At 41.1% G+C, this 254,897-nt stretch overlaps 9 protein-coding genes across 20 annotated transcripts; 4 read left to right on the forward strand and 5 right to left on the reverse strand.

Annotated features, from left to right (window-relative positions):
* Positions 1-52,606: 52,606 nt before the first annotated feature.
* Positions 52,607-64,721, reverse strand: SHCBP1 (SHC binding and spindle associated 1). Its single transcript, XM_058846038.1, has 13 exons — positions 64,622-64,721; positions 63,929-64,117; positions 63,193-63,308; positions 62,371-62,579; positions 61,487-61,579; positions 60,519-60,752; positions 60,247-60,412; positions 58,871-58,991; positions 55,784-55,915; positions 54,791-54,909; positions 53,812-53,898; positions 53,256-53,397; positions 52,607-53,033 (listed from the first exon to the last, which is right to left on the reverse strand). The coding sequence occupies exons 1-13, from the start codon at positions 64,707-64,709 to the stop codon at positions 52,717-52,719; spliced, it is 2,013 nt and encodes a 670-aa protein (XP_058702021.1). The 5' UTR covers positions 64,710-64,721; the 3' UTR covers positions 52,607-52,716.
* A 19,238-nt stretch (positions 64,722-83,959) lies between these two features.
* Positions 83,960-88,934, forward strand: LOC131582765 (histamine H3 receptor-like). Its single transcript, XM_058846234.1, has 3 exons — positions 83,960-84,185; positions 84,253-84,419; positions 86,638-88,934. Exons 1-3 carry the CDS (start codon positions 83,960-83,962, stop codon positions 87,517-87,519), a joined length of 1,275 nt encoding a protein of 424 aa, XP_058702217.1. The 3' UTR covers positions 87,520-88,934.
* Positions 88,935-89,956: 1,022 nt separating this feature from the next.
* Positions 89,957-114,282, reverse strand: VPS35 (VPS35 retromer complex component). The gene is made up of 17 exons (XM_058845780.1): positions 114,217-114,282; positions 107,333-107,431; positions 105,911-106,007; positions 105,275-105,398; positions 103,908-104,090; positions 103,402-103,615; positions 102,547-102,630; positions 101,994-102,103; positions 98,872-98,968; positions 98,632-98,780; positions 97,910-98,117; positions 97,243-97,398; positions 95,431-95,553; positions 94,335-94,514; positions 92,927-93,166; positions 92,099-92,242; positions 89,957-90,850 (listed from the first exon to the last, which is right to left on the reverse strand). Exons 1-17 carry the CDS (start codon positions 114,217-114,219, stop codon positions 90,671-90,673), a joined length of 2,391 nt encoding a protein of 796 aa, XP_058701763.1. The 5' UTR covers positions 114,220-114,282; the 3' UTR covers positions 89,957-90,670.
* A 106-nt stretch (positions 114,283-114,388) lies between these two features.
* ORC6 (origin recognition complex subunit 6) lies at positions 114,389-120,198 on the forward strand. 2 transcript variants are annotated; one of them, XM_058845952.1, is made up of 7 exons: positions 114,389-114,484; positions 114,768-114,897; positions 115,663-115,826; positions 116,911-117,000; positions 117,789-117,901; positions 119,164-119,235; positions 119,591-120,198. In XM_058845952.1, exons 1-7 carry the CDS (start codon positions 114,420-114,422, stop codon positions 119,755-119,757), a joined length of 801 nt encoding a protein of 266 aa, XP_058701935.1. In that variant the 5' UTR covers positions 114,389-114,419; the 3' UTR covers positions 119,758-120,198. The 2 variants fall into 2 exon arrangements, with proteins under 2 accessions (XP_058701935.1, XP_058701936.1); XM_058845953.1 differs by having other exon boundaries at positions 114,444-114,569.
* A 119-nt stretch (positions 120,199-120,317) lies between these two features.
* Positions 120,318-153,867, reverse strand: MYLK3 (myosin light chain kinase 3). Of its 7 annotated transcripts, none has more exons than XM_058845939.1 (14): positions 152,457-152,564; positions 137,550-137,615; positions 136,428-136,518; positions 134,732-135,170; positions 132,135-132,682; positions 130,838-130,943; positions 129,695-129,788; positions 129,329-129,438; positions 128,550-128,691; positions 127,746-127,816; positions 126,214-126,342; positions 124,997-125,149; positions 123,148-123,280; positions 120,318-122,223 (listed from the first exon to the last, which is right to left on the reverse strand). In XM_058845939.1, the coding sequence occupies exons 1-14, from the start codon at positions 152,547-152,549 to the stop codon at positions 122,152-122,154; spliced, it is 2,247 nt and encodes a 748-aa protein (XP_058701922.1). In that variant the 5' UTR covers positions 152,550-152,564; the 3' UTR covers positions 120,318-122,151. The 7 variants fall into 7 exon arrangements, with proteins under 7 accessions (XP_058701922.1, XP_058701924.1, XP_058701920.1 ...); XM_058845941.1 differs by lacking the exon at positions 152,457-152,564 and adding an exon at positions 151,782-152,002; XM_058845937.1 differs by lacking the exon at positions 152,457-152,564 and adding an exon at positions 139,707-140,365.
* Positions 153,868-160,539: 6,672 nt separating this feature from the next.
* Positions 160,540-176,949, reverse strand: C10H16orf87 (chromosome 10 C16orf87 homolog). Its single transcript, XM_058845954.1, has 6 exons — positions 176,713-176,949; positions 173,056-173,152; positions 170,772-170,954; positions 163,533-165,380; positions 163,263-163,340; positions 160,540-160,981 (listed from the first exon to the last, which is right to left on the reverse strand). The coding sequence occupies exons 1-4, from the start codon at positions 176,776-176,778 to the stop codon at positions 165,262-165,264; spliced, it is 465 nt and encodes a 154-aa protein (XP_058701937.1). The 5' UTR covers positions 176,779-176,949; the 3' UTR covers positions 160,540-160,981; positions 163,263-163,340; positions 163,533-165,261.
* Positions 176,950-183,675: 6,726 nt separating this feature from the next.
* Positions 183,676-210,380, forward strand: GPT2 (glutamic--pyruvic transaminase 2). The gene is made up of 11 exons (XM_058845944.1): positions 183,676-184,391; positions 194,488-194,577; positions 196,060-196,168; positions 199,712-199,845; positions 201,779-202,022; positions 202,801-202,880; positions 203,440-203,576; positions 204,264-204,438; positions 205,216-205,371; positions 206,387-206,499; positions 207,686-210,380. The coding sequence occupies exons 1-11, from the start codon at positions 184,065-184,067 to the stop codon at positions 207,774-207,776; spliced, it is 1,656 nt and encodes a 551-aa protein (XP_058701927.1). The 5' UTR covers positions 183,676-184,064; the 3' UTR covers positions 207,777-210,380.
* A 1,440-nt stretch (positions 210,381-211,820) lies between these two features.
* On the forward strand, positions 211,821-218,882 carry LOC131582603 (borealin-2-like). Of its 5 annotated transcripts, XM_058845951.1 has the most exons (10): positions 212,196-212,471; positions 212,734-212,862; positions 213,583-213,623; positions 213,982-214,042; positions 214,670-214,737; positions 215,507-215,574; positions 215,903-215,941; positions 216,966-217,098; positions 217,321-217,407; positions 218,141-218,614. In XM_058845951.1, exons 1-10 carry the CDS (start codon positions 212,312-212,314, stop codon positions 218,186-218,188), a joined length of 834 nt encoding a protein of 277 aa, XP_058701934.1. In that variant the 5' UTR covers positions 212,196-212,311; the 3' UTR covers positions 218,189-218,614. The 5 variants fall into 5 exon arrangements, with proteins under 5 accessions (XP_058701933.1, XP_058701932.1, XP_058701931.1 ...); XM_058845948.1 differs by lacking the exons at positions 213,982-214,042; positions 218,141-218,614 and adding an exon at positions 218,654-218,882 and having other exon boundaries at positions 211,829-212,471; XM_058845947.1 differs by lacking the exon at positions 213,982-214,042 and having other exon boundaries at positions 211,836-212,471; positions 218,141-218,623.
* A 130-nt stretch (positions 218,883-219,012) lies between these two features.
* On the reverse strand, positions 219,013-230,374 carry DNAJA2 (DnaJ heat shock protein family (Hsp40) member A2). Its single transcript, XM_058845946.1, has 9 exons — positions 230,174-230,374; positions 227,376-227,435; positions 226,179-226,390; positions 224,794-224,874; positions 224,345-224,478; positions 222,955-223,151; positions 221,414-221,558; positions 221,122-221,249; positions 219,013-220,627 (listed from the first exon to the last, which is right to left on the reverse strand). Exons 1-9 carry the CDS (start codon positions 230,249-230,251, stop codon positions 220,439-220,441), a joined length of 1,224 nt encoding a protein of 407 aa, XP_058701929.1. The 5' UTR covers positions 230,252-230,374; the 3' UTR covers positions 219,013-220,438.
* Positions 230,375-254,897: the final 24,523 nt, after the last annotated feature.

Below are 254,897 nucleotides of genomic sequence, written 5' to 3' on the forward strand. Positions count from 1 at the left end.
TTTAAAGGCTTAATAGTGGTGGAAGCACAGAAATGAACTTCAAAAAGACCCTTAACTTCAGTCACAGACCTAAGGAAAATTGTTCAGCCATTCCAAGGTTATCCTACAGAGTCATGCAACAAGAAATATGCCCAGAGTTAGTTACCAAGACACTTTTCTTTCTCAGGATCCTGCAGAAGTTTACAGATAGCAACTCCAAAAAGGGGCACACACTGAAATTCCTGTTACTGCAAGGGCTAAATACCCAGCTGCAGGAGTACACATTATATGGAGGGGCTTTTTCAGAAAATAACATTCTAAGAAGTACTCTAATAAGTATTAGAGCTCCACATCTGCTGCCAGCCTAAACTAAACCTACACAGAGATTTCAAAGTGAGTGATATCAGTTCCCATATTCATCTATTTAATTTTTATTTGCAGGAAAGCAGACGTGCTCATCATCTGTTCACAGCCTGTGTCCCTCCCCATGCAGCTCAGGACTGCACAATACCCACAGACAGGGACTAAACCAGGGAGCATCACCTAAGTCATTTTCAGGCTAAGCATAGTCATAGTTTATGAAATTTCTAGCACAAAGTCACTTGAATATGACCCAGGCAGTGCCAATCCTGCCCTGTGCACACAGATTGCATCCTGAATCCTGCTGCAATATCTCAGCTCAAGTTAGGGGACAGTGACACACCACGGGAAGTCTCACAGAGCAGCAGGAAAACAGGATTTCCTCCTGCAAGCCAGTTATTTTTAGTTAGGCTGCTACCTAACACAGCACTCAGTCCTGTATCTCCAGACTGGTGCTTTATCCTGGCCCACGTTTATTTGAAGAATGAAGAAGCCAAAGTGGCTGCTTCACAAATAATGAGGTGGCAGGGATTGGGAGGCACCCCCCTTTCAGTCAGACATGCAGGGTCTGCCAGTGACATTGAAAAAGGACTTGTGGATAAGTAAGTAAATAAATATAAATAAAAGACAAAGACATGTAAAAAGAATTGACTCTTCGGTCAGAATGAACAATGAATTTGTGACATTCTGCTCTCCAGAGAACACAGAAATAAAGTATTTTAATTGCAGAACAAAGTAACATTGAAATCTAATCCGTTTCAAACACATCATTTATCGCTGCTCAAATGTGTCACAGTTTTTCCATCCCATCTGTCTTTTAAATAACTCTGCCCCTCTAGGAAAATTCATCTTTTTATGAGTTTATTTCTAGTATATAGAGGATCATCTCCACCACTCTCCACACATACACTTTTCTCAATTTTTATTATTGTAAATAGTCAAAGAGTGTCTGAAATTTCCCACCCAGTGAAGGAGAGGCCACTTCTGTGTAAAAGAAGTGAACTTTTTTTTTTTGGTAAGGTATTTAGTAAGACCATTGCAGAAACCACAATAAAACATTTATGACATTGGGATAATTATAATGACATCTGCTAATAAATCTAGTAGGACACGAAAGTTAAAAGGATTTTTTGATTTTTCTATATTTGTCTCATTTTTTCCTTCAAAGTAATGTCAGTAAATTAAGTAACTCAGGTTTGAGAACACACTATTTAACAGCATCTCTTTGGAGAACAAAAAAAAATGAACAAGTTTTTACTTCAGAGATGGGATTGAAAATTCCAGCATTTAGCTCCCATGGAGAATTCCATTTGAAGAATTTACCACAGATTAAGGTAGGAAATATATTATTTCCTAATTTTTACAGAATTTACCTCACAAAAGGAACATAAAGTCAGTCATTTGTTTGGCAGAATGGCCATCAATGGCAGTAATCCACATAATTTGACATGCTGTGAAGTTTAATTTTCATTAATTTTAGGGAGGCCATAAAAGGTTAACATTTTTGTCATTGATGATTAATGCCATAAATTAAGGATATGTTAGAGGGAGTATTACACAAAACAGCATTAGTCTGTAAGGAACTTTGTTTGCTAATATAATCTTGGACCTAGTGAACACCAGCTCTAGAAGGTTAATGAAGTAATATTGAGTATTATTATGTTGTCTTTTGTGTTTATACATTGGTGGGTCAAACAAAAACAGTCATTAAAAGGCAACCTTGGGTTTTTAATAAGGAAAATTATGGGGAGGAAAAGAAATTATGATTAATCAATCCAAATGAATTCTACAAATGATATATCTCATCTGCCTTCATGGTTTGTAATAATGCCTGTAAATATATCATCTTAAAAACAACATTAATCTTATAGTAAAATTTCACCTGGTAATTGTCATATACAACAATAAAGAAAACCTTAGAATTCAGCCTATGTTAATTAAATGCTCCTAAGCAGATCATTAGTTGTTAAAATTTTTAAAAGCATCACTTGACCTGTTTCAACATCAATCTAATTCCTCGGTGTTGTTTGGATTATCCAAAACATCCTATAAATGTTCACCATTTTCTACTGGCTTTAGACAGGCTGGAGCAGAACATATAATAATAACAAATAAGCATAACTTCTAAATTGAAGACCAGAAATACATGTTTTCAACTTGGTAATTTTTCTATTTTACAAGTATTTCTATTAAATCACCTATAATTAGACATGAGGAGAAACACAGACATTTCTCTAATGCTTTTCTTCTGCATCTTTTAATATAAGATTTTTTTAATTTGAACCTTAAGCTCTGTGAACTATTTCTACATTTTACATTATGCACACAGATATAAAAATGTCTTTTTCTTTTCTTCAAATTTGTCTTTCTGCGTATTTTCCCAGATCTCACTTACATCCCTTTTCAATATATTTTTATTCCTAGTATTAACTTCATTTCATGTCTTCCCTCCTCTCAAAAGGTATCATTTTCTCCTAAGCAACAGAAGAAGATTTTTATCTTTATATCACCTACTTTTTACCAGAAAAGTTTTCTGGTTCCTTTTGTATCACTCACTGCACTCCAGTGGAAAAGTCCATTTGCTCTATGACCACAATCACATCAATTTTAAAACAGGAAAAAAACCAACATTGGTGTTTAGCTAGCAAACAGCCTACACAAATAATCTTATCAACATTTCAAGGAAGCAAAACAATTTGTTGTCTTGTGCCGGTAGAAATAAAAATATCAGTAACATTTATTGCATTTGTCACTAACTTAAATAAACCTAAATAACCCAAGCAAACACGCTTCCAAACTGAGCAGAAGATAATGCAACTTGCCATGCCTGCTTGGAAAAACAACATACTCCCCAATTTATACACAGTTTACTTCAGATCTGTAAGCCAGCAGTGAAACACACCATCAAATAATCTTTTTTAGTTATAAATTATTAAATAATAATTAAGTGTAAGCTGTGGGTGTAATTGGACTGTTAGTATGTAGGTTTTGCTCCTGGGGTTATTCAACTTCAGCGTTAGTGGAGGTCTCTGAACAATTTCCTATTACCTTATAATGACTTTCAGTAAATGCTTATCTGCATCCAACAGATTGTTCTGCTTCAAAATACTGTGCTGCAGGAGAAGCTGAAGTATCATCACCATGAACTAATTGTTTCTGGTTGAAAATGTCAGAGAGACCCTTACAAGTTGCTGAAGCATAAAATTTGCCCTGACTTCAACTTGCTATAGTCTAACGAGATTTCAAGTTATAACAGAGCATCCCAGGGCTTCCTCTGATGCTGTTTTAATCAGATTTCCTTTTTTTTTTTGTTTGCTAGACTTCTAAGAGAACATTCTATATTGCACATATCCCTTCAAAAATGGTCTCTAACTGGTAATGAACCACAAAATGGCTTGTGATTATTGTGTGGTTTCCACAAGCACCAGCTGCTCTACAGATCCTGTTTGCTAAACCCTGCAAGGTGCTCCACAGAGCTGGAAGGGTCCTGTTGCAGCAAGTCCAGTGTTTCCTTCTAATTCCAGGTGTTTTGCTTTTGCATCTTACAAGATAACAAAATCAGTATAATTATAATTATAACATAGTTAAAATAGTTATAGTTATAATTGTAGTTGTAATAGTTATAATAGTACACTCAACACCAAACACACATCATAGGACAGACAATGTCATAAGAAAAAAAAGACAGTGATATATAGAAACACCCCACACATTTATCTGAAAATTATTGTCCCACTTAAAATCTTTCCAGTTTTGACCCACTAACTTATATTTGAGGCCTTGGGGCAGATCAGCTGCTTGCTAAATTCCTCAGAGTTGCAGAGATGAATAAAGGCTAGTGTGTCACAGATGCCATGCCAGAAGGGTTCTTAATGTTCACCTGGAATGTCCTTTGCAGCTATGCCACAAGTTCACCCAGTCCAGAGCAATTGCAGCAAAACAAGGAACAATGTGTATGTGGAAAATCAGCTCCCTCCAACAGAGTTGCTGAAAATCATCTGCCCAGATGAATCTTTTCAGTATCATTTAAGGATCTCTGCAATATTGTAGAATGCTGAAAAGACTATAAAAATCAATGGATGTGTCAATTATTTTAATTTTGAAGAAAGCTTGTTAAAAAGGAAAAATCCCCAGGTACAGGCTTTGTTGATGCTGCCTGTATGCTGTTGGTTTTTAAATGTAATTACAAAACAAATCCCTTCTAGTATAATTGGGTTTTTTTTAAAAGGAAAAGATGCACTATGCTCCAGTTCAGGTCTCAATCCCGAAATGTTACTGACTCAAATCAATCCCAGAGCTCCTGGTAAATTGTCATTTATGTAAGTGAGATGCACAGAAAGTGCAGAAACAATTACTGTCAACTTTAGTATGTTTGTACGATCTAAAGGAGTACAGAGAACGGCCTCTAGAGATCTTCAAACATTTTGTTCTCCCTGAGATCCCCTTGATCATTCCAGCAGGTGTTACTTTTCTGACAGACATTCAGGGAAGTAAAAGGTTTACCCAGAACTACAGGACCACAATATCTGAAGGTCTCTTTAATGTGTTCTGAAGACTGTGAATAACTTTTAGACCCAAATGTTCCCAGTTAAATTGTTGCACAACCTAACTTTTATATGAAGGGATTTCTAACACATCACGTTATAATTGCTGGTGACCTAAGCGTAGTTTTATGCTGTTCAGGAGATGGTTCAGAAAGCTTCATTGCTTTTCATGGTGTTTGGCAATCTTTTATAAAAAGAGATTATTAGGTCACCAGCATTTAAGCTTTAAGGTCCTTTCCAACCCAAGCCACTCTGCCTCAGAGCTGCAAGGAACTGCAAGCCTTTTTCAGGGTCCATCCCCACTATCAATATGCAACAAATTAACAGGTCTTAATTATGAAAGCAACACTAAGCAATTAAGCAAACTGAGGTATTACAAAGAGTCCCAGCTGCGGCAGCATGTTTCTTTAAGATAACAGACGCATATTTCTATTGAAAATGAGATTAATCTTCTAAAGCATATCAAAAATCTTGCTCTGGGAAATGTCTCTCCTCATACTAAAATGAATTCAGATTTGGTAATGATCAAAGTGCCACTTTGAGCTCTCCACTCTCCAGTGGCAGACAGCCATTTGAACTATGGCCTAACAAGTCCAAAGAATAGGAAGAAGAGAACTGAAATTATCTCTGACCTACTGTGCTATGCCAAGAAGTGCAATATGCAATATTTGACAACCTCCTCAGTTTTATATGACAGTAACAGAAAAATTTCAGCTATTCCCTAGAAGTTTCCTTCTGTGTACAATAAACCTTTCTCATCATCTCACAGCCTGCACAGAGCCCGGTAGATACATGCAGATTAAAAGTGTGAAAAATCATGCACACCACTGAAAGCCCATTGAAGACCCAGCCATATCCAAACATTTGTATCATCTGCAAGAAAAAAATTTCTCTTCTACTTGTAGAAACCCCAGATATTAAGAGAGGAAGTTTGGGGGGAGTGTGATAAATAAATACTCTGCCATGCTAGCAGAGAATTTTCACCTCCAGTTATGCAGGCATTTCAATAACCTGAAATCCACCACGCTAAAATTTAAGCAATTAAAAAGCAACTCTCTACTTTATACATAAGAATCTTGTGATATCACTTTTGTTGATTAATAAATTCACTAAGTCTTTTCCAAATGCAGGCTTCTCTTGGCTGCAAAGCTGGAGTAGCTTGAGCACTTGCAGAGCAGCTGTTTGCCATAATTCCATGTAGTATTCCTGCCATGGATCAGTTGAAAGGAGGGCTAGTAAATGCTAGTAAATGGCTCCTAACAGGAAATTATAAGTCTGCAGACCAAACCACTGCATCCCTGTCTCATGAAATACACTGCATTGGGATTGCTGAAACTGCCAGCCAGGCTTTAAAAAAAACAAAGCCATTATGAGAAGAGCACTAGCATTAAAATGTCAAGTCATACATTCTCTTCCAGGGAAAACCCCACACAAAATGAAGCTGAATTCCCCTCAAAACAATAAATTCAGACTGAAGCCATCACTTTTACAGTATACTATACATCTATATTAAAAAAAACAAAACCAAACCATACCAAACCAACCAACCAAAGTAGCATGGACCCATTTTAAGCTTCTTCACACAGGAAATTTTAAGGGCTAAAACAGGCCACCAGATTCTACTCAGTCTTCCTACCTTAGTTCATTTTCCTTGAATTAATAATGAAAGTAACATCTGGTTTTTTTAAGAATAGTATTTAACATTAATATTAAAGTAGCAGCTATAATACAATAGAGGGAAAAACTCTTAAAGAAACCATTACATGAAATTACTGTAGTTATTTGCTTGGCTTCCACCTGCTCCATTTATTTCACTGCTATTACTCCTGTAGCCATAATTAAACAGGAGATATTTTCAGATTTTTCTATCATTAGAAAATGATATAATTTTCTTTCAGTCAGGTGCTGTCTGAAAAGGCACAGCTGTGTACCATGAGAGCCCAGGTCACCAGCATGACCCTGAATTCCCCTTCCCTCACAGCAGCACTTGAGGCTGCCCAAACTGCAATTTCTCCATCTTTTCATTTCCCACACTTCCCCTTTTAATTTGAGTGCTGCCACTAAGGACCCAACTCACTGATAGCCAGCAGAAAAGAGCTTTTTATCAAATTGCTGGTATATCAGCATTCTGAATGTACTACTTTTGGAAGTTCAAGTTTGCAAACAAGCCTGATTTATTGAGCTGGAATTGATTTGCCATACCTTATAGGCAACATTTTAAAAAGCTGTTCTGGGCTAATTACATACTCAGCTGATTCCCAAGTGATTAATAAAGTTCCTGACTAATTTTCTGTCTCTCTTCTGAGCTGCCAGATGGAGTACAGAAAACCCATGTACATCCCATAATGCAGATTTTCATATTAATGGATAAAGTTTACAGCTAGGAAAAGAAATAAGCTAGGGAAGATTTTACATCTGCTTTATTTTAACATTTCTAAAAGATATAAATAGGTCTCACAAAATAGACTTATCCTTTCCTCTGTTTTCAGATCAGGTCAGAAATATTTCTGTATTGGCCTCTTTTTACAAAAGTTATTACATCAATATTTTAATGTGAATAAAACATATTTTTCATAAACAAGACAGAAGCTCCCACACTGCCTTTGCATTGTGCCATTCAGAGCTGACAAAAGTTCCTCTGGTTTTTGCAGTCTCTATTCTTTCCTAAGAAGGGTTTAATTGAGTTTGAGTCACTTTCTTTTGATTTTCTGACAAACAGAAAACACTCTGAAGGTGACTTGGCTGTTCTTATTTTTTTTTCTTTAAATATCATCATGAATGTAACAAGTAATCAGAAGATGTCCAGTGATCCAGTTCTTTAGAGAGTGATTCAAATTCATTTGTCCCTTATAAGAACCAAAGGAAAAAAAAAATTCATTATTAATTTTAGGCAATTAAGAGTAATTTGAAAGCAATAACCAGTACATTAAAGAACCTGTCTCTGGAGTGCTACTTACAGTCTATGAAAAGTTAATTTTAGAGCATTTCAAGTGAGGAAAGATTATTTCCTAGATTCGTTCTAGAGAATAATGTAATTTTTAAATGGAAACCTAAATAGGAAGTGGCTTTTTTTGTAAATAAGGGCTGAATGATTAAGAAAATGAGAAACAAAATTAAATCTATGTATTATACTTGTAACATCACTTTAAATTAAACAATGTATAATAATATTTATCATATTTTCCTCTCATATATCAAAGAACAATCTATAAATTTCTTCCTTACCATTACATAGGGTACAGCCTAAAATGAAACTTCCTATACAAGACACAACAATTAACACTGAATCTTTCTAGTTCCTAGAATCAGCTGGTAGAAGCAGAGTGTAACTTTGATTCTTCAGGAGAGATGAGGAACTCTTACAGTGCAAAGTGCATTGATACTCAGCCCTTGCCAGCCACAATGTGTAGGACCAGAAATCAGCCCCAGGAGGCACAGTGGATCTCCAGCACCTCATCAGAATCCCTTGACTCATCCACAAATTACCTGTCTCACCTTTTCACAGTGCACAAATAGATTATCTGTGTGAAAACTTAGCAGTTACTGATGGCATCAGTCCTGTGATAGCACAAACTGGTGAGCTACATTAAACTATGTACAACTGTCAATAATTGCATCAAGAAAAAGAGTGCAAGACAGGAACAGTAGAGGCAGTTAAGTAAATTTCCCCCACAATAAACTCAGAGAGATGATAATAGAGTCACCAAGACACAAGGCTGGGATTCAAGCTTCAAATTCTGTCTGCACCAGACTTTCTATATGATATAAACAGTGCACAGCAGCACATCCATATTCCTCAGCTTCTCATGTATAAAAAACCAGGAATCTTTTCCACACCAAGGTGGAAGTGCTTCATAAACACAACAAATTTATCAAAAAAATACAGAGCTGATCCTCACAGTAATTAAAGGTCTGTGTGTGATATTGTTTGACAAATGCAATTTTAAATGCACTAAACCCTTGTGGAAGATGAGGTAATACTGTAAGGTAATATTCTCTGCTGCTCTGAGTATGTCATATACTAAGATTTTTAAAAAATTATTAAAAAGGTAAGAAAATGTGCTGATGACATTTCATGCATGTTCATTATGCCACAGAAACCAATACCAGCACAGAATCCTTTCAGAGTTTACTCATATCAATAATGCAGCTAGATTAGATAAAAATATGGGCTTGTATTTATTATTCTGTCTGTCTACAAAAAAGTCTTAGGTCCCCATTTGAACACCCCTCTCAAATCTTCAATATCTTCATCCATTAATAATCCTTATCACAAATCAGTCTTCAATGCAATAGGAAAACAATAGAGACAAAAACCAAGAGCTCAAAATAATTATGTACTCTAACCAAGATCATCTTCACATGACATTAAAAAGTATGAGTTTGGAATAAAGGTTTCTTTCAATCAAAAGACTACAAGTACATATAATAAAACAGATTATTGTGTTCTGTCAAACTAGAGGACAGCAATAAAATTTAATTTGATAAAGCAGAAGATTTCTTGGGACTAAATTTTACATTTCATAATACAAAATATATCATCTTTGTACAAATATACTAAGAGGTAACAGTCCCAGTAAACTGTATTTCTTATCTTTCCTGCCTAGTCTGGCATAATAACAGTCAACTGACATTCTGAAATAGTTGTATGTGCCAGTTAGAAATTTCTTTCCCTCACACTCATAGAAAGATATCCAGCATGGATTGAAGAATGACTAAATATTTATGCATCATAGACTATTCCCTAAAATTATTCCAAATTCTATATATTATGATGTATATTTTTTTAAAGGGAGAGTAACACTAAGCTAGCAACACAGGCATGGATTACCCCACAGAGGTACATCCACATCCACAGCTCCAGGAGATGACATTTGTGGAAGTGTGCCTTTCTGCTGAAGAGGCAACAAAGAAATAGCAAAGGAAGAAAAAGAAACAACTTGTACCTTTAGCACCCAAGAAAGAGGCACATTTTTTTCCTGAGTAAAGGCCTGGCATTATAACCAGTTTGATTCCTGCTGTGCTCCAAGAAATCTGCTTTTGTGCTGTATTTTTTAAATAAATCAACTGAACAGTATTAGAAATACACAACCTCTCTAACAGAAACAATAACAACCCTTTGGATAAGCCAGTTGGAAGAAAGGGTCAGAATACTTCTGCTGCCAATAGCCAAATTTGAGTTATGATAAGGATGAACAAGGTAAATTATGAAATGGAGCAGAAAAGCATGTAAGAGAAAAATGAAATGAAAAACATAGGCTGAGAGGGCAGAACAGACAAAATGTGGCTCAAGGCAGCAGAAAAACACAGATTTGCAAATGAAACGTGCTGTAATAGAAGACAGGCTGAAACTAAGGAGCCTTAAGAATAAAACCTTGCTTAGACATCCCAATTATCACATCCTTCAACCTGCTGGCAGCTCTTCCAAATGCACCCCAGGACGCTGTTGGCCCTTTTTTGCTGCAAGGGTGTATTACTGTTCAATAAATGTTCAATTTTTCACCCACCAGGAGCTCCAGGTGCTTTTTGGCAGAGCTGCTTCGCAGCTGATCAGCTCCCAGGCTGTCCAATAAACGGAGTTAGTCCTCCCCATAATGCAGGACTTTGCACTTCACTTCGCTGAACTTGTGGAGGTTCCTGTCAGTGCTTTGCCCCAGACTGTAAAGTTATAACCTATGGAACACTGTGAATGCCTCGAGTGACCACACCAAACCCAGCACAAACACCAAACCCAGCACAAACCCACTGCCCAGCAGACTGCACAAATTCCCTTTACCAGCAAGGTCTCAGCAGAGGGAGAGAGAGAGAATGAGCTCTTTGTTGGCAACTTTAGGAAAAGAGATACCTTGGCACTCCTGAAGTAACATATTTACTCTTGGGATTAATTGGTTATTCACCTCTTACTTCTAATTGTATCTGAAACTCGAGCTCAGGCCTTTACCCAGAGGGGAATGTACCCTTCCAGTAAACACAGTTTGGGAGTCAGAGTTTATGTACTTGGAGTTTTGCCCCCCTCTTTTGTGATACAGCTTGTGAGGTTATGCACTGAGTGCCTCAGAACATGTCTTTGTTTTAGAAGTAAACCATTTTGCTAGTCTTTGTCAGGAATAATTAGAAGTGTTCTCTATCTCAAAGCAGCAAAGGTCGAGTCAAGGTCATTCTCTTGGTTCATTTGGGCATTGCTAGCTGCTCTTGTTCTGAGGCCACTGACTACAAAGGATGCATGTTTGTCTATCCTGTCACTGTGCTAAGGCTCTTCATGGACTGTGCCTCATTTAAAACAAAACAAAACACACATTTTCTCTCTTCATCCTGGCTCTGCTTCAGCTTAAGTGCTACAGCTGATGTCATCTGCTGCCCAAAACCACGTACATGAGCACAGCACTAAGGGATTTTTGAGAAATGCCATAGAAAATAATTTAAGAACATTAAAACAAGCTGCAATAGGCAAACATATGTAGTCCTATTTGATTTGCTTTGAGTGGACATTTCAGTATAATCTTTTCCACACAATAAAAATATCTATAAACAACATTAAAAAATAACCTTGCTCTTTGGGCACCATCTTTTCAAATACTGCAATATATGAGGCATAAAACCCCCAAGTAAACAAAAGCCTCAAAGGTATTGGTAGGAGAATCATCTTGAAGCAAACGTCTGCTGGAATTTTTGCTTAATAATACACACATAAGGAGTTTGTTAACATAAAGGAAAAGTAATTATTCCAAACGTTGTTCTAACCTTCCTTCTTTGACTGAGAACAGACAAGGTCACCAATATTAGTACTTGATAACTGACTTCAAATATGTTTATTTATCAAGAGGAGAATCAGACACAAAAGGTAGGAATAAAGGTAATTTTACAGCAAAGTGATTTTATACAGCCGAAAAGGAACACAGGAACAGTTTTTTATAGTGTATCTCTGAAGCCAGTGGAGCACTGGACCTGACAGTAACAAACTGGGATATATTTTTCTGCTAAATAACCCAGCAGTTCTTCCCCTTCCCTGATACATTACATAAAATTTAAAGTGATCTGGACTCAAGGACTTGGAAAACTGAAAATCCAGGCCACAGTTCTCCCAGTGTGGCAAAAACACGTCTGTCACTGCCTCCTGGTTTCCCTTTAAAATTTCTATTAAACACTGAAGATTTCTGCCTTTGGCTCCTCTCAAAACCTAATTTTATTGTATGACAGAGAAGTACCTAGAAAATTTCATTTTCATGAGGTAACAGCTCTTTAAGCTTTCTCTGATAGGAAGTACATGAAGTGTGCTAGCTTCTGGCAACTTACCTTTAGACTAAAACAGGCTTTTCTCACGTCTGTCTACTTCCTTTCCTGAGTAAATAAACATATCAGAATTTTTTGGAGTTTGGCTTCTTTTTTTTCTGCACCTGTTTATTAATCTAAATACTCCAATCATTGCATTTGCAGAATTCTTTCCACATCTAAACAACAGCTCAAGAGTTTTTGGGATTGTCTTTTCTCAGTGTTGTAGGTAACCACTGCAAAGGCCCAGAGAGGAGCTCTCCTCAATGAAAGGCTCTGAAGTGAAACCTGTGCACAGAGAGAAGTACAAGCACTCATGTGAGATCACAATAGCTAATTAGCCACCTGCAATTTGTGGTGCCTCAAACTCCACTTAGACTTCACAACATTTTAAACACTTAAACTTCTGACTTTCAGGATAAGCTTGCTTAAAACAAAAGAAAAAAATGAACGGAGTACACTTCCCTGAAGGAAGTAACTTGTAATCTTCATTAACCCCATTATGTGCAGCATCATTTCATCACCCTAACACTCCCTGCAGCTGTCTGGCAAGCACAATCTCAAGAAAAGCTCATTTACATATGGCTCCTGGCCTTGCTCCCTAGAAAAATTTGCTAAAACAAATCACAGTGTCAAAAGAAAGCTCATTAAATTTTTACATCAGGCTGCTATGTTACCCTGAGCTCCCTGGGTAGTCATACCTCTTTCTGTCGTTAGTTTCCAGTCCTTAAGGCTCACTTATTTTCAAGGGCAGAAGCAAACCAATTATGAAAAAGGAAGTTATTTGCTTACTGGTACACAATGGCACATCCAGCCACTGCTAATTCACATTCACCAAGAACAGCTCAATTACCACATCACACCACCCTGCTGAATAACACAATATTTCCACATGCATTTAATTCAGCACCAGCATTTGTGTTGAGGCAACAGCACTTGAACATACTGAAAATGGGGATTGAGCACATTTAGCCCCATTTCTCTGACTCTTCTGATGATGTAGTTCTTCCTTAACATAAAGGAGCACCAAGCCCATTTCTCTAGTGGTGATGTTAATGTTTCAGAAGACAAAAATCCTTAGACATCTGGAAAAGTTAAAAACATTTATTGGCTTTGCCTTAATCTACATTATGTTGGGTATTTTCAAGGAACAGGCATTTAAAGAAATTAATTACATGAAAGTTATATTCCCTGTTCACCCATCCCCTCTATTTAAAAGGTACACCAACAATTTCTGTTTTTTTTAAATTTCTTCTATAAATTTATTGGATTTGAAATATTTATTTCACTTCTAAAGGATTCACATAGCCAATATTTCACTATGCTTTTCAAAGAGTACTTAAGATCTTACTTGTTCACAAGGCCAAATACATTAAAGATTATGATTTTGTTCACCACCACTTCAATTTTAATTTGTTTTCAGGCCTGACACATTTAACTAACATTTGATGGAGTGCAGTCATTCCTTCCCAGCCCAGGCCTGCACTGCCACTGGCAGGTAAAATGCAAATCAAAGGAATTGCTTCCAAAACTTCACAGCAAGATTTCTCTCTCAAAAGTGTCCCAGGCAACAGATGCTAAAGCTTGCAATGCTTTTTCCAACTTCCCAGATTTCTTAGAGTTCTGCTGAATCAGGATTTTACACCAAATATGCTATCTACTGCAGATCTACACTTTTTCAACTACAGATGTTTTTTTGTAATTACAATAATTAAATATATTAATAATTAATAATTAACAGGCAACTGACCCAAAGGAAGTCACAAAAGTCCTCAGACACCTGGCACATCTTGAGCTACTCATCATCATCATCATCTAGTGAGTAGAGGCAACTTAGTGAGACCTGGAACAAAAGTATTTAATTTAAAGAAAAATGGGGCAGGGGGGAGAAGCAGGATGTGAACTCAGGCCCTCTCCCTCTCATCCAGCTCATTTATTCCAGTTGAAAAGATTTCCATGCACCATTGTGGGCAATAAGGAGAAGCCACAAGGGGAAGCCATCAGCATTCTAATGGTAACAGATATCACAGGCCAAGAACAAAAGGCCAATATTAACATCTGTAAAATCAAACATCAAGCACCACAGATTCCTGTACTTCTAGTGGAATTTGTAGACTTCTGATGTCAACAAAACAATATTACCCACAGAAATGACCAGAAACACTGAAAAAGTCCTTATGAGCAGCTGCTGAGAGCTCAGGCATCCACAGCTGCCCCTGACCACACAGACAGATCCACTCCACAGCCCATTTCATGCACATGCACTAATATATAAACAGTAAAGTGCATTCTGGAGCTATTCTGACATTTGACCTCTACCAAAGTATTAAATTTAATGCTGGCATGGAACTAAGGGTAGAGTAACCCATTCTGCATCTTCCTAGCTGCACTTGCACAGCCTTTACAGCCAGAAATAGCTTGAAATTGAAAACAATTGGAAACCAAGACAAAGTAGACAAACAAAAACATCACAAGAGGTATTGCTTAAACACCTAAAGCTGTTCTAAACTTCCAAACATCAGCTACCAAACTGCATTTACTTTCTGTTGCCAGCCAAGAGGCAGCCCCACAACCCAGAGCTGCCAGTCTCTTAAATTAATTAGAGACAGTTCAGCGATCCACAGGCAGGCTGCTTTCTGCAATCATGGACAATTGGTTTCCATTTAATTCCCAAGGGGCCAAGGTTGCTCTTACATGTGAGCCAACATTCTTTCATCAGCCACACGTTACAGGAGGGCTGACTTCCCACGGGGATTTCTGATCAGAAATCTTGTGCTGCTGTTGTCCCAGCTTCCAACAACCTAATTATGGTACCCATGAGAAAATAACACTCTGAGGGAATTTTCTGATGCATTGTTTTGGGGTCTTGTGAGGGCTCCCTCCCACATATATAACATTAATGGATGAAAATTATCTAACACGTGATATGTCACTTAATGAATATTTACTCATTATGCACAAGTCCAACTGGGTCTAGTGAAAATTCCACATCTCGGATTGTGTCACAGAAAACCAAACATCAGAAGGAATAAAACCTTTAGCAGAAAAATGGCATCTTTTTCTAAAATTTGACACAAAAATTATTCTTTAACATTATCCCCGAGTTTCACAGGACTGCTGCTGCTTTTTTATACGTGCTCTTTTCAAACAATCATGCTGGGTTAGTGAATTGTGTGCTCTGTCATTCTGAGATGAACTCAGACAGCAGGGCAGAAAAAAAGAAAAACCCAGAAACCCCACAGGATCTATGTGCAGCATGTATCCCAATACTGACAGAAGCAATATATTTTCAGGACCTGAAAAAAAGAAGTACTAGCTGCACAAAAACAAGGTTCAGTTAAATAATAGGCTGCTCTCCTTGTATTTATTGCAGTTAAAGCAAGCATCTTTGAGGGTACCTCTGCATTTTCATTTATTAAAGCAAAGTGCACAAAATAAGGCTAAAAGGGGTAAGATTTTGACCTGAGATTGAAGTACTAAGCATGGTCTAACCCCCCAAAAGTTTTAAATTCCTGGGGCACCCCACTGAAATAACATCTCAAAACAGCACATCTTGGATTAGATTCTCGGACCAAACCCTGTTGTCTTTCTTTCTGTACCCCATTTATTTCAAATAGTGAACACGTTCCCAAATACATTTTAGCCCATGGCAGAGATTGTCCATAACCACTTAATCCTCAAAATGTTTAACCTGCTAGAGATGCAGGTTAAACTTCCAGTTCCATTTCTAGAATGAAGAGAGTCAAGTGAGTCTCATTTATCACTTGTAGCTTCAAAAGTTTGAGCTTTATAGATCAAGACACTGTGAATATTCCTTGGACCATAACATCAGCACTGCTCAAATAGGAGCTGCTCTCATTAGGCTGCTGAGCACTTTTTAGGAATATTGTGTTGTTATAAAGGCTGGCAGTTCCTTGGTTAAGATTAAAGTGAGCCATTTCATTACTGAAACCTTGTAAAACACTGCATCTGAAAAACACCCTTACTGTTTGTAATAGACCCAGCCTTTCAACCTGAAGAATAATATATTTGTGCATTAGCTCTTAAACTGATTGGATGCTGCAAGTTCTTGTCTGTGTGGGAGTCTGCCCACTTTAGAATTTCAACAGCTTCTTTATGAGCTGCATGTTGGGATTCACAGCACATCTACAGTTTGTCATAGGCAGTACCCTTTATATCATTTGATTTCAAAGCTGCTTGCTACAAATCCTCTGCAATCAGGTTGTTATTAATACCTTTAATCTGCCCTCAGACAAGAAATCTAGTGCAGTGTGGTTGTGCCAAGCAGGCTGAACAGTAATCAGCAACCATATCTGATGGATTATGTTCTCTGTACACTATTTACAGTGAGCAAGGAACAGAAGAACACGCATATGCTCATGCCTTGTGCTACTGTGCATGCAGGCACTGGGGCTGAGCCCATCTGTATTCTCACCAGTGTGTTCTCTGCACCCAAGGCAGCTGAAAAGAAATAGAGTTCTGGGGGAAAAGTGCCGTACTGCCCCTCTAATGGAATGAAATATTCACAGCTTTTATCAGGTAGCATAAAAGGTGCTACAGCTTGAATATACTGTGCAGTAAATAGCAATTCTGAGCTCTGCTATGTGTTGTGTGCTTTTGCATATTGAATGGGAAATCCAGGAGTTTACTGAAACTTCGGAAAAATTAATATCAATTTCTGTTCTCCTTCTGGAAAAAAATCCCTCATCACTGCTACTTATCTCTCCAACATAAAATCCCTTCAACTTAAACTGCCATTACAGTCATAGTTCTGAGATGCATGTAACTAGAGGGCAGTCCTGTGCTACTAATTTAAGAGATTTTTCCTTTCACAGAATTCATTCTGGCAGTTGTTCCTCCTTTTGTTGTTATTTTTGTTGGGGTTTTTTTGTTTATTGGGTTGTTTTTTCTTTGTTTGTTTTTAATGTATAGCCAAAGGCACTCTTCTATGTATGTACTCTAGTCTAGACTCTTGGGCCCATGGTTTCTACAAAACTCCTTTGCTGTGCACAAAGAGCACATCTCTGAGGTTCTGGTAAATAGCACAAATTTAGCACAGACACAGAAAAAAATAATCAAACCCCACATTCTTTGTCAGTAGGAGCTAAATGAGAATTCAGAGCATGGAGTTTTCAAACAATGCGAATCTGTGTTTGTTTGAACAAACACACTTTACTTAGAATGCTCCCTCAAAATCCAGGAAACATTGGGGATGAGTGAGAACTGGGAGTCAGTTAATAAAAGCAGTAACTCCACACAACCAAACTTTACCACTTTTGGCTTATTCTGAATCACTATCACTTGTTAATTTTGACTAAATATTTTTTATCTTCAACTTGAAGGAACTCTTGCTAGAGACCATTGTGCTCAACTCATAGCTGCACAACACGAGTTAGGAAATTAGCAATGGCTATCCTCTAACTCTCAGCTCAACAATTGAGGCAAACTAAAAACAATCAGCACAAAGAAAATATAAACCACTGGTTATTCAAAAAAACATGAGATTACACAGTGCAGGACTTGCGTGAATACCAAAGAACAAAATTCAGCTGAGGAATTTCCCTGCACAAATCTGTGCAGCATTATATATTACCCTGACTGGATTTGGTGAATAAATAAGTAGATTTAAGCATTTACAGGAGAGGCTGGAATGGGTCAGCCACACTGGCAGGTAGCAATTATTGGTAATCAGTCTACTCACATAGAGATAAATGCAAATAAATATGTCTCAATCTTACAAAATTTCTATGAAAAGCCCTTTTCTGAAGAACTTTTACCTTCAGATAATAACAGCCAGGAGTTATTTTTATGGAAACAAATGCAATAATTTTCATCTGCTGCCTATTGATTTTGTTCTACAGCTTAGGCACGGGTGTGTGTGTGTGTTTAGTGCATTTGAAATGTTCACTTATACTGATCTCTAGAGGCTCCCAAATTGGGACAGGAAAATAATCTCTCTTACTCTGTCATTTCTATTTATTTAACAATGGCCTTTATGTGGTTCTCCTTGCTGGTTTATCTGATTCACAGCTATTTTAGCATGTTAAGAGGTGGGGAGAAGGCAGAAAAAACTGGCAATGGAAAGAACTGTAAATCCTGGGAAAGAGGGGAAAAGTAATAACCTAATATGCACATAAATAATTCCACTCTGCATGACAGAAAAGTGACAGATTTTCAGGCCTGACCCCTGATCATTTCATCCAACTGTGTGCACACTTCAGAGCACAGATCCTGCAGTCTCTGCACCCTGCTATCATTTTCTGGTGTATTTTGTAGTTCAAGTGCACACAATAGCTGCAATGGAGATGTACATACCATCTCTGCACAAAAAGAGTTTTCAATCATCAAAGCTAATATTTAGCAAAGTGTAGTGAATATCAAGGCATGAACATTTTCTATGTTTTCATCCTCTGAGTTTACTCAGTTTTTCCCCAAGATCCCCTGTGATCTGTAGCATAGAAACATTTTCTGAGAAATATCAGGAGTATGACACTAAATTAACTGGACCACAGCAATGACTATTGAGGTTCTTTTAGATAAAAAAAAAACAAAACAAACCAATCATTAAAAAAGAGGTCCTTCTTTGGCCAAAATTAAAAAAAAAAAAAAAAAAAAAAAAAGAAGAAATCCTGCTGCTCATTTTGGATCCTACAGCTCTCCCTGCTTTTCAGATAAAGGGTTCTGATCACAACTAATATCACTTCCTAAGCATAATTTGCGCACATCAGAGAGATAATTTGACAAAATTCTGGGAAAGATATGGCCTGCCAGCTGACAAAACTCAGGAAAACACCTCAGGATTTGAGGCACAGGAGGGGCTTTGAACCCCATAGCACATTTCTCCTTACCAAGAGGCAAACTGTGCAAGGACAACAGGAAATACATGGAATTACTTCCCTTGGCAAACACAAAAGTTTATTCAGAAGTGCTAAACAGGTTTGAGGAAAGACCAAGAGTTAACCTATTTTTGCAAAATGTTCTGCAGAGTGAAACTGTGATGTAGAAATTCTAAGTCTGAACAGAATCTGGTCAATGTTTTCAGAAACTCAGCTGAAGCATTTCTTTCATGGAAGCCTTCAGAGAAAAAAGTCAGATAGTAAGAATGGACAAGGTTACAGTACATGGACTAGTTTCATGTTTTTAAATTACTTAGGCCAAATGGATTTCATCCCAAAATATTTCATTTGCCAAGAAATCTTGTTGTAAGCTCTGAGAATCCAAGGAAGACAAAGGTAGTGCCAGAACACTGAAAAAAATGAAAAATATGGAACTGCTCTTCCAGAAGGGAACTTGGGGAAATCACTGAACAGCTTAATTTGAGCTCTACAAAAACTCAAAACCCAAAACAGAACAAAAAAAGCATCAGCACCAACGGTGAAACAAACACAATGCCCCATTGCAATCAATAAGCTCCTGAAGATAAAATACAATTATATAGCAGGCAGCATTGATTTTTTTTTTTCCAAAACAAACCAAATTAAACTTAATTTCCTCTGTAGCAGTGTACAAGAGCACCCAGATATCAGGTTTCCTGTAACTTGTCTGTCAGAGGTTTTTTAATCGTATTTCATGTGACCATCCAAAGCAAGTTTGGAAATGAGATGAAGATGAAACTAATGCATGATAAGAGCCAAAATCCTCATCCAGAGAACAGTTATTAATTATTACCTGTCCAGAACACACCAGGGAGGTTTCACCAAGGCCTGTCAGTAATTTTGGGAATCACCTGGGCAATGGAATAAAGACTTCTCTTAGCCAAAGATGCATCCAATACAAAGTTAGGGGCCACAGCCTGTAAAACAGGCTTAGAATTCAGAATGAGAGTAAACAATATTAAAAATGGTCTCTGTAGGCTATAAATACTGCTAAGCTCAAGGAATTATGTAAAAACAGGAATATTCAGCAGTGACTAATACAGGAAGAAGGTGGGTAAGCAGCAAGACCTAAGCTAGGCTTGCTTAGGCTTAGACTCCAAGTGCCCTGAGCTGGACAAGGCTGGCAGAGCAGCACTGCTGGGTGAGAGGCAACACAACCAAGTGTGAAGGATAAAAGGGAACATTTCTCTTCTGTGCACACCCAGGATGTCCCTAATGGGAAACTCCAGCACCACAAGTAGAAGCCACACGTAGGGAAACATGTGGACTAACTAGAAAAATTCGAGACACTGATCTGTGCTCTGTGGAAGGAGGTTAAAGCAGTTTAAGCCATATTGCAACAGTTAGTAAGCAAAAGCATTGCTCCAGGCTACATTTCCCTCAGCTTTTGCCAGAGATCAGTTCAAAATTATCTTTAAAATGAAGAAATAAAATACATACCTCTGTAAAAGAAAAGTCATGAGGAAGCTCATCTTAGTGAGGAACTCCATGCATTATTTCTTACTTACAGTGGGCATTAACCTTTACTGGTTAAATGGATGTATTTCTTATTAAAATACAGAAGCTAGGGCACAAAGCTTTACCAGTCGTGCACTGAGGAGCCAACTCAGTGTCAGTTTCCCAGATCAATTATTATGTTGTACAGCCCATCCCTGTGCCCACTAGTAATATACTTCTTTAGCCCAGGATGAAACTTCCTCATTGTCAAAAATGCCAATTTTGACACATTAAACTATTTCAAAAGCTGGAAAAAATTGCTTCTTATTTTGAATGAACACCCCACAAGAATGAAAAGGAGGCACTTCACTGCTTTCACACCCTAATGATGGCCTGATTAACCCAGCAATTCACAGTGAGGGAGCCAAACAGCCTTGATGGGCCACAGGCACCAACTGTGACTTACAGCTGTATATTCTTAAACTGGCCTCTCCAGCCCCATCTGATAAATCAACACACAAGTCATTAAATGGTTCATTATCCCAGAAATATGATTCATTCTCTCTGCCAGGAAACACAAGAAATGATGGGCATCTTCTACTTGCAACCATGACTGCCCATCAATATAACAGATTAAGTGTGTGAGGGAGTTTAGTTTGGTGTAAAGGTCAATGGGATGCTTCATGTGCCAATTTTTCTTCTGCAAGCCTCGACCTCTTAGCAGGGGAAAAAAGTGTGGACAAAGAAGAAGAGAATGTGGTTATCCTGCTGTGTAGACAGCTTTTTAAGATAAAATAATCATTAACTTAGAAAACAAGAGCCATGACAGAAGAGACTGGAAACAGGGCTTGCACCTGGTAACCATGAATTCTGGCACCATCAGTAGCCTGTGCTGAGAAAAACATCACTTTTTTACTGTGCATTCACATTTCAGATTGTCCATGACAGCCAGTAGGTCTGAATAAATATTACTAGATATATAATAAATAAGTCTCTGGCATCACTGTATTATGCTGAAGATGATGCAACGTCCCTCTAAAGATAAAGAGTTGGAGAAAAAAACGTAACGTAAGAAAAAGTAGAAAATGTGCATGGTCATTACTTTACAGAAACAATGAATAGAAGCAAGTGTGTATTCTTACTTCCAGTTACTCATCATATATCAGCAGCCATTACAAAATTTAAGAACACGCTGATTTATAAAAAGATTGTGTCCTTACCTTAATCACAGTAACTCAAAGCTTTGTCTTCAGAATTGAATGATTGTTATATTCCTTCCCAAGATTTTAATTGCAACGAGAGTTTGACTTTTTAAGAGTGGTTGGGGTTTGTTTTCTCACTCACAGGAGATGGGAAAGATTAGGTTTTCCTAAAGATATCAGGGAATTGTGCAAAACCATAGTAAGAGCCAGGATTTGGGCTAAATTTGTACTCAGGGTAAGTCCAAGGGCTTTCACCAGAATCTTTGGTTGGAGCTTTCCACACAAAATTAGATACAGCAGGATTCAAAGGATATTTATTACTGCATGACAGTGATGGTATTTATATAAATTATTTTATATAATTGCACTAAGCAGATCTGTTCTTCAAAGGAAAAAGATTTCCAAATTTACAGACTATGAGCATTCCTTATTAAACATCAAACTTCAGTGTCCTTGTAACTATGGGCCAGAGAGATGAAGACATTCAGACACAAATTTTAAAAATATCAGTGCACTTGTATAAAGATCCAATTTTCTGAAAGTTGAAAGCCCAGGTATTTTTCACCAATTCCAGCTGCACTGTGAGTACAGACCTGTTACATTTATTTCTAGATATCAGCTATCATGCACCTCCCAAGAGGTGCCAGAGCAGCAGGATAGTTATGCTTGAACTGGCAAATCAAGGAGATTGCATGGTCTGGCTTTGAGGCTTAACAGGACTGCAGCTCTGACTGCCCAGAAAGTCTGGACAAATATCTGCTCCTCTAGCTGGCAGAGCACACAAACACAACAGGCTTAGCAGGCAGCAGAAAGATTCTTTGCTGTTTCAAGTTACTGATCAGAAATAAGCATGGCTCAAAAGGATTAAGTCTCAAAATCAGACATTATTTTGAATGGCTTAAAAAAATCTGTATAGAAAGAAGTCATTTGGGAATTGGAAGAATTAATTTTTTTGCTCAAATTTGGAGGTAAAAATCTAAACTAACAACAAGAGTATCATAGTCATAAAGCAACTTAGAACTTGCTGCTTCTGTGGAAGTGAAGAGGTGGAAGAAATGAAAAAGGAAAAAAGAAAATGCAGTGTATGGGCCTAAATTGTTTCCTTTTAATCTGGAGATATCTCCATAATTTGCTACCAGTAGCAGAAGGTAACAGTTCCTGCCTTTTTCTTTGGGGAAGTGGGGGGGGCAAAATTCCAGATTTTCAGGGCAAGAAAAACACCTTCACACCTGCTTGGCTGAAAAGTCCTGGAGTGCTGCCAGAATCCTGATCATTTTAGAAAAGTGTGAACAGTCTTCAGGTGATGGTCTCAGCTGACACACAAATTCCTGAGCATCAGGTTTTTGTGATAAAAACAAATAAATAAATAAACACCAAGTGTAGCATTCCTCTAGATTGGTTTAGTCACAAATGATCATGGCTTAAAGATTTTCCTCTCTGCACTAAATGGCAGAGCTGTCACCCGTCCCAGGCAGAATTCACCTGTTCTTAGGGCAAGAAAGGAACGGCTTTGACAAAGTTCAGACTTCCAGGGACAAGGCCCCCATTCCAGGCAGCTGACCTGACAAATTTACCTCGTCTCTCTGGCTGCTTTTATGCTGGAAATCCATCCAATGCCTGAGTGCAAAAGGTGTTCAGCAGCCTGCCTCCAACCACTGAATAAAAACAAAAGCTATTAAAGAGTTTTCCAAGAATTTCACCACTTGGATTCTTCATGCTGGCATAAAAGCATTTTTTTTTAATCTCTTGTCGTGTTTATGTTTTGTCCGTCCTTACAGCGGGGTTTGGAGGCGGCTGAAGAGAAGTTTTATACCAGAGTGCCTTCTAGTGGTTATGGATCTCACACCTCAGCTCCAAACAGAAATCCCAACACCGGCTAAATAATTATTCACTAAACCAGTCACAAAAGTATATCCATTGATGTCTTAGGGGAAATATTTGTTGCATGTCAGACTGTCATCATTTCCCATGGTTAGAGCTGTTTATAAAAACAGAAACATAATTTAATCATAAAAGAGTATTATTTACCCAACACATAAGGAAGAAAATAATAGATACTAAAATGCAGTGTTTATCTTTGGAACAATTCTCAACCTGCATTGCAGGTTTATGCCAGCTAGAAAAATTAGCAATGTTGTGAGTTCATTTCATTGAATGAAATTGAATACTAAGAGCAGTATTTATTAGAATGATTTTTAACTGTACCAGCTACACATTTATGTGATATTGAGCTATAACATAGAAGTTTACACTTGGATACCAAAAAATAACTCACAGTCTCAACTGAAAAATTCCCAAATATATAAAACAGTCTGAAAAGGTGAAAAATAAATGGCCAGACTGCTCAGGAATCATTGCATTTTTCTCAGCCTATCAACCTGATCTACAAAGTGCTTTGCAGAAACTTTGCATTTTTATATTTGCACTGCAGGTGTAGCTCCCTGGTTGCTGTGTTTAATGTACTTTCACTAATGGCAGTCAGCTTTGGAACAACTCTGTAGCTTAAAGTGTTAAATGAAGAAGTGGAAACTACAGGTGAGGGGGATTTGTGCATCTTCAGCTAACCCCTGAGCTGTGTCACTACACCACATTGGAGTCTCCTCTTCGAGTTTCTTTTCCTTTTCTGTGCAAACCAGCACCCAAAAGCCATGGGAAACAACCCTGCCATTTCCAAGGAACACCAAAACATGCTGGGTCTGCCCCAAACTGCTGCTGCATTTATTTGAATGTTTCCAAGGTACCTCAGAAGAGAAACATAATGGATACAGAAAAGGTAGGGGGGAAGGTTCACTCTAGCTTAGGGTTCACTAAAAAAAGTAATCCAAGCTGATTACAAAATTCTATGGACATGAAATAAACAATCCTTGGTTTCCAACTCACTTCTGTGACTGCCAACCACATTATCACACACATCCTTCTTAATTACCTTATTTAAGCCCAAAAGTAAATGCTGCTGCTCCCATAATCCCCAACACAGACCTCTCCACTAGGACAGCTTTATACCAGAGGATCTATTTCTTTCTCATGATGCTGTGTTTAATTTATTTACATTTGTTGAAAAACACAACAAAAACCTCTGATAATTCAGGGAATTGTTCATGCAGATAAAATCTGTGAACTCCAGACACCAGCTGAGGTACCAGTGCTACTGCAGTGCCCTCAGGGACCACTGAGACAACCATTTCACAGAAAAGAAGGTATATAAAAATAGAGATAGAAAATGAGGCCGTTTTTCTTTTTGCTGTGGGGCAACCACCACTGTCCCCCCTCAGCAGGTGAGGAGAGGAGCCCTGTGGTGAGGAGCTCCTTCACCCTGCTGGGGCTGGGGTGGCTCAGGGGTATCCTCAGGGCTGGGATCCATGAGCTCCATGCCCTGGGAGGGACTGGGATATTCTCAGGGCTGGGATACAGGAGCTCCATGCCCTGGGAGGGGCTGGGATATTCTCAGGGCTGGGATCCAGGAGCTCCATGCCCTGGGGGGTTCAGGGGTATCCTCAGGGTTGGGATACAGGAGCTCCATGCCCTGGGGGGTTCAGGGATATCCTCAGGGTTGGGATACAGGAGCTCCATGCCCTGGATAGCACTGGGGTATCCTCAGGGCTGGGATACAGGAGCTCCATGCCCTGGGGGGTTCAGGGGTATCCTCAGGGTTGGGATCCAGGAGCTCCATGCCCTCGGGGGTTCAGGGATATCCTCAGGGCTGGGATCCAGGAGCTCCATGCCCTGGGAGGGGCTGGAGCAGCACTGCTGTTCCCTCCAGCTGGGATACAGGAGCTCCACTCTGCTCTCTGTGGAGCACGGAGCTGCTGGGATCTCTGCTGTGAGCAGGACCCGGTGCCTGGTGACCCCAGACAGTGAGGGATGCTTTGGGATTTCCCCTGCTCCCCAGCTGTGCCTGGCGGTGCAGGGGCTGTGTCACCTCCCCTGGCTGTGATAAATCACCTGTGTGCTTTGTTCCCACATCCAAGCAGCACAACACAGCCCTGCACAGGGTCCCCCCGAAGGAACTGCTGCCCTTCTCCCCTGCACGGGCACATAGGAATTATTCACTTTACAGCAGTGGGGCTGCACTGCACACACACAGAAGGAAACACTGTGGAAAGGGGAATTGCTCTAAATGCCCTTAGCATCTTACTCATCTCACTGAGACTCGGTGAAAACTCTTAACCAAAGTCACAAAAACTGGTTAACTGCATACATGGTTTCTTAATAGATGTCAGAAGCTAAATTGACAAAGGTAAACGCTGTCCCCTCGGCACCAGGAGTGGCTCAGGCAGTCCCCCTGTGGCAAAGCAAACCCTGGGGGATCTTCCTCCCCTCTGCTTTCCACAACTACACCCACAGAACACAAATGAAGCATCAGAAACAAAGCACAGCCTTCTTCTCTAAAGACATTTTCCAACTTGCAGTCTGGCTCAGCATACCTGCACGGAAAGGGAAGCCAGGTGAGGTCATTGGCCATCTCCTGCTCTGGCCATAGTTGTGTGCACAGGCCTGGATCACAGCAGCATCTCTTCTTGCTGGAGCTGAACTGTTTCTGTAATCCCACACCTTCTCCACAACTACTCCTCTCTCCTCCTGTGGTAATTTCTAGTGAATCATAAATGCAAGAGGTCTCCAGTGTATAAACATTCCTGCATCCATCTCTGACATCCCCTTCTCTGTATATGACTATACTTAATAAATTCAGGTTATCTTTGATGGGCGCACAAAACCAGGGGAAATTTCTACTATATGGCCACACCTGCAATTCCATTCTCTCCAACCCATTCTGCTCCTGAAGAAAATTCCCTTTTATTCCCCATCAATAGTCTGTGTGCTGGTGGTTATAGATTCCTTCTAGGTGGGGAAGTCAAGCTGAATTTTCCATACCGACAGTTGCCCCAGCACATTAATAGTACAAGAATAATCCTCTAATTCTGTCTCAGCTTCTCATCTTTCTCTCAATATATTCATAGTAGATATTGGAATATGTGTCCTGTGACAGATTGTGCTTTGGCAGCAATTAGAAAACTTGAAGTGTGTGCTGGTATTTTAGGAGCATTTCATTTCAAATCCTAGCATGTTTTCTAAAGATGTTTGCTTCCTGATTTGTTCCAAATACACATGGAACTTTCACTGCATCTTCACTCTGTTCTGTCCTGCTGCTGGAGTGTTCAGGTGCCCAAAGTGCAGAAAGCCACAGGTAAAAGAAGCTAAGCCATGTCTGCTGGTACAGAGACAGCACCAGCCATGGGCAACTGAAACCTTAAGCACTTGGAAATCAAGAGATGGACTTTCAGACATCAGTGGCTTTCTAAACAAATGCTTTATGATTCTGAGGAATTCTAGGGAAGCTTTTCATGTGCCCAATGCATGTGGGCAGTATTTCCAGCTGCATGTCCTGATTAAAGGGAGGGGTCCCATCAAAGACAGCCAAGAGATGGGGTTGGCTTTTATTGAAGGAAGCAATCAAACCGCATACAACACTAAAAAAAAACATAAAAAATGCAGACCTAGAATTATGGGAATATAAATAGCATTTAAACAAGTGGGAAGGTTTCAATGAGACAGTGCATGGATTTGGCAAACACTTTGTTAGCACAAATAAATCCTGTTTTTTTCAGAGATTAAGTGAAGAAAATCAGCACTGCTACAGCTGAGGGGACTCTCCAAAAACTCTTGACTGAGTGGTGTGTGCATTTTTTACACCAGTACAGAAGGAAATGTTTTAGATCAGTTAAAACAGAAAGAATATAATGTTGGCTGCTTTACCAAAGTAACTGAAGAAATCCCAGCTTTATGGTTTTGCTCTTTATCTATATCTTTTATTAAATTGCTTCATAAATAGTCTTCCTCTGAAATGAGAGAAAGCTCATCCTTCTGAAGGTAGTGAATCGATGGAATGAATATCCATTTCTGATTGCTATCAGGCAGACAGCAGTTTAGGAGAACACTTAAGCTTTAAAGAACAAGCTTAAATCTTACTGGAGACAATTATGTCCTTTGCAAACTGAAGAAAATGGTTGTAGTACCTTTAACAGAGGCTCATGGTTATGTTCAGCAGTAAGAAAAATAGTGTAAGTAAAAGTTAATAATAGAGGAGCCTGGACACAAAAATACATAAGACAAATGGAAATTACCTACTGAGTTGGAGTGTGTTATATTAAAAAAAAATGAAATATTCCTCCAGTTCAAACTTAAGCAGTGGGTCAGACTGTGTATTTCTGTTTGCCAGGACTGAGGTGGTGGCACAAGGCACAGAAAAGAATGCATAGGCAAAACCATTTCACCCCAGATATTCCTGGCGCTGAATTGCCACCTTATCCAGCATTCCTGCGTTTCTCAGCTGGAAAGAGCAGCTAGCAAAATGTTTGTACCTGGGAGAGCTGCTGGTGCTGGGCCAGGAACTGGAGGTGCAGTGGAACCCAGGAGTCAGCACTTTGGCACAGAGGAATCAGTGTTTTCTCTCTTTCACACAGCACACCTTGGAGGAGAACAGAGCCACTTGTCAGCACAAACCAGCATGATGATGATGATGATGATGATGCATATGTATTCCTCTGTCAGGGAAAGGGAAAGCAACTTCCAGGAGCCCAAGAAGGTTGAGAAGGAACTTGTGCCACTGTAATCTGCTCTCTGTGGTGCTACAGTGGCACAAATTCCTCCTGTGCCATCACTGGCACATTCCAGAGCCCATCCAGAAAGGTGTGCAGGTGCTCTCAACAGCTGGAACCAACCCACAGCAGCTCCAGGGCTGGGAATGTTTGCTACTGACACTGTCCTGAAGGACCCAAATCTGCAAGAGACACTGGGCAGTGGCAGCCCCCCCACAAATCTCCCAGTTATCTTATGCCTGGCTGGATATCAGAGCTCTAACCCAAGGCTGTTCATTCTAAACTGTGTTTACTCGATATCCTTCTGCAGAAAAGCCAGTTCTCTCTGATTTTTTGCTGTTAACTTGTGTTTCCTTTGTACATCTGCAGCTCAAATTATGATGGAGCTCTCCCCCATATGGTGCTCTAAGCTTTCCTAAATTGATTACAATTAAAATAGACAGTTCTTTGACTGATCCTCTTTTCTTAAGCACAGCTAATGCAGATTAACTGTCCACAGAAAGAGGCTTTAAGTATCCAGTGCAAGAAAAACCTCATATTAAACATTACCAGTGGCATCACTGGGTATCACTGTCATCATTTAATGCATTGTGCTGTTTGACAATATAATAAATATTAGCAACTAAAAATATTTTTGTGCTAAAAGACCCACATTTAAACTTTCTCTCATGCATGTCATGTATGCTGTCTCACTGAATCATAGCTCAAACTACAGCACAAAGTAATCCTTGGGTGGTCTTCTGCCTAAGCATGACCACAGTTGTATCTACTGAAAAATTTGGCTGTACACAGAGCAACAAATTTGAAATTTCTTAACTACTGTTCAATCTTAATTTTGTTTCTAAACATATCCAAACAGATAAAATGAAAGAGATGTGTAATATGAGAATGAAAACATGGCAAACTCTCATATTAGAGCACAACATTTTTCAATACATTCTAAGGAAAAGAAAAAAACCCCAAAGTGTGAGCACACATAGATTATTAAACCACAGGACTTTCAAGAATACATTTCTTAATTTTGGAAAAGGGTTTTGTTCTGTTCTGATGAAAAGTCGTGGTCAAGGAAAAAAATTCCAGCACAAGGAGGAGGATGAATAGAATTTGTGCAACTTACCATATAAAAACCAACAAGTTTTCTGTAAGATGAACTGTGCCCATAAAACCAGATGGATGCAAAGGACTGAATCCTAGGATATTGTAAGTGAAATAAACAGCAGCCTTGCATCATTGTGATTAGTCCTTACAGAACAGGTTGATGAGTATCTCAGTAGCTGTTGAAAGCACAGCAATCAATGCCTGTGAAATTTATGCAATTTAAAAATCCTTGCTACTACAAGTTTTTTTAAGTATTCATTTGCTCATCTCCATTTCTCCTCCAGTGACTCACACAAATTAGGCTGTAGCTATTTAAACCCTCCAAAGGCATTCCTGGCTAAAAGCATAAAAGGCATGAATGAATCCAAGGCTAGGGGAAAAGGAACATGTTTGTGTTGCTATCCCTCTCCTCGGTGGGACCCCTCTGTCCCACTGTTAGCGTTCAGGATCACACACAACCACGAATGGTTATATGAAGGTGCTTTATTTAAAGAGCTCTGGGTGTCAGGGGTACACATACCCAAATCTGACCCGATTTGGTTTTCGAGTTGAACATATTTTATACTCTATCGTTATGCAACTTACATATTAATTATTAATCTTACATTGTTCTATTGTAAGCATTGTTTTTACCCAAGCATGAATTTCTCGTGATCCCCTCTTAGCCCCCTAACATGGTTCCCCATGTTCTCTAAACAATAATTATATCTAATCACATCTAACAATTCTATCATTTATCATATATTGACTACACAGGTGCAGCTTGACCTGGTCTTTAGCAAGCACAAGGCTTAACATTTCCCAGGGCCTGCTTTTCCCAGGGCTTTCCAAACCTAAGTCCTCGAATTTTCTAAGATTTTGGAACCTTTTACTATCATTCCCCCCTTTGAAAGCATTTTCACTTCACCATAAGTGCAAATGTTTTCACTTGATACAGTCCATTGTTTCTGAGTTTATACTTGATGTTCTTTGAATCCTTGATTGATGTAAACGTTGTCCTGGATGCTGTCACGAAATGGAGAACCGGAAGATGGTGAGTGTGGGTCTCGCATCAGTGCCTTTATTATCTTCTGGTTCCAGGATGTTTTCTTCTGTATTTCTCTTTTTAAGATGCTGTAAACTAACCAAATTACTAAAAATACAATTAATAAAATTATCACATTCTCAATGATAGATTTAATTCATGAATTCACATTCCACCTTAACCCTTTGAAGATTTTGTCTAACCAACTTATAGTCACATCCTTTTGCTCTTCCCATGCTTCGTGCTCTATTTGTTGCAACTGATTGATGTCATGTTCTACATCTTCTGTTACATTTGGGATGTGGACGCAACAATCTGTCCCTTTAAAAAAAAAAAAAACTCACACACTCCATGCTCTTTCAGGAGTAATAAATTGTAATTGTATGTTTAGTTCTTTAAATTTTCCTGGGTGACTCTTGCTAGTCTGTCTACCTGACCTGTTTCTCTATTCTGATAGTTTGCTATCTGCTCTAGAGCCCACCCAACTTTCACTCTACTAGAGGGTTCTTGCTAAGTGTCATCTTGATTCTATTCCTATCCTAATCTTTCCTAGCTATGCCTGTGTCTAGCCACTGAGTTGATTTTGCCATTGTTAGCATCCGTACAGAGATTAATTTTTGCTTTAGCAGTTTTACCAATGCCTCTGCACCCCAATGATATTTGTTATGTTTAATTTGTAGAACTTCTCTCATTATCAAGGGGGTTAATACTATTTGTCTTTGTGCAGTTACATACCACTCTTCTGAATTCTTTTGTGCATTTAGCAAACGTCCTAATTTCTCATCTTCTATTGAATATTTTGGTTTTGGGGGCAAGTTAAATTGAGATACATTAACTTTTAAAGGTATCAATGCCATTGTGGTTTGCATTTTCCGGGCAGCCTGTCGTGCTGTCCAGTCTGCCTTCCGATTCCCTTCACAAATCTTGGAATTTCCTGATTGGTGTGCTTTGCAGTGCATAATTGCCACTTGCTCAGGCTTTTGCACTGCTTTTATTAATTGCAGGACTGCATCTTGATGTTTAATGTGTGTGCCTTGGGAAGACAGCAGTCCTCTTTCTTTCCACAGTGCCCCGTGTACATGCACCACTCCAAAAGCGTATTTTGAATCAGTCCAGATATTTACTTTCTTCCCTTCACTCAGCTCTAATGCCCTGGTTAAAGCAACCAGTTCTGCTCGTTGGGCAGATGTGTTTGCTGGCAAGGCCTTTGCCTCCACCACTGCACCTGTTGTTGTTACCGCATATCCAGCGTATCTGGTTCCGTTCTCCACAAAACTGCTTCCATCTGTAAACAGCTCCCAGTCTGCCTGTTCCAGTGGGACGTCTTTCAGGTCTGCTCTAGCTGAACAGGTGTGTTCTATCACTTCCACACAATCATGTTCTAATGGGCCTTCTTCAGTTGTTGTACCTAAAAACAAAGCTAGATTCAAGAGGTTAGTTGTCTTTAGTGTGACATTATCTTGCTCAGTCAGGATTACCTGGAATTTTATCATCCTGCTTGGAGATAGCCAATGGCCCCCCTTTTGTTCTAAAACAGTAGTTACCATATGTGGCATGTAGACATTTATGTGTCTACTCATCATGAGTTTCCTAGCTTCTTGTGTCAGCATCACAGTGGCTGCAGCTGCCCGCAGGCATGAAGGCCATCCAGCACTCACATTGTCAAGTTGTTTGGAAAAGCAGCCTACCGGCCTTTTCCAGCTTCCCAAACATTGGATCAGCACTCCCAGTGCTGGGTGTAGTCTTTCATGCACAAACAGGTGAAAATCCTTGGATGAATCAGGCAGTCTTAACGCCGGAGCTGTTGTCAATGCCTCCTTCAGTTTGAGGAAGGCCTCCTTCTGTGGTTTGCTCTAGGTAATCAGCTGTGTCTTCTGGGCTTCATACAGGGGTTTTGCAATTAGTCCATAGTCCATGATCCACGGTACCACTCTGTCATCCCAAGGAAAACTTGTATCTCATATAGGTTCTAGGGTTCTGGAATGGCACAAATAGCTTGAATACGATTAGTACCCAGCTTTTATTGCTCTTGTGAGATTTCACACCCCAGGTAAATCACAGTCTGTTGGGCAATTTGTACCTTTGTTTTAGATACCTTATATCCTCCCATTCCCAGCTGATTTAATAATTTTCAATTGTTACCTTTATGCAGATTGTTTCTCTTCTGTAGTTGTCAGTGTATCATTAGCATACTGTAACAGCAGGTATTGTTCTCTCGGTACTTGCCCATTCTCGGTCCAAATCTCCAGCTCCTTCGCCAGCTGGCTTCCAAATAGTGTTGGACTGTTCTTGTATCTTTGTACGAGTCGTGTTCAGGTGAGCTGAGTTTTCCTTCCATTTTCTGGATTTTCCCACTCACAGGCAAACAGTTTCCTACTTTCTTTGTCAAGGGGTATGCAGAAAAAGGCATCTTTTAAATCAATTACAGTAAACCATTTCTATTTCTCTTTTACGGATGTTAACAATGTGCAAGGATTAGCTACCACTGGGTAAATATCTTTAGTTATCCTATTATTGCTCTCAAATCCTGTACTAGTCTGTATTGGTCAACGCAGAAATTTGGGCTCTACTGTTAACTACAGAAGCAATAGGTGCACGTTTAGGACTTACTATTGCTGTAATCAGTATGTCTCCAGTTTTGTTATTTCTAGTGAGCATAAAACTAACTTCCCCCTCTCTGCTCACCCATGAGAGGCAGAGTTACCAGTTTCCCTGATTCTAAAGCTGTTTGGGCTCCAGTCCCAGAAGCTGAGAAGGAGACTGCTTGGGCTCACAGCCCAGAGCCTGTGGAGGTGTACTGAGTTATACAATGGGGCATTCGATACAATGAACCTGGGACAGTGCCAATTAGAGACTACTTTACTCAACTTTTAAGTGATAAGCCATCCATTATGTTTTTGGAGACCCCTTTCTTTATCTCTAGTGACCACTAATACTGGTGATTAGAGATTTGCTTTCTCTTTTTCTGGGTTTTCATTAAGAGAACTAATGTATCTAACACCCTTTGCTTTCTCTGATTTTTTCTTTCTGGGATTTTTACAAGTCTATAATTTCAGTTTTCACAAGTAACAACATTGGTAATTCATAACCAACAATTAATTTTCTTTTGTGTATCATTTGTAAGCAGGCAGCTTTCTAAATATTTTTCAGTAGTTGGTTGGGGGTACAAACTATAGCAATAAAGTCCCCCCTTTCCAAGGGGTTAAGCCCCTCTGCCCAATAAGCTGCGTGCTGAGTTAGGGACCATGGGCTATGTATGTCTCTTGTTGTTAAAAATACTTCATGTCCCCAGTACCCACTGGATTCCTGTTCTCCCAATCGAATTGGATCACGTCCAGTGAGAGACACTCGGAATACATATTCTGTCTCTGACTCGTGAGGGAGACGCCCGTACTCCCTTTTTCTTTTCTCTTTTTTTTTCTATTTTTTTTTTTTTTTTCCCTATTTTTTTATTTCTATTTTAGTAGTTATATGCAGATCAAGATCCTTATCATTGATATAATTATATTATATTATAATATAGTAGTAATAGTATATTATATTCTATTATACTATAATATATTATATAATAATTATATTGTAAAATTATGTTATGTAATTATATTATCTAATTAAAAAGTATATTTTTAATTAGAGGTTTCAAACTAGGACAGCAGCGTTCCCCACAATTTTATCCAAGTTAGCTCTTTTTGAGGGTAAATTTGATTAAGGAGAGGGGTTTTCCTCTCTTGTTTCTTTTAGCAAGTCAGCATTTTTTATTTTTTATTTTTTTTTAATTTTTATCATGGAGAGCTGCTTGCAACAGACTGATCTTACTTTTTCTTCATCCAATTGTCTTTGCAAAATTTTAACTAGGTTTTGGAGGTAGTTTTTTCTTTACTTCTTTACTTACAGCGAGTTTCTATAGCTGCTGTAAGACAAGCTCCCAAAACTGAGCAGAGCATAGTTTTATTTTTGCCCAGTTTAAATTTTGTTTCATATTGTAATGAACATACTCTATCAATCACATTTTCCAAATTAAACCAATTATTGAGCACCAACTTTTTCCTCCTGGAGAAGGTCTGGTATTGTGTTTTGCTAACAGAGCATAACATGCATAAAATGCAGTTTTAACTTTTGCACTGCTGTTCTCAGTCATTTTTTACAAAGGAAAAACCACTACAGGGAGGTATAAACTTAGATTATACACACACACACAACTTTTTGCTTCCCTGTATGGGTAAAAAGACCAAATCTGCTTGGGAGGCACTCCTTCAGTTTAAAATTCTAGTTATCTCTTCGCTACACCAAGCACTCAAAATTCATACACACAACAACAACAAAAACATTCCCACCCTTTTGCACTAAGAGATGTTCTGCGAAATCCTGCAGACAGAGCCCTCAAGTGAGTGTGGGGTGCTTTTCACCTCAGCATGTGCAGTTTGCGGGAAATTTGAGTTGCCCCCCTTGCTTTCTAGACACCGCTCACTCTTTGGGAGTGTCGGGCTAGGTGCGGCTGGAGCAAAACGTCTTTCCCCTAATACAGACTGCACAACAAACCTGCAGCCCCTTCTGTCTGTCAGAAATCCTGTCCGTGACGCCAATTTAGATGTCATGACTCGCTAACGCGAGTGGGACTCGTGAGAGGTTCGTTTGATCTCAGAGTGCAAAAAGGACACAAAGGGATTTCAGTTTAAATCATAACAACAATAATATACCTTTATTTTAGTGCCAACAACAAGGGTTATGCGATAGAGGAGAGAGAGAGAGATAAGGAAAACAAAGTAAAGAAAGACAAAAGGGGTTATAGCTACCAACAGACGAGACGGGGTCGCTGGGGTCTTTTTCTGTGGGAGATCTCACCGAAATTAACTTAACCTTATGTAATTCTTTCCTGAAGTTACCTTGTTTCCAATGTGCTAATAAGCACCCCAAAGGAGAAGTAGCCGGTATGGGAGCACTGCTGCCCAAAATACCTTTAAGCTTCTCCATATTATAACTATAACTATAATATACCACAAATGCCGAACCCGCGACGCTTTCGCAGTCGTCTTACAGACGGCGCCTAGGCTTTTACCAAGAGGAATTCCTTTAGCCCAACCACGCGCAGCTTTCACCGCGTCTAACTGGCAGGCACCAAAACCAAATTAAAGCACCTTACCTTTTCTCCCGGGGACGTTGTGAGCAGCGGAGACGGTCGCGGCCGATGGGCTCCCCGAGAATCCCTCGGTGCCGGCTGGAGCGTGATCGGGTCGCGAGTTCGCTCAGCAGCACTCACAAGGTCCCATCTGGGTCGCCAAAATGTTAGCGTTCAGGATCACACACAACCACGAATGGTTATATGAAGGTGCTTTATTTAAAGAGCTCTGGGTGTCAGGGGTACACATACCCAAATCTGACCCGATTTGGTTTTCGAGTTGAACATATTTTATACTCTATCGTTATGCAACTTACATATTAATTATTAATCTTACATTGTTCTATTGTAAGCATTGTTTTTACCCAAGCATGAATTTCTCGTGATCCCCTCTTAGCCCCCTAACATGGTTCCCCATGTTCTCTAAACAATAATTATATCTAATCACATCTAACAATTCTATCATTTATCATATATTGACTACACAGGTGCAGCTTGACCTGGTCTTTAGCAAGCACAAGGCTTAACATTTCCCAGGGCCTGCTTTTCCCAGGGCTTTCCAAACCTAAGTCCTCGAATTTTCTAAGATTTTGGAACCTTTTACTATCACCACCCCCCGTGGTGCGAGCCTGCTCGTCTTAAGGCACAGGCGGTGGAGGGGGTCCTGGAGTGGATACAACACGGACTCAAAGTATCTAGACACAGGAGGCTCAAACTTGCTGGAATAGTCCCGGGTTTATTGTCTGTCGTCCATCCGGGGCAAGAGAGAGACCGAAATGCTCAGGGTCATATCTCTTATACCAGGGGGCAGGGGTGATTAGGGGATGCAGGGAGGTCACAGCCAATGGGAAGGGGGAAGGGAAGGAAGGTTCTCAGGTAGGAACTAACATTACACAACCCACAGGTGAGTTTTACCCTTGGGAGGTACCAAGATTTTAGGATGCACTACAACACCTCACCCTTTTCTGTTATATAAAAATGAAAAACATGGATTTGAGTAAGAGGTAGGTTATTTCTACAAAAAGAAAAAAAAAGGAACAGAAATTTTTTAAAACAAATTCACAGCTAAAGTATGCAGGTCAGAGGCTAGAGAGGTTTCTTCTTGCTCTCTTCAGCGGCGTCTTCTCTTGGAAGCAACAGCCACTTGCTTCTCCTTTTTTCTTGCTGGTGCTGGATTCTTTGGAACAAAAGGTTTTACCCATTTCTGAGGAATCCATCGGGGGCCTGTGGGGGTGGATACACACGCGTAACCACGCCCCCAGGTGACAAGTTCATAGGGACCCTTGGTTTCCCAAGTTTCAGGGTCTCTGATTAACACTGGTGGATGCTGTGACAATTTAAACTGACTACCATTGTTAAAATGCCGAGTTACAGGAGGATTCATGTTTTCAAATGAGCAGTTTAGGAAGTTAATGGTAAACAGAGCTTTACAGAGTTTCTGTTGTGGAGACATCCACACTGCTTCACTGCCTTGCCTGGCTAGAACTTGTTTGAGCGTCTGGTGGGTACGCTCGATTACAGCCTGACCTGTGGGGGAGTGGGGGATGCCAGTTTTATGTTCCACTCCCCACTGCTGGACAAATTCCAGGAACTCCTTGGATTTATACGCTGGGCCATTATCTGTTTTAATTTCTTTTGGGATTCCCAATACAGAAAAGGCCTGTACTAAATGTTGTTTAGCATGCACAGACTTTTCTCCTGCGTGAGCAGAGGCATACACCGCTCCTGAGTATGTATCAATACTCACATGTACATACTTAAGGCGGCCAAAACTGGGGATGTGAGTGATATCTGTTTGCCACACCTCACAGCTCTTAAGGCCTTGGGGATTAACTCCGCTGCCTAATGATGGCACTGCCTGGAGCTGACAATTGGGACAGGTAGCCACGATGGCTTTAGCCTGATCCCGTGTCAGCTGGAACTGACGAATCAGTCCTGGCACATTTTGATGGTATTGCTGGTGACTTATTTTTGCCTGCTGAAACACATCAGGGAGACATACCTTCTCCGCTGGGGCAGCAAGGGAATCAGCCCTCCGGTTTCCCTCAGAAATTTCACCTGGCAACGGTGTGTGCGCCCTTATATGCATCACATAGAAAGGTTGTTCTCTATTCGAGACCAAGTAAATCAGTTTTGAAAGCAATCTAAAGAGATGTTCATTCTCAATGTCTCTGAGAACTGCTTGTTCCGCTCTGGACACCACTCCTGCTACGTAGGCTGAATCAGTAACTAAATTAATTGGTTCTGAAAATTTCTCAAAGGCTCTCACGACTGCAGCTAGTTCAGCTATCTGGGGTGACCTCTCTACAAACTCAACATCAGCTTCCCAAAGCTGAGTCTGTGGATTTCTCCAAGTCATCACCGACTTGTGGGATGTCCCAGATGCATCAGTGAACACTGTGAGCGCTTTGAGTGGCCTCTGGCTCCTTTTCTCACGAGGAATGAGATGGAATTCCTCATGAAACAATTTGTGTGACGGTGCTTTAACTGAAATTTGCCCACTATAGCTGTCCAGAGCTAACTGGAGGTTAGCATTGCTCTGCAGCAGATGCTCAAACATCTCTTTGGTCAGTCTCTCAGGGGAGTGTTTGCCTTCTCCAGAGAGCCTGACTGGGAGGTGAATACACATGAAGTCACAACCTGCTAGTTCCCGCAGTCTTATCCTGGCCTTTTGAATCAGCTGAGCCATCAGCTCTTGTGGCTTGGTGATAGTTTTGGGCCTTTGATGAGAGAGGAAGACCCACTCTATGATTAAGAGTGCATCTCTCTGCCCCTCAGCCCATTGGAATATTAACCCATGTAGGTGTGGTAACTTCCCCAGGACAATAAATTTGAAAGGCAGCTCAGGTTTGAAGCGGTGTGCCTGTCTTTCTGTCAAGGCCTTTTGTGCCTTTTCAATTACAGTTTTTGCTTCTGGAGTCAGCTCCCTGGGAGACAGTAACTCTCTCTCCCCTTTCAATAAATTGAGTAGGGGACTCAGGTCCTCATTTGTGAGACCTAGCCATGGTCTGACCCAGTTTAGTGACCCACATAGAGAATGGAGATCTGCTAGAGTTTTAGGATTACCAATAATTTCCAATTTTTGTGGAACAACAGTCCGTGCAGTAATTTCCAGGCCCAGGTATTTCCAAGGTGGCATCCTTTGAACTTTGTCTTCCTGCAACTGAAATCCAGCAGAGGTTAAAACTTTAACCACTAGGTCAAGGGTGTCTTTCAGTATGTTGTTATTGGGACATGAAATTAAGATATCATCCATGTAATGCAACATGATAGCTTCTCTCTTTTCAGCACGCACTGAGGACAGCAATGACCCCACATACCACTGGCAGATGAAGGGGCTGGCTTTCATCCCCTGAGGTAACACTGTCCAGTGGTACCGTTTCATTGGAGCTTCTCTGTTAATTGTAGGAATGGAAAAGGCAAACCTTGGTGCATCCTCTGGGTGCAGGGGAATTTGAAAAAAACAATCTTTAATATCAATTACTGCTAGTGGCCAATTCTGTGGCAGCATGGTGGGAGATGGCATTCCTGGTTGGAGAGATCCCATATCTTGTATTTTTTTGTTTATTTCTCTTAAATCTTGAAGGAGACGCCATTTATCTTTCCCTGGCTTTTTTATTACAAACACCGGGGAATTCCAAGGGCTGGTTGTTTCTACTATGTGTCCTTTAGCCAATTCTTCTTCTACTAATTTTTCTAGCGCCCCAAGTTTTTGTTTGCTGAGAGGCCACTGGTTCACCCAAATTGGATCATTATCTAGCCAAGATAACTTTTGGACCGGACGCTCTGCAGTGGCCTCTATCAAAAATCCTGAGGTGTCTCAGGAATTGTTAATTTGACCCCCCATTGCGACATGGTATCTCTCCCCCACAAGGGACATTTGTAGTCAATTACAAAAGGTCGGACACTAGCTATTCTACCGTCCGGACCTTCGATCTGGACAATATCTTTAGCAACTTTTGCCAGTTTTATTCCTCCAACACCCTGTATTTTTCCTGCCACCGGTTGTAATTCCCAATGTGAGGGCCACACCTTCTCCGGTATGATGGTCACATCTGCCCCAGTATCAATTAAACCTTCTACATGGAGATGTTCTGATTTATGTGTTAGATTACACCCCATAATGGGCTTATCTTCACCCAGAACTTCTGCCCAGTAGACTCCTGGTGCTTTGTCATCTGCTGGGACTTCTGCTGGAATAGGGATCACCTGGGCTATTACCTGCCCTTTGTCTATATAGAAAGGTGGTTGAGGGCACCTAGCTAAGAGAATGAGATGTGTTAGCTCTCCCATAATTGTCATGGGAGCCACCTCAATCTCTATTGGTGTGTGTGCTGTGTCTCCAATAACAAAATACCTACTATCCAGTCCAGCCAGGTCTTGTGAATTATCCTGCAAATCTACTCCAATGACAGTCCAGCGGTCAGATCTGAAACAAAAAGCTTTAGAAGTTACAAGTCTGAATCGCTTTTGCGGTTGCCAGACCTTATTAGGCAAACATTCCTCACAATTATATTTCTGCAGTCTCCCACCCCGCTCCCTTTCCTCCCCTTTTCCCATTAAAACAGAGTCCTTTTTCTGCTGTTTCCCTTGTTGCTGGGTTTGAGGACAGTTCCTTGCAAAATGTCCTGGCCTCTTGCACTGGAAACAGATGATGTGCTGCTGCTGTTCTGGTGACATCTGTGGCTTGTTCATTCCTGTTGTCACTGCTGCCACTGTCCCTGGGTTGCCCGGTTTCTTGTCGTGTACACTGTACAAGTCTGCTTTCTGGGCACACGCTTCAATCATATCTGCTATGGTGGGTGGAGGGTTAATAGGTAGACTTAGAATTACTTGACGACAAGCCTCGTTGGCATTTCTTTGGGCTATTTCTTTAAGCAGTTCCATCTGGGCCACTGGTTCTTTAACTTGTCTCTGTATCTGTAGTCTCAGACGATCTACAAACTGTAAGAAACTCTCACATGGAAACTGGTTAATATTAACATAATTGACTTGAATATCAGCTGTTGGTAATTGGTAAAAAATGTTTTCAGCTACATCACAAACTTTATCTGCAACAAACTTTGTTAATATTCTCACTTGATCGGCAGGGTTAATCCAATTTCCCTCCCCACATAAATGGTCTAAAGTGATTTCATTGTTCTCTGTATCATGTGCATTTTGATTACTTTGTTTGAGTTCAGCTAGGAGTTTTGTTAACGATCTTTTCCATAAACTTTCCCAAAGATCATATTCAGAGGGAGTTAGCAAACACCGAAATAAATTTTTAATATCTGCAGGAATTAAATCCAGTGATTTCAATGTAGTTCTTATCATTCCCCTTAAGACTTCACTATCACGACCAAAATAATTTTTAATTTTACAAATATCTTTGATTACTTGGTAATTGAAAGGCTGATGTTGTAATCTCATTGCTCCTCTGTTGTGATTGTATACAACAGGGGCTGCTGTTACTATAACTTCATTTTCTCCAGGGCTGCCATTCCCTGGGCTTCTTTGCTCGCCCCTGCCGGGCTCCGGGGTGCCTGTTCCTTCCCCACACCTGTGGAGAGACACAGCTCCTCCCCCGCAGGAGCCGGGTGGGGGGCCGCCCCCCCGCACACCAGGCTCCGGGGCTCCGCCCCCGCCGGGCTCCGGGGGTCCAACTCCCCTCACGCCGGGCTCCGGGGGTCCGGACCCCCCCCCGCCGCATCCCGGGGGTCCGCCCCCGCCTCCGCCGGGCTCCGGGGGTCCAACTCCCCTCACGCCGGTCTCCGGGGGTCCAAATCCCCCCCCGCCGCGTCCCGGGGGTCCGGATCCCCCCCCGCCGCGTCCCGGGGTTCCGCCCCCGCCCCCGCCGGGCTCCGGGGGTCCGGATCCCCCCCCGCCGCGTCCCGGGGTTCCCATTCCCTCATCGGGCTTGTGGAGGGACCCAGCCCCACCCCCGCAGGAGCTGGGAGAGTATCCGTGCTCCACCTCTCCAGGCTCGGCAGGCAGGCACTCCCCCATCGGGGGGCAGGGCCGGGACACCCCTCCCCCTGCCCCTCTGCAGGAGCAAGGGATGTAACTCCCTCTCTCCCCGCCCCTCCTCCCCACGGGACAGGGGCCGGAGGGATAGGGGATAGGGTTATAGCCTCGGGGGGCAGGGTCATAGGGTGGGGCTAAGCAGGGCTGGGAGGGATCATGGGTAGGAGAAAGGGAATACACAGGGGGATTCACCATGTGGCCAGGTAACACGTGGCAAGTGCCATTTTGGCTCTCTGCCATGTGGGGAGAGGAAGATACAGTTTCTATAACACTGACAGGGTATAGGGAGGGAGCCTTGAGGGCTTGTGAGGCAGGACTGGGTGACTGAGAGAGACACACCGGACTAGAACTTGTATTGTTTGTCTCGGGTATCTTTTCTATTGGGGGAATAGAGGTTTTGGGGGAAAAGTTAGGGGAGTTAAATGGATACTGTGGTGCTTGTTTGTCTTCCGTTTTTATTTCTCTGTTAACTAATTCTTTTCGAATTAAAAGAAAAACCGGGAGGAATTTTAGGGCCGATTTGTCTCCTCCTTCTATTTTTAAGGTTAATAAATTTCCAATTTTATCCCAGGCAGTTACTGAATCTAATTTCAACAATTCGATCTGTTCACTTTGCTGAGTCAAATATGATACAAACTGTTTTATCTTATGTTTTGAAATTTTTACATTTGTGGTTCTTAAAAATGTCTGTATTTTTTGTGTATGACTCCTTTCTTGTGTGCATAGCCGGGCTCCCATTTTGGAGGTCACAGCAGCTCTGCACACAATTTGTCTATTTTCCCTACCACAGAAAACAAAGTCGCACCAAAAGGATTTACAATTGAACTCGCACTATACAGGCAGCGGGGAGAATCCCTCTCCCCCCCCCACCCCGTCTCTGCCCACGGCTGGGGGAGCCCCACACGCTCGGGGCTGCTGCCGCTGGGAAGGAGTTACACAGAACACAGACCCCCGGGGTCTGTTTCACTCTCCACCCCTCCCAGCCCGGTGTCGGAGTTCAATCTTACCTTTTTCTGTCGTTTTCTGGCAGTGTGGAAGGATACTTGTTGCCCTGGAATCGGTCCTCTGGTGCTGGAGGATTTTCGACTCCTTTTCAGAAACTTTTTTTGCTGTTTTAAACCGCATCCAAAGTCTCCAAAGAACGGCTCACCCTGGCTCCGATAAGCCTTTACGTGGGCTTGTGCAGCCCCCGTCCGGGCGCCACTCTGTTGCTATCCCTCTCCTCGGTGGGACCCCTCTGTCCCACCCCCCGTGGTGCGAGCCTGCTCGTCTTAAGGCACAGGCGGTGGAGGGGGTCCTGGAGTGGATACAACACGGACTCAAAGTATCTAGACACAGGAGGCTCAAACTTGCTGGAATAGTCCCGGGTTTATTGTCTGTCGTCCATCCGGGGCAAGAGAGAGACCGAAATGCTCAGGGTCATATCTCTTATACCAGGGGGCAGGGGTGATTAGGGGATGCAGGGAGGTCACAGCCAATGGGAAGGGGGAAGGGAAGGAAGGTTCTCAGGTAGGAACTAACATTACACAACCCACAGGTGAGTTTTACCCTTGGGAGGTACCAAGATTTTAGGATGCACTACAACATGTTTGGTTCTTAATTCTCTCGGACATGAATCCTCAGGAATTACCAAGACAAAAAAGAAGGGTTATTCAAGCACAACTAAGCAGTGGAATGTTTGTCAATGCTTCCTTAAGAAATGCACTTGTTTATCTATAATCCAATTTCTACATGAAGATTTAGCCCTGCTTTGCGAAAGATTTTCACTCCCAAATAATTTCATTCTATTATATATTCTTTCTATATATATTATAGAAATTGTATTCTTATTATATACTATATAAAATTATAATATTATTCTTATATATTCTTTCTATGCTTCAGTATCTGAGGAAGCCTATCAGCTTTGAGAACTAAAAAATGTATGTCTTAAAAATTGTTTTTTGACCACTACTTTCTTTAGAAAAAAAAAAAAAATCTTTGATGACTAATTCTGCAGAAACAGAGGTATTGAATTTGACTGGTACAGAGTTGATAATGCACCAAAATAAATGCCATGGTTAAATTCACCTGAGCTCATATCAGTATGAGAGCACAGCCATTCACCAGTGATACAGTACCTGCTCTTGCTGAACTGGAAGGAAACATTTTATCAAACCTGTCTAGTTTCCAATAAAATGGTTTAATAACAAACCCCAAAATTAGGATGACAATTTCTGACAGACACAAGCAGCAGGGATGAGCCATGCTTCCTGCAGGCCACCATCAGCATGTGAACTTTATCACAGTAACCACACAAAAACCACTGGCAGGACCTGCTCAGGCTCACAAAAGGCCTCTGACAGAATTCTTCACAGGAGTCTGCTAGAAAACCCAAATAAAGATATGACAAGAAGCAAAATACTTGCTCAAAACTACAAACCCTCCAGAGGATAGAAATTAAAGAAGGAATAATTGGTTTACTGTCAGCATGGCTAAGGAGTAACAGTAATACCTCAAGATTCTGTACAGAACCTTTCTCAGCAATTTGACAGGAAATACGAAATTTTCTATTTGTCCAGCTTGGTCAAAAAAACCCACCAAGACAAAAACCAAACAGATGATCTGGAATAGAAATGGTGAGCAACATCCAGAGGTACAGATTTGTGGTTTTGTTAGGTAGATTGTGTCCTGCACACAAAACAACTGCTGGGAGAGCTGCAGTGTGTGTTCCTGCAGTGCCATGGAGCTGTGCCACTGCTGCTGGGAGCCTCTGCCAGGCTTCCTCTGCCTCCAGGGCTGGGGGCAGCTCTGTTCCTGAGCTGCACTCTGCCAGCTCCTACTGATTCATGCACCCTATCTCCTGAACAAAGGAACTGCTCATGTAAGTATTGCTAATTTATCATAATCACAAGATGAATTTTAGGCATACGTTAGATTTTCTATTGAAGAAAAAAATTACTCCTGTTCTTTTTCTGAATGAGTAAGGTCATCAGGAGGCAGCTTTCACCTGCCAGTCTACTGAATCACAGGGTAGAGCTGGATTTTTTTTAAACCCACAAACCTTTTTTTATTTTTAATAAAAGGAAAAAGCTTTCCATGCACATTTCAGCATGAAAGCCATATAACTCCCTATTCTTTGCACTGATTGCAGCACTTATCAAAGAGAAACATCTGCTGGAGCACAAATACTGCAGAATAATCTTTGGGTTAACATTCTGTATTTCCATTATGAATTTTTTTCCTAACCAGATAGCTATAATAATTTTAAATCAATCTGATGTCCTATGATTAAATACTGTGGTTGAATGAAGAAGAAAGTTAAGGTAAGACCATACAGATCTCAAGGTTTCTGCAGCTTCCACTCCCTGTTGTATGAACAAGAGGGACTTGTTAGAGATGGCAAGAAATTGAAACTTTCCACAGAATCTTGACATATCAGAAAGATCAGATATGACTTGATGTGCAGTAAATGTAGCTTTTAATTACACAACTAAACTACTGTGCATTGCATTGTATGTGGGTGAGAATCTAAATGAATTATCCTTCTTGGCAGTGTCTATCAGGGTCTTTTCCCTTCTAGCAGGTGAGGAGCAGAATCACATAGAATAAAGGAGGGTCAGGCACAGTAAATCCTCTCCCAAAGAGAGGGTTTGGACCATGAGGTCCCTGGGCCACAGGGATGTGGTTGCTTGTGCCAAGCTCCCCTGCACACAAAGCCACCTGCACTCATTGTGCACTCTGTATTTTATAGGAGCTGTTCAGGCTACAAAGACTGACCAATTTACCTGCCCAAAATCATCACTGCTTTGGTGGAAAGCCCAGAGCAGATTTGCAAATTCACCTGTGAAGTTCTTTGCCTTGCTGTGCACTGGTGTTTCTCAGTAGCTGATTATTTCCCAAGGAAGAAGGCTCGATGTAAAAGCACAATTATCCTTCACCCATGTTGATCCTTTTTCTCCACTGACACTTACCCTGCCCTTTACTCACCACCTTCCTCTCTGGCTGCACTATTCCAGCCAGTGAAGCTGCTGGGGCTTTCTCCTCCAGGCACTAATTTGAAAGCCCTACCTGTGTCTTGATATATGAAATTGTCGAGATTTACAGGCACTTTTTATGTCCATCCACTTTTCCTGGTGAGATCACCTTGATTTAGTGCAGGTTTTTTAAAAGAAAAACCAATAGATGTGTTCCAGGAGGGAAGGAGCACAAATGCAGTACCAGTGCTTCTGATAATACAGTCTTACACACAAAAATGACTGAGGAAACAGAGAGGACTTGGGCAGAGCACTCCCACAAACAAGAGATTTACACAAGGAAAAAGTGCTGTGCTTCCCATGGGACTGGCTTACCCGGGCTTTAAACTGTTTGTGTTTGTACATGTCACACACTGGAGTGGCATGTTTCCCATCTGAAGCAAAATACAAAACAGAAAACCACACACAGAGTGAAGTAACAGATTTAAACCAGCCTCCTTTGCCTGTTTCTATAGTAACCAGCTGCAGTAAGTGCTTGGCAGAAATCTTAGACCTAGACTATATTAATTGTTTATGTAATCATATTTTACATGCAGACAGATCTCTGCCTTAATAAAGTCACTGTATCATGGAGAGATGTGTGCTTTACTGCCTGCACTCGCAGAACAGATGGAGTACGTGGCACCACCATGAATACAGCAAGAGACTGAATTTTCACTCTGAATTTTTAACAGTTCTGGCACATTGTTACTTTATGATGTGTCTGTTCTGGGACACAAATTGCAGCATTCTGTCCTTGGGGCTGTCAGTCAAGCATATCAGACAGCACTAAATTCACTTGTAAAACATCTAAGTGTTGTTTCTCTTACAGAGTAAATGTTTTCCAAAATTACAAATATTTTTATACAGTCAAAGAGTTTAGAGAAAATGAAAGTCCTGTTAGAGGGACATCTGCAACCTGGAATGAAACCTTAGGAATGTCCTGAGAATGTATAACAGTCAGCTATGCCTGTTTTGTCTGCGGAGATACTCTGAAAGTTAAAGCCCCCTATGGATATTTTGTTTCCCCTTTAAAAATGTTGAATTTCTGATAATAAGGAACATACTCAAAAGCTCTAGACCTTCCTCATAAAGTCTGAGAAAATGCAAAATAGGAAAGTTACAGCTATTTCCCTACACCTGAGATGCAGCATCAATCTCTTTTCAGCATTTATAACATATTTAAAACATTGTATGTTACAAAGCAGCACATCTAACAGGAGCACAGCTTTTCACCCCCTTACCCCCAGGGTGTGATTAATACACTCCAAAACTCTATTTTCTGATGGATTTGAAAACACTGAAGCAAGAGAGGTTATGATGCTAGTCTGTGTTAATTCTAAGCCCCTTACTAACTCATTTGAAAATAAGGTCTTCCAAAAGAAAGGCAAAAGTAGCACAAAGTAAAAGCATGTACAGCATTCTGGTAAGATATGTCAGTTGTTCTGTGTTCATTTCTTCCTACTTTTGGCTGAAGCATTTCAGAATTTAGAACAGAGAATTATTCATAGCAGGCTAAGCTTTATTTTTAACTCTCCATATAATCTGACATACGGTAATGGATTTAGTATAAATTTAAATCAAACTCTCTTAATGCAGTCAGATAAGTTCCCTTTAAAACATTTTGTCTTCAGAAAAGATCACCCTGCTATTTTATTTCTCTGCTCATTTGGTGGTATATCTGGTTTCTAAGGCTTTTATTCCACTGTTCTTTTTTTCCTCACTTACTGACACACTTCCAGGTCAGAAGCATACTGGCTATTAATGATCTTTTCTTCTTTACACCACTGGAGGAGTTTTTGCCTAATATCTGTAGAGTTGTTGTAGAAATAAAACAATCATTCATTCTTTACTTCAGATGTAGCTTCTAAAACATTTTACTGGTGTTGTCCAAGACCTGTGTTCTTAAATAATTCAGGTAGTTAATTCTATTGCAATCACATCTTCCAAAAGCAACGTGATAAGGCCAGACTGCAACTGATAATGACCAACAGCCAGCAGAGAGGAAAACAAAAGTAGCAATTTTATACAAAGTTTTGTAGAAACAGCATTACTGCAGTAGCAAAAGTAAGGCATTATGTTCCTGTAAGATAGAGCTCAAATTAAAATGGCTCTCCAACCCATAATGGAATTATACTCTAAGAATTATCCAAGATCACATGAAACACAATTCAAGGTGGTTCCTGAAATGCTTTCCACATTAGCTGGTCCTGGAATTAGGCTGGGAATAGAAATGGTGGATTTCACCATAACAAAGGGGTCTTATACATATTAATTGGTCTCATCAAGGTTCCTATCACAGCTTTTTATGTGCTACAATGTACATTTATCAGAATGAGGATTTCCTCTGTGCCTTTACTATAATTTCCCCATAACATTCAAGAAGTCTCAGACAAGTTTTCCCACTTATACAGCAATAGAGTCACAGAAAATTCTAAAACAGCACTACCAAAATAATTATTGGCTTATTGAAATTACTCTCAGTCAGGGAAGGAACATAAACACAGATGATGTTTAAATTGAAAACTGCAGAGTAACATCCTCAAACAGTAGGAATGATCAAAGTTACCTTACACTGAAATGATGAAATTGATTTTTCATTAGGAGTAAAAATACAAGTACCTCATATACCTAATGGAAAAAACAAAATCAATGTTCATCTGTGTGGGGGTTTCGTCAATTTCTTTATTGATTTGAAAGAAATTGCAATTTTAAAAGTCCAAGAGATTAATTTGTGTCGCTTTACTATTCAGCAAACAGCAGAAGTTAGCCTGGTATACGTGGCCAAAAAAACAGAATAAAACTTACCATAATGAAATGTCCATGCATAAATGGACACACTGAAATAACAACTTAAATTTGGATAATTCAGCTGCTCTCTCTGAATTTAATTATTCTAATTAAAATCATCAAGCATCTATCTGCTGTGAGACAATTACAGGCTTGCATTTGCATGTCCAAAAGAAAACTGAAAAGCAATCTTCAGTACATGACACAATGCCAAAAAGAAAAATATGATAACCTATGAAACCTCCCCCAGGAATGGAAATGGAATACAGGACAGACATATCTGAACAGGGAGTACTCGAGGCAGTCATAGTTTACAGTTCATTTCCACTAAATCAGGAAGCAGAAGGGAATGACTTCAAAAAAAAGTGGTGAGATGCAAGACAAAGGCTTTCACACCTCCTGTCATCCCATCTTAAGGCCAAAAGGTTTCTGCTGTTTCTCTCTATATTTCAAACAAGTCAAAAAAAAGAGATTCTTCTGTATTTAAAAACACTAAAGTAATCAGGAGTTCTGTCTGCCCTCAAAACACCAACACCCAGAAGCAGGGAGACGATGGCACACTCTCCCAGGCTGCTTTTTTTTTTTTGTAATTCAAGATTTAATGTTGTAAAACCTTATTCTTTCTCTGCATGTCTTATCTTGCCTTCTGTGCCACCATTAGCATCAGGCAGACTTTTGAAACTCAAAGAAAAGGGTAGCACAGTACAAAAGCTGTAGATGTGAGGTGGTCAGGAGCCTGATGCCCAAAAGCTAGGTTGGAAATAAATCCCAGAGTGGTGTCCATAGAGCAGGTATTTGTTTATTGCACTGCTGCAGGTGAGGGGCATTTCTCCACCTGACTCACCCACTCTTCTCAAGTGCTGGGGTTTATTTACACAGAAGTTTTGCTCAGTGTTACTGTGTCACTACAACACCAGCACACACCCCAGGAATTCATTTACATTGTATAAGCTCATGGTTACAGACAATTCTTTTGCCCTGTGCTTGTGCCTCCCCAGCTCAGGGGTCACCGGGGCTCTTTGATGAAGGCTTCCAAAATCTTCTCTGCATCTGAACTTTTCACCTTTGCCTTTGATGAAGGCTTCCAAAATCTTCTCTGCATCTGAACTTTTCACCTTTGCCTTTGATGAAGGCTTCCAAAATCTTCTCTGCATCTGAACTTTTCACCTTTGCCTTCAGAGCATGTGCAGTTACAGTGTTCCTTGGTCTGTGCGGTCCTAACCGGCCTAAATTCTTTATTTTGTGGCCAATTTGCTTTACATTTGCCAATTTCTCATTAGTACTATACTTACCTATCTCTGAAACACGATGAGTTTTTCTTTCTTTTTCTTCTTTTTCTTTTTTTTTTTTTTTTGTCTATTCAGCATTAAGTAACTAGTTAACCATTTAGTAGCCATTGCACTGTATAGAAAGTTAGTTATATCAGGTTATATAGGTATAAAAAGCTAGGATCCCAGTTATATAAGTATAGAAAGTTACGATTCTACTTATATTGATATCAGGTTATATTGATATCTAACAACTCAAGCTGTATAAGCACCTTGTTACTTTGACCTAAGTTACACAGGCATCACATGAACATGAGTTTGCAGGACCTGGGAACAGCATTAAAAGCATATTAAAAGCCCTGGTATTACACCCTCAGATGACTTAAAGAAGCAAGTCCTGCATCACTGTGTGGAGAGATGGGATAGAATTGAGTTACAGGCTGTGGGACATGCCTGCAGGAGCACGTGGTGACACAGAGAGGCACATGGTGACAGAGAGAGGCACATGGTGGCACAGAGAGGCACATGGTGACACAGGGAGGCACATGGTGGCACAGAGAGGCACATGGCAGCAGTGTTGCACAAGGCAGCACAGCACTGACAAAGCTTTTGTGTCCCTGGAGAACTGTGTGTGAGGCACTCATGGCACATGCAGCACCCAGTGAGCAAAAAAATAAAGTGTTTATTAAAAAATAAAATGTGGTGTGCCACCACAGCAGCCGTGCCGACCTCTCCTGCACCACCATCGAGCAAACACAAGGCTCTAATTGTAAGTCTATCTGTGAGAAACAAGGCTCACTCTTTAAATTTCTTTTTAAGTTTAATAAGGGATAAAAGGGACAGTACACAGCACTGGGATGCTTGGCAAACTGCCAGAGGCACACCAGTTAGCTTAAAGCAATTTTCTTACATACTTTTTCACTACATTGTTTAAATGCATATTCATGAGGACTATACATATTCAAACATTCCTGTGAGTTTACATGTTCCGGGAATTCTTTTGCTTGATTTGACCTTTGACTTGTCTTCTTAAAGTACATGCCATCCTGCAGATGAAATTTGTGTATTTTATTTCTTCACGAGGCTCTGTTCTGTTGGTTGACACTTCTTGATAACCCAAAGGTCAGTAGTAAATCTCTCCTTGCATTTTTCTCTCGGTGTTTATTTTCCTAGTTCTTTACAACGCTACCTTATCATTCAGATGATACTCCACAAGTACATTAAAATCAACATTATCTGAGTTATTCTCACTTTTGTCAGTTAGTTATACAAATAAAGGCATTTAACATTACAATGCACAACACATAGTTTCTATTGTAATGTTTTGTGAAAACCTAAACTATAATATATATTTATCACACTACTACACATACTACTACATATATATATATGCTACACAAGGCATTGGCTACAAAAGCTGACAGATTATTAATTACAAACTGTACTATATGAAAATTGTGATAGTAATTGCAAGAGCCAATGCATTATAGCTAAAGCCAATGACTACCCAGTTACTTGTGAGCACAGGGCTCAGCCAGGGAACACAGCTCCAGGCCTGTGGGCACTGAGAAGGTGACCCAGGGAGCCTGGCAGCACGGGCAGTGTCCCTGCTCCTTGCAGGATGGGCCCAGCCCCGCTGCAAACAGGGCTCCTGTCTGACCCTGTGCTGCAGAAAGGAGCTGGCTGGATGGGCAGTCCCTTCCTCTGGAGAAGCTGCAGCGTTTGTGCTGTGCTGCAGGCTGGGTGGGTCGCTCCTGCAGCCGGTCCCTGGAACTGCCGTGTGTTTGTTATTCAGATGCAGATTCCTGCACGATCTTAGAGTGTTGCCACAATCCTGGACCCTATCCCAAATATTGCTTTTTTACATACCATGCCATGTTGTGTGAGCATCAGCCATTTCAAAGGTACTCTGGCAGCCAAAGACCAGCTTTAACCTGCAGTATTTCTCACCCAAACTGCAGTTGCTTATCAATGAACAGCACTTCCTTATAAACAGCTGTACCAGTGACTCTGTGAGGGCCAAGAATGTGCTAATGTGAAAAATACCTGTGACAAACATGCTTCGTGCTATTAAGCACTCACATTAAACAAGCACACCAAAACTTGAGAAGAGCATTTGAACAAAAGGTCACATTTTTAAAACAAGCCTTTGAAGAAAAGCTCTAAGACTGTTTGAGGACTCTCAAGTAAAGTGGTACTTGATTACACTGCTGCTTCCAGGTTTTAATTTTGTGCTGAGAGATTAAGGCCTTATTAGAGTGGGTTAAGACCACCAAGTGATTTACCAACAATTAGGTCCTGCTGTGGGAGTGACTCAAGTGCAGTCTGCAGAGCACAAAATGCATGGGTGTACCTACACAGAGCAGGACCCAAGCACAGCAGCCAGGCATGATCAACTACAAACAGGCACAACAAAGCTGCTGGAGGTCCTGGGGGTCCTGGCCCACAGCCAGCACCGTGTCCTTGTAAGGCCAATGGGAACCTGAGGGCCTTTAGGAAGAGCACTGGAGCAGGACAGGGAGGTGACCCTGCCCTGGTGAGGATCACCTGGAGTGCTGTGCCCAGCTCTGGGCTCCTCAGTATGGGAGAGATGTGGAGCTCCTGGAGCAGGGCCAGCTGAGGGTGAAGGGACTGGAACACCTCTCTGCTGAGGAAAGGGAATTTCCACCTGAACATAAGGGAGAGAACTTTCCTGTGCAGTGACCGAGCACTGAACAGGCTGCCCACGGAGGGTGTGGAGTCTCCCTCTCTGGGAACATTCCACAACAATCCTGTACCCAATCCTGTGCCATGAGCTCTGGGATGGCTCTGCTGGAGATGGGAGGTGGGACCAGATGACCCAATGTGGGTCCTCCAAGCTGACCCATTCTGCCCTTTGGTGATAAAGCTGATTTTATAAACAGAGACAAGAGATTGTGGAGAGCTCAGCCAGGTTTAAAATGAAGTGCAGGGAAATAAGTGCTACGTGTGCATCACAAAGGCAGCTCACCCAGGAGATTTAAGGCATGGAGATGAGACAGAAGAACCAAGTGAGTTTTTAGCCGCAGTCCTTTAATAAGGATTACACTTGGGTAATAAAAGCATAACACCACAGCACAACTCTTGGCATGTGACCTAACCAATAACTGTACAAATCCTACTGCAATGCCAGCAGGAATCAGAAAAAAAAGATACCAAAACTTCCTTTCCCATTCCATTTGAACTGATTGCCCTCAACAGAGACAAACATTTCCTGTGACATTAAGTTGTCATCAGCTTCTGTAAATCCCAGTTTACTCAGTCTTTTCTTGTGTACCTGGCTCCTCTTTGCAGAAGTAGCCCCAAGTACATTTGCAATTTCAGAGTTTTCAGTTTGTTCAGAAGTCCCAGCTTGCTTATAAAGCTCCAACTCATCAGTTACACATCCAGGTTGTTCTTGCCTGGAGCTCTCTGCACAGGCTGTCTCATCACCTGCCTGGGTAGGTTGTGTATTCCCTAAGGCAGGAAATAGAACGTCACCAACAGTCATGTAAAGCAGCCACATCATTAAAATAATCCTGGAATTACTTTTCCTCAATCTTAACATTGTCAACTCTTTGGTTAAGTACTTCATGACAGCCGCAAATTTCAAATACAAGTTATGAAGCATGCAATCCAAAAAACTGGGTATACTAGACTTACTAGTTTTTGTAGTTTCTTCTAGGAAAAATGAAGTACCTTTTGTTCCCTGTGCTGAAGCATCCTTCATTTCAGAGGGCATCGCTGGTCTAACCAGGACCACGCCATATCCTTCGTTATTGTGGATGATATTATTAACCATGGTTATCTTGGGAGCCTCATAATCCTCATCTAAGAAGTTCTACAAAACGAAAGAGAAATATAACATGTCATGTACATCTAAAGGAACACAAAAATCTTCTAGTTTTAGGTAGAATTAGTTCTGTATTAGCTAGAGCAGGATCATTTGCCTACACAGGAGATACTGTGAAAGGCATTTTCTCCTTCTGGCAGATAAGGAATAAAACCAGGTGACTGCTGGAGAGGATAAAATGAAAATATTATTATATATAACACTGCAAAGCTGCTGCAAGGCTGTCTGTCTGTAAGAGGGGTTTGTCTTTGCAGAATTGGTTCATCCAGCAAGGATGAAGGCAAGCCCAAGGCAAGAGTTCCAGCATAGCACAGCAGAGTTTAGAGCCAACCCAAACCTAGTGGCACTAATTGTAGCAGTGATTAGCTTTTGGCAAACCAGTACCTTGTGACTGGGACTGACCTTGACCAGTATTCCCTCCTTGCAGTGGTGGATCCCATTGCGCAGCAGGGTGCACGCACTTCCTGGATAGATTTCCACACCAGCACCCTACAAGATACAGTTGGTACCAGTTCACAAGTAGGTTAGACACACTTTTTACCCTACAAAACATAGTTGGTACCAGTTCACAAGTAGGTTAGACACACTTTTTACCCTACAAGACATAGTTGGTACCTGTTCACAAGTAGGTTAGACACACTTTTTACCCTACAAGATATAGTTGGTAGCAGTTCACAAGTAGTTCAGGCACATTTACCATTGAATTTGACCACTCCATGGCACATCTTTGTGTTCATCTACCGGTTTGCACAATGCAGAACTGTGTTACCCCTCCAGCTTCAGAGCTTTGTTACCCAGCTCAATCAGCATTACTCAAGGCAGAGGCCCCACAGCATGGGGCACCAGCCCATGAAGGCCTGCTGAAGAGCAGCTGAACAGCCTTGCCTTACTTGCTTGTGCTTTAGTCATCCCTCTCCATACCTCAAGCCCCATCATTCTTCAAAATATCCAAATCAGAGTCCATTTTTGTGTTTATCATCCCTCTGTAAGAATCAAAGGTGTCCAAAAAGGGAATTTCACTTGTAGAACAAATGGAAATGAGAAAACTAGTTATGGGCAGAGAAACCAGAAAATCACTATAAAAGTTCTGTAGGACATGAATCAGCTATGCAGCAATGATTATTTCACAGATGTCCCCTGTTACTGAATCACTTTGCTATCATCACACACAAATCAGTTTGAGACATTTCACTAGATTTGATAAGAGGCTACAAGACCACTGGGACCAATCTTGATTCAGTAACATGTAGCTGTCCAAAATGAATTTGTAAAGGTTCTCTCCAGAGCAACAGAAGCCACCCTGTGACTGACTGGACTATTTCTAAAGAGAAACCTTTATTTTAAATTAGGAAATAAGCCAAAGTTAAGAATGAATGTGTACCTTTGCCCCATAGAGATCTGAGTTTTTCATCAGTAGCTCAGCTGATGTCCTCACTGTTATTCCAGTGGTTTCACACTGTAACACACAATTCTCCAGCGTGGTTTTCCCATGATGGACATCTACATACACAGAAACAATTATTGCTGGATGAACCAGTTCTGCAAAGACAAACCCCTCCTACAGACAGACAGCCTTACAGTAGCTTTGCAGTGTGCTATTTTAATTTTATCCACTTCAGGTTCAATTCACTGATTTGCTCGTGTGGCTTGAAGTCATGGTGTTTCTCTGGTCTAAGCAGGGACACTCCTACAAGGAAGCACTGGTTGGAGATTTATCTTAGATTTTTTTTTTTACTCCTTTTTTTTTATGACAGCAATAACTCTTTTCATTACCTTACTAAGAGACTTCTGGATTCAAAGATATTAAATACATGCATACAAGTGTTAATAAATATTTTACCAATGTCTGTTGAGGAAAAATATTAGCACCTTCTGCAAAGGCCACAGCCAATAAACTCCTTGGATACAATTTAGACTTAGTTGAGTGTCAGTTTGAAGGAAATAAAGTTCTACAGCACTCCTACAGCATGTGCTGTTCCTCAGTGGAACATTGGCTGGGCTCAGCTACAGCTGAATATTGCCATGGAGGGGACTCTTCTGTGGAAAGAAGAATTGTTTCCTTTTCCAGGCAGCCTGACACAGGCTGTGCTGCACTCAGAGTCATGCTGCCTTAACAGCAGCATGATCAACTTAATTATCTTATCCCAGCAGAAGAATAAAGCATAAGAGCCACAATAGCTTGAAAGTACAAAGAGAGGTTATTTTGATGTCCACATTATAAGCAAGTTAAAAAAAAGAGGGAGAAGATTCGATACATATAGCTTTAGGGCTCCTCTCTACGACATTTTGTTAAACTGCAACACTGGGTCCCAGCTTTACTTCTATCACTAATTATGAAAGAGTCACAAAAAGGTCAAGATGCTTTTACACTTACTTAAAATCCCCTCCACAGCATCATGCTGCACTAACTTCAAATTGGAGATCTTTATATTGGCTCCTGTACAGTCAAAGAAGTTGTCTCCTTTCCCTTGTTTTTCTATCACGACATCATCTGGCAGGCCATAGCCTAAGAGCAGAGGTGAAAGATGCAAGCTCAGAGAACATCTGGTGACAATGAGGTGCTCACTACATAACAGACATTTAAATTAATGACAGAAGTTTAAAGCTTGATGTTTTAATACCTTGAATAGGATTTTCAACAAGTGGCCAGGTTACACCTTACATCTCCTCTGTGCCAAGGTACAGGCACTCCAAACTAAACTCAAGTTACCTTACTTGAATGGTACACAACAAAATGCAGTTATCTGAGAAAGTTGAACAAATGGGTAACTGAGCTCACACTTGACACATTGCCAAAGTTCTCACTCCCAAAAGTTACCAACAGAGCAGGGGGGATTCAGGAACTGGGGACACACAGGCATCTCCAATCTGCTCTCAAAGGACAGAAGTTCACTTCAGCAGGCAGAGGTTCCAAAGAACACAGAGGGGAAAAACAGTCACACCACAACATGAGGGAAAAAAGTGCAAAGGGCTCGATATTGCTTCATTCAGGTTCCCTATTTACATGCAATTTGGGGGAAAATTCAGTGTTCCTGTGTTGCACAGGCTTCCAGATTAATTCAGTTTATAAAGCAGCTTTCACAAGCACATGCCAACATTGATTTACTAAGCCATCCACAGTTGTCAGCATTTAAGCACTTACAGGAAAATTTACGAGCATGTAAAGCTTTTATTGCTTGTCACTGACAAGAATCATGATAAGGAAAGCAATAATGCAACATCCATTAAAGCAGCATGAGTCCTATCATTTTGTGAAAGTACACACAGATAAGAAGTGCCCAAGCAGGATGCCAGCTTTTAACCAAGTACATAAATAAATAAATACTGCCACATGCAAGTAGAAAGGTTAAAAACAAAATGAAAATAAAAACCTATGAACAAAAGTTGGCAGAAAGTTTTAAAGACAGGCAATTTAATGCAAAGTTAAGTGATTGATACTTCAACACGTGATATTACCTAGAAATCTTTTCCCACTGCTACTGATTTATGGTCACCCCTGGAGAGGAGGTAGCATGGGGCAGTTCCAGCATGTAAAAAGAGAGCACCACAGGACAGGAAAAGTTTAACTTCTCACCACTACAGAAAGATGGATGTTATTATCCAAAGCAGGAGTTCTAGGAATGACTGTCCTGCAGAGTGCCTGCAGTTTTCTAACTGTGCCTTTAGCTTGCTGTACACTCCACCTCTGAAGCAGCAGCTCTAGAATGAAGATTCACCTGCTGCCCAGTGGTGTTCACTCCCCAGCAGGGCTGTGCCCCTGCCTGAGCCTGAGGGGCTCCACAGCAGCCAAAGGCCACTGCCATCCACTGCCTCTGAGCACAGACAGAAGAGCTGATGCTGCAGGCTCCCAGCCAGCTGGAGCAACTATGGCACAAGCACAAGGGAAGTTCTTAGGTGCCTTTGCAACACATTTTTGTCAGGCATGGAAATTACCTTTATCATGACTTCCTGCAACTGCTACTGCTTTAACCTTATTTAGTTCCTTTAAGGTTTTATTTATTCCTGATTTACTAATCTTAATACTTTCAACCTTAGTACTGACTGCACAGTGGCTGGGAAAAAAATAGCAGCTCTACTAAGCAAAGTGACATATCTCTCATGAGTCACCCCTCCATTCCCAAAAAAGCCACCAAAGCAGCCAGCTGCTCAGATTAGTGCCACCAAAGTTTGTCTTGATGCTCCTACTTCAAATGTTCATAGCTGCTCCTACTGCTATAATACCTTATCTAACAGGAGTCCTTATAAGAAGATTAAATACCTGACAAGTACTTGTTATTCAGAGCATGGTTTGTACTAAAATACATATTTATATGCCTTGCTTCTTAAAATAGAGCAGCTCATCCTTTAATGTGTGCTACTGCACCATTTGTATTTCAGTTACCTCAAAGCTAGAAAAGCAATAAATAGAACCACACACAATTTTAGAACAATGTAATTCTTGAGATAAATAAATCACTTTATCCAGGTCCCTTGTCCTGCAGGTGCCCTGGTTATCACAATGTGTGTCTGTATAAATCAAACACACACAGGAGATGGGCAAGAAAGAAAATTACTCATAAAACAAGAAGGGTGAGAAAAATAAAGTCCAGAACAGCAGGAAATTAAACTCTCAGCCTTCTTCTCATTAAGAAGCTTTGACAAGATAAAAAATGCAACTAAATAAGTATCTGAACAGCTGCAGAAGCCCCAGTGATAAACAGACTATAACACTGCAACAGTGTGTGCCTGCCTAAAGCAAAGAGATACACTGAGAAATCAAGAATGCTGAGGGAGAGACAGCAACATATCCCAGGCAAATCAGAAGTATTTAAAACACAAATATTTTGCAAGAAAAATCCTAAAATCACATCTGGTGTGTCTGTTTCTGCAGAAAAAACATGTTAATCAAAAGCTCCCTCCTCCACCCACGTGCTTCACACACTGCAGAGCCAGGGCTGGCAGCCCCTGCTCCCCCATCACCAACATGCTCCAAGTGCCATCAGTAAATCCTAACAGCACCTCCTGGCTCCTTCCCCCTGCACTCCCTGAGGCTGGACCAGCAGTGGGGCTCAGAGGCTGCCCCTGAGGCACATTCAGACACACAGAACAAGCACATTTCTCAAGTACTCCTAGGTTAGTAGAAGCCCCTCAGAATTACATCTCTGTTTCCACTATTACATCCATCAAGTCCTTAGGTTTCTGTTCAATCCTCTCTATTACCTACATAATCACCATTTATGCAGACAAATAGGAGGAACTGATGAATTTGCTATTAATCAGCAAAATCTGCAGTTTACCTGCACTACAGTTAATGAAACAGCTCACTCCACCCAGCATTAGGCACTGCTCTACAGCAGAAACAGGAATGTTTTGAAGAAAAAAGCAAATGCTCCTGATCAACTCTGCAAAGAGTAAATCCTTACACAGAGCTAGTTTAAGACATTTACTTGCTTAAGGACATTTAGACCAGCAAACCTTCTACCTTCTAGCTCTATTGAATCAGCAATGGAGAACACGCCATCAACAAAATAATGGCCAGGACAGATGATGACTGTGTCTCCTTCATAACAGGCATTTACAGCTGTCAGCGGATCACGGTGAAACTGCAAAAGACAAAAGAATACAATTAGCTCCCAAAGAATGCTGTAAAAATGGATGCATTTATGCCTGTAGAGCTTGCTTTCAATTAAATGTTGTTGGTTTTGCTTTAAATAAACCCTCTCAATGGCACTAATAATACAAAATTTCTACTTTGAATTCAAGAATCATGGCACTGTGCAGACAAAATCAGCCTTAACACATGACTTTGACATTTGTGTCAGACTCATTCCCCCCAGAAGAAAACTGAGGCACACACAGACCAAGGAGCACCTGCACCCCAAAGAAAACTTCACTATGGCCTTGGTTCCAGGCCAACACTTCAATTGTGCCTCAGTGATTTGCCATGAAGAAATAGATGACAGAAGGTAAAGAAAATAAAAACCAAACAAATCAGCAACTAGGTCAGAGCTGGTCTGAACACTCATGTGTTCCTGATTCAAGTCACCCCCAGAGTTCAGATATCACAGTGGTAAATAGCATCCACACAATCCTTTTCCTTGATCAAGAGGCCAGGCTGATATCCTTCACAAACATTACTGAGGGATTCCATACTGAAGGATGACAAATAGTACAGGAAAAACTACATATTTATTGCTTCCCAGCAAATTCCAGGGTAGGCATAGTAAGAGTACTTTTTCAGTTGCCAAGTCAGAAAATCAGATTTATAGCCTAAAAGTTACTCCAGGACCTTCCCCATGGTTCCGTTTTGGCAATCTGTAATTCATAAATGTGATCAGAATACAGCAAACCATTCCATTTGGGTCCAAGGAATTCAGCCTCTTAACTGCTGAAGTAGCAAGTCTTGTCTCAATTCACTAAATTTGAACATGACTGCTTCTAAAATAAATGTATTTCCTACACAGTACCAAAGCAAGAAAACTACACTTCTTCCTTCCAACTCTAGATCATTATCAGCAGCATCAAGAGACATGGGCATTCCAAAACTAAATTCAAGCATCATGCCTTACAATGTTTCATTGCAGAATTATTACAGCTTCATCTCATTTCCTACTCAAAAGAAGCTGCTTGTATAGAGTACTCAACAGGCACAAATTAATTAAAAGGTATTATTTGAATCATCCAATTTTACCACTTATTGTTTACATTACAGTGATTGTTTTTTGAACTGACAAAACAATCCCACCACTGTAGTAAATTGCAAATGTGGTATCTTGCACTTCGTAAATTAACTTATTCTTCCACATTGCTTCTTGAGAGGAAAAACTATTAGCAGACAGACAATTCCATCTACTGCACCTGTATTTCTAACTCTTCACGAGATTCCGGGCAGAGTTTGTCCCTTGCCAACAGATGGAGCAGATTTGCTGTCATGGTCCAGGGCACAACATGAATGACCTTGGCACCCGATGGTCTCAGTCCTTTAGCCTGGAGGCTGCCGTATTTTTGGTAACCAAACACGTACCTGCAACAAGAGCAACAGAGCCAACAGCTCTTCCTTCAGTAATCAAATCCTCTGTGTTATGTGATTCCCCCCAGGAGCCTCCTCCCTGCACAAACCCACCAGTTACCTCAGCAGAGGATTCTCAATTAGTTTTAGTTTTTGTTTTAAGTGCTCCACTTTGTCGTACAATTTTAGTCCTTCTACCATGGAAACGTTTTCTGCTTCTGAGTCCGAATCATTGCTTGATATGCTGTTCCTCACATTTAAAAACTTTTCATAAAGCTCTTCACACTGGGACAACAAGTTCTGGTAATCAGCTACCAGCCCAGAAGGCACCCGATGTTCCAGGATGTCATAGTGCCTGCAATTCAGAGCAAGGGGTCAGCACATGGCACATTCACAATCCTCAAAGACCAAACATGAGACTGCAGAGAACCTGAGGAGCTCTGCATCAGTACTTGAGTCAAGGTTCTCTGCAGTCCACATCAACACTTTTATTTGAAAGCAGCAAAACCAGAAAATCTGAATAGATATAAACATTTTACTTTCTAAACAGCTGCCCACCCACCTTGAAAGATTATCTACAACTGTCAGAAACTCAACCTAAAAAAAGGCATAAGCACAGCCATAAAAAAAAGACTAACAATTTAAAAGGTGGTATCTAAGCCTTTATTAGAAAAACTGAGAAAGATTCACACACATTCCTGCTGGAGAATGACCAATTTACAAGTTTTTGTTTACATTCAGCTCTGTTGTAATTTTTATTTGATGCCCAGAAGTAAAGAATGGAGCATCCCATGCCAGCTTTTATTAGGATTACAACTCGTACCAGTATGTGACTGGTACAGGGTGACTATTGCTGGGTTTGGGGCACCATCTGATGGAACACCAAGGCTCAGAAATCAAGTGGCAGCCTCAGTTGTGTTCTCTTTCCATACAAGATTTTGACCAGCAGACAGTGAATGCTGTTAGAATAAACTTGCTTTGGTTTACAGGTCAGCAGGAACTTTTTACACTTAATTGTGTGTGAGTCATTATTCCCACATCACTAATTCCAGTGGTTCTGCCTAAGAACAGCAAAGGTGTTGCACTCACAGTCTCAGTCGGGGCTCAACACATCGAACAAAGTAATCAAACTCATCCTCCTCCTCCTCATCCCAGGTCCTCCAGATGCACCGGTAGAAGAACCTTTGGAAGCAAAGTGTTAAATCATACAGAGAGCAGAGTCAACAGCACTGGAAACACAATGTAACCAATTTGAGAATTCCCCTCAAAGTATCACCTCTCTCTAAATTCAAATTACTGACCCTTACAGGGTATAGACAAAGTCATCTTTCCTGCCTGTTGCTTACCTAAAGAGTTTTACTTTGTGTGTTTAAGCTCAAAATTCATAATAACCTGTGTCCTACTTCCTCAAAAGGGAGTGAACAGCTAAAACCTGGATTTGAAAAGCAAGACTGACACCCTTCACATTCTGAGGCTTTTTGGTTGTTTGGTTTTGGCCAATCACCCTTCAGCTAAGCTTTCTTTCTGACAATGTAGGTCATTCCTCCGATTTTAGCTTTTTTTGTCCAGTCCTACAGCCTAGTTGTAGAGAGGTTTCAAACAGAATGTAGTGCCTGAAAGAAAAGGAGGTGGAAAAGAGAAAGATGATGAAGAAGATAAAAAAATAGAATATGTGAAGAGACACCTAAAGAATAAAAAGCAAATTTAGGGGAAGAGACAAAATGCAGAAAGAAGAATGGAATAAAAAAATAAAGAAAAATCCACCAAAATGTTATTGAAGAGAAAGAACAGCATATTAGTCCACAAGTGATACAAGACCAAGGAGCCCTGGGGTGAAAAAGGAAGGGAAAGCAGTTTTCTCAGAGCACCAGCAATCAGATTTACTTTGGAAAGCTTGGCTTGTGGAGCTGCTAGCATTGCCCAAGAATTCAGAACAGGACCCACTGGGTACCAGCAGGGTGCAATCATCCTACCTGACATGTTCTATGGCTAGTGCTGTCTGGTCAAACTCTCCTGACTCATCATACACAACCCACAGCTCCTGCAGCAGGATCTGATGCTCCTTCAGCTCCAGGAGCTCCTGCATGCACTCCAGGGTAAAGCTGCTGTCCTGGGACTCGCACAGGAACGGCTCACTGAGCTGCACAACTGCCTTCAGGGCCGGGAAATTCACATCAACCACCTGTGGGAACAAACAGCTCTGAAATCCCTCAGAACCGCAGATCCAGCTGAGGGAGGGGAACGTGATGTGCCTCAGTCAGGGCCATGCTGGGTCCCAGCTGACCCCACACAAACCAACACAAATGGCACCGTACAGCCAAGGCCATCTCATCAGCTGAAGTGATAGCCCAGAGTTAAGTTCCTCACAACCCCACATCCAAAACTTCACCCAACTCCCTCATAATGCTCAGAACAAGGCCAGTAAGTTGCTTGCCCCCCCACCTTTTTTTTGTGTTGTTGTTTTTAAAAAATGGCAAAAACAATATCCTCAGACTCAAACAAATCAATACCTCACAGTCCTTTGGGACTCCTTGGAGGTTCATTTTTCAAAATGTCCACAGGATACAAACAATCCAAAGATTTCACTGGGCCAGTGAAAGCCATTTTGTCACTAACTGGGCAGAAAAGAGCTGAAGGGCCACAAATTTTTTCCCTTTTCAACCATATGATGGAAGTAAAAGTTTGAACATCCAAAGTTTACAACACACTGGACATTGAGAGACTTAGAAAAGTCTGTTAGAGAGGTAAATTATGTTAAGTGAAGACAAATGCCTGAGCAGCAGCGATCCACTCACCCCAACAAGGACCTCAAATACATCAGTGCGCCAGATCGCCTGCCAGCCAGAGGGCTCAAGGACCTTCTCCAGGTACTCAGCTATGAACCGCTTCACCTCAGAAGCTTTGCAGTCAGCTACAAAGAAATTGAAGATGTTACATTTAAGGAAGGAATGGAAGAAAAGTCCTCCAGATCACTGGAAAATGAAAGTCAACACAATTGAAATGTTCCTCTACCACCTCTAAAGTGGGACTTTGTTTTGTTATGCTCATGATAACCATCAGCATTTTTGCTGGTTTGTGCTCCTCTTAAAGACATCCAGAATTCAGCCTTCCAGACACTGAAGGTTTCAGTGCCAATGGTATTAAACACATAACCTGTGACTTATCTTAAACAGATTTACAATACACAAAAAAAAATGTAGGAAGACCTGCTAAAACAAGGCACAGAATCCACTGGTTACTAACAGTTCTGCCTTTCCATCATTCACATTTTATTTACTTAGATCAAAATTACTGCCTCCTGGTCCACCAGATAGAGCAGCTGAGGTTACAGAATTAAGTGATGACAGAAAACTGGATTTTTTCCACCCCCCATTATTACAGGCATCTCACAGCTTATACATATATAATATATATGTATATAATATATATATGTATATAATATATACAATTAACTCCACTTAAACTGAATTGTTTAAAATCACTACAAGCAAACTAACATGCTCTTATTTTCCTATGAAAAAAATTACTTACCCAAGATGTAATCCTGGTAAGCTCTGAATCGCTCGTAAAACAAAAGATGATTGGTATGAAAAATATCTGGGAAAAGCACGTTCCCATCTGGCACAGTCCTTCCCAAAGTAGTCCCTGGTTTGTCACGACTGCCATAGTCACTCCAGGAGTCAGCACTCCAATCACTCTCGGCATCTTCCCGCTGCACACCTGGGAAGAGGAGCAGGAGCAAAGCAAACCCCACAAATTGTCACTTCAAACACTCACTCGCTCCTCTATTCCCAAAGAGCTCCTGTTCAGCCCAAGGTCTGTCATGAACCTGCCCTCTACGGCACATCTTCATTTACCCTTGGTGAAGCGTTTCCAACACACATACGGTCCTGGACGCCCATTTCAGCGCCCGTGCTAAGCACCGAGAAACGCACCAGAATGTCACGATTAAAAGGAAAAAAAAATAAATAAAAAATCACATTTTAGGGTTGATTTCCAGAGCCATCCCTACCGTGCCCTCGTTTCCAGCCCAGTGCCCACGCCCGGAGCCGGGTGGCGGCTGCGAGGGCAGTCCTGCCAAGCGGGGGATCCGAAGGGCGGCGGTGCAGCCCGGACCGCACGGCCTGACCCGGCCGCCCCTCGCGTCCACACCGTTCCGCTGCATCCCCCGGGCACGGGGCTGCCCTGCCCTCCCGGCTCCCCGCAGACACACGCAGCCCGTACCCTCGGCCTGCTCGGCGCGGTCCCGCGGGCCGGCGCCCGGCGAGTCCCGGCCGTCCCCCCGCGGTCCCGGCGGCCGCAGCTCCGCCATTCCGCCCGCTCGGCTTCGAACCGCCCGGGCACCGCCGTGCGCCAGCGCCGCGCCCTCATTGGCTCGCGGCAGGCAGCGCCCCGCTCTGATTGGCTGCCGGCAGCGGCGGCCGTTTGCGCGCGGGGCCCTCCGCGGCCGCCCCTGGCCCCGTGTGGGGCGCGGCCCGATCTGGGGCGGCCGGAACCTCCGGAACCTCCGGAATCTCCAGATCCTCCAGATCCCGAACCTCCGGAACCTCCGGAACCTCCGGAATCTCCACATCCCGAACCTCCGGCACATCCCGAACCGCTGCGGGCCCGGCGGGCAATGGGCCGCCCTGCCGGTGGGGACCGGCGTTCCGCGCACAGCCTGGCGGCCGGGGATGCTGCCATCCCTGCCGAGAGCGGATGCGCAGCGCCCGGAGAGAAGGAGCGGCCAAGCCGCAAAAAAATGTAAAAGCACCCTCAAAAAAAAAGGAAAAACAAAAAAAAAAAAAAAAAATCAAGAGCAAATAAACGGACTAACACCCCAGCCCACGACTAACAGAACGGAATTCTCTGGAGCGCCGGGCAGCCCCGCTTTGCTCCCAGCCCTGGCCAGTTCGTACACAGAAAGCACCGGATCAAAATGTGAAACACGGTTCTGTTCCATGGCCCAGCGCTTCTCCTGAGGCCTCAGCGTGTGTTTGGCGCTGTGACGATAAGGGCCGACGGGGATTAAAGCCAAGCAATTGCTCCGGAACAGCAGCGGCCAGGAGAGGGCTGCCTTGGATCTCGGAGCAGGCGGTGGAGCCGCTCCGCTCGGCAGCAGCGGCACCGCACAGCTCACACCGCACCGACAGCCCCGGCCAAGGGACCGGACACGGCTTCCCTCACACCCGCTGAAACCAAGCCTTGCCCATCGTAACAGCAAGAATGGCTTAGTCCCCAAAAGCTTCTGTCGAACGCTGTCAGAATTTAACCATTATACGGGGCGTTTAATCATACACATATAGCTGTCATCTATCACAATTAGTTATAAAACTACAGTTAAACTTCTGAATCCCTCCCAAAAGCTTATTGGCAAGGTCCAATCCCTCCCAAAAGCTTAGTGGCTTTCAGAGGGGAGTGTGTTTGTAAATAAAGTGTCTTTAAATTGGCACGTTTTAAGTGCTTGAGTGGAGGGAGGGGATGCCACCCAGTGGGATTTTCACAGGTTGAAAGGGACCTCTTGGCCAACCTCAGGCGTCTGAAGGAAGCCAAGTGCAAGGTTCTGTACAGGTACAGGCTGGGCAGAGAATGGACTGACACTATTCCTGGGGAGAAAGACTTGGGGGTGTCAGTGGATGAGTAACTATGTAACCATAAAGTTATGGCTATGGAGGTTCCCATATTTGTTTTGATTCTTTATCCTCTAAATAGGTACAGTGAATTCAGGTACCTCAGGGCTCACAGTGGGAAGATCAGTTCTTTCTCACCAAGGTGAAACACTGGCACAACACTGAGATCAGGACAAGCCATTTACCCCTATTTGTTTTGTTTACAAAATAGCTGGGGGTAGGTAGATCGTGTCCCGTTATGTAACACTTCCCTGCTTTTCAGTTAATTATCCCAAATCCTTGTAAAAGAGCTGTTTTACTTCAAAGAAACACAGCCCTGGCAGTTGATTTCCAGAGCCAGTGACTGCTGCTGCGTCATGGATATATTAAGCTCCATTTAGTCAAAAATCACCTCTGCAGTTGGTTTCCTTCCCCTCATACTGGACACAGAAACAGTCCTCTTATTGTTGGAAACCTTCCAATTTCAGCTTGGTGTGCATGCAGAGTGCAGACCATCAGTTATTTTCTTGTACTCAAACAGTTATTTTTCTCCCTACAGTGTTTATCCATTCAGTTTATTACTGAGCATGAATTAGTGCTTTCCTGAACCTCAACTGGCAAGTCACAGTCCCCTTTGGCACAGCACACTTTCCATTTACCTCACTTTTTCCCAAGCTGATTTTTTTTCTTGAGTAAGACTGACCAGGTGTGTGTGAAGTTCAGAGGAGTGGCAGTATTTTATTTGGAACATTGACACTCCTGAGATTGAGAGGAGGAAGAGAAAGTGACTGCCCTCACACTCTGTTCTCAGCTCTCACACTTTTGAATTAAATCTCACTGCTGTTGCTCCAGTGAATGAGATGAATCACTAAGACGTTTCTAAAACCCCCAGCCTTATCTGAGGTCCCAAATAGATTTTTTCACCTGCTGTTTCCCTTGAAATACTAAAACAGTGAGGGGTGCTCATATGCAGAACTCTGTCTTTTGAAATCTGAAATAGGCCTCCACTTCAAAACTTGATGAAGCAAATAGAGTTTGAAAATCACAGAAGTTTCTTTTAATTAATTTAATTAATTGCTTTTCAGAAATTAATGCAAGTTCAGCTCCATAAACCTAAGGAAATGCAGAGAGGAACTCTCAACCACACCTTCATTGCACCACTGATCTCACTGGAGCGACATCAGTTCAAGCCAAATGAAGCTTTGATCCAGAGTTAAAAACCTGAAGAAGAATGTTAGTGCTTTAGCCAGTGTTCTTATTATCCAAAATAAAAAAAATCTCTTCATTCTAATTTACTGCTGGTACTAATTCTCTTTTGTGGACAAATATATACCTCATTTGAGAGTACAGACTATTTCTGCTTTAAGATGTCTTAAAATAGTGTCTTCTTAACCATGTCCCAGTACAAGGCAACCTTAAACTACAAATCAAATCGAAAGATCAAATTATTTAATTACACACAATGAAAAAAATTTTAGTTAATATAAAGCTTCAAGTCAGCAAATGTCTATTAAATGTGGGGAATAAGCAGCTGAGCCAAGCCAGCAGAGATATGACAGCAATGGGAAAGAAACAAGTATGCACAAAAGAAAAAAAATTTAGAAAGAGACCACTACATAAGACAGTAGAACATTCCTGTGTACCTCTTGTTTTGGCACACATTTTCTTTGTTGCCATGGCAATCACTGGAGTCTTTCTAGGTGTCCATTTCTGCACTGTAAAATGCAGATAATATTTTTTACTGCATATGTTTCAGTAATGCATTTTTAAACCACTTTTTTGGCAGGGGATGGATGGTGTCACATAACCGCAGATTGCTGTTAATTAGTGGGCTTATTACAGATTGGGTTAGATAACTGGTGTTCTTTGACAGGTATCTCTTCAGTCTTAGATGTTCTTTTGTAGCAGTATAAACTTAAACCAGTGTAAACATGAATGCATTGATTCTTACCAGGAAAGCAATTGAATTTTTCAAACCTGTTCTCAATTCTTTTCAGAATCTTTTCAATGTTGGCTTCTTCAGGAGCATACTGGCTGGCTTTAGGATTGTTCTAACAACCACTTCACGTTTAAAAAAAAAAAAAGCATTGTTTATTTGGATTTTCATGTTTATAGACCATTCTTCTCTTGCAATTCACTTTACTGCTTCCAAAATTCTTACTGCTTTGCCTGCTGGGCGTTGTGTTTTTATTAATCACAAACATGCCTGGTACTGCCAACCACTTAATTTTCAGAAATGCAAGTTTCAGGAGACTGACCTCACAAACTGAAAGAGCCAGTTTTGTTTTGTTATGCCTCAAGAATGGTTGTCAGAGGCACATGGGGAAGGAAGCGTGCACGTGTGCCATGTCCAGGAGGCACCAAGGAGAAGCAAAGCCTTGTCTCTGGAGAGGCTTTGCCTGACAGCCAGTTCATGTCTTGCATGGGCCAGGCAGTCAGCAGGGAACCCCAGGGACACTGTACCCCATAGACACTGTACCCCATAGACACTGTACCCCAGGGACACTGTACCCCATAGACACTGTACCCATAGACACTGTACCCCATGGACACTGTACCCCATGGACACTGTACCCCATAGACACTGTACCCCATAGACACTGTACCCCATAGACACTGTACCCCAGGGACACTGTACCCCATAGACACTGTACCCATAGACACTGTACCCCATAGACACTGTACCCCAAAGACACTGTACCCCATGGACACTGTACCCCATAGACACTGTACCCCATAGACACTGTACCCCATGGACACTGTACCCCATAGACACTGTACCCATAGACACTGTACCCCATAGACACTGTACCCCATAGACACTGTACCCCATAGACACTGTACCCATAGACACTGTACCCCATAGACACTGTACCCCAAAGACACTGTACCCCATAGACACTGTACCCCATAGACACTGTACCCAGAAACACTGTACCCCATAGACACTGTACCCAGGGACACTGTACCCATAGACACTGTACCCCATAGACACTGTACCCAGGGACACTGTACCCCAGAGACACTGTACCCCATAGACACTGTACCCCATAGACACTGTACCCAGGGACACTGTACCCCATAGACACTGTACCCCATAGACACTGTACCCAGAGACACTGTACCCCAAAGACACTGTACCCAGAGACACTGTACCCAGGGACACTGTACCCCATAGACACTGTACCCCATAGACACTGTACCCCATAGACACTGTACCCAGAGACACTGTACCCCATAGACACTGCACCCAGGGACACTGTACCCCATAGACACTGTACCCAGAGACACTGTACCCCATAGACACTGTACCCCATAGACACTGTACCCCAGGGACACTGTACCCCATAGACACTGTACCCCATAGACACTGTACCCCAGGGACACTGTACCCCATAGACACTGTACCCCAGGGACACTGTACCCCAGGGACACTGTACCCCATAGACACTGTACCCCATAGACACTGTACCCCAGGGACACTGTACCCCATAGACACTGTACCCAGGGACACTGTACCCCATAGACACTGTACCCAGGGACACTGTACCCCAGAGACCCTGTACCCCATGGACACTGTACCCCATAGACACTGTACCCCAGAGACACTCTGCAGTTGATGGCAAAAGGTCCCTGCTGATGGGCTGCACTGGGCCATTGCACATTGTCATTGCAGGCAGACTTTGGGAGGAGACAGGAGCATAAGAGTAACAGAACATCATAAGCCTTGGGGGCCGTTCTGTCCTCTGCCTTTTGGCTCTTTGGAGGCTTTTCAAACTTGCTTTTTGAGTGTGGGCTTTTGCTTTTGAGGCTTGGTGGTTCAAGGGGCTTTTTTGAGACTTGCCTTTTGAGACTTGCTTGCCAAAACTTGCTTTTAAGTCAGGGCTTTTTGAACTTTACACTTTTGCCCTGGCCCCAGCCTGCCTTTTGGCTCTGTGTCCCTGCCTGGGCCACCTGTGTCCAACCCTGCTCGCTGTGACCCCATCCAGGCTCCCGGCCCTCCTGCCCCAACACCTCGTGTCCAGCCACCCATCCCTGCAGGTGCTGGGGACAGCGCACCCCAACCTCCACTGGCAACACCCTCTTTGCCCTCTGTGTCCTCTCTCTCCCATCTTTCTTCCTCTTGCTGTCTTCTCAAGCCCTCTTTAATGGGATAACTCCTTTTTCTTTTTCTGTTTTGTTACCAATAAAAGGTTCTCAGATAAAATGTTTGCCTCCTTTGTATTAATTTCATTCCTGGCCATCTACATTTAAAAGAACACCTTGCAATTTCCCACACTGGAATTTGACACTCTTTTCCTCTTATCAAGGAAGTGGCAAAACAGATTTTAGCCCTTTTGTTCATTGAAGAGGATGCTGAAGTTCTGTTTGCAAGATCCACTGAAGAGCAGACAAAGGAACATTCTAGAAGACCCTGCTTTGAGCAGGGAGATTGGATTAATGACCTCCATGGGTCCCTTCCAACCCTTCCCATTCTGTGACTGTGAGAATGCTTCAGTAGAACTGAGTGCAGCTGAGAACTGAGCTAATATAGGTGTGGAGTTATTTTTCCTCCTTTTTTTTTCCCCTTTTTTTTTCATTATTTTACATATATTGAGACATATCTGCACCTCAGCCATGCTCTCACCTGAGGGAAATTTCAGTCTAGACAGATTTACAGTAGGATTCTACATAATAATGGAAATTCAAGTTCATGCAGTGCTTGACTAAGACTCACCTACAACAGAAGATACCCATTTCTCTGCATAAAGGCCTTAAAAGAGCCAGGAAGTTCTTTTTGAGATGCCTCAAAGTTTTCAGAAGCACCAGAGGCATAAAGCAAGCCTCATACAAGGTGTTGACTGCAGGGTACAATAGGAATACAGTCCACAACAAAATGTTTTCTTTGTTTGGAGATAAACAATAGGCAGGCAGATTTTTCCAACAGACGTTAAAACTGAAATTAAGAATTAATGGGAATAAATAAAGACTTTGGGCAAAAACAGAAACTGTAAACAGGCTTCAGCTTTATGATTAATGCTGTGAGAGTCATATATCAGGCATCTAGCACTGTAGAACAGAGTGAATGCTGTTTTTTGCCTTATTACTGTTAAGATTTTCACTGGTATCATTGTCATTACTGACTCCTCAACTTCCTATCCCTCTAGAGCTGCTGACCACATCTTTGAAAGAATAGCTAAGATGCAGTGATTAAATGTAAAGATGAAATCATGATAACACCAGATGCAGAAAGCAACAGGTTGTTAGGCACAATTATGTCAGGAAGAAGGCATGATTGAAGAGAATGAAAATCACTTGCACTAGTGATTTTGCATGATCACTGCACCTCTTCATTCACTGTAAACAAAACAAAATTAAATTTACTAATGATGCAACAGAATGCAGCTGTTGGAGATGGGGTATGTTGTTTTGATCTCCACTTCTTTTCATCTCAGTTAAAATTTTGAACATGGCCATTTAAAAGCAATTCTCCTATAATTTTGTGATAGTTCAAGTACTTTAGGTTCTTTTTTTCCAGAGAACAGCTGTGTTGTTATCTTGACAACTAATGTGTAGTAATGACGGATTTAGGTCTTAAAAATTAGCTACTAAAGTGTGTCAGAAAAGAGATGAATTAGCCTGAAGTGATTTCTGACAAGCCCTTGTCAGCGGGTTTACGGAGCAGATGGCAGTTTGGGAAGTTGGAGCTGTCTCAGTGTGCTCCCTCCAGTGCCAGCCAGAGCAGTGAAGACACTTCAGCCTGGGCAGCAGCCAGAAGGAAGAATGCAGAGTACACTGTGCTGGATTTGTGGATTTGCTTTTCTGGTGTTGACTCGGTTTTTGCAATCTGCTTAGCGATTTGTGCATAATCACAATGATCTTGCTACCTGCTCCAATAATGACACAATGCATGACTACATACTCACTTGAATGCTTTAACAGAATTCTTAACATACGTTTTAATTTAAAAATTTTAAAAATATGTTGAATAGGTTGAAGGCTTTTCAGGACAAAAGTGTTTTAGACAAAATAGAGGTTTTCTGCTCATTAAAGCAGGTACTGGGCTACATTCTAACTCTGTGGTTTATAAAATAATAGAATATGTGATTCCAAACAACTGCAATCCAGTCAATTAACATCTTGTTCATATAGCTTGAAAAAAGCTAAATTAATTTTATGAAAAAAGGAGTTTCTTTATTTTCCAAAATCATATTTTGGTTATTTAGTGAAAAGTTTTGATTCAAATATGACAATGAAAATATGCATTTTGACCTATATATACTATCTTTAAATTACACCCAAATAAATAAATACATAAAATAATTATTAAGTAGTGTAAAATAAAGTATTCTTTTTCTTTTGAAAAAAAAAAAAAAAACAAAAAAACCTTTGGTTTTAGCCAAACCAATTTCTTCTCTGGTAGTCCTTAAATTAGATGCAAATCTTACCCTTTAAAACTAGTCCTCTATTTACTTAAAGATGATAAATCTTAAAGTATTTTAAGCCATTCCTTTTCTTTCCTTTGTACACATCTCCACTCTGGAATACTGTCTGTAATGTAGAACACATTCCACTGAGGTGGAAAATGGATCTTGGCCAGCTAAAAAGAAAATGAAATTAAATAAAATTAAATAAATCCTTAATGTTGTTTTTATGCTCTTTCTTTAGATAAACCTTTTTTTGTTGTTCCAAAAAAAAGCAATGTTCAGAATATCTATATTTTACTAACATCCTTCTCTTGGTACCAAGCATTCTGCAGCACTTGTAACCACACCCCTGGCACGTTCTTGTCACTAACTCTTTCCTCTCAGATTCCTTCCATTCATTAGCTCCATTCCAAGTACAAAAATGCCGAGGTTCCCATGTTGTCAGTGGCAGCAGTACATCAGTCATCCCTAGCACAGCACCCTGTGTCACACACCAGCTCCTGTTTTCCTGCTGAAGTCTGGAGGAGTGAGCAGGCACTGAAATACAGCAGATGACCTGAAAAGCCTTCACAGGAATATCATCAATATGCTTCTAACAAATGTGCCCATGAGAGATCCTGCTTTTGACAAGGCAGCAGACAGACTCCTCTCAAAAGCTGCCAAGAAATAGCACAGTCCTAATTCCCCATATCACAAAAAGGTGTTGCTGCCCAGGAGTTAACACTGGTACTGAGCCAGATCTTTCACTCTGAGGAGATAAGGCTGAGAGGGGCTGGGAGAGACAATGTTTTTGTTCAGATAATAGGAAGATAACAGCAAGTGGTTTTCTCTAACTGTATCAAGCAAACCTGGTCCCAAATGGAATATCCTGTATTTACATACATTTACTCTCTATGTGCCTTGTCCCTTCTGATCTGTAGATATCTTCTTATCAAACATTGTCCTTAATAGAACTCTGCTAAAACCAACACACGGCCTGGCTTTTCAAATTATATAATAGATCAAAATGAAATGTCCCAGATATTGCACTGGAAAGATTGAAAGGAGTTACTGTACTCATCACTTGTTCAATTAGCCTGGTAAAAACAACTTGTCACAACTCCTTGCCAGAATTGAAAGTACTTGGGAATGATAAAAACCAGTAGCTCTTAACAAAAGGCCAGGACCAAAGCTGGTTATTTTCAGTGTGAATCACACTGCAGTGGCACTTACATTGAGCTGTTGTACTGCATGGGAACAAAAAAGTCCTCAAGAAACTTTCATAGCCAGGACAAAACGCAAAGATAAAGCATAAAAGTGGGGGCTGAAAGACCAAAACAGTGGCAGAAACCCAAGCACAAGCAATGAGATTTAAGAGAGGACAGAAAACGCATTTCAGGTGTGTCTGTATATATATGCACATAAACATGCATGGAGAACCCTTGATCAGTCTAGGAAAAGACAACATGGAATCAGTTATAAAGAGATTCCAGATGCACCCAAAAAAAGCACAAGTGATACAAAACCCCTCATCTAGGTACTAGAAAGAAAAATACAGCATATATTTCACCTGTGACTAGAAAAGGGACTGACTTCTAGGGAAATCAGGCTGGCATAAATACTATAGATATATGGTATGTTCTTATATTTTACCCATGATGTTTTTCATTTAAGCTTTCTGAGGCCATGGATATACAGAATGGAATGGAATGGAATGGAATGGAATGGAATGGAATAGAATAGAATAGAATAGAATAGAATAGAATAGAATAGAATAGAATAGAATAGAATAGAATAGAATAGAATAGAATAGAATAGAATAGAATAGAATAGAATAGAATAGAATAGAATAGAATAGAATAGAATAGAATAGAATAGAATAGAATAGAATAGAATAGAATAGAATAGAATAGAATAGAATAGAATAGAATAGAATAGAATAGAATAGAATAGAATAGAATAGAGTAATAGGTTACTCTAAAGTAAGAAGGCTCAACCTGGCACCACTGCTCCCTTCTAAAGCATCTCCCTCCTGATGCCCAAAAGCTAGGCTGGAAATAAATCCCACAGAGTGGTGTCCATGGAGCAGGTATTTGTTTATTGCACTGCTGCAGGTGAGGGGCATTTGTCCGCCTAACTCACCCACCCTTCTCAAGTGCTGGGGTTTATTTACACAGAAGTTTTGCTCAGTGTTACTGTGTCACTACAACATCAGCACACACCCCAGGAATTCATTTACATTGTATAAGCTCATGGTTACAGACAATTCTTTTGCCCTGTGCTTGTGCCTCCCCAGCTCAGGGGTCACCGGGGCTCTTTGATGAAGGCTTCCAAAATCTTCTCTGCATCTGAACTTTTCACCTTTGCCTTCAGAGCATGTGCAGTTACAGTGTTCCTTGGTCTGTGTGGTCCTAACCTGCCTAAATTCTTTATTTTGTGGCCAATTTGCTTTACATTTGCCAATTTCTCATTAGTACTATACTTATCTGTCTCTAAAGCTATCCACCTGGTGAGTTTTTTCTTCTTTTTTTGTCTATTCATCATTAAACAACTAGTTAACAATTTAGTAGCCATTACACTGTATAGAAAGTTATTTATATCAAGTTACACAAGTATAAAAAGCTATGATCCAGGTTATATAGGTATCAGGTTATAAAGATATATAAAAAGTCATGACTTAAGTTATATGGATATCAGGTTATATAGATATCTTATAACTCAAGCTATATAAGCTTTTGTAACTTAGATCAAAGTTTTATAGGCATCACTCCAAGGCAGCTGCTCATCATGGCCCGTGTTGCAGGCTTAACACCCTTAACAGTTACTGCAGAGCCACGAACTTCAAGTATAACTGAGAATTTAAAAGTGCAAATACCAGCTCAGAAACAGGAATCCTTGCCCAAATTATTCCTTCTGCATAGTTTGTTGGTTTTTAAGAGGAATCCAGGTCTGATAAGGTTGTCTGGGGTTAGAAGCAGATCCTTCAAAACATGAAGGTTTTGTTGCAACCAGAACAGATGGAGACACACAGCCCACAGAAGCAGCAGCTGGAAAAGGCAGCTGCTTCATTTAAAGCACGCAGCAGCTCTGCTGGTTTTAGGTAGTCTTGTTAGCCTGGAACAGGAGTGGAGACTGCTCAGGATGTGGTAATGAATGTGCTATTCTGCTGCCTCTGCAGCTGAGGAAAACACAAGATGTTCAGGAAGCGTCCCTTATGACACTGGCTTAGGAGCAAAGCCTGTATGACATTTTGAATAAGAAAATTAAGCTGCTATGAGCATATCAAATTGTGAGAGTTAGTTAAAGCAAAGTCCCTATCACCATAGGGAACAAAACAACCCTTATTTTTCTTAGTTTCATGTCATGACTATGTAGAAAAACATTTTAAGATGACAGCTTCTGGTTGGTTTCACACCACTGACCTGCTGATTGCCAAGATCCCATCCATTGTGCATCCCCACTTCTAGGGAAAGTTCCTGTGCAGCCACAGCCTCTGCACTAAATGACTAATGACTAAAGAAGGGAATCCTAGGAGGGAAAAAAACAACAAAACCTAAAAAATCCAAAGGTGCAGAAGAGACACACAGGAAACTTTTACAGATGTTGATGTATTTCATAGAAAGGCAATGGGAGTTTTTTGGGGTTTTTTTTATGGAGTAGATCCTCCTTAGCCAATAACCTCTTATTGCTTAATGTTCCCATTAAGGCTGGACTCAAAAGGGTGGTCACAGCCTGAACAGATGCATCAGAGCTTGATTCTAACTGTAAGGTGCCCTTGAAAACCTACACAGGTGATGAAGAGAAAAATGCCAATAATATCTATCATTAGCAATTGTAATATCATTTCTCATTTACCATAGTGTCACCTCTCAGAAAAACCAGCATGGATCAGCCATGATGAGTGTAGGGACTAACACCTTTGAGTATCTGAGAAATGTTATACCCTTTTCACCTTGAAATTTTCACAGAAATTCTTCACCCTGTCCGTGGAATAAATAAAGCTATTGCTGCATCAGAGGAAATCTGAAGGCTGATCTGGAGGAAGAAAGCTCATTAATCTCTATGATGAGATGACAAGTTCACCACACAGCTAGAAGCACTGCACCTGTGTTTCCATTCCATTTCAATTACTTTCTTTGTACAAATAATAAAACTGAACTTATCATCAAAGGATGATGAGTTATAATAATTAATATAACAAATATTAATACAGCAGATTTTTGATCATCTTTCTTACAAGCAAGATGAATAAAAATTAATTTGATGAGTGTACACTGTGTCCCGTCAGACACATGGATGGGTGAGTAATTTCAGGCTCTAATTCAGGTTCCAGTGTTCAAAGCCAAGGTCACTCTGGACAGTCTTTGGGAAGCACAGACCCCAAACGCTGATGTCTTGATTAACCCTGGGAGGCACCTACTCTATAAACACAGCAGAATCTGGTCATTTACACCAGTACCCCTGCAGAGCAACAAATGAAAAGACATGTCACTCACTGAAAATTTAGACTGGGATGTGAAGCTGTGTGGAAAAAATGCAGAAGAGTCTCATTGATTTCTATAACTGCCAGATCACTTTCTTCTTCTGACCATCTCTTAAATATTTCATGGTCAGGACCAAACAAATATTCCACTGGAATCTGGTTTTGGCTCTCATAGACAGCATACACATGTTGTGGTGATGATTTGAAAGCTACAAAAATTCAGAGTAATGTCAGAAGCTGTTTTTTTATGAGTCAGACACATAATACACACACATTGAAATCCATTAATTTCTTGACTGAAAGGTTAAAACTTCTGTGAAAGGCTTAGGGAGAAAACATTCTTTTTTTTCATAAACAGGATGAGGTCACTTGGAGTGTGAAAGGAAGAATAAATGAAATCACATGTTAAATCAAAATGTTAATATTAACAGCTGAAGGAAGAAAAAAGAGGATGGAATTCCCATCCCTAAACTGGCACTGAAGACTGGTTCAATGACTATAAAATACAGTGCAAATCTGAGGGCAAGAAAATCCCCCTAACAATAATTACCAGGTCCTGGTATTAGCAAGAAAAGGGCATTTTTATCATTACAGATGCACCTAGCAGAAATGTTATTACCCATTAAAGTCCCCCATTATTCTGCTGTCGGTTACCATCTGTTAATGAAGTCTTCATGATCTGACAGCTCATTCTTTAATTGTCACCCTGTGCCAGTCTCTGGTTCACAGCACACTGTGAGCTGAGCCTTCATATATTACACATTTCATGAGCTGAGTTTTCCAGGCTTCACCTGACGTGATCTTTATCTCCTCCCTAAATGACATCCTCCTACGAAGCCAGCCAGTGGCTTCAGAGAATCCTTTGTGGTCTGATAAATTACAGATTTCTGTGCTACTCTGGCAGTGGAAGAGTATCCTTCTGATCAAGCATTTCTTTCAAAGTTTGCAAGTCTTCTTGAGACACGTCAACTTGAATGTTTGTCGTTAAGAGGTATTTAATGCTAATTATCCTGCCATTCCTCAACTCTCTCTCCGGAGTGTTTTTTTAAGTTTCCATAGATACCAGCTCTGCAGCTCTGTTAAATAGAACCCTTTCATAAAATTGTATTTTAACCCCTCAAAAAAAGACTGCTTATACCCAGAAACCTGTACAACTACATTTGTTTTAACACCTCCTATGCTCTCTGATGCCTCTCAGATGCTCCTCTCCCCATGTGATATTCCCACCACTACCCAGAGTGAGGTGATTCATGTGTGTGTGGCACTTTAATAAAAGGTCCACAAATATTCAGCACACTGAGAGGGAAGCCAAAAAAGCTAGCCAAAAGGAAACTCACAATGAAACAGATTTTAATTACTTCTTTTCTCAATTTTAGATGGCAAAATCTCCTTTTGCAAGGAGCTGTGTATATTCTGGAATTCTACAATTAGAGCATTCTCCTGGGAAATAAGAAGAAAGCCAGGGGTTATTAATCAAAAACCAAAGCAGGTGTCCAAATAACCAGGCTTCAATTCCCTCTTCCCTCACTCTCCCTGCAATATCTGTCACTGCAGCACCTCTAGAGATTTGGGGAACTCAAGCTCAGTTTTCTCTTCAGTCTTTCAGCTTCCATCCTGAACACATGAATGAGGAGAGGGCTAAATGGTTCTACCTCTGCCACATCACAGAAGGAAACATGAGCCTCAGACATGTTGCAATATAACCAAATTTCACCCATGTAACTCAAACACGTTGTCTTTTCAGCTTTGAATGATCTGACATCAGGCCAGGTCTGTGCACTGCCTTCCAACACAAATGGCTAATTCTGATATTCTCTTTTGAATTTTATAAAATGTTTCTGATATCCTTTCCTCCAACATACCAGGTATCTCAGTTTACTACCTTATGAATGAGAGTTTTCAGAGTTGATGTTCATTATTTAATCTTGCATTGTCCTGCTAGATACAGGCTGGTCTCAACAGCAAAGCCCTAATTATGTTTCCCTTTGATGCAAGAATTCATCATCTTGCTCTGGTTATGATCAAGGCTGAGATTTTGAAAACTAAGGGCTAATATAAGAACATCTAAACCAGATTAGGCCCAGTGACATAAATCCTGTCTCCCACAGAAAGGTTTGCTGAGAAAAGAGCATGAAAACAAAGCAATCATAAGGAAACTTCCCCAGAACACCCTCCTAGTCTCCAAGGATTTGCAGCACAGAGAATTCTTGAGAATGAAATTGCAGATTTGTGTGTAATTACCCTCAGTGGATAAATTTATGGTCAGAATTTACATGAACTTTCAGTATCCACTGTGCCCAGTGACTTCTGATACAGATAAAACGCATGCTTAGAGATGCTGGGGAGAATATTGTGAGTCTGTGCTTTTTATCAGCTTGCAATGGAAATACCTTCCTGGCTGGGGCCAGGGGAGATACAGAGAGCAGATGTGCCTCCAGTTTATTCCTCAGGAATGCTGGAACAGCAGGAGCTACAGAAAGCAGCCATGCCTCCAGCTTATTCCTGGGGAATGCCATCTACTGGTGGAAAAGAAGGTGCTGTGCAAATACACTCAAATGCCAGAAACACGGTTTGCCTAGAACTTGAGTATCACTCTGGCTAGAACTGCCAGATTAGCAGGATTATGTATCTGGACATTATCAGTGCAAATGAAAGAGGTGATGAGCCAGGGGGAAAAGGAATTTTTCCAAGGATTAAGGAAGAAGGAACTAAAAATGTGAAATAAGCCACAGTCTGGGTACTCTGATTTTTGCAATTCTTTCATCACCAATACAATGTTAAGAGATGCTTTTGGAAGTCTTTCCAACCCTCACTGACTGTAACCAGAGAACATTTTCTCTTCTTTAATGTATTTTCAGCCAAGAGACAAAATGGGGATGATATCCTTTGATGCTGGCAATATAAATTAAGTTGCCTAAGTGAAATATTGATGCATGAAGTATCCAGGATGTGAAGCACACCAATGCCAGACATTCCAGACTGCTGAACTGGTAACACAGGGTAACAGGAATAACAGGTGAAACTGCTGAAGGAATCCAGAAGGAGCAAAAGGAAATAAAACTACTTGTATACCTGTATTTTGTTACCATGCTTCTCAGTGCTAATAAAATTCTGGTGTAACCTTAAGGCAATTGCCTATGGGATGACTTTCTATTTATTGCAGCCTAATTACCCAAGTCCATTAGTTAAATAATTTTTCAAATCTCTCATCTGTATTCATCAAAGTCACAAGTCTTTCTTCTTGACGAATTGTTATTAAAACTATAAAGCCAGACATCGGGGAGATCTCAGGCTCAGGATGTTTGGATGAATTCCCACAGAGTGGGACATGACAACCATGGCCTCCCCTGAACTGCACAGCACAGAGCAGCCCACTCACCCCAGCCTGGCCCCTCTCACCTCCCTGGTTCTGCCTCTGTCACATGTGAGCACAGCAGGGCTTCACTGAGCAGCAAGTCACACTAGAAGAGGATGGAAAACAGTTTCTTGATGTCTGAGCAGGCAGTGATGCCTCTCATCAAGAAATTACAGTTTGCTTTCCTTCTGCCAGAGCCATTCCCTTCCAAGTTCCTAAAAAGCAGGCGGGGATAACCACAGCTGCTGCTACTGACACCTACACCCAAGATGCCAAAGCCCCATCCCTCTCTGGACTAAGGGCTAGTGGGTGTTTCCTTACTGAAGAAAAGAAAATGCCTCCTCAGTAAATGGTGGTAACACTGTGTACTCTGAAGCAGATGCCCTTCCACTGGCACTGATCAAACAGCTGACTTTTCTCTGCATGTGTGGGAACAAGAAGAAAATGTGAACTGCATCATATGCAGGAAGACTTCTACAAAACATTAAAAAAAATGAAGGGAATCAGTAGGCAAGCAAAACCCTGGCTGGCAAAGGGTATAAGGCTAATAGGAAATGCTCATGGCAGAATCTAGTTTTCCCCATGCATTTAACTAGGATCAGCTCCGACAGCAATATTTGATTTCCCAGTTGATAAAGCCTTATAGGCAGTTTTTTAGAGAGAATTTAAAATCATTCCTCTTTTCCTGGCCAAATACCAATCACTCATAGCAAGAGGATCATTGACAACAGCCTTTAAATATAATATGGGGCTATTAACAAGTAAATATTTTGTCAAGATTTGCAAAACTACTAATGCATAGTTTCTTTTAAATAAATGAAGGTTACAGCTATGGCATCCCACTCTTGAAGGGTGCAACAATTTCCCTTTATCTTCAGTAAGGGTTTGGTACCAGAGAGCTTGTGGCACACCGAGAAAACTGCCCTGCATGTGAAATCTTAGGACTAAAAGTATCTCTGTAAAGAACAATAAGAAGAACATTATGTACACTGTGCTATTTGGAAAAAGCACAATGATTTAGCTTTAGGTTCAGATTCAGGCAAAGACTCAATGTAAATATATTTATTACCTTACTTAACTGTAGAAAGATACCAGCTGAGATCTTCAGCACCCTCTGGCTCAACAGGCTCTACAGCTGAAGTGTACCCCTCCTCCATGTGGTTTCCCAAGTCTTTTTGGAAGCTGATTTTGGCCTGTTCTGAGAAAAGTGATATCTGTCTGCAGTGTGGGAAAGTCATTCTGTTTTTCTGTCATTGCTCTGGATATTTTCACCCACATATACTCGAGTCATAGGAAATGGCATGATTCAGACTGCTCTCAGAAATTACTGAAGGATGTCTTTGGAAGTGAAAATAATTACCAGGAAATCACAGGGGAAAAAAAAGTTGAAATTTCAGAGCACACGGGTATTGATATGCCTTGGAAAACCACACTACATCTTTCATTTTCTTGGGCTATTGGCATTCCTCTTTACTATAATAATTTATGTTTCTTGCTCTGAGGATTAGAGAAAGATAAAGAACAAAATATGCTTTTAGAAAAAGACAGTAACTCACAGAACATGAAAAGAATCCTTTTTCAGGACAAAAGAAAATGCTTGAAGTCTGGGTTTTAAGACCTGCTGTTCTGAGAGTGCTGCCCAGCTAATGCACCCTTGTATCTGCTGTCTCCAAGGTCTCTGGATAACATTAGCACAGTCTTCAACAATAAGTCTCCAAAATGAGGAGTTATGGATGGATAGTTCATATTTTTTAGGAACAGAGTTTTTTAAGACATCAACTCTTGTCAAAGCAGCAAGGAGCATTAAAAGGCAGTAAAGGTAATTATGGGGCTTACTGAGAGTCTCAAAATCTGCCAGGAGGTAAAACAATACAAAAGACACTTCACATAAAGAACACAATGCTGCAAACTCATTGAGCTGCTGTAAAATTACTTTGCAATAGAGGAGTTAAAAGATATAGCAATTATTCAAGAAAGAATAAATTCTCCCATGTTTTCCTGGTGCTTGAGATATTTATTTTTTCTCTTTTGAGTCTCTTGGCCAACTCTTTATCTTTTATACACCACAACACAATCAGAGAGCAGTAAATATCACAAGCTTGATCTTGTCCAAATTGAAGTGAATGGAAAACTGCCAATGGGGCTCAAAGGGTAGAGCAAATGAGTCCCCAAACCAGAGGATAATAATAATAATCACTGTGGTAACAAGCTCTATTGTTCCTTTCACTTATGTTTTACATGGCTTTACTTACTTGCTTTGGGGAGATACTGATATGGGGACATGTAAAAAGAGTATTTCCCTCACACATATTAGATATGCAGATGCTGTTTCTGTCTCTGGAATGGGTGTATCATAAGCAGTTTAAATTGCAAACTATCCTCAGTGGAGCTCCTGATTTACAGGGATTAACTGGCCTGGAATTTGTACTTCTAGCATTGACAAAGGCTTGATCTTTCCCCCTGAGGAAAAGGCCAGTCTGCTGTTACCCTGAGAACACATGCTCCATCCCAGACAATAATAGAGAAGTTATTCAGCTGCTCTTGTTGTCTTTACCTGATGCCCATTGGAATAGTTCTCTTTAGGAAGCTGCTGTGATTGCTTTTAAACTGATTTCAAATTTATGCATTTATTTTCAAATTTATGCAAATCTTTTATACAAAAGGAGTTTACCACATGTGAAACACTGGCTGAATTAAGGGAAGATTATGCATTGGTTTTGAGCAAGTTCTGTTGTCTTTTAGTGATAATGGGGCCCTACCTAAGGCAGCAAATCCCAAAGTGTTGTCAGCCTCCATGGAACTCTCATGGAAAGGGAGGCAAAGCCCATCCCTCAATGGTCACATATTTCAAGGTAGATGAAGATCCAGTGGGTCAAATCAGGAGAACAGAGATAAAGCTGCATTTCCTCTTCTGAATTACCCTTCAAAACACCAGCCTGAGCAGCTCTTTCAGGGGTCACTGTGTCCCCCTCCTCCTCCTGGGTCTGGTTTATTGGAACAGAGCTGCCTTCTGTGGTAAAACTGGCTCCCTGACATCACTGCACTTTAAACACTGTCCAAGGCCACTGCCAGTTTTGAAAAGAGATGTCTTAGAAATACCTCGTTCCTTCAAATTTTGTTGAAAGGAGTAGCCAGGCAGGGCAGTGAGCCCCTGTTAGCGCTGTCCTGCAGGGAAGGGCAGAGGCAGAGCTCGGCAGAGGCTGGATCCCCTGAGGGCGAGAGGGCGCAGCCCGCCCGGCCTGGCAGGGAGCAGAGACCATGGGAGAGCCCCGAGGCCACGGGGACGAGCTGAGGTGCGGTGTAGGGAACCGGGCAGGGAGCCGAGCCTGCCCCGGCAGCGGCTGCGAACGGGCCGGGAGAGACCGGGACAGACCGAGAGCGTCCCTGCCGGGCGGGCAGCGGGCACAGGGCGCTCCTGCCCAGCCCCAGAGCCTCGGCTGCAGCCGCGGGCTCAAGTTTGGTGCTGCAGTCCCCTCTCCCCTGTGCGACCGCCGGACTCCAGCAAGTTTTGCCGAACCGGCGCCGTCCGCAGCAGTGGGTGCTGGGCTGGGGAGGACAGTGCAGGACAGGACAGGACAGGACAGGGCTGGACAGTGCAGGACAGGACAGGACAGGGCAGGGCTGGGCTGGGCTGGGCAGGGCTGGGCTGCACCGCCCGGCCCCTCGCCCCGCCCGGAGGGGCTGAGCGGGGCGGGGCGGTGCCGCAGCCGAGCTCCGGCCCCGGGCAGCGCCGCGGGCTCTCCCGGTACCATGGGCCGGGACGGGCCGTGCCTCAAGCTGTCCGGCAGCGCCTGTGCGGCGGGCGGGCCCTTCCCCGCCGGCACCGCCGCGCTGCTGGCCGCGCTCATGGGGCTGCTGGTGCTGGTCACGGTGCTGGGCAATGCTCTGGTCGTTCTGGCGTTCGTGGTGGATCGGAGTCTCCGCACGCAGGGAAACTTCTTCTTCCTGAACCTGGCGGTCGCCGACCTGCTGGTGGGTGAGTACCGGGGCGCCGCGGGGCGGGGGCTGGCTCCGCCCGTGTCACCGCCGAACTCTGTCCGCAGGCGGCTTCTGCATCCCCCTCTACATCCCCTACGTGCTGACGGGCGAGTGGAGGCTCGGCAGGGGCTTGTGTAAGCTGTGGCTGGTAGTGGACTACCTGGTGTGCACCGCCTCCGTCTTCAACATCGTCCTGATCAGCTTCGACAGGTTCCTCTGTGTCACCAGAGCGGTAAGGGCTGGGCAGGGGGTGCCAGCGGGGGCTCCGGGCTTGCCCTTCCAGGCAGGGGGGTCGGCTTAGGGCACCCGGCTTTCGGCGCCTTTCAGCCTCTCTCGGACAGCACACCAGACAGGGGAGATCGAGGCAGCTCCCTACAAGTCCTGGAAATAGTTCTGGGAGGGATCGGCTTTGCCAGAAAATGCATTTCCTTCTCACTTTTACAGTGGAAGAAGTACTCTGCTTCAGAAACAGGCGCAGGCTGTATCTGCAGAGGGAACAAGGTGTACTTATTTCCCCCCCAGCTGCATGTTGAATAAGCTTTGAAAGTGCTAGGCAGCTGAACCGAGCTGCTCCCCCAGGACACGGCCATGCCCCCGCTGCGGCACCAGGCAGAGCCCTCCGTGCAGAGGCTATCAAATTGTCAGGGGACTTGGATGGGCACGGCTGTGTATGGGTCAAAAGTGGCAGACTACAAATTATATTAATAAGTATATATAATATATATTATATATTATTTCTATTAATAAATCTTGCACAGGATGCAAATACCATGTCCATGTAATGGCCACAGAAATAGCTCAAGTCATGTTTGCAGCACGCCACTTATTAAAAAAGAAATATTAGACTTCGCACTTAATTTTCACCCAGACCACAATGCCTCAAAGTATTTTGTATGGTGTCAAGATAACACACTTCACCTGTTAATAGGTTTCACACTTCTACACACATTTCTTAGTTATGTTCCACCCACATTTTCTTAAAATGTTCATTTAGGTTTGTTGCTCATTTAAATCATAAACAATACAAAGAGAAGCTGCAGAATCAAGTCAGCAGTTTTACCAACTTCTTTTTGAAGAGGGAGAAATGAACAGATTAATTCTTAAAACAGTCAACACTCAGAATTCCTTTATTTTCTAGGTTCTGAATTAGCCATGAATTTTTCTTTCATAAACCAATCTCTCATGACTATGCACATAGTATAAATATATAAACTAGATGGTTTCAGAAACAGAAATGGATACTGGTCATAATAAATGAAAATAATCATCCACTTTAAAAGACTTCAAATTAATCCCTCATATAAAAATCCCTCCCCAAGCAAGAGTACAGAAAATGACTGTCAGGTTAGGGCAGTATGAGAATATATGAACAGGAATATCCGAAGTTCCAAATTATTTTCCCTCAATGAAAACGTTAACTTCCTCCAAGACTGCTCCTGAAATCATTCATAGCTTTGTTAAGGACTGCAAAATCAGACCCAATTCAGACACACTCAGGTTTCCTCAGCTCTGTGGCTCCTCTACCAGAACAGCACTGGCTGTGGAGATCAAGGCTCACAGATGGGGGCAGTAAATATGAACCCTGTACAGAATTTAAGGCTGAGGACTTCATATTCCAAATGCTGTGTGGCTGCTCCATGGAGACATGAAGGGTGAATTCCAAGCCACTACGTGAGTATTTGTCCAGTGCATCAGGGACAAACATTCCAGGGACTTAGAACAGAGAAGATGATCTTAACTTTAAGATTCTGATGAATTCCATTGCTGATATGGCTTACTGACTCAGTATCACTGACACACTTATTATTTCTGCACCTTAGCTTCTCTATTTTCTAAATAATGGAAATCAGTTGTTCTTCTGTAAAGCACTTTTCAGACCACAACACTCCATCTATACACCTTAACTGCAAACAGGAAGTCTACAAGTACTTCATGAAAGAATGAAATTAAGTATATCAAACAAAAGATGTTGTATAGTAAATTTTTTGTGTGATTTTCACATAAAGAAAAGACTCTACAAAGTAGAAAGGAAAGAACTGGCATGATGTTCTGTGAATTCAAATCCTTTTATGTATTTCAAATTATTAAAAAATTCCAAATAAAGGGTTCAATAAACATTCTTAACGATTCTGGAAACAGGTATGCAATTAAATATGAAGCAACTGGTGACAACCAAGTCTAGGAAGAGCAGTGGTTATTTCCTTTGAAGGAATTGGTTTTTGAGCTTTTAAGATCTGATACACGCTCTCAGAACTTATCCAATCACCTTGATACGGTTTCTTGGAAGGCATATTTCAAAAATAGCTTTTCTGTGATACCACTAAGCTTGGTCTAACCTCATCCCAAAACCAGTCCCTCACCACCCTCACGAGTGACCGAGAGAGCCATGCTCCAAAGCAGCCACAGAATTGTTTGGGATACGCGTAATGTGTGTGACTTTTGTCCCACAGGTCAGCTACAGGGCTCAGCAAGGGATGACCAGAAATGCAGTACTGAAGATGATGACTGTATGGATTGCTGCTTTTCTCCTCTATGGGCCAGCCATTCTCTGTTGGGAGCACATTGCCCAAAAGAGCATCCTCCCTGAAGGAGAATGTCATGCAGAATTCTTCTACAACTGGTATTTCCTAATGATTGCCTCTACTGTTGAATTCTTTACACCTTTCATCACAGTTATGTACTTTAACTTAAGTATTTACCTTAACATCAGGAAACGCACATTGCTCCGAAATGAAAACCTCTCACCTGGTCAAGAGGACTGTGAAATGAATTTCCAGGGGGAAAAAAGGGAACATGCTGTGTTTTTTGTAAAGCCAGATAACAAACATGAGAAGAGAGCAAGCAGCCCTCTTCCCCCAAGGAAAGCTCCAAGGCTTCAGGCCTCGGCTGAGCTTGGCAATCAGCCATCAAATCTGAATGTCAGTTGTGACCTTCCACCGCTCCAGGTGGACGTAAAGACCAGGCCTCCCAGGGATGGCTTCTTCAAAGCAACAGAAAGCCTTTGCCACCCCAGCAGCAAAGTGGATGTTGCCAACATCATGGCAAACAAATCCAGACTTTCTCGGGATAAAAGAGTAGCAAAGTCTTTAGCAGTCATTGTCTGTGTGTTTGGGTTGTGCTGGGCTCCATACACGCTCCTGATGATCATCAGGGCAGCCTGCCATGGGCACTGTGTGCACTATTCCCTCTATGAGATCTCATTCTGGCTTCTGTGGGTGAACTCAGCCATTAACCCTGTTCTCTACCCACTGTGTCACATGAGCTTTAGGAAAGCCTTCACAAAACTCCTCTGTCCAAGAAAGGCCAAAATTCATCCTGATATTCTGATGTGAAAAGTAGGAAGGCTGAAAATTAGTACATGTTGTATTTGGTGGGAACACCAAAAAGCAAGTATTGCAATACCTGCAAATATTTATAGAATGCTAGTTAGCAGGCACAAGTGTAGATATTTATGAATAGGTAGAAATACAGTCATCCATGTAGCTGGGAAAATCCCAGCAATGAAAAGAAAGGTCATTTTTCAAAGCTCTTTGAGAAATTACACCAACAGTGTATTTCCATATAATGGTGCACTAGTTTTGAAGTGCTGAGAACAAAAAATAACTTTCATGGCTAATAATTAGAGTTCAGGTTCTGTCTCTTTTAATAACTGTAAATATTTCTGTAATTTCATAAAGCATTAATCTTGGATCTGTTATATCTTACCCCAAACCCACTTCAAGACATCAAGGGTCTCAGTTGTTAAGTCTAGGATGCTTTCCCCACCTCCACTTAGTGGCAAGCCAGACAAGACATGGCCAACAATAAAAATACAGGAAAAGCATGGGACAGGAGGCAGCACAACAGTGATGTTACCAGAGAAGCTGAGCAACTGTAGCAGTTAAGGGAGCACTGATTTGAGTGGAAAAGATGATGGAAATAGAAGAGAGTGGAATATTTAGTAGAACAAAGTCCAGGAACAGAAGTATTAAAGGATTTTGAGCTTTGTAATAGGAGGTACAAGAATTGGTAACTTATACACTGGAAGAGTTTCACTAGGAGTTCTCTCCCTCAGCAGTGACTTCCTGCCCCTGGCCAGGATCCTGCATGGGCAGAAATCTCCTGAGGTCAAAACTCTACTCCTTACAGGGCTGAGGATAGTACTGTATGCTTGCTGTAAGGACAGAGTAAGTGTAAGTAGTCTACAAGATCCATGAGAGAGCTTTAGGTAAACTTCCCTTCCAGTAATTTTTAAAACATGTACAGTTAGACCTTTACTACTTCTGGATAGATTAAAAAAAAAAAAAAAAAAGTGTTGTTTTCCCCTACCCATTGAATCTTTCCATCCATCAAGTGGTCAAGAAAGTATCAGGTGAAGTGTTGAGATATTTCCCAGGTTATGCATCATGACTGGCATGACTCAAAGTATGTTACAATTTACAGCCTTGCTACTGCCCAGGAGTCTCTCTGCCATTGTGCCTGTGCCACAGGAGCAGCTCACACAGCTGATCCTGAGTTTGGAGAACATTTGTTCCACAAGGTGTCACATTGAGTATCACTAATGATAGAAGCTTTTCCCACCATCACCAGCATTTACTACATAACTTAACAGATGTTTTCCTTTGCTGACAAGTGATAGTTACTGAACAGCTCTAATTGTCCATTGCCACAGTCAAAATGCATGGTAATACAATTGATCTTAAAGTTTACAGGGAGTAAAATTATTTCGTTTGTAAACTTCCAATAAAAGTCATTAAAAGCTGTGGAAGAGTCCTAACTGTGTAGCCCTTCACAAGTGGGAGAGGGTGAAAAAGCACCAGTATACAACATTTGGGTGACTGCAGTTGAAACTGCAAAACTGGTATTTCAAAGACACTTCCTAAGTTACAAGGACTGACACTGAGGACTAAACAAACATGGTTAGCAAATACTGTAAACTAGGAGAGCATATCCCTACACTATCAACATATCCACATGAACATCATCACCACATTCTGCTATGGATGTGCTATAACAAAACAGCTTAACAGTTCTCCTATGAGGAATAGTTCCAACAGATACAGAGCAACATGAAGGTTTTAAAATTAGCATCAATTATAAACCTAGGGAAGTAAAGCCTTTAAATTATCTCCCCATTCATTCCTCCTCCCTTCAAAGCCAGACTTATTCATCAGTACATTAATGATCTAATTGTTGTCTACTCTGCAATTGTTTCCTAGGATTGCATTTGCCTTTTTCAGAAATCAGGGAGCACTAAATTACTGAACAATCCCACTGAAGTCTCATTTACTATCCAATCAAGCCAGGACACATTTTCAGAAAACAGTGGTCACTCAATGCAATTCCATCAGTTATCTTTAGAACACCACATTCAGTAAAGGCAAACCAGACAGGTCAGAACTTCCAGCAACTGGTATTAACCCATGGACTGGACCAGCTCTGCAGCAGCTGCCACTGGCCGTGCTCTACTGCTCAGTTTCCTACAGCACTGTCATTCAACTGCCACTCAACTCTCTGGCACAGAATCCTGTAGGATTCTTCCTCACTCCAGCTATGTCATAAAAGCATTCTGAAATGTGAGCACACATCATCTCAGCACCATGTGGGGAAATACTAGGTTTGCATCACAAACTCCTACATTAGAAATGCCAGCAGCCACCCAGCTCAGCCAGGATAACTATGCTTTGATTTTTCTGTCCCTACAAAACAAAAGTTCTTTCGCTTTTATCAGAAGATTCAGCATTAGCTTTGGGTTCAACAGTGGGCTCTGAAGAGACATGAAACAACAGGTGTTAATAGCAACTTTATTGTTTCACTGGTGCAAAATCATGATACTGAATAAACTTGTGTAATGCATTTTCCCCTAAATTTACAGTAATGAAGGTTATACATATCTATATAGATTGCAATTTCTCTATTTTTTTTATACTATTTGGAACAAAATTATCTTGATAAATACGCCCTGTGCACAGTACTGGCCCTCACTGAATGTCACAGAGCCTTAATATGCAAAATATAACTTCTGTTTTTGAACATGGTACTTTAAAACTCTCCAAACATGCATTAATATATTCTAGTTTTAGGGAAAAATATTACACTTAGTCTTAACTCGCATTAAAAGAAAAGCACAAGCAGAATTTGACATACAATAATCCCAAAAATCTGATGCTCTGTAAGGATCAGACACAGTTTCAGCTGACAGTCACTGCCAGTTTAGAGCTCTAGTGCTAGAGAAGCAACAGTGAACAGACAGAAGAGAAATCAGAACTGAAGAGCCTACCGTGTCACATGGATTTCAAAGAAAATTTCAGCCATGCTAACTGATGAAACCTGTAGTTGCTGGTCCAACCTTCCAAGTTTGTTAGAGTACTCAACACAAATGTTTGAAGTGCCAGACTGAACACATGAATGTTAACTTGACATTTCTGAAAGGCACAACCTAGGAACCTATCTTAAAAAAAAAAATATGGTATGTAAATGAAAACAGGTACAGTGAGTGTCTTTCTAAAGAACAAGACCTTCATAAATTGGCCCCTCAGACTCTGGTGATTCCCTCCTCAGACGCAAGTGCTCCAGTGTGTTGTGAAAGTGTTTGTTAATCTGTTCTGTTTCTTCAGTAGATTCAAGGTTTGGGAGATCTTCTCTGATCTTCTGTATAAGCTGATTCAAAACCTGAATTGTCACCTGCAGAACATAAAACAAGTCATCAACACCACCTGTGTACAAGCACACAGACATTAGTTTTAACAGACTTGTTTTTAAGCTATCTGTATTTGGACAATCCTTCAAAATGCTGATAAGACTGTATGGAGACAAACTGTTGGGGACTGCCTTCTCTGGCTCCTCACAGGACCTTTCCAGTTTCAAAGTTCTCTGGAAATTCCCCTATCTCAGCAAATGTGAAAAACTTTCATTAGCCTGATAGTTTTGTAACGATTTCAACAGCATTTCTCTCCAGTGTATTCAATACAAATTTAAAAAGCTTCAAACACAACTGGCACACACAATCAGATTGTATATGCACTGTGAGGTAACTGCTTCTTAAAGAAGTCAGTCAGGATGTCAATATCAGATTTAAAGTTATTCTTAGAGAACAAGGCATGGCTGCCTACAGGCTGAAGTTGGGCTCTACACAAAATGCATTGCAGGCCACCAGAGTACTCAGAGAGCATTTTTACATCTGCCAAGTGCTTTGAAATTCAAAGCTTTATTTTTATTTCCATCAGATATAGCATCTCCTATACTAGAGCACTCCTATACTAAGAAGGCAGTTCAGTTATTGGAAAGTCAGCAAATCCCTCAAACTTCTTTAGGAATTCTCTCAGAACTACAGGGTATTCTTTAATGTCTGCTCTCAGTCAATGACATCAGAGGAGACACTGATCTCTACTTGACCAAGCAGGTTTTTCAAACTGCATAACTCTTCTTTATCTGCTAACAGAAAATGGATCAGGTAACTATCTCAGATTATATACACACACAATTTATGCTGAGTACATATGGTGTCATATCTATTCTGTGAAATTAAAGTTTACACCAACCTGGCAGAGTCAGCAGTGACCATGAACACCTGTGAAGAATTTTCTTTCTCTTACGTATACATGAAGTTAGGTACCTCTAAAGCTAGAATCTTACTACATTCTCATCTAAGTTCCAGTAAGTTTTAGCCTAAAATATTTCAGGTATACAAGTCTCACAATATTTAAATTTGTAATTAAACTGCAAGCATTTCCCCCACAATGTGGGAAGAACGAAGTTTAATCCAATAGTTTTACTACCACATCAAGAATTGACTCCTCTCTTATCAGAAGAACTTGTGCCTCTCATGAGACTACAAGGCAAACTGAAGAGAATTTGTGGTATAAGTATGAATGAAGAGCTTAAAGAAATGCTCTTTAAAAAAGATGCAACAGAGAATATATTTCCACTCACCGCCTCATTTTCCTTTTCATAAAAATAGATATATCTATTCAGAATTTCTATGAAAAGCTGGACTTGCAGAGAAGGGTCCATGCACTGATTTGCTATCTTCAGAGCCTTCTTTAGGCATTCCATCACTCTTTTTCCTCCATGAAGCTAGAAGGAAAAGCACCAAAATTACAAGAAGTAAAAGAACCTTAGGGAGCTCCAGTATCTCTTCCCTTGGTGCACAGAACATTCCCTGGGGGTCTGCCACAGAAACACAAACCACAAAGAGCAAGCTGTCACTTGCTCACCAAGTGCCCACCCTGACTGCCCCCAACATTAGACTTTGTTAAATCACACAGTAACATGAACAGTTGTTGAAAGCCTTCAATAATGAGATCAATTATCTCAATTTTGTAACATGTACCATGATGCATACTTTGAAAAATACATTTCAAACACTGCTCTTTAAAATGACAACAGCTAATGTGACAAGTCCTGAAGAACACAGAGGAATTTTTTACCTTTACTTCAATAACTTTTACCTTAAATTTGGAAGTAGTTCACATGCAAACTGAGCTAGTGCAAACAAGAAAAGTGGAGCCCAGTCAACTAGCTTTTAACTAGGTGACACTCAAAAGTTTGCCTGGTACTTCCACCCTTAAATTAGTCTTCTCCATTTTTTTTTTTTATTTATGCAGTTTACACTGCAGTGAGTTTTAGAAGTTTCATGTTTTAGAATAAATTCCAACCAAACCTACTTCACCCATGTATCTACTTTAGAAGTGTCTACAGAAGGAAGGCAGGACTGCTACTGAGGCAGGTTGTGTCCCACTGCTGTCACTCTGTTCTTACCTCCTCTCCGTTCTTGTCAGTGTTTCGGCCAGACCAGAACAGATGGGCACAAGTGCTCACAGCTCGGCACTGGTCTGGCTTCTTCAGGAGTTTGGAGGCTGCCAGTGCACACTGTGTCCTCAAAGGCTCGTGGTTCTCCTCACTGAAGCACTTCATCCTCTCAAATGTCCCAATTATCAAGGTGATTGCAGCCAGCTGTGCTTTTGAGTCACTGATTTCATCTTCATATAGAGAGAAGGCCTAGACAAGGGAGCAAGCAAGACTCAATCAGAACACATCAGGAAACAAAAACAAAAATCACACCTGCTACTGACACAGCAAGAAACTGTCCAGTTTTCCATTTGTTAAAAGCTTCAGGCAGGAAAAAAAAATCCTTCATGTAGAGTGTAAAAATCAAGTAAATCCACAGACCAGAAAAAAGTCTTACAAGAAATAGTATTCAAGTGGTCATAGCAAACAAGTGTGATCCCAGATATAATCTGAAGATTGAGTTTTTCCTCATTTCAAGCACCTATTCAAACGCAGAACTTCAGCAGCAGAAACAGTCCTTGAAGAAGATCTGGTTCTTTGAAACACACAAAATAGCAGAGCAGAGGTTGATGGCAGGTCAGTGATGACAGCAGGTAATAAAAGCACCTGCACTGCTGCACGGATGAAGAACCTTCAGAGGACAGACAAATCTTGACTGTATCTCTAATGGAAAGTACATAATTACCATGCTGCTCTCATTGTCAGAACTGTGCTACAACAGCAACTGATAACAAACAGTGAGCAAACCAAGCTTATCAGCAACTCTGTTTAAAAACGTGCATTTAGTAGCAGTATTAGAGGAAAGATTAGGACAAAGCTACAACATGGATAACATGGAACACATTGATTCTTTATGTGATGGACAGGAGGGGAAGGTTTTTCCAACAAGTAAGGCTTAAGAAGACCAAGTTACAAGTTCAAATTGATTTTCAGAGTAGTTTACAATAGGTTCCAATACAAGGATTTTAACTGGCAAAGCCCAGCATAGCAGTTGTGAGCACTGCAGATTTCAGAAAACTTCCAGAGTGCTTGTGGTCAGGGCAATACCAGCTGGATATCAGGAGCTGGAGACAGAAGCAGTGAAGGAGCATTTTATGCTGAGAAAACTACACTCCTCCAGTGAGCCAACTACACGAGCAGGAGGCAGCATTGCAACATACCACTGTTGTCAGACTGAGTATTCAAATCAGTAGCAATGGAGCTTAATTCCACAGCAGCCTGGGAAGCAAGAATGAAATGAGGAGTTTCTACCTAGTAGCATCGGCTACACGTCATTTCAGGTGTTCTAATCATGATGGAATGGTTCAGCGTTCAGCAAACCTACCCAAATTAAATTAAAGGCAGCACAGGACACCAGCCCTAATAGTTGGACACTCACCTGAGACATGAACTCATAGGCCACAGTTTCATGATTCTCAAAGCCAATTTCTCCTGCAGCCAGTGCTCCCTGCAGGAAGAGTCGGAGAGGCAGCTCTGCCAGCTCTGCTTTGATCAGAGCACTGATGGTCTGATGAGCAAAGGAAAAGATCTTCTGGCACTTCTTTTCCCATTTGTCATCCTAGACAAGAAAAACAAGTAAAGGCTTGAACAAGAGCACTGCTACAAGGAAAAGGGACTCTAAATTGTACTAAGATCTGTTAAGTGCTCTGGTCTCTTCCCGTCTAATGCCACTCCAGTCACTCCAGTGCCCCAGCAGTAGTGTTGGCTTCAGTGGGTCTGCACAAAATATTTCTTTAATTTACAAAAATTTCATACCCGTTTTTCCTACCAGCTCATAGAAGCCTTCCTCAGAAGCCTACACTGAACTGCAGTTAGGACAGCTAAGCTTAGCACATAGCTGAGCAAAAGCCTAGTTAGGCAAGAGAAGAAAAATTCTGTTCAGTCTGGAGCAATAAGAAGCAGAAGAGGATTTTAAAACCTTCATTTTGAAGAGTGTTTTAACAAACACTGAAACTTATTTCCCCACAATATAACACCCACAGTAAAGGAAATACATATTTAAGGTAACTATCTCAATGAGAAAGTATTTAAGAGCCAAAATGGATCAGTCATTATTTTAATATACACTTTTTTAAGTTAAAGCAAGTGCCTTTTTGTAGGTTTAGAAACATTACAATAATGTAGCTACAATTTAGAAATTGATGAATTTCAATATCCAGATTTGAATCAGTTTCATGCCATTAGTTCTGGTCTCCAGTAAAGGTACATAATCAGTCACCTTAATGAATAAACAAAACTGGTCAATTTCTGCTTTGTCACTTCTGAAGTACTAAAGTAATTTATTATGACTTGATAAATATCTTCATTAAATTCAAAAGCATTCAAACCTCCAGAAAAAATCTGCCTTGAGAAAAAACCCAAACAAAACAAGCCTTCTGTATCAAGTCTGAGCATACTCATGTAGCCAGACAAAATGCATTTTCAAGAAAATAAAGCTAAGCAAGCATACAAGAGCAAGCTAGAGGTGAACTTACCACTTTGGAGTTCTCTTTGTAGCGAAAAGCGAGCTGGTAGGCAGCAAAAACCAAGGGTGGCAGCGTGAAACGAATGCGCTGGTTCCCCCCTGCCCCAAAGTGCTTCCGGGCAGTGTTGAGGATCTAGAACAGAAGCACTGTGAGCTCAGAGAATACGCCACAGAAACAGACACTCAAGGGAAGCTCAGTGCCCCACCCTAAACATATTTTCAAATTTGATGTAGAAGTCATGCAAATAACCTGAATATACAGAAGTCTGTAATCACCCATTCCACACTGGTTAGCCACTCTGGCTAATACACTTGGACTAGGCTGTTTGAATTTGCATTTCATATCTCTTCCATACAGAATGCATAATTTAAAGTGAGATACTGTGAAAATCCTATAGCCTTGGAATTTTTTTCCTGCTGCTGTTGTATTGTAGAAAAATTTGATGCAAGCATTTGTGATACTGAGGGAGCTATTATTCATTATTACTAAAAGGTATTAAGTAGCTCATAGAATTATACCCAAAAGATAACATGACAAGTCCTTTGATGGCATTTAAAGGTGGTCAATGTGATTAAAGCAAAGCACTGCTAGATGAGAAAGACAGACTGAAACTCAATCTTTGCAGAAACAGCTTCAACATCTCTCACTATGTAAATTCTTTTGGAGTAGAAATATCAATTTCCTTGGTACCAGCATTCCTTTGAGGGAAGCTTTGCTCTCTATAAGGAAAAAAAAAACAAAACAAAACCCAAAACCACACTTTCTGCTTTACTCCAGCAGTAAGGTCCTGAAACACAACTGTCTCCAATTCCTGTAAAGCTATGCTTCTCCCCATTACACAAGTTTCATCACACTTTAAGTAAGAAGTTCTTATCCCAGAACTTAAAGCCAAGCTAGATCAATGCTAGTTGTGTTATGCATAACTTGCACTTTATTCTGTTGCTCTATTCTCACTGTTTATACAGTGTGATCTTGCTGCAACTTCAGGACAGAGTCAGTCAATTTTATTTCAAGCACAATGTAATGTCACAGTAGTCCCCAAGCAGGCCTGACTCTGACATGAGCTAACTGTGCCATCTGCAGCAGCATCCAACTTGAGCACAGCTTCTGCCAGCCTCTCCAGTGGATCTGGCACAGACAGACTATCTCTGGCCCTCTACTCTATCACACACATCAAGACAGTTTATTTGAAGTTTAAGTGACCTCCCTAAAGCCAGAAACAGCAGATTACCAATAGAGAACTACATTAAGCTGCCATAGATCAACTCAAACCATTACAAGTACCATAATGCACAAGTTGCAAGGACGTGTGAAATTTATGGTTACAGATGGACCAAGCAGAGAGGAAAAGCATTAGGAACCAAGCAGCAGGACACTACATACTGTATGAAGACCCCATTTTTACAGAAATTAAAATCTCTAGGGCCAGACATACTAAGCTGTATTTTCTGAGGTTTTTTGCATTCTCTTGGTATAAAAATACACAAATAGCACAGTACTCCAAATAGCACTTGCTGTGTTTTCCATAGTTGGTTATATGAAGTTGTCAGAACATTAAGAGTTCTACAAATTAATACAGATAGTTGCCACCTCATGGGATGAAAAGTTTAAATCAACCAATCCTTAAGTCTTCATCTTTTTCTGAATAAACAACACATCATCCTGCCACTAAAGGTGTCATACATAATGTTCTCTATTGAGTTTGTAGTGCCAGAGCAGTGATGTCCCAGCTCCCAGCTTCACTCAAGTCTTGTACAGTCAATAATGCAAGAACTGTGACAGTTCAGAGAGCACAGACATTGAGAGGCACCAGTCACCAACCAGGTACTGTTGGTCAGGGTCATCAGAACGCAGCAGATGAATAAATCTTCCCACAAGACTTTGCTCATCAGCAAAGTCCTCAGGGTCAGGATCTTCGGCAGGTTGATCTGGTTGATCCTGGATCAGTGTGGATACCAAATTCATGATAGCATCAACCTGTTAAAGGTAATAGAAGTTCTGTTTAAACTACAGTAGCCCAGAAACATAAATTGTCAGCAATTTGGAACATCTTTACAGCCACTCATAGTGGTGATGATTCAGACTTATGTGCCTTACACCCTGAAGAAGGGTCCCTCTCAGCACAAGTGGGACAGGGTAGCACAGCAGTGCAGAGGAAATGCAGATTCCAAAGGCTGTGCAGCCTTCTTTAGACAGTAGACCCAGTTTTAAAGGGATTCAGGGTCAGTGCTCACACCTAACAGATTACTGTCTAGGCTGAGGTGTGGTAAATCAGAAGTAGTCTCTAGGATAAGGTCAGGTAAGATGTTCAAAGACATTTAAGAACATGGGAGGAGGAATTACCAAGTGGGATAAAGCCTGTGCCAGAGGAGGCAGGGGCATGCAGACTAGGAAACAAAGCATGCCCAGCATGAAGTCAGTAAGTGTGTTTTCAGTTCTTTGAACAGTCATTTAAATACCTAGAATTTCAAGTTAATTTGTATCATACCTGTTCTTGGGACACAATTTCTGTGTTATAATCCAATACATTGCTAAGCACGTAACAACTCATGCTCTTCCTGGACTCATAATCAAAGTATTCAAAGAGTGGGTGAAAATGCTTTAGTTTCAGAACTGTCAGGATATTGTTGTAAGTGTCAACTGGGATTTTCAAAAGTCTAGTCAGCTCCTTTGAAACAGCACTGCTTGTTGCAATACTAAAAGAAAATATATGCAAAAAACCACAATTAATCAATGGTTCACACATGTAGACAGGTTTAAAGTCTGCTTCAGAGTATCAATTCTGAGGTATACAACAACCACCAAGCAACTTGGTGCAAGGGAGAAAGGAAGCAAGTATCAAAATAAGTGAGATCTTGCTCTTTGGAACATACAGTAACAAATGCATGTTTTAAGTTAACAAAGGCATGTTTTAAGTTGCTGCCAACAGAAGCAGAGAGCTGCAAACACAGCAAAAGCAGAACTCTAGAGTGCTGTAAGGGATGACTACAAAATGCACACACATTGTGTGGTTGTACAGCACAATTTATGCACAGGGGAGCAGGTCCTGGTTAGTCAGGAGTTTATCAGAGCTGCTGCAGCTTGGTCCAAAAGCAGTGACCTTACACATCCAGAGCATGGCTCTGCTATCTCACCAAACGTGGCAAAATGCAGAAGGCCTGATTTTAGGGTATTAACTGCCATGCCATAGAAAATGCAAGAGACACTTACTGCTCCAAATTAAGTTTGTTGAATATTTCCACAGTAGTCTCCAACACCTTGTCAACATAGTCCACACGGTCTGGGTAGCATTTCATAGCCAGGTTAATGAGAGAAACTTGCAAAGACACCACATCCTCTGAGGGCATATCCTGCCGAGACTGAAATTTAAGACAGCACGAAGTTGATACTAAAGCACAGAACTTTGCAAAAAAACACCCCCAAAACTGCATGCAGGGATACCAAACATACCTGTATAACAGTAGCAACCTGCTGTGAAAAGATATCAAACAGTTTGATATCTGCTGGGATACCAGGTCCATCTTCACGATGTGCAAATAAAGCTAACCTGGTGACAGAGCAAGGAAAGCAGCTTGGTCAGGATAGCTTTTCCACTCCTCAAATACAGAGCAGAAAGAGGGACTGGCAGAAAAAGCAAGTCCTTTAGGTATATTTGGAAGCTCTATTACAAGCAAAAAGGGAATTAATGGAAGTTAGAAGCCTTTTGAGCAACTGAACCTGGTAACTATCAGTCCTGGAAAAGAGTGCTGACAGAAAAGGCAAGGTGAAGAAGGAACAGGAAGGACATTTCATAATTGATATTCTTCATCTAGAAGCAAGTGCTCTGTTCTTTCCAGCAGATTAAGAAGTACAGAGTAGGCTGATGGAAGAGCAAATATGCTGCACTTATTCATTCAGTGATATTACTGAAATTAGACACCCAACTGCATCCTCCACAAAACAGCCTCCAGAAAAAAAAAAAACCACACACCCAGAAGGAATATGCTGACTTAAATATTCTTTGTTGCTAAAGACCAACCAACATGTTTGGAACTTACACTATTTGCAGAGAACAAAATACAAAGTGAACCTAAGAATGGAGAAGTGAAGAACATTTTTTTTCTTTTTGGTGGGGGGAGATGGTGGAAGAAAGAAACTACCATCCAGCAAGCATGCAGGAGATGGTGAGAGGTATTTTTATGCATAAGAGAGAGTCATGCCAACCACCATTTCTGCAAAAACGAGATAGAGGACAGAAAGTACCACTATCAGAAGACTAACACCTTACCAGAGTTGCAGCTTAAGAAGCTCAGCACTGCTATCTTGACTTTCTAATTATTGAGATTATTCTACTCTGAATTAGAGAAAGAACTACAAAAATATTTATGACAAGGTGTTGCATTAAAGTTTTTTAAATTCTTTCTACAGGTTTCCCAATTTTGATTCTGAATGAACTCTGGATCTGAAATAAAGGGACACATAAGAAAAGCCTGGGAAGCAGAAAAACTTCACTGCCAGGAAAAATAAGACATTGAACTATTCTTATATTTGATTAGGGTGCTAAGAAGCAGACTTTCTAAAGCCAGGAACAATCACTGCCTTTTCTTAGAGGCACAAGGCAGCTTTCCTTGGCAACAGCTCGATGTAAAGCCAGCAATGCTTCAAGGTATGAACAAGCTGCAGGTAGATGGCAGCATAATTAAAAGTCATGAATGGTTTAGTAAGGCAACAAAGATCCTAAAGCAGCAAGACTATTTGCAGAGATTCCTTCAGCAGGAAAACCCCACAGGAATAAGGATAAAATTTTCACAAGCTTCTTCAGCAGTCACTGATGTTCAGATCCAATTACCCAATGCCAGCTGAAACAAAGATCAGAAATGCCAAGAGGCACAAACTATACAGGGCAGCTTCACATCTTTACACGATACTGAAGCTCCTGGCCATTGCTGCTACCAGCTCCAACACAAACACAACATCCTCCCTACACACATGGACTCCAAGGACAGATCCACTCATATGCTCCAACACTGGCAGTAACATTACAGCCAAAATCTCAAGCTGCCAAACTACAAAGATAACCATCAGCTGCCACCTTTCTGCCCTTGTCCCACAGCCCAAAGAGAGAGTTCTGGAAGCCTTCAGTGGCCCAACAAACCCCAGCAGTGGTAAGGCTGGGAGGACAGAGGGTCACTGCTGGCCAGTCACTTACTGGTATTTGTAACAGTAAGAACATAAAAAACTAACTGTGGGGGTGATACCAAAGTTTAACATGACAGTAAAAGCTGCACAAGAAATGCCTTCTCACAAGAATGATACTGCCACACTCCAGTGTAAGAGCCTAGCAAAATATCCCATGACTTCTCAAAAGTAATCACGATAGTCTCAAAAATCAGTTACAAGCAACATTTCTTGGGATTTGGGGGTTTTGTGATGTTTGGGGTTTACATTTTTGGTTGTTTTTTTTTTTAAAGCTAACAAAACTATGAAAAATCTGAGCTACAGCATCAAAGTGTGGGAAACCAATGAATTCCTGTGAACATCTCTGAGGGTAGCAAAGTGTCTGACAAATGCACAAACACTGAAAGATACTCCAATAAAACCAAAGTCTTGAACATCTAAATATGCCATAACCTGGAGAAAATGAACTACAGACTTGGTAATTAAAAAATTCAAGATCCTAAGTTATACCAGTCGTGCACAATACACCTAAGTCCTCCCCAGACATTAGAGAGGATACAATAATTCTACCCAATGCTGAGTGCCAGGGGGACCAAAGATCCCTGTGGTAACTGAAGTCCATACATTGGTACATGGACCAGATGTATGAAGGTACATATGTGGATGCAAATGCAAAGGACAAGGCTCTTCTAGGGCCTGAGAGAAGCCATGCAGGTACACTTCCTTTCTGCAGTAAGAAAGTGCAGGTGCTCACTGAAAATCTGTGTTTCCTTCCAGGATACAAATTAAAACTTCAGTTTGACCTTAAAGGTCTTTTCCAGCGTAAAGGATTCTATGATTTCTCCCCCAAATCTGAACTCAGTGCAGTTTTAAGTAGTACCTCGACAGGAAAAACATGCTTTTGGGAGAACAGTCAAGACGCTAGTGGCAAGTTAAGAATTAAGAAGGTAGTTCCATTTCCTACTAGCTCTGTTCTGAAGAAGCATTGTTATGTTCTCTGATCTCTGATGCTGCAAGGTAAAGTACCCCTGACAGGTGATTTAGCCATTAGGATCTTCAAGTTCTCAAGAGGTACCTATGAATGATATGGATGTCAAAGCAGGGCACTGCTGTCACTTCAGTTCTGAAGCATGAAACTGCTCAATATTAAATAGGCTGTTTCCTGGATTAATCTGTTTACAAGTTTTAATCAGTCCACAAAGCAGGTTTCATTGGAAGCTGTAAAAGCAGAATCCAGAGAGCAGAAGCTACAGAAATAATATTCTTCAGAGCTTTAATTACAGCTGATACAAACACATGGAAACAGTGAAGTGGTATCAGAAATTAAATACAATCAAATCATAGAAGAATTATCATCTGCTTGTGCACAACACAAACTTAATTTTGAGTCAAGTTCCACCCCCTTGGTCACTCACCTGTCAATTAAAGCAATAATTATATTTTTCACATTCACATTTTGGTGCAGCTCAGCACAGGCTCTGAGAAATGGGTTCAGGGTTTGGAGGTGAAATTCATCTGGGAAAACCTGAAGTTTTAGATCAATAGTCATCAAGTTATAAACTGAATTTGCCCATTGTTACACAGAAGATAAATGCAACAGAATAATTCTAAAGCAGATAGCCATACAGTAAATACACTCTGGCCTATGAAGCTGACCTTGACTGGGTAAAGGCATGAAGCAAGAGATACAAGACAAATGGGTAACTCGAGGGCCAACCTCTCTATTACAACTCATGACACAGGCACTGCTGCTCAGATGCTTTTAAGCTACTGCCACAGAAGGAGCACAAAATGAATCTGTTTCCACTCTGCCCATCTGGTAAAAAATATAGGACAAGCCACTGTGTACAGATCCCAGGGATGAAGTTCTCCAGTCCATGAGGAAGATATGAAAGCAGCCTGAATCTGACTAAGTGTATAGAAGTGTTCCCTGTGTCCCATCACTGCATTTGAACTAAAGCAGCTCACCTGTATGATGCACTCCATGAGGTACTCCTGAGCTAAAGCATCTCTACAGTTCACAACTTGCTCCAGTATTCCAGGCAGAACAATCTGGAATACGAGGGAAAAGGTATTGCAGTGATTTTACAATTACCTTCTAAGTTTATAGTCACACATGCATTTAATCCAAGCAGAGCAGAGTTTCTAGCAGTTCTCAGCTGATTCTCCACATAAAAGCTTTCTGATAAAAAGTCCCATTTTTCTGCAGTTCCATCCTTCAGAGAAAAAAAAAATCTATTGATCTCAGAAGTCTGTCCCTTTCATACATTATGCAAGCTTTGATTTCATAAGTCAGTGCTACTGACTTTGCTGGCACATACCCAGGGTCTCAGCAGCACCATTCAAAGCTCTTTTCAGCAGCTGTATGGTAGAACTTACAAGGGACAGACTTCTAAATAATACATTTCCTTCACTGTCATTTCACACGGTAACAGGTCTCTTGAATGCTTTGGGAAGCACAGCCTCACAACTTGTGAAGACTATCCAGAACACTGGATGTGCACATATGCCTTACACCAACCCATTATTCTGCAAGGAAAATGGGAATTGGAAAGTAAAGTTTTATCATTTCTTGTCACTGTTACAGACTTACAGGAGAATGTGTGAATCATGTCTTTGGCCTGAGAAAACACTGTATACCTTCATGAGTATTCAAAACTTTTCCTCAGGTGAAGAGTTTGAGAAGCACTGGGATTACTGAACTTATAGTAAAACTGTAACACTTCCTGCTGCTCATGTGGAAGTCCAAACTAGTTTAGTTTCCAAACTAGTTTAGTTTGGAAAACACTGGCAGAAGTCAGAAAGGGTGGACAGCCATCCCACCTGCTTGTATCGCTCCACATTAACCCCTTCCAGCTGACTGAGGCGGACCAGGTTTGTTCCCACGAGGATCCTCAGCTCCTGCCTCTCACGCTCCCTTTTCTCTCTGTCCCGACTGTGGCCCTGGTGCTGCATTCGCACCCAGAGTTTGTTCATCTCAGCAAAGTTCAGCAGCACAAAATCCATTGAGTCACTGATGTCTCCAGTGGTTTCTTCACTGCAATTGATAAGAGGTCAAGAACAGAAAAGCTTGTCAGAGGTATTCATCCTTCCAGTCACTGGTGAACATGTAAGTTTTAAGAAGGTTAGAGGGTGGGGAAATGTGTGGTGGGATTTCTGATTTCAAAAGAAACTTTCATATCCTCACTTGTGAGGAACTTCAGTGCTAGAAGGGAATTCTTAAGGGACCTGTTTCTAGCATATCTGCTTCTCTCAAATCTGAAGTCATATAGAAATTTTAAATAAGCTCTATTAACAGTGATTTTATCAAGTTCACCCATCCTCCTTACTCTGCTTGCTCGCCTTCATCTGGTAAGATATTCCTGGTACACTGCAGGAGATAGTTTCTAAGAAAGAGGCCTCTAAGAGGATGCTGCACTCCACGGCACATCTCCACCAGGTCTTTCAAAATATCTTTCCTGGACTGTGGAAATGACTTGACATAGACAACACCTACTGTTATCAGCAGATACCTGCAAAAGGCACAAAGTCAAACAATAAATCATACAGTAACAACATCACACTTAAAGGCAATAGTTCCTTTTGTCCATCATGGCAGCATTACGAAAGCACAAAAAAAGCAATAAAATGATCACCTGGGTCCCACAATTTCGGATATTTAGCCAGCCTTCAACTCATATTTTATTCTGCTACAGAGCACAGCAAGTCTGAGCAGCCACTAGACCTCATTACAATGCTTGATACACTGAATATGTAAATGCTCACAAAGTCCTGAATGCTCTCAGACCAGCTCATTTATATTTCCAGCATCCCACTAAGCTGGAAAACAGTTCTGACAGATATAGGTAAGTAACCTACAATGGGGAAGTAGTTAAGTCTCTCTCACACTGTAGTCTAGCAACTACTTCGTAGTTTCTACAAAGAAACTACAGAGAAACAGTTTGTAGTCTCTACAAAGAAACAGAGTAGGCTACAAAGCCTACTCTGCACAAAGCCTACACAGGACCTCCATGAAAGCACCACAAGTTTCATCAGGGAAAAACAGAGTCTACAAGCAGGCAGGAAGAGAACTCTGGTAGTTACACACAGAGGGGAAGACACTATGGCAACCATCAGCCAAACTCCAGAAATTGCATGAAGATTCAGCCTGGTGTGTCCAGAGCCTCTTCCTGGCACAAACACAAAGTCAGGAATGAAAAACATGAGTATCAAGCAAAACCAAAAACCCAAAACTGACTATGTTTTATGTTTTTATGTTTTATCTCACACTTCATATTCTCTAAGAAGGCAGAAGGTTAAGAAGCAACTATACTGTGTGGCAGAAGGCAAGATCCAGATCCTCAGGTAAGAGAAACAGTTAATAAATGCATAGTCAACCTCCCTGATCAGTGTGGTACTTTATCTTCCACTGACCAGCTCCTTACCCAAAAGCCAACTTCATTCCAAGATTGAAGTGCTTTCATCTTGGTCATGTGAAAAATTAATACACTGACAGGAAGAACTGACCTTCTGCAACTGCTGGCTTGGCCTAATCTCAGAAGTTTCACAGTAATCTGCTCCAAATAGGCAGAAACACTATTGACCATTGTAAACTGACTGAGAAGCCAACCAGTGTCCAAAGCCAGAGCTGGATAACTATTCACCAGTTTAAAAAAGAAAAAGCAAACAAAGGAGACATAAACATACACACACTTACAGTCTTGGAATGATATTTCCAGCATACTGTACTAGCTCATAAAGGTCTGCCACCTTCCTGCCTTTGGCAAATTCATCTGTCAGGTAGACTTCCAAGTAGTGTAGCTCATCAGAAATTGCCATGTCTTTTTCTCACAGTTAAGGATTTTAAGTTAAAATGTCTACAATGTATTTTCATAGTAATTTGCTCATTCACACCCCGGAAGAAAGATGCTGTACCAAACACAAACATGCCCAAGCAGGCAGTACTTCTGAACACTAATCATGATTGGGATAAATGTGCAAAATTAACCTCAAACCTTTAATCAATTTTTAGCATATTAAAAAAGGAAATAAAACTGGGAATAAAAGAGTTGTTTTAGAGGTCTGATATTGTTTTTAGAACTAGACTCCTGAAACTTCCTAGAGGAAGATATGAAAGACAAAGACCTGTTTTATACCAGAGAGAAAAACTCAACCTACACAGTGAGCAAAGTGTACATTCTCCTACAACACATACGTGAATACATATACACTGAATACTGAGGAGAAAAGTGCTAATAAATATCTGACACAAGATACCATTGTACCAAAAAAAAGCAGATGAACACCCCATTCCAAATACATTTCAACTATTAGCTTCCTCTTGAAAGGATACAGAGCTCATAATAGCTCTTTGGAGATAACATAGAAGTCCGCAGCTCCCCAAGCATGTTGGAAGCGTGTTTCAGAGCATCCATAAGCTTGTTCTTGTCCTTCAGAGGAAGAGAAAAGTCTGTTAGAAATAACAGTAGGCAACTGCAGGACTTTTTATCTATAAAAAAAATCTCCAGTGGTTTAATATCTAGCTTATACTACACCACCCATGCTAAATGAACATTTAACCTGAGGTGATAAGAAGATGCATCTGAAGACTGAGCTACAGTAATAAAACATAATACTAATGGTAGAAAAATCTAAAAACATTCTGCTTATGCAGCAATCTCCACCCAACACTCAGATTCTATCCAGCAAGCAAATCTGGTCTGATGTTTTGCTCAGATCTCACAGATCTCCTAGAAACCTCTAGGAGACAGACAACACACATTGCCATCATCACCTTCCCCTCCTTCTCACCCACAAAAAACACCTCACTGAAAGCCACCCCTTCCTAGTCTGCATCTAACTTAGCTTCTCGTGCATTTAATCACCTGGCATCTCAGGATACAACCACAAACCTCTAATCTACCACTTACACAGACTTGAGCAACCCATCATAAGCAGTAGCAGTGGGTTTTGAGGGAGAACAAAAAATTGCTAGTGTGATGCACTTAGTGTATTTATACTGCCACTTAATCACAGATAGCAGTGAAAAGTGCAGCTGCAGCTACTTAAAGATTTCCAAAGCATTCCACTGAGCACAAAACTGGAAGAGGTGTTACACTTCTTGGTACTGTCATTTGGTTGCAAACAAAGTCAGCTTGGATAACCACATGAAAACATATGGGAATATTTAAGTTTTCATTGCAACTTTAAGCAGTTTCTCCAAATAAAAATGAAGGCTTCTCAAACATAAGAAAGCCATGTGTGATTACATAATCTGCCTGAATTAGCTACAATATCCAGATAAAAATCTCAGCACAACACTAGTCCATGGTGTTTTCCAGTCACAGAAGAATTCACACATCCATCTATAGTTAATCACTACAAAATTGATCCTGTGCAGCAGGTAATTCATCAGCAGCCTCTCAGTCTGACAGTCACACCAAGAAAAGGCTGCATGAAAAAAACCAACAGAATGGTGGACATTAACAATAATCTCGTAAAATTCATCTTAGGTTTATTTAAATACAAGTATATAATTTATAAAGGTACATCTTTAACTTATCTTGTCAAATACTGGAGGAAAATCAGGAAGACACATTCAAAGAATACCCAAGGCTTACTCTCAATAAGCAGCTGCCTCATTTATTGGCAAAGCCTCTGGCACAAAGATACATAAAGGGTTAATTTTTCCCACAGCACTAGAGATTGGTATTGATTTACTGTTTCATTCCTAGCAGACAAGAAGCTTCATTGCATTTTGAAGTCATATTCTTACCAAGCATCTCTTCATCTGGAACGACTGCACCTTCACAGCCTGAATGGCTTCATCCAGGAGTTTTTCCTGTTCATCCTGAGGAGATTGCTGTGTTGTTGGCTGAAGGAAAAAAGAAACCAAAATATCATAATTCAATTATTTTTATAAAGCTGTTTATGACTTGACTAAAACTGGACTCACACAGTTTAGAACGCACTGCAAGTGTCACTGCAGCGTGACCACTCAAGGGTTGTCAGAAACAGTTGTGAGACATGTAATGGAGAAAGTTCAAGTGCCCTGCAAAAACCTGAGGGGAGGTTACAGGTATCCTGTGAGCACCACTGCTTCTTGGATAGCAAAGCCATGCAAGCAGAGCAGGGCAAACTCTTCCTTTCCAACATTTAGAACAAGAACCCAGTGCAAGTAGCTGGGAAGAAAAGGTCCAAGAGAATGCAGAGACACGACTGTGCTGAGAGGAAGCACTGCTGTTACTTGCGTCCACAAAGCTTCAAAGCAGTGCCCAGACCGCACTCTGCAACTGCACAGATGCTTTCTGTGCTCACAAGTTCTCAACTGTTGTCTGAGCCATCTCATTCCATTCAGCAGGACTAGTTTCAGATAAGCAAAGGATAAAGTACAGTGAGTGCATTCCAGAAGGTAGAAGCTACTTGCAGATTGGATCAGAAAGCTGAAGAGAAACAACAACTCCTCTTGTGTCCTTGTCCCAGTCACACTGTCAGAGTGACTCTTGCTTCCCCTCAGAGAGGCACACTCTACACCTTCAACTGAAACTTTCACTACCTTTTGACTTTCGAAGGTTCATACTGCATTTTCTTGAAATATTAAATAAATCCATTGCTTACATCCTTGTATTTCCCCTCAATCCAGCTATAACAAGTCTTCTCCTACTACAGCTGCTACCCTCTCTCTACCAGAATAATGAGATCAGTTTCTACAAGCATCTTTAAATTATTTGCTAAGATGTCCAAATTTACTTAGATCAGAACCGCTACTGCTGTCCCTATCTGCAGCCACAGCCTTCCTCCTAAGGCTTTACAAGGAAACACTGCCATCCACCTCTTGTTCAGGATCAGCCTTTAACATCTCTTTAGAGCATCTCCACTTCTCTCAACCTTGCAGTTTGTTTTCAGATGGCCCCTCTGAAATACTGCTGGAGACAAAACCACTGATGCAGTATCTCAGCTACATCTTTTCTAGCACATAGTGATTTGCACAGCAGGTTTTCTGAGCCTTCACCTTCAGTAAACTCTCAGCTATTTATACTTGTCCCCTTCATCCACTGTGCTCAGAAGGTCCCTGGTCTCCTCCTTTTAACTGCATTCCAGAAACAAGCTGGAAGGCCATGAATTACATCACCTTAATGTTTTTAAAAACCATCTTCAGTACCAACTCCCACATGCCCCATGCATGGAGTCCCCAGAAGTATCTGTTGAGGACTGAGATTAAGATTGAGGCTGTCATTGAAACAGAGAAGTTTTAATTTAACACAAATTTAATGGTGATAGAACATTTCACACCCCTGTTATTTCCCATATTTAATTGGATTCTCGTTCTGCAGTTGAAATTTCCCCACTATCCTTTTCCACTTACAGAAAACACAAAGTGCTCTGCAATACTGTTCTTGCCTTGATGATACTCTTGAAGCTCCTCAGTCACCCAGCTGGATAAAACCAAGGCTGATCTGATCCAACACAGGTCACAAACCTGCTTCAAGGAGGTTATATGGGAAAAAAGGTTCCTTCCAACCAACATTACTGTGACTATGTGCCTCAGTAATAGTCCAACTATGCACAATAACTAATTAAGAAATGTACTTAGTCAACAGAAAAAGCCATTCTGCTAATTAGAGTGACTGCACCTCTTACAAAGCTCTCTCTATATATATAATTAATCAGTGTGTAGGTCTTCCAAAAATGATTTAAGCATAAGAAAAAACAGCAAACATGGTTAGATGATCCTATTTCCCAGGCAATTCAATAGCTACAAACCCTTAGACAACCTCAAACTGTGAAACAAGTATGTTCTGCCAGCAGAAGTTTGCTGTAATTGCTAAGCTTTAATTATTCAGTGGCAGATCAGACTTTTAAGGAATATAAAATGACAGTGCAGGGACTAGTGTGCAGTAATCAATATCAGAACATCACATAACAGACTTGCTGAATTTTGTTTATGCCAGAACATTGGTTACATTCTACAGTCCCCTGAATCCATACCAGTGCTTTAGAGAAAATAAATCACTACTGAGCTGGATGCCATATGCTCTGACCACATCAAATCTCTATTAAAGCACAGCTAGGAACAATGCAGCAATGTTAACACTGACCACAACTTCCTACGCCCCCTTCTCCTGATGGACATTAAGTTCACACAGCCACCAGCTCTGCTCTTCCATCCCCAGCTGTTCACAAAGGCCAGACAATGTTGGGACAGCAGTTTAGGCTGAGAAAAAGCTAAAACAAGCCCAGCTGATTAACAGATTGCCATTCACCTGGTTCTGCCTAAAGCCACATAAAACACTGCAAGCAGGGCTGTGAAAAGAAGGCTTTTTAACAGCAACACCAAGCCAAAGCATTAGTGAAGCACACACATATTTGCTGCAACCCCAAGAAGGATCTGGTTGATCCATGTGCATTGGTTTCCTTACTTTTGGTGCACAAACATGTTGGTTACAGAATCAAGGCTCAGCAGATACATTTGTATCTTCTTACAGAACTCTAACCGCTGTATTTTAGCAGCAGTTGGGGAAATACTGGAGTTTCATTCATTTGTAGTGCCAGTGCAAACTTTGTCTGCATTAACAGAAGACAGAGAATGTTTCCCTTTTTGCTCTAAATTTGAACAGCCAGGTCCCACACTGTATTCAACACTGGGACTAAGAACTGAATTCATCAACAGAAGCATTTTCATATTAACACAAGATAATAATTTATTTCTTCAGCATCTCTCCAAGATACGAAGAATTAAGAAAGATGAAAATACAATTTGTATGTGTGCCAATTTGAAGACTGAGAAGGTGATCAGCCTAAACAAAGATGTCTTTATGACAAGGGCACTACACTTGATGTCTGAAGGAAAGACAACTGGAGCATTTTCAAGTGGCACGAGTAGCAAAATAACCCACACTGCTGCCAAAAGCATAAAACAGGAGCAGTTGTGTCACTTGAGGGGTTGTTTGTAGCAACTTCTGTAGGAATAGCAGCACTAGTGAACAACTTCCAACTTTTCAAAGTCTGAATATGTATCAGTTTACCCTTTTCTTCCAACTTCAGAAGACAAGCTACTTTCAGCTTTAGAACTGCAGGGGTTCCCAAACATAAACTGGTTATCATCAAGTGATACGCAAGATCACATCAAGACACATATCCTACTAACACAAGCCTGAAGTTTGAGGATGCTGTGACAAAAAGCAAATGAAGGAAAGAGAACATATAGCAAAAACCTACTAGTGACATCCAGCAGGGCACACACTGAAATCAGAACACAGTTCTGCCAGATTCCATGTTGAATAAAACTGTTTATGTTATGTATCTTACACTTAAATTACCAACCTAGTAATATAAAATAGTATTTTCAAGTGTCATTTTACCAAAAAAGCAGCTGTGGAGTTCTAGGGCCATCTACAAAAACAATCTTGAACATCAGCTTTTGAAGTGGAAGATACTTTGACCCTGGGCAAAAGCAGCAGTACAGAATATCCTGCCTTGTCAGCTACATGTACAATAAGGTACAAACCCCTGCCTGAGCACAAGAGAAGCAATTTACAGCAATTATGCAGCTTATTTAGACTTCAGAAATGTCTGCGCTATACCCACACCAGATAGATGCACAGCAAATGTTGTGGGAAGAAAGGAGTTATGTGTAGAGTTTTACTTTACTCATTTTTCCCTTAGAAGCAAGTGAGCAGTGGAGAAGGGACAGAGAACTGCCTCCCCCAGCTGCATCAGCAGCGTCTGCAGAAGAGACAAAAGCCTTTTGCTAGCTTTGAACACAGGGCTAGCATAAGTTACCACATGCAAGTTATGGAAGTCCAAACTCCCAGCAGATGAATTTGGAGGGGGTTGTTGAGGAAAGCTAGCTTTTGGTGTGGGTTTTTTTTTGTCTGCTTTTTTCATTCCTTTCTGGTTTTGTTTCTTTAGCTGCTTTTTTTAAATAAAGGCTAGTAAATGAAACTCTAAGTTGTAAACTAAACTCTAAGTTGCCTTGGAAAACATTTTTTTAAACCCAAAACAGCTTGAAAACAGCTGACCAGAACAGTTACTACAAATTATCCTGCAGATAACAATTAAGAAAGTTTATTACTGCAGCAGCAAACATTATTCTGGATCATGCCTATCCTCATAGCAGCAAATACTCTTGAACATACAAACCAAACATTGCACCTATTGTGTAAGATTTACTCATTTTTTAACACTCAGTTTCATGAGATCCACTTTTAGTTCCGTATTTAACACTGAGCTGCACTCTAGAGAGGACCCAAAATAATAACCTATTAATAATCACTTAAAAATCTGGTATCTTGGATACTCAAGAATGACACAGAGTACTCTCTGAAAGAGAACAGAGTTCAAGGGAGCTTGTCAAGCCTAAAAGCTCATATTCTGACACACAGGTGCCTTAAGCTGCATGCAGAGTATAAAAATTAATGAGTAAAAGGTTTTGCTTCCATTCCATTCTAAAGTGCATTTTCATCTAATCTCCAAATCTTGACTTGAGTTAACTGATGTGCTTAGAGCCTATTCCACATGGCACTTCCTTCTGTTTGCTCACACGCCTGTACTGAATGCCACAACAAATGACATTTACCCAGGGAGGTTTTCCTGCCCCCTCCCAGTTGGATGCTATTAAGATTACCTGCCAACACATCACTGCTGAGACATTTCAAATGACTGCTGCCCAAGAGAGAGGGTGGGTGAGCTGCAGCAGCAGATCAGGACACTGCCAGCCTACAGCTGAGGCCTGGGTGCACGCAGTGCACTGCTGGGAAATATATTGAGGGAATTGCCAAAAACACAAAAAAAAAAAAAACCCAAAAAACTACATAAGCATTTAATACCATACAGGAAGCATTTCTCTGCAACACTGTAGGCTCCAGAACTTCTATTACATCTCACAGTATAGAAGCTCAGAGATAAATCAGAGAGATGAAAGCATTTTTCACGTGTTGAAACTGGTACTTACTGCTACAGGAAGCCACAAGACACTATTAAGTATTAAAGAGATGGACTTTTTATTCAGGGTATGATCAAAAGCAGCCAGAGCCCTCTTAAAACAAGTCATGTTAAAGGTACTTAAGCATTCAGCTTCAAGGTTTAAACCAAGCTCAGCCACAGGAAATCACACGGGATCCCAATTTGGTAGAGGGAATTATCCCATGTTTAACACCTGTGATTAGTCCATGTCCAACATCTGTAGCTTTATTTTTTCTGAATCACCTGACTACATCTATTCTTAGAAAGAAGCCATGAGACCAGACAACTGTCTGGCCAGTTCCCATGGAAATGACAGAGAAAAGGAGTTTCATTGCTGAATTAGTGACTACCACAAAATATTTGTGTGGAGGACAGAGACTGGTGGCTACATAGATTTAGTGTTTCTCATCACCTAATTCAGTATTTAACATTCCTCTTTCAAGTAACACTACAGGTTTTGCCCAGCCCCAAAGATATAGAAACCAACATACATATAACTTTAAAAAGAAAGTCTGTTCCAAAAGCCTAAGAACTGAGCAATCCCTTCTTTATAAAGCACTTGGTTATTTTCTGCCTCACTATCAGTATACTGTTAGCATTGTTCCCACACCACACTTAGGCTAATTACACATCATGGTGGTTACAGCAAGTGCTGCTTAAAATTTTATTGATTACATACCACTGAAGGCATATTAAAGATATCTGTGTTTTATTAGGAAGCTTGAGTGTTCCCTTATTTTCACTGAGGACTGAAAAGTATTTCTTAGTATGCATTATTTCCACGCGGAAATTTCAGGTTTCACAGAATGAATGAGGTTGGATAGATCGAGTCCAGCCTGTGGCCAAACAGCACCTTGTCAACCAGACCATGGTACTCAGTGCCATGTCCAGAGTCCAGTCTTTCCTAAACAGCTCCAGGGACCGCGACTCCACTACCTCCGTGGGTAGGGGACATTCCAATGTCTAATCACCCGTCTTGTGAATAAATTCCTCCAAATGTCCAACTTCAATTTCCCCCGGCACATACTAAGAGTACACCCTCATGTCCTATTGCTAACTGCCAGGGAGAAGAGGCTGACCCTCACCTCGCTGCCCCCTGCCTAACAAACACCAACATTTGCGGCAAAGAGCGCTAATGAGCTGCGCCCATCAATGCACAACCACCTCTTCTGCCGGAAAAGAAAGGAAGTTTACTCGGGAAGCCTACGAAGAGCAGTCTTGGAGGATCAAGAGGGACTGGAGTGCAGGCTGCAAGGCGGACAACCACGGCACACGTGCACAGAACCGGCAATGACAGACACCCGGGTTTAACACAGGGGCAGCACGGCAAAACAGAGCGAAACTGACCGCTGGTACGGCCGCGATTCCCCAGTAAAAACACCACCTTCCCCCGCGCCCCTACGAGCAAATGTGCTGAACCCAGCGAGGCGGTGAGCCGGCGCAGGCCGCGGGCAGCGTTACCGCCGCCACCACGGGCCCGGCCCGCACCTCAGCCCCGCCCGGGCCGGACCGTGCGGCCTCCGCGCCCGCCGCAGCCCCGCACCCGGCCGGGCCCGCCGCGCCGCCGGCCCAGCGGGGCCGCTCAGGGCGCTGCCCCGGGCCCAGGCCGGGCCCGTCCCTCAGCCGCCGGGCCCCTCGGTCCCGCCGCGGCTGGGGCTCCCCGGCGCCCCGCGGCCCCCGCCCGCTGCCCCTCACCATGGTCGCGCCGCCGCCGCCCCCGCCAGCGCCGCCCCGTCATGTGACTGCGCCGCGCGCACCGCCCCGCCCCGCCCCGCCACCGCGCACCGCCCATTGGCCCGCTCCGAGGAAGAGCCGAGCTGCGCGCCCATTGGCGGAACGGGCGGTGATTGGCGGCCCGGGCGGCCAATGGGCGGCGTGCGCGCCAGGCGCGGCGGGCGATGGAGCGCGGGGTCGTGCGGGCCATGGCGGCCCGGCTGGGCCTGGCCGAGCCCGCCGTGCTCAGGTACCGCCGGCCCCCCTGCCCGCACCGCCTCGGTGCTATTCCCGCCCGGCGCCCCGGCACCGCAGCAGCGCCCGCCTCGGGTCTGGTGGGTGTGCTGGAAGCCCCAGAGCCGCGGGCTCAGTGGGACGGCCGCGGCTGCCGCTGCACATCTTCAGAGAAAGGGCGGCGTTGGCACTAAGGCCGGGCTGCAGCCGGGCTGCGGAACCTTGGATCGAGTCCTGTCGGGAATTCTGGATTGTAGCTGTGGGTTTGACGAGGGCTTTGTGTTCTGGGTGTTTTGCAGAAAAGCTGAGGAGTATCTGCGGCTGTCCCAGGTGAAGTGCACGGGGTTAATGGCTCAGATGACGGCGACGAGCACTGCTGTGATGTGTCTGGACCTGGCGGCGAGTTTCATGAAACAACCATTTGACAAAGTAAGATAGTGTGTGACCTGGCCGGCTGCTGCATTCTGCCTGACTCCACAAAACCATTGTTCTGTAGTGTGTGTTGGGAGCAGGAATGGGAAATAATAACTAACCTTCCTCTAAATCCCGTGCTTTCCTGTGTTAGACCTTCCACTGCTCAGTTTGAAACAGTGAAAATTGACATCACTGTCATAGTCCCTCACAAACTGAGCTTGCTTTGGTATAATTTCAACTTAATTTCAACTCTTGTAGTAAGTAACTCTTGTCAGCAAGGATGTTGAATTGAAGATCTGTCCCCTTTTACTGTGGGAAAAAAGCAGTTGCTCCAAGAAATCTCTCATTGTAGGGGTATATGTAAATCTGCCATGTGAATAGCACTGAGCTGTCAAAATAATGCCTGGTAGGACCTATTCATGATTGTCCATTTACAGCAGAGGAGAATTTAATTGGACCTGACTGCATGAAGGTGTTGCTTATGTCTTCAATCCAGACTTTGGTAATTTTGCCACTAACTACCTCGTGATAAAGGGGCCACATTATATATGGAAGTGTCAAATCTCACTGCCAGTGAAACCATCAAAAAATATCACTGCATTAAAAGATGTGGCATTTCTAGGTGGTTAATCTTTCTGTAGTCAAAATATACTTCATTATATTATTCATTGCACAAATTTGTTTAATGTAGCAACTGAACCTAATGGTTTTGTTGGTTGCCTGATTAAGATGTCAGGAAGAAATCTCGCTAATTCTTGGGGCTTGCCTTTGTCTTGACAGAGCTATTGTGTTAAACTCGCTGGTTTGAACAAGACCACCTACCAAAGCTCCATGAAGTCTTTGGAGTGTTTGCTAGAGGTGAACCAGAGGCTGGGGATGCGAGACTTGGCTGTGCAGTTTTGCTGCTCAGAGGCAGTGAACATGGCTTCAGAAATCCTGCAGAGGTGAGGAGCTCTTGTGGGCACACTGGGAGCCACAAGTAAGGTTCCTTGTTCTTTAGGTGTGTAAAGAGCTTGATGTTTGGAAGGGCCAGATATCTCCTATTGACTGGAGCTCTAATGTGAGTTCTTAGCACTGAAGATCCAGCCATGAGCTGGACCACTTATTAGAATACTTGTTAGAAAGATTTAGTCTGTGAATCTCAGCAAGTCATTGTCCAGCTTGGAATTTTTCAGCTGGGAATAGTGTAAACAGTATAGGGCTCTTAATCCCTGTATTTGCCCATAGCATCACACTGTCATCCTTTTAACTGCTGATCAGGGCACAGCTCAGAAGTAATGCTCAGTAGAAATAAATCCTCCCTTTTGGGTATACAGGTCTGTCAAAATGCACATCACTCTACCTGTAAAACCAATAGGTGGAACAGTTCAGTGGAGATTCAACAGAGTTAACTAAAATTTTCCGTTGTGTATGATCTGCTTTAAGCAGAGCAGTCCCTGAAGAGCTCTGTTCTGCAGTGCTGTCACCCTGATAGCACATGTTTAAATGCTGTTAGGTCAGTGCACAAAGGCTGTGCTTGCTTGGTGCTGCTTAATACAAACTGGAAAAAAGTAGCCTGGGGCAGGTGGACAATAAAAAGTTATATTCTTTAATGCTGCACATCCACTTTGCCATTTTCCATTTATAAACCTTCCTCTCTGTAACACATGTTACAGGAATCAGAGAAGCTGTAATGTTACCTTCTATTGTGGGATGGATTTATGCAGAGCATCTCACTGTAAATTTTAGGATGTTAGGGAGAGCTAAAAGTGCTGCGTGGATCAGGAGTACATGAAGTAGATTTTATGACATGCCTTGATCCAGGTCCCCAGTTTAAAATACCTCTGGTTCCAGAAGAGGAGGTCATCCCTTCTTTCCCTCATCTGTTTTGCTCCTCTCAGCCAGGAGCTGCTGTTTCTGCTTGAGAGGGTTGCAGAGGCCCAGGTGGTGCAACAGACCTGTTCAAGTTCCAAGTGCTGCATGACAGATGGGTTTGAAAGCTTCATGTGAGGCAAATGCACTGTCCAATTATCACTTGCTGTTCCCCAGGTATGAAGGCAGCCTCTCCAAAGCACAGCGAGCAGACCTGGATCTCTCCAAGCCCCTGTTTATAACAGCTGCACTGTGCACTGCATGCAGGTGAGTGTAGCCTGGGAGACTCTACAGGCTGAAATGCCTGCAGAGACAGCAGCCAGTGCCAGCAGCTCATTCTTAGCATATCCTGCTGCCCTGCTCCTGCAGAGGGAGACAGCTGGAGCAAACCAGGCCTTCCCTCTTACTGAAGCCTTCAATGTGCACTGCATAAAGCAAAAACTTACAGGGCTTTTAGTGAAACTCAAGGTGCAGAAAGGGCTTCTGAGCACCAAGCAGCCATTCTGAAGAAGGAAAAGCCCCAAGAGCTATGCCATCACATCCTGAGGGTGCTGTAGCATTTGGGAGATGGCTCTGATAGCTGTATGCCCATGTCAGCTAAGAGAGGTGACTCAGCCAGCACTTGGGAAGAATTTGCTTGCATGCAGAGATCTTTCTCCCTCAGCATTACAACTTGTGACAGTCTTAATCAGCAGTACAGGTGCTGTGTAGTTGCACAGCTCCTGCCAAGGCCTCTCTTGACACAGAGTCACATTCAGCTTTTTGTTGTAGTGGTACTTTGTCCTGTTTCCCCAAAAATCTGAAAAGTTAGCTTTTCCTAAAACAATTCTTTGTGTAAGTTGAACTCAGCCTGAGTTTTCAATTGAGCTGTATCGACTGAGTAGTATAGGCGATTTTTAGGCAGATTTGTTTCTAACTGACACAAGGATAGGTGGAACAAAACGTCAGGCCTGCCTTCCTCATTCTCACAGGCAGTGTTGTAACAGTAATTATCACTTCACCTAAGTGATAGTTGCTGGAGTGTTGCTTTGTACAGAGATAACTTTCTCTTGTAGGTGTTTGAAGCTAAAAGTGGACAAAACTAAAATGTTGGCTACATCTGGAGTGAAAAAAGCAATATTTGACCGGCTGTGCAATCAGCTGGAGAAGATAAGCCAGCAGCTCAGCAGTAAGTTTTTGGCTTTGTCCCTGTAAGACAGCACAGCCATCCCATGGCCTCACAGAGCCCCATCCTTTTCCACTGGTGATTTCAGTCTGATCACTTTCAGCTGTCCCCTTTCAGCCAAATCTGCCCATCCATTCCTACATGTTTCCTGGAGCCCAGTTCCACTCACAGACCTTGCTTCTGGAGAAGTTGCAATAGCTTAGCAAGGACAAAAATAGGAAAAAAAGGGCAAGGACAAAAATATTTTCCTCTCTTCTCAAATTCTCACTGCTCTTTACAGTATCTGCTGCTGCAATTTATTCCTTACTTCTCCCATACTACCTGACCTATCATGGATTCCTCCCTCTTGCCTGGTTTCTGCATCCTGTTAACATGGCAACCTGACACACAAATTATCACAAACATTTTCCTCAGGCTGACTCACTCCTGTGCTTTCCTTTCCCCCACTGCAAGATTAACAAGCATAAGCCTTGCTGTTCTGGTACCAACTCAGCCATTTCCTGGCACCACCCCTCCTCATACATTGGGCAGATGTCAGGAATATTTCTTGCCCACTCTTGAGCCTGCAGCTCTCTCTGCTCCTTTTTGTGGGGGAGAAAGGCTGAAATACAGTATGTGCCCTAATTGTATTTCTGCTGCTTCCTCTTTCTCCTTTTTTCTTTCCCAGGGTTTCATTTCTCACTTTCCCACTGAAAGTTATCCTCTCTCACTGTGTCTTCATCCCCTGATGTTTTCTGCAACAGGCTTCCTGAATCTAACCCAAAAGCTGCTACTGTCTCCTAGGCACGTGCCCTATAGAAACCCAAACATTACCCCAGCACTAAAGCAACTGAAGACAAGTGTGAATTTCCATAAGAATTCAGGGAAGAATGTGCATCTGTATACCTGGACAGCCCCCTGCCTGTTGTGGGTATCTACAAAAATTGTGGGAATGGAACAGAAGGAAAATAAATAATTGGTAATACTGCCCGAGTGATCTAGAAGGTGGTTTGGGGCAATGAACAAGGTGGATCATTGTGGTTACCAATGCAGGAGCAATTTGCTTCTAATTAGCAGCCTGCTAATTAAAGCAGCCAGTCAGTCCATGCCATACTTGAAGTGCTGGCACCTCCTGTAGAGCTTGAGCATCAGTCTGGACCAGGGAACAGCTCTCACTGGACAACAGTACTTGTGGAGGGTGGCACTGCTGTCAGAGAATTACATTTAAGCCACCCGTGGAGCCCCAAATACCATTCAAAAGCAAAGCAATTTATTTGTTTTTTTAGAAGATGTTCCACCGGCTGCAGAGACACCTGACAGCTTGCAGAGCACCCTGGAGCAGTGTGAGCAGGAAGATGGTAAGTTGTGTTTAGCTGGGAGTGAAAATCACCTCACTGGAGTAGTTCTGAGCTTTCCTGCTGCTCAGTGTTCTAGTTGTGTGATGAGCCATGATGCTGCAGCTCACAGCAGCTCCCTCCATCCTGCAGACCTTTGTGGAAGCACAAAGAGCCTGGCAGCAGGACAGGGGAGTTTATACTGAGTAGTCCCAGTAGAATGAAGGAGAGCTGGTGCAGAGGTGTCTGTCCCAGCAGGTGAGGGGAGCAGTGAGCACAGGATTAGATACCCCCAGGGACAGCCCCCTCCTGGTGTCTGTACATTTGCTCACTGCCTGTTATCCCCAGGCAGCATGATGGCCTCTCTTGTTTCCTATAGGCTCTGAAGAGGATGAGGAAGTACCATGTAAACAGCCAAAGACTGAAACAAATCAGGATTATGAAGAATGGAAAAAGAAAATCCTGGAAAATGCTGCTAAGGCACGAGAGACAAGGAGTACTGACTCTGTAATGTCACCCAGTAATGTAACTGCTGCTTGCTCTTAATTTTAACTCTCCCCTTGCTCCAACAAGAGATCCAGTAGTATATGAGTGATGGCTGCCCAGCAGACAACTGATTTTATTTAGGTTTTCAGTATTTAAGAATGTTATTTTTAATAAATGACACCACAGAGTGATGGGATTTTATAGGAAGTGTATGTGACTGCTCACCAGGCTGGGGCATTAGGGGTAAAACAGCTTCATTTTCTTGCTGCAAGAAGCAGGTAACATTCTAATGCTACTTTAAGTGTAAATAAGTTATAAGTTACAGGCCCTCAGGCCCCTGTCTGGAAGCAGTCATTGAAATAAGAGGAATTGGAACTAACAGTGCCTTGTTAAACTGCAAAGCCAGCAGAGAAATAAAGCCTTATTTTTTTTTTAGGTTTTTTGTGGGGTTTTTTTAATAGGTACTGTTTAGTCAATAAATTTTACTTATTTTCACATGTATAGGAATGAAATCTCTTGTGCTTTTCTAAGGGGTCCCAAATACTCCCAAGAAACAATAAAAGTACTGGAAGGAAAAGCTTTATATTATGACATCATGTTCTTGGCACAGGTACTTGGAATGCAAAATAAAAAACATGGAGGAGATTCCTGTGCCTTAAGAAGGAAGATATCCAGAGGAAAAGTATGTTGTCTGGGTAACATTTTTTTGTGTCTCGTGGTCATAAGCTTAGAGAAGAGGTCTTTGTTCCATTTCTCTTGCATGTTTTCTGCCTGGCCTGTATCTCTGGACCTACCCAGAAACACTTTCAGGTTTGTTTGGCAGGGGGACTTCAACCAAAGTTGATGAATATTCTTGTTCCACTTTAATGAAATTTATTAGTATTAATTCAGAAATATACAGACCAATGAATACAGTGACATTCAGCATGCATAAACACTGTGGAAGGAAAGCACGAACAAAAGTGGGCCTTCATAGAAGGTGATAAATTATCAAGATTCTTCTTTGTCCCAATTCTGGAAATACTGCAGAAGTCAGGACTATGCACAGTGAGAAGCACTTGAGTGGAAAAAAATAGCTAGAGTAAGCCAGTCTTACAAACCTCATCATTAGCAACCAACACTTCTGCAAATTCAAGGTATGTGACAGGCCATACTGTTCAGAGGAGCTTTACACGTGCCTTTGCTAGAAAGCTACTTTTAGTAATATTAGTTTCCATTTTTCCTAAGAGCCCATCCAGTTCACACTGAGTTTTGCAGAATCCAGAACAGGAAACCACAGGTTTAATAAATAGTGTTGTACTTTTATCTGAAAGATTGTGACTCCAACTCTACACATTAGAGTTTAAAATCCAAAATAAGTTAATATTGTGAAGAAAAGGTTTAATGTTCAAGAGCAAAGTGAGGGGGGGAAAAAAGGGCTTCAACCTCCTAACTGGAGTAAAGGCAGAGTCTGGCAACACTTTGTTTCACTGTCACTGAACCTATTAGAAATGAAACCTCTTTTGCATGTCACACCATACCAGCTTCTCAGACTGCATTAAAATTCCCAGAGAGGAGAAACAAATCCTCAGACTAAAACTTAACAACTTAAGTGCTGCAGTCATGGACAATGAAAAGCACTTCCAAGTTTTAAAAACAAAAACTCTGGAATTCTCCTCTTTTCTCTACACCATGAGATCTTTTTGCATAGACCCAACAGTCATTAGGTGATTTGTATTCATGGCAGTTTCACACATCTCCTTCCAGAAGTTCAATCAGTTCAGCTAATTCAACTTGCCCTTAGAAACAGCAGCAATGGGTTGATTTAAGTTACTTCAAACCAGGGTTCCTCATAGTTCCTAACTATGCAGTGACTGTTGTTTAAAGGAGAGAGTAGAATAATAAAAACCCAAAACAACAAACCAAAACCATCCGAGCTGGAGTTGCACTGGAGCATCTTCATGTTGTGGGGAAATTACCTTTTGGAAAGAAAATGATGTCTGTATCTTCTGTTTTAAGTAACAAACACCTAAGGGACAAGTTGTGCCACTATGTGGCAATTCTCTAAAGCTGGTAACACACATACATCAGTCAGGAAGAAAGTCTTTAAAGATCCTGTGCTTGCTGGGAGAGACTAGAAAACCGCCAGGGGTTTTCTGCTATAAACACACCAACAATACTCTGCAGAATCAAAGCCTTCAGCAAGAAGTCAGCCCCAGTAACAGCCACTTTTTCCAGCACCATATAGAACAACTAAAAACTTGTAAAAACAAACAAAATAGCTTCTGCTTTCAGAAATCTTGTGCCTCTTCCTTAAGGCACTTCTGGAACCGCAGTACTAACACACAGAATAATTGAGGAAGACAGTCCCAAAACCTTATGTTATAAAACAGGGATAGAAATGTTTGAAGACACTGAGTCCTCCTTCCATGGCTTCATGTCCATCTCCAGGAGTGGTGGAGGTTTCACACAAGCTCACGCAAGCTTCACAGACATACTCTGAAATCTCTTCAGCCTGTTAGCAGCAGCCACCACATAGAAGTGTTTCTGTGAACAGAACAGTCCAAGTGTGAGTGCAACCAAGGCAAAGGAACTTTTCTGCATCTGACAGGGATTTTTCTTGCTGGTAAATCCATTTCCCTCTAGTGACCCCCAGCTTGTGTGGGTTGCAGTGGTTCCTGCAGAGCAGCTGGCACTGTGAGGTACTTCAGTGTTACTATTAATTGTACAGTGATAGGTCCTTAGATTGTGTCAGCTTTAAAATGCAAGTGCAGGAGTTTGCCACCATGCAGTTGCAGTGCAGGACTGAAAACAATGTAAGCCTCTGGTTTAACTCCTTGGCAAGGAAATGCAACTCCCCAGTGGCAGAAGAGAAGGAAATGGTGCTCACTGAGTTTGCCTCACAATTCCACAGGCTTCTTTCTAACAAGATCACTGTGGTCACCTTTTAGGATCAATTATCTACAAACACTCAAACACAAATTATTACCTCTAACTTCATAAAAACTTAGTTCAGAAGGAGCCTGGAGTTATCAGTAACATCCTGAAGATGGGTTTAAGCCTAATTTTTTTTTTCCTCTATCCCAAAGAGAGAGGCTCAAACTGCCTGAAGTTATATCCCTACTCCTTAGTGACAACAGATCAGTGCAACTGTTAGCAATGGAAAAAGTATAAAGAGAATGAACTTTTAAGATAAAGTAGCATCTGAAGCCTCTGAACATATAGAACAAAAGATGTAAAAAACTTCTAAAGACCAATCAGTGTGAAAATTGAAACCAAACTTACTAGAAATAGAAGCAATATCCTTCTGCAGAACAAAATGCTTCATTTACAGGTAAAAATAGACTTCACAACTGATACAACCAAGAAGCCTGTGGGCACCAGTGAGCCCCCACACAGGAGGGAATGGCTCTGCCTGTGCTGTGCTGATTTTCCCTGTGGAAGCAGATTCACCAGCCTTTGTGTATTTACCTTCCACTTCCTGTGGGCCATGTAACTCTGCAGCAGCAGCTGGGATTTCAGGCGGAAATTTGACTTCTGGGCCTTGGCAGGGAGGTTGTTGAGCCACTCGTGCTTCAGACACTGCGTCGCGCTCATCCGGCAGCTGCAGGGAAGGATCTGCAGTGAAAACCCAGCCAGCCCCTCTGCTCACCTCCTCAGTGCTCCTCCTTGTTAGCCATAAAGAAACCACCTCAAATGAATGGACATGAGCGCAAATGCTGCTCATCCCTGAGCCTGGGATCCCGATAGCATCCTGCACTCTCCAGCAGGAGGGGTGAGTGGGATGCAGGATGGCTGGTGGCTCTGCAGTGGCTCAGTTGAGCTGTGGTTAAGTTCATGAGGTAATGTAACGCTTTATCATGAAAATTTAGAACTTTGCTAACAGAAAAGTAACGTTTGTGTTATCTGTCTGTCCTGACAGCACAAGCTCATTCTGTGCCTCATATTTAAAAAGCATGATTGTCTATTCACCCTCAACTTGGATCAAGTTAAGCATACTTTACCTAACATCCAATGATGGGCACAAATGTCACAGCCTATCCTAAAATGTTTGAGAAATAGATGTAATAAAGGAAATCTTGCAGTAGAGGTGTTGAGAAAAAAGTTTAATTTGCTTTTTTTTTCAAATCAGAAGCCTATGCCTAACTGCTGAGCTCTGTCTGAGCTGAGATGATGAAAAGACAACTCCTGCCTGCTCACCCTGATTTCAGCAGTCAGGGGAGGGGGCTGCAGATCTTGCACAAGGCCAGAGCCACCCAAAGGTGCCTGGGCTGCAGGAGAGCAGAGGCTGCCACACACCTTGTGAACAACTGGGCCAACTAATCACTGACAAAACTCCTCCCTCACATATTCATTTCATTCACAGCTTCTAACCAGACTTTGCACAGTATCATTCTGGACACCCTAATCCCATTGCACAGAAAAATGGAAGACTTCAAAGTTGACAGTCTCACAGCAAATCATCATTACAATCTGAGAAAAAACCCTTAGATTTCTCCTGCTGGCAATATGCTAAATTTCAGTTAATTCTTTGTTTTTCATAGGAACCTATTGTTCAAAATGAAATTAGTACTAGAACTGATTCGTCTGATTTAGGTAATGATCTGGAAGTTGTTAATATGCTAAGCACTCCTTTGAATTCCTCTCAACCACACAATCTGTTTTACTGTATGCATCATTTCCTGATTTGATTAGTTTTGTATCACTACTCAGCAAGAGAAAAATTTCTGTACCAAGCCAACCCCCCCAGCTGTGGTCTGACATCAATATGATCCTCATTCTCTGCTTTGTTTCATATGTGCAATCACTTGATCTCAGTAGAGCCAAGAATGAGAAGCCACAAGCAGAGTTAAGTCCCAAACTCTCCCTAATATCTCCCAAAAGCCTGTAGACCACTTTTGAAGAGAACAATGCACATTTTCACAGCTGCAGCTTCCATTTATCCTCCATGGCTTTCAAGAGGCATTTTTGCAATTTCTGTCAAGGCTTGTGAGAGTCCAAAATAACAATAGAAATAGTTTTTGCTCAGAGAAGCAAAAGCTTTAGAGACAGATTCCTATACTGCAAATCCTTCCAGATTTCCTATGTTCTGCCTGTATTGATGCTACTGTAAAAAGCAACTTTCCTCAGTCAGGGTACACAGACACCTTCCTTTAAAACAGGGACTTCTGAATCACTGAGGAACTGCCCAGCAAGCCCAGAGCCAGCACACAAAAATGTCACATAGTAATTTCTCATTGTTGGCTGCAATCCAAACAGTTGGCTGGTAAGACTTTAATATCATTGGCGCTACTGTCCTCACAATCAGACACAGAGGTACCTTTTCTCCTTCACAAGCAGTCTGGAAATAAAATCTTTGGCATCCTCTGAGAGCTGTTCAAATGCTTCTGCATCAAAATCCCAGCTGCAATTGACTACATAATTCATTGTCTCTGCATCAGTCTCTCCCAGGAATGGGGACAGGCCACTAAGCCTTAAAGAGAAAGATGGGGTGGGGGAAGAAGAGCAGTTATCATATGCAAGGTATGTTTTTCCTTCTATGAATCCTCTACTTTATAACTGTTGTTATCTTACAGAGGAAAAAGCTCCCTCAGCCCTTTCAGCTATGGAGAGTTCCACTTCTCAGCCCCTGCCATGAAAAGGCAGCAGTTTGGGGCAATTAAGTGTTGTAGTTTAGTGTTTCCCTCTAGCAGTTTACTCAGGTCAGAGAACACCATTAATAGATCCCCAAGGAATGGATTCAGTGAGGATTTAGGTACATCCCTTCAGTGCTTTCCCAGCTAGGAAAGCTAGAGGGACTCAAGAGCTTTCCCAAATCAGGGCCCATATCCATATGTGGCTTGAATTAAACAGAATTCTGAACATAATTACTTTTTACAGTTAGTCTCTAAGCCCAGATTGATTGCTTCCATCATTTATTACTTCATGCAATTGTGTTTTGGCTAACATACAAATTTAAACCAGAATTTTATCCAGTTCACAGAAAATGTCTGTGAAAGATTCTGGGATGCAAAATAAGCTTATCAGAAGGTAGAGACCTTGGACAGACAAGCTGTCCATGGTTGCCATCCAGATAGCAGAGATAGGTTTTAGCCCTGCTCACAACAGGTCATTTCTTAGACCCATGGCCCGCCACAGATAATATTAATTCTCCTGTGCAGATGGACACCAAGTCTAAGATGGTAAAATTATGAGATCACAACTTTAAAAATTAATTCAAGTCCTCAAAAACACAATCAAAATTAAAATTCTCACATATTTTGGGCAACTTTTAGAGTAAAAAAAACCAAAACCAACCTGACCCATTTTACTTTGCTAAGCAAGATGATAAGGGAGAAGAACATTTACATATTTATCAAAAGGACCATTTGTTGTTTTAGACACTTTGGACACACAGCAAGGTGCCTCTGTATGAAAAGCTGGGGCTTTTAACAGAATTAATTAGGAGGAGTCACAGCCAGATGTGCTCAGTGGCTGCTGCATTCCTGCCCTGCAGGGCCCCAGGAGCCAGCACAGACCCCTGGCAGAGCCACTCACAGCATGTAGGTGATGACACCCACACTCCACATGTCCGTGGGGAAGGAAACAAAGTCGTAGTTCACCACTTCGGGAGCCAGGAACTCCGGAGTCCCAAAATTCACCTTCAGCTTCTCACAGGGTTTGTACCTGTACCGGGAGAAGAGCCACAAGTGAGGAGCTCCTCTCAGCAAGGGGAGAGCAAGGCCTGGCTTTTGGGAGCAGAGCCAAGTGCCCGCAGCCAGGGCAGCACTGCTGACCCCAGGGGAACATTCCATCGTTATCCCCCTGCCAGAGCAGAGCCAGGAGGAACAAGGACACTAAACCTGCAAAGAGCTCCCCCAAAGACTGGTGGCAGCTTTACCCTTTGCCAGGCAGCACAGGTGATTTCCAGCAGATGTTGTCCAAAATTCATGAAACAAACGAAGCAGTTTTGATTATACAAGATTTGGAGAGCATTTGATTGGTGAGATGTACCCAGGGTAAACATCTGCATCACAGATATGAACACAATGTAACTACTAAGGTGGGACTGAAGATGATTATTTGGGCTCAGGAACAAGTAACAGTGCCCCCATATAGGGGGAAATGATATTTCTATTCTTTTTGCTATTGCTAAACAAGGCAAGGTTATGAGACTGAACCAGAAACAATTGCCACTGACAGCAATTGGAGTAACATCTGTGTTCAGACAGAACAAACCACTGAAGCACTGCTTGTAAATCTCTTTCTCTTGGATGATGTTGTTCACAAAACTGCTTCAGTAGAAGCTTGTATCTTTACCCTCCAAATTTAAAAACCAAACAAATAAACCCCCAAATTTAACGTACTTTTTTTTTCTTTCACAAGGATTTTATGGAAACAAAGTTCTTCAACAGATACTTATATACAAGCATATAAATATATCTGTGCATGAATGTACCAGCTTTTAACTTAAGAAAAATCTCAAAGGGGTTAGAAAATAATTAGAGAAATATTATAGTTCTTACTGTCACAGTAATAGAAATAATTCATTTTTATTCTAGGGTGATTGTCTTATGCTCTCACAGTTTTCCTTTAAATTCATGTAAGCAAAATAAAAGAATGGAGAAAAGTCCCTGTTTTTCTGAGGGTTTCCTTTTTCACATGGGACAGCTCAAACTCTTTTTTTTTCCTCCTTTCTTTCCTTCAATCAACTTAGCTACTTAAAGAGTTTAGCAGATAATTTCTACAATTAGAACCTGCACCATGAAACCCTGCAGTCAAGAAGTCTCTGGGAGCCTTCACAGAGTCCCTAGAGTAAAAGCTCTACATGGAGAATAATTTTGAGATAATTAGAACAGTAGTAAAGCTTTATCCAAGGGAAATGTTATTTGAAAATGTAATTAGATAATTAATGCACACAGCAGAAAACTCATGCCTGCAAAAGCATAATGCTTAGCTCACTCACACAGAATTATTACAGAGCCATTAAAACACAACCCCCCACCAAAGAACTACCAGAAACATGTCAGAGGTTTGTGAGTTGGATTTGGTTTTTTTTCTTAAAATAATTCACAACTGAACTTTCTTACCGCCTTGCTAATCCAAAGTCAATAATTTTAATCTGGTTTCCTGTGTGACTTACACATAGGATGTTTTCAGGCTACAAAAAGAGAAGAGGGTATTTTGAGTTAAATGTTTGAAAGAGATATTTAGCAAAAGACAGTATATACAATTCCCTCCATAAAAAGCCACAAAAACCAGATCAATACACCCAAACTTACTTATTTTTTTTCCAATGCGAATATTTTTCAAGGTGAGGATGGGGGAGTGATGGGGTCCAAATGTATTATAACTGCAGGACTATAAGCCAGCCTGGTCTAATGTCATTTATAAGGTGCCATATAAGCAGGCAGAAAAAAAACAGTTTGTATTTCTGTTTAAAAATGTCAGTTATTAAGGGACCATGAGGAAACCATTGCAATTTTGCTGCAGGTTGGTTCCAGGCAGTAAAAAGTACCAACTATAGATGACTGAATTTGTACACTGTTAAAAAAGTGTAGGGGAAATGGAGGGAAGATTGTGGGCATTTCTGGCCAAGGAGGTTTTGAGTGGGGTTTTTTCATCAATGATAAAAGGAGATTGTTTAATGCTACAGAGAATGAAAAGCTGCTGATTTAAGAAAGGCAAAAACCCAGTATCCTGATGATTCCAAGCAAGCTACTGAATAGACATTGGGAAAAAGTTATCAATCTTTAAAGCTCCATTCATTGTAGCTATTAAGGCTACTCCTTTATGACGCGAGTCCATGAAATGAGAAATTACTCCTCAGTAATCAGAGACTCTCTGGTGCCTGAACCAGCACCACTAAAGCACAGAGAGCACAAACAACTGACCTTCAGGTCTAAGTGGAGAATGTAATGCTGGTGCAAGTAGTGGACTCCTTCACAAATCTGTTTGGTGAACAGGATGGCATCCAGCTCCGTCAGATGGTAATTTTCATCTGTGATCCGGTCAAATAATTCTCCACCATCAAGACTAAAATTTTCACATAGAAAAAGCATTAAAAACCCTAAAATCTTGCATTAGCTCGATTTATTTCCAGGTTGGGAATTAGGCTCTGTAATTGAGAGTCCTAACAAAACATCCAAGGTATCAGCAGCCTCAATGACTTGAAGGGACTTACTTCTCTTGAAATTAAGTATCAATCTATATTCAAAAATGGGAAAGTTGTCACTAGTATTTGGGGGACACATGTCAAACCCAAACCCACACAACCTGGTGATCCTATGGGACCTGGAGAACCTATAGGGAGTTCAAAAGTATCTTATTCACTCATCTTACTAGTCATGGGAAAACAAGTCTTCAACCTACAAAATTTACTAACTGGAACTTCTCAAACTGAAAGCTGTTTCACATGAGCTGACAACTGAACTTAATTCAGCATGGAAGTTAGGAGAAAATTAGTCAGAGATAAAGCTCTGACAAGCTTTTAACCTGAAGAAATTATCTTTAAAACATTGTTATTTCCTTCTAAAAGTGAGATCAACTCTCTCTTAGGCTGGGAAACCGCTCACTTCCTCACAGTTCAGAATTATCATTCCCCATTTGCTTTAGTGACCTGAGAAAACCCAAACATCTGACAATTCTGACATCTGAGACCATTTAAACTTACTATTCCATGATCAAAGTGATATTATTTTTGGTTTCAAAAGCATCATAAAGTTGGATCAGATTCACGTGATTTAACTGGTTCATGATGTTAATTTCATTTTTTACTTCCTCCTGAAAAAAATAACAAAAAATGAACAAAATATGCTCCTTAAGTTTCAACATACCAAAACAGAACTATTTATAAAGCCCAACAACAGCTACACCACAGATGTCAAGGGGATAGGGGGTTTATTGATGAGTACAGGAGATGGTAAAGAGTCACACCAAGCCCAAGGTTTTGCAGTATTTGATGGTACCCAAGGACGAGCTGCCCCTCACGGGGCCCTGGCAGGGAGGGCAGGGTCAGAGCTCCCAGCAGTGTGGTCACCTTCTCTTTGGCTCCTTTCACTTTGATGATTTTGGCTGCCAGGTTGAGCCCCGTCGATATTTCCGTGCACTTGTGGACTTGCCCAAAACGCCCCCTGTGGATGCCAAGGAGAAGATGGGAAAGCAGCTCAGCACAGCTCAGCACAGCAACCTCTCCTGGAACTATTCTTATCATGAGCAAAAATAGCCCAGTACAAAGCGAACGGAGTCGGGTGGCCAGCAGCATGGAGCTCCTCTTTCTCTCAGCTTATGAAGGATTAGTTTTATCTTTCCAGCCAGTTGTTCAGTGCTTACATTAAAATATTAAGCCTCGCTGGTCCTGCTGAGGTATGATGGCCTGGCCATGCTCTGGCTCCCTTCTGTAACTGGACCCCCTTGCTGTCCTTCAGGGATGTGGTAGTGGGTATATTAACAAGGATATTTCTGTCCTGATCTCAGAACGTTTTAAATGACCATAAGACCAGTAACTGTAGCCACTTGCAGCCTGCATTTCTGGCATGCTGTAAATTCTCCCCCATGTCACACAGCTATGTTAATGCCCCTTGGGATGATTCCTAAACACCATCTTCCCCACTATTGCATCACATTGCTTATAGTTATTAAGCCATATTTGTACGTGGATCAATGTGTAAATCAAGCCTTCTTGTCACATAAGTAAGGATACAAGAATACAAAAGCTGAAGCAGCTGCAGACTTCCTATGAGTGAAAACTAAATGTAAGGTCAAAATAATTATAACTCCTCCTTAGTTTTCTTTAATGTTCAGCTCAGTACAGAAAAAAAAAAAAAAAAAAGATTTTGGAAGCTACTTTACCTAATGGGCTTTGTTGACTTTTCAAATGCTCTGAATCTGTCTGACTTAAGGGTACAGGTTCTTCTCACAACACTGAGGCCAGGATTATTATAACAAATGAAACAAACAGTCACCAGGATGGCAGTCAGGCATCTGAAAATGGGGCTGTGGCAGAAACCAGCCATCTAAGGGACATCCTTGATGTAGGAGCAGCCGTGACACCAAAGGGACTCCAGGATGAACCCTGTGGCTGCAGAGAGCTGGTGTGTCCCTCACACACCCCTTGGGGCAGAGCTCTAGAGCTCCCTGCATTTCCCCAGCAGCAGCACAGCCTGGGCTCAGGCACACTTACCCCCCCAGCACCTCGTGCCGACACACGGAGTAGCTCGTGGTCACCTCTGCTTGCCTGACACTCACGATGCGGTGCTCGAAAGGAGCTGGAGGAGAGGGGCTGTCATCTGCAGGGGAGACAGGCTGGTCATTTCTGCACACATCACTGCCCTGCTTCACCTCCTCACACTGCAGCTTTCACCCCACAGGATGGGAGGGGCTTTTGCTGCTAAATCCCTTTTACAGACAAGGAACACAATCCTGGAACTGAGATCAGGATCCCTCCTCCCAAATCTCCACTCTGTTTTTTTAACAGAGTGAACCCACTGGACGCCTTTAGGAGATCAACATCTTAGTTGATGCATTAACAGAAAGGGCCAAGAGAAAATATTGCCTGAAGGTTTGAAAATAAAATCACACTTATCTTTTAAATGTTATGTGACAGCCAGAAAAACCAGCAAAAATACCCAGCACTGAGGAATGAGGACAGTGATTGATAAAATCATGAGGTTCCTCTTAGCAGCAAGAATTTTGCAGACAATTTCCAATTAAAGCTGCAATTACTAGCATTACAACCATTAATTTTAGTCTATTTGTGGTAAGCTAAATTAGTTAATGTGATCACTTAGTGTCCAAGGTTTTCTAGGGTAAAGCTTCATTAAACCCATTTTTTTATGTCCCCAATGAAAGCAATTTTATAATTAACCTCCAGGTATCTCAGGCTGCAATTTAACGTGTATTCAACTCATCTCCAGCCCCGGCTCAGAACACCAGAGCAGTCAGGTCATCTGCCCATGTCTGTACATTCTGGAACACACACACATATGTGCTGCCAGGAGAGAGCATCCCTTGAGACAATGCAACCAAGAGTTCCCTCAGGAACCAAGAGATCCATGGCCAAGAACACAGCAGGCCACAACAAACAACATCTCCTGCATTCTGTGCTCTGGATCTCCAGTCCATAGCTGCTAAAGTGTGCCTGGTTTGCACGCTCTATCTGAAGGAACAAATGCTTCATCTAAAGAAAATAGATTTTTTCAAAATTCTTGTACTCTCATCACTCATACACTTCATGCTATTTTATTGTAAATGAGTTTGGTTTTTTTTTCCCAAAACACACTTTAAAAGGGAAGTTACTATTAAAAGAACCTGTGAACTGTTATTCACATAATCAAAGGTACCCACTGCAAAACACCCTTGAAGTGTAAGACACAGGTGTTCTACTGAGCACTGCTCCTGCTCTTATTGTCTATACAACAGGCAGGAATAGCACAAAATCCTCAATGTACAAATTTCAAGAGCAACAGTGAGCAACTTACCGATGATTTCTCCTTGAGTGGGAAGAGCTCTGCCAGCTTCCAGAGACTTGGTCTTCTCTGGTGCCTCTCCTGCACTCTGCTGAGCGTCGTGTCTGCTTCCCCCTGCAGTCTCAGATTCTCTCCTCTCAGACTTGCTATCTGTTGGGGATTTTTTCACTTTTGCTGTTTCTTGATGGATTTTCACTTCTACCCCTGCATCTTTCACAGGCTTCTTGGCAGGGGTATTCTGGGAGGTTATGGGCTCGCATTTTAATTCTGATTTCTCTTCAGGTTTTTCACCTGGTTTGGGCTTTCTCAGGGATGGCTGTTGCTTCCCTGTTTGAGATACAAGTTCATTTTGCTTATTGTCCCCTTTAACTTCTGAATTTGGTTTGGAGCTGATGTTTTTAGGACTCTGTTGAAGTTTCAATTTGTCAGGCCCCTGTTTGACTCCTTTCAAGTCTGCTGGTGTGGACTTCGGACTTTTACCTCTGCTGTCACTTAGGTTTCCCTCCTTGGCCATCTCAATCTTTTCTTTCATGTCAGTCATATGTACACTGATGGATATCCTGCAGAGCAAACAGGAGACATTTGATATTGATGCAGGTGGCCAGCCTTGTTTTTCTAACTTTGTACAGGAAAGAAAAATCTCTAAGTTTCCAAACCCATAAATCACTGTAGTATTGATAAAACCTAACTACCAATCTTGCTGGGAAAGACTCATGAACACGACGGGGAGAGCACCAAAAAGAATGCTGATTCTTTCTCTGTGTCCTCATCTCCCTACATGTCTGCCTTTCTGCTGAACAAAATGCCTTTCCCTGCAAAGAGTTAATCCCACATTTAAAAACTTACCCACTTTTTGCAATTATTACAGTTGGTCTAATAAAACACCACTCATCTGGGCAGAGAGAGGATAGTGATTGCCTTCACAGGCAATTACAGGCTGATTATCTAAATGGCTGGCTGCTCATACAGCTCTACAAATCTGATGGTTTGTATCCCCTTCCAGCTGGCTGACCTGCACACTGAGCCATCTGTGTTTGGGTCTTCTGATGGGATAGCATTCTTTCCACAACTTTCTCTTAAAAATCTAACTTTGATAAACTCTCTCACTCCATCAGTACTATTTTCCTTGGCATTTAAACTACTGGAAAAGTTTAATGATTTTTTTTCCCCTCTTGTGTTGCCTGAAAAGAATACAGGTTAGAACCAATTCTCTGTGCTCCTAAACTGCATCAAAGAGATTTGTGTGATAATGTCTGAGTCAACTGTTACTGCTCCAACTGTCTTGAACAGTCTGATTTTACTGAGGCTGAATTGAAACTTGTGAAGTTGTAAAGTAGACTTTACACAATGGCAAATGAAGACAGTGTCTGATGTCTGGGAGAGAACGTACCTCATTTTCACAAAGGCTATTGCCTCTTTTGATGGAGCAACCTCGTTACAAAAGATATTATAACAGAAAATGTTTCTGCTTTCGTAAAACAAGAGTCTGAAATGTCTCATTTTCTGCACCTTTAACACCCTGGTGCTGTGTTGTGGATCTGAGCTGCTCTGGTGTGAGCTGTGAGAGCAGCTGAAGCCAGCTCTGAGCAAACACTTCCTCTGCTATCTAGACAAGCCCGAATGCAGTGGGACTCTCGGGCACTTCTCCAAGCTGGGGAACACAATGTTCCTTTGACGCCTCTGTGTGGGCTTACAAACTTCATTAAAAGTTGCATCCATTTTAGAGAGGCATTTACCACCCTCATGTGACTTCACACTCCAAACCATGACAATGCCCTGGGCTGCAGCTGCCCCTGGGGCTTACTCCAGCTTCTGCCTTCCAGTTACCTGTGGTCTCCCTCATCCCCAACCCAAAACCTGGCGCTCAGACACCAAATTTGTACAAGTGAACGAAGGAAAAATTCCCCACCCGAAGTCACACATACATTTGTGGGTGTGTGTGGATGAGTGTCTATCACCCCACACACACTTTACAGTCACCCACCCAGACAGAGAAGGTATTGGCAGTTAAAATCTGCCACTGAAGTTCCAGTTCTTCAGGTTTAGTTGGTAGGAGTCCTTTGCTTGTGGGGATTTTTGTTTTCTGTTGTGTGGGCTTTTTAGATTTTAAATAAGTGGAATTAAAATAAAATCCTAGATAAATAATCTGAAGGAAAATGGACTATGAAACACCTACATGAGGAACATATTAGCCTGCTAGAGAAGAATAAATGAACAATCTTTAGGTAATCAAGGCACTGAAAACACTGACGACAACAAACACAAGTTCTTCAATTTTGTCATACATTAATAAATATCTCAAATTCCTTTCACCCCCATGGCTACAAAAACCAAGGAGCTGGGAGGAAGTGAGTGGTTTAAAACTACTTGAGCTCTTCTGTGATGGTCACCTTCCTACGTCAGCACACACAAGTGCTGATGCCTCAAACCCCTCCCTCCCACCTGAGCCGTACAGAACTTGACACAGGCCCCTAAGCCTTCTCCCTTAACCCTTGTAAGGTCTCTCCACTCCAATCCCATCCCACAGGAGCTGCCTCCTTTAATTCCTTTTCTCCCTTCTAACACGTGAAAAGGTTTTGGGTCACACAGAAAGCTACCAAGGCCACTACCTGGTATGTGTCACTTCACACCCCGTGTCAGATATAGCCCGGGATGTGGAGGGCACGGCTTCCCGGGATGCCGCACTCGGTGCTGCAGGTTTGTTTTCATTCTTCCCAGGTTTCTGATGAACAAGCTGCCTGTGGCACTCATCAAGGCGTGGGGCTTTGTCCACGTTCTGTGTTTTAGCAGGAGCATTTTGGTTGCCCACATGGTCCTGATGTACCAAGGGAAGACCGTTGTGTTGATTCAAAGCTTTGACATCGACGTCCTTTTGCTGTGGACAGCTCTTAGAGCTCTGTGTTTTGCCAGCACCTTCTACCCCTTGCTGCTGCGCTGTTCTGTCTTTAATCTGGGGTTTGGAGTCAGCTTTGTGGGCTACAGCACTGGAAGTATTCACCTTCTCACATGCTCCCTTGTTTTCATCCAGCTTCTTCACGCTTTTTGTCTCTGAATAAAATAATCTGTTAATAAACTATCCTTGGCAAAAGTGATGGCAAAACAGAGAAGGAATAAAGCAACACACCTCTCAAAATAACCTGCAGAGTTACACCTGAAAAGACAGCAGAAATTCCCCAGAAGGTTTAAAATCTCTACCCCATCAGGCTGGAGATACTACCAATGCTCATGGCTTAAACCCAGATTTTTACCTGCTCTGGTGGCTTTCCAGCAGTGCCACAGAGTGAATTTGGATTCCTTAAAGCAAACAAAAAACCTGCAAGGCTCGAGTTCATAGTATCTAAAATCTGAAACCACTTTGTGGGCAAATCAAACAGGTAGTTTAAGGCACTGCAGATCCTGCAGGACCCTCCTGATCCCACCAGATCCTTCTCCCCAGTTAGAGGGGCAGAGACACACCCAGTGAGGCTCCGAGCCACACTGAGGCGTGAGACAGCGCCCACCAGCTTCCACAAAAGGGCTAGAAGAAGGTTCTTCATCACCTTCTCATGACAATGGCTGTGATTATTAACATTCAACATGCTCAGATCATCAGCAACCAAGGTTTGCTCACGACCCCATCTTACTCTTGAGTCAAAATTGGAACCATTTGCTTTGTTTTTGTCACCTCCAAAGCGATGAAGCTAAAAAGGGGATTGCCCACAAAGCAAAGGATTCAATGACAATTTGTGAAGACAACAGCGTGACAGGGCCTGCTCAACATCACATTCACCCCTGTTGCAACTCCACAGGCATTAGCAATGGATGCAACAGGGCAATGCCCTGACAGATGCACCCTAAATAGGAATCTGGCCCTGACAGGCCAATGAAACTTGCTGATCAAAAAAAGATATTCCTGGTGTCAACACGTCCCTTTTTCAGAGAGGGGGAAGAGGGAGGGCTGCTTCAGATATATTAATGGAAAAGAACTTATTAGGTTTGCTATGTGATAGGGCCACTATCTTCACAGTCTCTCCAAACAAGCTCTGCTCTCCAGCTCAGTGGAACCCAAATCTAAAAACCCCAGCTATTCAGCTAAACAAAGGTTTTAATTTCTTTATCTTCTATCTTTTTGTGGTGCTTGATCCTGGGGATAAATCATCCTGTGAAGGCGGTGAGAACAATTCTATTCTCCCAGTAGTGAGAGGCAAAGTTACTCAGTTACATTTGAGTAATTCAGGTAGTGGGAAATAGCAGGCTATTAATTTCCAGTTTGTCTGCTGCACATTCTAGAGTCAGAGCTTGTGGCATGCCTGGAGGGATACATACCTTCCAGAGGCTTCTTGCTTTCAGTCTGGGTTCCTCTGTTACTAAGCACATGCTTAGGTTTTGCACCACTCTCCTCAGACTTATCTTTGGCCTAAAAATGACAGGGGAACACAGAAATTACAGTTACAGCCAAGAGTGTCTATTTCCCACTAGGTTCCTGCAACTATGTAGGCACTGAGACTCTGTAAAATGGACAGTTACACCTCTCCTGAATTATTAGTCAGTGCTGTGTTTACTTCCTTCTTCCAGTCTCTCCCTGCCTTTGCAGGCAGGCATCCTTTTAAAACAACATAACAGATTAATACATTAGGTCACTGCTTCCCAAAATTTTCACTTTTAGGGTTTTTGCCTCCTGTCATCTTTACTCACATTGATTAAAAAGTATGACATGTGAAACATGAGACAGTAGAAAAAGAAATGATGCTGTGTTTCTGTTGCTTTTTGGCTGGTGACAGAATGAAAAGTAATGTTTCTGAATATATTTGTCTCGAGGTATCTAAAAATTCATTACTGAAAGAATTTTTGTTCATTCATTATGTATATTATTATTATAGAAATTATATTCATTATATACATATTATAAATAAATTCATTATGACCTGGTAAGAGGTGATACCAAAAAAGAACCTCTAGCTTTATATCATCTCTTGTGTAGTTGACATCTCACATGTCACCTTTAGAATTATTAAAAACAGAAGCATATTTTTATCTTTAAACAGTGTTTTCCCCCCCAGTTAATTCGAGAAGAGGGTTGTTTTGTAACAGGACCACTAAAGACTTCACACAGCAATACATGTGACATCAAATTACAACTGACTTCTATGTAGCAAAAAGCATTACACAAAATTAGGAAAAGGCATAGTATTTCCTGTGGTTGGCATATAGTTAAAAATCTAGTGATGATCTGGCCTCCTATCCTGATTTGCACAAGCAAATAAGCAACATTTAAAGTATTTCTGCAGGTAACTGATTACAAGAGAGCTGCACATCAGCCCTTCACCTGTTAGTAAAAGCAGTTAAGGATTTCATGCACCAACCCTACAGGTGAACATAGCCTCCCCACCTCCCCATTCCCAAAAAAACCAAAACACCCAAAGAGTAAAAGTAGAAAAAAATCATTACCCTTTTTATTACAGCTCTAAGAAAACCTGCAACAATGACCAGGGTGAACATTATTCTGGCACAATCCTACATACAAAGAAAGCCTTGGGTAAGTGACAGTTTAATGCTGGTGTGTTTTTTCTGGTTTTTAAGTAAAAAGTTAGAGGTTTGGAACCTAGGAAGCTCAATTCATAGCCTCTTGTTGACTTCAACCCCACAGAACTTCTTCCATAAGCATTCCCAAGGCATCCCTGGAATGCTGTCAACAGTTTCACCCAGAAATGCAAAGAAGACCTCCCTGCTCCCAGCCCATCCCGAGCCAGCCCGTGATGAGCAGAGCCCTGGTACAAACAGCAAAGGCTGGAAAAAGAGGAACAAGCAGGCAGCAAGTTCTTTTTCTGTGCTTCCCCTGCAATGTGGAGCTCTTTGGACAGGTCTGTGCTGCTATCACCAGATAGCAGCAAATAGCAAAAACCAGACCCAAGTTAGCAGATGGCTCAGCACAAGGTAATTTGTTCTTACGTTCACCTGTGCTTTGCTCCACGTTTCCCAGCCAGGTCACGTACACACACAACCTCACTAACTCCAGCCTAGTTCAGGTATCACTCAGCAGCCTGTGATCAAAGCACAGACTTATCTTAAGGTCTTATAATAAACCTCATGCTCCAATTTCAAAAAGTGTTCATGACCAGAAACAAAAAGGGAGGACAGTGATGGACATATTGCAAAATTGGAGTTTGCCATAAAGCTGCTCACCCACTACACCCTGACTGCTCTCCAAGCAAGGCACAGGCCAGAGCCTGGGACACAGAGCTCCACACCCTCCCAGTCCACCAGGCTGTCACCAGGCAATCTCTATCTGCCTGTCCACAAAACCAAGCAAAGGACAGCATCTGTCTCCAGGCATTTTGCAGTGGCAGCAGGCAGTGACTGTAATAACACAGCTAACCCAAAACACACCAGACTTTCCCATTTCTCCAAAAACCTGTAGAACTGAAGCTGGCACTGCAAGTATGAGCTTTATCTCTATCCAGATTTAAGGTTGATAACTAATGATTTATTGTTCTCAACACTAATGGAAGCACTTTATAAATTCTTCTGTCTCCTAACAGGTCAGCTCACTTGCCAGCACCCAGCACTTAAAAAAGGGAGATCAGGAGAGCGCTGAAAGCCTGAAAAGGTACACTGGCATCAAGCACTGCCCTGTTCTTCTAATGGGTTAGATGCACCTTCCCATCAAAGGATTTTACAGTTTTGGTGAAAAATATTTGTATTAAGATATTAATTAAATATTAATTAAATATTTTCATTTGAGCTAAATTCTCCTTACTGTAATCACATCTCTACATACAAGAAGATTCTTGGAATGAATAAACATATTCTAGCTCTTGCAGTTTTCCACTCTTCCATTCCCATGGAGGAGTAGAAGCCATAGTGAAAAATGGAAACTCCTGTTACCTAGAACTAATCCCAGATGCCTGTAACTGTTAAAAAAACAAGGGTAATCTATTTTAAAACACCATATCAACTAAGTATTGGTCTTGCCTGTTCGTCCCTCACTGTCCTCAATAATTAAGAAATGCTTGGGAACTGATGTATGGGAACATGCAAACACAAGAACTACATGATTTCAGGAGTGAATGATGTCAATGGAGTTGATGAAGTCACAGCTGCATCACAACACTGTTGCTAAAGACAACTCAGATGTCTAAGGACATGTAAATCTGCTTGGTAATATGACCATAAGCCAGCACAGGTCTCAGGAACTGGTGCTGTGTTCAGAATTTGTGAATGAACAATAAAATAGAAGCTTCTCTCAAAAAAACCCAAAAGCTTCTGGTATGTTACTCATACTTTTCACTGAGGCCTCAATTCAGTCACTAATTTGGGTGACATTGCTGAGCTTTGAGCACTGGTAGAAGCTGAATTTTCCTTTCCAGTAGCAATCTCCTTCTCACAGTCATTACAGGACAGCCCAGCACCCTTCAGGAACCTCAGACACTGTTTTGAGCTTACTCCCTGCCTTAAGAGCCCTGCAATTCAAAGGTCCCAACAGTAACCTGTACCAGCAATACGGAAAGGAAAACTTGAATTAAACATCATGAAAAAGATTGACAAGAAAGCCTAAAGCCCTGCTATGTCATAAAGTGAAATGAAGAACAGTAAAACTAAACCAACCTCAACAGGGATTTCCAGCAGACTCCCCTTCTTCCAGGGCACAATGCCTTTGAGAATGAAATCCACTACTTTAGAATTTTTTAATACTTCTCCCACAAACGTAATAACTTTATCCAGGGTATCAACCCTTTTCTCTATCTTTGCCAGCCTCTCCTTATGCTTGGAGGCATCTAGCTGGGCAGCTTTCATCAAATTCAACACTTCTGAGCACATGCTCTGGACATCAGCCTGGGCAGCGCTGTCCGGTACCTCCAGGCCTTTCTGCATTGCATCTGTGTCATCAGGAGCTGCTCGGGATACTGTGAGCTTGTTAATGCCATTTTCTACATCAGCAATGCCTCTGTCAACTCGCTGCAGTTTGCCTGTCAGGTCTTCTTGGAAATGCAAGAGTTTGTCCATCTTTTCATTCAAGAGATACAGCTTTTTGTCCACCGTACTTAAAGTGTTCACTTTTGTAGGCTGAAACTTGGTCAGGGCGGTTCCCTCGGCGAGGTCCAAGCTCCCCGCAGACATTGTGTGCAGACAGCAGGAAGTCAGACAGATCAGGCCAGCTTTTCATTAATCATAAATTAGAAAATGAGGCTCTGAAAGTTCATCTTCTTCAGCTATTCCTATACCAGACAAGCTCACTTTCTGGAGTCGCTAGAGCATATCATGAGATAGCTACAGCACAAAAGATTTATTTCTGTGTTATCTATTTCTTACTGTGTGCTTTCAATGATGGAGGCAATTTGGCACCAGACTATGTTTTCTTGTGCCTCCTTGACGTCACAAAACCATTTAAAATTCTTTCTCAAGTGGTTGTTGATAGGCAAGCATCTTAACAATGGCCAATGCCTGTGCAGGCCTCTGGAGGGAGGGGGATTGTTTTCATGACCAGTTTTAGTTCTGTGATAATGAAAAGGTGCTAGAACATTTCCCTTCATTAAACAGGAAAAAATACAAAAGTAAACTGGCTTGCCTTGTGCTGAAGCTTGGAAGAATCCAGCTTTGTAGCACGGATGCAGAACACCCAGCAGACACAGGGTGCTCTTTCAGTTGGCAGGCACTTGAATTTAAAAATAGAGTACAATGACAATGATCTGAAATTCATATCTAGCACCAGCATGTCTTTGTCAACTGAAACTTCTAAAATTAAATCTTTCTCCCAGGTTATAAAAAATGAACCAAGTAAAAAAGAAATCATAATGAAGGCACAGCAGAATTAGTCTATTAGCCATGAAATTATTAAATCATAAACCCTAAAGGATTTGTTATTGACTTGCTTTTCGCTTCTGAATCACAGCATATCTACTATACAAATGACAGTCACTAGAGAACAGAAAAAGTCACTTCACACTGCACAGGCTCCACTGTTCTGAATGCTTTATAAACATTAATGAATGCACCCTTACAATACCACACAGAAGGGGAGTCAGTTCTCTGCCACAGAGGATGAACTGTGGCATCAAGAGAGAGCAGTTTGTCCCATGCCAGATGTGACACTGTCCCACGAGTGTGCCTGGTCCTCCCAGGTCCCTTTGCACTGCTGAGGGTAGAGCAAGGAGGAGAAATGATGGAACCTTGGACTTGCTTTGGGCAAAGCCTTTGGGATGCTCTGCACCCCTGTGCCTCCAGTCCCCTCCTCACTGTTTGTAAAGGGCATATGGAAAGAAAATGTCACTCTTAAAGTGAATTTCCTGTATGACATAGGATATTCTAGACATTAAAACCCTTCCCATAGAGTAGTAGCAGCATTAAAGTTACCCTCTCAAGACAATGTTGAGTCCTTGCCACTTCTGGAAGATGAGAATTTTTATTTACAGTTTAAAAAAAGTGTTACATCTACCAAGGCCATCATATAATTATAGCAAACCTGGTGCTGCTGGGACATTCAGAGGCCAATAACCAGTTTTAGCAAACACAGCCAAAGCTGTCAGACTTGGACTGTTCATCACCTTCATGGAAGACTTTGAATATCAAGCAATTAGTTCAGAAGAAACCCTGGCACTTTGTGCCATGTCACTTCTCCTGACCAAAAAGGTATTTGAAAGTCACTGATGTTTTCACAGTGGTCTGGGATAGAATGGTGTAAGTTTTGTGATATCCCATACAACACAGAAAAATATCCAGCTCTGTCTTGAAGGTTTAGGATATGGGTGATAAATGCCTTGCAACTCTACTACTGCAGTTAAATAATCAAAATTTTTAGCCAAATGTCTCCAAGTAATTAATTCTTTCAAGCCCACAAACATGCTTGAAGACAAAAGGTAAAAACAACCAACATAATTCACTAAATCCAGAGTACCTGCTGAATGTTGTCTTATTAGGAACAAGAAGAGTCATTAGAGTGTTGCATTTAAAGTCAACTTACAGCAAATACCTCAACAAGGAATCTTAGCCACAGAAATTCATCCCCAACTGCACACTCAGAACTCAAGTTGCCACCAGCAGTGTGCTATTCCAGGCACAGCACACGCCAGGAAACAATGCAAGTACAACCAGCGAGCACAGCCAGCCTCTGGGTGAGCTTGGGGGCAAACAGGAGTCCTGCAAAACCTTGAACTGCCACCTTATTTAATAACTGAGAGCAAAAGGCATGAATGCTGCCCAGTTGTTGTTACCTAGTGGTATTGCTCATGTAACTGCTAATTTAATCCTCCTCATGTACAATGAGCTGTGGTAAGTGCTGTGTAAAGCAAAAAGTGAGGCTTTAAAAAAAAAATATAAATCCCATCCCTTTCTCCTCTGGATTCAGCCACATGCACTGTGTATTCCAGCTACATGGAAGAGATTTCACCACCCAACTGCTCACACAGTGCACTGAGAGATGTTTGAGATAATGCTCTACGGAGAATTCTTGCTAAAAATATGCAGCAAATATTCCTTGTCAGTGTTGTCTGAGGAACAGGGAAGATACAGCCATAACTGCCTCCTACTCAGATGTAGCTGTTTGACTTGCTATACTATTTACCTCAAACTATGTGCATCCATAAACAACTGCAAAATTACAGATGGGATGAAGGATAGAGAAAAGAGGAAACCTCATTTGGGCCAAAGTAAAAAGTTTTAAACATCTCTCACAAAGTTAAAGTCAGCCTTTCTTTATTCTTTTAATTTTCTCCTCCACTCTCTCCCCTTTTGCACTGCTGGCAAACACACAAACAGAAAATGGCTCTGGCAAGTTAACAGTTTGTCTTGCCTTCAGGATGATAATATGCTCAAATACTGGCCAAAACCCTTTTATTCCTTTTGCTTTGAATTACAAAAGCAGACAATTGTTGTTCAGAACATTGATTCAATGCCCAGTGTTCAGATCTTGTTTGAGCAGCCTGCAGAGAGTATTTATTTCCTTTGCAAAGTGCAAAGCCTTTCAATAGTAACCAAAAAATAAGGGAAAAATCCTAAAATGCCTGCCATCACAAAAAAGCACAGCTGTTGTGACAAGTGCCACAGCCTATCAAACTCATTTTGAATTTGTGAGGAGCTATTGCTTACAATGACATGTTGCACTTCGATACCACAACACAGGGTGCTTCATCTTCAGCCCCCAAATTTCACAGAGTGCTGTATGAACAACAAATACCAGGGCATGCTGCAGGACTTCTGCAGAGAGCAGAGTTATGTTCAGTCATCCCTGCTGGCACTGCCAAAACAGGTGACCCACAAGACTCCATCACTGTCTGGATGTAACTTGAACCAGGTTTCTGATGACAATTGGCCCCTGGTGGGTTCCTGCTCGTTTCTCCAGGTAACAAAAAAAGAGTGCTGGGATCTGGGGTGTGCAGTCAGCTGCCTTGACTCCATTGTCTGCTGGACTGAAATGAACTTCTCTGATCCCTTTAAAACACCTCCAAGGTATCAGGTGTCTCAGGAATGCAGAGAAAAGGAACACACATGCTGGAGAAACACGACTACAAGTGACCTTGAACCAATGATGCCAAAGAGACTTCTATTCTCAAGGGGGAGAAGAGTTTATTCCACTTTGGCTCACACCTCATGCACACTCTCCCAGTTGAGAGAGATGTCAGAAAACAAGAGAAAAATTCAGATTCAACACAGAAAATCCATCATATGGCAGTTTAGTTACAATTCCTCCTTGCTAGGTCTGACCCAAAGGAAGGAAAAAATCCTCAAAGATGGAGTGAATAGAAAACAAAAGATACATTAAAAAAAAAATCTACACCATGTACTGAAGTGACAGCAGAGACTTATACCCCCGAACAAGAAATGTCACAGAGGTTAAAACCAGCTGCTCAAACAGATCATCTCATTAGATTGTTGCATTGCTTCCAACAACATTGTAAAACTGGAGATGGCTGACGGTACCTAAGAAAATGAAAAAATAGCTTTTTATAGGCCATATAAAAAGCTAAAGCTTAATACAGAACTTAAAAGCTTTGGGAAAAGTTTGCCATGCAACAGAGTTCTAAAGAGATGGAGAACTCAATGAGGCAAAACATCAGGAGATTACAAAAGGAAAAACCAAAGCAAATAAGCTCAAAGCAGTCTGGCTACATCTGATAAATACTGCTCAGACAAAAAAAAAGTAAACTTTTTTACAAATATTTTTTACATATTTAGAAACCAGATGTCAGCCTTTTCAAGTTATAATGAAAATCCACTTAATTTACATCTAATTGCTGCAGCTCATTAACAAATTTTTTCCTGCTTTTCTCCCGAGCAAATGAAAAGATATCTGAATCTTTTTAGGGTACCTAAATTTTTGAAATACTGAACCTAATTTCTCATGAACAGCACAAAAGGTAAATTTATTGTATCCACAGGGTAATGGTGCAGCAACAGACCAATTCTAACAACAAGCACAAAGGAGGCACTGGCTCTAATTCAGAGGAATAACTATCAAAGGCAGGATATGCCATACAGCCTGGATAAATCCATCTAGTCCAGTGGCTGGCTTTCCTACTGGGACCAGATCATCCTGGGAACTGGACCACACCTGCTTTAGAAGGCCAAGAACCCTACATTTAATGTATCACTCATGTCACTGTTGGTTGAAATTCACCTGGCCAGTAAAAGGATCTGTGGAACACTGTTGGTATCCCCAAGTGACCCTGGCAAGAACAACTCAATATTGTCTCTGTCACAACAAGACTGTGGTGCCAGGTACACTCAACAATCACTGTGAAAACTTGGGGTTTCTATGTATTTCATGAGAGAAAACTGCTAACACAGTCAATCAGGAAACACTCTTGCAAGTCCTGACTTCCTTCCCCACTTCCATTTCATTATTTTTCAGACAACTGAATCTAAGGATGTCCCCAGGCAGCAGCAGAGCTAAGGATAGGTTACTGAACCTGATATCATGTGCACTATTGTAATGCATCTCAGGCAGGCAGCTGACAGCAGAGAGCTGAACAGATCAATTATGACATTTCATTTACATCAAAGTGATGAGATTTCTAGATAACACTGTTTACCATTTGCCCACAGTCCTTCCACCAGGTTACTCTGCCTCTCAGGAGGCCAACAGGGCACCTGCTGTCTATCCACATTCACTCACTTGACCCCAGAGCTTATTCTCACTGCCAAGTCTGTTACTCACAGAAACTACATTAAGAAGCTCATCACTTGGAATTTTCATCCTTTCAATTTATTTTCTTTTTAATTAGCTATTAAACTATTTAACTAACTTGAAGCAGAAGAGTGGTAACTGAGAATGTTTCCCTGGTGTGGAGGTAAAGGATTCACCCTCCCACTCCTCCATACCTTGCAACCAAGACCTCTCCTCTGGAAACTGAACAAAAAAGTCATGTTGTTCCTGTTTCCTCCTGAATTTCAAGTGGGTTTATATCTAATGCAGTCAGCTCCTTATAAAGCTTGCCGATTTTAAGGGTCAGTCACAAAAGCCTTCCTCAGATTCAAGAAGGCTGTTATTTACAAGATGCTCTCTCAGTACTACTGGGAGCTCAGCAGAGCTCTGAGGCCCACTTGACACCTGCCAAAAGCTCTTGTGCCAATGGCAGTTTGCTCAGGTACAAGTAATTCTATGTCAGTAGGGATCTGCCACAATAGAAGAGTAGCCCTGGCTGTGCAGTGATGCCAATAGGAATAAAATCAGTAAAAACAAATTCTCCTCACTGAAGTTGTGCCATAGGGCTCTCAGGATATATATACAGGAAACAGACCTGTTGCATAAGAAAAGGTTATTTCTAGACAGGCAACTTTTCTGAAAAACAAACTTACATAATCCAGAGTTTACTCCTAAACGCATTAAAACCAGCACAATTGTTCTTGCTGACTTGAAATTAGACTGGCTTCAAATCAAGTCCCTCAGAAAAGCCTCTACTTTGCCAGCAACGTGCTTTTGTTTGAGAAGATGCAAATCCCCTAACTGCACTGTGCTTTCTGCGCTTCTGCTCCCTTCCTACTTCAGAAGATCTTTTTAGCTTCAAGTCTGAAAAGATACAACAGAAATGCACACTCAGAGCTGTACTAACTTGTTCATTTGTAACCATCATTTCCAACTTCACCTTTCTCACCACCACGACTGCTAGTTGTTGTAATAATATATCATACAACTTCCTTCACTTCTCCGCTTACATTCCCAAGGTTGAAAAGCAAGAATTCTGTCCTCCAGCCCCCTTTCTGTCCTTCATGGATACTGACTTGAGATAGGATCACCTCAAGCACCATGTCACATTGCAGTGGTTTAGGTCTTTGACAGGTAAAACACATGAGCACCTCCAGTCATGCTGGACTGCACTGGAATGAAGTGACAGAAGTGTTCACAGGCAGCCTTGCAAGAGGCAGCCTCCAAAACCGTCCAACTGGACTCCAGCATCCCTCAGCTACTGCCACACACCCTTGGAAACCCCTCCCAAAAGCAGTTCCTGCCATCATGTCAGGACTTGTGTAAGCTGGAGTCTCAGTCCCTGATTTTTTTCTCTCAGTCACATTCCCACCTGACAGCTCCCAGCTGTGGCACAACAAACACCAAGCACTGTACTCACTGCTCCTTGCTAATAATGGTCTTTACAGGAATTTAACAGCAGGGGGATTTTTTAAGTAAGAACTCTTTGACATTGCTATTCCCCACTAAAACCCAAACCACTGTGTTAACAAAATTTTAGATCAAGTAAATACCTAACTGCCCTATAATGAAGTCTGTTATGTGCTATATTCACCTGCTGATTTAGGTCCCTGGAATTTTGCTTTGACATCATTCACAAACAGGGGAATAACCATCAGTTCAGGCTTAGTCTTGACACAAACTGCTTTGAAAAAGATTCAGAATAAAAGAGTTTGTGTACAAAAAGCAGTGGTTTTGCAAACTCTTCTCAGTAATCAAAGCTCACATAGAGGCCACTTGCTGTCCTTCAGGTGAATGTTTCAATGTCTGGCAAAAAGCAGAGAAACTGCTGCATCCATCTCAGCTGTGAAAAACATCTCCAGCTAAACTTACAATGGTTTTTATCAGGTTGGAAGAAATATACAGGAAACAAACAAAAAAAAATTGATCTACAGAAAAGCTTCCCTAAAGCAACATTATACCACATGCCAGTGGAATTGCAGAAAGCAACTAACAACAGGAATCAAGTTTCTCAGAGCAAGGAATGAGAAGGCAATTTTTTAAGTTTATCTCTCTAAAACAGATAGCTTTAGAACAGCTGGGTGTGAATTAGAAGACTTGAATTAGAACTCCAGTGGTATGATTAAGCACAGTGATCCATTTTTTCATCTGAGATTAGTTTCTCAGTACAAATATCTAGTAAAAACAGAAATCCAGAGCACATTTAGTACAGCCATTTCCGCTCCCAAAACAGCAAGTACCCCCAGTGCTTCTCTGCAAGGCTTCCATCAGGACTCAGGAAGTTTTGCTTCTGAATCACCTTGTTACCTTAAATCAGCAGTCAACAGACTCCAGAGTATTAATTTTCCTCAACCACACAGACATTTCTCTGCACTCATAGGAGGCTCCTGAATTAAAACTAGTAAATGACCGATTTTGGAATTCTGCTATTAGATCAGTGACAAATTAATCTTCAGCTGCATTGCAGAGACAGCTGTAGTGTAAACACAGACACACTGATTATCAGTGCTAGACTACAAAAACAGCCTCAAGGCCTGGCACCATAAAGCCAAAATCACTCAGAGGAAAGCAAGCAAATAACAGTGCTGATAAAAGACCCAGGATATAAATGGTTTGGATTTCATATTAGCTGATACCAGGAGTATTTGTCACTAATGGGTAGTAGGGCAGTGCCAGCCCAAAATCAGTAACAGTACATCAAGATCTTCTCAGTGTAAGAAATCAGGAGAGGAGTTAAAACACAGGGCTGGATACTGGAGAATACTGCTGTAAGATTCTGCAGAGAGGTAAGCAAGTTACAGATGGCAGAGTCCCTACAAAATATTCCTAAAAGTGGTGAAATACAGAGGTCTCACGCTCTTGTTCCACCACAAAAGGAAAAACAGGAAAATTCTGACAAAGTTTGTCTAAACTGAATCAATCCAGTGAAGAGTGGATTCTGCAGTGACCCTAAAACAGAGAAAAGGTTCCCAAAACAAGATCAGTGTCCCACAGCAATGACTGGCAGCTTTCCACCTGCCTTACCAAGACAAACCATCTCTGCTGGCTGTGTGACAGCCACCTCAGGCAGTGGGATGACCCACAGCCATTTGGTAGCTTGCACCAATGTTTTCTGGCCCTAAACCTGATAAATCTGCATAAAGCAAACCCAGAAATAAGAAGGTCAGTCAGTCATCACATCTGTAACAAACCGTTTTCTTTTTATAGCAAGACAGGTCATGAAGATGCAAATCAAGCTGTGCTGATTCCTAAAGGGGTGCTAAGAATTAACCAGAACCCTGAAGCTTCCCACACTGGGCTCCTGGGGACTTCAGCTGAAACTGGGAACAGGAACCCACCAAGAAAACATCCACAACAGAGTTATTTATAGAAAAAGGGCATTTCTTTTCAACTCTGCCCAGCCCCACACTGTATCAGTGAACATGCAATGACAGTGCTGGAAGGGATCAGGTCTCTGAAGGGAAGCATTCAGGACCTGAAATCAGAAGTATGCCTGAGATAGGCGAGTCAGAAAGCACATGGACTGCTCAAGCCTGAACAACAAAACAAGGACAAATGAGAGAGTGAAAGGTGAACCACTAATAGAGAAGACAACAGCAGGAAGACCTGTTAGCTCCTGCTATCTCAATTCAGCCATGGAGAAGGTGAAAACAAACCTGGTTTGTAATGTCAGAGACTATATATAGTTTACTACTTTAGTTTCTGGGATATGAACTATCTGAAAGGATACTCAATAGAGTATATTTAGCATCCAGACCACTATGGTGCAAAATTTAAATTGGAGCACATGACATCTTCCTCTTGGGTTCCCACAAAGCCTGGAGAGACAGCATTAACAACTGAGATGCTCAGAAATTTTTCAGTCATGTATTTTTCTAAAAATCCCAATCTTTCAGAATGGTTTACCAATTCCATTCATTTCTTTCAGCCTGTGTGCCTGTCTGTGAGCTCTCCACAACAGTGTGCAAACAGTTTGCCAAGAATGTGACCCCAGGAGGGCAGTTTGGGCCCTGCAGTACATGGGCTGTCCAGAGCCTGGATCCCAGGGCTGCTCTGCTGAGGAGAGAGAAGAGTGACTTCCCAGGAAAACAGGAGCCTGAACTGCAGGTGCCAGGGCCCGATCTCCATCAGCAGCTCTGTAGTCCAAGCATCAACTGCACAGAACAGGAGACAACTGTTGAAGGAAATTAAAGGTAATTGTTGCACAGTGCAAGAACACAAAGCTCATGATGTGAAACAACAGCACCTGAGGAGTTCCAAATAACTCTACACAGGACTCAGAAAAATATCTCTGAATAGCAAAAGCAGCAAGATGTTAGTCCCTCCAGACAAACCCTACAGAGTGGGACACAAACATGAATGAGAGAGGAGCAGCAAGATTAACTTATGGGAATGACTAGGTGACTTCAAATATTTCATAAAGTGGATGTGTCCTAAAAGAAGATAAAAAATAAATCAGGTCAAGTAAGTCAGAAGAAAGACAGCAGCACCACTAAGGTTAAAAGGATTGATGTAGGTGAACATCAAAGCTGTTCAGCTCCAGAAGGGGAAAGCTTGAAGGAAGTACAGGCGACCTGAACTTCAGACACATGCTAGAACACTTCTGTCACTGCCCCTCCCTAAGAGCCCCATTAATTTCAGAGAAAACAATGCCTCATCCTACTGCTTGAGCACCAGCTCCCCCCTCCACTGTGCCTCTGAGCAATAACAGAGTTCCAATCAATCTGCAAAAACATGCAGGGCACTGTTGCAGAGCTGCCTGGGGTTATGAGTCCTTCCACAACAGCCCAGCCAGCTGAGCCAGCCACGCGTGTGAGCAGCAGCAGGCAAATCCCCAGGTACTGCACCAGGAGACTCCAGCCCCAAACATGCAAACAACAGATTCCCCCTGCAGCCACTGACACCAGGACTGTGCACACACCCCCTGGATCCTGCTGGGACAGGCTCCAACCTGACCTGTAGGCTGACACTGGGAGAAGAAAGCTCTTCCTAGGGTTAATATCAAACTTACACATTAGAGCAGCTCTCACCAGCTTCATTAAGAATTGCCCATGTAGCCCAAGACTATTCATCCTTACATGTTCATGCCGGCCCCATCTTCCAAAAGCATCCTTCCCTTTGCAATGTTCCATGAATTTGAGTACTGGCTTTGTGAACAAAACCAAGAATGATTTTCCAAGAGATAAACATAATGAGTTTGGCAAACTGGCCAGAGTGATGTAATCCAATGTGAGACATCCAAAACAAAGTTGGTTTTGATTGTTAGTGCACTGAGGACAAGGAAAACAAATAAATCAAACTAAATCTAAGGTAACTTTTACCTGTGGACCTTAATGTGTTTCCAGAAGAGAAGTATCATTATCACTAATTTTAGAGAAAAGGAAATTGAAGTAATGAATATGGAAGAATTACTCAGTCACCCAACAGATCAATTACAGAGAAACAAGATATTCTGAATCTCATTATAGCCTTCATTGCAAAACACCAACTCTGATCTGCACAGAGCCAAGCTACAGAATGCCATGGAGACAGATAACTGCAGTACTGACTTATTTGCCCCCAAGATATGATCAGTCCAAAAAACCCTGGCTCATTTGTTTTTATGGTTCTAGGGCCACCTTCTGTAATCCTGAAAATATCTTTCATTTGCAGTCCTTCAGGAAAAAAGCAAGAGAAAATCACATGTATTTCAGGCTGTTTATTACCTTTAACAAAAAGCTGAAAATGAACAATTTAAACACATCATTATCTCTTCAACAAGAACAACAGTTGAGTAGTATATTCAAATTAATAGACCAAAACATTTTTCTGCTACATTGCCATAAATAGACAACAAAGCACGAAGTCACTGGGATATGAAATGTGTCCGGTCAACTGAGCTTTTCTGTTTCTTATGTAATATATGATAAAAAAAATCATATCATCCTCTTGGCTATTAATCCACTACATTTGAGGAATATAAGACTTTGGAATAATATCCTACTTATTGAAATTAGTAAAAATTTTGTCCTTTCTTCAAATGAGCCAGAATTTGGTTTATTGCTTTTGATTTAGTTTACTTACTCCACTGGCTCTTTAAAAAACAAAGATGATTACAAATACAAGCTCTTTAAGAAAATCCATTACAGCTATTATTGAACAAAACACATGAGGAAATCCTTTCTTCAAAATTTTGGAAGAGAACAGTTTCAAAAAAGCCACAACAATCTGACCTATTCTAATTTTAAATGTGACTCTTAAAATTACTATTTTTTTAAAATTTCTTGAATATTTGATATTCAAATATTCATTTACTATATTTGAATATATTATTATATTTAATATATTATATCAATATTCAAATATTCCTATAATATATGTCCATGGAATTCTTTTTAAAGCTGCTTAAGTACATTTTCTGCTACTGGTCTTTTCAGCAGCCCAAAGTGTAGGTAAATGCAAACAGGCTGCTGAAAACAAATACTTTTTCTAGACTTTCTACCGCGGTAGCAACTGACGGTTCACAAACTTGAGAACACAGTGGGTTTTAATCAGTGGCTTACGAAGGCAGAAAAGTAGATTCCCATTTTCTCTTCTACCAGTGGTGTCTCCACGGCTCTCTGCGCTTACAGGGTCTGTGCTCTGTCCATCAGTGCTTCAGCTTTGGAGAGAGCTCTCTTTTGCTTTGTTCCTCAGACCTTTACACTGTGGGGTTCTGATCTCACAGCTTTCCAGGACTAGCCCAGAGCACCCTTAGAGGCACTGAGTGCCACCGCTCAAGGTGATGGCACTGCTTTTACCACAGGTCAAATGGGCTCGTGTAGAACTTGGCTGCTCATTAAATCACCTCTGGGTCAGTCTGCCCGACAGAGTCACTGTCTTAAAACTCACAGACATATGACAAGCAAAGCAAAAAGCAGCAACAAACAACCTCCGTGTAATTTGAATGTCAGTCTGCCATCCTATACAACAAATATTCCAGTCACAATAAAAGTTTCAATGTGCAAAGGCTCCCACGAAAAGTAAATTCATTTACAAAGGCAAAGCTTGCAGTCATCATTTCAGAAACACCTCCTTGACGCTGGCAGGTGTTTTGCAAGCCAGCAGGCTGCACAACCTGGCCAAGAATGCCAAACACACACAGCTCGTTACAAAAGGCACAGAAACCAATTCTGTGCTATCTAGAAAGTTTTCAGTTTCAAACCAGGCTCACAATAAAGCACTAAGGAGTCCCTTACCGTAAATCTCTTTATGTAATCTGAAACACAAAATCCTCCCATGCTCAAACGCAGGGACCTGTGCAGGGCAGATTCTTGATATAAAGTCCCCATTCTGTTTGTCTTGTCTGGTGGTCACCCTGGTAGCCTGCAGCCTTTTACTGAATAAAGCTGCACAGCCTCCTTGGATCTTGCTAGAATTCTGCTTGTGTGATAAACCAGGCATTTCATCTTATCTGACACTACACCAGGCATTTCAATCATTTCAGTGCCTTATCAGCAGCACTAAGTTCTATCCATATCCCAGCAGTTCACTTCCTGAATCACCGATAACAGATACTCCAGGGCACGGAAACAAAACGAGATGACAGCCAGACCTTTGGAGTCACTGAGCAGTCCCTTCTTTGCATTTCTTTGTTCCTTTGCTTATTTTAATCCAATTTTACTTTGCTTGAGCTGTAACTTAAGGACAGCACATTGACTTCAGCCAAGCAGTGACAAAACTGTCATTTATCCAAATGCTATTCTATTTTTCAGTGACACTGATAACTGCTGCACGACATTGGCTTCAACACAACTCGAATATAACGTGTGGGAATTTCTTGCATGTCCAATTTCTTAAGCACAGGAATAGAGGGAACAATGAATGGACTCAAAATGACCCTTCAGGAGGGTTCATCCTCCACCAGAAGTCACATATCAATTATGCCTTATGCACTGTTTCTACATCTGATGCTATGCACACCGAGCCATTCCCTTCAGTCTCTAAAACACCTTACTTGCACAAGTGTACATTGCCATGAACTCCATGTAGGCATATTTGTGAACCCCCCAGATCTAGAATATTTTAATTTATTTTCACTTACATAGTTAAATATGCAGCCACAAAGCACCCAAATTATGTTCCTCATGCATTTGGTTCTCAGCTAATTAATTCCTTTTTATTTTGCCCCATGTGAGATATGCTTTTTCTTAATAGAGTTTTTACCTGTAAATTTGTATCCACGGAGGACAAATATACAAACAGAACAGATACCAAGATGCTGGATGACCTAAGAAGTAAATTAGTTCTAGAGAAGTAGAAGTAAATCTGCTTTTAGTTTTAATCTGTGCCTCCTTTCCCACTCAGCCAACAAGCTGTAAGAGAATTGTCTCTGATAACAAGCTGCAAGTGATCTAACATAAAGATGAATCCTTCGGGCAGGGGCACACAAAATGACAGCCTCTCACTGTGGCCCTGCCTTTGAGCAGGTGGACGAGCACCTCAGGCAGCAGGAGCAGGGCCTGGCATGGGCCACATCTTCTCTGCTTCCACCCCAACACAAGTGTGCTCTCTCTACCACAGGATGGGTGCACACATGCTCTCCCCTGAAACAATCAGGAGAGTGATGGAGATAAGATACTGTACCTTTATCATTCTGATCTAAGAGATGTCAGGTCCAGATGTGTGGGTACAGAGCTGGCTGCCCCTCTCACAGCAAAAACAAGTGGTGTGTTTCCAGCTGGGTCTGTACAGCAAAATAACAAATACACTGTTCAAAAACAAAATGATGCTAACATAAGTACAGACAAAACCAGAAAAAGGTGAGTGAGGAACTCTTGCAGGGCAAAAGCCAGGGAGGAGATAGCCATGCTTGCTGTGCTGCCTGGCAGGGAACATTTTTCAGGTTATTTAACAAACAAGTGAACAGGGCTTGCCTGGGGTTCAGGATGGCTTGAGCACAGCTCGTAGAGGTGAGATAGTCCTACCAAGATGTTAGTGGTGTAACATCCTGCTAAAGGGACACAGGCAACCTGAGACTGCCTCAGATGCTGGACTTAAACCTCCAGAAATGACACCAGTCTCAACTGCCAGACCCCTGTATAACTCCTAACTCAATCTCTGGGCCTTCTCCATCTGTAAAACAGAGTTAAACCTTTCCTAGCTCATAGAATATTTTCACAGCTTTAAGATCTATTATTACCATTCTGCCCTTTTAAAGGGCAAAAGTAAACCATAAATTCTAGGTCAAAACTGCCCCTAGATTTTTTAGACACATCAGAGGCACATGCATGCAGAGGCACAGGAATCCTGGTGCCCTCTGAGCTGAAAGCTCTGCCCTGCTGAGCCATCCCCCACAGACAGGGCAGGGATGCTGCTGGACTTGAGGCAGCAACTCCAGCAGCTTTCCTGGCACTGGGAACACCACCCAGCCACTCTCAGTGGAACAGGAGACCATCCACATGGCACCAAGCTCTTGAACATGGCCTTCAGCTTTTTTACTACCACATAACTGACTGTGGGAATTAAAGACCCCCATTCCAGTACCTAAGAAAAGAACAAATATAAGAGCTGCTCAAGAGGTGCAGGGCTTAACAATGATGACAGATCCAAGGGAGGGAAAGAAGTATTTTTATATAATTGTGACTTCTTCCAATAGCACAAATAACCATGCAGTTACTCTAGATTTAGTAAAGAGGCACTATTACTTAATGTGGCAGCAAAGGCATGTACAGCATGCAAGCACCGTGCCACGGGGGAAAGCTTGCATGACAAAGAGAAACCTTTAGAAACTTTGGCAAGAACTCTGGAACGAGCAATGCTCAGGCTGCAACCTTCCATTAGCAGATCTAAATACAGAACCATAGTGTAAAACAACACCTTCCTGCAGTATTTGTATTAATTAAGAATATAATTATTATGATGAGTTTCACTGACTGCTTTTTCTCCATGTAGGTTCTGAAAAATAATTAATTTGGAGCTTTTCTCTCGCTCAGTTTAGTTTCCAATCTCAATGTCAGTCCTGGACTGTGTGATTCTGTGAGTAGTAAAGGCAACAATTTAGTAGCAACTATATAACTTTCAATCCCCAACAAGGAAATAGACCATTAGATTTAATGTATTTCTGTGACAATGGATACAGGACTATGTTATCTTTAGTACCTAGGTAAAATCTAATGGATTTTAAATATAAGGAAATATAGATCTTGGCACCTTGCCCTTGAGCTAGAGGCAAGGAAAGTGATGACTTTGAGTACAGGTTTTATAGGCGTCACAAGACACCGTTTACTTGTAGACTAAATGAAGAACTTTACCAAAAGTCATGCACATAACATCGAACAAATGAAATCAAGAACAAGGTTAGTACTTCAGCTTTTAGAGGAACTCTTCAAATCTGCTATACTTGCACTCCAAAACCCCTCTCTCAAACTAGAGAAGTTAGCAGCACATCAGTGCATTTGGAGCACAGACCAAGACAAGGGAAGAGGTAAAGAGGTTTATTGTAACTGGCTTCCCCAGCCAGCTGCTGTCAGATTTTCCATCTCCTGCCCTAACTACAGAGTAAAATGAAGGGGCTCAGCATTTTTGAGGTGACCTCTCATCTCCTAGTATCAGCCTCTGTGAATTAGGAGGAGGTGCACTGGTCCACAAACATCCCATTTTCAGGGAATTTATAATCTAAACATTACTTAGATCTAGATTAACTAAGATTACTTAGTTAATACAAAGCATCTTCCTTCCTGAAAATGAGGGGAAGCTTTAGTCACTTGGCACATTTCTTTTACATGATTTCTTAACACTTAAGTATTTTAGAACCTTTCTGTCATTAATAATCAGGGGCAGGGAGCTACTAACGCTGATGCCACCCAGTCTAAGTCACCATGACTATGCCCTGAAGATCAGACTGAAGGTTCCCAGTTCTCCTCCAAAGGCTCTTCCAAACTGCACTGATAACTTATAACTTACCCTTCCATTACGCTTCCATCCATGCAACAAGCTAGAGCTGAAAGCCAGCATACAGGAGTGTCCCCAGGGAAATGCACACAGGCTCAGCAGGCAGGGTACTGATACCAGAAATGTTCAGGTGCCCTTCTGGATCTGATCAGCACGAGTATTCAGGAGCCTGTGAAGACTTTGACTGATGAGGCATTTTCTAAGAGCAGTCAGTTCCTGGTTGTCTCCGTGCCAGTATCAGCTCATTGCTAGAGCTGATCCACTCACAATGGATTAGTACTAAAGGACAGGTCTGTGAGCCTCCCCACCTCATTAATATTCATTTTAGATTTTAAATTCCAGTTACACAAGGACTCATGCCCAAGGCTAGAAGCCTCATAAATTATATTCCATTTTTAAACCTGCAGCATTTGCTCTCATTGTTTCAGAAGGAAAAGAGTAGCAGAGACAGTTTTAGGCAAGCTGCTTTTGTTTAAAAGAATAGTATCTAAAGCCCTGCTCTAACTTCATTAGCCCACAAAGATTTGCACTACAATGAATCCTGCCTGCAAAGCACAAATACAACTGCCAGCAAATTTTAATTCTGTCATTATTCTGCTTTTGTTCCAGCTGCCAAAGCAAGTGCATATAATGTCTGCAGCTGAATAAACTCACAGAAGACAACTTACTGAGGGAAGACTTGAAAATAGCTACAACTGCCATAAAGAAACCGAATTAAGAGACAAAGTGACTCAATATGTACTTTGTCTCCTGGCAAACATGGGTGAATGATTTAGATGATTTTGCACTAAGAGCTACCACATTACACAGCAAACCTGGCTTTGATGGTCAGAACAAAGGTCCAAAGGAGAAGAGATTGAAGCCTCCTCTGTTAGGATTGGGGCCAATTTTTGGGTAGCAGTCTCTTCCTTCTGTGAAACACCAAGCCTTGTTACGCAGGCCAACCTGACAGCACCTGAGCACCTGTATCCTTCTAGTCTCCACCACTGAAGGAATAAACAGCAGAAGGAAAAACAAACTTTTCTGATTTTACCTATTCAAAAGGTGAAAGTTGCTGCAGCACAGATTTCATGTTCAACAGCCTGTTAGTTTAAAACATGGAGAGGTAACTGGAAACAAAAGTATTTGACATCATTCTTCTACTTGCCTTCTAAAAAGCCTTCAGCAGGGAGAGGAGCAGACCAGGCACGTTTCCCAGCACGGCATGAGTAGGCTGTCACTTGTATGGGATGAGAGATTTTAATCAAGCTCCTATTCTGCAGATGCACTATCCTGTCATTTTTATAAAGAATTAACTCACATCCTCTTGCCCACTCTGAGGCAGCCACAGAGGTGGTAATTACAGCCTCTCATTTAATGGTCCATTAACTAGAGGAGACATCATTTAAGTGAGTAAGCCCCAGAAAGTACACATGAAGCACATGAATATACATGTGGAAATCAGAATTACAAAATGGAATGAATCTGAAATTCAAAGGTAAATATTTTAGCTGTACTTTAACTTTGGCAGCCTGGATTGATGACTTTTTTTCCCCCATCTTTAAATCACCATTCCTTAACTAGATTGGTTTTAGCCCTCAAAAACTTCTTCACAAGATGTTTCCCCATTTTGACTCAGCTCTGAAAAACAAGGATTAACACTCTCAATCCCACTCCCAGTGGTGGTGGGATCTTGTTTACCATCCATATCATGTCTGAATCCCACAGAAAAGCCCAGTAAACTCACAAGGGTACAGATGGGGAAGACCAAGCACAGGAACAAAAGAACACAGCCCTCTGGAGAATTTCTTTTTCCAGCCACTTAATTTCTAGGTATAAAGGAACTGCTCAACTCCAAGAATAGCTGAAATAGCAGCATCCTTACTCCTCTGCAAATGCAGCACCTCTCCAGTCACTCTCCCTGTTCTCCAAACTGCCCTGCTGCTCCTCCCAGCTCCCAAAGGCTGAAACAATGCACTGCTTCCCTCAGTGACAGCCTGCAGCTTTCCACGGCACTCTCCCAAACAGCCTGAACACACTCCTGTTAATTCCCATCATCAGACCTTTCTCCATTCTCCAGCCAAGTCCAGCTTGTCTTTTTCCTACCCTCTCCATTCCTGGCTTGCCCTCTGGTCCCTGCCTCCCCTCCATGTCTGGAGCAGCCACAATTGCCTTCCTGCCTTTGCTATATAAGGAAACCCCACTGCAGCTCCAGGGCTGGCTAAGAAGGGAAACTGCATCCCTGAAACCCCAGAAACTGAGATTACTGTCATCATAATGCAATCCAATAACAGTCTGACAGTGGCCTTTTAAGTCACTGTGCTTTTGAGAATTACTGCAGTCACAGAGTGCAAGCTGTCGAAAATCCATTAAGATTTCACAGCTTGATCAGCAAAAAAAGCACTGGTAAACTGGCAAGCAATGATCGACAATCAGTAGTAATTAATCTAATATAATCTCAACCCATCTGTTAGTCTCACAAAATAATTTTTACTACTTTCTCAGATTCCCAATGTTCAAATAATGAATCTTCTTGTTTCCAAGGAATGCATTTGTAACACAGGCATTCAAAACAGAACATGTCCCCCTGCTCTTTACCATTTGCAGCATTTTGATTTTTGATCTTTCTGTAGTTGGTAGGAGTAGGGTTCTGTTCAATTGGATTTAAATTTTTTGCAATACATTAACAGTCTAATAAAGATTTTAAAAGACAAAATATTTTGAGACTAATTTTTTTTATGTACTATTACCATCAGTCTCAACCACTGAACAGTACAAATTGTTCAAGTATCTGTTTCCCCTTCCAAACTCTTTTAACCTTTTATTTTTTTCCAGAACTACATTTAGATGCACACGCAGGAGCTGTAAGCAAACGTGAGCTTCCCTGTTGCTAAGTAACTGTGAGCCAGAGCCAGCCCTGCCACTGTTGTAAGCAACAGCACCACAGCTGCCAAGTTTGGAATTCGGTCAGCGTCAAGAAATGTAAGCTAAATATTTTGGATGAGACTCCCAATCTTCTTAAAATGGGTGTGAGCAACAATGAAAGAAAAATAGATCTCGAGATGACCAGACTCATCAGTAATCCTAACGCTGCGGGACACTTTCCCCTAGCAGAACATTCAGGCTGTATTTCAGAATGCAGCTATTAGGATTTATCTAAATTAGGCTTCTTCCTCAATTTCCACTCAGCCCATTAGACACTGCTTTGAGGTACTATTTTCAAAACATTATTCTTTGTAAGTGTTAGAAATAATAATTGTGATCATTCAGCTAAATAAAAGGTTTGTTTTAAAAGTGTCTTTCTGACAACCTTTCACTGGACATCAAGACCTGCCACTGTAAAAAAATCTTAAAAGTAAATTCTAATGCCCATCTGCTAATCTTAACACAGATTTGTCCACACAGTTTAGTAGGGAACTTTAGTTGTGCAATTAAGAAACACATTTTTATCACTTCTAACCTGCTTTCTTGTTTGTCAACACAATCAGAGGTAAAACTACCTCAGGATCAGCCTGTGAACCAGTACTTGGCCAGACTCTCCATACTCTGTCTTAAGCATTTCCTAACTTACTGTTCCACTTTTCCTTCTTTGGAATTGCTCTGTCCAGGAGAACAGAGATCTTTGTCAGTTTTCTAAGATGACAGGAAACAGGCTTTATCCTCCACTGTTTCAGAAAGCTACAACAAAAGGCACTTTTACCTTAAAGCCTCAGTCCACAGTTCCTCGGTGAACTTAAACAAACTGAGCCTTATTCTAACCTCATTCACCTGAGTTACACACCAACGTTTCACTGTTTGAACAGTCCCCAGATGAGAGGCTCATGCAGAAATAAACAGCTGCTCTTTTCCAGTTTCTTACACTTGTGCCTTTCCTCTTACTCTGTACAACAAAACCTGTGCTGCCTCCAGGACACTGTGTGTGGTTTCACAGATAGATTTCAAACCTACTGCACTCTTATGCAGGTTATGACAAGTCTAGATCTAAAGATCCCTGAACTCTGCTGTTAATAAACTGTATGCCATTCCTTTAAAATGTCCTTTAACACATCAGAATTTTTTATTTGATGAAGAAGTCAACTCCACCAATAAGCACTACTTTGAAATATACCACACATTGCTGTGCCAGTAAAATAATTTATTTATTTTACTGAAAAACAGAACTCCTGGGTCACCTGTTGCTCCAGTGAGTTCACTGACCCTGAAACACTTCTTTGGTGCTGCTGAGAAGCAGGAGCTGGGGTGCAGAGCACCTTCACAGCAGAGACTCCAGCTCCACCACTCCAACCTCACTACACCTGCTCACATGGCCACAGACAAAAACACACACGTTTTGCTCCACTACTTCTCCAAATAAAGCAACTCTGACCTCAGTCTGAAGATTTATCTTTATTAGCATGATATTTTCCATTAAATATTCATAAGTTGTTTGTTCCAAGACAAAACAGACACCACAGAAACTTGGTAAACTGCCAGACTTAATATTTGTACTCCTGGTATCTGGAACACTCACTGTTCTTAACAGCATTTTATGGTCCTCAATGCTGTGCAGGATTAAAAATAGTATTTAATTCTTAACTCTTGTTAATAAAATTAGTAAGTTATAATTGAGAGAAATAACACACAGTAGAATACCAAAGGCAATAAACAAAGACAGAGCCCAGGTTTGAAGTATGAAATTAAGCACCACCAAAAAAAAAAGCAGCTTATTGGAGGGAGTGAGGGGAAGATGAAGAAGAGGTACCTGACCTTTTCCTGGGGAAATGCTGCATGATGACACCAAATGATTCATGTGAACCATGTTTTGGGCTTAGAACTTTAAACAAGTTTGGTGAAAGCAGGTTTAAGCTTTCTTCTGCAGAAAAAAATTAAATACATTTACATATTAAATAGATTTATCCACTCTCATTGCCTCCTGCCTAATCAATTCCTTGCCTCTTACTTGGATGGCACATCCCAACCAACAGCTGGCAGTGCCAGAAACCCTTTTAAAGTAAGTGCAGGGAAAAAAAAACCCAAACACTTTAGTACATCGATTCACAGATATTTTCAGTTCATTATGAACTCACAACATCTGTGGAAATCACTCAGTGTCTGATGTGCCATAATGCAGAAAAACTAATCTTCATCTCAACCAAAAAACCTGCTTAATCATTTATAGCACTGGGAACCAGACTTAAAATTCTGTAACCTGTTTTGAAAGTAGTAACCCAAAAAAAGAAATAAAATTATTTTATTATTTATTAGAGCTGTCCTACCACCACTGCAACCAAGATACAAGCACAGTCCAAGACACAAGGAACAGACACAGAGCTGCTAATAGCCTGCATGATCACTGTTTCGCTCTAAAACATCCCAAAACATAGAAAAAACTACAAAATTAAAAAAAATAAAAAAGCACTATGTAAAACCAACCTAAATATCTTGTTTGAGAACTGATATTCAAAGCCAGTATCTCATTTTTAGTCTCTTTCTCAACAAATCATGCCCAACCACAGGACAATGATAATCGGCAGAGTATTCCCCAATATCTTGTCTCAATTTTAACTTTTTTTAATCAACCATACAAAAATAATAACTGGACAATTAAAATAGGTTTGCAAAATTTGACCAAAGAAAACTTCCAGGGGATGTGAAGTGCTCCCTTAAACCATTTTCTGTTTGATTGCCAATTTAAAGTTCAGAATTCTCTGGTCCTGACAAATTATCCAACTCCACCAATCCTCACACCACAAGAATTGATGTCCCACACAACTGATGAAGCAATGTTTCAGTACACACATTTGTAGGATTTTCATTTCCCATGTTAGGTAGGAGTGATGTTCTAAAGAAAAATAATCTTTCAGGTTGCTTCCACTGAAAACTAAACATTACCCTCTTCCTGGCCTCCCTGGTGAGAATGCCTGAACACCAGTGAGCTGTTTAGGATACGGCTGCCATCTAGGAGCAGAGCAGAGGAAATGCAGAGGGATCCCAAGCCAAAATTTGAACTGTGAGCCCACTGGATAGACATGCTATTACACAAAGCTATAAACACTGGAAGCCCAGATCTTTGGGAAAAAGAAATGGGAAAGTAGTGGCAAAAAGCAGAACTTGTTAAAAGGTGGTTTGCAAACAGTTCCCAATACAATCCTAAACTATTTGGTTCACAGCAAACAGTTTATCCAGTCAGACAAGTCAACATGTACAGAGGTGCAGTGGTATTTCAATTTATCTTCTTTTGTTCATTAAAAAAATGCAGCCTAATTGACTTTTTCTGAAAGACTATTTTTCCATGTGAGGTTGCAGGCTAGAAAAAATGCAGTGACACAAATGAAGTCAGCCTGAACCACAATGACAGCCAAAAGCAGAGCCTAAAATCTTACACTGAAACTGAAGTCACAAAAAAACCTTCACATAAGCAACTTCCTGAAGCCTTACCATATTTATTCTTGTTTCTCAGAAACTATGCAGTTTCCAAGCAAGTCAGAACTGCAGTACATAGAATTTTACTCTTTCATCATTCAGCTGTCACTGGCTTTATTTTAGTTTCATAGACCGAGAACAAATACAATTTACAATTATAATCTCCAGTGATTTGCCAGTGTTTCATCCATGGATCATCTCTAACACACAAAAGAAAGAGCTCTTGAGATCCACCATGTTGATGCCTATTTTGTACAAAGCAGACTCTTTCCAATTCAGTTACTGAATATGTTCCAAGAAATCTGCCTTGGCACACCACAGTTACCAGAGCTTTTGGAAGAGCCCAAAATGTCCTGTCTATTTTGGAAAGAATGGCTTGCTCCTGGCTACTGGGAAGAGAAAGTCAGGTTTCTTCCTTTGCCAGATCCCCTGGCAAAGACACACTCCTCCCCAGGATGTTTTCAAGGCCACCTGCTTCCATCACAGCTTTCTCAAAGAAACTGGAAGCCATCAGGGGAAGAAAAGTAGCATGAGGATATAAGAAAGAGATGACAGAAGAGACCTGGGGAATACAAAGAGAAGAAATACAGAAATAGAACTCAACCACTGTCTCAGGAGAGCCTCCGCCAATGAAGGAGAAAAAATGGCCTTGCATATTTGAGAGGTACCAATGTGTTTTGCAAAAGCACTGATTAGAAAAGGCACCAATCTAAATGTAGAAATTAACTTACAGTTTTGTCACATCCAACAACATTAACTTCAATCCTGTGATGGTAATGAATTCCATGTGCAGGAGCAGAGATAGAAACCTGTAGGAAAGCAGGACAGAGCACTAAAGAGACTGCTTTGGCAGCTCCCCCTGTCCCTTCCTAACACATCTCATTCCAGCCACAGAAGCAACACCAGCCTAATCACATCCTCAAGTCAGAACTTCCCTTTTGTCACTGGGACTTTAACAACTTACCATACAAACTTATTCTCTGTCCTGAAGACTGACTCACCTGTTCTTACTACTGGTATCTGTGACAGGCTACAGCTCTGGGAAGCACAAGTTTAATGATGCAGAGTAGTAGGTCCTGTATTTGCAGTTTCTCATTTACTGGAATAAAGACAAATGTGTTTTAGTGGCCTAAGCACATTTCCACACCATCTCTCTCATCCAGTGTTAATAAGGATGCAAATTACTCCTTAGGAGTTAAGAAGTAAAAACCACTTTCCATGCTTCCTGCTTTTACTTACACGGTTTGCATTTGATCAGTGCCTTGTGGCTTAACTTGAAGCTATCACGGCTCCTTCTGTTAATCAGTAACTAACAACAGCCTGTATTTGATAGTCCACCTTTATTAATAAATATCTTGGCTTCCACCCAGGGATCAGTTCTGTAGCTGAACCTCATTGGGCAATTCTCATTATTCAATGTGATATTGAAAAGCTCCAGTAATACTGAAGAAAAAGACATTTAGTTGCATTCCCCCTCCTACAATAGAGCAAATGAAAGGTGACTAAACCCCAGTGCGTCAGATTTTATGAATGTAATTATCTCCTACACCTCCCCCCTCAGGATTTTACACAGCTTGAGGCTTTGAGAGCTGGTTTTTTTTGGTAAAATACAGCCCCCATACAGTACTAAAGGAAGAGTTTTGGCTGCAATTGCACTATACCACCTTAAGAAAGACTACTTTGTTGAATGTCTTCCCCAGGAAAGGATTGTTTCTATCAAAACAGCTGATTTTTGCACTCAGACTTTGCTTTAGTATTTACAGTCAGCAATCCAAACACAATACCAGTAAGAATTATGCTTTTAAAGGACAGACAAAAAAAAGCTATGGGTAATAAAAAGAACTACCACATCCTCGTGTTTTGGAAATACCAATCACAAGATGCCAACTGCAGATCTACATTTCTGATGTCTCCTTCTCTCCCTTTCCAGTAAATAATGGGCCAAGAAAGAGTACAGGACAAGAACTTACAGCTGAACAAGGCAGATACTCAGCAAATAACTGTTACAAAACAAGTGCTTGGCTCTCAAACTTCAGGACCCCCAAAGTATACGGTTTTTAGAAAACAACTCTATGGAGCAAGAAATTATTTTCTAGAGATAATTAATAAAAATTATGAAGTTGTCTAACAAAATAATCCTCCCAAATGAAACTACTGTAATTTTTTTCCTACCAGAATTATATCACACCTATTAAAAATGTAAAACTGAAGTCATACCCAGGATGAATACCAGATTTGTAAGAGGATTAAAACAACACACCCTGAGTATCACAAATGTACTTAATTCTCAGTTCAATAAAATACTGGAAATCAATTTATTAAAAAGTTATGTGAACTGTACATACATAAACTGCAATATAGCTGAAAAATCTGAAATATATAATTTTAAAAGAAAATCATTTATTTCTGAAAATATTTAAAATATTGCATTTCTGGCAGCAAATTCAAAAGAAGTGCTCTGGGATGGGTGCAGTCTCTCTGTGCATTTGTCTAGCATTTGTCTTCAAGGCGTAAAACATATTTGCTTTCTGATTTTTCACAGCATAATCTTGAGACCGCTTTCTTTCTGACTTGTAGAGACAGAATTCTATTTCCAAGAACAGGAGTAGAATTTTAACAGGAAATACTACGGTCCTTGTTGGTGCAGACAACACATTTCCCGAGAGTCCATGGCACCTTGGAAATCTGCTAGCCATCCTGCATAAAACTGCATCAGATTGTGCTCACAAGTTACAGAATAAGTCTTTGATTGATAATTTTTCTGTTTATTTCCGCCAAGGCCACTGAAAATACGAAGGCCTTTTCATCTGAAAGGTTAGCATACATGTCAACTTCTTTTTCTTGTTTCTCTGTAGAAGAAAAAAAAGTCACTATTAGAAGCTTTTTCCATTATTCAAAGTTAATGCAAGTTACACAGAAATTAATAAATTACGTGAAGTAGTGGAATTAAGTTAGACAATCAACTCCTGTGCACAGAGGGAGTGACAAAGAGAAGGAAGTAATTGAGGCACACAAAGGTGCTGGAAGAGCTACAGAATGAGTCAGCCAAAAGCATGACTGAATTTCTCTTCTTTAACGATGAAGGAAGAATGAGTCGTTAACATAAAAATAAACAAGTATTCAAGTCTCCCTTCACATTTTTTTCGTTTTAGCGGTTTGGGTTTTTTTCTTTTACAGAACCACCTCCCATCCAAGAAAACAAAGCTATTTTACCATATTCTCATTAAGCACAAGATTTCCCCCCTTACTTTACATAAAATAACTCTACATAAAAGAAACCCGGGAGTTTAATGACAGTGTCAAAGGCCAAAGAGCAGATACTTGGATGAAGTCAGGCTCCAAATTTATCATCATGCGCATTTCTGGACTTCCTACACTGCAGACTTTCCATCTTATCCCAGAACAATGCTAACATCTCATTGAGCAAGTAAAAGCCCTTGAGTTCCCTGTGCTGATGTTGGCTTGCCTCAATGCCACAGACACACAACAGGAAACCATAAAAAAGTTTCTGTACCACAGTGCTCAAATAAACTAAGTTACACTACAAAAATCCAGAAAATAATAGAATTTGAGAAATACCACTTTAATAAATACCCCCTCCTCTGGATCATGACTAGTTCTATCCCAGTTTAGCTAGCCACAGGTAGCTGACACAAATTGTTAAGAAAATAAAGCAAACAAAGAAACACTTTTGTCAGAAGACCAGGCTTGTGGACAGAAGGAAGAGAGAAATACATTCAGAGCTTTCAGCTGTGGAACTCCATCTCTAATCCAGGTGTGGCCTGGACTCATTTATAACCACAACACAAAGCTCACATGAGAGACCCCTCTGTCTCACTACCACACAGTCACACACACCCACACTCTGGCAACTGCTCCACCAAGACACCTAAACTAGCATGGGAAAGCCAAAGGAAAGGCAGCACTGGAAAATAACAGAAAGCACGACCAGGAAAAAAGATCCCAGCATCTCCTATCTCCACCTACCCATAGTTACCCTTCAATGGGTTCACATTCATAACAATGGTTTTAGATTTGGCTTCACATTTCTGTTATAGCTACAGAAAAAACTCCAGCAGACTGCCTTCTGTGTGAAATCAAGTGCTTGTGTTCAACAGCTAAGTGAGAGAAGCTCCAAAATCCTTTACCACTATGTTCTGATGTAATACTGATACAAAAAACAGCAGAAACCAGCTTTTTGCTGACTTCCTGGCTATGCAAGGCAATATCCTCTAGTGTACTGAGTTTGAAAGTGAGTTTCGCTGCCAGTCCTACCCGGCAGTTTAAGACAAATCAGCTTCTATATGTACACTCTGGGTTGCTCCACTTCCTCCCTCTCACCATTCAAAAATTAACAATGCTGGGAGTTGTTCTGAGCACAGACACTACACACACTGGCTATTCCACATTAATCTTTTCTATTTTCATATCTAAGTCCCACCCCTTGTTTCATACTTCCTGATCCAAACGAATCCAGCCACAACTTAAACATATCATCACCCAGCAAAATTAAAAATACTCTCCCTGCACCGCACCCTGGTCTGCTGTGGACTTCTTAGTTTCCCTTCCTCCCTGTCCTCCCAAATCAGCCTTACTCTGAGACTTCAGCTTAATGAAATCTTGATATCAAAGAGTATGAGGGTTTAACACAAGTGTGCAAGGACAATTGTAGCTCTCATCAGTAACAAGTGAAGAGCTCAGACCTGTGTGACATTTTATCATACACCAGTCCTAGGATACAACAGCTTCCACACACATTCTGAAAACTTTCCACTTCAGTTTTATGTGAGAATAGTTTTGACTCATTTCTCTATTATGAGTAAAAGCAAAACAACATTATGTTTCTGCAAGACAGTAAGACATTAAAAACTAGAGGGCTGGCTGTACAACTAAGAGGCTATTAAGGCAAAAATAGTTTTTCTGGATTATGTCTCTTGCATCCCCAGATCTACAATCCCTTTATACTGCAGCCCTTAAAATAGTGGTTATGTATAAATCACATATGGACTCCCCCTTCACAAATTTTGTATGGATTCATTTTTCAAGATAGCAAGTTACTTCAAATACGCACACTGGACAAGCAAATGTGAGTGATGCAGCTGGAAATTACTGGAAAAAGAAAACTTGCATCATGAAAATGTATTCAACTTAAGTTTTATCAGCATACTGGAATTTATGCATATACCTTTATGAAAATTTGGCTTGCTAAGTAACAAGTCTGCCTTAGCAAGTCTACTACTCTTACTGAGACTTGCTGGTAACCTCTTTCAGAATAACCAATGTCTCTTCCTCCAGTACATAAGGGATTTTGTTTGCTTTAATACAATCAAGGTTATTACCCAGATAACAAGGCAACCTGGGAACCAGTCTAGCTGTGTGTCACAGTCCCACACAGTAAAACAAAATACACCTCCACAACAAAATCAGAGTCAAATTATTATGAAGTGTTTGTATTTGCAAAACACACTGTAGTACACCTGACAAAGAAATTAAGACAATTTTGACAAGCCAAGGCTGCAGGGAGAGGTTCCTGTTTTCCAGAGTGATCACATGGCAATGAAACATGTGATAGGATGATTTTCTGGTACTATACTACACTGTACAGTACTGCCATATCCCCTCAATCTACAACTGCTTCCTCTCTCCTCACCCTCCATTCCTTCTTGCTAAATCTGCAGGGAAAATAGCTTATTTTAAAAAGCCTTTTTGCTTATTCTATTCTTCTTAATTGCTGCAGCTCTTTGCTCTAATGTGAGCCAGTCACAAAGGACACAAAAGAACCAGTCAAAGGCACAGACATAACTGGGAACAAGCACACTGTGTATGGAATTGCATGACAAGCAAGGAAGCTAAGCTACAGATGTCATTTGGGTCTTTAGGAAGGAAATGTTCGCAGCTGGATGGTTTTCAAACATACAGATAATATGTTCTTCCATGTTAATACAACTGAGGTGTTTTCTGTCTGCCTGTTTTTCCATCTACAAATGCATGAGGAACCAAATGTTCCAACACTCATGCAAGCAGTGGCTTCTTTTCAAGTCTTTGGGGCAAAAGCAAAACCTCTAGTGGGAAGTAATACATACCCTAAATATCCTTGAGACATACAACAGGCAAGGAAATAAACTACTGACATCTTGCACTCCAGAGCTGACTTTCAATACACACAGACTGCTACAAGGACTAGTAAACCACCTTAACTGTAGTAGAATTACAGTTGTTTAATATACACAAACAACACTACCAAGCAGCAGATGTGGTAAAGGAATAATATTTCTAAAACTCCTGCTAATTACTCCACACATAGTAGCTTCAATTTTGTAAGCAACTTGAAAAGGGAGAGGTCAATATTAACCTGTTTTAGTAATTACTTACAAAAGGATGAGCTCCCTGCTGAATTTATTTTTATAGCCATGACAGCCTTACATATCAATTTTTTTTTTTAATCTGCCTGATACTCATCACAGTGGTCTACACACACTACAGTCTGACAAAACCAGAAGTAAGAAAATACTCTAGGCCTACCTTCTCCTCAACAATAAGATGAGCTGGGACAGAGACAATGACAAATGGCTGTGAGCCAAATCCCTGCACAAGAGGCTGAGGAAGAAACAGCCATCACAAGATCAAGGAAAAGGGATGGTAAAAACAGCACAAGAAGATGAAAGCAGTCTTATCAAGTAAGATTCAACTTTAAGAAAACCCCAAGAAATGGCACACCACACACATTCTTATAAGCAAAGATCCCACTATATCCAGATCTCTAATCTTCTATCTCAAAGCACTGCAGCATTGCCATACTTCGGAGCTTGCAGCAAGAGGTTAGAAACGTTCAGCCTCATTATGGATAGGAAAACACGTTCTCTAAATATTCCTCCTGCTGTCAAAGTCTTGCTTTTTGGAAACCATAAAACATGTCTTAAGAAAATGGATCTTTTCCTTTGGTACCTTAGGTTGCTTTCCTCTTTGTCAGGGGACAGAAAAGAAAATTCACTTTTTTTATAGGGCAACCCAAGCAGCTCACTGGAATTTTAAAAACAAGGGTGGCAGTTAAATGTCTAGAAAGGATCCTAAAGCTACCAGACAAAATCCAGCTTGGGTCAGTAACAAACAGGGAAGCTACACACACGCCATAGTGAAGAGATTAGACACTACAAAGTGCATCTCTATTACAGTAAAACAATTGCCATTTGGAAAATATACAGAAATTAAATTCCACCTCCTCTTCCCACATTGAAAGCACTAAAAAAACCCCAACAAATCCAATTTATACTTGTTTTTTTCAGAAAAGAAACATTAAGAAACAGATTCACATTAAACAGCAGAGATCAAAATTGCTTTTGAGAAGTAAGAAATTAAAAGAATTTTCAGCATGGAAAAGGAAGGTGGAAAGGAAGAAATAACTGCATTTCTGAGTTATGCCACATGACATACTTCAAGACTTCAGGAGTTTTAGGAACAGTATCTGCTGAATATTTGTATGCTGTCATGTTATTCCCCTTTATCTGCCTTCCAACCTTCTGAAGCCCATGCTAAGTTTTGGATTCATAATTCAGGTCTAAAATTACTATCTCAAAACACAGCTAGCAAATGCAGTGTCAATAGGCTCTTAGAACAAGAGGAACCCTAAGTGACAGTTACATTCTTGAGGGGTTCTAGAATTACTCTAGCTATGTAACAGCCTCTTGACTGTATAATGATTAAAAACAGCAAGTCACCAAGGAACCTTAACAGGCAAGGAGGCATTCTTCCCTCCAAAAACATGTGACCAAAATTCACATCATAGTAGTGATTCAAGATACCCTTTTTACTTTGGCCCTCCAAAAGGTTTCAAGAAACTTTTTAAGCAATCCAGTCATCCTAATCCCCTCGCTGACAAGAGATATCATTATATAGTTTGTCCCTGTGATACAGAGCAGCAGCACCTCAACAAAAAATAAAACAAAATAAAACAAAAACAAAAAAACCTACTTAACACTTCAGACCAATGGCTTTCAATCTGCATGTTGAAACTTGATACAGTGGCTAAAAATACAGATTTACATCTTTGTAGTTAGTTTCATCACACACTGAAATATAAAACCAGAGGTCTCTACACATGCAAATCAGTCCCTTCCCCACATTAAGGTATCAGGTACTGGCTGAACTAGTCTAGTTTAAATGGTTTGAATGGTATAAAGGTTTACTGATTAAAAAAGATAAAAAAAGAAAATCCAACAAACAGATTTCTCCAGCTCTCATACCTCTTTCTTCCTCGTGCTTTTTCGCTGAGGCACTCTTAGGTCTTCCTCTTCCTCGTCTGCTATGATCTGAATGGCTGTTAGACCTGGATCTCTTTCGGTTCTCTAAGTCTTTATTTACTGCAGAATTTATCTTCTCTCGCTTAACTCTCTCTGTCCGCCTCCTTTTGGCCTCACTCTTGTTTTCTGTGCAAATGAACAGAAATGGCATGATCCAGGGATGTTCTCACCTTTCTTCTTAATTTACTCTTAATGCTTACCCCACTCAATCAACCTTTTCCTTTAAAGTGGTCAGATTGGCTATACCTTTACAGAACAATTGCATCTGCATGATATCCACACAGAAATTAAGGTGCCAGATCCAGAATGACGCTTCACTTCTTGATTACAAGGATCAACCCCTTAATTACTTCAAAAGCCTTTTGCAGCATGAGATATTTTCTGGTACAGAAGAAGCTGTTTCCCAAATAAGAACACAAACTACACACATCACAGCCTTTAAGACACCCCATTGTATCTGTTCCACTAACAAAAGTTTATCATACAGCAAACACCACAGCACTTGGGCTTCTTATGGCATGAACAATGATATCATTGCTGGTGCTCAGACAAATAGAATGCTGAGCCAATGGTGCTGTCAGCAAATGCCACAAAACACAGCATATGTGTCCCACTACATCCAACCTGTGACAAGGCCTCCTCATGCACATTGCTGAACAGGTGTACTGCTCTCCTAAACACCAAAGTCAGTAAAATAAAGGAGTATTTATATGAGTTTCATCTGGAAGTTAAGTATGAATTAATGAGATTGGGTACCAAATATAGTACAGTGACCACAGCACACTCATAGATTAGCTGCACATTTGTAAGGCAGCAGCACCACTCCAGAGTAGCTGTACTGCACAAAATACTGCAACAGCATTTTCTAAAAGAAGTTGTGGTTACCTTAGGAGCACAATATAGACATACACAGTCTCCTACTGTATCTCTCTGGGGAAGTGATTTCCTTTGGCTGCAGCTGTCCCATTAATCTTGTACAGACATGGGGCACAAGCTGGACAGCAGGCTCCAGTCACTAATGCTCCAACAGAGCCTGTATTTCAGTGTCACAGCCAGGATGAGGTAGCAGGGGAACCTCTTTAGACCCTGTCTAACCTCTGCTCACACAGGGCCACCAAGAACCAGCTGCCCAGGACCATGTCCAGAAGGCTTTTGAGTACCTCCAAGGATGGAGACTCCACAACCTCTTGGACAACCTTTGCCAGTGCTTGGTCACACCCACAGCAGAAAGCACTTTCCAGCAGGATGGCCCCCAGCACATATTCATTTTGCCTCCCCTGGTGCATTTCCTCTGTACAAAGCTGAATTATACAACGAGATTATGACCTTCAGCTTCATTTGGTAGCTACTTTACCAAGAAAGTGGGAAGAGGAAAGAAAATTTATCTTCAACCACAGACATTTCTTAACCTCCTCTACCTTGAAAGTTCAGTTATCAGCATAATGTCACCTAATTCCTACCAGTGGTAATCTACAGCTATCCTTCAATACATTGATACAAAACATCAAATAGCTGAGTTCCATTTTGTAGGTCTGGTAGATAATTTTAAAAAGTAGATATTATAAATCAGATATTTGTTGGGTTTGGGACAGGTTTTTTTGGCTTTTTTTAAATATATATCTTCCCTGTCAGGCTCTTTTTCTGACTAATTCCTATTACTGGAGGAAGGGATATAAATGAACACAAGGAGTATGCTATTCATGCCAGAAAGCACATTAAACTGACTTCTTACTGTGTCTATCAACAAAAGACACACAAGTTAGGCACAAAAAAAGCACTATTTAATTTAATCAAGGAGAGAGAAGCAAGATCCACCCAGCTTTAGATTAAACATTATGACCAATTTTTTATTGTCAGAAAACCAGCTTCCATCAGCATGTGCTCTGAAATCAGATCCTTTTGGGACCTCTACACATTTAGCTTCAAAACAAGATTAACATAAAACATTCTGTATGGGGTTATTTTGCATAGTGATCAATGTGTGCAGCTAGAACATACACAGAATAAATGCCAACATCACCACTACAAAGGAAGATTGAAAACACCAGCTTTCCTCCTCTCCTCAAAATTCAAGAAAAATCACCATATTCAAAGTCTACCAATCACAAATTCAAGGGAAAGTGAACAGATAACAGTCAATTTACACAGAGAAGTAAAACACTATCTTTTGCCTGTAGGAAAGAAGGGGGAAAAAACTGTTGCTCCCTTCTCCCTCTGTAAGTATTACCTGTGATGGGTGGTGATCTCTCAGCACGTTTAGCGTGCAAGAGTTTTCGACTGATAAATATGTAGCCACAGGGACATGATTTACATGCAACAGGAACCTGGAAAAACAAAAGACAAATTTTTCAGATGATTTCAACTTATGAAAAAACTCCTGTCCCATAAACAAAAAAACACGCTTTGTAACTCACATTTTGTTCTCAGAGATAACTCTTCAACCTCAGTCTTTACTGCAAACTATGGCCTGTCCTGTTACTGTATTTAAACACAGTAAAACCAGATTCTGCTGTAAATCACTCACCAAGCCTTTTCTTTATGCAGTTGCTAAAAATCAAGCTTGAAATGTACAGCTGTTGTGATTGCTTTGCACTACTTTTCCCCAGACTGACAGGAAGGGGGTGGGGGAAAGCAGAGAGCATTAAAGGAAGGCTGAATTAAAATAGAATTACAATTTCTCTTCAGAGCTCTCAAATATCAGCAGTCAAATCAGTCAGACATTTCCAGTTATGCTTCCTCTACTTACTTGTAAAAAAAAAAAATAATTATGAGTTAAAACCGTCAGTACATTGTGAATGCATTCACTTTCAGCAGCATTTGAAAGCGGCTCCTTTAGAGAGGAGCAGCTTTAGAGGCACAATAGAGCCTGAAGCAAAACAGATGCATTTGTAGCACACTCTGCTCCAGCGCTGCAGACAAGGCCGGGTGGGTACAGAAGGACCTCGTTAATTCAACATGCAAATAACCCAGCCCAGCCAGGCAAGAACTGACTGCAGGCCCAGGAGGTGGAGAGAATACAGCGCCTCTGATCAGCTAAGCAGACAGCAGCAGTACACTCCCCCAGAAAATAACAATGTAAAACAAGAAATGCCACGTTTAATATAAAAAATAACAAAAATTCACTCACAGCAATTAAAAAAAAAAAAAAAGCAACACTGACAACTTACAAACTCATTACCTTAGTGCCAAGATCTTTTGAAATCTTTTAGAGTAGTAAGGAATACAGCATGTTGCTTTGATTAGGTTTAAGACTGAAAACACAAATCAAAGCAAGTTTAGGCAGAGATCTGGAAGAGATTAAAACACCACACATTAAAGTGGAGTCATGCTGAAGCATGATAGTGGGGGAAAAAAGGCAGGAGGTAATTTCTCAAATGTAATTCTTTAAGACAGGTCACTACAAGTTTGCCAATGCCCACTGAAACAAACAGGAGCACAGAACCACAACTGCCTCTTCAATTTAACCAGACTTGGAGAAGAACCAAGTTCCAAAGTTCTACTGACTCAAAAAACCCTGCCAAATTAAGATGTGAATTTGTAAATGGGAACTGAACTGCTTCTCAGAATAAACAAATTATTTTACTTTCTGTAGCACATCTGAAGTCCTGCACATCACCCTACAAAAAGCTTTCAGACAGACTTTTTGATACAGGTTTTGCAGAACTAGATTTTAACTTCCTTTATTGAGACATCAACATAATAAAAACGAGTCCAACAGAGGTTTATTGAACTTTAAAGGTCAGAATTTAGCAGACTTGTGTGCACGTTTGTCTCCTTGTTCAAGTCAGTGTAACAGTACTAAACTATCTTGTACTAAACAGTACTCCACTATCTTGCAAATAATTTGAGTGTGTTCTTAAGGTGATACAGAGTTCCAGCTAAATCCATTTTTGAACACTTGGGTTTCTCCAATAATTATCTTTCCAGACTCGGCCTAAAAAACAACAACAAAAAAAAAAGGTTTGGCAAAGCCACCCAAGGGGATTGGAACCGAGTCAGTGTTTTTCAACGAACTCAGCTGTGTTTAACAGAACAATACTGTTCTCGTGTTACAAGTTTCACACCTAGGGGTGTGCACCATTTGAGGGTGGGGGGCCTGGGGGAAGGGGTTTATCACTGAAACCTATCAGTTATCATTTGAAGACCCACGCTGATAACATCCTGCAACATAATTAAGGCAACAGAGCCTTAAACACTATTTCACACTGTTTAATATTTTCCTAACGAAAAGGAAATTTTACCTGATGCTAAATTTAAAAGTGGTATTTCCTCAGATTGACTGCAAGTATTTCAGGCTCCCTAGTTCAATGGCGCTGTGCTTTGATTGTGAAAATAGTGAAATATGATATATTACCTAAATTACAACAGAAAAATTATTTGAAGTCTAAGTGCTACTCAATATTTTGCTCCAGTAATTGTGGCTGTCTAAATATTTCCATGCGTGCTACTTCCACTGAAAAAATCAGAAACAAATGGTAAGCCCTTGCTTATCAAAGAATTTAAGAAACACCAGTACAGGACAGTCAATTAAGAATTATATGAAAGTTTCCTCCAACTCTGCAAAGGGTTGACTGGTACTGTAGGCCTTAGTTCCTTGCTCCCTTTCAAATATTTGGCAGTGGAAAACAAGGTCCTATGAGCAATGTGTGCCGGGGCAGGACATGTAAGCATATAAAATCTATGTAAGCTACAGAAGAGTTGCTAACAGAAAATCTGCATTGACAAAAACTAAAACACGTGATATAAATGCAGAACAAAGTGACAGTTTTCACATCAGCTTAAAAAGCCTACAGTGTTTGCTTACTTATTGTTGGTAGTTTGACATTCACTACATTTATTAAAAAAAACCCCAACAAAAACAAAATACCACCACTGTCATATATGACTTCTCCCTCGTTTTCGTTTCTCCTTTCACCAACTGAATAACCAGAACTTGGCTCACGATTTCTTTCTCAGAAATAGTGTTTCAGTGACGTGCTTAACGTGCATTTGCAGCGGTTGATCTGTTGGTTAAAACATGAAACGACGCCCACACACAGCTCAGCACTGCCAACTGTGCCAGGATGAGTAGGAATACTGTAAAAACTATGCAAGTCAGAACAAAAAAAAAGTGGCTTTTTTTAAAGCTATGCAAGTAGAGAAAAATTAGGTGAGGCTATTTATTTTTTTCTAAGCACGGCTAAGCCAGTGAATAGGGGTGACTTTCCAGGGTCACATAACAGCGCCGATGCTCCCAGGAGCGCATGTGACAGGCGCTGCCCCCCGGCCGAGCCCCACGGCCGCCGCTGCAGAGCCGGGCCATTGTTCGGAGCTCCGCTGGAACGAACTCGCCCGCTTTTAATACTCACATCGTTCCCAGTAAATGGAGACAAGCTCCTGACACGGCAGCGGTGCAAAGCAGCTGCCGCTCTGTGTGAGTAGCTCCATTTTGCGCTCGCAAGGAACCCGCAGCGGGACACGAACAGCTCACGCGGGCACTTCGGGCAGAAATTGCACCCAAGGTCTCGGTTTCGCTGCTTCCGAACCACCCCACGTGAAAACATCACCTCTGAGCCCTCTCCCCGCCACCACCGGGCACATCAGTCATCCAAAGGGCAAACCGCATTATATAAACCATCCCGTTCATTGTATTTTTAACAGATCACACAGTTACTAAACAACAGCAGCACATAAACAAGAGGCTCTGCAGTCGCGCAGGAACCCCTCAGCACAATACAAGTACTCCACTACCCTGCCAGAGGGACGCGGTGTTGAGCCCGCATTCCACGCACAAGCTGCAAAGCCAACAATCGCTCAGCTCACACAAACACCGACTCGCAGCCGCACGGAGCCGGGCTGCCCGCTCTGCCCCCCGCAGCCCAGCGCTCGGCCGGCAGCCGCTCACCTGCTGGTCGCACTCGGGGCAGGACTTGGTGGCCATCTTCACTTTCTTGGCCCTACTGGAGGACATGCTCGCTGCTGCCGTGGCTGGGCTGACACGGCCGCGGCCGGAGCGCCCGCCCCGGGAGGAGCCGGCGGGAGGAGCGGGAGGAGGCGGCCAGAGGAGGAGGCGGCGGGAGGACTGGGAGGAGGAGGTGACCAGAGGAGGAGCCGGCGGAGTGAGGAGCAGCGGGAGGAGCAGGAGGAAGGAGGTGGAGCGAGGAGCCGGCGGGAGGAGCGGCCAGAGGAGGAGCCGGCGGAGTGAGGAGCGGCGGGAGGAGCAGGAGGAAGGAGGTGGAGCGAGGAGCCGGCGGGAGGAGCGGCCAGAGGAGGAGCCGGAGGAGTGAGGAAGCGGTGGGAGGAGCGGGACAAGCCCCGCCCACCCCCGCGCGCGAGCGGCCGGCCCCGCCGGATTGGATGCGCGCGGGTGGCGCTCGGAGCCCCCTGGCGGCTGCGCTGGGAACGGCCGGGACGCTGCGGGAGCGGGAACGGTGAGGGGAGCGGGAATGAGGGAGGGGAGCGGGAATGAGGGAGGGGAGCGGGAACGGTGAGGGGAGCGGGAATGAGGGAGGGGAGAGGGAACGGTGAGGGGAGCGGGAATGAGGGAGGGGAGCGGGAACGGTGAGGGGAGCGGGAATGAGGGAGGGGAGTGGGAACGGTGAGGGGAGCGGGAATGAGGGAGGGGAGCGGGAACGGTGAGGGGAGCGGGAATGAGGGAGGGGAGCGGGAATGAGGGAGCCTGAGTGGAATGTCCCTGCCGTCAGGAAGCACCAAGCACCATTCCTCTGGTCCCCATCTCAATTCAGAAAAGGGCAAGACGGCAGCAGAGGGGAATGTTTATCGCCTGCTGCACTGGCGCCTTTGGGAGCCTGGTGGTCCAAGGGCAGGGTGTCTGGCCATGCCCCTTAAGCACACAAATGGGATGTTTTCGAGTACAATGTCTTCAGACAACAGTGTGCTACTGCCAGACCACTATCAGCACCAGGACTAGAGCAACAGGAACAGCTATCTCAGCAGGGCCTGAATTTCTGCCACATAAATTGCATTTATGTCCTAGCAAATATCCTCCAGATTGTCATGCCAGCCCTCTCCGTCCTTACTACCAATATAGTATGATGAATAAAGAGTCAAACATAGTTTGCAATGTCCTCTCCTGTGCCAGTACAACCTGTTGATTTTTTTTCTTCGTCTTCCACGAGCCTGGTTCCCATACAGGGCATGAGAACGTCCTGTCCTGTCCTTGTGAGCACTGGGGCTCCCCCAGTCAGTGAGTGCTGGTTTCTGGCTGTGTACACAGTTACTAAACTGGCTCATTTGCCCTTTTCCTTTCCTCCTCAGTATTTAAGTTATGACTCAGAGGGTGGATTTGTTTCCCTCTTCTCCCTGCATATTTTTTTCCAGCCTATACCAGTCCATTGGCGCAGGTGTTTCTCCAGAGATACACAAAGACAAGACAGGTTTATTTTCCATATAAACTGTGACTGCTGCCAAAATGCAGATGTGTTCTATGTAGGCACAACATCCAGATTTCATTCCTGAATCCAGAACAAATCCATGCAACCAGGACCTTGAGCTTGCATTTGGATTTTTAAATTTTTTTTCTTTAATTGAAGGGTCCAGACATAGCAAAACATAGAAAGGTATTTGAGGAGGATTTGTAACAGCAGGGGGCTCTGCTGAGTATAGCAACAGTTTCTAATAAATATATTAATGAATATACAAGAGAGTTCACAGAGATCTACAACAATACCCTGGTTTTCTTTATAGAGAAAATAAAGTAGTCAGGGACAGCTGTTCAACTACTCCATAAAAACAGAAATATTTTCCTTACTGAATGCAAACAAAATAATTTATAGCTAGAAAATTTATTTCCCAGACATGTATTTTTCATGTTATTCTGATTTTTTAACACATTAGTTTTGAGTTCTGAAAGTCCAAGACTATTTCTTTTACATAATTTCAGAGGTTTAATCCAGCACTAAGATAAAAACCACAAATACCATTTTAAGGGTACAGGTATTTTCTCTCTTAAAAGAGTCGAGGTACTTTGCAAGACCAAGCCTCACTTAAAATGTGTTGTACACCAACTTAAAATAGAAAATAAGAAAATGATGCCATTTCTCTATCTTATGAAAAGCTACACATGACTTTGTAAGTGCCTGATGGCTTCTTTTCTTTGCTGTTGTCACCACAGACTCCAGTGAGCTGAATGGCCTGAGACGTTTCCACTGCCTGACACATCAGTTGCCTGCACATGGCAGTTTTCTGGTGTGCAACTATAATTTTACAAGGAAACAAACATACCAAAGTAGGAACAATTCACACATCTAATCCACCTTAGAGTGGGACAGAGAAGCACTCCTGAGCTGTATTTCTGCTCAGCACTCCAGGTAATTTGGAAGCATCCTACTCTCCTGCAGCGTTCCCTGGGAGAGCTGACAGCCTTGGGCTCTGTCAGCCCCAATGTGCTGACAAAATACAGCAAATTGAGAAATTTAATTCCTGAAGTGCTGTGCAACCTTGTGTCAGAAAGGTTATAAAACACATCCTGATTAAGTAACAACTTCCTAATTAGTTGGCTACAGTCAGCAGGGGTATTATTCTTTCCACGGCCAAAGTATTACCTAGAGAATTCTTAAGTAATATCTAAAATACAAGATTAGGATATATGAGAGCAAAATTACAAATAATAGGAAGAGCTAGATGATAATATTTGCAATGTTACTATGATGTAGTTGAAGTTGTAACATGACAGTATTCAACAGGCAAGAAGAAAGTACTGTATAAAAAATACACTGATTATACAGACAAGCTTCAATCCTATTTTATTATTCTGAATTTGGTAATTTTGATAATAACAGTTTGTAGTACTTAATAATGTTACTGTGCTTCTCACCAGTAGATTTCAGGGCAGCTGTAATTTGAGTCCCCTCTGAATCCTTTCAAGTGGAATCGAAGTCATGCCTAACAATTCCTTTGAGATCCCATTACTCTGAATTTGGGTGATACCAACACTTTAGCAGCACAAATGTTGGCTTTGTTTTCCAAGTACAGCTAAATATTGAGTGTTTCCCAATTACAAGGCATTTTTTAATTCACAGTGTTGTTAAGCATTGATGCCTCTTGGTTTCAGGAAGCCCAGTCTTAGGCTGGCTCCTGCCTCTGGCCAAGCTGAGCACATTAAAGCTTGCCTGAGAAAAAAAGGCCACAGCCTCAGATTTTAAAAAGAAGCTTTTCTTAAAAAATCAATTATTTAAACTATTTAATAGCAGTAGCACCTACTGTTCCCTAAAATTAAGGCTTCCAACATTTTATTTTCATGAATCAGGCCCTTTTTGTGGGAAACTTTTTTAAAATCTACATTTAAGTATTTTGTTTTCTACCAAAAGCTTACATTATTTTTATTGATCATCTTTTCAATTAGTTCTTATGACGAGAATTCAATAGGTTACACTTTCCATCTGAGTTTGGTTTTTGGGTAGGAGGTTGGGCTTTTTTTGTTTGTTTGTTTTCTTTATCATGAGATAATGAGAGTTGTTAAACATTAAGGTATGAAGTCACTTAACTGTCACTTTTCCAGTGGCTTGCACTGAGCTTTGCATCAATAAATAAGTTTTACCAAAGTTTTATGTTCAGTTTGAAGAACAGTAGAAACAGTAATTTCTCTGAAGATGCTCCTTATATTCTGAACTGCTACCATGAGCAGTAGTCCACAGGAAAAAAAATCCTCATTACTTGTACAACACAGAATACAGAAAAACTGAATAAACCTAGTTTTTGTAATGTGGTTTCCATTTACTTAGTGTGCTCCAAGATTTCTAAACATCATTAAAAACGCTTTGGCATTTTAAGCTATTGAGAGCAGTTTTTGATCCAGTGTCTTTATTTCAATGAAACAGCAGCAGCAGAATTCATGCTCAGTTACCACATGTCATTATTGTAATCATGGGGTTTAAACCATGCAACTATTCATGGCAAAGCAGCTTGTTGAAGGTCTGTCAGAATGGAAACATGTGACAGCAGCTGTTGGTCTGTTTATCACCATTATTTCTCCAAGCCTCTATCTACCCTTCTATGTGATTATGCATTTGCTGCAGTTCTGTATCTCTAGCTCGGCAGCATCAACATGAAATTCATTATTTTAGCTTCTTGTAACTGCAAGAAAATCAGCCTGTGTCTTTATGACTAAAGGTGGAATGCAACATGGAGATCAAAGAACCTTGGTAGGCAGCACTGTCCACCTTCAACATCTGTTTTGTCTGAAACTTGTTTTCATACAATTTGCACATTCATTTAGGAGCAACTTTGCCTCAACATTGCAAGTTCATCCTTCACCATTCACTTTCAGGAAAGCATCTGTATTAAAATAACCTCTGGAGATACATTTACCACATGTAAAGAGAGAGATACTTTCCTGTAACACCACTTCATACTGCATTTACCATGGAAAGGCTTTGTTTCATCCCATTTTATTTCCTGTGCGCATTTCTAAGAAATCACCCAGACTATTGAATTCCAGTTTTGCATATATTTATCCCAATGTTTTACTAAAACCATTTTGGCTTGTGTGAAGTGTATTTGCCATGTTGAGCCTCATTCCAAGGCTGCCCTGTGTTACACACTAACCAGCAGCCTGACAGGATTTGCAAGCAAGGGCTGAGGGCCTGCTTGGATTGCCACCAGTGCAGAAACAGAGATGTCAGGGGATCTGTACCTTTACTTGTGGGGGATCAATCAGAGACACGGGGGCAGTGCTGGCTGGACACTTTCTGCTACGCCAGCTCTTTCTGGGGGGCGGATTGGGGGGTGGAACAGCAGTGTGTGGACCAAGAGCAAAGGTTAACTTATGTTCTGCCCCCAGCAAAATTAGTGTTTCCAAATTACAGCCAAACTCTGATTTCTAATAGTCTGGGTGGCATTTCAACCTTGATTTCTAAGGAATCATGAAATACACTTGAATTAAGATACCTGGGAAGTCTACTTGTATCCACTGAACGTAAATATTAGAATTTTAAATAATTTGAACATTTCAGGTAATCTGATAAAAGCTTACTATAAAATCCGATCTGGTTTTGTGGTAAATCCAACCTTGACATGTCTCACCACGGCCTGAAATATTTTTCTTCTGAACTACTTTTATCAAACCTAGAGAAAAGGCACCATGACACAGTTAATTATGAAACTGCCAGATTCAGAGGACATTAAGCTTCCTAGATACACGACTGATGACAACTTTAAAAGTAAAATGTCAAAACATACAGGCTCCAAAACCTGACATTTCAAAAGTTAAAAAGGCTTTAAATATGGGGAAAAAATATCAGATGCAATGTCCTGGAACAGTTGCTGCAGCTTCAAGTAAACAAAAGTGGATTTCTTGGAACTTGAATTTCTAACAGAGCACTCTATTGGGTCACTCTGTGGGCAGAATTTTGGAGGGAGGACAAGCAGGGCCAGAAACACTCCACATGGCCTTCACAAACTGAACAGTAAACAAGAAAAAGCTCTTAGGGAAAACAGTACAATGACTGGAAACAAAAAACAAAAGAGTTTTCTGCACCACCTTAAGAATGTTCCTTCAGCACAAAAAAAATCCCATATCTGTCATTTTGTTAACTATGAATTGACTAAAATCCTCAAGCAGCAATTATTTTTAAATCAGCACGAAGCAAGTGAAAAATATTGCACTTGAAATAGAATAAGGACTGGAGCAAAATTCTAGTGAAACTAAACACTATGGCAAGCAGAAGCCTGTTAGAAAGAAGAAATAATAATGACAGAAAAAAGGCTCAAGACATAATTGTATATAATGAAAAAAAAATAAATCAAACACAGCAAAAGCAGCTTCCTTACTCTTCATCAGCAGAGGAAAATACCAAAACAGAACAGAACTCCAAGTCTCAAACCATCTAATTTGGGCACCTAAAATTAGGAAGCTTGTTTGCCATATTCTAAGTGGCGAAAGAGAAAGTAAAAATAAGGTTCTACAAAAACAATTCACAAATAAGGCTGATTTACAGCCCAGGCTCCTACTCAGGGAGGTAACATTAGGTCATAGGAATATTCTTGAGTGAATGATCCCTTATTCCACTCTCTGAGCACAGACAAGGAGGTTCTTCTGGGCACCTAGGACGGGTAAAAAGGGCCTTCTCCTCCCCACGGGCAGCAAGAAGGAGAGAGCATTTACCTCTCTCTCCCCCGAATTCTGCTGCTGTTGTATTTCATGGCAGACCTCCAGTCATTTGCTATGAAAGCTGAACTGAACCCGAGAGATAAAAACATTTTCATCATCTGGAAACAATGAGGAAACTGTGAAAGAGGACCGGCTCGTTCCTGCGGGAGGCAAGGATCAGGAGAGCAAATGCTCCCCTGGCAGAGTGACAGGGCGAGGGACGAGGCTCTGGCGCTCGTTCAGCCTCGCTGCCGGCCCGACTCTAGAGCCGCTCTCCAGCAGCCCCGCAACAGGTGAGCCAGGGCAGAGCCCAGGGCAGAGCCCACCGCGCACCCCGCACCGCATTCCCTGCGCCAGGCAGAGCAACCAGCGCAGGCGGCCTTTTCCCCACGGCCAGAGCAGAGTCAGCGTGGGCAACGCTGCGCTTCTCACACCCAGAGCACAAGAGCACAGCCAGACAAAGGGAGCGCTCTGTGCGCGGGCAGGCGGCGGCACCGCGGGCTCCGAGCGACGGCGAAACGCTCCCTAGCACCGAGAGCGCTCGGCTTTGCCATTCCCTTAGGAAAATCCCCCGGACTTGCCCTGACCCCGGCTCCCCCGGCATCTCCAGCAGCGGGAGCGCGCCCCGCCCTGCAGACAATGCGGGAGCGGCCCGGGGAGGCCTCTGGGTGCGGTAGTTCCCTGCCCATCACCTGATGCCGTGGGCAGGCGCAGCCGGGACTACAGTCCCCGCCAGGCAGCGCGCCCACAGCCCGGCTGGTGCAATCACACCTTAGCACGCCCCGGGGCCGGGGCCAGCGCCGGCTGGGAGAAGGATGGGTTTGCCCGGGACTCTTCCAGAGCACTAGCGCGGGCACTTCTGTCGGGGCAGGGGGCTGCAGCGCTCTTCGGATGCAATGGTGGGATCTATTGCTCCTGTGGCGGCCTCGCAACACTGCAAGATCAGTTATATCCATTGCAATTAAGTTTGCGGGATCTGGGCATGAGAGGATCGAGCGTGTACGTGTAACTGTGCCAGCTTCTCGGCATTTCTCCTGACTGCACCTCCTGCTCGCGTGCATCTGACTGGCGCCCGGTTCCGACTGCAGAATACACCGATCCCCAGCACTCGTATCCTTAATCTGGCTTTCGGAACTACCCGAACGACCATGCATCGGTTTATCTTGGTTGCCAGGCAAGCTGCGGTAAGGCAGTGCGGCCGCGGGCCGGGGGGCTGCCGGGGCGGAAGGACGGACATGGCTCTGCGCTGCGCCGCTTCGCTGGCGGCCGGGCGGCAGCCGCGGGGTCCCCGGCGGGAGGGGACGATGCGCTGGAGCAGCGCTGCCAAGCCTTCCGCCGTGAAGATCAACGAGAAGGCGAGCAGGGAGAAGATCCTGACGCTGGAGTCCATGAACCCGCAAGTGAAGGCGGTGGAATACGCGGTGCGCGGCCCCATCGTTCTGAAAGCCGGGGAGATCGAGAAGGAGCTGCGGAAGGTGAGGCGGGGGCGGCGGGGCAGGACAGGGCAGGCAGGGCAGGGCACGGCACGCTCCCCGCAGCCGCTCCGGCTCTGTCCCGGGCGCTCCTCCGCCGCCGCTCCCGCTTGGGATGTCGCGGAGCTCCGCGGGGACGTGACACCCTGCGGGGCTGAGACGTGACACTGTGGAAGCCTCGGGAAAGCGGGAGGCACCTCGAGTGCCGCTGCAGTGCCTCCTGCCAAGTTAAAAACTCTCGGAGTATGGCAGCCTTTTCCTATCCCTCCGCTGCCCCGGGCCGTGGCCGGACGCGCTGTGCGGCTCCCGGGCCGGCCCCGGCCCCGCGCCCCTTCCCACGGCAGGCGGCAGCCACCAAACAAAGGAACCCGCTGGCCGGCTACTGTTTATCTGGTGTCAGTGGCTGCCTAAGGCAGATACGGGACACCCCATAAAGCAGTGTTTACATTTCTCCGACCACTTTGACCCTTTGCTGCAATCCCGTGTCCTTTGTGTTATACAAGGGGGTGAGTGACCAGCTTTCATCATAGTGATAGAGCGTTGAAGTCGTTCGTGAGGATTTTAGAGATCCTGCCTCGGCCGGGGCAGGGAGGCACCGGGCTCCTGACAGGTGATCTGGCCCGGCTCTCGCAGGCGCTGCTCCGCAGCCTCACCCATCGCTGCTCTGGGTCTTCCAAGGAGATCGCCGATAATCTGCTCCTTTTTTTTTGAGTTGTAGAAGTTGAGATGCCTGAGGACAAACCTTCAGAGCACAAACACTCAGTAACGCTGCCCAAAGTTGTAGGTGGTTGGTACTCTTTGACGGATCATATAATAAAACAGATCCTAAGGGTCTGGGCCGGTATGTGCTAAATAAAGCATCCAAATCAGTCAGTGCTTATATTTTTTTCTTTATACTTCTTTTTATTCCTTGAGTATTGAAAAAAAAGATTAAAAATACCCCTTAGCAATACAGACATGGCTTTTTGCTTCTACTGTTCAAACCACAGCTTCCCCTCTCATCACAAGGACTCGCTTATTTTTGTTTTGAATAAAGCATCTGGCGGAGTAATTTTTCTGCAATTTGAGATATTATTCCCTGCTGTTACTGCTTTAGAGAGTCTTTCTAATATCTTATTACAGGTACTGCAAGATCATTTTCATTAGTTCATGTAAAATGCTTTGAACAAAAATGTGCTACAGCAATTCTAACCAGAAGAGATTAATTTTTTGGTCATATTACTTGGTTTCCCTTCTTTTATAAGCTGAAGCATGTCTTCAGTTCTCCGTAGTATATGCATCAACTATTTATGTCTAACTCAGTAATTATTACAAACAGTCTCTTTTTTTTTTTTTTTTAATTAGAATTTCACTTTAAAACTTCAGTGTGATGATGGAGAATTAATTTTGGAACATCTGTTTTGATTTTTGCCTTAAAACTTGTTTATAAAGGTGTCGTTATGTTTATCAAACTGGGTTCCCTAGTGGATGCATTTTCCAGAGTATAAAATCTTCCAGTGTTCTCACTGAGTATGTTTGTTTTCAAGTTAACATCACAGAGCAGGAGATATTACTTCACAAAACAAATATAAAAGGCCCTTCACCAACTCCTCCCAACTCCCCTGCTTACTCCAGTTACCAGCTGAATCACTGGCAGAGAGAAAAACCTACTGTGTGCTTTTGAAAAAAATACAACGCCAAATCGTTGTCAATCATTTTATTAAAAGAGTTTTATGTCAGTTTTGTGTTGTGCCTACTTATGTGGCATTTTCCATTTAATTTTTTTTTCCTGGAACCAGTCTCATGAAATAATGTTTGCCATTGATAAGGCTACCAGCATTCCTAGAGGTGACTATGCCTTAACACAAGTCAAACAAACCTCCCAGCTGGCAGGGAAAGAGGACAAAAATTACTGCAAAAGTTAAGACAGTGTATCTGCAGAGAACACTAATCAACTTAAGGAAGCAGAAATACTTGCTTCCACATTTCTCAAGTTACTCATTCCTCTTTGCTTTTCTGTTTAAAATACTGTTGTTCATTCTCTTGTTTAATCAAGCTGTCTGCAAAAGCATACAGTGTTGAGTAATACCTGGGTTCCTTATAAGTGAAATGATATAGGTTATCTAATTGTCTATTTTTTGCCCGTGTGTGTCTGAAATTTAATTCTGTGTGCTCACACATCAATGGCTTCTTTGTTTCCTTTTTATTAAGTCGTACAGCTTTTTCTGTCCCTCTCTATCTTAGCTCACACAGTTAGGCCAAGCTCTGCCAGCAGAATTAACACTGCTGGATAAAGGGAAGAGACTGAAGTGGTTGACAGAGGAAGAGGATGCCCCACAGCATCCCTAGATCCATGGGCACTCTTCACTAACAGCAAGAATTGCCCCATAACAACTCTCCTGCATCTGATGGGGAAGGAGCTTTGCACAGGCAGGAGAGCGCAGGCTCCCCGCTATGAGGTGGAAGCGCTGCAGTGCTGGGGGTAACAAGAACATGCAGGGGTGAAGCAATGGCAGTAAATCTGCATTTATCCTGTTCTGCCCAGATGCCTTTAGGTAATTTGTTTCTAAACTAAAAGCACCCTAAATGCAGCCATTGTCTAATCAGATGTAATAGAGGCTCTCCCTGTTTAAACTTGGTTCCATTCGGTTACTCTTCTTGTGTAACTCATTCAGCTGTTATGGAGACTATAAAACAGCTACTTGAAGCTGTTTGCACAGTGTAAGCTTTCATCTTCCTTGAGGTTTGTTCTGCTGTCTCAGATCCCAAAGAGCAGCTCCTCTGTTTTTCTCTCTGGCACTTGCTGCTTCTCTATATTAACTGCAAATGATCACAACAGGAGCTCTAAGTCCACAGTGCACATAGAAATGAGGACTAAAATGTTACTCAAGAAGTCTCTGACTGGACAACTGAAGGGGTATTCCTTAAAAAAATAACTAAAAATGAGGCATTAGTTTTAGCTCGTGTGTCTGGGACTAAGCCAATGTAAGTGACAAGTAAAATGCTCAATTAAAGCAGATGAAGATTGATTGCCCAATACAGGTGGGGCGTACCTGGATTTCACAAGTTTTTTTGGCTTGTGACCTGTATTCATTTAGGTGGAAAATCAGAACTTTATCTACATTAAGTCTTTCAAGATGGAACTCTTCATGCAAAATCAGTGACTGAATTACTTTCCTGAACCTTTTTTTCATAATTTTGAAGTTGTGTCATGCTTCAAAAGTGAAAACCCTTTTTCTCTTCCTCTTAGCTATTGACAGCAATCAGCTGATTCTGGCTTACTAAGATGACAGAAAAAACTGATTCTAACCATTTTCCATAGTGTTTCTAGCAACTTTTTAAAGCAAGCTAGAGTACAGGCATATTTTAATGAATGATTGCATTCTAAATAGAACTCAATCAAATAAGACCTTTTTTCCACCCCCTTTGTGTAGACTTGCTAACAGATGGCCATGGTATCAAGTATTGACATTTATTACATTTCAGACTAGAAAATTGCTCCTGAATACAAATTCAATGCAAGAATAATACAATCTCTGAGCAGAGCCCTTCTCTTTACCTATTCAGTAATAACAGATGAACTTATCTGTACACAGGCAGGACACGTACCTGATTTGTTGCTTTGGATTCATGCTAATTTTAACTGACCTTATTATGGAAAATCCCTTCATATCTGTTACTCTGACATTACACTTATACTCTCCTTTTCTTCCCAGTTCCTGATTGGGTTTTACATAATGTCAAGTTCTGTGTTAGGTTTTGCCTTGCATCTCCTTGCAAAGCATGTGCATATTAAACAGCATTCCAGGATCCACAAGTCAGCTCAGGTAACACTGGGAGCAGTGCCTGGCTCAGTGTAAGGCACGCAAGGTCCTTCCAAACTTTCAAGCTACTGGAAGAGAATTGTAGGGTGGAAAGGGGGAGAGGGATGGTGTGCAGGTATTTAATTGGTGGCATGTAGGAAGTTCCTTCAGATAGCACAGGTGGGTAACACATCCCAACCCTGGGCCTGGAGCCATGGGCCTTCAGTGGCATTATACAGTTTCTATACACAGAAGCCCCTATTTTTCTGTTACCTTTACAGCTAAAGGGTTGTACATTCATCTCCTTTGCCCACGCTTTTCATTTGCATAATTACTGCAAATAGGTTCCTGTTTCACATTTATTCAAGCCACTTGTTCACTCCCTACATTGCTATTTAGACAATAAAACTACCAAAATCCTTCTGCTTTGGTAGCTGAAATCTCAGGCAGCTTCTGCTAAAGTATTTTGGTTAAAATACTGTAGAGCTTTTTTTCTTTTTTTTTTTTCCCCTCACTAATTCATCAAGCTTTTAAATTGAATAGAAAAAATCTGACTTAGAATCCAGCCTGAATTGTAAATGTGATTTGACTGTGTCCCTGGGAGTTTTGGAAAGATAAAACACAATTTAGACAATGACATGCAGAAATATAACTTAACATGCCAAGAAAAAGATACAAGATTGACTGGTACACCCAGTAATGAAAGATGTTAAGCTTAAATTACCATCCTATAATTTTCTGCTTTGAATACGTGACTGTGTGCACACGAAGAAAGTATCTTCCAGGCAAGAGCATCTGACCTCATTAAGACAGAACTGTTGTTCCTCAGTTGTCTGTACATGTTGCATACATAAGTGAATCTGTAGTAAAACCCATGGTTTTTAAGAGGGCAAAAACTACTGCAGATGAAGGTGAGAGAAAACTGGTTTCAAGAGCACAATTATCAAAATCATGTGTTCAGAAGCTCACAACCCGCAGAATCCAGTTTTTGATTTTCTGGTTGAATACATTAGCAAAATTTATTCTAAAATAGACCTTTTCCAATAACTCTTCAAGTTAAGAGGGTCTTAATGTCTAATCACTTTTTAATGAGCATTATTTTAATTCTGTCATTTAATTCTGTTATGAAATCTAGTTCTTCATCTATATGGGCAAAAATTCTGAATGCATATCAACTCTGATCAATGTGTCAAGCAAAAGTAACTTGAGGATAAGTCCTCTTCTGTAGTCTCTGAATCAGATCTGCCAATTAATGGTCAGCCCCACAGATTTTCTCATGTGATATGAGGGGCTATGCAAGTCATCACTGCCATTTTAAGTCAAAATCCAGAATTTGCCTTCTCCTTCCTCCCTAAAACAGCTCATGTCAGCTTGAATTACACAAGCATAATACAAACTCGAAGCCTTACTCCATGGTAAGCAGGTCAGGTTTATTTTTCTGCTGTGAGCTGTTTCAATGGAAAGATTGGAATGCTAATTCAGGTCTTCAGGTCCCTATTAGTTAAGGGCCTCTGGGCAGTGCTTTCTTGCCTTTTGAGAGGAGGAGAGAAAAAAGCTAACAAGCAACTTGGCTACTACAGCGTAGATCTCAGCTATGCCGAAATGTTTGGGTTTGCCAGCTCTGATTGTACAGCTTGTTTGTGCAAGTCACAGCAAAAGCAGTCTCAAGGAAATAGTAGAGTCTTTCATAGTGTGATGTTATTGCCTGATAACCATCAAGAGGAGGCACAAAGTAGTGGCGATGAAAATGAAACAATTGGGAGCAGCCAGGAGCAGGCAAATTCTGAAATTCAGAGATCGCTGTAATACCAAGGTTCTCTTCTGGGATTAAAAGCAGCTCACATTTTCGTGGCCTCCTCAAGGGAACTCTTTTCAATTCTTTCCTATTGCCATTACCAAATCCACACATGCTCTCTCCAGACTGATGGTTTTCCTCTGAAATTTGCTGAAGATTTAACAAAGATAGTGTCAGGTCAGTTTGCACCCTTCTTTCCTCTTTCTGGGCACACTGGTATTTTGCAGTTTGCCAGCATTGTCAGATGTCCTTTGTAAAGGGGACCTCCAGGTTCACTCAAGCTCCTAAGGGACAAAGCAGCTTCTGGCAGGGCGTTGCCCTCATGGTAGTTCTTTGGGGTGGCATGTTCTGGCATCACATTGCTTCTTTGATCAAGTAATTCTCCCAACACTTCTTGTGTCACTACTCTCTTCTTGAGAGATAGCTCATCATTTTATGTTGTTCTCCTTTCCTGATGGGTTTCCTGGGACTCTGGAGATGTCTAGGGCAAGAGGAAACTTCCCCAAACCTGGTTAACTGCATAAAGATATGTATTGGCTTTGTATTGAATTCTAGTTTGTATATAAAAATCCTTTCTCCCAACTTTGTGTGATATTTAGATACAGTTGTTAGAATAATTGTGTCTGGCTTACTTCAGGTTTCATCAGGTTTCTTAAAAGATGCACTTCCTCTCAAAAGAGCAGAGAGACAGAAGTAACTGTTGAAGGATTTACAAAGAGCATAATCCAAATCCTGGGAAATTCTTTTATTTCACTGAAATCCTTTCATTATCCAGAAGATGGCTACTAAAAGGAAGTACATCTTTTGTATTTTCTCCTTCACTTGTGAAAGATGGCTTCTACAGCTTTAAAAAAGGGTTACTATCATGAATCTGTTTGCTAACACTGTTAGAAGAGTGGCAGGAGCCTGGCCTTGTTCCGAGCTGAAGCTGAATCACATTGTGAGCACAGCGTGAGGTGCCGCCAAAGGCAGGAGGCTGGAGCAGAGCTTGTTTTGTAGGGCTGGGCATTGCTTCTCCTCCTTGATGTGGTTTATACCCTCTTCACAAGGCAGGAGAATCAATCTGGAATTTACTGCTCACGAGTTTGTTATGAGAGTTCCTGTTATGCAAGCTTTCCTTCTGCAAAGCTCTGCCTGCTTCCATCCAGGCAGATTGCCTCTGGAGCACACCTTGCAAGCCTGCCTGTATCCTGAGAGAGGGAGGGGATGAGCCATAGGCAAGTGTTGTGGGGGATCCCTAGAGGAGAGCCACTCCAGTGGCCCAGTTCCTGCTCCCCATGTGTTCCTTGGCTTGCAGGGACATAGTTTCAATTCATGTTTCAACTCAGGTGTGTTGCTGACATGCTTAAAGCTTGGTCACTGCTTAGCCATCTACAGTGAAATAAATCTATGACCTGTTGCAGCCCTTTTCCTGCTGCTCTACAATTTGATATTAAGATTATCATCATCACATTCACATTTCTTCCTTTCATACAGGTCTTTCCACAGACCTTCCAAAAAGTACTTGGCATATCCCTCCCGTTGGATTCCCACATCCATCACCACAGGTGAAACCTTGACACAAGTAGCAGGTGACTGATGCTGCTCTGTCTGATGGATCTGAGCAGAATTCTGCCTTAAGCCCATCTGCAGAGTCACAGGCACTGTCTGGACTTCCCTTGCTGCCAGCTTCTGATATCCCTGCTTTGAGACTTTGACCCATTAACATTCGGCACTTGTTCTTGCCTGTTGTTGTTTTCTGTTCCTTCTTTTTGAAACTGTAAGATGGGACTTTTTGTTCTAAAGAACTTTTTTAGATTTTTTTTTTAAGAACTTGTTTAGAACTTTTTGTTCCAAACTAAATCTGAATAACTTCTGATACTCCTTTTTTTTTTTTTTTTTCCCACAGAGAGACTAGAAATCAAGTAATAAAAAAATACTAAGTGGCCATAGCAATTTTTGTATAGATTTCACTAGGAGAGGATACAGCAAGTCTCATGAAGACAGTTTTAAAGAATTGCTGATATTTAACTCACTGTCAGGGAAGGAAAAGGCTCCAGTTATTTAAAAGCATCTCTCTTTTGAAAGACAAAAAAGACAACAGCTCTTGTAGCTGAGACCAAGAAATATAAGTTAGTCAAGAGAGCCATTGGCCTTTAAGCCCATGTGGAAACTGTGTGCCACCCAGAAAACACAGTATTCCTTCTCTAACAAGATTTTATGGTGAGAGAACTATAAAATCTTGTTAGATTTTACCATACATATAGTGTATGGTTTGCTATTTATTCCATCCTTTGAGAAGCAAAGGGAGTGTGGGGTTTCTGGAGTAGGTGATGATTTTATACTTGCAGTGATGGCAAAAACACTGAGTTTGGCCCTAGTAAAGATATATGTGGCATCAGACCTAATAACCTATGACATTATTTACAATAAACCTGACATAGGCAGCAAAATGGTCTGTTACCTTTGTTTTAAAGGCTGTACATCTATAAAAACTCCAAAAGCACGTTATGAAATGCCGGGTGCCTTTCAGCATTTCATCAACCAAAGAAGCAGCTATTTTTTATTGCAGAACACAATAGTATTTGTGAGCAAAAAATTATAATTAGTCTGATGTAAGGTATTTCTATGTTAGGGAGTTGGTTTGTTTTGGTTTTAATCTGTTGAATCAGAGTATTTCTATTTCATATTGCTGTGTTTTCAGACTGCCTAACTTAAGGCAAAGAAATTCACTTGCAAATCTAGTGAAACTGATTCAATTTTCTGTAAGGACCAAATGCAACCAAAATATGTGGAAATTTTTCTTCATTTCAAGCAAATGGAATTTATTCTTCTACATATACCTTTCTCTTCCTACTTGCTTGTAATTAGAATGAAACAGTGTTGTGCTGTCAGTGGACCCCAGATAGCTTGAACAGAACATATTTTTAGCTGTTTGCATTAATCGTAAATTACTAAACTTCAGCCTCAAATAAGTGTAATGTCTATCTGGCATCCCTATTTCTAATTCTTTATTTAGAGCTGAAATGTGGCTCTTATTGGGGGGTCACTTAGATCAACAAGCAGAAAAGAATATGACTTGATAGACTCAGTGTGTCACTTTCAATTATTTTAAGTGAACTATTTCTTTTTTTCAATTGCTGCTAAATGTAAGGCCGTATAAAATTGACCCTTTTCAATCAGGATCATGTAAGCCAAATTGTCTGGTCCTAATGCCATTTCTAAATCCATATTTAATTTTAAAAGAAAAAAAAACAAACCCAAAGGCTCTTGGGATATATGATGGAATGGATCCATCCAGTGGGGTACTGGGGATTATGCAGCCTTAAATCTCCAAATCTTGGCATACCTGGGAATCCGTATCCCTGGTGAGTAGTTGTATTACTGTTGTTTTCACATTTAGCTTCTGGATTGTCATTGAAGTCCAACACTGTAGTCCACAGTGGAAAAGCAAAAATTAGTTAAGGCTTGCCAGCCATGTATTCTATATCCAGATCCAGTAATTGGCTGTAAATACATGGACCAGGAAGAGGCTTTCTGAGTCCATACCCAGAGCAAATTGTTATAGGTAATTTTCTACAGAAAATGAATCAGTCTGATTTTGCAGTTCCTTAGTCCCCATGACAATTCTGTCACTGTTAGGATGCCTCCCTACTATCTCTGAAATGTACATTAGAACAACTCTAAATTTATTATTGCCTTTCTCACTTATTCTTCTTGTAATGTTGGCCTTTACTTTCAGTTAATCTTTTTTATTTAAACCACTGGTGTTTTTTTCAAGCAGTCAGTTCCTTGCCTTTTTTATGCTCTTATTTTATTTTGCTTTTTAAAGAGCTGTGATTGCTAATCAACGTTCATTAACTTCTTCCCCTGTGTTCTCATGATGTATTCAGTTTCTCACAGGAAAAATGGCTGGCTGTTCAGATTTTGGAGACCAGGAAGCTTTTAAATATTCATGGTGATTATTTAGCACTTCTGCTGTTTATCATACAGAGCCTCACTATGATATATTTTGTGAAACATCTCTACATGGAAAAGTGGGGTCATCATACAAGGAATACTTAATCTAAGTATAAAATAAACAAGCAAGCAGTATCTTTACTGTTTTTACTCTGAAAGAACTAAAGGTCTTGAGGTTTCTTTTGTTGGTGGTTTCTCAAATATCCTCAAGTTCTTTTTAGCTTCCTGACTGATCCACTCTTCCCTTAGGTGTCTCAAAGAAGTTGCTCTAATGCCAACAATTCAAAATGCCTTTTTTCATCTTTTTTACTTCAATGTGTAGTTTCCAGCCAAGTCAGTCTCTTGCAGCTAGCTAGAAAAAAAAAAGCCAGCCTATCATTTAAAAATGTGTCACAGTCAACACAATTTCTGTAAACCAATTAAGATTTACTGGCAGTATTGTGTAAGAAATGCATTAAGCTTTACGTTAAACACTGTAGCTGTTCTGAGATCAGGCACTGTTTAGTTACAGCCACATGACAGATACTAAAAATGAATCTTCTACTTCAGCCCTAACAAAACATTCTGGATGGTCCCTTTCTAGGGAATCAAAAAACCTTTTACTGAAGTGATTAAAGCCAACATTGGAGATGCACATGCAATGGGACAGAGACCAATCACCTTCCTCCGTCAGGTAAGACTACTATGAAATATTATTGTTCTTTTTTTTTTAGAATACATTAAAGCTGCCTGATATCGGTATTAGTATAAATGATTCCCTAGATGCAACTAGACTTAAAATAGTTCTTTTGTAAAGAATTAAAATGTTCATTTCTGAGCCAAAGTTCTATTGAATTGATATACCCTGATTGTCCTCTTTTAACACAGTAGCTTTCCTTTGTTTCCGTATCATTCCCCACCCATACTTTTTCCTGTCACTTCTGTGTTATCAGTTAACACATTAATTATCAACAATGCTGTTCAAGAAAGGAAGTGGTTCTCTTTAAAGAAAAAAACAAAAGCCTTTCTTCATCTGAGAGAATACTTTGAAATCTACACGTAGCTGGGTTCAACTACTTGTACTCTGTCTCATTTGGCACATTTTACCACTGGGCAAGCTAGCTGGTTGGTTAACTTTTAGGAAAGATTCCAACAGAATTCATATTTGTATATTATTCCTAAAACACAAACAAGGTTAAAATGATTATTATCTTACTTTCTGAGCATCCCTCACACCCTCATGTAAAATCCTCTGTCTGTAATAATGTAAATTCAGAGAGTTCCAGGACAAACGGGAGCCTTACCAAACTGTGAGTCCAGGTGATAAGATTATAAAAGTAAGCTATGCAGCAAACTAGGTAGACCTGAGCTTCTTATAAATTATTCAAATCTATTGCAGGTTATTCCAATGTTATTAAATAAAATGGGAAATTCTTTCTCCCCATGACTGTGTGCACACATGGATTAATTCATTGTCATTGTCCCACAAGATGACAACAGCCTATCCATATTACACCATGTAAGCATAAAAATGAGAGAGACTGGAATAAATTAAGCTGATCTCAAAAGAGACCTCTCAATTCTTTGAGTCTTACATTCCTTCATTAACTTAATTCTGCTGGGTTGTGTTTCTACTTTTACTGTGTTCTATATCATCACTCCTTTTTTTAATTAAATATTTCCCAAGAATTCAATTCAATAAGAACTAGAAGTTATTTTGGGGAAGGATTATTAGAACGTATCACTGTGACTTCAAAATTTGATTGTGTTTCTCAGTTCTGCTCCATATTTAAAGTCTTGATTTCTTGTCAATAGAAGTGGGCTAGTAGTGCACAAAGAGTGGAGGATAGAGCTGCTTAGAGATAACATAGGAATAATTAACTGTGCTTTACTGTGTTTGCACTATGCTTAGCTCACCTGGAATCTTCACTGTCTGTAATACAAATAGTTAATAATTCTAGAACTGTTTTCATCAGCTTAACTTGGAACTGGTTAAGATTTTTTCTCTTCTGTGAGCACAACCCTTAAAAAAACCACCTGCAAACTCTTCATCAATAACCTGTGTTTTAAATTAGCCAGTGTTTGTGATCTTCATTTCCAAGGAAACTTCACATAATATCTTCAACTTAAAATAACCATTGAAAAGTGGCCAATTGACATTTTCTTGGCACTCCAGGTAGTGGCCCTGTGCACATACCCAAACCTGTTGGACAGCCCGAGCTTTCCAGAAGATGCCAAAAAGCGTGCCAGGCGGATCTTGCAGGGTTGTGGAGGAAACAGCTTAGGTAAGGCTCTGTTCCAGGTGCTCCTGTTGATGTTAGAAACAACAAAGTTCAGTATCTGCAGCTGATGGGAGCAAGTTTGCACTGTGACCTGTGGGTGGTGACCAATGGTGCAAATTTTTGGCGGGACTTGTCACAGAGGAGAAGGTGAGGGTTATAGAGCAATGGAGCCCTTGCCACAATAACATCTAGGCATAACTCTAAAGGGAATGCTGAGATTTTTTTGTACCAGGAAAGTGGCAGAGAGTACTAATGAGGCTCTGATCTGTTGGTGTGACATCTCTTAATCCGGAGCTCTGCGTCTCCTGCAGACTGGGTGGAGGGTTTTACAATTTTACCTTCTCCAGTTGTTTCTCTGCCAAGGAGTCCACTGTCCCTGTAATGCTGGTGTCAACAAACAATATGTGTCCATCTCAGCTGATCCAGTGCACACTCCTGGATCTTAATTTTGAAACAACAGTTCAAGTATGTTTTCTAGGGTACTAGAATTCAGGTACTAAGGTGATGATCCTCTGCTAAAGGAAAGCTACACTGCTGAAAGGTGGTAGTCTTTTACCTAGCTGAGACTGTTTTAACTGAAGGTGTCAAAGCTCTATTTCTCCAAGGTAAAATAACTCTTGAAAGAACTATAGAGCTCTGTTCTTCAACCACTGTTCCTACAAGAGTGCACGTCATATCCAAATAAGTTCAAACTTTGCATATTTAGTAGAAAGGAAATGGAAGAGGCAGTTTCTTTCTCATCTAGTGACTGTGCTGCCTACCTGTACCTGGCAAATGCCATGAGAATTTCTGCTCTGCAGATACTGCTACAGCTGCTGGGTGCAGCAAAGAATCTGGCACACTTACCTTCTTTCAAGTATGCAAACAGTGACATTTCAGAGGATTTATTACAGTAATTGGCATATTTCTTAATCTTCGTGATTACAGTGCCTATTTGCACTGGTATATTTTGAGAGTAGGTGCTGTGAAACATAATAAAATAAACAAAACATAATAAAATGAACAAAACATAAACAGTGATTGCATTAGCAGTATTTCAAGGTTGGACTATTCCTAACAACACAGCCTAATACAGAATGTATTTTATCTTCACCTTTTTGAATTGGTTTGTCTTTTAAAGTAGACCATTAAAAACACATTTATCAAAACGGAGAAGTTCCTCTAGCTTAATGAATCCCTTTCCTGTTTTACTTTGGAACAATAAATCCACATAGTACTCTTGCTCATTGGAGTTACTGGGGATACATTTGAATTTTGACTCAGTCTTTCTTTGTAGTGATTCTTAAATTCAGAGGTGTGGAAGGAGTTCTCAGAATTTGGTGCTCCCTTCCCCTTAAGGGCATGGTGGCGTGGGACACCACAGCCACATGTTGGAGGAAAATGTAAGGAATTCAGCCTTGCATAATATTTCAGAAATATGTTCCTTTTTTTCAGGAGATCACACATTTCCCATCATTTCTGTTAGCTCAGTAGATTCTGAGGAAGTAGGCCTGAAACACTTGCAGTATTCAAATAAGATGATAATGCTGAATACAACCTGATGATTTCAGTGGCTAAATTGAGGTTCTGTAAGTAACTGGAGTCTAAATGTTTTTTATCTTAAAATTATTTATGCCAAGGACAGCTATACCTCTAAATTCCTGACAACTAAAACCACTGTAGACTTTACTGATGTGCTGCACCAGTTTCTGTCCCGTCTCCACCCTCCCTGTCTCCAGTAAGGTGTGTCAGCCCCTCCCCTTGGCCTCTGGAGCTCATCAGCCTCTGTGCAGCATCCCTAAACACGCAGCTGGAGGCACAGGGATGTGCAGCTGAATGGAAATCACCCCTATCACTTTGTTAGTAGTCTGACAACTTACTGCTGTTCTCTTCATGGCTGAGAAGGAGAAATTGCCTTTCTTGTGAAAAAGCAAAGATTAAAAACTGGCCCTGCTGTATTGTGTTCAGAACCTTACTTTTCAACAAATTTGGCAATCTAACACAAAGGTGAAATCACCACATACGGTCAAAGCCATTTGAAGTGTCTCATCCATATCTGTACCTGCCTATTTAAAGGAATTAATTATAAAGTTAATATGAATGTGAAATTTCCTCTGGAAGTAAACTAGAATACCCTCACTTCCAAAGAACATTCATTTGGCAAAACCTTACTCATGGATTTGAGTCTTGCTACTCCCAGGCCATGTATGAAGGCTCAGATGTGTCCTCAACTTCTCTTGAGTCCAAACACTCTGGGATTCTACTGACACCACTTACTTTGCATGTGGGATAGCTGGCATATCTTTCCAGGCATTTTAGACATCCCTCCTATATATAAAAATACATAATATATGCAGCTTTTTGGGTTGTGTTTATTTTTTTACATCCCACAGCGCAAACACGGGTTCTAGTCAAAGCCATCAACTGAGTACAATTAATAAATGTTCTGTATATCCTCAGAGCGGTAGAACTCAGCACCCAATGGAACACAAGACAGAATGACAGCTTAGGTTTCTTTTCCTCCCTTAACAGCATCCTCCTGGCTGTGGTCAAAAACGTGTCCACAGACCCACTGTAATTTCTAGTCCTGTAAAAGTAACCATTTAGGACATCAGGGAACTTTGTGCCCTGAATCTCTGTTTTGTCCCATGCAGTTGTGCAGTACTTGCAAAGGTTCTTTGTCTTTTTAAATCATGCTTTCACAGGAGTCCTACCAGGCAGACTACTAGCAGATAACTGAGAGATAAGAGTTAAGTCAGGCATAATTATTCCACTCCACCCAACAAGCAAAGAAGATTCTGCAGCTTCCTGACAGTGTTCTAAAATAGCTGTACACTTGTCACTTCTTTGTCCATCAGTCTTAGGCTTTATAGCTTGAATTCATTCCTCACCTTGACCTAGGCTTATTTTTACTTTTTATTTGTTGCACATCCTCAGCAGAGAATCTAACATCTCATTTTATTTACGATTATTAGCTGTGGTCTGTAAACTGCACGTGAGATTGGGGTGATTCTAGACATTTCTGCTGAAAAGTGGCTGTGGGAGATGCTGTGGGGGAAGGAAAAAAGCAGTTTAGGACTTTTTTGGTTTCAGACTGTGGGAGAAAATGATACATTATTTTCATGTTGCAAATAAAGCCCTTTTATTTATCATGGATTAAAAGAAGTTAGTTTCCTTTCTATTGCACATACTACCTCTGTTCCTTGTTCCCATTACTTAAATAGAAGTTTGTTTACATTCAGGAGTGCTTGCAACATAAAGAAATCAACTGAAAGATAGTAAAAATGGGATTGCTGTCCCAGTTTGAAAAATAAATTTGAAATCACTCTTTTTACCAATCCAGTATGTTATTTTTGTATTTTAGTGATACTTATTATATTTATCTACTTCTAAATTAATTATTTTTCTCTATGAACAAACGAGCTCCTCCTCCATGGAAAAAAAAAGCAAACCTGTCCACATAAATATGGCTCACATATATAAACTACTAGCTCAGGAATTTTGCTAGCAAACAGAAAATCTGACGTACATTGCACTCAATTCTCATCTCATGCTGTATTTTCACAGGATCCTACACTGCCAGTCAAGGTATAAATTGCATCCGTGAAGATGTTGCTTCATATATTGAAAGAAGAGATGGAGGTGTTCCTGCAGATCCAGATAACATTTATCTCACCACTGGGGCAAGCGATGGCATTTCTGTAAGTGTTAAAATGAAACCTGTCCCTTCTTGGTACAAGCTGTAGCTTATCAGTTATCTCTGCAAACACAGATCCCTGTTGAAACTCTGGTCTCACAAAGTCCTGTGAGTTTGGTCTGGCAGATACTGCAGCCACATTCAATGAATATCCAATACTGTGAACAAACCAGTGAACCCCTTGTGTGAATGTCAGGAGTCAGCTAAGAAGCATGTGCAAAGTCTGTTAGTATACATTAAACTGTACCTTTCTGTAAAGGTAATATGAAATGAACTACAGGTGCCTAAATATAAATTTAGAAGATTCAGTGCACTCAGACTAAATAATGGTTTTTCTCAGTGGTTAAGACAACATAAACACTGAAGATTGGAGGGTATCAATCAGTGGCAGAGGGAAGAGGGATTGACCTCAGAGGTGAGACATCTCAGCTCTTCTTCCAAGTAAACTCTGCTAATGCAGATCAATGCCAGTGAAAATCCCAAAGATTTATTTCTCTTTGCGTATTTTAGTTTGTTTGAGAAAAACTTCAGGCTTTGGGTTCAACCAAGGTTCAAAAATGGTCCTCAGTTAAGACAGGAATAGCAGTCTCTGTCAGACCGCTCCTTCACACAGACACACTTACAATAGAGCAGCAGCAGCTTGGCTTTTGTGAAGGCAGCATTTGCCAGTGTGTTGGTGAAGGTGGTTTTTTAAAGGACATCTAGTGGCAGAGCTCAGAATGACAGCGATCCGGCAGGAGCAGCTCTCCAGAGGTCTGCAGTCACTTGGCTTTCCAGAGTTTCTGACACTGGCAGCTTGTCAGGAATGGCAGCGCAGCACATCTAATCTGCATCATGTTGATTTGATTTCACCACTGATGTAAAGTGAGCACTACAACGAGTCTCATTCTTTGGCCCTTCTAAAGATAAAACAACTATTGTTTCACACCTCAGGGGAGAGAGGGTGTTAAGGAGTTTTTAAATATGCATTTGGTCCTGATTATATGTTTTGGATGCTTGATATTTTTAAACTAGTGGTGGGTACAAAATTATGTTGATTATAAATCATTAGCTTAGCAGCTGAGTATGTGATGAGAGGCACAGAACAGCAGATTTTGTACTAGAACCACAAAGAAACTAGAGGATTCTGCTGCTGAGAGAAAAGATATTTTTGGGTTTAGATGCCAATTACATGCTGATAAGGATGCTTGCTTTGATTGCACCTGTACTGCAGAGTTCTCCTGTGGTTATAAAGACAAGAAATCTCTCTGCTTCCTGCCCCTTGTGCGCTGTTTTATTTTATTGACATATAAAAAGCCTCCATCACACAGCCATTGGGCACAAGGAAATTGTCTGGACTGACCTTAGCACAAACATTACCTTTCTGCTTGTATCTTCTGGGCATAAGCTACATATGACTTGATTTCCATCCCAAGACATGCAGATTTTGGTCAGTTCTGTTGCTTGAAAATGAAAACATAATTGCTCCTAATGTAAAACAAGTTGCTCTGTTCCAAGGGAGAATCTCACAGGCCCCAGTTATAATTTCTGGTTTTATTTGTTGGTCTCTTATGGTTAATGAGATAAAAAGAATGGAAGGCAATGAGCAAGAACTAGCTAAAGCTTCTTAGCTTAAAACAGGGCACAGCAGAAAAATCGTGATCTTGATATTTCTGTTTCCAACTTGCCCTCTAGCCTTGTGCTCAGAATGTCCTAAATTTTGCAGTTGATCAGGCACAAGCTTTGGAAGTTATGACATGAGAGGATTCCATTAAGCTTAGACCATCGTCACTTAGCCAGTAACAACTTGAAATAAGTAATTCTGTTTGACTATCTGCTTCTAGGACAGAAATCCTCCTTAACTCTACACTTTTATACGAGGAAAGTTTAGTAACTTATTCCAGAGTATATTATTAATTCTGGTGTGTGACCTTTTTTAATTCCTACTTTTTCCCCAGGCAATTTTAAAAATCCTGATCTCAGGAGATGGCAAATCTCGAACAGGAGTGATGATTCCTATACCCCAGTATCCCTTATACTCAGCAGCCATCTCTGAACTGGATGCTATCCAGGTGAACTACTATTTGGATGAAGAAAATTGCTGGGCTCTAAATGTGAACGAACTTCGCCGTGCCTTGAATGAAGCTAAGGCATATTGCAACCCAAAAGTCCTCTGCATCATCAACCCTGGAAATCCCACAGGTCTGTAGGAATTTTGTTTAATGAAGGGGTTTTAAGACCATTTTCTTTCCTTTTTCATTCATTTGACATTGAAGACACATCCTAAGTACATATCAGATATGTCAAGCTGAATTCCAGATGTCAGTGTTCTAAGTAGGACAGTATGCTTTACTTTTAGAAACATACTTTCAGTATTGTGGAACTCCAGAAAGGAGGAAGCAGACTCACTTCACTGGATCCAATCTGAAGCTGCTGCTTCCACTGAAGTTTTCCAGACTTGTCTAATGGCTTTCAGTCACTTTTGGTCTTTAGTAAAGGTCTTGCCTCTGGCATGGCCTGTAGCCTCTTGGCTTCTGAGAGGCAATGACTGTAATAACTCAGAACTCAGTGGCAAGCCTCCCTCAGAATTTAGCTTTTTGAGTAGTTGAGGTTGATTGGTGAGAAGCTAGCTCCCACCTAACCATAATGCATGTGAGCATTTACAATGATGAAAATGCTATACACAGAGTACTCTCAGTTAGTCCTTGATTGATTACTCTATCTCACACTCCCTTTGCTTGAGATGGACTAAGTTACCTTGTACCATAATTCTTCCCAAAATGCTCCTTAATTTCATACTTAGTGAACTGAATTTTAAAGTTCAATAGCACTTTTCTGAGGAAGAGGGTTTCAAAACTCTCGTTGAAAACAAGGGTTTCCAACTTCTTGAAAAGTTGGTAATCTTAAGTAGGTGTGGGTGAAAGGATTTGTATGTGAACACTCCACTAACTTTCTTCTTGCTTTAAAAATTAAACTACAGGACAGGTGCAAAGCAGAAAGTGCATTGAAGATGTGATACACTTTGCTTGGGAAGAGAAACTTTTTCTTCTGGCTGATGAGGTAATGGAATAATCTGTTCTCTCAAAAGCGCAGTTAAGAGTACTCATATGAGGTATAATTTTGTTCCATGTGTGGTATTGGTATTTTTTAAGTACAGGGAACAGACTCTCTGTTACCATATTAAGACATGAACAGACATGCAAGATACTTAGTATCAAAGGATCAATAGAACAGGTGGCTTGATCTGGGCTTGAACTAGAGAGAAAGTGTAGGGGACACAAGGAAGAACTTTGCTGGAACAGACCTAAAAACCCATGTGGTGCTCAGACCACTTCAAATGGAAGGAACAGAAGGAAAATCAATTTAAACCTACAAGTAAAGGTTAAATCATACAAAGAAGCTCACTTTTCCTCCAAAGGCCTAGCCTTTAAGTGTGGTCACATCAGATAACAAGTATCATTACAGTAACTATTACTTAACAAAGAACCTTGTGTCTTCTAACAGCTTTTAAGTTTTGAGTGTAAGCATTGTTTCTTCAGTTCAGATCTGCCTCTCTAAAAGGCCATGTTTTATCCTTAGTTGGGGGAACAGAGCACATTAATGTCTTCTGACTGTTCAGGTTTACCAGGACAATGTGTACTCTGAAGGATGCCAGTTTCATTCTTTCAAAAAGATTCTGTATGAGATGGGACCCGAGTACTATAACAATGTTGAGCTGGCCTCTTTTCACTCCACCTCTAAGGGATACATGGGCGAGTAAGTCTGATTTAGTTTTTTTTTATTTCATCTTCCTCATTAATCTGGTTGGACAGCCCTTTCATGTTACTGACCTGAAGGTAATCCACCATAATTAATCCTCTATTAATTTTAACCAAAGACTATTAAGAAAAGAAAAACAAGCACAGAGTAATGGATTAACTCAGTGGTTTTCAAAGTACCAAATAATAAGTGTATTTATTTCAGACACCTAATGCCTCAGTCCCACAAAGGTGAAATCCTACAGTCCCAATCTGGACCTGTGATAAAGGAAAGTTGGCCTCCAACATTCAAGGGAACAGCTCAATAATCACTGGGATATTACAAATGTTTGGGTTTGGTTGTTTGGGGAGGAGGAGACGAAAGAAAAAGAATTTTTTCATTAAATGTATGCTGCTACAGCCATATGCTCTTGTTCTGAAGATGAAAGATCCATGTTAATTGTTAACTTGCCTACCAGGGAAGCTGCATGTCCACCTTTATCTCTGTATGGGATACTAGGACTTAAGGACATGTTGTGCAGCTCCATCTTAAACCATTATCAGTGTGGCAGCTGTTTCAACAAGCTGTATCTTACCTATTGTGAGGTTCTCATCAATTGTCTTTCCACTTCTGCAGTCATTTTCATTGTTTTGTTGTATTTATTGACTTGAGATTAACCAATCTTTTCTGTTAACTTTGTCACAGATGTGGCTACAGAGGAGGTTACATGGAGGTCATAAACTTGCATCCAGAAATTAAAGGACAGCTCGTTAAGCTGCTTTCTGTTCGCCTTTGTCCTCCAGTCTCAGGACAAGCAGCCATGGATATTGTAGTGAATCCTCCAGTACCTGGAGAAGAATCTTATGCACAGTTCATAAAGGTCAGCAATAACATGCTTGTTCTTCTGTGCAATTTCCAAATCTATCCTAAGTATTGGGAACTCAAATTATGCACAGAGACCAAAGAGTTTTCTTTCCTTTCTCCTTGAACGATCTGGTATTAACACAAATTTACAGAACTATGCAGTGTATTGAAAATTAACTCAGTATGACATTTAAAAGTACTAGGAAGGCATTATCAAATCAGCTTTCTTGCTGATAAATTCAACATTTTTCCTGTGTTTAATATGAAAAAATGTTTTCTACATAAGTTTTGCTGTTACTAAAATCTAAACAGGAATATAAGTTTAAATAAAGTTATAAAATTATTCTTTTTCTTAAATATCCAGTACCTCTATATACTGAGCAACATGAAAATCTGTATTGAAGTATACATATAATTTCCCACTTGTAAAAATTAAGCTGAGTCTGGCTTAAGATATTACATTATCAAGTCAAATCAAAGGTTCAATTAACGTGGTCTCTAAAAATAGCCAAGATTGGATGCTGAGGAAGAAGACTGTAAGAAGAGGGCACACAGACAGAGACTTCTGCAATTTATTGTCTGTCTGCAACACTGTAATTGTATCCTGCTAAAGCCTTTTTGCACTGCAGTTTTTAAAAGCACAGCTGGAATTTGGAACATGGTTTGCTCTAACAGCTCAGCAAAGCCCTACCAGTGTTTCATTTGAGGAAGGCTTTTTGAAACATCATCATTTCTCCCGGTGTTCTTATAGCTGCTTGAATTGTTTTCAACTGAACACCTTCCTTTTAAACAGGAGAAGGAATCTGTTTTGAACAATCTTGCCAAAAAAGCCAAACTAACAGAAGACATGTTTAACAAGATCCCAGGAGTTCACTGCAACCCCCTTCAAGGAGCTATGTATGCTTTCCCACGGATCTTTATTCCTTCCAAAGCCATTGAGGAAGCAAAGGTCAGTCAGTCATTCTTACCCCAATCAATTTTAACCTCCTCTCACCTGTGCCTGCCACTTCTAATGATGAACTTTGATTCCAGAGATGGAGTACAAAAGCAGTATTTCATGGGCTGTGTAGGATCTTAAATATAACATGAGTTTTATTTGAAAAGAGGAAAACAGAACAGATCATTTCATGCCAGTGCTAGGGCTCCCAGGTTGAGGGTGTCCCCAAGGACATTGGTGTTTAAGTCACACGAGTAGCTGGCCCTGTGCACCTCCAAATTGCTGCCCATGGCTGGGTTAAGGAAACCAGCATGTGTGAGTGGCAGTGTGCTACTGACCCTACAAGAGAAGCCCCATTCACCAGGAATGGGAAAGAGGGCTGGAAGTTTCCTTACAAATTTCACCTTTTTGCCTTTGGGACAGTAAGCTGTGTTAATAAATGATAAGTCTTTCTGTTCCTAAGTGGAGCTCTGAAACCTAATTTGTAATACTCATTTTGTAAAGGGAACTTTATTAGCACAGCTGAGAACAAAAATAGGGCTGTTTTTCAGCTGCTTATTTGATTAGGTATATAACCTGTATATATTTAAGAACTTTTCATAGTTATTAATCAGAGGACTTCCTAGGCAGCAGATTATTCTGGGGGTAAAAAATAGTAACTTCCAACAGAACTGGAACACACAGTTCTCAAATTAATTTAATCTTATCAAATGTCAGCACCTTAGATTTTTCCATGTACAATTTTCAGACTTTTGACAAAAATTACAAGCAAGTCAAGGGGAATAACAAAATTACTTAAACCCTTTCTTTTGAAGTGAGTTTTTGTGTAAGTTCTTCAGCCCTGTTCCTCCATGAAGTACTGTCATTTAATTCAGTGTGAACTGCCCCATTAGCAATTGTTCCTCCTCTTCTTTAGTAAATTGAATAAGAAACTAATAATGCAACTTTAGGTTTCAGGGAGAAAAAATAAATTCTATATATTAGGAATATTTTGACTTCAATAATTCTAAGGCATCCATTCCTTTAGGCTCATAAAATGGCACCTGACATGTTCTATTGTATGAAACTTCTGGAAGAGACTGGAATATGTGTTGTACCTGGAAGTGGATTTGGCCAGAGAGAAGGAACCTACCATTTCAGGTACCGTTTCTGTTTGTTTAAAAGCAAATTAACAGTAGTAAGCAAAGTATCATCCCAGTTCTTTCTCTTCTGATTAAATACAAGGATTTTTATTTCAGTTTATGTTGTCCCAGTTTCTACTGGATAGTTTTGGTGGACTGACAGCTAGGTCAAAGACCTGGTCTGCTAGATGAGCTATGCAAGTTTTTATGGTGTTTTCACAGCTTGCTGGCATAATTGTATTCGATTTTCACATGCTGGCATTTGAAATGCCTTCTCCAGGAACACAAACAATAGTAATAGTTCAGACTTTAATTTTAAAGTTGGCTCTGGAATTACAAAAATTGCCCTGAATTCTTTTGTGGACAGGAGGGGGTTAAACTGCATTTCCGTATGGAGAAACTGCATGAAAAATGCAGTACCTTCCCTATAAATCTGCTCCTTAAACACTCTGTATAACTTTACAAAAACGAGATGTTGAACTAAATATTCTAATACCAAAACTGTTGCTTTTGCTTCCAATAAACAGAACTTTGCTCCAGCCAAGCCACTGATAGCTAGAATTTATCATGGAATTTAGTCTTCCTCAGTCTGAAACAACACGGCAGGGGTATCTTTAGCCTTGACAGTTCTGCAACACAGCCAGCTGCGTCAGATCCCTGGGTGCAAGCAGCTCCAGGAAAAACCTGGAGAGTCCATTCCTGCACCAGTGTGGGAAAACTATTGTGTTCTGTGGGTCTTGCACACAGCCAGGCATCCATACCCCATGGGATTTTCAGGGTATGCAGAGGAAAGGAAAAAGGGACTAAAATCTGCAGAATGGGATGTTGCATTCTTTTAATGCTTCAATTAAAGCAAAAATGTCACTCATAACTGACAATTCTTAAAGCTCAAAAAACTGGATATAATTTGGCACAACTGCCCAACAGTGGAAACTGTGTTGCTGTTATTTCTTACTGATAATCTTCTACACCACTCAAAAGAAAGTAACAGTTCTTGAAGTCCTGTATTCTAACCAATAGAAACAAATTAGCTCTAGTTTATAGCATAGTTCAATTAAAGTATAAATGCAAAAAATGAGAGAATCACATCAAAACATGTTACTTGCTGTGCTTTGAGATTTTTCAAGGCCTCTGCAAAGATCACAGTTTAGTTGGTTCTGAAGATAATATTTTTTTTTTTTATTTCTTTAAATATTATTTTTCAGAATGACCATTCTTCCTCCAGTAGAGAAGCTGAAGATCCTACTGGAGAAAGTGAAAGACTTCCACATAAAGTTTCTTGAAAAATATGCATGAAACTACTGTGGCTTTTCCCCCTTCATCCCCTCCCCTTCAAGGCAAATGCAGACAATGAACAATGATGTGCTGAGAATGTGCTGTTTATCTAATTTAACTAAATTCAAAATAGATAGAACCAGGCTCAGATACTGCTACAACTTATTGGACTATTAAAGTTATGTCTGGTGTAGAAAACATTGTTACACCAAGTTGCTTTTTTTTTAAGGGGAAGAATGTGAAGAAAGCGGTGAGAAGAAAGTCAGTAAATGTTTTTGTGCCTTGATTGAAAGTTACACTTGTGAACTTTTGACTCAATAAGGGAAGGGAATTGCTCATTAAACTTACTACTGTCATGTGGATTTTTTTACAAAACAGAAATGCCAAGTTCAATTGTTTAAATAGGAATGTGTTTCCCATCTTAGAATTCTACTAAACAGAAATCCAAACTCCTACATTATAGGTATTGCTCAGTTCAATTTTTGTTGTTTTTATTGTTAAGTGTGAAGTGTTCTCCAAACCTGATCAAGCGTATAGGGACAGTGTGCTTATTTAAAAAAAAAAAATCTTCAGCAGATGTGTGCAGATACCTTTGAAATTCTGCTGAGAAGAAATCCTGCCATCCCAGCATAGCTGAAATAGAATATACAGTTTTGATCAGAGGACTGAAAATGGTGTCTGCTTGAACCATATTTTTATGAAACTGAAACATAACAAGGAACACAGTCTTCTTCCTGTGCTATTCAACACATGATACCAGCATAAGAGCACTGAACACTTCCTGCCATAACAATTCCAGGAGCCTCCTGTTAACTCACATCTTTTACACACATGGAACAGAGTAAGTTACTGTCCCAAAGCAGATGTGAGTACAGTCAATCCTTTCAAGTAGGGTAAAACACAACCCTTTCAGAACCACTCTGTCTGTGGGGAACATTTGTTTGGAAACATCACAGCCCCTCTAGCTGGCCAAAACCCAGCTGGAACTTTCAAGGACTGACATGTTGTTACCAGGGGAAATGCTGGGGCTGATTTCTAATGAAGAGGAAGGTATTTAAAGGAAAATGTCTTGCACTGAGCATAAAGATAATGATAAAGTACAGCTCACACTTAAATCTTCCACAGTCCTACTGCTGGCTGAATGATCCTGAGTGCTTCTCAAAGCCCAGCTGAACAAGGTGGCTATCTTGTACAGCTGAGTGACTCCACTAATCTCTGCCAACTTCCCTGCAAAACAAAGGACAGCTTCTGTTTCTCTAGAGCTGGAAGCTGGACACCTTCTGCTAGCTCTGATAAAGGGCTAAAGGAACAGAGCTTTCAGTATTTAGATGTGAAAGCATTAGCATTTGTCAGGCTTAGGCTCAGCATTTACAGAGTTTATTCATCGAGAATATCACATTCAATCTTGTAATTGAGTTATTATTTAGAAGTAAACTTATTTTAATGTCTGCTGGCACTTTGTGAGGTTCCTGTTATACTGGGTCAACACTCTTTGCTGATCCAGCTTACTAAAGCCAAGGGCTAGAGAAACACCATCCAGATAAACCTGTGCCAGTTGATCACGTGAGGAAGAAATAACTGTCCTTGCCACAGCAGCCCCAGTCTATGGCCCAGCATTAGCAGTGGATGAGCTTCTCACAGTTCCTTACTGAGGCCTGTGAGAAGAATGTATTCCTTTCAGTCACCTGCCAGGGTCACAGGTTATGGACGAAATGGCATGGCTGCTACACAGCTACTACAGAGGATTGGAGGAAAAAAAAATATATGTTTTTCTCCTCAGAGCAGTGCACTTCTGGGACGAGAGCACACTGAGCACACTTATGCTGCTACCATCCATTGAAAAATACAACCTGTCAGCACTCTCCACTTGGCATTCTTCATATGCACTAATAAAACAAACCCAGAAAGCAAAACCGTGGGAGGAGGTCAGAAAAGTGATGTGAAAATAAGACAAACAGCACTTTCCTGCTCTAGGAATGTGTCCAAATCAGATCTGGCTTTGGACTCTTAATGCAGTGTAGATTGAAACTAAGATCTAACAATGGGACTTAGAATATTTTTTATATTTTTATAACTACAGCTTTTTCATGGGGTAGTATTTGTAATCTAATAAGTCAATAGATTTTATATTTGCCTTGCATTTGCACCTGATACTTCTGGAAAAAAAAATGTAAAGATTTACAAGTTTATAATGATAATTTACAGGTGTGAAAGGCTTTTTGTTTTAAGTCGGGACAGCAATTCTTACACTTTTGAATCAAAATATAATGGCATAAACTGAGTTTTTTCTAAACATTCTATTATGGTGCCTTTTCTGTTTCTGACATTATAAGGGATAACAATTTATTCTTGATGCATCTCATATGGAAGGGTGGTGATTTCTATTGTCCATACACAATATTTGTATGTATTGTGATACGGTTAATGTGCATTTTCGTGGAACAATTCTGTAAACCTAAGACAAAAAGGCTTGTTTTCCATGTCATTGAAATATTTCATTAACAACAGACAATCCTTCCTTTCAAATGCATGCTTCTAGGTTTGATCTTCCTCCAGGTGCTCCTTATGACTACTTCAGATGTATGAGACTTCCAAATAATAAAGCAAATGTTAAAAAAATGGTAACACCTTCTCCATTTTCTATGTCACTGGAGCAACATCAGCTGGATTACACTATGACACATTTGATCCCATGTTCAAACCAGTATTTACTAATATTTAGTAGCCATGTACCGGGTCATTAATTTCTGCATCACTCCAGTTTATGGACTTGATATTTGTCCAACTTATTACCACAAAACTATTCCCTACCAGTGCAGAACTGTAAATAGAGATGCTCTTAGGCAACTTTATGCTCATAATTAATCCTATAATGTAAGGAGTTGTAACCAGGAGTCAAGGAAGCCAGACTTCTTTCTTCACAGAGAGGATCAGCCAGGCAGCTGAGGCTGATCAACAGTGTCCTGAAAGCTTTGGTGAGGGGTTTTTTTGGTGTTGTCAGTTCCCTTTTTAAAAAACTTCTTACATAGCTTGTAGGAGATTGCAACTTACAGAGCAATACTATCTTCTCATTTTGCAGTGACACCTCAGAACTACTTTAGTGGTGTTTATTTGGTAATTTCAAAGAAAAAAAAATAGGGAAAGGAAAACTAGTCCTGCTTCCATAAACATACATGCATATGCCAGAATCACCAAAATCAGGATGTTCTTTTCTTTATATCAGGATTTTGAGTGTTTTCTGGAACAGAAACACCTGTTTTTCTGGAAGGGTTTTTTTGGGGGGGGGGGGGGGGGGAGTGGGGTGGGAAGTGGTGTATGTTGTTTTACAAACAAGAAGATGGTCTGAGTGACATAGTCTGTGCAGTCTGGCTCAGGAGATGTGCCAGATGCATATGATAAAGAAAAAGCTACTCACTTCAGAGAGCTTCCAGCCTCTGTATACACCATGTGAAAACCACTAGTATTTTAAAGCATTATCTAAATGCCCTTTTGTACAATTCCTTGCTCAAATTTATACAAAATCCAAGATATTAATACCTCTGGTATTATTTTTTTAAAATTTGGATACGTGCAAGAAAATTTTCTTCAAGGAATTCTATTTTTAACTATGTGGATTTGAATACTTTTATATATTCAATACTTAGTGTATCCATGCCTTTCGAATGTTCCCTGTTACTAAGTGTTTATTAAATCCTGTCTTCACCTGATCAGAACTCGCACAAGCTGTAACCATTTGGACAGAGCAGGTTATTCCCTTGGTTCTCTCTGAGACTCTGCATGTTCTGCACTCTGAACAGCAGTAATTCAGCTAAACCCAAAGCTGAGCTCTGAAACAGGGCCCTTCCTATGGAGCACTGAGGCTTCCCACACGTGTGGAAGCCCTGGCACGGAAGCAGCGCCTGTCCCGGCCCGGGCAGCCCGGCTCCGGTCACAGTCCCCGGGATGGAAGCGCTCACCTGCTCCAGCGCAGCTCCAGCGGGCCCGGGGCTGCTCCAAACGGGGAACAAAACAGCGCAATTCCTTTGTGCCTCCAGGACCGAGTGTGTGTGAGCCTGTCCAGCTCCTGCCAGGGCATAAGGATCATCAAATCGTAGAATGTTGAGGGGTTGGAATGGACCTTAAAGGTCCTCTTGTCCCAACCCCCCCGCCTGGGCAGCGACGGCTCCCACACGGCCAGGTGGCCAAGGCCTTCTTATCCAGCCTGGCCTTGAGCACTGCCAGGGTTGTGACATCCACAGCCTCCCTGGCTCCCAGTGTCTCACCACCCTCACAGGAAATAATTTCTCTCTATTATCTAACCCGTTTCCCCCCTTTTAATTTGTACTCATTTCTCCTTGTCCTGTCACTACAGGTGCCAACGCCCGAGGCACCTCCGAGACGGGGCACTCCCACACCCCGCTCCCCTCACGTCCTTCCCTCCCTTCTGACAGAGCCCGGGGACCGCGGGCTTCGCTCGTCCCCGCCCCGGCGGCTCCCGGCCTCCCCTGCCCGCCCCGGGGTGTGTCCGGCCCCGCTCTGGGCGCGGCTCCGGGCACGGCTCGGGCCGGCTCTCGGCCATGGCCCCGGGGAAGGCCCCGTGCCGGCGGCGCAGCAGCGACTCGGGCGTGGGGCCGGAGCGCAGGGCGCTGCCCCGGGACAGGGACCAGTGCGCCGCGCTATCCCAGAAGAAGAAGGACCAGCGCATCGCTCTCTTCCTCAGCGACTTCGACCAGCAGGGTAGGGCCGGGGTTGCCCGGCGAGGGGAGGGAACGGAGGCTCCGGGCAGGGAGAGCCCCGGGCCGGGGTCGCGCCCTCGGGCAGGGCCGCCTGCCCCGCGCCCCGAGTTGGCGGCTGATGGAGGCTCCAGGCGCTCCGGCTCCCGGCTCGGATTTCTCCGGATAAATCGCTGTTTTAACTTTCTTTTATAGCGCGGTCTTGCAGTGCTTATACTTGGAAACAAGTAACACGCATGGCAGTAAAAGCGAGTTTTGTTTTAAAGCCAAGGAGCACATCCAGGAGATGAAGAAAGAGCTCGATTCGCTTCTGCAGACAGCGGAGAAGGCGTTTGCGGTGGAGCTGCTGACGATGCCGGCTGCCGTCAGGAAGATGAAAAGGAAAGAGGTGCTCGGTGAGTGTGCGTGGTCCTGTGCTTGGGGTGCGGGCAGCGATGTGCCCGGGGCTACGGGACAAAACCTGGGAACTTGGTGGCTTTCCTGAAAAGGTTTGCTTTGTCTGCCCTGTATTTTAAGCAGATCAGCAGTGCTGTTACCCTGCAGATGCTCGCTGAGCACTCCTGTTCAAGTAGACTGATCTGTGTAACGCAGGGTATAGAATTAGTTGGTGACTAGTCTGGAGAGTACTGTTATGTGTGCATTTAAGTAATCTTATTTCAAGTCTGAAGAGACAAGAAATCATTACAAACCTAATGTTTTCTGTGTATAAAAACAAGCATTTTTGTTCATCTGAATCTGTTGCCTAAATATGTATTTAATATGCATTTTCTTCTGGAGAAACTTCTGCCTAAGAGCATTAGCTGTCTGCAGTGCAGTGTGTGTGCATTGTGGTTCTTTGAATTTGGGGGATACCCTGTGTGAATACACTCAGGATTCTTTCAAGGATTAAACACTGAAATTGCCTTAGATTTTCATTGTTGTTTTATAGGAGTTACTGCAGTCCTGCAAGACTGGAATCTTGTTCAAATGTAACACATATGCTGACCTAAGATTGCCTATTTAACCACTGTAATCCTAAATTACTTGTTTGGCTTCTGAGCCATAAGATAAGAATCTGAAGATAAAAATTATGCAAGTAATAGTATCTAAATAAGTTATAATTTCTTGATTTACAGATTTGCAGGGACGAGAGGAAGTGGTTCTTGCTGCTGCAATGGTAGGAGTGTGTTTTCAAATTTTATCACAGTTTACAGAATAGAATTCTTCTCTCCCTGCTGTAAATACTTCAGACAAATGATTTTGTTTGGCCATGTGTTTAAATAGAGGATGACATGAAAAACCTAGACAGCCAGCCATGGTACAGTTATGAACATTACCTAAAGTTTTAGGGTCATCTGCTGGCAGAAATTCAGATGTTTCAAAAAAAAACCAAAAAAACAAACCTGGTGTTTAGCCAATCCCACTTCCTGTCAATTGCTTTCATGCCCTTTTAGTTCACTGCCTTTTATAACACAATATGCATCTACTGGGAAAAATCTGATGACCTTCCCTTGTTGGATGAACATTTTTTTTAGACTGACTGCTCTCTAGAAGACATGCCAAATCCCAAACTGGTGAGGACCAACAGCAAAAAAGGCAGGTCAACTCATTAATATATAGCCTGTGGTTCTTACATTTTCTTTTTTTTTTTTACTGGTTTGAACTGAGTGCTTGTAAAATGAATGTTAAGCCTGAAGAGTACAAGAGGGAAAAGTGCATAACAGACTCCCCAGCTTTCAGGGTGGAGGATCATGAGCCATGCTACTGTAGAGGTGCTTTAAAGCATGAGATAAGAGTTCCTGTCCTTTGTATTTGTCAGGGAAAATGGTTAGAAAAGACAGATTTAAGGCTTTACAATATAGCAGGAGAGCGAGGAAAGTCACCCCTCTTTTCTTAGGTTTCCCTTCACATTCTGCTCATCGAGCTTTGTAAGAAAAATACCATTTTTCTTCATATCCCCAAATATGCAGTAAGGAGGACACTACCACTGGGGGTGTAATTCTGTTTTGTCTGTGGGCTGAGAGATTATCTGGGGTCTTTTAACTGTCTGGTGTGTCCCAGTGCCTGTGATGAACACACAGTTTGCTTTGACCTGTGTCCCAGGTGAATGACATTGGATGGCAGAAGGGGGAAAACGGGGAAATAGGCTTCAAACACAAGGCTGATGTGTTTTGTACTCTTCATAAGATCTTTATTTTCCTTGTCTTGCTAATACATTTCTAGTTAAGGTAACCACAATTGTTGAATATGAAGATGCCAAGCACAGTTCTGCAAAGAAAATAACTAAAAAAGTAAGTCTATTTTGTTTTTATTCAAAAAACATAAGGACTTGATCAGTTCTGACCTGCCACAAATCCTGCTAGATCCATGACCAGGCAGGCCAGTGCTCTGCTGTCTGTTGGAAAAGTCAGTTATTTTAAATGTAATGTATTTGAAGGTAAGCAAGGTTAAACAGTAAATTATTTTTATAATGAAATATGGTATCTGCACTTCTAGTGACTAATTCACACAGGCTGGCAAGTACTGGCATAGTCATTCTCCCTTGACTTGCCAGTAAGTCTTGATGGTTTGAGGAACCGTATTTTGTTGAAACTTTTTTTATTTTTTAAATCAACCTCATGTTTAATCCATGCTTTTCTATAACTGAGTAGTGCATTCTTGTCTCTAAACCAAATCAAGTGTTTTAGTTTTGCAACCTCAGTCTGTCTGTGCAGTGTAGCTCCTCAGCCAGACACTGATGTAGCAAGATGACAACAAATACAAAAAAGATTCTGTGCAGTTACAGACTTTAACTGTAAAAAAGCTTAAAAGTTGGAAGGGTGTATATTAGACAGGTGGTTGGTTATACAGAACTTCAGTAGGAATAAATACGTTTTGGCATTATGAAACTTATTTTAGAATGTATATGTGGCATTTTCTATATATATAAAAGGCAATAGTATGGGGCTTAACTACCCTTTTTCAACAGGGAATTTTTACAGTATTGTTTCCTGCAAATACCTATCATTTTCCTTTCAAATACTACCTTTTTTAACTGCAGTCTTATATATAAATTTTCAGATTTCCAAAACCAGGTCACTGGTTTCACTGGCCTCTGGTTTAAGTGGCAAACTGAACTCTCTTTCTAGGTAAGACTGACCTTTGATTCTTCCAGGGTTTTAGGTCCCACTATGTCATGTTTACCCCAGGAGGGCTTTTTCACATGTGTTTTTACACTAGATCCCTGTCATGGGGCACTTCAGCATTCTCTAATCCACTGTCTGTCTACCTTCATTCTAGCTAAAAATTTACAGTAGAAATAGATGAGGAGGAACAAAAAATAAAAATAGTAAACCAACAAAATAAAACTCCCAACAAAACACAAACCAAATAACTGCATTTTTTTTTAGTTTCTGTTTACTCTTCTGGCTAATGTAGTTTGCAGAAAGATGCTAAGTCTCTTTGTTTCCATTGCAGTGCCACAAATCTCAAAGCCACTCCAAAGGGAGCTAAAAGGTAAGGGGTTTTTAGTATGTACTTAATAAATAATTCTGTTCAGTACCAAGACACTGTGTATCTATATTATCATCAATCTAGATGTAACAGATCTAGTGGTCTGCCACTAAATGTGACAGTAGGGATGCCAAACACCTTCTGCTTTGGGTCTGGGTGTTAACTTACATTATTGTGGAGGCACAGAACTTGATGTCCTAAGTCAGTTAAAAAATAAATGTATTTAGAGTACAAATTCTGTTCTCACTCACTATTTACAGGCTTACATCTCAAACTTGCTCTCAGAGCCCAACCTGGATTAAAATGTCAACAATACTGCTTTGTTAAAAGAAAAATAAACCAATCCCCACAAACTCCTTAATCAAATACACTGATAATCAGTTATTATATATAGTGTATCCATACACTAGTTTTCTTTTGGCACAAGCTGATGTGAGGGGGTGAACAACTTAAATGGGTCCTGAAACCAGTAAGTGATTGTTTCAAGTTGGCCTGCTATAAACATCAGAGGCTTGCTTCCATGCAGAATACACCTGAATCCAACATTTTTCAAGTAAAATAATAACAGCTGTATAATGAAAACTTAGGAATTCTGCATGGCATAAGGCATGGCCTGTACCTCTGAGAAGCAGCAGCTTTGGTATTTATTGGTATCTCCCTCTGTAGTAGACAGATACAGCATGTCTTATCTTAAGCCCTGAGGCATGAAGTTTCCTCTTTCCAAAACTGTAAACATTCACTGCTGATATTGGATATTCTTGTTACTGAGAGGCCAGAATGTCATCTTGTGTCACAGGCTTACAAGGTTACTGCAGTGGCAGGGTCATAAAACCTTACCCAGCAGTGCCCATATGTGCTGCTCATGGTTGGATTTCTGTAGTCTCCTGGCAGAACTGGAGAAATTTAAACATGACTACTGCCTCTCTCCAAGGTGTATTTCCTACTACTTGCATTTGCTTCTTGCTTGAAAATTTCCAGCAGAGCACAGGAAGTTAAGTAGAAGAGTAACATTTTCATTGTATTCTAGTGCTGGATTACAACAGGCTGTCTCAAGAACTTTACCTGCCAGTGGAAGAGTTCAAGGCATGTTAAAAAGAAGTAAATCTGTACCCCAACATAAAAGTGTTCCATTCGTCAACATTCCCTTGGCTGATGGACAGGTATCTTTTTTTTAAAAAACATTTTCAACTTACAGTAGTTGATCAATGCAAATAGTCTGATAGTGATAGCTCTTGCCATTCCTAAATGAGATGCTGCTAAATGAAAGGAAAAATGGTTGCCAAAGTTTTGCAATGTACAGGGGAGCATATGAGTTTCAGAGAATCTGGGCATGCAAGAAAAATCTTTTAATCTTTTAATCTCATGATTGTTTCTCTTCACAGACACTCTGTACAGCTGGTGGAGACCTCCGTAATATCGATGTGCAGCTCCTAAATCAGGATACAGTACAGCACATTCATAACTTGGTGGTAAGCTTGAACTAGGAGGCTTAAAGATCTGTGTATTCAGACACCTGCTCCCAGACTTTCATGTCAGATTCTGTCATGAATGCAAATTTAAACTCTTTGGAGTTTAAGCCTAAACTGGCTGGCATCAGTTGGAGTGAGGAAGAGGGAGGGGAGAACTGCTGCACAGGGGTTATGTATAAAAGTAACTGCACTTACATAAGCACATGCAGTTTGGTGATAGCCTAGGGGACCACAGGAGCATAAACTCTTCCTTCTGCAGTGCTCTGGTGGCTGTCCTACCACGTGAGCAAACTGCCATTCTCTTATCTCTCATTCACAAAGGCTGACAGAGCTACAGTTCAGTTTAGATTCTTACATTCCATTATTCTGTGTCCCTTGCTGAGCAAGAACCTGTCAATTCTCTGCTGCAAATGAACAGGAGCTGCCTTAATGGTTGTGAAGCAAAATAAAGTGGAACAGAACATTGGAGCACATACTGCCAACCCTCCTGAAGATGAGGGTACCTGGGCTTTTGTTCTATCTGGACCTGAGAGGTATTAAGCAGTTTACAGTTGTGCAGGTATAGAGACCAGTGCAGCAGAGTCAAGCTAAAGGTCTAGGAGCTGTTCTGTGGTTTTTGTTATGGCCCTGTCTCTGTAGGCAGACAGTGGAGAGTGAGTGCTCATTGTATGCTTTTTTCTTCTTCCACGTTCTTTTGGGAAATTTGAGCTAAAAAGAATTTTTCCCCCCTCAGAGTGAACTGACCGTACTGTGTGGAAAGGTAACACCTAAACCAAGTTAATGGAACTGTCTTGAACACAGAACATTCATGACGGCTCTTGCCTGCTGCCTCCAAAGTGTTGAAATTATGTCTACAATGTCTTAATAAAGCTGTATACTGCCCAGTAAATGTTTTTATAAGCTTTCATACCATGTGATGTGTCTTATTAAGTTCCTGTTATGAAGGATACCAAAGCAGAAGAAAATGCTGCTTTTTTTTTCTTTTATAAAAGGCTTAGGTTAGATCTTAATGAAGTTCACAGCAAAATGAACAGTAAGAGGCTGTATATAGGAAGTAAGTTTTTCTAATATTCAACTCACAAATAAACTGAAGTACAAGGAACTAAGTATTTGAACAGCCTTAAGACACTTCTAGTTATGTGGTAGCATATATGAATCTAACACAGGAATAAAACTTATTTCCAGTCTTGTGAGTGACATGACAGCAATGTGCAAGATGACAGGTAAAATTAGAATTTGTTATCAGGTGCTGCTGGAAGGAGCCCAAATTAATGCCAGCTGAGGACTGAAGCAGAACTGCCCTTCAGCTTCTTTTTCCACCCCTTCACTTCAGGTATCTGAAAAGTTACCATGAATCCCTTCCTCTCTTTCCCTTCAAAAAAACACCCAATCTGCATGGGGATTAAAGGTTTAGAGTATTTTGCAAGGACTTCTAAGCAGAAGACAGCTGTTGTAATTCTTTAAGCATTGCAGGTTACAAAGACTGGCTCCTTGGCGAGATCAGTCAGGAGAAAGGATCAGCATGTCACCATGGCTTCACAAAAAGCAACCCCAAGTTTTAATAAATGAAAATAAAAGACCCACTAGAGAATGCCAGATCATAAGTCAGTACTGAAATACAGATCAAACAGTATTTATTTTTGCTTCATTTTTTAGAGTCTATAACAAGGATGTTCAGCAACACTCAAATGCCAATGCCTATCCAAGCACATTGAAACCCTTGGAGTTTGTCCCTCCAACCTCATCAATAAAGTGTCAACAACTATCAGAGAAATAACTAAACAAGTCACACTTCAGATTTGTAAAGAAAAGTAGAGCTTCAACTTTCTCACTTAAACAGGAGAGAAACCTTGCTATAGAGGCAGCTTACCAACCCAACACTGTTCATGCACAACAGTTCCTTAGGTAAGGTCACATTTTTGCTTTGTTCTGGCATTTTTGCCCATTAATAATAGTAGAACAGCAGCTGGAGATCTTTGTATCTTCATACTTAAAACCAAAGTGCCAACTACTAGAGAAGTAACAAAATCATCTACATTTATTACGTTTCCAGGTTAAACTTTTTTTTTAAACTGGAAACATTTCTCTAGGAAGTGAGGCTGAATCAGGCTTTGAATAGGATTCAAAGGCTAAGAGAAAGACACCATTATTTCAGAATTTAATCGTTCCCAATTAAGGGGTTTGTTATCTTTAGACTGAATTCATATATCCTTGTGTTTTCTTCACACAAAGGGGACATGGCTGCAGCCCTCCCTGTGCCCATTTAGTCATCTCTCATTTCAGAAAGAGACTTGAATGTGGCACACAATTGTTATCTAACCTTCACCTAGTCTTAAAGCAGCTTCAGCCTCCCTGTGTTTATAAAATATCTATCATCTACATAGTCTTTTCATACACAGACTAGTTAAAGCCACTGGAAAAGTAAGAGTTACAAGGCAAAAGAAATATATTATACACCAACTGCTTTTATTTCATTTCAGAAACCGTTCACAAGATGGTAGAAAAAAAACTTACAACCACTTCTAATTTAGTCTTTCATTGTTCCCAGTCAGCTCTAAACCCATTATGTGCAAAGCCCATTTACCATGCATCTAGATGATAGATACAGGCTATGAAATTCTTGATTCTACTTGTAGCAGCTTATGCAGGTGCAGCCAAATACCAAGCCTCAGGACAAATTGTACACAAACTTTACAATGTAGAATTTGAATTTAAAATATGAAACTTAAAATCTACACAAAACTGGTAAAAATCAAGCACAGATACGAGGACAAACTTAAAACCCATGTGAAAAGGAGTCTCGTCTTCCTTTCAAGTGCTTTATTCTGCTACACAGTCAAAATGAAGATGTAAGCTTGTGGTTAGTTTAAATTACACTCTGTAGATACTATAGACCAATTTAAAAGTTACACATACAGCAATAGATGTCCATTGGTTCATCTGGATTACTTATACAATCCAGCTGGATTGTTGAAAACAAGTCAGGCAAAATTTGAAAGAAAATCCTTGTGCAACTTTTTTAGACAAATGTTTACTGGTGGGCACACTGTACCCCAGGTCCATGATGGCTGCTTTCTTCATCAGAACTATCATTATAAGCTTCACGTCTCTGGCCACCACCTGAACCACGAGTGGTATCAAATTCTTGAAGATCTACCTCTTCTGCATCACCAATTACATTGGGAAATTCTGGTCTAGCTGGCAGAAGATCTTCGAGTTCCTGCCCCAAAAAAGGAAATGCATTCAGTATTGCATCTACAACTCCTAAATAAAGTGATTGGTTTCCCACAACTTCAAGACACCTCTAAAAGCAGGTCTGGCTTAGAAGTCTATGCTGATGAAAGCCCTGAACTGCAGAGTCATTTAAAGTATTTGTATCAACTAGAAGACACCACTTGAAGAAAACCAACAGCTCCACATATCAACCAAAAGTGCAATCAGTAAATACAGCTGCACTCTGTAAACTTATCACAAAGCAACAGAAAGATTCTCCTCCTGCCCTCATCTGTGTACCATCTGCACAGCTGTTAAATACAACTTCCATAAATTCATATTTCAAGGGGCATTTCCAAGTAACACATGGCCTGTGAAAAAGGTTAAAGGAACTTTACTTGCATCTAAATTAAGCACTGAAAGCAAGCCCATGAGGTACAACATAGGCTCTTTGCACACTGTCAAATAAGACACCACGTTTATGCTTGAAAAACTACTTACTGAAAGCTTTTCTGGGCTAATCCAGTTATTTTCAGGAAACTGAACATCAAATTTAATGTAGAGATCCCCCTTTTCAAAAGGATTGCGATACTGTGGCATTCCTTCACCTCTGACTACACGGACACAACCTGGAATTCAAAGAGAAGTAAATAAGGAGATTGCTAGTGCAGAGCCATTCTCTCTCCACACAGTTCTCTCCCTAGCCTAGGTTCAGTTAACAGGACAACAAGGGTGGGATTAAGTGCTGAAGAATCACAAAAGCATAAACAAATCCTTATCAGGTCAAGCCTACCTGGTTCAATTACTTTTCCAGGAGGATATTTAACCACAATCTGACGTCCATCAAGGTGCTTAAATGTGAACTGAAATCCACACAGTGCTTCAACAAGTCCAATCTTGTGTGTCATATGCAAATCATTCACATCCCGCTGAAACACCTGGCAAACAAAGGAGATACTTCTTTCTAGTACTATAATCATAACTCCACCAGACTAATTATTGAGAATTCATTATTATTATTATAATTCAATGTCAGAGCAACAGCCTTTGTATGAAGTTAACTTGATTCTATTAATTCAGATGGCTTAACATGCTTGGGAATTTTGTGCCTGACCAAGTGTCATCTAAAGCCAAACCACACCATGCACCAAGGTGGCCTGTCCAGCAGCACTGCTCTTTCACCCCCATCATCTTCCACACAAGCAACCCATAAATAATACTGATAACAGTTTGACACTATTTCCCCTGCACTGGAATACAAAAACCACATCTTTGTTCTTCATCTCCTGTCCTCAACCATATCTGCTTTAGCTCCCTTGACCTACAGCAGGACTTTGATCACTTAGTCCACAGCTGTCAGAAGTGATCTTTAGGCCACATAACTCAGGATTCTTCATCAGAGTAAAACTTAAAATTTGTCCATTGGTAGGACCATGAGTCCCACCTCAAAGGAAATTTTAAGAGCACGAAGTCTATCTAGTTTTACTCCCTAGGAAAAAGTACAGACTGGCTGGCAGATTAGCAGTCCTTGACACAGCTTTGAAAAGCGTACAAAGTACCTAATTAGCAGATTGCCAACGTTATAACCTTAATATGATTGGAGTTTAAATTTCTACCCCATGCTACTCATCACAACACAAAACCCCTCCTCAAGTGCAACACACAAAACATTTCTTCTTTCATCACAGCTATATCTAGCATTTTTTAACAACAGGATTAAAAAAGGAGCAGTCACCTCAACTCTGCCCCACATGAGTTTTAACAGGAAAAGATAAATTGCAATATTTAATTCCAAGTGCAGTGTATGTAGTCCAGAATACAGTGATTACCAAACTAGCATAAAGTAATAATGTTTGTTTTGTTAAGTGAATCAGCAACATCACCATTTTGTGTTATTTCCAAAACTACAGTAGCAGACACAGAAAGCACCATCTGGGGTTTTATCAGGAGTTCCCTGCCATGTCACAAGACATGGAAAAAAGCTACACTTAGAATTCTGTTAGTGTCACGAGCAAAGCAGATTAAAGCTAACATCCTGAATGGCTCTTCACTGCATCTACTGTATCAAAGTCAGTCTGAGCTTATCTGAGAAAGCTACCTCTTACTAGCATTAGGAAGCACCAGAAGCTGCCTGTCCTCTGGCTAAGGACTTGCCCAGTTTTTTCTGGCTCACCGTGAAAACCACGTTGCAAACTATAAATCTATTAAAAGCTATTCACCATCTCTCCCAGAGCTGCAACAGTATCAATTACTTTAAATTAATGGCCATCTATGTAACTTAAATATTAACAACTGGAATAAAAGGCATTTAAAAGATAAACTCAAAAGCATTACCTCATTCTCTTTCTCTTGGAGTAAAAGGACAATATCGCCTGGCTCCACACCGGGAGCCTGATCTGCTTCTCCGCTGAATGTAATTCTTTGTCCATGTTTCATGCCTTTATCTACATGGACTTCAAGTATTTTTACCTCTTTGATCACCTTCTTCCCTTCACATTTTTTACAGCGGTCTTTTTCATTAATGACTTCACCTAAATAAAGAAAAATTTTGAGTTCAGAGATTTTAACACAGTCACACCCAACTCCTAGGAAAACCTATTCCAAAGCAAGCTGAAGAATTTCTGCAACACAAGTAGCGAATTAGATGTTGCTTTATGAATTCCTCACAAGAGGAAATCCAGGCTTCATTTATCCTAGCTGAGAGAGGGGGAAGGATGAGAAAGAAACAAAAAAGTTCCCTGACTGCCCCATCTCCCAGAATATCCCCACAAGACAGTTCTGAGTAAATGCAGCCAGCAGAACTAGAGAGTCCTGCATACAAAAATGGAAAGAGAGCTTATCATGTCAGATTCACCCCTACAAAGGTAATTCCTTTTTCCAGCAAATTGAAGGGTGACAATCCAAAATGGCTTCAATGCTCTGTTCTACCTCACCTTTATTTTTCCAGTGAGCTCTTGTCTCTATACACAGTAACCAGAGTATTAGGACACATGGACTGTAAAATTTCGGTATTAAGTGCCACAAGCAGATGCACTTGGCTTAAAATATTAAGCTTCTCACCTTAAATCACCTTTCTGTGAAACAAAGCATAACATTATGATGCAGTTGAAACTAGAAAATATGTAGGTTAGGCATATGAAATGTTAAAGACAACATCATTTATGAAATGTTTTGACAAGTCACAAAATACAACTCTTTGTAGCTTGAGTGCTGTGACGAATAAAATCATCCAGAAGGTGATGTTACTACTCAGCCAACTGCAGAAGACTTAAAAAGGAATCATATGAAGTGCTGAAGTTGTTATCCCCAAACAGAACCAATTCAGGCAAAGATATCATTTAAATTTGAAGAAGTTAAAAATTCAACTTCAGGTTCCTGTTTTTTAACCTACAACTGGCCTTGGATATCAGGAGATGCAAAAGGACAAATAGCTCCTAAACCAGCAACATCTCGGGTTTTTATTCAACAGTAATAGCAGTAAGTAATATTTGTATCTAAGTGCTTTTAAAGATGATCAACCCCTACTGCTTGAGCTTCTAGGCTGCTTTTCAGTACATTAAACACTGTAAATCTTGCTGCTGTTCTGAAATGATTTCTCCATGCTGCCACCATAGTGAGCTGACTGGGTAAGGGCAGAAGTGTCCTGGATAAGTTCCTCCTGAGATTTGAGCAGGAGGCTGTATCCAAGCAAGCACATTTAGTAACAGAGCAGAGGCTGGCCTACCTTCTCCATTGCAGTCAGAGCACACAGACTGCATCTGCTGCACCATTCCCGGGGCCAGCTGCCGGATCATGATGCGCACGCCCCGGCCCCGGCAGGCGTTGCACTTCTGAACGGAGCCAGCCTTTCCTCCCTGCCTGCAGCACAAAGCATCAGTTGCATGAAAAGGAAGTTCTTCAGAAAGAAACCAGAAACCCCCCTAGCAGTAGGTTAACATGCCTGCACACCCAACTGCACTGCCAATTACAGTTAGGTCCTCTGCTCTCCCACCCTTCCCCCACAAAGCCCTCAAATAGTTCCAGTTCCATCAACAGCATCATTCAAGTTCAACAATTTGCTGGTCTGAAAGCAGGCTCCAGTAAGTCAAATACTGATAAAGATCTGACACAGGAGATCCTTCATTACACTATCTGCCAACAAAACAACCAGAGAACTCAAAAATACAAACTTACCCATTACATGCACTACAAAGAACATTCTTGCTAAGCTGTAGTTTAGTTGTCTTTCCATTATACAGATCTTCTAAAGAGACTCTACAAAATAAAATATTTCTCCTGGGTTATCATTTAACAACTTATTTTCCCCATGTAATTAAAATACTTGCCTAGGACAAATAAAAAAAGAAAAAACGTAGATATTTCTAACAAGACTAAATCTGCTATCAAAATAAGATTTTAAAGCACCATTTTTGCTTCCCCAAAGAATTACTGAAAAAAAAATAAATCCATACATATCAATATACACTTGTAAATCTGAATATAGTTTCAGAGAAAAGCTGTAATTTAATCAGAAGAAATCAAGTAGGATTGGTTGTGTTTCTCAATAGGAAACAAGCTTATCTAGACTTTTTTAAGTGCTATTATACAGTCACAATTAATTATTATTTTTAATTCTACCAGGCAGGTGAGAAACAAACCTCTGTAAACAATCCAGACAATAATATTGTCTATTACATAAATACATAATAACACATATAGAATACTTACTACTCTATTGGGTTTTCTACACAAGAGAGTTTAGTGAGGAGGGGCTAGCATATCCCCAAGGCCACTTAACTTCTTAGTGTTTCTCCTAAAAAGGTTTGTTAGTGGATAGAAATTTCAGCTCAATGTATTGAGAACAGGTTGCCTGGCATCAGTATTTACAAATAACAGCAAAATCAAAGCTCATTAATAACATACCATGGAGTATAAAAACTAGCTACTAAACTAAGCAAGCATGTGAAATTAAACAGACATCACCAAGCACAGTCTGCCAACCACAGGAAAGAAGTTGCTTAACTGAAGTTCTTAAAAGGGACCTGCTCAGCAGGCAAAAAGCCAGCCATGACTGCAAGAAGATATCTCCAAAACACAGTTAGATGAGATACTCAAGAATGGCTTTGACAAAACAAACAACACCAAAGCCAAAGCCACCACACACACTTTTCCATTAATTATGAGGTTCAACCATAATTCCAGCTGGCACTGCCCTATGAATTCAAGTCTTTCCAGAGCACCTCCAGTTTCCCAAGAATCTGCCTGGTGAGTAATACTTGGCTGTTGAAGGCTTTTCCATTAGAACTACCAAACATAATTAAGGAGCAAAACAAAGAAAATAAAGCTAACGAAGTACATAATTCAAATAACCTGGCAAAGTATATGGTAGTCCCCAGATTACCCAACCAAAGAAAGTAACTCAGGATGACTGACCCCTGCTCTACACACAACATGCAGCTTTGAAGAGTGGTGCAGACTGCAGAGAATCTCAACTGAGAAGTGTATCAAGAATAGAAACCAGTAGAGTTTCCATGGTCAGGAAAGCTTCAAAGTACAAGCTGCAGCATCAAGGTACTCACTTAAGTGGATGCATCATATCTTCTCCTCTTCTTCTACCATTGCGACTTCTACTCTGGCCACCCATGAAATTGAACAATCCACCACCAAAGATATGGGAGAAAATATCGTCCATTCCACTCCCTTCTCGGAGCCCCTGCTCTCCATATCGATCATACAGCTCACGTTTCTCAGGATTTGACAATACTTCATAGGCAAAGCTTATTTCTTTGAACTAGAAGAGGAATAGAGTCAAAACAGTGCATGGTAATTTAGAACTTCAAGACAGCATTTTGAGTTTCTCTCACTGCATGAACACCTATCACTTAAGAATGTACACAATGAAACCCTTTTCCACCCTCATTTTAACATAACTTATTCTTAGCAAGATTTTAAATTTAGACTTGGGCTTAGTTTTGTTAAATCTTATCATAAAATAAGACATTTTACTGCAAAACTTGGTTGGCTTTGTTCTTTACTAGCATAAGACAGACTTCCTAAAAATAAAAAAAAAAATCCAACTGAAGAAAACCCCCAAGTACAATACAGTACTGCAGAAGCCAAAAGGCAGAATACCTAAAAGTTACATACTAAGTAATGTATTAACTAAGCAAAACCTTCAAGATGTTGGGCTCTTAAAATACACTAACAATTAAGTAGCTTAATGAAATGTACATTAGTGTATTTGGCAAATTAGTATCTTTTCACAGTCATTTCTGCTCACCTCTAAGCAGCCATCACAACTTCAATTCGGTTAAAGATAATCAGCGGAGTCAACATAATTGACAATTTTAGAATTGCTTTTACCATAACAAATCAAATTCAACCTTCCCACATATGTAATTCATTTTATGCTGCAGTAGTTTTTAGAATCTCTACACATATGTTTTTCCATGTTGGAAAAACTTGAAAAACCGACAGTCTTTCTCATATTCCTACATAGATGTCAATGCCAGCTGACATTATCTCAGCAAATGAGAAGCAGTTTTTTTCCTCAGCATTACTTTCCCAACCAATTTGACTCAGCCAACTGCTGCATTTTGTCATGAGGTACATGGCAGATTTTGAGACTGGGGAGAAGTTGACCAGACAATGCTCCCTCTCACAGCATTGTTTAACAACCTAAACAGCAAGCCCCCAGCACCTCTATTCAGTTCCTTAGCTACTATTGTAACAGCAAACCTAAGGTATTTAAAAAAAGAAGGATGAGTCTTTCTTACTTTGTCCCCTGCATTTGGATTCTTATCAGGATGGTACTCCTTGGCCAGTTTTCTGTATGCCTAGTTGAAAGAAGTAGAAAATTCATTAAAATTTCCATTGATCAGTTCTTTTCTGAGAAACTCAAGTAGTGTCCCCAGGAAGAAAGAAAATCCTAATAAAGCAAAGTGAAATTACAGTGTTTATAGTGTCATATAGTGTATATAGTGTTATAGTGTAGTAACTCATACATTGATACAGCCTAAAAAAATTTTGCCATCGCTACATGCATACATTAACTAGACTTGCATTTAAACACAGCCATGGCACACAATAGCTAGAACTAGTTTTCCTGCTTATCCTCATTAACTTAGAGGGAGAATCCCATTTGACTTTCATTAACATGACTTACTTTTTAGAAACCACTCAAACCCTACACCACAGGAGTAAATTTGAACCCATTTGTCTTTGCCCTCAATCACAGCAGTACAGTAACAACAAAATGGCTGCCTCAGCTTCCCATTCAACCCTACAACCACTCCTCACAACAACCATTTCCTTCTTCCCTACCTAGCACCAATGGAAGAGTTCACCCGAGCTGAGTATATGAGTTACATGTGCAGAAACGTACATAGCACTGCTTTTATTTAACTCCCTTATTGTAAATCAGTAGGAGGAGTAAGAACAGCGAATCCCCAGAAGGGACTTTCCAGACTGCTTTTTTCTGACCAGCCCTTTGACACTCGGGACCATCACTGGTTTTTCAGCAACCCTTCATCTGTTCTGCTTAGACTTGAGAGGATCAAAGCAAACAACACAGCAGGCAAAGACTTTTCCTATCACTGGAGCTAATGACAGTAGAAACTTCAACCCTCCTATTCCACCTCAACAACCTACAGAAACAATCAGGAGAAAGATTTTAACAAATTACATTGTATACAGTCTTCTATTTTTCAAATTACACCTGTTAAAAAAGCTACAGTGATGCAAAAAACTGAAGTATCAATTCTTGGAGACGATTTTTCACACACTTCATTACTGAATAACAGAGTGCCTAAACTAACTCTTTAGAACTATAATGTTAAGAGCTTTACAGACAAAGCTTTACAGAAATTACAATTTCTGAAAAAACAAATTCCTTTTTCTTCTATCCATACACTTATTTCTCATTACAGATTTTATCTTGAAACACTTTGTACTTTTGCATGCAATCAAGACATGATAAAGAGCTAATGAAATAAAAACAATGTTGATATTACAAGTCTAATATTCTAAAGCACAGTAAGTGTAAAAATCAAAACTAATATATCTTACTGGACAAATCACCCATCAGGAACAAAGCATAACGTTCCACGAACCTGTGTATTCTGTTATAATGGATGTTCCCCATATATTTTAAGTATTACAACCAAGAAAAAAACAAAACACCACTAAACTGATAACCTAAGTAACATTATCTAATCAGGAAAAAAAGGAGCTTGCAATGGTGATCTTTAAAATGAGAAAGCCCTTACATCTTTGCTGATAACATCATTCCAGGCCAGAGCAACTTTTACAACTACCCGTGGCCCCAAAGGAAACCACCACTATTTATTTCATCAGAACCAAATCCAGAATCAATGTCTACACTGGGAATACATAGGACTTCAGTAAAAGTTAATTTAGCCACTGTAAAAGCCCGTTCTTCCGGCTCCTTCAGACTAAGATTCATTTCACTTTTTCTATAGTTCTATATATGTTAAAATACCAGATTTTAAAGCATCCATGAGACCTTTCAATGACAGTAAGATATGCATGAACTCCTTGGTGTTGCAGACAGTTGGAAACCTTACATTCCACGATTAATCTAATATGTGGTAATTAATACTGATTAATATCCTAGCAGAAAACTGCTCTGGTTTTCATTCTTACAGGACACAGATAGCTTTAAGTGAACCCTGTAAAAAAATAAAATATTCTGGTGAACTGTGCTGTATACAAAACACAACCTTCTCACCGCCTGCCTTCCATCTCTAGCACAATTTCAACACTGCAATTGCCTATCCCTGCACAAATTAGGCTGCCGTGTGCATGACGGGTAAGGCGCAGTTGTTGGTGCCAGCACCACCCACCCGCGGAAGCCTCTGCTAGTGAACCGTCTGGTTCATTCTCCTCCCTCACGTGTAAACGGTCATTAAGGCCTTCCACAAAAAAAAAAAAAAAAAAAAAAAAAAGAAAAAAGAAAAAAAGAAAAGAAAAAAAAAAGAAAAAAGAAAAAAGAAAAAAAACCCAACGGTGCTTTATACACTACAGGATGGAATTGCTATAGCGACGACCTGGCTCCAAGTTTTCACCTCCCCTCTTTGTTTACCTCGCCTTGCCGCTTTCGGCCTGGGAGGAATCGCATCTATGAGCGAAACCGATTCCTCCCCAAGGCCTGCACGTGGGGCAGACAATGGCACCGGTGAGGATCGACCCGCAGGGATTCTCACCCCCAAAAAGCCCTTGCGGCCGCGCACGGCGCGGTGCCGCGGAGGCGGGACGAGCTGCGTCCCGCCCGCGCCCGGATCCCACGCGGGACAGGCCGGGACAGGGACACAGCGAGCCCGGCCGGGCCCGGCCGCCCCGTCCTCCCGCCGGGCCCTTGCCCTGCCCGCGGCCTCCCCGGACCGCCCGGCCCCGGGCGCGGCCTACCGAGCACCGATCCGCCCCGCAGGCCTCAGCCCCGCCGCCCGCGGGCTAAGCCCCGCTCGGCCCCGCTCCCCTCGCCGCCCGCCCGCGGGGCCCTGCCCGGCCGGGCCCACCGCCCCCCCACCTCCCGGCCTCCGCCCCTCCGCCGCACCTTCTTGAGTTCATTGTCGGAGGCGCCGGGCGGTACGCCCAGGATGTCGTAGAGCTTCGTGTCGGCCACGTTGGCCATGGTGGAGCGGCGGCGGGGCCGAGCGGGGCCGGGCGGGCCGAGGGCGGCGCGGGCAGGGCCGAGACCGGCGGCAGGACACGGACACGGACCGGCCGCGACGTCACCGCGCACGCGTGCGTCACCGCGCCGCGACGCGCGAGGCGCGCGGCCCCGCCCCCGCGGCGCCCCTGACCCAGTTCCGGCGCTGCACGGCAGGGGGCGCTGTGCGCGGGGGCTGTGAGGGCACGGGCGGGGCTGCCGGGCGGGGAGCGGGACCCGAGCAGCGCGCCGGGAACAGCATCCTCAGCTATCCCTTCTCTTACTGCGCACCGTCAGCAGGCTTGGAGGCGACCTCTGAGATCGTTCAGCGACACCTACGGCTGAACACTTCCATGTCAACCAGACCGTGGTACTGAGTGCCCTGTCCAATGTCCAGCTTTTCTTTAAACAACCCCAGGGACGGTGACTCCACTACCTCCCTGGGCAGCCCTTTCCAATATCTAAGCACTCTTTCTGTGAAAAAAATTCTTACCCTATGTCAAATCTGATCATCCCCCGGTGCACCTTAAGACTGTTCTCTCATCCTGTCATTTACTGCCTATGAGAAGAGCCTGAGCCCGACGTGGCTGCACCCTCCTTTCAGCGAGTTGTAGAGAGTGCTAAGTTCAGCCCTGAGCCTTCTTTTCTCCAGGCTGAGCCCCCTCAGCTGCTCCTCATCAGACCCGTACCCCAGATTCTTCCCCACCTCCATTGCCCCTTCTCTGGATTCACTTTGGCACCTTAATGTGCTTCCAGAACTGAGGGGTCCAGAACTGGATGCAGCACTCGAGGCATGGCCCAGTACAGTTCAATCACTGCCCTGGTCCTGCTGGCTGTCCTGTTCCTGATACAGGCCAGGAGGGGCCATTGGCATTCTTGGCCACCTGGGCACACCTGGCTCACGTTCAGCCTTTGTTGACCAGCATCTCCAGGTCCTTTTGCACCAGACACTACCCAGCCACTCTGCTCCAGCCTGAAGTGCTCCAGGGCTTATTGTGGCAAAAGGGCAGGACTGGCACTTGGTCTTGTTCAGCCTGAAATGCCAACACTGTTGGTCTTGGCCTGAAATTTTGAACCTGAAATGCCACTATCTGTGCCCACATGTCCGCCAAACCCCCAGCTCCTGTCACCATCAAGTGTGTCACTGAGGTTCATGGGGCACCTGCACACCAAACTGCTGCCTACCCTCAGGCAACAGTGGGTGTTCCTTCAGGGACATATTGCTAAGTGGCTATAAAGAGCACTGGCACCTATCTGCTCTGGTTTTGTGCTTTGCTCCAGAGCACCAGTTGCTGTGTGAGGCCCAGAGTGACTCACAAAGTGCACCTGCCCAAGGCCTCAGCTGGGCACCACTCTTTGCAGGCAAATAAAAAGCTGGGTTGTGTTTGATTAGATGTTTGTCTCCTAAAGCTAGGAGAGCAACTACTAAGCTCTTCCTTAGCTGTAGTCTCTTGGTCTTTACCCCCTTGTTAGGCAGGGGCTGCTGAAAGGCTCTAAAAGCTGTGGCAGGCATGTGGCTAAGGGTGATGGCACGGAGTCTGTATAAGGGCAAATACCAAAAACTGGCTTCTTGGCTTTTCTCTGGATAAGCCTAGGTTGTACCTCAGAGACGATGCTCCCTGAGGAAGAGGTGAGCAAGGCTGAGGCCTGAGGGGAGGCTGATGGGAACAGATTAGTGGCCTGACATGTGAGACAGAACAGAAAAGGCCCTTTCAAAAGATTGTTGTGCTTGTGGCACAGAAATTTGAATAGATCCCTTGCCTAAGGGGAGCAGACCTGAGTACCTGAAGGCTTACCTGAGGTACCTCCCTCTTTGTCTATAGGGGTACCCTTCATCTTGACACAGCCTGTGATTGCAGTGGCTGGATTGAGAAGTACTGTCTGCTGGTGGCTTTTCTGCTGCTTATTGGGCGGGTGTTTTTGGGGCCCTAACTTCCATCAACGTGTTTATTAGGCCTGTAATGATCTGGTTCAGTGCATGATGGTAATACCTGTCTCTGGGGTTGCAGGTGTGGCATCAGTCAAGAGCTTCAAAAGAAAATGGAGACTAGTTTTGGAGGGAGAAAAAGACTGGCAGGGCAGAGGATGGCTGCTGGAAAACAGTCCTTGTGGATTGTAATGATTAGTCTGGTTCTGAGATGCCCAGAAAGAAAGAAAAGCCCTTGTAAGGAGAGGTATTTTTCTTTGGTGTTTTTGGAGGCTGCCTGTACAGCCTTTGGGAGTTTCATGGTTTAAGTTATGTAACTAAACCCAGTAAGGCTTCATTATTTGGTTTATCTGTGTATTTCTTTACTTGGCTTCACCTTTTTATTTTGCTAAGGCTAAATTCATCTACTCTAACAACTGTCTGCCGTGCACACCTGGCTTATAGGTTATACTTATTAAAGATTATTAAAGATTAAAGATTATAGTTTCTGACAGATTGGTATGTTTCTAGAGAAGATTTTTTGTCATACAGGTTTTTCTTTTTGGTGGGCAGTCAGGTAGGAAGAAAAGTTACGAGTGTGTGGAGAAATGCTTCTTTGCTGTATAGCTCAGATTTGTATTTTTAGGTGTTAAACAGAATCAGCAGGACTGGTATAAGCTGTATTTAACATATAAGGAATGTTTAGCATACCACAGCATTTATGTTTTCTTTGCATTAAAAAAATTAAATCTAAAGTTCTAAGAAGATGACTTTGTTCAAACCAGTGGGGTGCCATTCTTATCTATGCCTATAGGGAGGAAGTTCACTGAAAGTATGATTCAGCCTAGACTTACCTGTCCTGGGAGCTGAGTGGCTTCTGAAGGCATTTGGCATCTTGAGGCCGTGTTGGCAGCCAGACCATGAGCCAGGACTGTGGGGGTGAGAGGTGAGCTCAGGGTATCAGCTGCAGCACAAGCCAAGGAGGCAGTTTAGAAGCAGTGTTTGCTACTTCCTTCTTCCCTGCCAAAACAGCCTCGTTACTACAGGCCTGGTTTTATTGTGCACAATCAAACTAGGTAATAAATAAGAAGAAAACTCCTCTGGGATGAAACTTTACATTTTATTTTTTAAGTGGAGCTGAAGAATCGTAACTGGGATGACTAGCTTTTTATTAAATTCAAATGCAGATGAAGAACAAGGTGGTATTTCTTCTTCCTGCACACTGCTTTTACCATAGACTTGTGAGATGTACTGACAGAACACATTAGGTGCACTGCTGGCCATATCTCACATTTAAATTTCTTCCAACATATCTTCAAATGGAGACTTCCCTTGGAAAGTCCAAAGTTTCCAAAAACGTGTTCTCCTCTGCTTCTTTTGGTATCACTTGCACATTCTTTGTTTTCTTTGAATGTCTTTTTCATTTCTAAAATGAAATTTTATTCTTTATTCTTCTTTCAGATAAGAGCTTTTCATTTAGTTCTAATGATATTATTATCACACAATATGATAAAAAGCAGTTGCTATATGAAGGTTTGTTTTTTTCCTAAATAGATGCACAATCCTCAGCTCTTTGAGGTATTGTTTTAGCCTTACATAGGATAAATCCCAACAGTCCCCAAAAGGGACTATTCAAATTCAGTTATTGTTTCAGACATTTTTTTTTTCATTCTTTATATAAAACAAATTTTATGTCTTTCTTAAAATGGAGCATTTTATGTTGCTTTCTTAGAAATAAAATAATATTGATCATGTTTATCACTGGAAAATTGGAAAGACATCAATTTCATGTTACTCTAAATGAAATAACCCCGGTTCAGGCTTATTTATGAAGTTATTTTAGGTGTTAAATGTGGTCTGAACATGAAAATATGACCTGGAACCACTAACTCCTGCTTTATTACTGAACAGTCGAATTTAAACTAAGAAAAGGTGGTCTGGTTAAATACTGTTAAAGAATGCAGTTACACTGAAAAAAAATTAAAAATTTCTGGGCCTATATGGCCATTCCTTTGAAATGTTTTTGGTGTCAGCTTTCATCAGATAAGACAGTTAGTATATCATGCACATTGTCTGATTTCTAGAACTTTTCAGCAACAGAAAGCAAAGCAGCAAAGAAAGGACATGAAATTTGTAGAGAATTTAGGACTCTGAAGAGTCTGAGGAAAGGGGCAGCTCTAAAAGGCACAACAACCAGTGCCAGCCGGTTGTTCCCTCTGGAAGAGCACCCTGAGCTCTGACTATGGGAAAGGCTGGAGCTTTTATTATGGTCAGAACAACAGGTCTGGTTTATTGTGCTGCCCGGGTGTGGTGATGAAACCCAGGGCTGCCTGACAGGTATCTCTGCAGCACCAGGAATGAGCTGCACACCTCGTTCCTTTTGCCATTTCCTGGAGCTGGTTTTTGCTGTCATTACACCTCTGTTTTTCCAATGCCGGCTCCTCCCAAATAAACAATCCACCCCTAATGACTTGTTCCCCATTGGCCCCAGTTTTGCTACATCTGCACTCAGATTTGGGTTACTGAGATAATCCCAGCCTTTTCGGTATTACAGTTACCCTGGGGCTGGTGGCCTTGCGTGACTTCAGTCCCTGAAAGGTCCCTGGCCATCCCTTCCAATTCTCTCTGCCAGTTTCTCCTCTAACTGATCCTCAAGCACCTGTAGGATCCAGACACCCTCACAGCACGATCTGTGACTTTTGTCACCCCCTCATAGTGCTATTTGTAATTCCTAGTGATATTTTTTTTAATGTCATGTCAGTAGTTTCACACAATTTGTTCAGTTAACCGAATCTCATGCCAAAACTGACTCCCTGGTCTGTCATTTGCCTGCAACCCCAACTGATATAGCTGAGAGAAAATCAGAAGTTACTTACTTTTTATCTGAGTGCTGGGCATGTTTTCCTTACAAACTTAAAGCAGACATCAGTGAGGAGGGGAACACTGGCAGGTAGTGCTGAACAAGCTAAAAAGCCTTCCACTGATCTGTAAGGGGGAGCAGGGAGACAGAGGGCTTAAGGGATTTTCCTTCTGAGTTAGCAAGATGAATTTAGGAATTCTGCATTTTTAAATGTGAAGTTTTATCAAGGCACTTGGGCTTTACTAGATTTTTTTTTTTCCATCTGAAGGGCATACGGCAAATCCTTTTTTTTTTCTTGTAAATAGAGTGTTTTGAATTTGGATTTAGGTTTTGGAATTTTTGGGTGTAGAGTTAGAAATCACACTTGGAGAGCAACATGGATTGGGGGGAAAGGAATTTAATTTCTTCCTCACTGAGAGAGATTTTGTGATGAACAGTGCTAGGTGTTATGTATATACCTTTTTAAAGATTGTGAGTGGTCAGGAAAATATACCAATTTAATTTATTAACCTTATGTTTTTGAAATAAACTCTTGGTCACAAACCTTCCTCTGTGAGCAAGAGCAAGATAAATTGAAAGTTTCAATACAGCTTGGCATATGGTGTCTGTGCTGAAGTTATGAAGTGCTAAGTTAGATTATCAGGCTGAATTAATAATGGTCTTTAGCAAGATGAAAAGTCTTTTTCCTAAGCTTGGAAGAAAGCTCAAAAGAATTGTTATTTTATCCTGTACTAAGAGCTGGATGAGTAAAGAAAAAAGCATGTATGTGTATAAAAAGCTAAAAAGTGTGTGCGTGCATATGCACATTGAAAAGTTGACATTGCAAGGATCTTCCTTCTCCATTTTAATTGCAGCTGATTGGAGCCCCTATAGCTCATTTCCCTGGAAGTTTGTACAAAGCAATGTTTGAGAGTGCATTTCTATCTGGTCTATGTCTTTACTCTGGATAAGAGTCAACACACGTTTTATTCTAATCATAATTTTTGGTATTATTTGACTGGTTCACCTTGTATAATTGTTTGGCTTGTCTGTTGTTCCTGATGTGTTAAAACTGTGCTTTAGGGGATTTTTATGGAATGCAGAGCTTATTGCAATAGCAGTGTGATACAGGTATGTTATATGGGTATCAATAGTGAAAAAAGTTGTTGTGAAAATTAGTTTCTGTAAGAAATCAATGTTTTCCCTTAAGCAAAAAGAAGTGTTTTTTAGATATTTTTCTTAATATCCCTTAAAGATACTAACTTAAGAAAATGCTTGTGACAAGTTCGTTTCAAGCCCATAATTTGTATAAAAAACGAGCAAAATCAAAACATCTTTGCTGAAATATGATTTTGAAGGAAAAGTATAAAAATCAATGCTGAAAAAAATCAGTAAGCCTTGTTGCAGTCTCTCTCTGTTATAAAAATTCCTGCATGAAGTCCAGCTTCCTTCTTTTCCTAATGTAAAGAACTCAGTGCTACTGTATTCATGGTAGACAAAAATGTTTTTAATAAGGTTTGTGTTTGGAAAAAGTGTTTCAGTTGATTAGGGTGTGATAGTGCATGTAACAGCTGAGATGTAAGAAGTGGCCTTGCTGTTTGTTTCTTTCAGTTGCCATGGTTTGTAGTGTAACTGTGTTATACTTGCATTCACTACTTTAAATAAGAATTTTCTTTTTTCCAGTGTGCAGAACGGCCCTGAGTTAGGAGCATGCAATCTTTTAATTTTAATTCAAGTTCACTTACACTCTAGGGACTCTTCATGAGCACTACTCTGAAGCCCTGCTGGTTGTGTGCACTTAACTCTGTGTGGAGTCAGAACAAAAGACATTCTTAAGATAAAGGCTACATTTAGTAAAAACACCTGCAAACCCACCATCTCTGTATGCAACCATGCATTTACACAGGTTTTGTATTTTCATGCTTTAAATTTGGATTCAGCTAAAGTTTGCATCTTCTTGATCTGCTTTTAACAGTCTCTCCTCTTAGGGCCTGCTTTCTGTAATGGGTGGAAACATTTTCAATGAAAAAAAAAACATTCTGTCACTTCCTACTTTGTGTTGTATCTGTTCTTTATGTGAAGGCCTGTTCTCAATAAAAGGAGAGTAACAAGGACATTTTCGTGTCACATAAATGTAAAGATCCTGTTGCTACACCTCTAGGTCTATTTAGATTTTCCTGAAGTATGTTGCAGCTAGTAGATGTAAACTAGACCCTCTAAAAGTAGGGGGAGAGGGAATGGCTGTGAATTGTGGTGGTAAGGTAGTGCTAGACATGTGTCAACTATAATGGAAGTATTCTGTAGAAACAATTTACTGAATAACTTATTTCTTCTATAGAGGAAAGCATACCTGCTCATCAGCCTACCCTTAATCTGTTTTAAATAAAGCCAGCCCAGCTTTTGACAGAATCTTGTTGTTCAACAGGGTAAAGAGATTCCTGAAAGCTCTTACTGAATTCCAGCTGGTGATGAATTGTGACTCTTTCATCTATGCTTTAAGCTTATATTTGTAATTTCATTATAGCTAAGAGTCAAATTATTACTAGATCAACACACTTATAATCAGTGTTTAGGAAATGCATAAGGAATTTATTAGAAATTGCTGAATATCAGATTTCTACATTTCCATTTTCCATTGTACACACTCTTTCTGGTTTACATTGTGTCTTAGATAAATTAGTTTACACAAAATATTTCACTACAGTTAGTTTCATGAGTGCAAAGACTACAAAACAAATAACAAAGAGTAATGTTTCATGTTAAGTTATGGAGGTATCTGCATTTTCTCTTGTACTTTATATAGACAAAACTTTGATTTCTAGAGTTGTGTTATTTTGGAGAAAGTGCATCTGATAAAAATTTTATGTACAAGATAGATCTTTGTACTTAGAAAAAGTGCAGAGGATTGTCACATTTGGAGCTTTCTAAAATGAAACACTTTTACAAGATGGAGCAGTATTTCTTAACCAGTTCAAGAGTGCTGTTTCAGAGCTGTGTACTAAAGGGCACATCTATCCTTATAAAGAGATTTTTATGAGTTTGTTTAACCATGCACCAATACCTATTGCATTATTTGTTGTAGTTTTAAAGGTTACTTCAAAACTTTAGCTTCAGACTTGCTCCAGTTGATCTGACTTTTACCATTGATTTCAGCATAAATGCAAGTCTGGAGCTTTACCCAATGTCAGTCTGATCTTTTCCAATTTGAAGCATGTTTGAATAACAAGTTAAAATGGGAATAGTTTTTTTATCTGTCACTGAACTAATAATGTGGACAGAGTATCTGAAAGTGCAATTTTTGCCTTTCAGCTACCACCAATCTTCTTAGCCTGCAGGGATAGTATGTAACTTAGGGGAGAGAAATACTAAAATTCACTTGCAGATCCTCTCTTGTATTAGAAGCAGGAATTGTCTATTCATGCATCTGCTACCTTTGTACTCTGTGAAAATGTGAAAAATAAGTTCACTTGTCATCATCATCTTACTCCTCTTGAATAATGACTCATTTCTGACTTCTTCTGAGAAGTCTGGGAAGGAGGAAATGTGAGGAAATAGAGTCCCTTCCTGTATTATTTAATAACTTTTTTTTTTTTTTGTAATTCAAAGTGGGCAAAAAAGGCCTGAATAAAAATAATTACAGGGTTTGTGAGAAACAATAATACTTAACGTATTCAAAGATGGCTCTCCTGATTTGGTCACAGGGTTCTTATATAAGATTGGGAGTTTTAAGGTCATCTAACAAAACTTCCCCAAAAGTAAAGGTCAGACTGCCTTGTTCTCAGCTAAGACTATTTGTGATATTAAGCTATTGTTCTAAGGAATTTTCCCCAATGATGCATTTTGGTTAATGTTTCTAATAGAGCACAGTAGTTATCCTTTCCATGAGCTAAATGCAGCATCTCCAACTAAAATCTGATTTGCAAATTAATCAGGAAACGGGAAGAGTCCAGACAAAAGGGTACTGAGAAGGGAATTGGACTATTTTGTGTATGAAATTTTTCCACCTTTTAAATGCAATTTAAATACTCTGTATTATGTTGGACATGCAACTTAGCATATCAGACAAGTACTGGAGGTTTTTTTTGTTTGTTGTTTTTGTTTGTTTGTTTGTTTGTTTGTTTTGTTTTTTGTTTTTTTTTTTTTGTTCTCTCATCTCTGTAAGGAATTAAGGAATGAAGGAATTTGGGATCTGCTGCCTATGAAAAAAATTCCAAGAGAAACGACACAAATTCTTCATTCCACTTTGTTTATCTCTGCAAGGGGATACCCCCTGCACCCCCTGCAAATTTGCACCCACTCCCCGGCCACTACCCAGCCAGCAGTCACTGGCAAAATACTCCTTAAGTAGAGGTGTGAAGCTTGAGAAACCTCTTCTTTTCTCAAGGCCAGGGCTCTCCCTGGAATGCTTTTCCAACCCTCTCTGAGGGAACAGGTCTTTTAAGATTGTGTGCCAAACCATGGATGTCATCAGGGTGTGCTTGTTGCTGTGTTACATGCTAGCAGCTCCCTCTAGGAAAAGTTTGTGGTAAAGGACATAAACTCGTTTCTCTTGCTGCTTATTTGCTTTTTTCCTGCATCCCAGAAATTTTCCATGTGGAAGTGAAGCAGAGGCAGACTGGCTCTGTGCTAAGGATTGGGGCTATTCCTGGTGCTGAAAGCAGTGTAGGGTGGCCGTGCTGCCTTGCTGAAATCTTCCTGTTCTGCCTTGATTGTCAGAAAAGGAGGCACACTAGAAGAACAATTATAGTTGTTCATTTTGAGTAGCTTCAGATAAATATGAACTTTGAAATCTTATTTCTATCTGGAAAGAAGTTAGTCCCCCTCAAATAAGGTGAAATGGGCATACTTCATTTCTGGTTAAAGCTGAAGCATTCAGTTCAAAGAACATTCTTGTTCCTTTCTCATTTTAATCAGTAAATATTGAAGAAAAAAGAAAAGTAGAGAAGCCTGTTGTTTAAAATGTGGCAGTTTTCCAAATCTAAGTAATGTTGGTAACTTTTAAAAAAAAATATACTCTATGTATTGTGACAGTTGGGGATACAGCTAACCTGAGTAAATTAAATTACCTTAAGGTTATGAACTTCCTTATGTCCTGGGTATTATTTGTTCCTCTTAATTGTCTTCTTTCATGAAAGGAATAAATTTTCGTGATCTGGGCCCGTGTGTCCCCTGCTCGCTGCGGAGCCCCCGGGCTGCCGCTCTCGCCGCTCGAGGGAGCTCTTGCTCGGGAAATGACTCCGGTCCCCCCTGAACCTGCCTCTACCGTGCCCACGCCTAAAATCCTGCTTAACCTCCCCCTTAAACTTCACTTTGTCACACTAAACGTTTTACATTAAAAATACTCATCTTAAATTTTCGGTTAGGACACAAGTATCAGGAATTGTTTCCATAGTAACCCGAAAATAGAGGCTTAGAAACACAATCTACTAAACTGACAGTAAATTAAATTTGGAATAATTTTGGTAATGGGAGTTCTGCAAATTTAATAAATAGCCATTTTCGGAAAAATCTGGTCCATATTGTGTGGTCAGATAGTTCTGTCGGTTCTATTTAGGTATGGGGGAAACTAATTTGAATACAACCCAGTGCTTCCAGTTTGGACCTGGTAACAGAAAAAATAGTGAGAAGAATAACATCATGCTTTCAAAAAGAAAGGAGAATAATACATTTTGAAACTTATAGGTGACAGCAGAAAAGGGGGAAAAATATTTGTAAATGGCAAAGAAAATGAAAGCAGAGGGTAACTTATGTTTGCAATAGGTCTTGTAGCAACAGGGCAGTGTAGGGAAGTGCTGTGTCATGGAGAGTGGCAGCCAAAGGCACTGTGCTGTTTCATTTCATGGGAAGTGCAACCACCTCTCATGAGTGTCTCAGGGTCATAGCTAGGACTTGAAACACCCCGTGTTGTCTTTCAGCAGAGATCAAGCTTAGCTTGTTAAGGGAATTTTTTACTTCCTGCTCTTTCACTTTTGAGGAAACAAGAGCAAAATCTCACTCCTTTACAAGTTTAGAGATTATTTCCTAGGTATCCAAGTTATGACAGCACTTGTATCTCATTGCCTTTTTTCATGTTACTTCAGTGATTTTTAGTGAAATAGTCAATCAGAAAAAAGTTTTGGACTTAAACAGTCAACATTAAATTTTCTGTTTTCCTTTTTTTGATTGCTAAGAGTTACTGAAGACAACCTTTTCCTTTTTGCAAGTCAGTAAACTGTGAATGAATATTTTTTGGAGCCTTCAGCTTGACTCAGAAAATGAAACTAAAGAACTAAATGGTAGACAGGAAGCCTTTGCCTGGTATCCAAGAAACACACATTTGGCAATGATCCTGGGGCTTCTGATTACAAGCTGAAAGGGAAAACTTCATTATTCAAAGTACAGAAGAGACTGAGAGAAGCTTTTTCTGTAGTATTCTTGATTGTAGGAATGTAGTCTGTCATTTAACAGAGATGAAATGCTCTGCTGCCAAATCACTGGATGGCAGAAACCAGAGAGCGTAAAGTAAAAGTCTAAGGACAAAACAGGGCAATTCAAGCTGTTAAATTATAGGGCGTGTTTTATATGTGCATTTTAAGAAAGGGATGTAGTAACAATATCAATAATATTTTAAAATACCCTGTAGAACCTGTATTGCTTATTTCTGACTAACAATGTCAGCATGTTTAAGGTAGCATCCTGAGTGAGTTATGCATATATAGTTCACTATATTATATATATATATATATTTGTAAAAGTGATTTGCTGTGAAAATTTTCATTTCTAGGCAAGTAGGTTAGCATTGCCTCGGGTATAATTTCAAGGGATTTCAGGTTTCAGGACAGACTTTTAAAAATACATCCTTTTAAGAGGCTCAGCTTTTCTCTTTCATAATTTATAACTTATATAACAATCAAGCTAAGATTTGTGGCTTTTTACTTTGGTATGCCGGCATAGAGCTGGTGTTGTGGTGCAGACTGGCTTCCTAACTACATTCACTGAACAGGGCAGAAGAGCTTTTTTGAACTGTGTGTGGGAAAATGGTCTGTGTATTGCAAAGTGGTTGTTGCCTTATTAAGTTTTAAAACAGTTCGGCTTATATAGGGAAAAAAAATCTGAAACCTTGGGGCCTTTAATTAATTCAATTCTATTGGCTAAACCCAGGAACAATCACAATTAATCAAGCTGATCTGGCTCAGGTAATAAAATTACTGTACCTGGTTTTGACATGCTGAGAATTAAGTGAGCAGCTGACTTTGGCTGAGTATATATATTGATAATTTCGGGGCTGAGGTGCCCTGGTGGGGTAAGGTCTCACAGCAATAAATACTCTGTTTCCAGCTGGAGAAGTGAGTAATGAGCCCAGCTGCCCTCCAGCATCGCTGCAGCTCACAAGCACTCTACCTTCAGCATTGCTGACCCTGTAAAGTGTGGGAACATGTGGGCAATAACAGCTCAGTGCTCCTGACAGGGAACATCTTGGCTAATGCCCTGTGAGAGTCAAGCACTGCCATGACAGGGGGAGACGAGAGTTCAGTGCTGGTTCTGAGCTGACAGAGGGCACAGAGCCTGCCTACAACAAAGCAGCAAGATGAGCTAAATCAAATAAGAGTTTCCTCCTATTGCTGGCAGAGCTGTATCAAAAGAAGTGTGATATGGCTAGAGGAGATCAATAGAGGAGGGAGTCATCCCTTACAAAATGGTTTAGACATCCATTGGAAAGGGAATATGCTGTATTAATCCTGAGAGACAAGTACTGGGTATAAAATAGAAATACCTATGTAAGTATTGAGGATCCTTTTTCTATTCTATAGTATGTGCATGAGGTCTTCCAAAATTTAAGAGCATGCTCAGAGAGTGCCTGTGTGGTTTTGCAGTTTTGTAAATTAGGATTTTAATCCTAGCATCTGCTGTTCTCCTGAACAATTAAAGTAAGCTCCTTAGATTTATACACTAAGAATCCAAACACTTCTACACAAGTAGTAAATAACTTGTTTTTCAGGACAACTAGATTTACTTCATTCTCCACTCTGACCCAGTATCACCATAGATATTAATAGCGAGATTTGTATAATGCGTATTTGTTCTGTCTTAATGTACTCCAATTTTCCTTCCAGTACAAATAAATCTAATCATTTATATTCTCAAACTTGTATACTGCTGGTATAAAATTATATTAGCACTGTTCCGATTAAATTTTTGCTAGAGATTGTAATGGGGAAGGGAGGACTGAGCTATTTTACATTTTTGTATTAGCTATGAGAAGGATGGTGGCCTGGCCACTAATTCCTTGACCTGCCCTTTGGCCCATACTGCTGTATTGCACTGCTGACTTTTGCCTGCATTGGTGAAAAGCCTTCAGCTGGTTTGGTGTACAACTGTATTAGCAGTCAAAACTCAATGTAATTTAAGGTAGCTCATTAGCTGGTTGATTCTTTGCCTTCATTTCATGTTGTCAGTCTGAGCAATGAAAAAATGTCAGAAATCTTGAAATCATTTCCAGCATCTGAAGATCCTCCTGGCTTGGGGTTTCTGGGAGGTTGTGTTAGGAGGAAGATTGTTCTAGAATATTTTTTTCATTTTTTTCTTTCTTTATGCAACAAAGAAACAAAGAAAGATGGATGTGATTTGGGATTGTGTTTAGAACTTCTTTGTGTAGAAAATTTGGACTTAATATAAAAATAAATGTAATTGTATACCTGTTTTAAGTGTATTATGCAGATGCCTCTTGAGCGAACTGATAGCTGATAGCTATCCTATTCATTTTCAGCTTAGTGAGGAGGTGAAGGCTATAGGGATTATGATGATATTTACTTTTTTCTGAATGTCATATTTTCTTTTAAATATTATGCTATAACCTTTCTCTCATTGTAGTTTGCTTTGCATATTAAGGCAAAATTGATTCCTGAGCAGGAATTTGACACAAGACTTGTGTGTTTCTTAAACTTTGTGTAAACTCCAGGTGGTGCATGGGATTTAAACTGGCATTCTGTAGAGTTGAACTTCACCTTTATGACCTGGTTAAGGCATTTTTAACTTGATATCAGCAGGTCACTTGTGAGGACAGACACCTAATAAGAGTTGATTTAAGCTTCACTTTTTTCATGTTAAATTTCTAGAGGCTTTGAATAACAGCTGTAAAGAGTAATCCCTATTTCCTCATTGTTACAAGACTCTTTTCAACATCTGTTACCTCATGCCTGCCTACTGGAAGGTCCTAAGGAGCTGTGACTTATGTCCTAGACTGTCAGTACACCAGATCAGCCCACCATTTTATCTGTCCCTGGGGCCAGTTTGCCATGATGCCCATAAATGAAGAAATTCCTGAAAAATACCTGTCCTTAAAAACTGGCGTCAAAGATATAAAATTTGGGTATTTAATTAAAATTTGAAGTTGAAGTTATCATACACTTTGCCATCCACTTACATTGATGAGCATTTTAATTTGGACTCTATCAGTGCTGTCAGTCAGACATGCTTGACTCTGCTTGTCTTATGTTCCCCAGCCTAGCTGTTGGATTCCTTATGAATATTGGCCAATTCTTAAACTGTTTAAGGAGATTTTTAGTTTTCAGATATGCTTCCACAGTGGTACAAATCAGGATATGTTGCACTTGCTTTTATTTATTAGGCTGGAGGTCTTTGGTTTCATTGTTGTATTAGTCCTTGTTACCTGAAGCCAGAATTTAGGGCAATGTTATAGTAGTTAAAAATTAGTTGAATATATTCCCTAATAAAGTTTTAGTTGACTTATTTTACTTTATTGCACTGTCTTTATTCAGCACAAGGATTAAATTTTTTGTAATCTTTTATCATGTAACAGTATAGGAATTGTAGCTGGCATGGCCTTCGATTCTCCAAAAACACAGAATTACAGATTTCTTTATTCTGCAGTCATGAACCAGTACAAACACTGGAAGAAAGGAGCATGTTTCTTTCATCCTGCCTGTAAGCCCTGGGGAACACCAAAGTAAGTAAACTGGTAGCTACAATGGATCACAGAGCACTAAGGATTGCAGAAGAACATAGAGGTGGACTACACATAGTTTTGCAGGCAAGAAGTTTAATTAGGGCTTGGTTTCAGAAGCTTTGATGTGCACCTGTACAATTGTATACCTACATGTCTCATGTCATTATAATCAAAACTGCCTTTAATAGATCTTATAAAAGCTAAACCAGCAGTGATGATTAGTCCTTTTGTAAATTTGGACAAATGCATGAGGATTTATGAGTATTTTCAAAAATAATTATTTCAAAAAAATGACTGAATTTGTGGTTCCAATTTTGCTTTTATAATTAAAAAAGCATTTCTATAAGACTGTGGTGTCCGATTTAACATTGTTTAAATTACAGTCTTTCAGTCTTCCTTGCTCAACACAGTTCCAGGGCAGCCTCATTACTTGTTTTCTGACCTTTGTGAGTTGGTTCTGAGATAATGTCCTGGAAGGCTTCAAGGCTAATACATCTTTCTGATTTAACAGGATTCCCTTGGTGTTCCAGACTTTTTTGTTTTCTTTCTCTGAGCTATCCCAGTGACATGTACTCAGCACAGCACTACATTCATTAGCGCTGAAAGTGTCCTGCTGATCTCAAAGCTGAGCAACTGAAGAAAAAATCATTTAAGAAGGACCAATCATCCTCTAACTTTCTATGTAAAAAGCAGTGCAGAAGGTGCATCAGTGGTTTGTATCTGTATCCTTTTAAGATTCTATGGCAGCACAAAACAAGAGCTGTTTCTCTAACCAAAATTTATGTTGGTGATTATAGGAATAGCTTCAGACTATAAATTGGGTGCATTCAGAAAACTATTAATGCTTAATAAATCTCTATTGTCTTGACATCTTTATATGCCAAAAGGTAATTTTTCTTTGTATAAATATTGGTGTTTTAGAATTCAAACTTCTTGAAGTGAGTGCTTCAGGGGAACAGCAAGATCAATTGTGTAGTAAAGGGCTTTTATTTTAGCAGAGGTTAAAAAAAAGCCAGTGTACTGAAAGCTACTTATAGGATTGCATCATCCAAGTCTGAGATATCTACAGATAAAAGTTACAATTACCTTCTAGTAGATTTGTTTTCTGTCTCTTCTAAATCTGAGGCCATATTCTATAGGAGGAAAGCAGCTTGACCCAAAAATCTATGATGTGTTATTTTCTGTGGTGCTGTTGGTCGATGCTACGTCAGTTGGGAAAGCTGGGGCAAAAAAGTCTGCAGTCAGCTGACTTAGGAGCCCTGTCTTTTCTCACTGCACACTTCTGAGGAGCTTTCTCCAGCTGAGTTGCACAGATAATGATTGTTCATATCTTTCTGCCCTTCTGTGGACTTTGGCAAGTGCCGCGCTCTTCCTGTGTCTGCTTCAAATCTCTAAAGTGTGTTTACCAGCACCCTATAAATTCTAGATCTCCTTTAACTTGAAGGAGACAGGCAAGGAGATGATACAGCTCTTGCTGATAAGCTGTTTAGTGTCATGTGCTTTGTTAGTTCAGCTTTCTTTTTATTGACTTTCCATAGTTTGTAGCTTATCTGTAAATAATGCTGAATCAAGAAATAGAAAACAGCCAAATAGAAAAAGGACTGGTTTTATCCAGTTTTGCTTAAAAGCATAAGATCTGTATTTTGGAGCTTCTAGTGCTTAGGATATATTGTTTCACAGTGCACAACTTGGACAGATGTGATATATGGTGCTTTGCCAAAACAAAGACTGTAATATTCAACTGTCATCTCCAAACCTTATGTTTTAAGGCTGGATAAAGTAGCATTGAGACAGACTCTTTGAGTCAGGGCTGTCTGGAAATAAAATCTTCAAAGTAATAGTGATGGGAAATGTTATATTGTAGCTGTATTAGAGCAGCATTGGTAAGCATTCTTCGCAGGAGAAAGGATTCAAACCCCTATGACAAAAACACATGAGCAAAACATTACTGATACACCTCAAAAGACAGAAATCATGTGACCTCTTGCTTGGTGGTGCAAATGAGAGTAGAATAGGGCACTGTGAGACCAAATGTGGGCCTTTCTGACCAGAGAATGAAGCCTTGTCCTGTGCCAATCTTCCTTCTGCTCTCTCTAGAATCTCCTGCTGAACTTCCCAGAAGCAAACAGATCTGGATGAAAAGTTCGGGGGTTTTTGTTTACGTTCGTTTGTTTTTATAATATACTCTTTTTCCTAAAGGGGCCATGTTTTTCCATGGTCCTGTGGCAAGGAAGCAAGTGGGCTCTTACAGCTTATTTTCCTTATGGAAGTAGAGGCATTCTACAGAGTCACTACTCAGTCTCTAGGTTGAGACCCTGGAGGAGCAAAGACCCTCTAAGCTATAAAAACCCCACAAACTCAGCTGTCAGGATCTCTCTAGAGTTATCACTTGTAGGAATAGCAGGTGCCAGCACTATTGCAGGTTTGCTGCCTCCAAGAGCTTCCACATTGGGCAGCCACCTGATTTGCCCGTGTCTAGAGCTCCTCTTCGGCTGGAACATGAATTTTTACAAGGAGCTGAAAGTAAGGGATTCATTTATCATAAAAACTACTCATTTCTACACAGTCATTACTTATGTGACTAGATTTATCAGAGATAGTATGCTGCTTACACAAATAACTGCTCAGCTGAGTAAGTCATTATGTATTCCTTATCTCTTGTCAAGCAGTCAATTTCTTCAGCTGAAAGAAACTTGTTACCATAATTAATTGCAATATTAATTATTACACTGTCTTGTATTTGGATGTTGTCACTAGCAATAAATGTAAAAGGGCTTGAGAATCATTAGGGAATTATTTATACTAGATTTTATATGTTTCTTAGGTTGCTCTTAAAAAAATACCAATCCTCAAGTGTTTCCAGTACTAGAGCAGTTTAAAATCTATTATATATTTAGTTTGTTCTCTTGATATTTACTTTTTAAAAAAAACAAACCTGTTATTGAGGTATGTTTTGAAAGGATAGGGGGATCTTCTCTGGAGTTCAGAGTTTCTATTCTAGTCCTCTCTTTCCCTGGGAGAGCAGAAATGTGTGCATAGCCTTTTGAGCCTGTTGTAGCTCAGGATATGCAGCCGTGGAACTTGAAGCCTTTCATCTTCTTTTTTTAGTCTGCTTTCATAGCCACAGGTATAAATGAAGCATTTGTTTCCATTTTCTCTAATTTTCTGCTTAGTTTCTACAAAAGCAGGCTCTTCTTGGAGGCTGTAAATAATCCATTACTAAGATTCTTTTTTCTTGCAATGTTGTGGGGTTTTTTTCAACAGGGAATGGAATATTTTGTTCAGTACTGTAATCTAAAACATCCCTTCTTTCCGAAAAGGCTGCTTTTACTTTCTACCTGAATATGACTGGGCACTAGATAAAGAGAAGAGCTGAGCATAAGTCAAAAAATAACAGATTTTTAAAAATTTAATTAATAGATCTAAGCCAGCAAAGGCAGACATTTCAATTTAATATCAAGTATAGTCACTAACCCTTGCTGCCATTCTCTGTGACAATTCCAACCTTTAGAGAATTGTGTTGATTTAATTTGAACCAAAATTCAAAGTTACTACAAAGTCAGAATTTTTGATGATGCTGTAGAGAAAATGAATTTGTTCTTTCCCCCACCCTTTTCAGGTTTTTGCTAGGTTCTGGTTTTGTTTTGTTGGCTTTTTTTATTCTGAAAGACAAAGAGAATACAATTCCCCTGGCTTTGTTTACTGCCTCTGGTCCAGAACAGAGTTTAGTCATTCCTGTTATGCTCCTTTCTGTGTAAAACAGTTGAATCTATTTTGTGACTTCTTTTTTCTTTTCACTTCTAGTGCCCTCTCTGTTAGAAGTGGGAGAAACGGTGCCCAAAACCAGATGACATGAGTGTGCTGTTGGCCAGGAAATGGCAGTTCAAGCAGTAATTTGTTTACAAATGTTTATTCTAGAAGAACATGACCTGAGTAATGAATCTCACCTGTTCATATGCTGCCAAAAGCTACTGTCAGCATAATCCCTATAGCAACAACAATGCCAGTATTCTGGGTGCAGGAAATTGAAATCTATTACTAATGTACCTGATGTATTTGCAATTTTGTGTGGATGGTTACTTCTGATTTTTTTTTTAATATCTAAATATAATTTACTCATTAATAAATACACCCCAATTGCTCTTTTTTAGGACCTGTGTAAAAGAAAAAGCAGAGAGAATTTGGATAAGATGTGATAGCTGTGTAGTCAGGATCCTGCTAATGTCTTCAGATAACTTAATATTTTGGCAAAAAGTTGCATATACCTCCTTGCTGTTCTGGTTTTTCACTTTGCATAGCTTTAAATCTAATTTTAAGGGGATCTTGTGATTGAGACTTGTCAGAAACATCATGCCCTGAATCATGAAAGGGATATTGTGGTCAGATTTTGTTCTGCTCTTTATTGCTTATATGCCTTAACACAATTTTATTGTTTTCTTAGCACAAATGAGAGTAGAGGTCACTCTTTGCCCATACACAATAAGAAGTAATCATATGGAAGGAAGTGGAAGATGGTTAAGCTGTTTGGGAACTGGATAACTTCTGTATGTTGCTTTCTTTCTTTCTCTCCCTCTAGTCTGGATTATGTGCTTATTTGTGTGTGTTTTTTTAATACTCCTCTTTCTTCATTGTTTTTTTGGTTTTTTTTTCTATGCTGGGGAAGTAGCTCTGGAAAATTGCCAGAGCTTGTTTTGGAAGAAAATATAATGAGGAGAATGCAAATTCCTGATGGTGATGCATATGCTGTCTTGTTTCAGGAGCACACAGCAGTCTAAAGTTGAAAAGCTTAAGGTGAATATTTCATATCCGCTGTAACATTTAGAAGCAAAACTGAATTTTATAGAGACTGGTATTGTCACACCACTGGTAATATTTAGGGCAAATAGTTGCATTTTATTACTGCATTAATAAAATTAATAGACAAATTGGATAATTTGATCTCTAATATCTCAACCAAGAAAACACAGTTAGCAATGGCAGAATTGGGAAGGAGAACCATGACTCCTGAGAAGAAAATTATTATTCTATCTTTTAGTACTTCTCCATCCATGTCCCTATCTAAGCAGTATTATTTTGTGATATGATTGTAGTACAGCTGTGTATTTAAAATTACAGTTCACAGACAAAACCATGAAATTATTGAAATACTTGAATTAGAAAGGCACAAACATAGATGCATCTTTATTCACAACCTTTACTGAATGATTTCTGAGTCTGCAAGTGGAGTGGGCACAGGAATTAAGTACTTGGCCCCTGAGTTTCTTCTTCCATGGCAATGCTGTGACTTAGTTATTACCAGAATATCTCATCACTGCAAGTAAGTTTTTCCTGTATGTTCTTTTGCTTATTTATTTTGCCCTCAGGGTGCTTTGGTTTGCCTTAATGGAGGAATAGAAGCCTTTCAGTTGTATGCTTATCAGGATGTAAAAAGAGTTTTGCTCTTACTTTGACCACTGTAAGTGGTGACAAATCTAATTAAATAAGTGAGCTGTACAAGTTGTGTAAATGAAATAGCAAGTATTTATCTTGTCTCCCCACTGAGTCTTGATAGGAAAATGAGAAATCTGGATACATGATAACATAAATAACCTTTCCACGGAGATGGGGAAAATAATTAATGTAATTGTAAAGGGGGCATGGCATGCCTTTTTTCTTGAGCCATTTCTACTTTGGCCCTCTGACTTCAAAGCCTGAAATGTACATTAATGTAGCAATTCAGTGAACTGCTGTCTAGTGCAAGAATTGTCTAAAAGCTTCTGTTTTGGTAGGGGTGTAACTGAGGCATCATTCCTTCTTCCAGAGTAAATCAGAATTTAGAGAAATATATTTTTTATGTTCTCTTTCCGTCTGTATGAGCTATGTATCCAGCTAAAAGGATTTATTAAAATCCTTTTCACTTGTTTGTGATCAGGAGAGAGGGGGAAAAAGTTATTTCTTTGATGTTCCCAAGGCTTTCTGGATTAAAATCTGAAACCATGTCAAGCAAAAGCTGTGGCAGTAATGTACCCTAATTTGCTTCCCTGAAGATTGATGTGATGGGTTATTCAAGCTTACCTCTCTCTTCAGTTGTTTGAACACCTAATTTCTAGATACTCATGCATTATTCATCTTTAATGCTGACTGTAAACTGCTAATAAAACAGGAAATATCTAACTCCTCTTATATTTTCCACAATATCCTTCTTTCTCTCCTTTATACATATTTTCTTTTAAATTTAGGTTGTCCAAGATGAAAATATACATATTTGAAATTATATGTGTGCATTCTTATAGGGCTGCTGGATAACTGTTTAGCAGATTGTCTCCCCTGTTTCTGACAGATATTAATGGGTCAGTACTTTAAATTATTGCTACAGGAACACAACGTTGTACTTTCTTATGTTTCTTTGAGTTGGAATATGAATTATTATTTGCATACAGACAGCAGAGAGCAGTAGTCTGGGCTTGGTCAGGTGGTGTGAAGGACAGGGATAGAAAATAATTTCATAATCGACAGCTTTAATGGATGATAATACTGTAGGAAAAAGCAGAGCTGGCTGGCTTTGGCAGCATATTCAGTCTGAGGATACTTTAGTTATTTGAGCTAACACTGACATGAAACTAATGAAGATACATTTATTTAGATGTGCTGTGTGCAGACATTACAGACACATGGCCCCATCAGATGAGAAAATAGGTTTAGCTATTTTTTGAAATGTTTGCTGCTGGAGCACGCTAAAGAGGACAATATTCTTGAATAATCAGATTTGTCTGTGCTTAAGAGGTTTTTTGCACTAGAAACGAGGAACTTGGTAGTTTATCTACTTTATGCCCCATCAGGATCATGAGAGATGCATCTCTGCATCAGTGCTACAGTGTAAAGCATTCAGGGGTGTCCGATTAGACCCATAGATGGGGATAAACTTCAGTGGTAATAAATGAAACAAATTGTTCACTAGAAGACTGGGGTGTTTCAATGATGCTGTAGTGTTTCTGAGCTCTAGAAAAGTAAACCTATTTTCAATTTGCAGCTTTATATTGGCGTTAGAGAGACACATGAGTTATGCCTTGGGTTACATCCACAATTCAATTTTTCAGCCCTTTGTAGGCTGTGGTTGTGTACTATCTGTTCTGATACTTTTGCAACCTAACCTTTCTTTGTTTATACTTTCCTACCTAGCTTTTCCCTTACTGTAAGAGGTTGTAACAAAGATTTTCTTCCAAAATCCTTTTAAAAATAGTAAAAATAAACATTAGATCAGATGTGGCATTTTGCTTATGTAGCTTGGCTGCTGGGAACAGAGAACTCAGCTTCATTTAATTTGCTAAATCGTCCTTCAGTTCTTCAATTTTAGGCATTAGCCATTAATATTTATACAAAGTCTTCCTTAAAAAGAAAAAAAATCAATATGCACATCTAACCTTAATAAGAGGGGTTTGCTGTTAATCAATAAGATGACTAACATAATGAATTACCCTTCAAAATAGCACTCTAGATGTTTGGCTCCATCTTGAAATCTTTCAGCATGATTGTACTTTTTGTGTAGAAAAGTATTCCAGTATGTTCAGTGAAGCTAATGTCCATTACTCATAGGGCATCCAGATCCAACTCTTTAGGAGAGTGTATGGGTTTTTTGGATGCTTATACAATCTGCTGGACTTTATATTAGACCCTAGAATTTGACTCCTGTCTGAAAGAGAATCAAAGCCATATATTTTTTCCTCCTGGATATATCATATTGGATATATCATATTCTGTTAAGATTGGCCTGGGGCCCACAGGCCACAATTTATTGACTTGTCATTCATTTCAAACATTCTCCCATCAGTCCTGGAAGTGCTTCCATGATGAAAGAAGGGAAGGTAGCCCCATGGTTAGGCAAGCAGGAGATGGGTTATTACATCTTCAAATATACAGCAGACAAGTGGTTCTGCTTTGAGATGGGCTTGGCTTCCTGCCACTTCCTTCAGTTGGTAACTTAACAAGGCAACCAAACAAGCTGCAGTTTCTTGCAGTTTTACAGAAATAAAATTTCATTATACTCAAAGTCTGAGGTGACTGTTTCTTATCTTTTAGGTTAATTAATTTCTGTGCAGATTAATTTCTGTGCAGTCCTATGGCAAGGATAAGCCATGACCCCCAGTTCTGATTCACATAAAACTAAATTCAATTACATCTGTTTCCCTCAGTAGGTGTGGTCCTTGTATGATAACTTTGCATATCTTTGCTTGTTTTTAAATGATGCACAAGCTATTTAGGAATAGGAAAATTAATGCAGAAATAGCTTCTACTTTTTCTACTTCTTGCTGATGTTCCCCTAAGCCTTGAGGGCTACTTCTTACATTGAGCTCCTTGTTGTTAAAGAACAGTTGGTAGCCTTTACTTGTGTTCCTGAGGGGAAGAGAGTACTGAAAAAGAAGTGGGTTTATGCTTTTTGTTCCTCTTCTTCAGCATTAGTATTTTTCAGCTGCAGCAATGTTATAGGTGGTGCTAAAATGTCATTAAATCCTGATGTTACACATCTGGCAACTTGTAATGGAAACTATTCTCTGAATGTATGTAATGCAGCTTTTTATACTTTTTATAAATTGGCATTTAAACCATGTATTTCTTAATTTTAAACAGGGTCATGCAATATTTAAATCTACTTCTTATAGCTCTTTGTGGGCAAAATTCCACATTTGCTTTAGAGAGCATTTTATCTTATGATGTTAATAATTGAAGGACAGTTGGAACTACAATTAAAAAACAATGAAGCACACCAAATTGTATGTTCTAATAATTCATAAGTCATGTTTACATTCTGATAGTTCCAGTAAAGGATTTCTTTTCCTTATGCTAATGTCTGTCCTTGCTTCTGTTCTGGGAGGAAAGTGCAGTACAGTGAAGCTTTCAAAATCTGAATCTTTCATTCTGGATCTTAAAGGTAAAGAACTTAAATTTCTTTTATTCCTACTTCTCTTGCACAGATTTGAAAGCTTGTGTTCAAATGTATTAAAACAGACAGCATGCAGAAATGCCTGGAAGAATGTGATAACCTTAGGAATCACACAGAGCTCTAAAAGATACCTAATATATGAGATTATTTTAAGTATCTGTTACTTTTGGTTTGTTTACTATACACTTGAATTATACATAGATATTTTGTGCTGGTTTTTTATATTCCAGAATTTCCTTTACTGGTAAAGATAACATTTAATCACGACAGAAGATTAAATGGCCTGTGCAGAATCTTTCGCCTCTGGTAAGTGAAAAGCAAACATCTTCACTCTGCTAGATCTCTTTTTTTTTCATTACTACAGAAAAATTAAAATTATTTGACTTGGCCTCAGGCCTTCAATTGCTCTGTTGGGTTATTAAGAATACAGTGAAGAGCCAGTAATGAGTGGTATTCCTTATGTACTTGGCTGTTTGTTCTTTACAAACGGAAGATTGATTATAATGGTTAAGAGACTTGGGATTTATTGACTTGTCTTCCTAGGAATTTTTTATCTCATAATTGCTTTCAAGAGTATTTTCCTGCTTTTTTCACCCCCATTAACCACTGAATCATCTTTTTCTATAATGACCAGTAGTAGCTGAGAATGCTAGCCAGTAAACTCAGTCCTAAGACCTGGCTTTTTCAAAGTTATTAGGAGTATTTGAGGGTGCTTACTGAAATGAGTGAATCTAAAATATTAGTTAGGTAGAATTACGGACTTTACTATCTTGAGGGTAATTCAACTGCTTTGGGAGGTGAGTTAAACATTGTATCAGAAATGTCCAGGGGTTAATATTTGATTGTTTCCCCTTTGTATTTTAAACAAAGAATTCGTTAATTGTCAACTCCTCTCCTGTCTCTGCAAAGAGCTGAAGCCCTGGTTCCCTGTGTTATTCACAGGTGAATGTAGCAGTTATTACAGACGTGTTATGAGCAAACCTAGAGCAAATTAAATACTCTCACAAAAAAACACAGGCC

This window comes from Poecile atricapillus, chromosome 10, assembly GCF_030490865.1.
Source record: "Poecile atricapillus isolate bPoeAtr1 chromosome 10, bPoeAtr1.hap1, whole genome shotgun sequence".
Lineage (NCBI taxonomy): Eukaryota > Metazoa > Chordata > Aves > Passeriformes > Paridae > Poecile > Poecile atricapillus.

Bases quoted from the DNA above. Each gene is read 5' to 3' on its own strand.
- SHCBP1 (XM_058846038.1), bottom strand. From the start codon at position 64,709: ATGGCGGAGCTGCGGCCGCCGGGACCGCGGGGGGACGGCCGGGACTCG. The intron at 60,413-60,518 runs GTAACTGGTGGG...CTCTTGTTGCAG, and splicing joins ATTGAGAATCCTCTGCTGAG to GTACGTGTTTGGTTACCAAA. The intron at 55,916-58,870 runs GTAGAAGGTTTG...CTCTGCTCTTAG, and splicing joins TGATTCAATAGAGCTAGAAG to GCTATGGCCTGCCAGATGAT.
- LOC131582765 (XM_058846234.1), top strand. From the start codon at position 83,960: ATGGGCCGGGACGGGCCGTGCCTCAAGCTGTCCGGCAGCGCCTGTGCG. The intron at 84,186-84,252 runs GTGAGTACCGGG...CTCTGTCCGCAG, and splicing joins GGTCGCCGACCTGCTGGTGG to GCGGCTTCTGCATCCCCCTC. The intron at 84,420-86,637 runs GTAAGGGCTGGG...TTTGTCCCACAG, and splicing joins TCCTCTGTGTCACCAGAGCG to GTCAGCTACAGGGCTCAGCA.
- VPS35 (XM_058845780.1), bottom strand. The intron at 98,969-101,993 runs GTGAGTGACCAA...CTCTGTCACCAG, and splicing joins ATTATTGCTTTAATTGACAG to GTTAGCTTTATTTGCACATC. The intron at 98,118-98,631 runs GTAAGTGTCTCT...ATTTTCTTTTAG, and splicing joins AACAAACTTAATTTGGAGCA to TATTGCAACAAGCAGTGCTG.
- ORC6 (XM_058845952.1), top strand. From the start codon at position 114,420: ATGGAGCGCGGGGTCGTGCGGGCCATGGCGGCCCGGCTGGGCCTGGCC. The intron at 117,001-117,788 runs GTGAGTGTAGCC...TTTCTCTTGTAG, and splicing joins GCACTGTGCACTGCATGCAG to GTGTTTGAAGCTAAAAGTGG. The intron at 117,902-119,163 runs GTAAGTTTTTGG...TTGTTTTTTTAG, and splicing joins GATAAGCCAGCAGCTCAGCA to AAGATGTTCCACCGGCTGCA.
- MYLK3 (XM_058845937.1), bottom strand. From the start codon at position 140,219: ATGTCTGCGGGGAGCTTGGACCTCGCCGAGGGAACCGCCCTGACCAAG. The intron at 135,171-136,427 runs GTATGTATCCCT...TATTTTATTCAG, and splicing joins AAGCAAGAAGCCTCTGGAAG to AGACAAAAAGCGTGAAGAAG. The intron at 130,944-132,134 runs GTAAGTTGCTCA...TCTCCCCTGCAG, and splicing joins CACTCAAGGAGAAATCATCG to ATGACAGCCCCTCTCCTCCA.
- C10H16orf87 (XM_058845954.1), bottom strand. From the start codon at position 176,778: ATGTCCTCCAGTAGGGCCAAGAAAGTGAAGATGGCCACCAAGTCCTGC. The intron at 173,153-176,712 runs GTGAGCGGCTGC...TTGTTTTTCCAG, and splicing joins GCCCCGAGTGCGACCAGCAG to GTTCCTGTTGCATGTAAATC. The intron at 165,381-170,771 runs GTATGAGAGCTG...TTTCTTCTACAG, and splicing joins AAAGCACGAGGAAGAAAGAG to AGAAACAAGAAAAAGAAGTT.
- GPT2 (XM_058845944.1), top strand. From the start codon at position 184,065: ATGCATCGGTTTATCTTGGTTGCCAGGCAAGCTGCGGTAAGGCAGTGC. The intron at 184,392-194,487 runs GTGAGGCGGGGG...GTCCCTTTCTAG, and splicing joins TCGAGAAGGAGCTGCGGAAG to GGAATCAAAAAACCTTTTAC. The intron at 205,372-206,386 runs GTCAGTCAGTCA...CCATTCCTTTAG, and splicing joins AAGCCATTGAGGAAGCAAAG to GCTCATAAAATGGCACCTGA.
- LOC131582603 (XM_058845947.1), top strand. From the start codon at position 211,867: ATGGACCTTAAAGGTCCTCTTGTCCCAACCCCCCCGCCTGGGCAGCGA. The intron at 214,738-215,506 runs GTAAGTCTATTT...ATAAATTTTCAG, and splicing joins CAAAGAAAATAACTAAAAAA to ATTTCCAAAACCAGGTCACT. The intron at 217,099-217,320 runs GTATCTTTTTTT...TTCTCTTCACAG, and splicing joins TTCCCTTGGCTGATGGACAG to ACACTCTGTACAGCTGGTGG.
- DNAJA2 (XM_058845946.1), bottom strand. From the start codon at position 230,251: ATGGCCAACGTGGCCGACACGAAGCTCTACGACATCCTGGGCGTACCG. The intron at 224,875-226,178 runs GTGAGTACCTTG...TTTATTTTGTAG, and splicing joins GATATGATGCATCCACTTAA to AGTCTCTTTAGAAGATCTGT. The intron at 223,152-224,344 runs GTAGGCCAGCCT...TTCTTTATTTAG, and splicing joins CTCTGACTGCAATGGAGAAG to GTGAAGTCATTAATGAAAAA.